The sequence below is a fragment of the Drosophila bipectinata genome, chromosome XR (assembly GCF_030179905.1).
Source record: "Drosophila bipectinata strain 14024-0381.07 chromosome XR, DbipHiC1v2, whole genome shotgun sequence".
Classification (NCBI taxonomy): Eukaryota; Metazoa; Arthropoda; class Insecta; order Diptera; family Drosophilidae; genus Drosophila; species Drosophila bipectinata.
In genome coordinates, this window is record NC_091735.1 from 7,926,493 (window position 1) to 8,214,850 (window position 288,358).

Below are 288,358 nucleotides of genomic sequence, written 5' to 3' on the forward strand. Positions count from 1 at the left end.
TTACTCCCGTCGCCGTATGCACCGACGTCCTTAGTGTCGCCTCAATTTCCGCCAGGTACAGATCCCAATCCCTGTGGTCCTGGTCCAGATACGCTCTAATTGCGTTCAACACCGACTGGTTCACCCTCCCCGCTGCGTTCGACTGAGGGGAATACACCGCTGTTCTGACATGGCGGATGTGGAATTCTTCCGCCATCTCCTTAAAACGTTTTGCCACGAATTGCCTCCCATCGTCCGAATGGATGGTCTCGGGAACTCCAAAAGTGTGAAATATCTCTCCCACCAGGAACTTCACCACCTCTGCCGTCGTTGCTTCCTTCATCGCCTTTAGGAAGACGTACTTCGAAAAGTGGTCTACCACAACAAATATATAAGCGTGCCCTTTACGTGACCTCGGATACTTCCCTAGAAAGTCTATATAGAGTTTCTGGAATGGCCTGTAGGTTACCGGCTCTGCTCCTATGCCTGGCCGCGGGCCTATTCGTAGGCTTCGTCTCTTTACAAATTCGACAGTCCCTTACAAAACCCCGGACCTGAGCTACCATTCCCGTCCAGTAAAAACGCTGCCTGAAACGATGCAGAGTTTTACCCATTCCTCCGTGGGCCTTATTAGGTGGGGAATGCGCCTGGTCTATCATGGCCACACTCAGAGAGGCTGGTACCCACAACTTCCAAGTGTTCTCCTCCAACTCCGCTGCGGTTCTGTCTTCCGTTCGCTTGAACACGTAACCGTCCACAACCTTAATATCCGGGAACGTCTCTTTTTCCGACTCGAGCATCTGCCCCAACTTCACGTAATCTGGTGATTCAAATGCGGTCGTTTGAATTCTGAGCATCCAGTCATCTTCAGGCTCCTCGACGGCTTCCAACATCCTAGATAGTGGGTCTGCCACCACATTCTCGGTCCCTTTGCAGTGCTCGATTGCCATCTGTCACGGTTGTAGCTTGATCGACCACCTAGCCAACCTTCCGGCCAGGTTCTTTACGGACATGATCCATTGCAGTCTCGTATGATCCGTGAGCAGCTTAGATGGCATCAATTCAATATACGGCCGAAAACGTTCCACTGCTAACACGGCTGCCAAACACTCCGTTCTCCGTTACGCTGTAGTTGCGTTGCGCTGGGCTTAGCTTCTGGAAAAAGAGGGCTATAGGACGCTCGCCCTCATCTTTCGCTTTCTGGAACAGCAATGCTCCTACCCCTGGGTCCGAAGCATCGCACTGCACATAAAACATACTTTTATAATCAGTATGTCTGAAGACTGGCGCCGTAGTCAGTGCCTCCTTCAGCATCTTCACCGACCTCTCTGCCTCCTCCGTCATCCCAAATTTGCCATTTCTCAGAGTATCCGTCAGCGGCGCCGCCAGTTCTGCGAAGTTCCTGTAAATCTTCGGTACCATCCTGCCATCCCGAGGAATCGCAGAACTTCCTTGGCACTCTTTGGCACCGTCACCCTGTTGATTGCTTCCACTTTCTCTGGATCGGTCCTCACCACTCCTCCGCCAATCACATAGCCCAGATAGCGCAGCTCCTTGTAGCAAAAGTGTGACTTCTTCAGGCCTATTGTCAGCCCTGACGCCTTCAGGCTTTTGGAAACCGCTGGAGGAGTCCTTATGTAGTCCTGAAAGTTTTCCGATACCACCAACAAGTCGTCCAGGTACACCAAGACGCTTTCCCTGAGTTCCTGCGGTATCACCTTGTCCATGAGTCGACACAACCTCTGGGCTGCATTCGTTAACCCGAATGGCATAACCACGAAATGGTACAACGGACGACCCGGTACCGTGAAAGCCGTATACCTTTTGCTGGCGTCGTCCAACTCTATCTGCCAGAACGCGTGCTTCAAGTCCATACTGGGGATGTACCTTGATGTCTCTATACGACTTAAGATCCCCGCAATGTTTTGCTGCGGATATGCGTCCTTCATCGTAATTTTATTCAGCTTCCGGGCGTCGAGGCAGAGGCGATTCTTTCCTGGCTTCCGGACGAATCACTCTCTTCTATCACTCTCACTATCTCACTTCTATCACTCGCACTATCACTCTCTTCTATCACTCCAAGTCGCAGCATCTCATCGACTTCCTGATAGATCAGCGTCTGCACTGCTGGAGACTCGGGATAGTGCCGATCCTTCAGTCAGCTCGGTTGTATGTTTCATGACCACGGTCCTTCCTAATCCTTTTTCCTCAAAATTCAGGAAGGATTTTTGGACTCTTTCCAGGTGTTAACTTTCCGCTTCACTCAATTGAAGATGCTCATGTTTACCTTGCGCCGCCTCTGTCCTGCTCCTCTCCTCCTGGTCCATTTCCACTTCGTCAACTTCAAACAATTCTGTGGCGATCTCGAACTCCTGCCAGAAATTCACTCCCAAGTATAACTCTTGCTCCAACGATGTTCATAGATAGAACAAGATTTCTTTTTTTTTATTGTTATACTTTACCTCCACCACCACCTTGCCCAAGATTTGCTGCGGTGCTCCGTTCGCTGTCCGAATCTTTGTGTGCCACGGCTTCCGCGGAATTCCTAGACGCTCCACCGATTCTCTGCAGCCTTTTCCGACCAAACTGACGGAAGCTCCAGAATCCAACAGTCCTTTCATCTCCATCCCTGTCACCTTGACCATAGCGTTGGGTCGGGGGTCAATCTTGGTTACCACTCGCGTCATTGACATTACCGAGCTGCTTACTCCCTGGCGTTCCTTTTTCTAAAGCGCTCTCGAATTTTTTTGCCCTTCTCGTGACCATCGTCATATCCGCCAGCTGTTTCTGCCGGAAGATTCTCTCCCTCGCCTCTTTGTACCGTCGCACCCTCTCCTCCAAGCATTCAATCAGCTTTTGTTTTGCTTGCTCTATCCTTCCGGCTCCATCTTGGTTGTCGGGTACTTGTCTCTTTTTGCTATACTAACCCGGCTCACTGCCTCCTCTGAACCTCGGGCTCCTTCGGTGAACATTGGTTGCCCGCTACCCCAACGTTCCTGTTGGAGTGTCCCTGCCTGCAGTTCGGACATTTTGTCGTTACGTTGTTGGCCAACCCACACTTGTAGCAGAAGATCCTTCTTTGCTCTGCTTCGCAGTCCATGTAGACGTGACCCTCTTGCTGACAGTTTCAGCACTTGATCACTTTCCGGGGTGCGCCGTTGGTTATTGTTGCCACCGTTTCCTTCGACCTTTCCATTCCGCCTCCTTCGGCTGATTCGTTTGTCCAATATGAATGTGACTCCTCCAGTCTTCCTACACGTGGATCATCCAGGGGCTTGTATCCAGCGGACATCCGATGTCTATATCCGGCTCCTCGCTCCGGAACTAGGACCCGTTCTACCTCCTTACACTCGTCGTGTAGGTGTTCCAGAGTGTACACCCGGATCGGATAGACCCACTGCCTCATCGGCTCCAGCAGATTTCGTTTTGCCGTCTTGATGATCCAATCATTGTCCACTCCGGATTTTATTGAGGCCACCAGTCTATTGAGGGCCATGAAGTAATCTTCCAGCGACTCTCCCTGCCGTTTTTTTCATTCCGCGATGTCTTGTATTCGATCATAATCGCTTCTGTTGTCACAATATCTGCGTTGGATGGCTTCTTTTAATTCTCTCCAGTCGTGTGGCGGCTTTGTCCCTATTAGTAGCCAGTACCATTCGGACGCTTCCAAGGTCAGCAATCGGTGGAAGCCCCGTAGCAGCTCAATCCACGGAGGTTCTTTTTCGGATTTCGGAGTTTTGGTTTACTTATCTACCAGAAGAACTGTCTTAACTCGCCTAATAACTTTATACTCAACTAAATAAATAAAAGATAAACACTAGGGAATACTATCAACAATATCAATAAATAAATATATCAATAACATAAATAAATAAATATATAAAAAAAAATAAATTAATAAATCGATAAACAAATAAATAACACGAATAAATAAATAAATAAACAACTGACCACTCACATAAATTGCACACTCATATACTCTTATCACAACAAATTCTCAATCCCGATTTCTTATATTAAATTTTCTAACTGGAAGGGGCTATAAGGAAGGACTTTTTAGTTTCGGATTGAGTGTTTTTCGTCGGATCTGTGATTTCCTGGTATTCGGGTAAGCGTTAGCATTGGCATTGTCGACTATTCTAATCATCAATTTTGATGGTTGATAGTCAAGGTGCCTTTCATTTTAGAATTATATTAGTTTTTACTCTATTTTTTTAGGGGTTACATTTTGGTCATTCTCGGAGCTACGCAAGGACTATTTGGATTTAGCCGTTTGGGACTTCCATTTCGGGATCCGAAACTCTATATAAAAACTAATTAATTCTAATTCCCTATTACTATTTCCTATTCTCCCTATTAGTTCTATTCCTTTAATTTCGCAAATGATCTATTTTATTTTTGATCTCGTTTTTTTAGCCCCTTCCAGCGCTATGTGTCTTAATTTCTTTATTGTTTCAAACACAGCCGTCGGATTTCCACCCATTCCTATATATAAACATCTGTCCCTATGCTTAATACTATCTATTTATCACAGTAATTATTACAGTTAAATTTTTGGTTTCTAGTGCGCAAATCAGTTTTTGGTTGCCAATTCGGACGTCGCATTTGGAATCAATAATCAACCACGATCCTTACTGCCATGAATAAAGTTGAATACTTAGATTTTCTTTCTTCCATCTATCTTTGCAGTCCAGAGACATGCTATTTGGGTGCCACTCGAATGGTCACCCTTTTTAGTTCTCTGGACTATAAAAGTAGATGTTCCTCTTGTGGAGCCTATAGCGTTGATTTAAAATTGGGCGCCATATTGTTTTGACCACTTCGGGTCCGACGGTCCGCCTATCGGCATGGGTCTGGCTCCGGCTAGCTCATCCCGGCTAGCTCATCCTCATCCTTCCCTCCTATCCTTAGCGAAGCGCTGGCCTTTTCTTGCGTCCGTCCCTATGTCAAACACCCGATCTCCCCTCTACTTTCCCATTATCCCTTCCTCATGCCCCCTGCCGTATAGTTCTACTCACTATTCATTTTCTTCACTTAATTTTTATTTTAACCTAATATTTAAACAATTCAGACTCCGTTCCGGAGCTTTTGCTTCGCTTTCAGGCGCTTTCCTTTTTACATTTTTTTACACAATTTTTTTACAAAATACGAAAATTGATATTTCTAGCAAATACCATTTCCGATCGTTCAGTTATATGGCAACTATAGGATAGAGTCGGGCGATCCCTTTGAAATTTGGCATGTCGTAATGTTTTATGAAAAATAGCTCTCGTATCAAATTTGAACTCTCTAACTCTCTCATAGCAGCTCAATCCATGGAGGTTCTCTTTCGGATTTCGGAGTTTTGGCTTACTTATCTACCAGTAAAGTAAATAGTTCTTGTATCAAATTTGAACTCTCTAACTTTAAAAACACCAAAGTTATACCATTTCCGATCAATCAGTTGTATGGCAGCTATAGGATATAGTCGGCTGATCCGGGCCGTTCCGACTTATATACTGCGTGCAATAGAAGGAAGGGTGTGTGCAAAGTTTCAAGACGATAGCTTTTAGACAGACAAACGGACAGACGGACATGCTCATATCAACTCAGGAGGTGATCCTGATGAAGCATATATGTATATACTTTATAAGGTCGAAGATGCCTCCTTCACTGCGTTGCACACTTTTGGACAAATTTATAATACCCTCTGCAAGGGTATAATAACTAACAGATAAATACACAATTACATAAATACTACTATATAAAAACAAAAAAAATAATCGGGGAATCGATGGCGAGATTTCCTCTTTGGCAATCGTAGATATGATCGAAGGTATTTTCTCCGAAGGGATGTCCTCGTTCAGGAGTTCTGGCCTCTGGATATTAAGGTCGTCCGCATACATTAAGAAGTAGGAATGACGAAAGCAAGACGATATGTCATTAATGAAAATAATAAATAGAAGGGGTTCAAGAGAGCTGCCTTTAGGAAGACCAGAGGAGGTGACAAATGGACTTGAGATAGCGTCTCCAATAGAAACGTGGCAAGGTCGGTCAGCCAGATAAGACTCGAACTAACTTAATAGGCAGGAATGAATACCTAATTTATATAATTTGGCCAGAAGGGCAGCATGACACACTTTGTCCAAGGCTTTGGCGAAGTCAGTGTAAATGGCATCAACCTGAAATCGGGTTTCAAAAGCTTCAAAGCAGTGCAAATTTTGGCTATAGGTCGATAGTTGGTAACATCAGACCTACTGCCACCTATGGTATGTGAATAGGCGTAATCTTCCACCGATAGGGGTATCTACCAGATGAGAAAGACAGGGAGAACAGCAGTTGAAGGGGAGTACTCCTCTTAAGAAAGAATGGGGAGATACCATCCACGTCAGGTGTGAGCGCCTCGGTAAAATGTCCTGTGGCTTCAACTAGGTCACATTCCAATACATCCATGCTACTCACATTGAGAAAAGGCTCAACGCTAAGAAGAGTCTCATTATCACTCCAAGGAACCTTCGGCTCCAAGTTAGAGGCAAAGTATTTTGCAAAAAGATCAGAAACGCCCTAATCCGATTATGTCCGATTTTGACATTTTGCTTTTATCAAACCGCCAAAAAGCTTTAGGATTGGATCGAAGGCTAGCTTCGACATCGGATATATACTGATTGTAGAGGAACTTATTAAGGAAATCAAATTCCCGCCTGAATTTCCGGTACAGCTCTCCTGCTCGAGACTCCTCTGTCATTATAAATCGTATGTAATGCTTATCCCTTATATTCTTTTCCGAAAAAAGGGAAACCCAATCAAAGGCTGAAATAGAGGCATTAATAAGTGACAAGTTAGTATCATTCAGATGATAATATGGAATGGGTGAAGCAGAAAGCAAAAAACTATAAAACTGAAACGGCTTGTGGTGCATATCACATGGACTTAATGGTACATTGCATAATTCTACTTTACTATTAACCACATTATTTAAAAATATAAGATCAAGAATTTTGGATAAATCATTAAAAATATGATTTACTTGGGAGAGGCCCAGACCAAAAATATCACCTAAAACTACAATTTCATGGCTCTGGTGAACGTTGCTATAGTATATAGCATATATTTTTTATATAGTAGTATTTATTTTATTGTGTATTTGTTTGTTAATTATTTTTTTTTGTTACGTTTTATTTTATTTTTATTTGTTTCGCTTGTATGTAATTATAAAGTCCTATTTAATTTTATTTATTTATATCGAACTTGTGAGTTCCGATAGCGGCCGTGGAAGCTGAAAGATTTAATTTCCCTCCACTGTATGGTTTTCCCAAATCCCAAGAGAGCTCTCATAGGTAGGGAAACCAAATTCCCCGCGTGGTGAAATAAATTAACAAAGGAAAGCGCCTGAAAGCGAAGCAAAAACTCCAGAACGGAGCCTGAATTGTTTAAATATTAGGTTGAAATAAAAATTAATTGAAGAAAATGCTTAGTGAGTAGAGGTATACGGCAGGGGGCATGAGGAAGGGTTAATGGGAAAGTAGAGGGGAGATCGGTTGTTTGACATAGGGGCGGACGCAAGAAAAGGCCAGCGTTCCGCTAAGGATGGGAGGGAAGGCCACAAAACTCTAAGTCAACAAGAGTATTATGATCTGTGATTCGATAGGGTAAGCATAAATGTTACGTGCTTTGGGATTAAGAATCTTGAATTTGAATGTTGTGGGAGTTTTAGTGTTGAGTAATGTCCGAGAGATCTTTGTGTTTTTAGGATAAATTTATTGTTAACGGTCAGATGGGAAAGGTCAGAGGGAGCCACGGCCCCGGATGAGCTAGCCGGAACCAGACCCATGCCGATAGGCGGACAGTCGGACCCGAAGTGGTCATAACAGCTCTGCTCTGCTCCGAGCTACGAAAAGATCAAAGCTAAAGCTATAGCAATATTAGAAAAAAATATTCTGTGCTCCAAGTAGACGTATACGTAGCCGGAGCCAAAAATCGAGAGCGATAGCAGAGCAGAGCGAAAAATATTATTTTTGTGATTCTGCTCTAGCGTATTTTTATTTTTGGCTCACCTGCTTTTAATGCACCGTCACTTTGTGACTTTCCACTTCCTTTACCTTCCTTTGTTCTTCCTTTGTCCTTTTCCACACTTTGTAAGAATGTGTTTAAAGAAAATAGTTTAGACACTTGTAATTTTTGATACATTGTGCAAATATGTTTCTGACCAATAAAGCGTTCAACATTTTTAAATATTTTGAGGACGGTGACAACGGGTTCCTTAAATCAAAACATGTTTTCGAATGTTAAAAAAAGATAAAACAAAATTAAAGATAACCAATTAATCCGGTCCTACATTGGTCTAGTAACTGAGAATAGCATCCCATTTAATGTGCTTAATATGCGCAACATAATTGATCCGATATGTCAAGGTCTAAAAGAAAAGAGGGAACACCTTTTCATTAAATGGAACCAAGTGCAAATCTGTTCTTCGACAGGTAGTAGAAAAAATTCGAAAAGAATTACATAACGAATTTAAACATCGGATTCTTTTATTAAAAAAGATAGTGCAACGCGACTTGATCGTAATATATTGGGCGTCAGTGCTCAATTCATTAGTTCAGATGAAATAACGAGTTCTTGGAATGGCGGAACTCAGAGGAGAAGATTCTTTCTGTATTTGACAAATACGGTATAGCTCTAGGCCAAATCGTGTCAATTAATTCAGATAAAGGGGAAAATATAATAAAGACGTTGAAAATTTTATAAGAAATGACCTTGAGAAATTTCAATAGATGGCGCCACTGCGAAGAAATCAGCTGTTGAAAACAGCTGTTGATATTTACATGAGCTTACAATTTACGATTGTTGTGTTTGTGTGTTGTGTTTTTAATAAAGTGAAAATGTAAGTAACCTAGCAAACAAATTTTTAGAATTAAATCTTATTTTTAGAAAGAGACTTTAACTAAGTCGAGCCGAGACAAACAATGTAATTTAATCCACGTTTAATTTTCTTCATATGAGTAACATATGAAAGTGCGCTTTTATGTGCTTTTGAAGAAATTCATATTTCAAGGAGGCAACCCCTTTTATGTGAATCTGTTAGCTGTAGTGCAAAACCGATTAAAATTGAAAAAAAATTAAAAGATTTTTAATTTAAAAAAAAAAAAAACACACCTAATTTTCAAAAGAAGACTATAGCTTTATAAAACACTAAAAAAAAACCAATCTAAATATCTTGCTTAGTTTTTGAGTTAGAATGTGTTTCTTAAATAGTGGGCGGTGCCACGACCAAATTAAATCTTAAATCTATTGACCATGTGAACTCGAATAAAAAATCAACACTTATATATCTTTTTTCGTTCTTAAAAAATTATTTTTGGCCAGAAATTTCCTATAGTGCACTAGACAGCTTTGTGCACTCGACGTGACAAAAAATGCAATTATTAAAGAATATTTGTTAATGTGCCGAAATCTTATGAAATACATTCGGAAGCAATCAAATTGTTACCGTGACTTGTTTAATCTGAAAAATTTTAAATTACCTCAACTGGATTGTCGAACTAGATGGGGATCAACTTACAACATGGTTGACCAACTCAATAAGGCGAAAAGTATTTTAAGCCTTATTGAAACTGTCGAGAATATATCAAGAGATGAAGTCGTATGTGACTATAATGGCTCCACTATAAAACCACACTATCCACCACAGTGCAGATTCGAGTGAAGCAACTTTGGTATGGAAATTTTTATGAATTTGTATGCTGACCACTAATCCAATTTAATCAAAAAAGGCTCCGGATTCAATTAGTTATACAATTGAAGAGGCGCTTATTGAAAGTATGGAAGGTCGGACCAAGAAATTAACATCTAATGTTGGCTTCGAAGCTTGTATATACTTATACCGAAGATTCCATCATATACTAGACAGCTCACAAAAAGTCAGTTTCCTAAAAACATTGTGGGCACAAATCAAAACGCACACTTCCATTGCAACATTGTCATCGTTTACTAGCTCAATTACTTCAGAGGACAACAATAGTAAGAGAAATTTTGATATTTTTGATGACTTTTTAAGTGTAAGCGTTGTGCCAAATGAGTCAACCGATGTACATGCAAAGATCGAATCATTAAAATTACCGTATATGAAATCCAGTACCAATTTTTTAAATTTTTGGAAAGAGAGGAAATCATGCGATGCAGAGCTCTACGAACTAAGCAAAATATGTTTTGCAATAACGCCAACTCAAGTAAGAACTATTACTTAATGCAAAACAAAATTTAAATTTCCAAGTATTTGTAGGTAACTATAGAGCGGGCATTTTCTTCATTAAAACTGGTGTTGTCGGACAACAGAAATCGGTTAAGCCACGGAACATTAGCTATTTCTATAGCTATAGCTTTGAACTTTTCGTTTCTCAAAAAAAGTGAAAGCGGTAGTAATAGCAAAACGAAAAACTACGGGAGTAGTGTAACTTTTCAAACACTGGAAGAGAGGATACTACGGTATTGAGCTCAGTGAAGACTTCTCTTCCTTGGGCCAAATCCATCATTCCATCATTGCGCCACGCTCAGCAGGGCTTTACTCTCCTTCCCCACCGCGCTCTTATTCAAAAAGCTTCTATCTCTTCATTCTCTCTTCATTTGGAATGCCCATTTATTTCCTCTTAGACTATACACTTAACTTATAATTAATCATTAAATACAGTATTTCAAATTAAATCCAACTTATCTCCGACTCTGTTGCTCTGCATACTTCAAGACTTATCATAACACCTCATTATCAATCTGCTATATTACTTATCTTATTCTTATGATAACAAAGCTTACTTATTCTTTAAGACAAATTCAATTGCACCTCTTGTGCCTTCAAACTTCAGTTTGACGGGATAACACTTCTTAAATTCTCTAAAGTACAAGCTCCCTTCCGCACAAACCTAACCATGAAAGTCCATCAGAGATTAGATTAGCAGGATAACTTTCTTTTCTTTTTACATATTTTAGAATACACGCTCTCTTCCGCTCAAGCTCCATCATCTGGTTATCAATTTACTCATCATCAAAACATTATTTTAGCAGGCTTCTCATATACAAATCAGAGTACTACGCTCTCTTCTGCATAAAATCTCTCCTCTGCACCCCTCTTAGGTCACCTTTGTATGTCTACTGTCTGGTTTTTCTTAACTTTGAATCCATCTGCCACGCACAAGTAACAAGTTATCTCTGGGACTGCTTCCCATTACCTACTTTCCACGTCGACAATTCTGCTCTTTTTTCCAAATTTTCCGACTATTTCTTCGATTTTTGCATAACCAACACAAGAGTATCCCACTTCTGAACTGTCAAATCCTTGTCGAATTAGTCTAAACTTAGTGCGACCTTCCTGATTCGCTTCTAGCTTAAAACTCTTCACTCGCTGCATCAGTTCCCAGTCTCGTTCTGATATTCCCGGTGGTGGTCATACTGTCGGACGGATGGTCATATCGCCCAAAAGTTGACTTTCGATCACCTGATAACACATTGGACTAGAGAAGGGGAAGCTACTTGGTCGAATTACGTTAGATTCTAGCATTTGCTGAATCTTTTCTCTCACTATTTCTATCTCACCCTCGTTCAAAAATGTCTTGTCTAATTATCATATCATATTTATTTATAATATTCATATCATATTTATTATCATATTTCACAACGTGAACTAAAAATTCTAAATTAAATTCAGAGATTTGTATGGTGGACAGAATTAGCATATTGCTTTTGACAAAGTTGACGCCTATGCCTCTCAAAACAACCATGTTATGGATTCTTTTACCGGCTAGCTTCGCGCCGACTGTTTCTTTTACCAGAGAGCATTCAGATCCCGAATCAAAGAAAAATGGAAACTTCTCACCAAATTGAATTTCAGTCCCGTTGGGCTGATGTACTGCGCACATGTCTACCATTCTCTCGTTGCTGCTTCGGTTCCCTGTTCCTGTTCCTCTCGAACACACTGGCGCAATAGGCGTCGAACGCCGCCACACTTGAAACAAGTTACCGTTTATCTCTCTAGTGCCTGGTATAATCTCGTTTCGCTCTTCTGTTCTCCAAGAGTAGGGATATGGCAATCTCCTCATGAGCTATTGATTTCCACTTGGTCAATTAATTAATAAATCGACTGGAAAACACCGAGAGGCATTCATCTACATTGGGACGTCCCTTGAGCATATTGAGCAACACTGCTGCCGGCGTCTCGTTGCCTTCGTAGCGTTCCATCAACAATTCTCGGAATTGCGACCAGCTTACTCCAGTAAAACAAATTTGCGACAGCCACTGTGATGCACTACCGAGCAGCGATTTGCTGAGCGTAATCACCAAGGATGCACCTTCTTGATGATGTTCACTTAGAATCAAATCCGCCGTATTGCACCATGCTGCTGCGTCGGCTTCTGCAGCTTCGGGGTTGAATGTCGGTAACATCGCGGATACGGCGCGCGTGTCAGGTTGCGGCGTTGCTTTGAGTAGTTCGGTTTTTTTTTGTTTCCTTATTACTCCTCTCGGGAGCTTAGGGCCTCTACAAGGGTCTCTACCTAACTTTATTTGGCGCTGTTTGTTTTATCGTGTCCCAGCTGATGTTTTCCCGAGATATTTCTAGGAGTGCTGTACGGCGCCAGGTCATCTTTGGGCGACCCACTCTTCTGCTTCCTTGTGGGTTCCAATCCACAGCCATTCTTACGATGCTTCCTGGTTCCTTCTTCAGAGCGTGGCCAATCCATTTTCATTTCCGTTTCTTTATTTTTTTCTCGATTGGGACCTCTCCTGTGCAGTGCCATAAGTCCTCATTGCATATACTGTCTGGCCAGAATACCTCAAGTATTATTCTCAGGCACTTGTTGATGTAAGCCTGCAGCTTCATCAATATCCTTTGAGAGGTCAGCCACGTCTCCGATCCGTATAGCAGTATGGATTTTACACACGAGTTGAATATGCGCAGCTTTGTTTTTCTGTTTATCTGCTGGTTTCTCCATACTCGGTGTAGTCTTCCAAATGCAGACCTCGCTTTGCGCAGTCGGTTCTCCACATCACTTTTCACTCCACCATTTGATGTTATAATAGTACCGGGGTAAATGAAACTGTCGACGAAGTCGATGGTTTTGTCTCCGATTGTGATGTTGTTTGTGTTGGAGTTGTTGATCCGCATAGCTTTCGTTTTTGATGCGTTGATCTTTAATCCTACTGCGCTGGCTCTGATCTCGAGGTCCCTAGCTTTGGTTTGAATGTCTTCGAATTTGTGAGCCAAGAGACATATGTCATCCGCGTAATCCAAAACTTCTAGATGTCTGGTGAAGTTCCAAGTGATTCCGCGTCTGTCCATCCATACCTCTCTCATAATCGCCCTCCATATCGCTGCTCTGTCTACCGAATCGAATGCCTTCTGGAAATCTATGAACAAGAGAGGGGAGAGCGCCATTCCACAGTTTGAGTGCATGTTGTTCATGTCTGCTGCGCTTTCTCCATTTTCAGCGAGCCTGTCCAGAAATTTTCTTTTGTTGTTTCTTGCTGATTTCTTCACCAACTTGCATAGCTCTTTGTGTTCGTCGCGAGCTCTGCAGTCATGATTTGCTTTCGACTTTAGGCTGTTCCGTTTGCTGATAAGTTCCCAAGTGTGCGTTGATTTCCATTCCGTGCGCCTGTCGGGTGCCAAGCATCTCCTCCGCGGTGCTCCTCAGTATACTGCATGTTTGTTCCCATGAGTGATTCTCCGGTTGTGATGTCAGCTGTTCTCGCAACGTTGTGGCCATTCTGGTGGATAGGTTGGAATCACTCAGCCGATGTACGTTAAGGTGAGGCGGTCTTCTAGTGGTCCTGTTGACAGTGTTGCTATTTCATCTGAGCTTGATTAAAAGCTCTCCGATTATCACTGTCGATAGACGCACTTCTCCTATTCCTAACAACCATTATCGAGCGTCTCCATTTCCTACTTATGCAGATGTGGTCGATTTTGTTGCGAGTATGTCCATTCGGAGAGGTCCATGTGTATTTATAGAATACAGTGCCACCAATAACCAGTTGGAAGGTCTGACATAAGTCGATTAGCCTGTCACCATTATTGCTGCATGTGCCAACCCCATTTCGGCCCATGATTGATTCCAATCCGTTGTTGTTGGGGCCGATTTTCGCATTGAAGTCTCACATAAGAATTTTTATGTCACATCTTTCGATCCTAGTGAGTGAGGATGTGAGGGCGTTGTAGAAGTCGTCTTTGATGTCATCGCTGGCGTCTTCTTTTGGGGCATAGCACTGGACGATGGTGATGTGTCTAGCATTGCATCGGAATCTGGCAATGATGATTCTGTCGGATACTGGGCTAAAGGAAATTAGTGCCTGTTTGTACTGTTTGGACACATATATCCCGACTCCGCTCCTGCCTCCATCATTGGTCCCGCTGTGCATCACTAGATTGCCGTTTGATGTTGTTGTTGTCTCGTTACCTCTCCATCTCATCTCACTGATGCCTGCGATTGCGATCTGCATTTTCTCCATTTCTCCTTCAAACTGCGCCAGTCTGGTTGGTTCCATTAAAGTCCTCACATTCCATTGTCCAATTCGAGTTCGTTTCGATATGCGAATGGTCGTCAACGGGTTGGGGGGTGGTTGATTTCTTCTTTTGTTTTAGTTTCGTTAATCATTGTTTTTCAGTTAATCTGGTGATTAGCCAGGTGCGACCAATCCCAGAGATGGGGCTGCCACCTGTCGATATCTGGGAATACCGTTTTTCGAAATCACATGTTTAGTAGCATCGGAAAAGAGTCCACTAAGCATAATGAAGCCGAAAAATTTTGGTGGTCATGATGTGTCATGAGTGGGATTTAAACCCATGACCCTATGCTTAGCGTGCAGCTACACTACCCACTAGGCTATGCACAGTGGTTGGGCTTGTATGGAGACGCGGGCAAAAATACTTCTAGTGGATATATCGTTACGAAATTAGTACGAAAAATCTAAAATAATATTTTAAGTATATAGTAAAAAAAATTGGTCATATAGGACGTCTATATCCTATAGCTGCCATAGGAACAATCTGTTTAAAATCAACATTTAGTATGAAAACCTTTTTTGTTTTTAAAGATATTGTCGGGTCAGGCAGCAGCCAGGCTTTTAATGTTTATGTTTAAATAATGTTTATGTAATGTTTAGTGCAATGCTTAGTGTAATGTTTATTTATTAGGCTTAAGTTTGTACAAAAGCTTAGTTGATCGCAAGCCGACTCTCTCTCGGCCGCTCGATTCAACGGGCTTTCTATAGAGAGGTTTAGATCGCAGTATCTAGGTCGGGCCGCCCTCTCCATTATTCGAGAGCTTTAGCTTCGCAGTGACCAGTCGGGCCGCCCTCTCTGTATTTACTTGAGTCCCTGCATGCACCATAAGCAGGTCTATCTGCGGATCATCCGGCTTCATCTGCATGCAGGAATAAACATTTGTAACGTTCAAAATTAATTAAATTCTTCGTTTTATTTTAATGGCATTGAAAACCCTCAATGACCAAACAGATATCTTAACCAATCTCACAGATTATGTGTTTGGTGTAGGTATATATATATATCCTTACCAACTTTGGTTCAAATCGGATAACTATATCTTATAGCTCCCATACAAAAAGATGGCAACTTTAAAAAAATTTTTTTTTTTCCAAGACCTATATTTAATATTTGACCTGTAAATGAGAACGCTGGTGGAGACTTACCAAAAGTAAAAATAATCAAGAATTCATATATGTATTATGTTTTTTATTCATATAACAACAAATGCACACCGCTTAACAATTTGTTTTTTTTTTTGCATGGCAGTTTTCTTTGCCCAGTTATGAAAGGGTCGGAACTTAGGAGCAATATATTAAATAAATCCCTATTTGTGTCAACTCGTGACATTTTCCTAGTATGATATTTTCTACATTTTTTATTTTCTTTATTTATAGGATTTTTTTTTGGATTTGTCAGCTTCTTCTCCTATCGAAACAAGCGCAAAATTTATAATTTTCGGACCGTGGACTAAAACTTTGTGAACTGAAGGTAGAGGGTAATACCATGGGTATAATTTATTTAGTGTCAAGTGCAAAGCTTCCAAATTTTTCGGTATTTATTTTATATCCAGATGCCATGCGTTGCAGTAATGTTGCACATCTCTCTAAACATGTTCATCCAATCCTGTTATATCAGCAGACAATTTTGTATCACTAAAAAACCTTCTTGCCGTATTGCTGTCATTTGAAGTTTTCGCCGCACCATAAATTAAAAATATAAGATCGTGCAAACACACACTTATAAGAAGAACCTATTTAAATTTAATGCAAGGGAATATCAAACAAAATAAAAACTATTTGTATAATGAACAAATAGTTTTGGAAAAGTAAACACAAGCATGACATACGAAGACAGAGTAACAGCATAACAAGTAAATATACGGCAAAAATGACCCTGAAAAAGTTAAGATGGTGTTAGTATTTTTTCAATATTAGGCACATAGGCAAATTTGGCAAAAAATTACAAAAAATTTTACACATTTGTTACTTTTGGAGACCGACAAACACATTGGTATATAAACCAATTGTATAATTTTGTGGGATCACTACTAAAACTTTAGCTAAACATGAAAAAGACGTTCAAAATATATAAAATATGAAAAAAACGTTCGCGAACGTCGGCGAGTGCAGACGTGCTTTCTTTTTGTCTTCTTATCGTGCAACAAAAAATTAAATAAAAACTAAGCATAGTGCAGTGCAAGCTCTAAACAAAAATACACAGTAGGCGAAAAGACGCTTAGTGCGATGGACTTCGTACTTTTTGTGTAAATAAAAAATAAGAAAATCAAAAACATTAAGCTATTAGTGAATTCAACACTCATACGGTGCTCCAACGTCAACAAGACGAGCGTCGACTCTCTTTGCTACGTAACAACGCATACCACTCATTCGTGTCAACGCAAGACAACGCGGCCGCAAACCCAACAAAAAATAACCAACCGCGATCGATAACCCCAAGCCCGAGTAATGAACTCTATCCAACATCGCAAGGCAGGGCGCGTTCTTGCTCTCCTGCGCTCTCGTTGGATAAAACCCCATACCCTTCCCTCATGCCTGCCTTCATAGCCACGGTCACCAGTACAGTGACGTCATTAGCAACTGCATCGGCAACTATTACAACAACTACAATGGTATCGACTGCTCGCGCAATACCATCTACTGTTATAACGGAAATTGCTGTGCAAGCAAATAATGCAGCGTGCCCTCTTCAAAACAACGTTCGGCCGTACAGACTGGTATGGATCGCTACATACAAATAAAACGAAAGCTTAGCCCGCAGAACTCTAGACTTGGTAACTCTAAAATAACTCGAGGCACCTCAAAACAATCTACAATAGAGAAGCCCATAGAAGCAAACAGATTTGCTATTTTGGCAGATAAATCCGATGATACACCTTTTGAAGTCATCGTAGGGGACAACAAAAAGCCTAAGCCGCCGCCGATTTACATCCGAGAGAAAAGTTTGAATGCTCTCGTAAACTCGATACTGAATCTAATAGGACCAGACAATTTCCACATAATTCCATTAACAAAGGGAAATATTCATGAAACCAAAGTTCAGACTAATACGGAAGTAAACTACAGAATTTTTTCGAAGTATTTAAACGACAATAATAAAAACTTCTACACGTACCAATTAAAAAGCAGTAAGGGCCAGCAAGTAGTACTAAAAGGTATCGAGCCGGAAGTAACACCAGATGAAATTACAAGAGCATTGATGGAGAAAGGTTTTAATGTAAAAAATGTTAGTAACATTTTGAATAGAGAAAGAAAGCCTCAACTTCTTTTCAAGGTAGAACTTGAACCCGAAACCAAATCCAAGCCAATGACGTGCATCCAATCTTTACTACTACTAGTACTACCAAAGATTATAAAGTACATAGATGGGACATCTCATACAAAGAAAAATTTTCTATGGCGGGTTCCGGAAGTGGAATTAAAGAAAAAAAAAATAATAATTATAAAAGAGAGAAAAAGTTTAAAGTCCTTACGAGGATTTGAACACAGAAAAATTACACATAGAGTAACTACTCTATGCATTACGCTACCACCTTGTCTCGATATGCGGCGATTAAAGGGTTACGCCACCCTGAAATTTTCAAAAAATTTTAATTTTTTTTTTACTTAATTTAAAAGACTATATTCTTACGCGTATTTTAAGACGAAGACAATATCTTGATAATTATGGAAGTTATGTTTATTTGAAGTCGGCACGGCAGGAGGGCACCTAAGACACTTCTTTTTCTTCTTTTGTGTTTTTCTCGAAACCACTTTTTTCAAGACGGTGGGCATGATAACTCAAAAACTGTTCAACCGATTGACTTGAAAATTGAAACACATCTTCTTACATAAATTTTCCACAGAGTGACGTAGGATTTTTTCGATCCAATGGATAGAAGTTTTTTTATGCAATTTTTAGTACGAAATTTTTTGCCCAAAAGATTGAGTCAATTTTTTTTTTTTTTTCTTAAACGGCTACGTCACTCTGTTCCAAATTTATCACTTTTTAAAAAAAAAATTTTGTTTACTTGATTGAGATGAAAATTGACACGTGAATCATGGAAAAACCGATGATCGCCGACATTCATATCTCCGCCATTTTGCATAGAAAACAAGTTTTTTTTTAGAATTTATAAAGCTTATTAGTTGTATTGAATAGATATAAAAGTGGAAAAATCTTATCTCAACTAGTTTAGTCACAAGAAATTCCTGTAAAACCGTCCCGTTTCCACGCGGTCAGGGTGGCGTAACCCCTTAAAAATACTATTTCTTCTACCATCTACCACATCGGCGCATCGGAAACAGAAACGAGAAATTGAAATTGAAATTTGGAAGCCAAAACATTTTTACTCCGTCGTGCGAGCAGTCACACATACATACATACGTTCACATTTTTGTTGACGGATACATGTAAAGAGTTCTAAAAATATAATCGTATGCATGTGCGTTCCCCCCTCACCAACAAGCTCGAGAAAAAAAGTTGACCGTTTTGGGCCCTTATGTCCCATTTATGTACTTTGTAATCTTTGCTACTACCTACTACACCGCAGAATTACGGTAGAGGAGCCGCATAAAAGAAATGGACCGGTGCAGTGTAATATTTGTCAGGAATCTGAATATTTGTCAGATTTTGTATGGCCACACAAGTTCTTATTGCACGCTTGGTCCAGTATGCGTTGCTGGTGGGTCTTCACATGAATCCCACATTGTAGACCTTCATGAATCTCACAAATGCCCAAAAAATAAAGAGGATCCCAGCAGCAAAAAGTGCGGAACCTGTGGAGGCAACCATACGGCTAACTACAGGGGCTGTCCAGTCTACAAGGAACTGAAAAGCCGCACACACCAAAGAGTGACCACTGCTCACTCACATACACCACCTATGAAATCTACACGTAATGTCATCCCCCCTTCAGCTGTTAAATCTTTAGCCAATAATGAGGTCACCGACAAATCCGCAAGCTATGCAACTGCTCTAAAATTGGGTCTTAAAAGTACCGCTCCCACCAATCCAAGATCATCAGTTCCCCCTCATCAACCAGAAGAACCGTCTACGAACAAACTTGAAACAATGATATGTAATCTTCAACAAAGTATGATGGAATTCATGTCATTCATGCAGACAACTATGCAAGATCTTATGCGAAACCAGAACGTTTTGATTGAGCTGCTTGTTGCTCAAAAACAGACTAAATAATCAATGCCTCCACTCCGTATAGCACTGTGGAACGCAAACGGCGTCTCACAGCGCAAACTCGAGTTAACTCAGTTCCTTATTAATTACCATATCGATGTAATGCTACTCGCAGAAACTCATCTCACAAATAAATATAATTTTCAAATTCGAGGCTATCTTTTCTACAACACGAATCACCCAGACGGGAAAGCTCATGGAGGCACTGGGATTCTGATTAGAAATCGCATCAAGCACTGCTTCCACAATAGCTTCGCCACTAACTTCATGCAAGCTACATCAATAGATGTGCAAATGGATTCCCGATCTTTAAAGCTTGTCGCCGTATACTGTCCTCCTCGGTTTACAATATCAGAATCCCAATTCATGGAATATTTCAACTCTCTGAGCGAACAATTTATAGCAGCAGGAGACTTCAATGCCAAGCATACGCACTGGGGATCTCGACTTGTGACTCCTAAGGGAAGGCAGTTGTAAAATGCAATAATAAAAGCAAGCAACAAGCTAGACTGTGTGTCACCTGGGACACCTACATATTGGCCAACAGATCCTAGAAAACTGCCAGACTTGATAGATTTTGCAGTCACAAAAAACATTCCTCGCAACCTGATAAGTGCCAACTCCTTACCAGATCTATCGTCCGATCACTCGCCTGTACTTTTTCATCTAAATCTACATCCAGTTGCGGTAGATAAGCCATTCAGACTAACAACGAATAAAACCAATTGGCTTCAATACAAAAAATATATAAGTTCGCACATTGAGTTGAATCCACGTTTGAATGACGAAGCTGATATCAACTTATCCACAAACACTATTGAATCCGTCTTGGTCGCAGTAGCTCGCGTATCAACTCCACAAACGCAAAAAACATCGCACAATAATAGATACACGAAAGTTGAAATAGTGCAGCTCGTTCTAGCAAAGCGACGCTAACGGCGAGAATGGCAATCCAACAGATCACCATCCGCAAAACAAAGGTTAAAAGACGCTACAGAGAGGCTCTCAGCTGCACTTCGTCATGAAGAAGAAAGGTCCCAAAAACATTACATAGAACAGTTATCCCCAATAAGCTCCAATTTCCCACGTTGTATTTAGGCCACATGAGTTACTCAAAATCATAAACGAACTCAACCCAAAAAAATCTCCAGGATGCGACCTAATATCACCAAAAATGATTATTGAACTTCCTTTCTGTGCTGTTCGAGCTATTTGCCAGCTCTTCAATGCAATAACGAGACACGGACACTTTCCAGAGAGATGAAAAAAGTCGATCATTATAATGGTACCAAAACCTGGCAAAGACCGCACAATCGCTTCATCATATAGACCAATTAGTTTACTAACGTGTCTATCAAAACTCTTTGAAAAATGCTTCTTGGCACACATTACCCCATATCTCAGAACACACAACAAAATCCCGATTCATCAATTCGGTTTTCGAGAAAAACACGGAACCATTGAGCAAGTCAACCGTATAACCTCAGAAATCCGAAATACATTCGAACAAAGGTAGTACTGCACTGCGATATTTCTGGACGTATCACAAGCTTTCGACAGAGTATGGTTAGAAGGTCTAATGCACAAAATTATAGAAATGCTCCCAACCAACACTCACAAACTTCTGAAGTCATACCTATACAACAGGAAATTCTCAGTAAGATGTAATTCAGCTATGTCCGATGACTACATCATTAGAGCCGGAGTTCCTCAAGGCAGCGTGCTTGGACCAACACTCTACCTTATCTACACTGCGGACATCCCAAAGAGCAGGAATCTACCCACATTCACTTTTGCAGATGACACAGCGATCCTAAGCCGCTCGAGATGCCCCAAGCAAGCAACGGCGCAACTATCCGACTGGCGAATCAAAGTTTACGGACAAAAATGCAAACACGTAACGTTCACTCTTAACCGGCAAGACTGCCCTCCACTTATTCTTAACAACACAGTGGTTTCGATAGCAAATGTAGTAACATATCTTGGCGTACACCTCAATAGACGGCTTACCTGGCGCAGCCACATTGAAGCCAAAAGAACGCATTTAAAGCTCAAAACCAACAGCCTCCACTGGCTTATCAATAGCCGCTCGCCACTTAGCTTGGACTACAAGGTACTCCTATATAAAACCGTCTTGAAACCAATCTGGATGTACGGCTCCCAGTTGTGGGGGAATGCCAGTTCCCCCCTCACGCGAGTTTCCAGCAGTTCTCGTCTTCGCCGCAACGACCTCCAAATCCAGCGCTAATTATTAGGACCACGTAGTCTCTACTCAGTTCAAAACAAACTGTTAGATATTGTATTATTTTAAGATTTGCAACCTTATTGTTAGACTCAAAAAGAGTGATCCAATAAAAAACAACTAAGCTAAAAAAAAACAAGAAAGGAAAGCTAACTTCGGGCGGAGCCGAAGTTTATATACCCTTGCAGTTAAAACTGGATATATATCGCAAAAATCGGATCTAGTTGGCCGATCCTTATGGGAATATGAATATATAATCCAATTTATTACAATACAAAATCTAAAAGAAGTCTCAAGCTTTTATCTTCAAAAATACCAAAGTTGGTATTTCAACCAAAAACCATTTCCGATCGTTCAGTTATATGGCAGCTATAGGATATAGTCGGCCGATCGGTATGAAACTTGGTAGGTCGGATAAACTGACCAAGAATATAATCTGTATATTATATACATACCAAGTTCCAGCTTTCTATTTTCAAAAACACGAAAGTTGGGTCATTTCCGATCGTTCAGTTATATGGCAGCTATAGGATATAGTCGGCCGACGAAATTTGGCATGTCGTATTAGTTTGCCAAAAATAGCGCTCTTGTAAAATTTGAACTCTCTTACTTCAAAAACACTAAAGTTATACCATTTCCGATCAATCAGTTATATGGCAGCTATAGGATATAATCGGCCGATTCCGGTCGTTCCGACTTATATACTGCGTGCAAAGGAAATAAGGGTGTGTGCAAAGTTTCAAGTCGATAGCTTTTAAACTGAGAGACTAGTTCGCGTAGAAACAGACAGACAGACGGACAGACGGACCGACGGACAGACGGACATGCTCATATCAACTCAGGACGTGATCCTGATCAAGAATATATATACTTTATAGGGTCGGAGATGTCTCCTTCACTGCGTTGCACACTTTTGACCAAAATTATAATACCCTCTGCAAGGGTATAAATATATATATAGGCAAAAAACATGTATTAGTTCATAGTAATATAATAATAACAATAATTATTATTAATATATCAAATTGTATCTCATTTTATAGAAAATACCTTCAACTTCAAAATCCATTACAAATAATTTTAATTTGAACACGTAAATAATGATGTGACCACTTCAAAGTTCGGTTTAGTTGTGAAATATTCGCGAGGCGCGCAGCTGCGCTGTACAAATGAGTAACTGTTCATATCTTTAAATCTATTTTAAGAAAATCCCGTTAGGTTAGGTTAGGTTGAGGCGGCGATGAGGGGCCGGTACTGACACCCATCCACTTGAGCCGCTGGAGCTCCTTGTGATACCGCACAGGCAAGGATCCTACAAGAGGACCTTTCCCTTCCCCTCACTTATGTGCCCAAGGGTGTTCTACCTTCCTGCTGCGGCTCGCGGTCCCATCCCGATTTACGGATGAAAGCTACGAGTCTGTGTGGAGTGACCTCCGCGAAGTCTGTTAGGTCTGTGAGTATTGCTGCGCCCAAGAATTTGAGTCGGCTGCGCCCCAGCGCAGGGCATTGACACAGGAGGTGTGCGACTGTCTCTTCCTCTTCTACATCCCCACAGCTCCTGCAGTAGTCATAATGTGGCACCGCTAGTCTAGCAGCGTGTGTTCCCATTAACCAGTGTCCCGTAATGGCCTTGACTGCCAGACTAAAGTCCTCATGACTGTCTAAAAAGATACAGATTGTGTCTTGATTTCCAATAAGTGCTGGGGATCTGAGTGCTTCTCCGATAGCTATTACTTCTGCTTGGAAAACACTACAGTGGTCGGGGAGTCTGAAGGACTCATTTAGACACAGCCGTTCGCAATGGAAACCGCCTCCCACCTGGCCATTCAATTTTGAACCGTCTGTGTAGATATGGAGGGAACCGGCTGGTCCCGGGAATCTTCCCTTGTTGGAATGTAGACCTTGTATTTTAAGGTGGGTTGATCGACAGGTACGCAGTAGTCTGAAGTTGGCGTGCAATGGTGTAGATCTAACTGGGTATGTCCATAGTCAGTCCATTTCCATGGGCCCGTCTCTCGTAGCCTGATTTCCGATAGCGTGGCTATCTTGACCCCCATTATCTCTAGCGGTAATAGGTCGAGTATGAAGTCTAGGGCACCCGTCGGTGTGGTACGTAGGCTGCCTGTGATACAGACCTCCGCCATCCTTTGCGTTTTCCTAAGTTTCTCTCTAATTGTGGAGTTGGTGAGAGCAGGCCACCAGACTACCACCCCGTAGAATAGGATGGGTCCTATGACCGCTGTGTAAAGCCATCTTACTATTTTTGGTGACATTCCCCATTTAAGGCCCCATTCCTGCAAGTATAGAGCGCGATTGTTTCCTTGTTGGCTCTATCCCTGGTGTTTGACTTCCAGTCCAGTTTCCTGTCTAGCGTAATCCCTAGGTACTTGGCGCTATCGCTAAGGGATAGTGTTTCTCCTAATCGTTTTGGAAGCCTTAAGTTCGGTATTTTGTACTTCCTGGTGAAGAGGACGAGCTCGGTTTTGGACGGGTTTACACCGAGTCCATTTCTAACTGCCCACGTTGAGAGGACCCTATGTTTGTCCGTCATACGGTCACATAGAGTCTGAGGAAATTTTCCAGAGAAGGCAATTGCGACATCATCCGCATAAGCGATAACTTTGCAACCACCCCCTTCTAGGGATCGCAGTAGGCTATTAACCGTTACGTTCCAGAGTAGGAGTGAGAGTACGCCTCCTTGCGGGGTGCCTCTTCTGACGTATCTATGAAGAGATTCTCCTCCTAGTGACGCCTCAACAGTCCTGTTTACCAGGATCTGCTTTATAAGGCGTATGGATTGATTGTCTATTCCTAGTCCTGTCAGCGCATTGATTATCGAGCTTGGTAGGATGTTGTAGAACGCACCTTCTATGTCTAGAAAAGCAATGAGTGCGTATATCACTAAGTGCCTTTTCGACAAAAGTAGTGATTTCGTGGAGTGCCGTTTCCGTGGATCGGCCCTTCCTATACGCATGCTGTGATCCCGAGATATCATCTGGGTTTAAAGTAAGATTAATATGGAGGCTGATTAGTCTCTCCATTGTCTTGAGAAAGAAGGACGACAGGCTTATAGGTCTGAAGTCCTTAGGGGTGCAGTGAGATGGTTTTCCCGTTTTGGGTATAAATACGACTTTCGTCCGCAACCACATTGCGGGTACGATGCCTATCCTGAAATTTGCTGAGAAAGCTTTCTTTACCCAACACCTCAGATTGGGACTGGTTTTAATTAAATGAGCCGGGACAATGCCATCTGGGCCTGGGGATTTGAAAGGCTTGAAGCTATTTATTGCCCAGCTGAGATACCTGTCACTCAATAGGTATTCAAGTTGGTTAGGGGGGGAGGGGCTATTCCCCTGTGTCTGCATTTCCAGGGTTGTGTCTTCTCGAGAGCATCCCGGGAAATGTGTCTCTATGAGAGCCTTTAGGGTTTCTTTGCTGGACGATGTCCAGTTACCTTCTAAGGTTTTAATGTATCCTATTAATGAGGTTTTTTAATGTAATGTTATTTGGTGCAGTAGTTGCGAGGACCTTCCTGAGTCGGGAGGCCTCTGATGTTTGCTGAATGTTCGTGCAGAACTTGGCCCAGGCATTCCTTTTTGCCTTGCGAAGTTCTTTGTTATATCGCCTAAGGTCCGCTTTATACGACTCCCAGGCTGTCTCCGAGTTTGTTTTGCTGGCAAAATTAAAGGCCTTGCGGGCCCGCCATGGTGGTTTCTTTGACTTGCTATTGCCCGATCTGCTTTTGGGACAAGCTTTATTGAATGCCCTGGCGCACGCTGCCGTGAGCGTGTCCACCATGGCATCCAGGGCTTCCCTACTGTCAACGTCCCCTGTTGGAGGTCTCCCCAAGGAACTATCTAGTTTTTTCCTGTATAACTCCCAGTTCGCTTTCCTCGGGTTGCGTACCGTTTGTCGATTAAAGTTCTCGAAGTTGACCACTAATTCTATGTATCGGTGGTCCGAGAAAGAGTGTTTCTCTAGGACTCTCCAACTAACAATCCTGTCTGCTAGGGATTCAAAGAAAAGAGTGACGTCAAGTACTTCCCTTCTGTTCTTGACTATGAAAGTGGGTTCTGTACCCCTGTTACCCACCAAAAGATTGGAGCCTAGGATAAAATCGAAGATTGACTCACCCCTCTCGTTCGTGTCAGTGCTTCCCCACTGATGATGATGGGCGTTAGCATCGCAACCTATGATCAGGTCGATCTTGTGCTTCCTGCTGTCTTCCACCAGCTGTTTGATTAGCGGGTGCGGGGGGAGGGCCTCCTGGTCGTGGCCCATATACGCCGAACATATCCTTAGAGGGCCATTTGGGCTCTCTATGGCTGCGGCTACGTGGTCTTCATTGCTGAGATTGGGTAGCAAAAAGAGGTTAAGGTTCTTTTTTCTCGTCTTTTACCTGTAGTATCGGCTTTGCAGAGCCGAAACTCCGACGCCCCCAACCCAAGAATCCTGTCTCCTAGGATCCAGGGTTCCTGGATGAGGGCCACATCAGCTCCACTCTCGGCGAGGTGGAGTAGGAGGGCAGCTGATGCCGCTTTACTGTGATGAAGATTTATTTGCAAGATCGTCAGGGACATTCTTACAATTCTCCACCACAGTAACTTCTGCCTCCGTCTCAGAGCTCAGCAGAGATTCCTCCTCCATTCCGACTCCACTAAGTGCCCTTGCCAAGTCGCTTTCCTCCGAGATGTACCCCTCCAGGATGTCCTCCTCTTCATCTGACATTCCTTCCGGGTGCCCTATTCGGTCGGCTCCTCCAAGTCTGGCTCTTGTGTGTCAGCCTCCAGCCCGATACCTCCTGGCTTGGCCTTCGCATCGGATTTGTAGATACGGACTGAAACCTGTTCGAATCCGTACTTCAGCCGGTGCTCCGTACTTCAGCCGGTGCTCCGTCCTCTCCAGGGCTTTAACGGTCTCCTCGTTGAGTGTGAGGACGACCTGCCTCCGCAGTCCCGCCGCCTCCTCGACCTTGGCGACTCTCCAGTCCGCCGTGGGGAGCGTCGGGTTGCACATCCTAAGTATTGTTAGAATGGTTTTAGGGTCGGCTGGCTTTTCAGTGAGCCACACTCGCGCCCTCGGTTTGCTAGGGATCTCGTCCCAGTCAACCGCCACCAGCTTAGCTCCAGGGTAGACCTCTCCAAGCGATGCAACCATCCGCTTGTAGGTCTCTACCGATCGCGCGTCTTGGCAGGTAATTACCTTGACGCTACCCTGATACCATCCTGCGTCTTCACACTCGAGTGGGGGTCCTCCGCATCGCTGCATCTCCTCCACGAAGCGCCCATGTAACTCGTTAACCACTCGTCGCCAAAGGTCCTTGGTGATGAGCCCATCCTTGGAGCCCTTGTCCAGGACTCCAATTAGGGTTCTTCCCTTCGTTACTTCGGCGAACGAGCGGTTGGACGGCTGCGGCTGGGCCTTCCTCTTCTTGGCCTGGAGGGCTTCTCCCTCTGTGGACCTCTGCCTTTTCGCGCTTTGCGCGGCCTCCTTGGCAGGGTCTGACCCAGTACGTCTACTCGGATCCAGCCTCACTCCCGCCTTTTCCGGATTAAAGTCGGGCAGGATCTCCCTTGCCCACTTGATGATCTCGGCCTGGTCCGTGTTGGCTTCGGCCGATGGGTCCGGCCTCATCAAAATGAAGGCTGCTTTTCTTCTGTCCTTATAAGAGCCTTTACGCTGCGTCGAGTGAGACGCTCCCGGGCCAGGGTTAGCATTAGGGGCCCCGCCGGTTGGTATAGAGGTTGACCCTGGGGTCTTCCTCTCCACACCGTTCGGTGGTCCCATAGCTAGCCCCGCTTTGGAAGAACTTGCCTTGATCTCAGCAACTCTTTTGCTTTTTAGGGCCTTGGAGTTTGACGGGTCATTGACCCCATTTCCGGACTTTTTTAGGGAGTTCCGTTCTCCACTTTGGTTTTTGGTTATTTAAAGAAATCATATTTTGGTCCCACGAGTAGGCGGGAAGGCAGGCAGACGGCGGGAAGAAAGAAAATCCCGTTAGATATCTAGAAAAATCTGGTTTGCCATGAAGAAGCTTGGACATTTTAGAGGCGATGTTTGTTTACTTTTCGTACATTTTTGCCGTTATCATTTTTTTTATTTTTGGCCTATGTGAACAACCACTGTGCTATGGATCCCCCCGGTAGTTCGGTTATCACTCTGTTTTGCAATTCTAATAGACTGCACCATCTATTTTCAGAGTAATCTTGTAGGGGCGGTGATCCCACTTCTGATGTCGGGAAAGGGTGGTCGTTTTCCTCTGTCATTTTTCTATTTAACAACGCGCACCAAGTCGCAATGATCTTCTTTCCCGTCCGTTCACTTCTCAGGGCTGTTCTTAATTGCTTTGCTTCTCCTCTTCCTCCTTTCCATCATTGCGCCACGCTCAGCAGGGCTTTACTCTCCTTCCCCACCGCGCTCTCATTCGAAAAGCTTCTCTCTCTTCATTCTCTCTTCATTTGGAATGCCCATTTATTTCCTCTTATTGAAACATTGAATAAAGTATTTCAAATTAAATGTAACTTATCTCCGACAAATATTTAATATAAATTACTACGATAAGGACAGGCTTTCAGGTACTTTTCAAATTCTTTAATTAATTCTCAAAAAAAACCTGGGTGCCACGCAAGAAGGGTGACCAATTTCCTTTCATGCAGAAATTTTAACCTTCGGGTGGCTCCAGTTAGATGATTAGCTCCAAATCTTGTTTCCTCGAAATGTACTGATGATCAATGAATCGTTATAATTTTATGGTTCCGATTTCATTTTTTTCATCGTACTTACGTTAGAGTTCCGTAGAAAATTATTGAGAAATTTGAATTGAATTTTTCCACGTTTCCTCCTCCAGTTGCCGTTCTTTTTCCTTGCTTTTTGTTTTTTTTTTGTCTCCTTGATCCCTGCTTTCCAGTCACAGCGGTGGGATACCGCCCGGTTCGTCCTGGCTTCTTCCTCATTCATTTCGCCCTGATGTGCCACTTCTATTACCGCCGTGCCTTCTCTAGGCATCGCTTGCAGAGACTATCGACACCTAACAAACCCTACCACATGAACCATACCTTGGCATATACATTGGCCTAAGTTGGCCTAAGTCCTAAAAATCTTTGGAACGGACACTAATTTAAACCTGACATTTACACATAAAATGTCACATTTTATTTATCAAGATGTAAGAACAAAACACATACTATGTTATATACTTCGCTATACTATGTTATATACATACTTCGCTGTTCCGAGAAAATAATATGCTTGTGAGAAAACGTCAACAAAAAGTACCGGCAATTTGTGCATTTGTATTTTTTTAAAACATAAAACTCGATTACGATTTCACTTGCTGTTTTCTAAATGTCTAGAACAGGGGTGGGCAAGCCCATGGCTCCTCGGGCTCTCAAGGCTCCCCCTGTTATTCGTAATTTTTGGCGCCAGCAAATCGGGCCAGACGATCGAGTCGCGCGGTCAGTAAGCCGTGAAGATTTACAAAAACAATGCTACACAAATTCCAAGGCAGGTAGCGGGCCCGACCCCGCGGTCCCGAGTTTGCAACAACAATTATAAAGGGTCCGTTTGCACAAAACGCGACGACAACCATCGCGAGGGTGGTGGTTGTTGTTTTAATTTTTTGTCTGGCCGAGCTGCGGCTCCGACCGTTAGATTTCGTGCCCACCCCTGGTCTAGAATATACATTTTCTAAATTTACAAAAAAAACCTATTATAATGCAAGAATCGTTACTTTTTTATTTGCTTTGCGCTCTTTCAATACTCAACGCATCTGTGTTGGCGATTGACAAAATTTTGAGGAGCATTGCAGTTGAGATGAGTGAGGCAGAAGAACTTAAAAAAATGAGTGAATTAAGCTTATAAAACAAAAATACATGTATAACGTATACTTTTTATAATTTTGTAACCAGATGGATACTATAAAAAGAACTTAAAAGGCAAAAGAACTTAAAAAAATGAGTGAACTAAGCTTATAAAACAAAAATACATATATAACGTATACTTTTTATAATTTTGTAACCAGATGGATACTATAAAAACATCATAATCGATGGCGGAATATTAAAAAAAGTCAAACACATTATGGACCATTTCGTGGTTTTAGTCTATAATATGGATTTTGGAAAATATTGTTGCATTTATACTTATAATTTGAGAAAGTATTATTATTAACAGTGTGCCTTCCATTGCGCTTATTGCTTTCTTTTACACACTGTTATTCCGGAGCTCTCGCAGCTACAAAACAAAAACCAAAGCGGAGAACGGAACTCCCTAAAGGTTTGACCCGTCAAAATGCAAGGCCCTTAAAAGCCAAGAAGTTGCTGGGATGAAGAAGCTCCCCACAGAGGGGCAACATCTGGAGCCGGGCCGCGCCGGTGCGGAGGATGATGCCAAGGCATCTTGCTTCAAAGCGGGGCTAGCCATGGGGCCACCGAACGGCGTGGAGAGGAACACCCCAGGGTCAACCTCTAAACCAACCAGCGGGGCCCCTAAGGTGATCTCTGGTCCTGGTCGCACTTGACGCAGCGGAAAGGCTCCTATAAAGACAGAAGAAGAGCAGCCTTCATTTTGATGAGGGCGGACCCTTCGGCGGAAGCCAACACGGACCAGGCCGAGATTATAAAGTGGGCGAGGGAGATACTGCCCGACTTCAAACCGGAAAAGGCGGGTGTGAGGCTGTATCCGAAAAAACTCGCTGGGTCAGATCCTGCCAAGGATAGGCGCAGAGCGCGAAAAGGCAGAGATCAACGGAGGGAGGAGCGCCCCAAGCCAAGAAGGGGAAGGCCCAGCCGCAGCCATCCAACCGATCGTTCACTGAAGTGACGAAGGGAAAAACCCTCACTGGAGTCCTGGACAAGAGATCCAAAGCTGGGCTCATCCCCAAGGACCTATGGTGCCGAGTGGTTAACGAGTTGCATGTGCGCTTCGTGGAGGAGATGCTACAGAATGCGAAGACGCAGGATGGTATCAGGGTAGTGTTAAGGTAATTGCCTGCCAAGACGCGCGATCGGTAAAGACAAACAAGCGAATGATAGCATCGGTTGGGGAGATCTACTCCGGAGCAAAGCTGGTAGCGGTTGACTGGGAGGAGATCCCAAGTAATCTGAGGGCGCGAGTATGGCTCACAGAAAAGCCAGCCGACCCTAAAACCATCGTGGCGATGCTGAGGATGTGCAATCCGACAGTTACCACGGCGGACTGGAGAGTCGCCAAGGTGGAGGAGGCGGTAGGACTGCGGAGGCAGATCGTCCTCACTCTTAAAGAGGAGACCGTGGAGATTCTGGAAAAATCAGAGCACCGGATCAAATACGTATTCAAGCTCCGATGCGAAGAGCAAAACATAAGGTATCGAGGTGGAAGCAGACGCACAAGAGCCAGACTTAGAGGAGCCGACCGAAGAGGGCACCCGGAAGGAATGTCGGATGAGGAGGAGGACATCTTGGAAGGGTACAACTCAGAGGAGAGCGACTTGGCAAGGGCACTTAGAGGCGTCGGGATGGAGGAGGACTCTCTGCTGAGTTCTGAGACGCAAAGGTTACTGTGGTGGAGAATCTCAATAATGTCTCTGACAATCTTACAGATAAACCTCCACCACAGTAAGGCGGCGTCAGCTGCCCTTCTACTCCATCTTGCTGAGAGTGGAGCTGATGTGGCCCTTGTATAGAAAGGCTCTCTATAGACTCTGTAAAGCCGATATAACAGGTAAAACGAGCCTGCATCCCCGCAAAAAAGAACCTTAACCTCTTTTTGCTACCCAAGCAGTCTTCAGCAATGAAGACTACGTAGCCGCAGCAATAGAGAGTCCAAAACCTCTAGAGGTGTTCTCGGACCTCTAAGAGTGTGCACACTGCACCCCTAACAACTTCAGACTTCATAAGCCTGTCGTCCATCCTCCTTAAGACAATGGGGAGTCTAAGCAGTCTCCACATTCATCTTACCATCAACCCAGATGATATCTCGGGATCACAGCATGCGTATAGGAAGGGCCGATCCACGGAGACGGCACTCCACCAAATCACTACATTCGTCGGAAAGGCACTTAGTAACAAGGAATACGCACTCTCTGCTTTTCTAGACATAGAAGGTGCGTTCTACAACATCCTGCCATGTTCTATAATCAATGCGCTGACGAGACTAGGAATAGACAATCAATCCGTACGCCCTATAAAGCAGATCTTGGTAAACGGGAATGTTTAGGCGACTTTAGGAGGAGAATCTATTCAAAGGCACTCCGCAAGGAGGTGTACTCTCCCCCCTACTGTGGAACGTGGCGGTTAAAGCTATCGCTTATGCGGATGATGTCGCAATTGCCTTCTCTGAAAAATGTTCCCAGACTCTATGCCACCGCATGACGGACAAACTAAGGAACCGCAGGGGCATGCATGCTTAGCATGCTTAGTTAGAAACGGACTAGGTGTAAACCCATCCAAAACCGAGCTTGTCCTCTTCACTAGGAAGTACAAAGTACCAAATTTAATGCTTCCAAAAATATTTGGGGAAGCACTCTCCCTCAGTGGTAACGCCAAGTACCTAGCAATTACGCTAGACAGAAGCTGGACTGGAAGTAAAACATTATGGATAGAGCAAACAATGCATCTATCGCGCTCTATACATGCCGAAAAACCATCGGCCTTAAATGGGAAATGTCCCCAGAGATAGTCAGATAGCTTTACACAGCGGTCATAAGACCCATCTGCATTACAAGATGGCGGAGGTCTGCATTTAGCCAGCCTACGTACCACACCATCAGACGCCCTAGACTTCATACTCGACCTATTACCTGCAGAAATAGTAGGGGCAAAAATAGCCACGCTATCGGAAATTAGGCTACGCAAGACGGATGGACATACCAAGTTGGAACTACACCACTCTACACCTACGAGGGCCACAGACTACTGTATACCTGTTGATCATCCCACCTTAAAATAAAAGGTATCTTTTCCAACGGGGGAGGAATGGGCCACACAGATCTCGGGACCAGCCGGTTCCCTTCATATTTACAAAGACGGTTAAAAATTGAATGGCCAGGTGGGAGGCGCTTTCGACTGCGAGCGGCTGTATCTAAAAGAGTCCTTCAGACTCCACGACCACTGTAGTGTGTTCCAAGCAGAAATAATAGCTATCGGGAAGGCAGGTAGATCACCGGCACTTAATTGCAATCAAGAAACTATTTGGATTATTAATTTATTAATTATTAATTGGAGATTACTCATTGCTTTTATAATAATATATTGTCGTTTTGTTAAATTATTTTCAATTATTTTCAATCTTTCTGGTTAAATTTGTTCGTCATACCAGCTATATTTTCTCTTCAATGCTTTCTGTAGTAGAAAAGATGTAGAAGTGTAGAAGTTGCATGCAACAACAGTGGCATGCAATCTTCAGTTTTATCGACCAGATCAGATGACAATTTTCGCTTTAACCTTGGTCCTGCCTAAGTGTATGTCAAGCGTTTTTCAGCATTTCGCGTAGAATATCATCTTTAAGAAACTAAATTTTTAAAGATAATGCGAGCCATTGCGCATGCTTTTCTTTAAAACGGTCGAGAATTCTGTTGCATTTTGCCAAATTAGTGTTAATGAATGCAAAGAATTAGAGGTGGAGAAACATCGATGCCGAAATATTCGAAATATTGGTGACATCGATGTTTTACCAGGTAACATCGATGTTTTTCCATCTCTAAAGCACTTCGAGGAAGATTGACGAATAACTTGTAAGTTGTAATAAAATGATATTATTCCATTATTTCATTATAAATTACTAACAGAATATTTTAAATTTAGAGATACTTGTCGGTGGTGTTGGCGTGAGTGCGGAGGCGATTAGACATGGACAGATTTTTGAAAAGTGAAAAAGCCAAGTTTTTATCACAATTTTAAGCACGTCCACATGCATACATACATACTTGCATTCATTTTTACCTTTGCATTAAACTGTGGTTGTACTTTTAAATTAATATGGCATATTTTTATAGGAACAACAAACGAGCAGCCACGATCGGATGAGGAGCCAAAGAGGAGGAAGCGTGATGTATCTATAGCTTGGGATCATTTAAAAAAAAACAGTCGAGAAAACTCATGGAATTTGCAACTACTGAGGTCAGGCTATAAAGACAGCGGGCAACACCACAAATCTTATGGACCATTTGAAGCACGTTCATGGTGGTCGCCTAAAAGTCGGAACTGGCCAAAAATCAACAGCAATGGAAACTTTTCTTGAAAAATCTCATGCATTTTACAATAGTGATTCCGCTCGAAAACGTATCCTGGATAATAAGGTTATGAACATGATAGCAGTCGATGTTCAACATTTTTTTCATGCGTTGAGGACGAAGGTTTTAAAGAGCTCATGAATGAAATGGACCCGCGCTATAAGTTACCCAGTAGATCACACCTGCGCGATTTAGTTTTGCCAACCCAATATGATTTTCTAAGAAACAAGCTCTATTCCATTCTGATAGACATTGATTTTCTGGCCATTACGACGGACCTTTGGACTTCTAGAGCAAATGAAGGCTACATTACGATTACATGCCACTTTGTCTCAAAATAGCTTCAAGCTTGAATCTGCAGTTCTAGCAACAAGACAGCTCCTCGATGCAAGTAATCACAACGCAAGAAATATTTTCGAAACATTAAAGGCTGTTCTTGATGACTGGGGAGTTGGAAATAAGGTTGTTTGTGTAGTAACCGACAATGAGTCGACCATTTAAAAAGCATGTCGTTTGGAATATAAACACTTACCCTGTGTGTCTCACTCAATCAACCTTCTTGTTCAAGATCTCTAAAAAATTGCCAGATATCGATCCAATCCTTTCAAAATGTAAGTATATCGTTGCCTTTTTTAAAAGAAATCAGATTGATTACGCGAAATTCAAAGAAGCACAGGGAGATAGTCCCTATACTCCGCTGCAAGAAATGCCATCTCGCTGGAACAGCGCATTTGAATTGGTCAAGCGAATCCTTAAGACCAACGAGTGCATTACATTAGCTTTGGTATCTTCGCATAACGCTCCACCGCCCTTCTCTGAAGCAGAAGTCGAAATTTTACAAGACATATCGGGATTGCTATCCCCCTTAGGAGACGCTACGATTTCTGTTTCATCAAATCAAAAAGTATCAGTTTCTTTAATTATATGTTAATTATATAATTATATACCAGTTATATGCGAACCGCATCATAAAATTAACAATATTAAATTTAAAACAGAAGAAGGCAAAACCAAAACCACCCCTTGCTTACTGGCAGGTAAGAAACTATGCAATGCTATAAATTTTCCTATTTTTTGTATAAAATATTGTATTTTAGATGACTACAGATGGTGACGCCTTTAAGACATTGGCTAAAAAATATTTCTGTGCACCAGCATCTTCTTGTGAGTCTGAAAGAGTATTCAGTAAGGCTGGGCAGCTCATAAGCGACCGACGGACTCCGCTATCATCGACAGTTGTCGACAAACTTTTATTTTTTAACAAAAGCAAACATAATTAATTAATTAAGTGGAATTTATCAGGCATGCTCTGGTTTTCACTTTCACAATATTTTTTCGAATTCCAAAACGAGAAAACTTGTCTTGCCTGACCTGTCGTGAGCGACCGAAAAGTCCGACACCATGAGTTATCGCCTAAGCTGCCATACTTTTGATAGAATGAAAAAGCAAGTTAAAAATTCTTGTACAATCAAACGGATGACGATAAATTTGTTGAAGTTTGGTAAAATATGTTTTTTAAAAATTAATTAATTTAATTTAATTAGTTATGTGCTAAAAGTGTATAAAATAACTTTTTAAAAACACCGGAATGAAATGAAAATGAAATCCATTGAAAAGGTGGCATCCCGATAAAACGATAACTAAAAACTTGTGAAAACCGGAGCACCTAAAAACGAAAATCTCGGTTTTGGTCCCAAAACGAAAACGAAAACCGGAGCATGGTTGTATATAACAATTTGTTTTTATATTTTTATACCCTTGAAGAGGGTATTATAATTTTGGTCAAAAGTGTGCAACGCAGTGAAGGAGACATCTCCGACCCTATAAAGTATATATATTCTTGATCAGAATCACCTCCTGAGTTGATATGAGCATGCCCGTCTTTCCGTCTGTCTGTCTGTCCGTCTCTCTGTTTCTACGCAAACTAGTCTCTCAGTTTTAAAGCTATCGACATGAATCTTTGCACCCACCCCTCTTTCCTTTGCACGCAGTATATAAGTCAAAACGGCACGGATCGGCCGACTATATCCTATAGCTGCCATATAATGGTATAACTTTGATGTTTTTAGAGTTAGAGAGTTCAAATTTAACATGAAAGCTATTTTTCGAAAGGCAAAACATTACGACATGCCAAATTTCATAAGGATCGGCCGACTATAGCTGCCATATAACTGATTGATCGGAAATGACCCAACTTTCGTGTTTTTGAAGATCGAAAGCTGGAACTTAGTACAGATTATATTTTGGTTAGATAATCTGACCTACTCAATTTCATAAGGATCGGCCGACTATATCCTATAGCTGCCATATAACTGAACGATCGGAAATGACACAACTTTCGTGTTTTTGAAGATAGAAAATAGGAACTGGGTACAGATTATATTTTTGGTCAGTTAATCCGCCCTACCAAATTTTTTAACGATCGGCTGACAATATCTTATAACTGCCATATAACTGAACGATCGGAAACGGTTTTTGTTAGAAATACCAACTTTGGTATTTTTGAAGATAGAAGCTTGGGACTTATTTTTATACCCTTGCAGAGGGTATTATAATTTTGGTCAAAAGTGTGCAACGCAGTGAAGGAGACATCTCCGACCCTATAAAGTATATATATTCTTGATCAGGATCACCTCCTGAGTTGATATGAGCATGCCCGTCTGTCCGTCTGTCTGTTTCTACGCAAACTAGTCTCTCAGTTTTAAAGCTATCATCTTGAAAATTTGCACACATCCTTCTTTCCTTTGCATGCAGTATATAAGTTGGAACGGCCTGAATCGGCCGACTATATCCTATAGCTGCCATATAACTGATTGATCGGAAATGGTATAACTTTGGTGTTTTTAAAGTTAGAGAGTTAAAATTTTAGGTGAGAGCCTTTTTTGAAATAAATATACAAAATAATACGACATGCCAAATTTCGTAAGGATCGGCCGACTATATCTCATTGCTGCCATATAACTGAACGATCGGAAATGACCCAACTTTCGTGTTTTTGAAGATAGAAAGTTGGAACTTGGTACAGATTATATTTTTGGTCAGTTAATTCGACCTACCAAATTTTATTGGGATCGGCCGACTATATCCTATAGCTGCCATATAACTGAACGATCGGAAATGGTATTGGGTAGAAATATCAACTTTCGTATTTTTGAAAATAGAAGTTTGGGACTTTTTTTTAGATTTTATATTGTAATAAATTGGATTATATATTCCTTTTCCCATAAGGATCGGCCAACTATATCCGATGCTACGCCCGAAGTTAGCTTTCCTTTCTTGTTAGATTTTTTATTGTAATTAATTGGTTTTATTATAATTTAATCATAAGGATCGGCCAACTATATTTGATTTTTGCGATATATATCCGGTTTTAACTGCAAGGGTGTATCAACTTCGGCTCCGCCCAAAGTTAGCTTTCCTTTCTTGTTTAGTTTTGTTTTTATTTTCAAGGTAAATAATTTTTAAATGGATAATTTTGTTTATGTTGGAAATAATACTTTTTTTTAAACTTTATTACAACTTAAAATGAACCAAAAGTACTTCATTTTGTTTTTTATTTAAGACATTGATGTTTCATCGACCTCGACTGGCCTAGACAAGTTACGCTCCACAGAAACACAGATACATTAACAGCGGCCTAAAAACTTACCAACAACACATTGTACGATTGGACAATATAACATACATATGTACTAAAAATTTAGTGATAATATTTTACATACCTTGAAGATTAAATTTCCTATTTAATTTTTTTGTGTGTAACTTACAATTAATTATAAAACTAACAGAAAATGTCCTAGTTTTTCGCGACAAATTCTTTTTTTTTTATATATATATAAAAATATATATCGCCGATTCCGATGCTTCAGTTGTATGGCAGCTATAGGATTTTGTCGGCCGATCCTTATAAAAGTTGGAATGTCATATTATTTTGCCAAAAATAGCATTCTTACGAAATCTGAAGTCTCTAACAGCTTGCTTGGATATTTAAAAGATTACAGGTAGTGTTAATATCATGGTAGAGGTTGCCACTGAATGTCGTTATCTGACTAAGTGGCTTTTTTTTGTAAAATAAAGATATAATGAGAACAACCCTGTCATAAATAGAACAAGAAAGGAAGTCTATCTCTGGGCGGAGCCGAAATTGATATACCCTTGTAGTTGAAACCGGATCGCAAACATTGGATATATAGTATAGCTTTAAAACTTAGAGACTAGTTCGCGAAGAAACAGACTGACAGACGGACAGACAGAATATATGAATATCAAGAATATATATACTTTATAGGGTCGGAGATGTCTCCTTCACTGCGTTGCACTTTTTTGGACAAACTTATAATACCCTCGTCAAGGGTATAAAAATATGTAGGTACATTTACGGTAGTCTTTGTGTGCAATAAAACCGTAAAACGTTATTTTCAAAAATATTTCTTATTATATGGTGGCCCCGGGGGGTAAAACTCACGAAATTCCCTCCTCGCACGGACTATAGTTAGGCCATAATTATAGCATAAAATTGTTATTTTATTAGTTCAAAATGAACATAGCGTATATTTAGTATAATAAATTTTTCCCATCAAAACAAATGATTTCCACCAGAACTTCTAAATAAAAACGCATAGCATACGGATAAAACAGTAAATTTTGAAAAATTCAGTTATTTTATTGCAAACATATATTATAATTTTAAGAATTTTTAAAACTAACTAACCAGTATTTTATTACTTATACATCAGTTTTAAACAAGAAAAAATGATGAAACTAGATCTTAAAAATTAGATCGGAGAATTACAATACCATAATTAGAGATTTTTTGTTGTATTTCTTCTTTGCAATTACTTAAAGTTTTATGAGAAACAAAAATTCAATAAAAAAATAGTACCGGTGTTTCATAGAAGGTTTGAAATGACTTTACAATTAAATATCACTCAAAATTGTTGAAGTTGTTTTAAGAAGTTTATTTTCTTTCCGCGTTGCATACCCACTGTGAGTATAAAATTTTTTTAAACAAGTATTACTGCAAATTTATTAAGTTAAATAAATAAATTATTTAAAACAATTGAGGCATTTTTTTATTTTATAATTTTAACAGTCAAGTCTTGAATAAAATTTTTTTAAATACTTGTTTAAAAAAAGAATCTCAAATGTAGTTTATTTCTATATAAAAAAAAAATTTTACTTTACTCTTAATATTTTTCATTATTAATCTTAGTGAAAAATTTTCGTACGGGTAACGGAGGATGAAAGCTTAAGCTTCCTTATTTCCTCGAGTTTAAATGAGCAATGCCGTACTCCTAAAACTATCCTGATAGTGAATGAATTTTTAGTCTATATTTTCAATATTTGTAAATGACATGTGTGTTCAAGGCATTGGCCCCTAGTAATAAAACGCCAAAGCCTCAGTATAAAACGAGGTACAAGGTCATGATATATAATCAGAGCTTCGCCCTTGACCCACTTCTTCTACTGCAATAGAATCCCCTCCCACATTTAATGATGCACTATTTACAAGCGTAATGTCCGGTGAGTCAGATCCTGAGCCGGATCGAGAGTTTGTTGCTGCCAACGGTAATGAGTATGGCTGCGGCGAACTTTTTGAGTCTGGCGGAGTGGTGGAGTGCTGCGAGTTTGAGTCGGACGAAGTTCTTCGTGAGTAAAGTCCAAGCCCACCGCCTCCTGATGCTGCTCTTGCAGCGAGTATGTTTGGTGTAAGCTGAGGAAATCGTGGAAACCGATGTAGACTAGGAAAAAGAATTGGGCTGCCCCCTTGATTGATTCCTAATGGATGCCTATGTCTATGACCAAAAGCAAAGCGATGCTGCAAAGCCTCAAAGCCAAGCGGAACGTTTAGTGCCCCGTGCGCCCTGGCACAAATACGTGCCAAGATTTCTGCTTGTATGCTTCCGATTCCCGGACCGGCACTAACGCCATCTACGCCCGTAGTTAAGGACGAAGAAGTGCTACCAACAGCGGTCATATTGTTATTAAGATTGAGACTCATTAGTTCCAGTAGCGGATCCTGCACTACAGTAAGCGTGCTGTTACCATCACTAGTGGAAAGAAGCTTGCGGTGAAGATTGATGTTTGAACTGTGTCTGTCTCGGCTACGTTTTGAAGAAAACGCGGCATTACAGCCGTCAATGTTGCACTTATGATGGAGCTTTAGATGCACACTTTGGTGGTGAGTTTTTAAGTGAAAATGGTTTTTAAAAATTTCACCACAGGCCATGCACCTTAGAGGGTTTTCTCGGTCAATGGGCACATCTGGCTCCGATTCAAGCTCTAGTTCAGTTTCATGATGATTAGATGCATTGACTTCACTCTTCGCCTCAAGCTTTTCTTCGATCGCTCTGTTCTTGTTTTCGCTTTTAGAGGGATAATCTTTTATTTCAGACTTATTATCGCCAATAAATTTCGGCTTAACGAGAAAATCTGCATATTTACTTTCAGCTGAATCAAACCCAATATCCTCTGATGACTCCATCTTAATGTCTGTTTTTTGTTGGTAATGATTTTCTTGGCTTAGTTCCGACTCCTCGGGCAACTCGGTCTTAATATTAACCACGGTCTTGGGGTCGCCATAGGGCGTGAGCGGCGGTGATGGAATCGCCTTTGTGGACTCGCCAAGGACTTCAGGTTCTTTGTCTGGTACAATGATTTCTTTTCGCTTTACTGGTAGACACTTTTTTTTAAGAGAAAGATCAGCAGCAACGTCATAGTCCAGGGAGCTGTCGGGAAAGTTCTGAACCGGGCAACGCACAGGATTTTGACTTTTTCTCTTTCGTTTGCTAGCTGCTACCTGAGCAAGTGTCTCATCTTTTTCGTAAGTGGTCAGAGAAAAAATGTCTGCGCTGCGCACCTCTTTGGTGTGAGTGTGGCTTGTTAAAGCAAGTGTGGATCGCTTTTTGGTCTCAGCAATTTTGTTTTTGGGTCCTATTTGTGTGTTATGATGCTCACCCCCCTCGAGGATGCTATCCAATTCATCACCAACAACCAATATCCCCTCTTCTTCTAGATCATCATAGTCATCATCATCTCCATCTGCTACGTCATCATCATCTTCTGCGATGTGAATGCCCACCTGAAAGTAAAAAAAAAGGGATTTTAAAATTATGCATCGTGATTGTGATTCAAATTTCAACACCAATAAAACTCAAAAAGAACTTCAAGCGGAGCCTAAGCTTAAAAATTTGTCAGATGCAAAGCTGTTAAATAGATATAAAGTATGGTTTCTATAATTACTATCTATTAAAACTTCCAAGTTTCTATTACAACTGATAGACATGATTTTTACCTAGATTGTAGATTGTTAACAATCCTAGTCGAAAAATGCAAAATTTATAAAATGATAAATTTAGAAGAATTTCATTATAAAACCAATTTCATAGTATACAAAATTTAAAAAAGACCCAAGCTTTTATCTTTAAAACAAGAAAGGACGGCTATAGTCGAGTCCCTACTATACCCGGTACTCATCTCCTCCACCTAAAATTAAACTAACCTTTATAGTTAAAACTTTAAAGGCATGGATTCTCAGCAAAAAATTTTTTTGCATACTTTTGCACTTGGACACAAAAACTTCAGCCCCCCTACGATCATACTGTCGATTCAGTATAAGTCTATAATTCCACTTTTAAATTATCCGATTTGGCTGTTTTTTTATTTGTAGGTGTAGATTAGCCATTGGAACTGTTTGGCATCAAAAAATTTTCCAAAAATATTAACGAACTGACTCTACAACCAGATTTCTGTTATAGGTGGGAGAGTGGTCGTGGCAAAATTTTGTCGAATATCATACGATCCTTAGTTCCAAATCTGATAGTTCTATTTCTTATAGTCTTCGAGATCCACGCGTTTAAAATGTTAGCCCGTTTGTATGGTAAAAGGTATATACAAGTATATGGGAATATCTCCTCTAAAAATCGGCCAATTTGATTTGAAATTTGAAATTTTATTTTCAGATATATATTAACTATAGAAATAGTTTGGCATCAAAAGGGCATGAAATAACCCTCCAGTACCGGCACTATAGAAATTCGCAATTTTGTGTGGGCGGGAGGGAGCGTGGCAAAAATTTTGAATTTTGAGACTTGAACTGGATGGGTATTGTATAAGTCTTCATGCTTAATCCTATAGCTCTATCTTTTATAGTCTCTGCGATCCGCGCGTTCATACGCACGGACGAAGGGACGGACATGGATTTATCGACTCGGCTGTTGATGACAAGATGGCACAGATGGCAAAATGATGAGATGGCAAGAGAGAATTCTACTTTTTAACGTTGTAAAAAATAATTATCTTGTTTTTAATTTTATTAGTGACTAGAGCAGCTACTCTATGCATTACGCTACCACCCTGACTCGAGCGGTATCGATCAAAAGTTCTACTACTACATCGGCGCATTATAAACAGTGACACATACATACAAAGGCACACATTTTTTTTTGACACATACATGTAAAGATACACACACCCTCTCACCAACAAGCTCAACGAAACAAGTTGACCGTTTTGGGCCCTGATGTCCCTGATCTATGTATTGTATAATCTTTGCTTTAACCTTATCTGTATGGCCCAAGATTTCATTTAAAACCCCTCTTTCCTCGAAAGACTCTTTGAATCCATTTAATACATTTGAATAGGTTAATAGGTAACCACGCTTTCAACGTTTTTTTGTTTTGCTCTATAAAAATTGATCCGCTCTAATGTCAATGGTTGCAGCGACTAACTTAGGCTCTTTTTTAACTGAGACGCTAATAACTGCAGCGACTAAATTAGAGAATTGGTAGCATCATTTACAAAGTATATGGACGACGTAGTCCTGCTTCCAGTGTCAAACGTGTGGTGTCAAAAGTTTTATCTCTGTGCCGTTGGCTGCCAAGCGTGTGTGGCGTTTAGCACTTTATATAATTTTTTGAATAGCGATAGAAATTATTGATAATTTGTACAGTGGTCCGGCTTGTATAGGTAGAGCGGACATAAATACTTCTAGTTGAGTTATATTTATCCTAAAATAATATGTTAAAATCAGCCAGATCGGACAACTATATCATATAGCTGCCATATAACAGATTGATCGGAAATGGTATAACTTTGGTGTTTTTAGAGTTAGAGAGTTCAGATTTTACATGAGAGATATTTGGCAAAATAATGCGACGACGCACCAAATTTTATAAAAATCGGCCGACTATATCCTATAGCTGCCATATAACTGAACGATCCGGAATGAACCAACTTTCTTGTTTTTGAAGCTAAAAAGCTGGAACTTAGTAGAGATTATATCTTTGGTCAGGTAATCTGACCTACTAAATTTTATAACGATGGGCCGACTACATCTTCTAGCTACCATATAACTGAACGATCGGAAATTGTATTTGAAAGAAATACCAACTTAGGTATTTTTGAAGATAGAACTTTTTCTTTTGAAGATAGCTTGGGACTTTTTATACCCTTGCAGAGGATATTATAATTTTGTCCTAAAATGAGCAACGCCGTAAAGGAGACATCTCCGGCCCTATAAAGTACATATATTCCTGATCAGGATCACCTCCTGTGTTGATATAAGAATGTCAGTCTTTCCGTCTGTCTGTTTCTACGCGAACTAGTCTCTCAGTTTTAAAGTTATCGACTTGAAACTTTGCACACACCCGTCTTTCCTTTGCACGCAGTATATAAGTCGGCCGGGATCGGCCGACTATATCCTATAGCTGCCATATAACTGATTGATCGGAAATGCTATATGTTTGGTCATTGAGCGTTTTCAATGCCGTAAATAAAAGACGATTTTGTATTTAAATTGAACGTTATAAATGTTTATTTCTGCATGCAGATCAAGCCGGATGATCCGCAGATAGACCAGCTATGGTGCAAATTATAAATACTGTACCGAAGTTTTATAAAAATATATATTTTTATTTAAAGTACTTTTGCAATTGTCGTACAGATAAACTTAAGGCTAATTTACGACTGACCAAGCTTGAGTTAATTGTCTTCCTTGTCGTCTCGGGATTGAAGCTTTCCAAGCTTCCCTAAGAACTTTCCCGAAGTTAATTCCGAAGATAATTCCGAAGTTAGAACCCGAATGATTTTGCTGCGATCAGCATGGAAAATTTGGCTAGCAATTGGAATGCCAAAAAGGGGAATCGCGGTGGCATGATTCCAGCGGATGTTTAGTCTAATATTGTTTTGCTGGTGCCGACCGAATAGGGGGAGTTTGTTTATGTTTATGATTGACTCAAGCTTGGCTTGCCGTTTGTGTTGTAGGTGCGAGTGTGGGGATAAATGTGTAAGAGCTCGTGGGAACTCACTGCTCGTGGGAAGTGCAGAAATAATTGTTTATAATATTAATATAGATTAAACTTCTAGTTAATTCTCCCCCTCCTAAGATGAATCGTCCCGATTCATTACATTTGTGCGGTGAGGGAGGATATTCTATTATTAAGTTCTGTAAATGTTATTTCAATATTTCTTTCAGTTTCGTTTTCTGTTACAGTTTCAGTTGTGATTTCAGCTTTTGGAATTTCTATTTCTTTTTGGGTTTTGGTACATTTTATTTGAATTTGTTTTATTATTTTGGGTATGATTTTGCGTGATTTATATATGATTAAAAGGGTAAGTATAAAAATTAACAATATTAATTCCAGGGATATTTTTGTTTTTCCTAATTTTACAAATGGGCTAATAATGTTTATATTATCTATACTTAATTCGGAATCATTAGAAAATATGTAATCCGTTATTATATAATTATTGTATTTGTATTGGGATATGTAATCTAACATTTTCTGTTTTTCGTTGATGTAATTTATATTATTAATAATTATGCTTTCATTAAATAAAATCAGAAATGCGCCCTTTAATTTGATTTCGTTTACAGTATTTTCTCCAGTGATGAGAATAGCGCCATCATCTAAGTTTTCCAATTGTTTATTTTTTTCTCGTATTTTTTAACAGTTTGCTTTTTTTCCATTTAAGAGATTTGTGAAACAAGAGCTCTCGTTTGAGAGTTTACAATAATTATTGAATATTTCTTCTTTAACGTTTGTTATTTTATAAAATATTCCATTACAGTGTGCTGTCTTATCGTCTATTATTAATTTTTCGTTTATTTGGGCAATTGCCCTTGATGTATATAAGCTACAGATGTTATTTATAATTGGATATCTTATATATATTATAAGTAGGTCTTGGTTTTTTATTATTTTAAAAGTGGAGATGTCTAACAGATCTGTTAGTACAACTGGTTTATTTTCGTGTCTAAATATTTCTTTAATGTCTTATTCATTTAATATTTTTGTGTTTAAAATGTTTGCTTTTGCTAAAGTGATTGTATCGATTAAATTTTGAATATCAAGTGTGATTAATTGTAGTCGGTGTTGTCTTACTTTTGATTCTTTTTTAACAACGATTGTGTTAAGAATTTTTGTCATAAGCTGTACTTCTTGAAATATGCATGAATTTATTGTAAATTGTTTGTTATTGTTTTCTGTCAGTTCGTTAATTTTGTTTTCGATTCTTGTTAAGTCGTCATGGTCTGGTGTACCTGATAGCCATTTCCATGCTGTGCCCAATTCATTAATACCTCTTTTATTTCTGGATGGTAATAGTTGGGACATAAGGATTTTGATAATGTTTAGGTTTTGTGAAATATCCCATTCTAAGTCTGAGTTTTTGCTGCTATTAGTAATGTTATCTTCAACTCTAATTATTTCTCTATAAAAACTAAGGTTCGTAATGTGGAATAGGTCCTCAAATGAATTGTACGTCATTACATCTTTTTCGTCTTTTAGCAATAAGTATTCATTGTTTGTGTAGTCAATAATTTCCGAGTGACAAATGGTGATTAGAATGGTGAGTACGAATGCGATTTCCATCGTCTGTAAAGTATAGATTATTTAATATTATCTTTATGGATAACTCTCTTTCTATTATTAATTATTACTTTATTGGGTAAATTTTCCTGAACGACTTGTTTTTTAAATCTGGGACCTAATTTGTTTCTTTCTCCGTGTATTTTTTCGTAAACTACTTCTCCTACATGATAATTTTTTTCTAATTTATTTTTGTTATGATAATCTAATGTTTTAGATTGTGTTATCTGTAATTGTAGCGGTATATCGCTGTGATCTATTTTGTTAAATAGGATATCATAGGGTTTTTGATTTGTTACTGAGTGGATTGTCATGTTATAATTTTTTGCAGCTCTTATAATAATTTCAGAGTAATCTAAGAGGCGGTATTCGTCTTTAATACAGCGAGCTATTTCAGTTAAGGTTGAATGGACTCTTTCGACTTGTCCGTTCGAAAGGCTATGTCTAGGGTCTGAATAATGAATGGATATACCTGAACGTTTTAGGAATGATTTAAATTGTGCCGATGTGAAACTCGGCTCGTTGTCAGTCATAATTGTTTTTACTAATGGGAATGTTTGTAAAATTTCATATACTTTGGAGTCAATGTTCTTTTTGTTAGTGATTTCTTTTACCACTAGGTATTTGAAGTTGGAATCAATGCAAGTTAAGAAGGTAAGACTTTGTGCGTAGTAAATGTCAATTTGTAAATGCTGCCCTTCTGATTTGGGAATGGGAGTTTCTCCAATAGGAAGTTGTATTGGATTTCTGTTATATTTATTTGTGTTGCAAATTTCGCAATTTGTGATATATTCTTTTAATTTTTTGTATAAATTTGGCCAATAATACAGTCTGGAGATTTGTTTATAATTTTCTGGGTTTCTTCTATTATTATTGCTTTATCATCATTATTAATTATATCTTGAACAAAAATTTTTGTATATAGAAATTTATTTAAAAAATTGTTTTTTAATGGAATTTGTATTTCGTATAATACTTCAGGGGTGCAGTGAATTCCTGTGCTAATATTGGGTTGCAGATATTCTTTTAGAATTGTAACTAAATTTTCTGGTTGGTCGTATTCGATGATATGGCGTCTATTTTTGAATACATTTATTTGTTCATGTATTGTAAAGTTTCCTTTTGCTATTAAAAGTTGTTGTTTAAATTGGTTAAGGGGCTTTTTTGTTTCACTTAAAATGTTATCGAAGCTACTTTCGGCTGAGTGCTGAGTGTCGGTAATATCTGCATCTTCTTCGGAAATATTATTTATTTCGATTCGGGACAATGCGTCTGCTACTACATTGGTAGTACCAGGCTTATAAAGAATTTTTGGGCTGAAGCTTTCTATGTAATTAAACCAACTTTTTAATTCTACATTTGGGTTTTTATCTGAAATGGCGTACGAGAGTGGTTGATGATCCGTATGAATTTCTAGTCCTGATACTCCGTATAAGTAATTTCTTAGGTTTTTTAATGCCCATACTATTGCCAAAAGTTCTTTTTTGTTAGTCGCGTAACTTCTTTCAGTTTTATTCAATGTTTTAGATATAAAAGTGATTGGATTTCCGTCTTGAGACAGTACTGCTCCTATAGCTAAATTTGAGGCGTCGGTCGTTAATGTAAATTGTTTCGAATAGTCTGGTTGGACTAATTCGATCTGGCAAATTAAGTGTTCTTTGAGTTCGTTAAAGGCTTGAATAGCAGGTTCATCAAGAGTAATTGAGACATTTTTAGACATTCGTTTAGAAATTTTTCCATTGGAGCCTTCTAAAAATCTATTTAATGGCTTGGCAATGGTTGCATAATTTTTTACGAATTTCCTATAGTATCCAGTAAGACCTAGGAAACTACGTAGCTCTCTGATATTTTTAGGAATTGGATATTTGGAAATGCTTTCTATTTTTTCAGGATCGGTTTTAATAATATTTTGTGCTACAACATATCCAAGAAATGAGGTTTCTAATTTAAAAAATTTTGATTTTTCTAATGAAATTTTCATGTTTGCTTTATGTAGAATGTTAATAACTGAGTTAAGATCATTAAAATGTTGTTTTAGAGAGTGGAAAAATATTTATGTCGTCCATGTAAACATGGCAAAATTTCCCCACATGTTCCCTAAGTATATCGTCCATTGCTCTCTGGAAGATGCGAGGCGCGTTTGTTAGCCCAAATGGCATTCTTATGAATTCGAATTTTCCATTGTTATCTGTCTGGAATGGTGCTGAGGTTCAATTTTCTAAAATCAATGCAAAGTCTGTGTTTGGGGGTGCCGTCCTCGTTAGTACCTTTTTTTGATACTATGATGACTGGTGAATTGTACGGACTTTTGCTGGGTCTAATAATTTGATCTTCGATCATGCGACTTATTTCTTGGTTGACAAACTCGTTTAGTGCTTGAGAGTAAGGATATTGCCTTGAGTAAATGGGTCTATCATTAACTGTGTCTATTTCACAGCGGACATCGGTTCGAAATGGTAGATTCGTGTTTATATCAGAATGTACCTTTTTAATAGTATTTATAATTTTTTCTGTGTAGTTTGCTATTTCGGTTTCAGCGTTTTCAAATGTTTTGATGTCGGCGCTTTTTTTAACTACGCTGTCTTTATTTTCGTATGCCAAATTGTTTATTTCATTTATGTCGGATTTGGCTTCGACGAAATGCTCGGGATCTGAATGTCCCAAACTATTTGATTCATAATTGTCAGAATTGTTGCTGACAGTGCTTTTGGAATCGAAGTGTTCCAAGCTATTTGTGTCGGTATGAACATCGACGGCGTGTTCGGGGTTTATGTACCCCAAACTTTCTGTTTCGACTGTGTTTTTCATTAGAACACTTGTGGAATTTAAGTATTTATCTAATATAAATTTTTTTAGAGGAAGTAGTGTTATTTCCTTTTTCATTTCTAATAGATTAAATTTTTCCTCATAATTTAATTTTTCAATTTTTCCTTTAAATTTTAATGTGTCATTGCTCATGTCAATGACCGCTCCTATTTTTTTTAGTAAATTGTACCCTACTAATAAATCTGCCTTCAATCCGTCTATTTCATAAAAAATGTGTTTTGTGTCAAAAATTGTTATGAAATGGTATATTTTAATTACTGAGTACCCGTTAACTGTCGAGACTCTTTTATAAATTGGCAATTCTATTCCATTTTTGTAAATACCTTTTTTTATGTAGCAAGCTGTGGCTCCTGTATCTATTAAAATATTAAATTTTTTGTTTATTTTTTTATCAAATCGAAAAATGTGTGGAAGGCCTACTGTTCTCCTAAAAAATGGTCTTCTTCAATATTGTTTATGCGCACTTGTTTGTTTTTCGGTTGAGCTCATCAATTTGAGTGCGTTTGGCTGCCTGCTCTGGTTGTTGAAAAGGTTTCCTTTCCTGATTAAAGGAATTATTTTGGAAACTATTTCTGTTTTGGTATTGCACACCATTAGGTGCTGCTTGATTATACTGGTTTTTATTTAGGGTTTGGATGCTGGTGTCCAGTTCCATTGGTTCGCTCTTGTTTTGAAAAGTATTATTCCCTTGTGTCCAAACATTATTATTTGGATAATTATTGGAATAAAACCGAGCATTATTGTTTTGATAGTTATTTGCGTATTGATTGCTATTATTTTGGAAAGTATTAGTTTTGTTTTGAGAAGCATTGTTATGAAAATGGTTGGGGTTGTGGTAATTGGAATTTTGTCTATTAAAATTCTGGTGGCTATCATTGTTTTTATTCAGGCGCAATTGATTGCCTTGATTATAACCATCAAATTTATAATTGGAATCATTGGGAGTTCGTAAGTTGTCGTTAAAATGATGCTGATGAGGTGCGCTGAAACGATAAGCGAACTGTGCCCTCATCTGGTTACTTTCCATTTCTTGCACTCTGGCTAAAGCGTTTGGCAAGTCTGGAGGACTGAGGGAAAAGAGCATACCGGAAATTGGGCCGTTCAGGCCAGTTATAAATACTATTAAGGCATTTTGTCTGTGTCTGAGATTTGTTTCTGTAGTTATGGGATTATCTTTCCCATAATTCATTATGGTTTTATTTATTAATAAGGCTAACTTTTTATTAACCAAATTATAAAAGTCCATAACTGAGAATTTGTTTTGTGTCAGGACACTTAATTCTTGTTCGATAATGTGAATTGGCCTCTTATCGCTAAAAACGAAATCTAGCCTGGCCAAAATTGCGTCAAAGTTTAGAACAGTTCCATGATTTGTTAAAGCATCATTTGCTTTGCCTGTTATTTTGTTTCTTAAAATAGTTAAGGCTACAAAGTAGCGTCGGCTTTTGCGGACATAAAGTCCCATCACTGTTTCGGCGGCTTCCCGCCAGGCTACATAATTTTCTAAATTTCCAGAGAATGTGGGCATGGATTTGACGACTTCTAATGTTTCGTCGTATGGAATGTTGTCGTCGATCGGTTCTATTTCGTATTCTGTCACTAAGTTGGATCTTGAGTCTAGAAGGGCTCGTAAGTTTTTAATTTCGTCTTGTAACGGTGATACGTTACTGGCAATTAGTCGGACAATTAAGTCTGTTGTTAGCGTTTGTTCGGGGGCTTGTTTGTTGATGTTAGCACTGTGGCTAGTAGACGGACCGTTTGTATCTGTCATTTTGAAGTTTAGTAAAGCATTTATTAGTTCGTCCAGGATTATTTACTTGCGTTTTTGCGGAACGACCTTTCTTATTTTTGAAGATTGGTTTCACAGTTATTTTATTTTTTATTTTTTTAAGTTCTTATTCAAATAGGAAAAATTTTGACATAATATTTATTTACTAATACGAATATATATATCCGCATATAGGTTTTGAAAAAAGAAAAAAAATTGTTCATTATCTAAATATATAATATATATAAATTATATTGGTAAATCTATCCTCACGGTGTACTTTAAAATCCTGAAGAAGAGTCGATAGTTTTATCCTATGAGGTTCCTCAAATGGTCCGTTTAGTCTTCCTTCCTTCCTTGTCTTGTAGGACTTCCTTTTTTTTTTTGTTTTACTTAAATTTTTGTGCGTTTGCGTTCGTTTAAGTTGGTTTTTTTTACTGTTATTACTGTCAATACATTTTTTTTTATATCAGGATTTTTTTACTGATATCAAAATGATTTTGCGAAATGTTTTATTGATATTATTTTGTATTTTTTAATAAAGTAATAAACTTTATTATTAAAATGTTTGTATCGAATTGATTTTGTTTTTTGTAACCGTTTTATTTTCCGGTTTATTTTGTTGAATTTTTATTCTTTTTCTTATCTGATTTTCTCTGAGTCACTGAGTCTGGATTTTTATATTTATATATTTATTTTTATTTTTATATCAGGATTTTTTACTGATATCAAAATGATTTTGCGAAATGTTTTATTGATATTATTTTGTATTTTTTAATAAAGTGAATAAAACTTTGTTATTAAAATGTTTGTATCGAATTGATTTTGTTTTTTGTAACCGTTTTATTTTCCGGTTTATTTTGTTGAATTTTTATTCCTTTTCTTATCTGATTTTCTCTGAGTCACTGAGTCTTACTTTTTATTTGATTCTTGAAACTTGTATTTTTCAATTAATGGATTGCCTTATTTTTGCACTTTCTTATATATATTTTTTTCTTTCACTGGTACGATTTTTTAAATTTTTTACATAGAAGCCTTTTGTAAATTCAGGCCTATGATTTAATTTTTAGGGCACTCGCGAATATCTTTTATAATATCGATATTTTTTTTTTTTTTTTAAGACGCGGGCCCCACGTTGGGCGCCAATTATAAATACTGTACCGAAGTTTTATAAAAATATATATTTTTATTTAAAGTACTTTTGCAATTGTCGTACAGATAAACTTAAGGCTAATTTACGACTGACCAAGCTTGAGTTAATTGTCTTCCTTGTCGTCTCGGGATTGAAGCTTTCCAAGCTTCCCTAAGAACTTTCCCGAAGTTAATTCCGAAGATAATTCCGAAGTTAGAACCCGAATGATTTTGCTGCGATCAGCATGGAAAATTTGGCTAGCAATTGGAATGCCAAAAAGGGGAATCGCGGTGGCATGATTCCAGCGGATGTTTAGTCTAATATTGTTTTGCTGGTGCCGACCGAATAGGGGGAGTTTGTTTATGTTTATGATTGACTCAAGCTTGGCTTGCCGTTTGTGTTGTAGGTGCGAGTGTGGGGATAAATGTGTAAGAGCTCGTGGGAAGTGCAGAAATAATTGTTTATAATATTAAAATAGATTAAACTTCTAGTTAATTTGCATGCAGGGACTCAAGTAAATACAGAGAGGGCGGCCCGACTGGTCACTGCGAAGCTAAAGCTCTCGAATAATGGAGAGGGCGGCCCGACCTAGACACTGCGAGCTAAAACTCTCTATAGAAAGCTGGTTGAGTCGAGCGGCCGAGAAAGAGTCGGCTTGCGATCAACAAAGCCGTTGTACAAACTTAAGCCTAATAAATAAAAATTACACTTATAATTACACTAAACATTACATAAACATTATTTAAACATTATTTAAACATAAACATTAAACGCCGTGCTGCTGCTTGACCCGACACTATAACTTTGGTTTTTTTAGAGTTAGAGAGTTCGGATTTAGCATAAGTGTTATAGCCGACTATAGGATCGGCCGACTATTCCTATGTATATCTGCATTATAACTGAACGATCGGAAATGACGCAACTTTCGTGGAAATTCGATTGGCCGACTGCTATATAACTGAACGATCGGAAATGGTATTTAGTGTTTAGTAAAAATACCTTGTAAAATATTTTGTATTATTGAAGATAGAAGTTTGGTTTTTTTTAGATTTTTTATTGTATTAAATTGGTTATATTATGATATTCTCATAATGATCGGCCAACTATGTACATCCGATTTTTCCCATATATGTATATCCGGTTTTAACTGCAATGGTATATCAACTTTGGCTCCGTCTGAATTTAGCTTTTCTTTCTTGTTCAATATATTTCATTTGTTTAAAAACTGTTCCTAGCAAGGTTTCTTTTAAATAAAATATGCGATTTAGGGCACATTCAAACTTTTAAATTAACGAAAAACAAAAAAGGAAAGCTAACTTCGGGCGGAGCCGAAGTTGATATACCCTTGCAGTTAAAACCGGATATATATCGACAAACATCGGATATAGTTGGCCGATCCTTATGAGAATATGATAATATAACCCAATTTATTATAATACAAAATTTAAAACAAGTTCCAAGCTTCTATCTTTAAAAATACCAAAGTTGGTATTTCTACCAAAAACCATTTCCGATCGTTCAGTTATATGGAAGCTATAAGATATAATCAGCCGGTCGTTATAAAATTTGGTAGGTCGAATTAACTGACCAAAAATCGAATTTGTACGAAGTTCCAACTTTCTATATTCAAAAACACAAAAGTTGGGTCAATTCCGATCGTTCAGTTATATGGCAGCTATAGGATATAGTCGGCCGATCCTTATGAAATTGCGTAGGTCTGATTATCTGACCAAAAGTATACAAGTAGTATTTGTACGAAGTTTAAGATTTCTATCTTCAAAAACACGAAAGTTGGGTTATTTCCGATCGTTCAGTTATATGGCAGCTATAGGATATCCTTATCCCGATCCGATCCGGCAGATCCTTATGAAATTTGGCATGTCGTATTATTTTGCCAAAAGTTCTCTCATGTTCATCACATTTGCCAAGCTCTCATGTGAAATTTGAACTCTCTAACTTTAAAAACACTAAAGCTATACCATTTCCGATCAATCAGTTATATGGCAGCTAGGATATAGTCGGCCGGAGTGTGCAAAGTTTCAAGACGATAGCTTTAAAACTGAGAGACTAGTTCGCGTAGAAACAGACAGACAGACAGACAGACAGAGGGACAGACGGACCGACGGAAAGACGGACATGCTCATATCAACTCAGGAGGTGATCCTGGTCATGAATATATATACTTTGTAGGGTCGGAGATGTCTCCTTCACTGCGTTTCACACTTTTGGACAAAATTATAATACCCTCTGCAAGGGTATAATGAAATAAAAAATTACGTTTTTTTCGCTCAGTGCTCGGCTTTTATAGTGTTTTTTATTGTGAACTAAATGTATTTAATGAATCTATTTTTAGCAAATTTGCATTATAAAGTTGATTTGGATACCTGAAAAATTAGTTAAAGCCCAATAATGGCGGGAGTTCGAACTCTGGAACTTTTCGACTTGCTAACTCCTGGGAAATGGAAGGCGTAACGAGATCGCTTCGAGCTCTACCTTTTAGCAAATGGCGTCGTGGACGAGAACCGGAAGAAGGCAGAGTTTCTTGCACTAGCGGGCGCACCCCTTTATAAGTAACTAGTGCCGTTAGCATCACCCAGGCAAGTTAGTGATTTGCAATTAACTGACGTGTATGATATATTAACCAGTCACTTGGCACCCCACCAATCGGAGATTGCTGCATTCTACCATTTCCACAAGCGTGATCAACACCCCGACGAGTCCGTCGGTAACTACATGGCCGCATTAAGAAGTTTGGCGGTAGGGTGAAATTTCGGACAAATGTTAGATCGCATGTTGCGGGACCAATTTGTGTGTAGCTTGCGCGACGAGATCTCCAGCGAAGCCTGCTAGCCAACACCGAATTGACGGTGCAGCAGGCCATGGAACGAGCCGTCACTAGTGAAGCAGCCGCTGCGACTCGTAATCGATTCAAGGCGACAATGTCCGGGGCTTCGAGTCTTCGAGTCTTCGGGGTTGGCAAGAAGTGTCCGTTCCGCAACGTCACTTGTCATTCCTGTAGTCAAGCTGGCCACATACGTCGGGTATGCCACAGTAACAGTCAAGCTGGGTCAACAAAATCTTCATCTCCTGGGGCCCTATAGTTACGCCCAGTAACATCCGTAACAATAGGGCCCCAAGAAATCCGTGGCCGTGGTCATCAACGGTCGCTCATGCCAGTTCGATGTTGATTCCGGATCGCCCGTCACCATCATGAAGGAATCTTCGTATCGGTACATCTGGCCAAACAGTAATCCCGATCTCATCAAGTGCCACATAAAGCTAAGCGACTATCAACGTAACCCCATTCCGGTCAAGGGAATCACCGACACGTCAGTCGCCGTATCAGTAATCTCCCATTGGTCGTCACGTCCGGCACCGGACGTTCTAGGATGCAACTGGTTTGAACCCCTCGGAATCCGCTTAGAAGGCATTCATGGCGTGCAGTGCGTCAATGTTGTCGCGGAAATTCTAAGGAAATTCGACCATTTGTTTTCATCAGAACTTGGTAAGTGAGCTAGAGTTAGGTGAGTTGAGGTAGACCAGGAGAGTTGGACCGTCTTTTTGGTCAAGGAATACTTGAGCCTGTAGAGTACTCTGAGTGGGCCACTCCGACGGTTCCCATAGTCAGGAAGGATGGTTCCATTCGCATTTGTGGAGATTATAAATCTACGCCTAATAAAGCGGTACAGCCGCATTGCCATCAAATTCGCAATTAACACGCTATTAGCTTCGATAGAAGGAGGCTCAATTTTCGCAAGAATAGATTTGGCCCAGGCGTATCAACAATTGGTAGTAGACGAAAAGTCTTCTTTGATGCAAACAATTGCTACTCACAGAGGAGCATTTAAGGAGCACAAGACTACAATTCAAAATTTCAGCAGCACTAGGAATATTCCAAAGCTGCATTGAAAAAATACTGCAGAACATATTGGGCGTCCTCCCGTATTTTGACGATATTGTAATAACGGGTAAATCAGAAGAAGAACTTGCGAATAGATTAAAAGAAGTTCTAGCCCGAATAGACCAGGCAGGATTACGTCTGCGCAAGGACAAATGTCAGTTCCTTCCATCGAATTTCTTGAATTAAAAGTTGACGCTCTCGACATAAGGCATATAAAAATAGTGGTAGGTCCCTGGCGCAGGTGATTTCGACTGCTAGAGTCATCCGAAACAAAAAATTAGAATAGATTATTGTTTTGTAAACTAATGGCTCTGTCCCGTACTAGAATGAAATATTTTTATCAATAAACAAGAAAATGGCGAACTAAAAAAAAAAATTTACAAAAAGTTTTAACGCTACCGAGTAACTCATACTATTCGGTGTTGGCGCGCTCTCGATTATGGGCTGTATCTCTGTCATCATTTGATATTTTTATTTAAAACTTCAACAGTACATTCTCAATACAGGGTGACAATAAATAACCCGGACAAACATTTTTGATCATAACTTTTTAAGGAACTGTATTTGAGAAAAAATGCAGATACACAACACAACAATTTAAAAATTGTGTAAGTATTGTGTTAACATATATTCGGCCGGTTTCGAAGTGGCTTCCTTGGGCTGCGACGCAGAGCCCTAAACGTTTCTGGCGTGATGTGGCGTTTCTGAAACTGATCTGAAACTTATGTGGCGTTTAGCACATGCCCTGGACTCCAAAATAGACCACACACTGTAGTGCATCGGATTAAGATCGAGTAAGGTGGCCATTCACTGGATGTGATAAAGTCCGGAAAATTGGCTTTGCACCAGTCCTGAGTCGATTTGCCTCTATGAGCTGGCCCTGAATCCTGTTAAAACGTCCACTCCGTATCACCGAAGGGCTGATGGGCCCAAGGAAGAACAACAGTTTCCAAAATGTCCCGGTGGTACACTTCCTGATTGATTTTGAACCCTTGATCGATGAAAACAAGGGGTGTTTTACCGGTGGCGCATATTCCTCCCCAAACCATTAAAGACTGCTCACATTGTCGGCGCTCGATTATTACAGAGGTACCTGGAGCTTCAGCCGACCAGCAGTTACTTCTGGTGTCCCGGTCTGGATGCAGATATCAAAAAGGCGATGAGTCAATGTTTAGCGTGCATACGAGAAATTCCCCCCACGGTCGGACGTACATCACTGGTAGTCTGCCAAGAAACCATGTTCCCGCCTGCACATTGATTTTGCCGGACCGTTCCGAGGGAACACGTTTTTGTTGGTCGTCGACTCTTTTACGAAGTGGCTTGAAGTTTTCCCCGTAAAATCGACATCGGCGGCGTCTGCAATCACCTTCCTTTGGCAACTGTTTGCAACCCATGTCATTCCGGATAAAATCGTGTCTGATATCAATATAGCTTTAGCTCGTTTCTTGTTTAACCAACATACTACGCTACATCCCGTCACAAAGCATTCGCCAGCGAAGTTACTGTTTAATAAAGAGCTCCAGACATTCTTTGACAAATTAAGTTCAGGCGAAATATCATATGGTAAGATTTGCGAGGCTCAAACACGACACACTTCACGAAGTGAACGGGATCGATTTTGTATTCGGTGTGTCTTGAGGACGACCGACCAGTCCTGGTAGCATCTGGATCAGCTGCTATTACGCAGTCCTTCGCAGCATCCAACACTAGAGGAGACATCATCACCAACTTTCTGTTCCCCTCTAACCCCAGCTGAAGTGGTAGCTGGCGGATCCAGAACTCCAGCAGGACCACCGAGCTCGCCTGAGCCAATCGGAAGTGGAGGACCGCCACGCAGATCGGTCCGTGATCGTCGCCGCTCCGCAGTTCAACGATCCGTCTGGGTGTTAAGGGGTGTTGTGTGTGCGACTGCATTCTTTCGCGCAGCGATCACGCTTTACTGAAGTCAGTCTTTACTCAATCTTTACGGGTCAGGGGTTCGTCTTCACAGGCCATTCATCAATTCCCCGTCATATTAATAGACCCCTGTACTTACTGCTACTTCTAATCCTTATTACTATATTACTTAAACAAATTTAATATAAGCTGGCGCATACATAAAACTTTCCATTAACCCAGATGATATGTTGGGATCACAGCATGCGTATAGGAAGGGCGGATCCACGAGATCACTACGGTCGTCGAAAAGGCACTTAGTAACAAGGAATGAAGGAAGAAGGTGCGTTCAACAACATCTGCCAAGTTCGATAATCAATACGCTAATGATACTAGGGGTAGACGATCTGATCTGGATTCTTAGTTTTCATGAGTTCAGGACATTACAATGTCAGAGGGTAGCGATAATTAACTCAAGGCGATAATTACCTCTTTCAGAAAATCCGGCTGACTCTGACTATGTTTCCTATTGTCAGTTATTTTTCTTTACGCAGTATCCAATGCGCTTCCTGATTATGTTCCCCTCTAGACCGGCAGCTATACCAAAGAATATCACAAAACACTCGTTCTAGTGAAATGCAGGGTTTTTGGTGACCCTTAAACATGGAGCTTGACCACCGACGGAGATTTTGAATTTAACATGAAATAAATTTTGATTGATCCTGAACTACTCTGCACTCGTAGAGTACACGGGTATAGTATGGTCGTGTGAATAAATGTAACATAGAGACGAAATCATCCCCGACCTTATAGAGCTGTTGGCTCGAGGTGATCGGCTGTTGATGCTAGCCGAGTCGTTAGAGCTATAGGATTTAGCACGAAGGCATTTAGAATCCCCACGCAGTTAAAGTTGGTTTCAAAAATTTGCCACGCCACTCTAACCCCGAAAACATAAATTTCGTTGTAGCGCCAGTTCGTTAATATTTATACAAAATGATTGATGCCAAACTATTCTAATGGCTAATAAACACCCACAAATCAACTTAATCGAATGCCTTTTAGAAGATTTATAAATGTTTCTTATATTTAAAATTTAAACTTTAGTTAAATTGTGTGTGAAAGAGATAAGTACCGAGTATAATATAGTCGGGAAACTCGGCTACACTCGGCTGTTCTGCAGCTGCAGGAAAGTCCACCGCTTAAGGCGCCGCCTTGTGGGGAATAAGCGAAGTGAACGAGCTTATGGGTTTGCGTGGGATGAAGTCTTCTGTCATGAGCAGTTGTGAGTTCTTTCATAGTGTCACTCATTAAAAGGACGCCAAGCTCTTTGTTCTGAAACACTCAAACCTTGTTTAAGTGGGTTTTTTTCAAATACACCGTATATTGCCAGCCGATATTTCCATATCGGGGCCAGAATAATTTTATAAATTATAACTTTTTTAAAGAGGGTCAATTTTCTATAAACTTTAACTAGCTTTAACTAATAAAGGCGTCGCAACTTGTCTTCCAAACTGGCAACAACATGTTTGGTGTGGGGCGCCAAAGTAAAGCGCCTTTCAAAGGTAATGCCCAGGTATTTGTGCTCGACCGCTTGTGGAATTAACTCTCCGTGGAGGAATAGTTCGGGGCAAGGCCTTATACAAATTCTCTAACTTTTTCAAGAACCTCTGCAGGGTATCCGTTGCCTAATAAACATCATTTTTCCTCACCAAAATGGCCTCATCATCTGCATGGGTGGCAACACACAATGATCTCTGTGTGGCTCTTGAGGAGCATTGTGAGTGAAAACAGTGTATAGGATGGCTTCCTTGGGAAACTCCTGCAGCGATTGGCTTCGACGTGGCCACCATACGGGTAGTTCCTTCTATTTTTTTACCTTTCATATGATTTTTGTAGAGCCCATCTGGCCTGTTGGTATTGTAAGATGTAGCTAAGGTTGATGATGATTCCTTTGCTGCTTTGCTTATTTTGTTAAGGAGTAGTCTTCATCTTAGTCTTCTGCATCTTACCCTCAGGGTCCGGAACTTCTTTTCATGTGTAACTAATTTCGGGGGGGAGGAAAGCCAGGCAGGGATTGTCTGATAATAAGAGGGATGTGGTCTGAGTCTGTAGGTCAGGGGTATCCGCAATGGACACTCTTCGAGAAAGAGTATTGTTGCAAAGGTTAAAGTCAATAAGTTGGAAATAAGTTGGCTTTCCAGTGGAAAAGTTTATCACCTAGATGAGTTGGCAAGACTGTTCGGCCGATTTGAAGATGCCTCAATCAAAAAGGGCAGCGATGAAGACGCGTGGATCCTTAATTTCCCATATAAGCGGTCTAACATTTTCAACGCGTGGATCCCGATGACTATGAGAGATAGAGCTATCCGATTTGGAAATTGAACTCGTTCGGTCAAAATTTTGCCACGCCCACTCCCGCCCAGCGCCAGTTCGTTAATGTTTATAGAAAATGTTTTGATGCCAAACTGTTCCAATGGCTAATCTACAAATCAACCTAATCGGATGCTTTCTAAAAGAGCTATAGACTTTTTAGTCTGCTACCTTACTAAATCAGTGGTATGGGCGTAGGAGGTAGTAGTGGGTGGAATAGATGAGTACCGAGTATAATATAGTCGGGGAACTCGAATACAGTCATCCTTTCTTATTAGACCTTTGGAGAGGGTATTATGTATAATTTTGGTCAACAGTGCGTAACATAGTGAAGGAGACATCTCCGACCCTATAAAGTATATATATTCTTGATCACAGTCTTTGACTATCTCTCGTTGCGAGCAGACGTCTCTTATCTTCAACCAGCGCCTTTTGATCAACTTCTTATCTTATCTCCCATTCTTCTTGGCAGCAAATTTTTTGCTGCGAAATTTTTCTAAGCAGATAATTCTTAAAAATCTTTTTAAATAATAATTTATCAACCCCAACATGGCCCCGGGCCTCCCAACCTGGGCGACAATCGGTTTACGCCGCTTGCCATTAGCCTCCCTTCAAAAAAAAGAGGACAACCGCAAAAACTGGATATGTCTTTTCCGGACCTCCTCCATTTATACAACTCCAGTGGAAAACCCCAACTTCAGTCTAATAACGATTGTTTCTAAAAAAATTTTCCCAATTTTCGTGCTTTGCCGTTCACAGTGCCTTAAAATTAACAACCAAAAATATTGTGTCAATTTCGAATCTCAAGGACGGAAATTTACTCGTGCTTGTTAAAACCCAAACCGATGCCGAACAATGTATTACCACTACCGAACTTACCGGTATTTGCAAAATAAAACTTAAACTCCACAAAGCTCTCAGATTTGTTAAAAGAACGGTTTGTGCCCCCTATCTCAGCGACGTTACTGAAAAAGAAATCATTGACGAACTAAAAGGACAAAATGTCATCCGAGTGTACAAATTTACAAAATCTTACGATGGCGTGTCTAAACCGAGTGGTGTTATCTTACTAACCTTCGAATTATATAATCTCCCTTTTAAGATTGACATTTGATGACATAAGAATTGTAAAAAATAAAATCAGTTTCCAAAAGGATCTCATTGGAGTAGGACCTTATTATTGAGGCTCCTCTAAACATTTGGTCCATTCGAGACGCCCTGACGTTTTTCCCCCTGTGGTAAGAGACACTGGTTTAACAACTGGCACCTATAAGTGGCTGCAAAAAATAAAAATTCTCAGCCTAGGGTAGCTTAAAAATAAGGCTGCGATCTGGGTAAAAAAGAGCCCAGTTTAAGATCGAAGTTCTCTGTTGTTTCCCCCCAAGAGGTAAGAAACACAGAGAATAAAATTATATAAATGCCAATGAGCATTAAGAAAAAGAAAGAGAAAAAAAATATACATATTTCCCTTCTGTAAAATGTGTTTTTGTTTCGGAACAACTCCAAAATAAAATATTATATACAAATATATATATCAACCAGAAAGGAAAGCCCTTGCAGTTAAAACCGGATATATTTTGAAAACATCGGATATAGTTGTCCGATCCCTATGAGAATATCATAATATAACCAATTTATAAAAAATAAAGCTCAAACAAAGAATCAAGCTTCTATCTTCAAAAATACAAAAGTTGGTATTTTTACCAAAAACCATTTCCGATCGTTCAGTTATATGGTAGCTATAGGTTATAGTCGGCAGATCCTTTTAAAATTTAGCAGGTTGGGTTAACTGACCAAAAATTTAATCTGTACTAAGTTTCAGCTTTCTTTCTTCAAAATCACGAAAGTTGGGTTATTTCCGATCGTTCAGTTATATGGCAGATATAGGATATAGTCGGCCGATCCCAGTCGCTCCGACTTATATACTGCGTGCAAAGGAAAGAGGGGTGTGTGCAAAGATTCATGTCGATAGTTTTAAAACTGAGAGACTAAAACTTCGGGCGGGGCCGAAGTTGATATACCGTTGCAGTTAAAAGCGCATATATATCGCGAAAACCGGATTAAGTGGGCCCATCATTATGAGAATATAATAATAAAACCAATTAATTACAATAAAATGTCTTAAAAAAAGTCCCAAGCTTCTACCTTCAAAAATACAAAAGTTGTTATTTTCACCAAAAAACATTTCCGATCATTCAGTTATATGACAGCTATAGGATATAGTCGGCCGATCCTTATAAAATTTGGTAGGTCGGATCAACTGACCAAAAATAGAATCTGTACTAAGTTCCAGCTTTCTATCTTTAAAATCACGCAAGTTGGGTCATTTCCGATCGATCAGTTATATGGCAGCTAAAGGATATAGTCGGCCGATCCTTATGATTAGGCAGGTCGTATTATTTTGCTTAACATAGCACTTATACAAAATACGCACTCTCTAACTTTACAAAAGTTATAGCATTTCCGATAAATCAGTTATATGGCAGCTGTAGGACGTAGTCGGCCGATCCCGGCTGTTCCGACTTATAAGGAAAAGGAAAGAAGGGTGTGTGCAAAGCTTCAAGTCGATAGCTTTAAAACTGAGAGGCTAGTTTGCGTAGAAACAGACAGACGGACATGCTTATATAAACCAAAGATTATAAAGTACATAGATGGGACATCAGGGCCCAAAACGGTCAACTTTTTGCGTCGAGCTTGTTGGTGAGGGGGGAACGCACATGCATACGATTCTATTTTTAGAACTCTTCACATGTATCCGTCAACAAAAATGTGAACCTATGTGTGTATGTGTGACTGCTCGCACGACGGCGTAAAAAGGTTTTGGCTTCCAAATTTGAATTTCAATTTCTCGTTTCTGTTTTCGATGCGCCGATGTGGTAGTTGGTAGAACAAATAGTATTTTTGATCGCCGCAGATCGAGACAGGGTGGTAGCGTAATGCATAGAGTAGTTACTCTATGTGTAATTTTTCTGTGTTCAAATCCTCGTAAGGACTTTGAACTTTTTCTTTCTTTTATAATTATTATTATTTTTTTTTTCTTTAATTGTAATATTTTTATTTAATTTTACAATTGTAAAATTGTTTTATTCTTCATTATGTCCCGCTAATAAAATGCTAATAAAATTTTAAAGGGAGTCCTTCCGGCATTTTGTCATCCGACACGTCCGTCACTTATTTTTACAACAATTGTAATAGAATAATAATAACGTAAAAATTAAAAGTAAAAAAAAAAATAAAAAAATAAAAGTAAATATTTATTTTTATTTATTTATTTCAATATTAGCTATAATACATAAATCGAATTTACAATATAATAACTAATTTAGAGGGAAGAGTAACTAGCTACTATGGCCATCGACTCGACAATTGATAACAGTTTGTTTACATTTGTATTTGAGATTTAACATTTAAAGAAATGGATATTAGATAATTAAAAGGGGGAGTTTAAATTAGGTGTGTAATTTTACAATTTCGTAGGAAAGATAATAATAGTTTGGAGTTGGCAGCTGTGAGGTCAGATAATAGATTTGATGGCGGGGTGAGACCGAATAGGTGTGTTCTGCTGTTTTGGTAGTGACCACAGGTATCCAGTAGATGTTTTACTGATAGTTCTTCTCCGCAATTAGGGCAGTTTGGCCGAGTTTCCCCATTAAGGATGTGCTTATGCGTGAGATTTGTGTGTCCGGTTTTTAATCGTGTGAGAATGGCGCATTCCCTTCCGTTAAGCGACGTAGGGAACTTGATGTCTTTCTTGTCAGGGTTAGATTGTTTATACCAGTGGTTAAACGACGACCAGTCTTCCAGTTCGATGTCCCGCAAAATGTTTTTGATGTTTTTCCAGATGTCCTGTTGTACTCCAGGTATGATTGTAAGGCACGGAGCCCGTCCGGCTAATTTTGCAGCATTGTCGGCCATCTCGTTCCCAGTTATTCCTATATGGGCCGGGACCCATAACAGTTGAATTTTGCTAATGTTTTTTATGCAGAGGTGACGAATTTCGGATAAAAGGTTATTGTTATTGTAGAAGTTTTGTACTCCTTGCAGGGTGGACAGACTATCACTGCAGATGACATAACTTCCTTTAAGTTCGAGAGCAAATTTAATTGCCTTAACAATAGCTACTGCTTCCGCAGCGAAAACTGAGAAGTGGTGAGGTAGTCGACCCCAAGAGACAATTAATCCGTGTTGGTCAACCACTGCAAAGGTGGTGGTGGCATCGGACTTTGAACCATCGGTGTAAAGCCATTTCCTATCGGAGTATTTATGGGTAACTTCTTCGAATAGCTGCTTAAACGTTGTGATAGGGGTCTTTGATTTTTGAAAATCATGAAGTGTAGTGTCAATGGCGGTGGAGCGTATTTTCCACGGAGGGGATGGAATGACTTTGTTCCAACGATAAGGCGATCCTATGTTGTGTCTCTTGGTAAAGGTTATACATCTTCGAATCGTAGATTGGACTTTGAATTTCCTACGGTGCTTTGAGGCAACTTTATAGTCCTTCAGCAGAATAGAGTTGGTTGAGCACATGAGTTTTGGTATTAATTTAAAGGTAGTTTGCGTGACTCGGGTTATAATGTCCGGCAAACCTGCTTCTGCTAGGATGCATTTAGTTGGGGTCGTTGGAAATGCGCCAATACTACGCCTGACGGCCGCATGGTAAGGAGGTAAGATTTTTCTTAAGTGCGATGGCGCGCACCAGCCGTAGATGGGGAGTCCATAATCAATAATGGACAACAACAGAGCTCTTGTCGCTTGTATAAGTGTGGTCCGGTGGATGAGAGATCGCTTAGATGTTAAGAATTTTATAATGTTAAGTCTCTTAATAAGTTTCTTCCTAAGTTCGCTACAGTGTTGTTTAAATGTGAGTCGTTTATCAAATGTCAGGCCAAGTATTTTAAGAAAAGAAACGCGTTCTATATCTATGTCATTGTGCGATAATGGTGGGTATGTACAGCGCTTTTTTTTACAAATATGAAAAACTTTACATTTATTTACAGCAAGAGTCGCACCGGAGGTGTTACCCCAGATTTGGATTTCATTAAGGACTTCTTTAAACTTATTATTTAGTGCAGTAGTATTCTTACATTTGCTAAAAATTATGGCATCGTCTGCATAAATTGCCAGTTTAATTTGCTTATGTCTTAAAATTATGTTGTTTAAGGACTGGAAGGCGATCATGAACAATACCACAGAGAGGGGCGATCCTTGTGGGATCCCATTGTGGAGAGTGTAGAATTTAGATAGAGTGTTGTTAACTCTTACTCGGATAGAACGGTTGATCATGAAGGCCTTCGCTAAGTTGAAGGTCTTTTGACCTACCCCCCACCGTGAAAGTTGATCCAGTACTGTATGCACCCCTACGCGATCGAAAGCCCTTTCAAAATCAGTTGCCAATATGGTAACGTGATTTTTGGTAGAAAGGGCATCCGATGCGTAATGGTGGAGATGCAGGAGGGAATCAATAGTGCTATGCTGTTGCTTAAAAGCCGTTTGGTGGGGGCTGATAAGTTTATGTTTCGTAACGAACCACATTAACCTTTTGGCAAGCATTTTTTCTAAGGTCTTGCTTAAACATGGGAGTAAAGAAATAGGTCTAAATGATGTTATTTCATGTGTTGGTTTGTTAGGTTTTAGGATAGGGATAATTACGGCGGATTTCCACACATGAGGGTAGGTACCCCTAGCGAGCATAGCGTTATACATCTCTAATAGGCGGTGTTTGGCCTCGGAGGGCAACTGTTTCAGCATTGGGTATGAAATTCGGTCTATACCGGGTGTTTTTCCTCTGTCATGCTGAAGTTCATATTCGAGCTCACTAAGGGAAAAAATTTGAGTCAAGGTCTGTAGAGGCGGTCGACAACTTGGTGGGTGTGTATTCCTGAGAAAGAATTACTTCTTTACGGGCCTTGTATTGGTTGGAGAAATTGCCGTCCTTAGAGTAGTCCGACCAAAAGTTCCCAAATGCATCGGCAATGTCTACGGAGTGGTGGAGGTTCTCGTTGTTGTATTTTATTGTCCTGAGGTTACTTGGAAAATTACCTATCAAGCGATTTAGGTCAGCCCAAGTTTTCTTGGTCGATGATAGAGGCGTTATATTAGAGGTGAATCTTTCATAGGATTCCCGTTTTGCTTTTTTTGAATTGTACTTGAAAAGAGCGTTGGCTTTTCTGTAAGAAATTAGAGCAGCGGTGCTCTGAGTTTGTTTGTATGCGTGCCAAAGAGATTGCTTTTGTTGTCTTAAATCCTGCAGAGCTTTGCTCCACCAAGGAACATTTCTCTGATGTAGAGAGGGTTTGGTTTGAGGGATTGCTAAATTGGCTGAGGCTTTGATTCCTTTTATTATTTTGGCGGCAAACAGATTTAAGTCGTGAGTTGTAGGGAAATTGAAGTTATCTCTGCATTTGGCACGATACAGATCCCAATTGGCTTTATCTAATATGAATTTAGGGGATGGCGGTATGTTTATGGGATTAGTTCGAAATTGAATCTTTGTTTTTAAAGGATAGTGATCGCTTCCGTAAAGAGAGTCTAGTACGGACCACTTACAGAAAGGGAACAACGATGCGGAAGCTAATGTTAGATCAATAGCCGTGAAAGAGTTGTGAGTGGAATGATGGGTAGCGGAGCCATCATTGAGGAGAGTTAAGGTTGATTTGTTTATGACTTCTTCTATTTGTAACCCTCTAGAGTTATGCAAAGATGATCCCCACAATGGACTCCAGGCATTAAAATCACCCACATATAGGATTGGCTTGCTAGAAAGATCTACTATTTTAAGAATTTCGTTGGCTGCTACAAATTGAGATGGAGGTATATATGTATTAAAAATACATATTTTGGGATGGGATAGGAGTTCAATACCTAAAGAGCAAGTATTACTGTTAATTGGTATGGGCTTGTGGGGAATGTCTTTACGTACAAGTAGGCTAACACCTTGTTTGGCATAGGTATTAGAGCTAAAGTTATAGAAATATCCAATAAATTGCTTGGGGTAAGCAATGTTCGTTAGGTTGGTATTAATATGTGTTTCCTGAAGGCAAATAACATCAGGGTTGCTATCGTTTATCAAAAGTTGTAGCTCATGGTAATTGTTAAAGTAACCATTCATGTTCCATTGTAATAGTGTAATGGACATAAGTAGGAAGAGAGAGAGGGGGTGTTATTTGGTTTGGTTTGGATTGATGGAGCTAGTATGTATCACTCATAGCATCGTCAGATTCGTGGGTATTTAAATTAATATTGTGTGTAGTTGGTTTTTTTGGTTTTTGATTTGAAGATGTTGCTCGGCTGTTACTTTCGTACTCAGCGTGGATTTCTTGTAAGTATGCATGTGATGCAGGAGATAAGTTATACTTGTTATGAGCAAGTGAAGTGGATTTCTTTGGCTGATAAGGGGTTGTGGGGGTAGGGGACTGGGGGATCGGGGAGTGGGAAGAGGTGGGAGAAGGGGAGGGGGAAGGGTTTTTTTTCGGGGCTTCTTCGGTGGAAGCAATTTTAATTTTGTCGTTTTTGATTTGGTTTGCGTTTTCGCTACGTTGATTTGATGTTTTGGCTACTGAAGAGTATGAAGCGGTATCAACCGAGTTATGTGATGTTGTTTTAAATATTGTTTTGGCCTCACGCATAGTGCATTTTCTAACTGTTTTTATTTTGAGTATTTCTCTTTGTTCTAGGTACTTAGGGCATTGTCGGGAAGAGGCCGAATGCTCGCCAGAGCAATTGGCACAACAGATTTTGGTGCATTTACTTGGGGAATGTGGTGGTAGGGCACATTCGGAGCAGAGTGGGGTGTTAACGCATTTTTTGGTTGTGTGGCCGAGGAGTTGGCAAGACTTGCATCTCATGGGGTTTGGAATGTACTCGCGGACTTTAACAGAGTGCCAAGAAATATCGATTTTAGATGGAAGGTTATAGAGCTCGAAGGTTATTAGGATAACTCCGCTGGGCTTGGAGACACCATCGTAGGATTTCATAAATTTATAAACTTCCGTAACCTTTTGTGCTTTAAGTTCATCGACGATTTCTTTTTCGGGGATGTCGCTGAGGTACGGGGCATAGACTGTCCCTTTCACAAAATTGAGTGCCTGGTGGAGCTTACACTGTACTTTGCATATACCGGTGAGCTCGGTAGTATTAATAAACTTAACAGCATCGGCTTGAGATTTAACTAGTATGAGTAAATTTCCGTCTCTGAGGTTCGAAATGGTAATTATGTTTTTGGAGATCATTTTAAGGGCGCGGTGGACGGCGAAGCATGAGAATTGACAAATGGTCTTTTCTGTATTGATGGAAGCGATTGTTATATATCTTGGATTATCAACTGAGGTAGGTGGAAGTTCTGGGAATGCAATATCCAGTTTTTGGGGTTGTCTTCTTTTTTTTGATGGTGGGCTGATGGCAAGCGGCGCGAACCGATTGTCGCCCAGGTTTGGAGGCCCTGGGCCCATGATGAGTCTTATTGGTATTTATACGTTAGTTGTTTATTGTAAAGAATGGAATGAAGAATATTTAAAAAGCACAATGGAAAAGTAAGAAAGATAAGAACCACGTGGGTCCAAAAAGAACAGTGACCGGTCGAAAAGCTCTGTTTGGAGATAAGAGACGTCCGCTCGCGATGAGAGATAGTCGAAGACTGAAAAAAAAAGTAAATATAAAAAGAATCATAAAACTAAAACTTTATCAAAATCGAAACAACCGCCCGCTAATGAAGTCGAACCCAGGACCCCATGAATAGGGACCACGAACTATCCATCTTGGCTACCCTCGAAGTTGATGTTATGATACTTAAAATTGGTGTTAAAGGAGGCGCTAGAATCTATACCAAAAACAGAGTTGACGAGTAAGGATAGTAAAAGATATATCTGATCTCTTTACTCTCACATTGGTTCGGTTACAACGTTTCAAACTTTCATCGTTCCAAAGATGTTACGATCTAAAAATAGAATTCTCTCTCTCCCTATCTCATCTGCCAGCCGTTTGTCGTGGAACCCGCTCTCAAATGTTTTCATTAATACAGCGGGTTTCCACGACGGAAAAAATGAAAACATTTGAGAGCGGGTTCCACGACGCGGCCTGCCAAAATGCCGTAGAACCCGCACTTATAGACATTTTTACAGCGGGTTCCACTACGAGCTGAGACAATGTTAAGGTTATTTTACAATTTTGTATTTTTTTTTATTGGATTATAAATTTAGGAAAACACATTAAAATAATAAAACAATAATATAAATAGATTTAAAATTTAAAAAAAAATTGACTTCCCGAGCCTGGTTTGAACTCGTTTTACTTTGCACACCAGCCAAGCACTCTACCACTCGGCTATTCCTCATTCTTTGTCGCGCGAAAAATTTCTCAAACTTAACTTGTCGCGCAATGGAACCCGCCATAGAAAATTTTTCTTTGTATGAGATGTCCCATCTATGTACTGTATAATCTTTGTATAAACTGAGGAGGTGGTCCTGATCAAGAATATATATACTTTATAGGGTCGGAGATGTCTCCATCACTGCGTTGCACACTTTTGACCAAAATTATAATACCCTCTGCAAGGGTATAAAAATAATATGTCGACTAAAGATAAAATTTCGATTATTGAAGACCAGGTGCGCCTCACCCGGCAAATAGATGCGCTTCTCGCAAAACATTCATATTTAGAAGAGGATAGGGAGACATTAAAAAATACGGATACTAAAATCCAAACAAGAATAGTTGAAAAGGTAGGTAGAACTACCTAGCCTACCAAAAATTGAGGTCCCAAACTTCTTTGCAAACTCCAAAGATTGGGACCATTTTTATGAATTGTTTAAGGAGCTTGTGCATTCAAGAATGGACTTAAGTCCATCCTTGATGCTAAACTACCTTAAAAGTGCTCTAAAAGTGTAAGTACGAAATGTGGTTTCCCATTTATTGCTTGACTCAGGCAACAATTATGATGGAGCCTGGGAATTGCTGATTAAGCGATATGAGAGTAGTAGAAAAATATTCTCAGATCAGCTTAATCGCCTCATTGAGCTTCCAAAAATAAATTTGGACTCATATAGGCATCTAAAAAATACAATTGATTCAATACATGAATCAATTTATATGATGCTTCTAAAAGCAAATCTGACCAAAGAATCAGATTGCATTTTTGCGCATATCATTTTAAATAAATTAAATATTGAGGGCCAAGTTACAAAATCGAGTGAAATTCAAAATTCAAAGGATGTTACAGAATCTAAGAATTAGTTCGTTGGCTTGGAATCAACGGCTTAGTTTGTTGACTTCAAGTGAACAACGACTGAAGTCAAGTGACTTAGTGACTTCACGTGCATGACTTCTGAACAAGTGTTGTTGGCCACCGCTTGTGTTCAAATAAAAGGTCAAGATGGCGAATTTAAGAAATTCAGAGCTTTGATTGACAATGGGTCACAAAGTACATTATAAATAGGCAGCCCAGAAATTTAAATTGCCTATAATAAAATCTCCCTCATAAATAGGTGGAGTATCTCCAACAGGTCACCAACGACACTCAAGAAAAATAGTAAATATTCAAAACAATTTAGCACAAACGCAATTATTATACCAAAATTAAAGCAAACTCTTCCCACAAACAATTTAAATGTTAATAAATTTGATTGGAAAGGCTATTATTTAGCCGATCCCAATTTCGATAAACCTGGTCGAATTGATCTAATAATTTTTGCAGATTTATATCCACAAATTATTATGCAGAAGATAGAAAAAAGAGGTTTACATCTCGGACAAAAGACGACATTCGGATGGATCATGTCAGGTCGCACAAGATCCAATCCCATTAAAAAATCAATTATTTCTACAGCTTTGGTAAATACAATCCATGATTGGAGAAAAGAAAGAGGAAAATATGTTTGGGGAAACATAAAATATTTCAGGAAGAAAGGAACAAAAATAATAGTGAACAATTTAAATTTCGTAATTTCAAATGGTTATTAACAATTTACCTAATTCATGCATGAAAGAATTAGATAAAAATGTATTTATTTTCAATAGTAGAAAAAGAAATAAAATAGCTAACATGAAATAAATAAAAATAAAATTAAAATAGGAGAAACAATTTGAAAGGGAAAATTCTAAAATGAGCTTAAAGTCCTCTAAAACCTTTCAGAAATAGTTCACCTGGCCAAACATATAAAAAATTTGAAAGTACAAAATTTTGAGCTAAAAAATAACTATCGATTTTTATTTTTTTTCAATACTGTAATGAGTATATCCTATTTAAGAAAACTTAAGTCAAACAGACAATTGTTGGGTATAGCATCACCATTCCCAATGCCGAATGTTACAAAAAATGTACTTAAGCGTAAAAAGTGAAGCTAAAAAAAATATGTACAAAATAAAAAAATTAAATATTTTCTGTAGCCTTTTGTGGGAGGTAAACACAAAAATCAAAAATGTACAAATTACAGTCCTAATTACATTAATATTTCAAACTACATATAAAATACACACTAAAATATAACAAAGGCACTTTTTTGGCCCCTTTTAGGATGTTCAAACATTAGGTTGAACATGACATTAAAATTATAACCAATTTTAAAATATTTAAAAAATTGAAATTTAAATTCAATAAAATGTTATTCATATTTACAGTCCACTTTGTCATCAACCAATTATAATTATAAAAATTTTCTAATACTGAAGAAATGAAATATATAAATTTTATACAAAAACAAAAGTACACATATACATAAATAACACAGCCACACAAAAAAAAAAAGTGTCCGGGTTGGGAGATCAGAGTACCCTATCCCCATGTATTTGGGACCGCTGAACACGAATCTGAAGTCCGTTTTGGTCCTGCACGTGTACGTTTCTTCCTAACCTCAAAAAAAGTTTTACATTTTTGGAAATATGCGACTTTTTTTTTAATTTATTGGATTTTCATGAAACTGGGTACCCAGGGGTTTTTGGGGTCGCTGATTACGAATTTGAAGTCAGATTTTCAAAATTCAATATGGCGGATCCAATATGGCGGACGAATTTTTGAAAAATTTTTGGATTTTCATGAAACTGGGTACTTAGGGGTTTCAAAATACGGTCTAGCGGTCCAAAATACATGGGGATAGGGTACTCTGATCTCCCAACCCGGACACTTTTTTTTTTTGTGTGGCTGTGCAATCTGTAAAAACATTTACATTAAGTAAAGAGATTGATGATGTTAAATAATATGTTAATCCAAAACAAAAAACACCTTTTTGTTGAACATTGAACATTGAAGCATTGAACACTATTGTAGATACACATGCTTCTTTCCCGTCTTATGTATATTTCTGCACTTTTCCTTTGCGCTCTCCAAAGCTCCCGCTTCGTCTTCCTATTTGGCACAGTGGTTCAAGGTATAGTTTTTTTTAACTTTTTATTTATTAATTTTGTTTGTTGTTAATTAAAAATATGGAATTTAAACTTGTCTGTGCTATGAAGTCTTGTAACAAAACAGTTTCCTCATCCCAGCCTACCACCCATTGCTGGCTATGTGAAAACGTCGTACACGCCAAATGTAACAGGTTCACTGCCTCAGTCTCGGATGCCATTTCCCATAGGTCTGGTATTCATTATTTTTGTGAAAATTGTCGTGCTGTCTAAGGCGAAATGAGGTCATTCATGAGACAGACCAAGAATGGATTTAAAGAGCTGATAACTGGTTTTCGTAAAATCAATGACCAGCTCTGTGCGCTTGACACTCAGTTTAGAGGCCTTCAGCTGCTAAATGAGTCCCCTAAGCGTAAGACATCCGCTGTTTCTGATCCACCTCAGCCTGCTCAGCCGACATTAATGCAGCCGCTCTTCATTATATCTCTGGCCACCTCAAGGGCTAGAACTGAGAACAATTCGTCTGAATTTCTCAGGGAAAATGAGGAATTGTCCGATATGTCCGCCGTGGCATCCCTTTAAGGGATGACACAGGTCCTAGTGAACGAAACCCCCGTTAGAGTCACTCAAAAGGGTACTCCACAGTCCGGACCACCGGCACCGACTGATGCTGCAGTTCTCGTACCTGCGACACCAAAACCCTTACAGGTGATTCCTCCATCGAAACATATATTTGTTTCTCGGCTTGCCCCTGATACTCCAGAGATTGATATCTCGGCGTATATCCGCCAAAACAAAAGCCGATATAAAGGTGGAGGACATAACTAAATTTAAATTTATATATTTATTTTGCCAACGGACAAATCCTTACATGGCTACATAATAACAACTTACAACTAATAAATAATACTGACAAAAACTTAATAAATGCCTGGTTAATATGCGTTTTAACACACCCTTATCAGAGCCCCACTTAATTCGGAGGCTAGGCGGCAAAGAATTAAAATAAGAAAGAGCCCGCTCAATCGGCTCATTTAAAAGATAATTGGCCCTATGACACTTGACCCGAAAGAGGGCAAAGGTACGAAGATTCCTTTGAGGAACATTAAAATTAATGAGTCCCAATAAAAAAGGACAATCAATGTTATCGACGATTAAATAATTCAAAAAAGTTAACGCTGCCAGTTTACGCCGATCCTCCAACGTGCAAACATTCAGAAGAAGGCAACGGCTCTGGTATGAAGGAACAGGATCCTGAAACCTTAGAGGCAGAAGTGCAAATTTTAAAAATTTTTCTCAATTCTGTTGGAACGAACTTTGCAATCCGGATTCCAAATGATTAAGGCATATTCCAGCCTCGACCGAATAAATGCAGCATAGACGCTGAGGCTCGAGTATGGACTTTTGAACTGGTTCACGTGCCTTTTAACAAAGCCCAGCATAGCATACGCTTTAGGTAGAATATAGTCTAAGTGACCAGAAAATTTAAATTTGCTGTCGAATAAGACACCAAGGTCTAACACCTCTTCTTTAGCTGCCAAATTATAATTACTGATGGAATAACCCGTACAGATCTCAAGAGACCGCCTACTGTAACGGGTAAACATACACTTAAATAAGAAGAATGGAAGAAGATTGCGGGAGCACCATGAGTAAACTCTGGATATATCCTCCTGTAACAAGTAACTGTCCCTAATGCAGCTAATCGCTTTATAGATTTTAAGGTCATCCGCATACATTAAAAAGTACGAATGACGAAAGCATGACGAGATGTCATTAATGAAAATGATAAATAGAAGAGGTCCAAGAGAGCTGCCTTGTGGAAGACCAGAGGAGGTGACAAATGGACTTGAGATAGCGTCTCCAATAGTAACGTGGCAAGGTCGGTCAGCCAGATAAGACTCGAACCAACTTAATAGGAAGGAATGAATACCAAATTTATATAATTTGGCCAGAAGGGCAGCATGACACACTTTGTCGAAGGCTTTGGAGAAGTCGCTGTAAATGGCATCAACCTGAAATCGGTTTTCAAAAGCTTCAAAGCAGTGCTTAGAGAAGACCGCTAAGTTAGTGGTAGTGGACCTCCCAGGCAAAAAACCATGCTGGTTGGGGGATATAAAATTGCGAGCCAGAAAAGTCAATTTTTTAGTTACTATCCGCTCCAGTATCTTAGCGACGTTGCAAATTTTGGCTATAGGTCGATAGTTGGTAACATCGCACCTACTGCCACCTTTGTGAATAGGCGTTATAGAAGTAATCTTCCACCGTTGGGGGAATCTACCAGAAGAGAGCGAAAAGGAGAACAGCAGTTTAAGGGGAGTAGAAAGAGAAGCGATACTCCTCTTAAGAAAGAATGGGGAGATACCGTTCACGTCAGGTGTGAGCGACTCGGTCAAATGTCCAGTGGCTTCAACTAGGTCACCGTCCAAAACGTCCATGTTACTCACATTAAGAAAAGGCTCAATGCTAAGAAGAGTTTCATGATCACTCCAAGGAACCTTCGGCTCCAACTTAGAGGCAAAGTATTTTGCAAAAAGATCAGAAACGCCCTGATCCGAGTCGGCTGCTAAATAACCATAACATATGGATGAAGGTATGTCCGATTTTGACTTTTTGCTGTTATCAAACCACCAAAAAGCTTTAGGATTGGATCGAAGGCTAGCATCGACATCGGATATATACTGATTGTAGAGGAACTTATTAAGGAAATTAAATTCCCGCTTAAATTGCCAGTTCTCTGCCAGTACTTAAATTGCTCAGCTCTCCTGCTCGAGTCTCACCTGTCATTATAAATCATTATATAAAGCACTAAAGTTTGTAGTGCTTATCCCTTCTATTCTTTAAGTTTTTTAAACCTTTTGTATACCAGGGACGCCTATAGGATCTTCGTACCCTCACAGGGGCATAAATATCAATAATATTAAAAAGGGCAACCAAGAACTTAGTATAACAATCATCGATTGAGCCATCCGAATAAAAGGGAAACCCAATCAAAGGCTGAAATAGAGGCGTTAATAAGTGACAAGTTAGTATCATTCAGATGATAATATAGAATGGGGGAAGCAGAAGGCAAAAAACTCTAAAACTCAATATTAATTACCAACGGCTTGTGGTGCATATCACAAGGACTTAACGGTACATTGCATAATTCTACTTTACTATTAACCAAATTATTTAAAAATATAAGATCAAGAATTTTGGATAAATCATTAAAAATATTATTTACTTGAGAGAGGCCCAGACTAAAAATATCATCTAAAACTACAATTTCATGACTCTGGGGAACGTTGCTAGGTAGCATGTAGGGAAGTTCCGGGTCCCAAGACCAGACAATAGAGCTTAGGTAAAAATCGCCAGCTACCATGAAAGCGGTAGGGTCCGACGTTCTAGCACAGACACTAGTGATGTTTTCCATATGCGCATGATATGGTATATACTAAATGCGCTGTTCGGAGGGATGTATGATGCAATGATGACGAACGGGCCATGGACGCTCTGGATTGAAACCGCAAGCTGATCCAGTAAAGGGTCGTCCACCGGAAGGCACAATGGTGTAGCCTGAAGAGATCGACGGATAGCGTTGATCACACCTCCACCTCGCCCACACTGGGTACTGAATGCATCTCGGTCCTTTCGAAATACATGGTACAAATTAGGCTCGAAGAACTCAGAGGAGCTGAATTTATCATTGAGCCACGTTTCCACAAGGATGATTACATCAAAATCGCAGGCAGAAGAATTGAGGAACACCATCCGGGTCTTGGTTCTCATTCCCGATATATTTTGGAATAGAACTTTTAGGCTTTTATTAGGGTCCGAGGACGACGAGTAGCTACAGTCCAAACTGGGAATTGGACGGATGATGATGATGATGAAGAAAGTGCACTCCTGGTACTGGTGCGTGTGGCGGTATATCCAATACGCACAGCTTGCAAAATAGCCGACAAGGACACATAGAAATTTCCATTAGACTCATCAGTAGACCTGCGAGAGTCCAGTTGCACGGCAGATCCAGTGCCAGGTGAAAACATTGAGCGTTCATAGTCAGGCACATCCAAACGCAGCAAAGATCCACCCACACGTCCAAAACGTAAATAAACATCTTCCATCGGCGAAAAGAAAGCACCAGCGAGTGGCCCAGCGAAAAGACATAAGATAAGCGATGCGCTGCCAACGTCTCGATTACCATCGTCTAGTTGTTGCTGGGCATCCACAAGTGAAGATAAGAAATAAACAACTCCGCCTTAAAAAAAGTTGCTGTTGTTGAAGAATATCGATCAGCAAACGAAGCCAATTATTGGAGGAATTGAAGACAGCGTCAACCGTTACCATGAACGCCCATTGTTGTTGGTAATACAGCAGAGAGCAAACGGGGTGACGAACTGCAGCTTGAGAAGAATAAGAGGTAACGGCGCCAGCGGCGCCGCTTACTGGGGTTTTTTTGAAGATTGCGAATGCGGTAAAGGTAGAATCGCCGGGAGGTCAATAACCTTAGCAGGCTCTCTATGAACAAACCGGCTGACTTTTACCGACATAGGCCAAAAATCATCATTGAAGACTGTAGGGAAATTTTGCTACCGGACTCCCAATTTAAACTTGACGAACTTGAGGGCGTTGATGTCAGCATCCTTTTTGATCAGCCTAGCACAGGCTAAATCACTGGGCTCCACGTTCAGCTTATCTGCGACAAACTTGCACAGTGCATGTGGTTCGGTAGACGTCGCGAATTTACCAACATGAAGGTATTTCAAGGTGGGAAACACTTGAAGTTGAGCGCAACTAGATGCTTGTCCCACAATGCGCCTATTAGAGTTGATCCGCTTCTTCTTCGGGACAGCCCCCTTAGATGCCGTTGGGGCCTGCCCCAGAGTAGCCTTTATGCTCCCAGTGCTGGTGGGCATAGCAGGGGGAGCAACAACATGCACCCTAGCCGAAGAGGCGCGTCCAGTGGGCACAGCCGCTCCATTTACCGGGGCAAGGTCAACTTTGGCATTAAGGCTTTCGAAACGGGACTTCAATTCTAGAACTTTATGATTTAGCTCATCAATTTTGGAATGCAAATCATTTCCAATGACGCAGCTATTACATTGCCACATTAAGTTCGGAATGTTAATAAGTAGTTGTATAGCCTCCGAGGGCAAATCAATACAAGCGGTGTGATAGGCACGCCGGCAGATCGACGCGCACCGAACGGCCTCACACCCACGAAGTTGGGTAGCAGTAACTTCTGCACTGCACTCGGTGCAAACGAGAGGCGACATGAGCGAAAAAGTTGACGTCCGAACTAAAAGAAAGCTAGATGAAGACTGATATATACGGCGAACGACTTCTTTCAAGATTCGTGTGCCCGCACTGATATTCAAGAGGATTTGTTCACCCAGTTTTTGGCTAGAGAATATTTTCGTCTAAGAACAACAGCCTAGTTCCGTAAAGAAAAAAGTTATAAAACCAGTGGGAGTTAAACTACCCGATATCAGAAGCACTGACCAACCTTCCACCTCTTCTTCGTCCACTAACCAAAAAAACTAGTATCGTCATTTACACTTACCTATCAGAATACTAGGGGGCTATTTAGCAAACTCCCCAAACTATATTCTGATAGTTCTTTCTTTGCTTCCCATATTATAGCCTTTACAGAAACTTGGTTAAAGCCCCCCTTCAGCGAAGGGGGGGTGGAGTCCTCATTTCGGTAGACTCCCCTCTTGCTTCTGCAGAGGTGAAATCACAAGAGTTTGGTGACATTGAGTTTATTTGCATTAAAATCATTTTGTCCGAGAAATCTTTATACATTACATGTTCGTATATACCGCCTTCGTCTGAACCGCCCACATATTGGCAGCATTTGTCCGCTATTCAATCCATTTTTAATCTTATGACTGATCGTGACCAGCTCATCGCGGTGGGCGGCTTTAATATACCAGAATTAAAGTGGTCCAACGTCGAGAACTAGCACTTATCACTCACCATGACTTCACCGCGGGCATGTCCCTTTGACATGTCCCTAGGTCAGATTAACCATGTTATAAATTCGTTAGGTCGGCTTTTGGACTTATGTTTTGTATCTGATCCTGATGGTACCGCTTTCTTCAGAGCTTTTTCCCTCTCAACCCCAGAGGATCTATATAACCCCACGCTGGATGTATCCATCGAAAGCATTCTTGGTATCGATCAGATGTCTCCACGCGTGGTAAGTAAGATTCGCTTTTTCCCTTAATGCTGATTTTCATAAACTTAGTAGCCTTTGTTTGCTCCAAATGGCAAACTGCGAAAATGCCTGTTTCAGGCCAGCAACTATGGTCCCAGTAGAAACGCATCAACCGAATTCAATCGAAGTTCATTTATTACTAGTTTCTATCTGCTCCTTCTATTCTTACCTTCGAAGCTGCGACGCAGCGAGTAACAAGAACGAGAACTTAACAGAGCGATAATATTTTTAGGCGGTACAATTCAAATATTTCTCATAAGTATGGGAGTAAGGAACACACGTAGATACCTTGCAGCTCGGGCTCGTTGGGGGTTATTTTATTTGCTCGTAGCTTGCTAGGCCCCGTCTCATAGCTAAGTAGCCCAAGTTGCGAGTCTACGTATTTCCCTCAAATATTATTTTTTTTAAACAAGTTACGACTAAACATCGGCCGCGTTGAATGGCTGAATGGCCGAAATCATTTTTAGTTTTTACGATGGCCACTCGGACCCTTCCATCAGCACCTGTAACCGTTTCAGTGATGATGCCCAAAAGCCATGTCTGAGGTGGCAGATTTTTCTCCTGAATTGCGTCAACGGTTCCAGCAGTTACATTTGGCGACTCCTTATTTCATTTCACGCGTAAGCTCACGTTGTAAGCTCAACAAGTAGTCGCGTGACCAATCCTGCCAAAAGCGTTGTTTTATCGCAGACACCAGATTCCAGCGCTGAAGAAACGATAAATTCGTTTCCACATTTGCCTGAGCGGATGCTGGAGGCAAGGTCGCCAAGCTGGTCTCGACGAGGAGGTGCCCAGGGGTTATAGCTTCACCATCGTTTGGGCTTGAGCCGTCGATAATCGATAATCGGCCGCGAATTCAGCACTCCTTCAACTTCTACAATCACCGTCTGGAGCTCGTCTTCTTTAAGTAACGCGTTACCCACAGCTCGGAGAATAATCGGCCGCGAATTCAGCACTGCTTCAACTTCTACGATCACCGTCTGGAGCTCCTCTTCTTTTAGTAACGCGTTACCCACAGCTCGGAGAAACAAGTGTTTAGCCGATTTAACGGCCGCCTCCCAAAGCCGTCCAAAATGTGGGCCTCTGGGAGGGATGAAGATAAATTCGAATTGACGAGGGGCTCCAAATGCTGTCATTGCGTCCTTATGGGTTTCCAATTTGCTCATTAGGTCATGTATGATGCGAGACGAGCCCGAGAAATTCGTGGCGTTATCGCAATACAATTTCTCGAGTCAACTCCACCAATTGCAAACGGCCTTGTTCTTTTCTGGTAAGTTACCCATTATTTGTGAAGCTAATTTTGGCTTGTATCGAAAGCAATGTACACATTTTCGTACGACCGCGCTTGTTTGGCGAATAAGACCAATCAATGCTCTGGGTCCTGCATGAAAGTTGGTTCTATGCAGATGTTGAATGTATAAACTCACGAATCTGTTGCCATTTGGCATAAGAAGCGGAAACTTTACGCTGTAGCTTAACAGTGCATTGAACAATCGACTTCCTACTCGCAACAAAGACACCTCAAGCTTTCCGTCACAACGAATGGACTTAATTTTTGAAGTGAGTCTGGCAATTTAACTGATTTTTGTAATTTTATGACAACAAGTAAGAAGGCCGAGCCGAGCTCAACCGAGGTAGGATTTAGCGAAGACCACAAGGGAGATTTTGTTGCGTTAACGAATCGTAGGAAGTACGCAACAATGCGCAATACTTTAAGAAATGAAGATGAATTTTCGACAATTTTTTCTATCGGATTCGGCGCGAGTTGTGTTGTAACGTGGATAGTAATATTATTCCGAATCTCTAACTCTTTGTCAGTGTTGATTTGCTGAATTTTTGTATTTTGAGGCCAACGCCTTTGATCTTGAGTCAAGAAGTGGGGACTATCAAACCAAAATGAATTTTTTAATTCATTGACTGTACAACCCCGAGATGGAAAGTCTGCTGGATTGCTGTCAGGGGGTACATGGCGCCAACTAGCCGATTAGGTTATCTCTTGAATCTCACTGACGCGGTTGGCAACAAAGGTTTTTAGTTTTGAAGGATGTGTTTGCAGCCAATACAAGACGATTTCTGAATCGGACCACATTACAACTCGTTCAACTGGAGAGTCGATCAGTGGACAAACTTCTTCCCACAAGTTGGCTAGCAAGTGCGCCGCGCAAAGCTCCAGTCGTGGTACCGACTTTGTTTTCAGAGGGGCCACTCTTGATTTTGCAGTAAGCAATTTAACTTCCACACCATGTGGATGTTCGACACGGATGTACAGGCAACATCCGTAAGCCTCAGTTGAGGCATCCGCAAAGCCATGTATTTGACATACGGTATTTTTTGTCGTACCTACATGCCTTGGAATAGTCAACATATCCAACTCTTCCAAACCAATTGTGATCGATTGCCATTTCTGCTGAAGGCTTTCAGGAATTGGATCATCCCACTCTATCTTAAGCAGCCAAATCTGTTGTATAAGAATTTTGGCCTTTGTGACAACAGGACAAATAAGCCCGAGAGGATCATATAGGCGAGCAGTAAGGGACAATAGATCTTTTTGTTGGCGCATGGCTTGTACACATCTCTCGCGGAGAAAACTTAAAGATGTCATGTTTTGGGTTCCAAACGAGGCCTAACGCCTTTGTATCTTCGTGCTCCCCGACAGATACATCTGTAGACTGATTATGATCTATTAGCTGCTCACAGTTGGTTGCCCACTTCGAAAGAACAAGCCCGGCCGAGCCTAAGATTTCAACTACTTCGTTTCGCATCGACGTAAGTTCTTCGATTGTATCCGCGCCTGACAAAAGATCGTCAACATAGAAACTATTCGATAAGACTAAGGATCCTAGAAAGTGGGAAACTGAATATATCTCACTGAGGTACTTGAGGCAGCGGATAGCTAAGAACGGTGCGCAGGCCGTGCCGTATGTAATGGTATTCAAGCGATAGACTTGTAATTTTTCATTCTTACACTGTCTCCATACTATTAGTTGAAAATTACGATGGGATTCAGTTATTTCCACTTGTCTGTACATTTTGACGATATCTGCTGTAATAGCGTATTTGCGAAGACGAAACCTTAGCAATGTAGCGTATAGACACGGCTGTATAGTTGGTCCGATCATCAGCAATTCGTTCAATGACACTTGAGAGCTTGTCTTACTCGATGCATCGAAAACCACTCTAAGTTTAGTGCTTGAACTTTGCGGTCTGAGCACACATTGATAAGGAATGAAGAAATGAGGCTCAGTAGGAATTTCATCATTGACCAACGTCATGTACTCCTTCATAAAGGCAACGTACATGGAATTTATTTCTGGGTTATTGGACATCCTCCTTTCTAGTGCTAAGAACCGCCTTTTTGTGATTTCAAATGACGAGCTGAGACAAGTAGGGCTTGACTTAAATGGCAATGAAACTTGAAGTCGACCGGAGGGTAACCGATCAATACTCTCGATGAATGCCTTTTCGCACATAATTTGCTCCGGAGTGTAAAGTTTATTCTGTGCAATGTTCGGGAGACTTTCTATTTCCCAGAATTTTCGAATCAACATGTCTACACTGCAATGATCTTGAACCGCGCTCAACATTGAGAAAGCCTGTTTGAAATTTGTTTTTGATGACTTGCACCGACCTGATACGATCCATCCAAAAACGGAATTTTGTAGGACTGGACCATATGTTTCCTGCTTAAATTTCCCTTCCTTTAACAACTCAAAAAATGCGTCAGCACCAAGCAATATGTCAATTCTCTGAGGTTTGTGGAACAGTGGATCAGCTAACTTTATGTTGTCAGGTAGGTTCCAGTCTAACACTTGAACTGCCCTCTCAGGTTGGAACGATGATATTGACTTCAGAACAATAAGTTCAGCTTCCAATTGAAATGCCTGTGTTCGGGAGTGTATAGTTGCTTGAACTACATGGCGAGCTGATACAGCTGATTGACCTATTCCAAGAAGGTTTGTGTCTTTTCGATCGCGCTTAAGTTTAAGAATTTTGGATAACTCCTCTGTTATAAAGTTTACCTGTGACCCGGAATCTAAAAGCATACGAGCAATGTGCATTTGACCATTGCTACCTGTAATGTTAACAAGGGCTGTAGCTAATACAATTTGATTTGAGTCGGCTGTCATCGCGTGGTGGACGGCAGAGGTGGTCAAAGGTTGTGTCACAATCGGCTCTTGAGTGCAAGCTAGCTCTGACGGTGAAGAGTCGGAGCTGTATCTATGAAGCAGTGAATGATATGGCTTCGAACATACGCGGCACTTAGAGGATTGACACGAAAGATCGGAATGCCCTTTCCTTAGGCAGTTTATGCACAATGGGAAAGTCTTAGCGAATTTGAATCGTGTAGCGACTGTTGCGGCCACAAACAAACTGCACGCGTAAATGTAGTGATCCAGAGCTTTGCAATAATAGCATTTTGGATCCTGGGTTCGAGTAGTATTGGCAATGGACAAGGAAGTTTTACTAAAGTTCTTTAAAGAATTTTGCCGCCCCAGCTTACGAGACCTCTGCGTTCTTGACGTAGCTTCATCTACTGCTAAATGTTGGTAGCGTTTATTGAATGGATCTTGGCAGTCCTGCCAAAGGGGGATGTTTTGAAAGACTAAACCTTCTTCCCATTTAGACTTAGTTTTTGCGTCCACTTTGGTCATGACGATGTGTATGAGCATTGCATTTGCTATTACTTTGTCACTGCCTAGTGAAAGCAAGGATTCGTAGATAGCTGTGACAGTATCTATCATGTGACGCAGTGACAAGGCGGACGGACCCTGCATTGAGGGAATGTCGAAGAGGCGTGAAATACAATCAAAAAAAATTAAACACTGATTGTCGTATAACCGATTTAAGGCGGCTAGTGCATTTGGGTAATTGGTCTCAGTTATTTGGTATGCCTTCACGGTCCCCAACGCTTCTTTCTCCAGACATGACAACAGGTGATTAAATTTTTCGTCGTCGCTAAGAGTTGGATCGCTATCTATGAGACTGGTGAATAAACCAATAAAGTTCTTATACTCTGAGTAGCATCCGGAAAACTTGGGTAAATTCATTCGAGGTAAATTTTTATTGTGGGAGCTTGTGGTATTAAGGATCGAGTTAAGTAATGGTGGTCTTTGATTCTGTACACTAGCTGACATATAAAGAGATTTTGTGGCTACACACTTATCCTCAAGCTTAGCTCGCGAGGACAATACCGGATTAGTGGACTCAATTTCCTCTTGAAGGTTAAATGCACGATTTATGTAATTGTTTAAAATGTCTAATCTGCACTCTAATTCGCTGCCTCGAATGGATACGATTTGTTGTTGCATAAACTCTCCCATGCGGTCTATCACGATCGTGTTGCCATCATTGACATCATGTACACTTGAACTTTGCTGACGACTTAAACGTCGCTTCGGAGCCATGATGCAATTTTACGCAAAAATGTCAATATAAGTGAATCTTTGCCACCCACTGATTTAATTGAAATTGAATTCTCAAGTAGAAAGCACAGTTATCTAGTGTTACGATAGGTTATTGATTGAACTTATTTTAACTTTGGAACTTTGTTATAACTGTACCTGAATTGTATGTGAGCTGCAGTGCAAGCGTGAGCCGTTACTCTACAGCCGAGAGACAAATTGAACAACTCGAATCCACAAAACTCGGGATAAGCGCAATTAAGGTGCTGCAACGATTTTCAAAGCTCCCTCTGATCGATGAACTGTATTTTTTCTCTATGTATGTGTGTGTGATGTGTGCGATGGTATGTGCATGTGGAGAGAGAAAGAACGGCACCAAGCAACTAAAGAACCAACCTGTAATCTTGACACGTGTTTGCCTCAAAACTTACGCCTTGGCTGATATTTGCAGGCTTATGTATGTAGTTCATTTACCGAAATTCTATCAATTTGTTACTTAGCGATAACCGAAATCCAGCGGCGTGTCCAGTACAAGCCCAAACTGAGATTCCACGGTGAATGTATATATGTAAAGCTGATCTGCTATATGAACGATGAATTCCAGCGGTGTGTCGAGTATAAGCCCAAACTGAGATTGCGGATGGACGTATAGCTGATCTGCTATGTATGTATATATGATGATACGTCCTTCTGAGTCCACCCGGGGGCGCCAAAAAATGTTTGCTCCAAATGGCAAACTGCGAAAATGCCTGTTTCAGGCCAGCAACTATGGTCCCAGTAGAAACGCATCAACCGAATTCAATCGAAGTTCATTTATTACTAGTTTCTATCTGCTCCTTCTATTCTTTCCTTCGAAACTTCGACGCAGCGAGTAACAAGAACGAGAACTTAACAGAGCGATAATATTTTTAGGCGGTACAATTCAAATATTTCTCATAAGTATGGGAGTAAGAAACACACGTAGATACCTTGCAGCTTGGGCTCGTTGGGGGTTATTTTATTTGCTCGTAGCTTGCTGTGCCCCGTCTCATAGCTAAGTAGCCCAAATCTACGTATTTCCCTCACAAATTATTTTTTTTAAACAAGTTACGACTAAACAGCCTTATCGATAAATATGACTGGTCCGATATTCAGGCATGCACTGATCTTAACGTGACCTTAGAAAAATTTTATTGTACTTTAAATAAATTGTTTTTGCGGGATACAATTTACTCAGGATCCAAAGCAGTTTTATAATTTTGTAAACATTAAGCGTAAATACGTATCTTTTTCACCCCTGCTTACGTTTGAAAATTCCTCTGCGACCTCTGATCGATTTATTCGCAGAATTTTTTCAAACCACTTATTCTCTGCCTAAATTGACAGATCAGCCTTACGAATATAACATTCAAGCAGCAAATCTTATTTTCTGTCCGTTTTTCTCTGAGAACAAATTATTATCTGATCTTCTAAGGGTCAAACCCATTGATTCGCCAGGCCCCGATGGAGTACCAGGCTGTGTGCTAAAGTACTGTGCCAGGGCTCTGTGCAAACCTCTTCTAAGACTTTTCGACTTATCTTTGGAAACCTCGATTTTTCCCCTATAGTGGAAGGAATCTTTCATAATTCCCCTAGATAAAAAAGGGAAAAAGTCCGATGCTGCCAACTACAGAGGCAATTACTAAGTTGTCGGCAATTCCAAAGTTATTTGAAAAATGAATTACCCCTCATTTGTAACACCTTTGCTCTTCGATTATCTCTCCCTGTCAGCATGCCTTTATTAAGCGTCGCTCCATCACCACAAATTTACTGGAGTTGACATCCTTTGTCATAGATGGTTTTTATAAGGGAAATCAAACCGATGTAATTTACACAGACTTCAGCAAAGCATTTGATTCAGTTAATCACTCACTCTTGTTGAGTAAACTGAATATGCTGGGTTTCCTTTAGACCTCTTAACGTGGATATCCAGCTACTTAGATGAAAGGACACAAAGAGTCTTATTTAAAAACATACAGTCCCGTCTGGTCCGTGCTATATCTGGCGTCCCTCAAGGTAGTCATCTTGGCCCGTTATTATTTACGCTTTTTATAAACGACTTTCCCCCTGCTTTAACGAACTCTCTAGTTCTTATGTATGCAGATGATGTAAAGCTTTGTCTTCAGTACAAATCCATATCTGCCCAAAGCAGTCTTCAGTCTGACCTTGATAACTTTCAAAAATGGTGTTTAGCTAATGATCTAATACTTAATGGATCAAAATGCAAGCTTATGTCTTTTTATCGTTCTTGCCCTCTGCAAGCTACGTATTCTTTTAATGGGATAGCCTTAGAAAAATTAACCCAGGTTTATGATCTCGGCATCCTATTAGACATCAAACTTAAATTTGCCGACCATATTTCCTTAATGGTTAGAATTTAATGACCCCTATATAACCAAAACACTATTCATTTCTTTGGTCCGTCCTATACTGGAGTACGGTTCATGTGTCTGGAGTCCCCAATTTGGATGCAACTGGGATGCAAATCTTCAGCTTCCATCCTACAGTAGCAGACTCTTACTTATAAACTTACCTAGCTTAACAAATCGTAGGAAAATGTTCGGTGTAGTCTGTCTGCATAACCTTATTAACGGGGATGTAGATAGCCAGCATTTACTAAAACGCCTAAAATTTAACATTCCTAATAGAAGGACTCAAAACTTTAGTCCTCTGTTCCTTAGCCATTATAGTTCGACTTATGCACTGCATGACCCTTTTATGGTATTATGTTCGAACTACAATGGTCTTTACTCTAGAACATCTCTTGCCTTCCCCTCTAATTTAAAATATAGAATTTTACATTTTCTTACTCCTCCTAGCTTAACAAATTACAAATAGCTTAATACGTATTAACAAATCGTTTCTCGAGCGGCCCTCGGTCGTGTGGGCCTCTAAGCTTTATGATGAATACAGGAATGCTAGCTGATGCTCTTATTGATGCACAGGCCATTTCCAAATTCTGAAAGACCGCTTCTGAAAGACCGTTTGGGGCTCCTCTTAACACCGGTTAACACCGCTTCGTACTCTTCTGTAATCAAAACTACACCTAATCGTCGCCAAAATGTAAACCAAAACAAAAATGATAAAATTAAAAGTTTAAAAACCATTGAAGTCCCAACTAATTCTGCCCATCCCTCTACCCCCGCAAGCCCCTAATAGTCGGAGTCAGTGACCTATGCATAAAAATCGAGAGAAAAAATAAACCTGGAGGACCTGGATCATGTTGACTCTATCAATGGGGATCCCCCTGGTGGAGATGACCAATCCGCAAAATTCAACAAAATACCCGCTATTTGCGAACCGAACGTAAGTGATCCGGTCTTATTAGAAAAATCTCTTGATCATAGAATTTGCTCCTCAAACTACAACATTCGCGCTTTAAAATTTGGTGTTTCTAGAATATATGCAGCCAACTCTGACGCTTTTCGGGAAGCATCGCTTGCTTAACTGCCAATTTGACACCATCAGCTAAAGGAAGACATTCAAATGTACCGAAATCACAGATTAAACAGGGAATTACTGACAACGGTTTTGAGGTGCTGAACATATACAGCCCCAAAAAGACAGATTGGAAGAATAATCAGGTGAACAAAGATAACAAATTTTAAAACTAGGCAAAACTTGTTTTATGCCAACCTAAAGCAGGGTGCAAACGTAGCATATTCCCTAAAAATAAGAAAACGTGGGAGATACAGAGTCACTGAAGCTGCCCAGCCAGAATTGAAAAAAATAAAAAACAAAAGCCGAGGCCTAGACTCCCGACAACCAATGATCTACGACGTATGCTGATATAGCTCGACCCAAAGATATGCAAGCAAAGACTGTCTCAACCCTGCAGATTGACCCAAGCTCTTCTTCCGATCCTAGGCTCAGCCATAAGTTCACAACGATAGATATTGCCATCCGCGACATCAATACCAAACTGGACATTCTACTTAAGCTTATGCAGGAAAATGCAGGCCGGATTTGAAAGTAAGTTCATTGCTGGCGGTGATTATAACGCCAAACATGCATGGTGGGAAAACTTACGAGCCTGAAGAAGAAGTAGCTGTTGCAAGAAGTCATTGTAAATGGGCATTACCAAATACTTGCCACGGGTTAACCCACAGCGCTCCGTGGGTTAACTAACCCCACTCCGACAGAGCTTGATTACTTCATCAATGGATACGCTATAGACAGGCTACAAGTAAGAACACTTCATGAACTCTCCTCAGATCACACTTCTATCATAGCCATACTGCATACAAAACCTGAGAAAAAACCTCAGCGCTTACGACTCCTTGCCAGAGGAGTCCACGCTTTCCAAGTCCACCTGGAATAGCTGAGCGAGGTTAACATAAAAATCCAAGAACCTTCTGACATTGACAATTTCATCAGCCTTTTCATGCACATGATAAACCAGGCTGCTGAGATTGCTGCACCCAGCAATCACCAACGTAGAGACTTCTAGACATCCCCAGCCACCACCCAGAATTAGTGCGCTCCTCAATCTAAAGTAAAGAGTAAGAAGAAAATATTTAAGAATGGGAGACGCCCGAATCCATCAGATACATAATCGGATGGCCAACGGTCTAAGCAAGGCGCTCGCCCGAAGAAAACCAGAATCTATAGACAGATTTTTGGAAAATCTGAACACAGACGCTAGTCCTAACTACTCGCTGTGGCTTATCCCAAAACGGTATAAGGCTCAGCCTACCCCAAAATCAGCCATACGAAATCACTCAGGTGGCTGGTGCCGTACGAGCATAGAGAAAATTAGCATTCGCTACTAACCTTGAGCAACGCTTCAAGCCTTACGAATACTCGCCTGAAAGCATACGTCGACAAGTTAAAGAGTTCCTGTAATCTCAATTTCAAATGAGTATGCCTGCTAACTCTGTCTCAGTGCGATTCCGGAATTCCAGTTCGGCTTTCATCTTCGACATGGAACTACTGAGCAATTGCACAGAGTTGTCAAAAATTTTCTTTAGAAGCCTTTGAGAAGAAGAATTATGCAGTTGCTGCCTTCCTTGACTACAGCAGGATTTTGACAGATCGTGGCACCCTGGGTTCCTGTACAAAGCCAAATATATTCTTACGCCACAGTTGTTCCATCGCGTGAAAAGCTTCCTGAAAGAACGCATATTCCACGTATCTGCTGATGGATACAAGTCGTCCACCAAGCCGATCTCTTCTGGAGTTCCAAGGTAGCGTCCCCAAGGTAGTCCTCGGCCTAGAGTAGGGCGTAAGAATACCCCATAGTACTATAGTAGCATGATTTTGGGGAGTACCCCATCTATGCTTCAGATATGCCTACAAAAACTCCAATCACTGAAGTGAATGAGCAAGACGTGCTAATTGCGACCTAAGCTGATGACACTGCTGTCCTGACCAAAAGCAGTAGTATCTTGGCTGCTGCATTTGTATTACAGGAGTATATGGACGCATTTCACCAATAGGCCATAAACTGGAACATTTGCGTAAACGTAGAAAAATGTGCCAATGTAACGTTCACCAATTGCCGAAGTACCTGCCCAGGAGTCAACATTAACTTTAGTCCAATTAGAGGCCTTCCTGCATAGAAGTACCTCGGTGTCAATTTGGCAAAAAACTTACATTTGGCAGGCACATTACTTGTATCCAAAACTCGTACAGGAAAGTGGCTCGGATGTCCTGGCTCTTCATACCACGCAACAAGCTCGTACTTGGATGTAAGGTGCAAATATGCAAGTCCATAGTAGCAACAAGTTATTTCTAATGACTCCAGGTTCGTAGATTATGGTATCGCTGCAAAAACCAACCTGAACAAAATACGGGTTTTGCAAGCGAAAACTCTTCCATGGATCTTTGAAGCTCCGTGGTTTATACGAACCAGAGACATCGAACGAGATCTCAACGTGCCCAAGCTCGGACACGAGCTGCAGGAATTTGCTCAGAAATATATGGAACTCCAAAATGAGCACCGCAGCAGCCTAGCCAAATAGCTGCCATATAACTGATTGATCGGAAATGGTATTTGATAGAAATACCACCTTTGGTATTTTTGAAGATAGAATTTTGGGACTTTTTATAGATTTTGTATTATAACAAATTGGGTTATATTATGATATTCTTTAAAGGAGAGGCCACCTATACCCGGCGTTTGCGATATATTTCGGTTTTAACTGCAAGGGTATATCAACTTCGGCTCCGCCCGAAATTAGCTTTCCTTTCTTGTTTTTTTAGCTTAATGCATGGCGTTGCCACCTGATTTGCAAAGCGTTAAGTTGGTTGCGCATCACTAATTCATGCTTTGGGGCTGAAATCGTAGTCAATCGTTTGGGACTGAACCTTTCGTGTGTTGCCGAATTCATGAAATGACGTTTATGCACACACGAATTGGCTGAAACCGTTAAATTAAAGCGTGAATTCGGCATCGCATAAACACTCCTCTAAAAATTATTCGATTTGGCGGCTTATCGGATAGCTCTATCTCTTATAGTCTTCGGGATCCACGCGTTCAAAATGTTAGCCCGTTTGTATGGGAAATTGTATATATGAAAATATCTCTTCTAAAATGGGCCAATTTGGATAAAAATCATTTTTAATATACATATTTACATTAGGAATAGTTAAACATCAAAAGTTTTTAAAAAACCCTCCAGTACTGGCGCTATAGGATTTCGCGATTTGTGGGGCGGGAGTCAAAGTTTTGAAACAAACTTGAGTTCCGTGGGCATTTCTTTAGCTCCAATTCTTTAGCTCTATCTCTTATAGTCTCTGATATCCACGCGTTCATAAGGACAGACAGACGGACATGGCTATATAGACTCAGCTGTTTATGCTGTGTAAGAATATATGTACTTTATGGGGTCGGAGATGATTCCTTTTCTATTTTTCATACATTCACCCTCTACTCTACGAGTACCGGGTATAAAAATAATGTTGTACAAAATTATAGAGAGATGGAAAACTTATGGGACTAAATTGGTTGTTTAGTCAATTTTTCAAGAAAATTCTTAATAAAACCATAAACTATAAAAACCTTTTTCAAAATTTTAACCAATATTAATCTCAGACTCCTCTTTAAGTCAGTATAGTACTGCGTCAGTATAAGGTGGTTTAGCTAAAGTCAGCTCAAAAGCTTTAAACGGAACTCAAAATAAAAAATCATGGTTTAAAAAGTTGGCTAATATCCAAAGCAGGTTAATTTTAACGTCTTCATCCCAGGAAATGTCACACCTGTCACACCACATTACCCAGAGAATTGAAAAACTATTCCAAATAACCTCCGAATTGGACGACTGGAAATTGGGAAAAATGTTATGCACTCAGCATAAGTGAAGAATATCTTGCAGACATCTACGATACCTCTTGCAGAGTGTTAACTTCACTTATAGTTTCAGGAAACTCTATAAATGAGTTTGAGTCACTTGAGAAGTCGTTTAACTTTAATCCCATAGAAGTCAAGGAGGTTGCTTTTGAGTCTATTCTTACTACCATTGGAATCAATATGAGAACTTGAAAGTTTTCGATCAAAATAATCATATAACATTTCCAATACTTTGTTGCCTTGTAGCGTTGATGTTTTTGGCAATACAGGACGCAAGGCTAAAAATTAATGAATGCAGGTGGTCCTAGTTTTGGGTATTTATATTGTTGAACAATAACGGTTTTTCAAAATCGTTATTACTGTGGTTTAGAACCCATTTTGGAAAAGTGGAATGACCTCTTACCTTGTACCTCTTACAACAATTTTACATTTATAAATTGTTAACAAAAACATTTTAAGATAAAAAGATTTAATATTTTAATGAAAATAAAACAAGAGAGGAAATCTAACTTCAAGTGGAGCCAAAGTTTATATACCCTTGTATAGGAAATTTCTCTGCCTGAGCTCTGCTGCACACACAGTATAATTATATGAAACTCCATGCTTTTAGCTTACTATCTGCTAACCGTTACTTATACTAATGCTTTAAAATAATATCAATGAATTGTGTGCTATAGAAAGGATGGATGTATAGGATGTAGACGGCCTACCCTTATGAAATTTGGCGAGTCGGATCAGTTGGCAAAAAATATAATCTGTAGAAATTTCAAATCGTATTTTCAAAAACACGAATGCTGGGTCATTTCCGATTGATTGAATCCATAGGGAATCAATCTCTTGATGAAGCTAGAAAATTACTTAGAAAATGAAAATCCCAAAATAATAGGCTAATTATATCTAATATTATAATATAAATGGTTAATTAACAGTAAGGGTATATCAAAATCGGCTCCTCCCGAAGGTTGCGGATTTATTGTGTATTTGTTTGGAATAAAATGCAAGAATATACCCACCTCTAGTATCTCATCGTCATCTTCATCTTCACCTTCTGCTTCCAGTTTGTGTTTCCGACTTCGAACATCAAATATTCCAGAGTCGGGTACCACTCCATTGTCGATATATGGGCGTTTCAAGTACTCCTGACTGTGCTTAAGATCGACAGCTCCGCCCGCCGGCGGAGCTACTGTACCACTTATTACAGTATGGTGGTGACGTAGGTCCGGTGGGGGAGTTAACAGAGGAAAGGAGCCAAACGGCGTCAGGCCTGCCATGAGTCCATTAGGAGCTTGTAATAAAAGCGGATGGGGCTGCGCACTTCGCCCATCATGTGGCGAGATTTTGCGTCGTAAGTGGGGAGAGTGAAGCTTTGGATTTGGATTGGCGCTGTGTCGATTCCTTGAACGTCGGGAACTAAACATCATGCTGCAACCATCTACTGTGCATTTGTGCATTTCTCGCAAATGTACAGCTGAGAAGTGAATCTTCAGTGCACCCTTGTCGCAAAAGGTCTTTAGACACACGTTGCACTGAACCCTTTTTTTCCCCGTCACTGGGTTGATGAACTGAGTTCCTAAGTTGGACGGCATGGACCCCCACTGCCGTTTATTGCTTCCGCCGCCGGGAAACTGACTTTTTTTTGACGCCAGCACCAAGCGGGTAATTCGTTGCGGGCTAGTACCCGCAATTGAGCCAGAGCCTGACATAGATCCTGATCCCAAGGCAGAGGATCCGTCGTTTTTACCTCCACCACAAATCTGCATTCCGATGGCTTCTTTTTCTTCAGGAGTAGTAGACGCGCCAGTGTGTGGATGCAATTGGGATCCGGAAGTCTGTGATACCGAAGATGCCGGAGCCGGCAGAGGAAGTGGTGGCGGCGGTGGCGGTAAATGGTAAGCCATAGTCATGGCGCTGAAGAACTGGTTACTGTGACGTTGGTGATGGGGAAAAAATTCTGTTGGACTGGGTGGTAACGGACTTGAGAAGGCACTCAGTGAGCCCGACCTGAGCTTTCGAAAATCAAAAGGCTGCATGCTTTCCAGTTCGCTCAAAGAATTTATTTGTGTGGCACCTAAGTTTTGCTGAAGCGGTGGCGTGACTCCACGGGACCCACCACTAAACTGATTCCCACCATTTTCTATTCCAACAGCCCTGCCGCTGTCCGTAGGAGAGGCTGAATTACGAAAATAGCTAATTGAAAGCTTTTGGTGCAGATGGCTCTGTAGCTCTAGCTGTGCGTGGGCCAATTGAGATAAGTTTACACTCATGGATTGCTTCGGCGACGTTCGATGAGTCTGCGATTGAGCCGGTTTTTGGATGTAGTCCGATGATAACTGCTCTTGATCTTGGTGACGTATCGGTGTAGATGGAAGAGGAATCGTGAGCGGCAAAAACGGCGAGCTGCACCGACTGGGTGTCATCACCATTGAAAAAGAGCCGGACTTGGTGTCAGAACGAATACTCGAATCGGCAGTGGAATTTAAACACACTGCATGGTAAAAGTGAGGGTTAGACTGATGTAATTGGTAGGAAAAGTGGTTATGATTGATCAGTGGGTATGCATAGTCAATTTGATAGCATTGCTGTCTTGTCGATCCAAAAACAGAGTTTACTTTCGAATCTTTTTCGTGATTACCTGACAGTTGTTGAGGATATGGGCACTGTTGCGATTGCGGATGCAAGTGCGTATGCTTTTCCGGACCAATATTCATTAAGTTGCAGCACAAAATTAGGTTTCAACTTGCAGACTTTAATTTCTAATTGTTACGCCGTGTTAAGAAAGCGTTGTTACGAATTTGTGTACTGAAAATAAAAAAAACTTGAGAACATATTGAACAGAATGTTGAACAAAGAAAAAAACTAATAATATGTATTAATATTATTTATTTATTACATTATTTCATATATAACTATTTTGACTATTTTTATTTTTAGACCTCTGAAAAAGGTATTACATGAAAAGTCAATTTTATTTAAAAGTTTGCAACTCAGTGACCCGACTCTAAAAGGTCTACAAATTCTTGACCATGATCACCTACTGGGTCAATATAAGCATGTCCGTCTGGCTGTGTCTATTCGTTCTAGTCTACCACTTCCAAAGCTACGGGCTTCATACTTTGATGTTGTAATTTTATTATAGGAAATTGTTTCACGATGGTATTCTCAAAAGGTTTAGCCAACTGTGTCTGATATAAGCAATAATATCCCATCCTAACTTTCATCCCAAAAGATATCAAAGGATATATAAACTTCGGTTCTGCCCAAATTAAGATTTCGTTTCTCTTAATACCCTTGCAGAGGGTGTTATAATTTTGTCTTAGAGTGTGCAACGCAGTGAAGGAAACATCTCCGACCCTATAAAGTATATATATTTTATTAGGATCACCCCCTGAGTTGATATAAGCACGTCCGTCTGTCTGTTTCTACGCGAACTAGTCTCTCAGTTTTAAAGCTATCGAGTTAAGTTGTGATAGATGAAAAAATAGATTTTTTTTTATTGCATATTCTTTAAGTATATAATGTTGAGAATACTCTTACAAAAATTCATAACGATCGGATCCGTAGAACCGAAGTTGTAGCTATTTATAGCGCACTACCTGCACATAAAACTTGAACAAACGTGAAACTTTAAACGCGATTATCTCAGAATCTTTTTTTTGAGAAATTACCTTTGCGGTGGACACGATTACTAAAAAACTACTAATCTGATCAAAACCAAATTTTTACCACTTATTTATTATGATATTAGCTAGTCCGTGAACGAGGGATTTTCAATTTTTTATACCGAAAAATCTTATACCTTGAAAAAGTACATTTTTTGTTAAAACCGTCGGCATTTTTTTTTTAATCAAAATTTTTAAAAATCCCTCGTTCACGGACTAGACAATACAATATACTAACTACATTTTTTTGAATTTTGGATTTCACATTAACCGTTTTTGGGATATCATGTCCACCGCAAGACACCATCGAAAAAAGAGGATCCGGGAATTCAGCTATAACATTTTTATTATGTAATATTTTTTTATGAAAAAATTAAATTAAGTACCCAGAAATAAGTACTAAACAACGTCGGTAAAACATTTTTCATAAACATTTTCTATGGTGTTAAAACAAAAATCGATAAAGTTCCATTTTTTTGCGCGGTACAACTGTATATAACCCTTTAAATGGTGGGTGCAAGAGATTAGTTCCGGGTATAAAAGAATCGAAAAATTCGACTTTTGTTTGGGAATTGGTTTATATACACATGTTTATATCTTCTCTAAATGAATCAATAAATTCGACTTTTGTATGGGAATTGGTTTATATACGATTTGGTCGATTTGCATTTGCCGTGGTTAGCTCACAGAGTTTGTGGGTCTGTTCCATCGAATTGATAGTTCGACGTGATTGCCCGAGCCCAGAAATAATACAAATAGCATTACATTTTACGAACTCTTTATTCAGAGACTTTTCCCAAATACAATATTAACTACTCTTTGATCCCAACAATGGTCGGGTTCCGCTCCGTATGGTTGCTGCTTCTCCTGGTTCCGCCCGGCTCCGTCGTCAACGCTTCCTGTTGGCCGTTCCTGGTGTCACGGTCGTTGCCGCCGCTCCATCGCCGCTGCTATTCCTCTTGCCGTAAAGGAAACCTCAGTTGCCGTAGGTTTTCCCAACAGTCGCTCTTTCGCTGGCTTCCTACCTTTCAGAACACCCCCTTGGTTCGTCTGAGACCGATCAAAGACTGAGCAGCGATCCTCCGCTCTGCTACACCAGGCAAACACCGCGCATACGCGCTAGCGAATCTGGATCGGGAGTTATTTGCTGACTGCCGTCTCCGTTTCACCTGGAAACACCTGTGGTTGTCGCCCCCACTACAACTGGGATCACCGCGCATACATGTTAGAGAGCCAGGATCGGTAGTAAACATCAAAGACCGTGCGACGCGTTTCCGCTACACAGGGGAAACAACCGCGCTAGCGAGACCGGATTGGGAGTTGGTTGGCTGGTGACCGGGGTGTTTCTGATCGGTTTTTTAACTGGGCGTAAATTTACGAGTTGGCCTATCCTAACGAGTTGGCGCTTTCTAAACGCGGCTGCGCGGCCGCCCCGAGAACCATTACATTCCACGTCGTCTCTGCTTTCTCCCGACGCGCTGCCCCCATCACTGCTCCTTGCCTCCGCAGTGCATTTGAGAAATAGTACCAGCGCTTGACCGCTTTCGCACCCCCTCAACATTTTTTCCTTGACTTTGCCCCAAGCCACCTGTTTTGGCGTGTGGGGAGACTTAATCTACTCATACTTCTCATCCCTTCTTCGGGAAACGACAGAAATGATTGTTGGGCATTGTTCCACAGGACTCACGGTAACCGTCTCCAAAAAATTTTGATGCTCACTGTTGTGACTCCTTTTCGATGCTCCCATGTTGTTCCTGCTTATTGTGGTGGGGATAACCCTATCATATCCACTTACCCCCTTTTTCGAAAAACGACTGAGCGTCCCTGAGCGGTCACTTTCGCAATTCTTCTCATACCTTATCCTAGTTTTTTTTTGCTCTTTCTATAATATTACTAATTATTATTACTAATTTTCTTTTTTTTCTAATTATCTACATTCTATTCTTTTTTTCCCACGTTTTTTTGTATACATTATTTCTTTACCGGTGACTCCATCTTACCACTTTAGCTCACTAACGTCTGCCCTCTTCTCTTTCTTTGTGCCGCCGCGCCGTAAAATGGCAATCACCGGCGACACGAAATCCACGACCGCGAATCCTTCGGCCACCTTGACAAATGATGCTCCTTTTCCCACACCGTCTCGCCGACCTTTGGGCTCCACTTCCACCTTTTTATGTTGTATTGGCGCGCTTGGTCCTGGTCCGCTCGCTTCATGTTCCTCCGCACTATCTCGCACACCTCCTTCAGCTTCGTTGTTCATTTCCAGTGCCTAAGGCGTTTTCGTCGAACAGGGCTCGCGGCATCTTTGGCTCCCGGCCCGGCCCGGCGAATATCCAGTGGACTCCGACACTGCCAGCATTAGCTCTGGCCAGTGCTCGTCCCACGTCCTTTGATCCTTCCCAGCACACTGGGCGATCATCGTCTTGACCGTCCTGTTCGTTTTTTTCGTGAGATTCTCCTGCGACGTCACCGGTGAACTGGTAATACACGCCGATCTCCCCGAGGAACTTCTTGAAGTTTCGGCTGGTAAACTGTACGCCGTTGTCAGTCACCATTATCTTTGGTACTCCATATCGAGTGACAATTCTTTCCCGAATCGCTCTCTGTAGAGCTTCGGTCGTTGCCTTTCGAAGTGGCACCATATCCATCCACTTCGAAAACCGATCAATCATGACCAACAACATTGTGTTTCCATGTTTCGATCTGGGCAATGGACCTACAAAGTCCGCGCATGCCGTTGCCCATGGCTCTTCCGGGACCTGTGACGGCATCTATCCTGCCATTTGCATCTGGCTCGGCTTGTACTTCAGGCACGTGTCGCACCTCCTGACATATTTTCGGATGACCCTCGGCATCCCTGGCCAGAAGTATCTGGCGGTCACTTTGGCGATTGTTTTCCTCACGTCTCATGCCGTCGTTGCACGCATAATTTCTAAGACAATTTCACTTCCTCGCTTCCGGCTCTATGCGGGACGTGGCGGTAGATCAAGCCTATTTCTTCTACGTAATCCGGATACTTCTGCGGGCTCGTCTTCATCTTGTTCTTCAGCGCGCTTATCCACACGCATTCTTTGATTTCTATTTCAGTGGCACTTCTTAGTTTTTCCAATACTGGCTGGTGGGAAAGCGCGTCGGCGACCACGTTGAGCTTACCACTGTGCCAACTCCTCAAACTCCTCTGCCAGGCCAATCACTTCTTCTGAGGATACGCATGCGTACGGCCTTATAAAAATTTTCATCCTTGGCATGCAGCTTTCGACGAGCCTATCGACTACCTCTTTCGTGGTTTTCCTAGTGGCTTCATTAGAGACTGAAGGTCCACCATGTGTTCTTTAAACGGTTCTCCCCGTTGCTGCTTCCGTTGACGAACCTGATCCGCCAACTTCTCAAAGTATCCTTTCAGCAGGATAAAGTTTTCAAAGCATGCCTTGAATTCTGCCCAATTTGGCCACTCCTCGTCGTTCATGATAAACCATCTTTGAGCCCTGTTACTCTGACATGGCCCTAGGGCTCGTGTTAACGTCCAGTCCATATGTTTTTGTGGACGACGTCACTCGGTCCAGGAACTCCAACGGGTCTCCTGTTCCGTCGAACCGAAACGACCAGTCCCGCACTTGCCTCGTCACTTTTGCGTAGTTCACCTGAACCAGGACATACTTCCTTGACTGTGGCTCCATGCTCCTTCCTGCGCTTGGCTCTGGTACTGCCAAGCTCTCTATGAGTCTCTCGGTCTCGCTGGTCGCTCTCTATCTGGGCGTGGACCTTTGCATGAATCTCTCCTCGAACCCTCGCGTCAATGCCAGCACGTCGTCGTCCTTGGACTCGTTCACCCACTTCGTCATCATGGATCTCATGGTTTGATCGGTTCTGTCTGCTGGTAGGCCGAGTCCCTGCACACTTCGCTCCTTGGGCTATTGGGCTCTGCAGAGCCGGTCCTTTAGCTCAAACTACCGGGTCCTTTTTAGAAACGCCCTAACACTTGAATGTCGGACTCTCCAAAGATGGTCCATTAACTCAACGCTCCAAGCTTCCTAAAAAGACTCGTCTCGATTCACTCCAATATACTCCTAATATACTGCTTGAAGCGCCCGTTAACGCCACTTTCCTGTTGGCGGGTCGCCGTCCGGGAAAACTGCACCATAATACAGCTAACCAAAAAAACTGGGGTAACCCAATATAAGCGAAAAGACGCTGAACTACAATTTACTAAAAGCGACAGACAAGCTTTTTATAACAATTGTGATGTGCTAAACAAAAACTAGTGCATTGTTAAAAAAAAAAAGTAAGAGCCACGCAATGAGCGCAGAAGTTCAGTGAACCAAAGACACGGCTTCTACTCTTACTTTTCAACCCGCGATACCGAAGTGGAAAAATCGGCGATTATAAGCAACCCGGCTTTACTGACCGTTGAAACCCAAAGGGCACGGTCTTGCTCACCCGCTCTGCTCACTCCGACTCCCGCGTCATGGAGTTCGCAGTGTAAAACCCCCCCTCCAATATCGGAAACAAACTTCGCACCAACAACTAGCAGTGCTACAACTTCTGCAACAACAGCGAAAACCTCTGCAACTCAAAGTACCACGACGTCAACGACTACAGCGAGTACAAAAACAACAACCTCGGAAAGTGCCAAAGCGGTAACGGCCACACAGACTGGAATGGATCGCTACATCCAAATTAAGCGCAAGTTTAGCCCGCAGAGTAATCCGGCAGGCAACAAAACAAAAATTAACCGTGTCCTGAATAACGATAATGAACCAGACAGATCCACTACTAACAGATTTGCCCTACTGGCGGAGACTGAGGAAAACCAACCAGCCCAAGACACCGCAAAAAAACCCAAGCCCCCTCCAATCTATATTAGGGAAAAAAGCTCGAGTGCCCTGGTCAACAAAATTGCGTCGTTGATCGGAAACGGTGAAAACTTTCATGTTGTTCCGCTTATCAAAGGGAACATCCATGAAACAAAGGTGCAAACCAAGACTGAAGAGCACTTCCGAATAGTGTCAAAATATCTGGACACTGTACAGAAAAACTATTACACGTACCAGCTGAAAAGCAGTAAGGGCCTACAAGTGGTAGTAAAGGAAATAGAACCTGATGTTACCGCCGAGGAAATAAAAACCGCCCTTAAAGAAAAGGGCTTCGCCGCCAAGAATGTTATTAACATTCTAAATAAAGATAAAAAGCCACAACCCCTCTTCAAGGTCGAGCTCGAGCCTGAAAGCAGGTCGCTGAAGAAGAACGAAGTCCACCCAATCTACAACCTGCAATATCTTTTGCATCGGAAAATCACTGTTGAAGAGCCACATAAACGTAACGGTCCAGTGCAATGCACTAATTGTCAAGAGTATGGACACACAAGGTCTTACTGCACACTTCGGGCTGTCTGTGTAGTCTGCGGGGACGCCCACAAGTCCGCTTGCTGCACTACAAACAAGGACAGCACCGTGAAGAAATGTGGAAACTGCGGAGGCAGCCATACGGCAAACTATAGAGGATGTATGGTGTGTAAGGAGTTAAAGAGTCGTATGCGTCAAGCGACCGCAACGCGCAACCAAAATCCACAGAATCCGTACATTGCGTCAAAAACAACGCCAGACGTCTTCTTCGCCAAAGCTGCGAGATCCTTATTCGGTCCACTAAACACCACCCACGGCTTCTCCTATGCCGATGCTCTACGATCTGGAAGGGAAATTCCAATTCAGCCTAACTCTCAAAGCGCTCAACAGGCCCCAGAACAGCCACACAGCAAAATGGAAACTATGATGCTTACCCTCCAACAAAGTATGATGGAGCTTATGTCATTCATGAAAACGACCATGCAAACGTTTGTTCAAACCCAGAACATGGTGATACAGCTCCTCGTAGCACAACAGTCTAAATAATCTATGCAGGCGCTATGAATATCAATGTGGAACGCCAATGGTGTCTCACGGCATAAACTAGAATTATCACAATTCTTAACCGAAAACCATATTGACGTTACGATACTGGTGGAAACGCATCTTACAAGCAAATACAACTTTCATATAAGAGGCTACACAATCTACCGCACAGATCATCCAGATGGGAAAGCCCACGGCGGAACTGGAGTTCTAATCAGAGAACGCATTAAACACCATTTTCACAAAAGGTTAGCAACAAACTTCTTGCAGGCCACATCGATACAAATTCAGTCAAGCAACGGAATCCTTTCAATCGCTGCCGTTTACTGCCCTCCTCGTTTCTTAATCTCGGAAGGACAATTTATGGACTTCTACAATTCACTTGGGGACCGATTTATAGCCGCAGGAGACTACAATGCCAAACATACGCACGTCTAGTGACTCCCAAAGGAAGACAATTGTACAATGCAATTATAAATGTGAAAAATAAACTGGACTACGTTTCCCCTGGAAGTCCCACATACTGGCCAACAGACTCACGAAAGCTCCCAGACCTTATTGATTTTGCAGTGACAAAAAACATACCTCGCAATCTAATAAGTGCCAGAGCAGTCTCGGACTTATCATCAGACCACTCGCCTGTGCTTCTAACGCTTCTTCAAAGCCGCTTCTTCGACTACACTACGAGCGCCCTGGAAGAAGTACTCGTTGCGGCAGCTAAAATCTCTAATCCTCATAGGAAAGATGTAGACTGAAACAAACACTTCAAATCTAATCAGCAAATCGAACAGCTCGTGCGAGAAAAGAGGCGCACGCGTCGTGATTGGCAAAACAGCAGATCACCAGCTTCAAAACAACGCCTTAAGGAAGCAACCCGATCACTCGACCAGGCTCTTCACCAACAGGAAGAAAATGCACAGCTGAGGTACATCCAGAATCTCTCGCCAACAAGCACAAAGTACCCCCTGTGGAGGGCCCACCCAAATCTTAGCGCCCCAATTGAAACGACCACCCCGATAAGAAACTCTTCGGGATGCTGGGCTCGCAGCGACGAAGACCGAGATGAAACATTCGCCACACATCTCCAAAGTGTCATCCAGCCAAACCCAGCCTCAAATTCATTCTTCCTGCCAGAAATTCAGCCAGAGTCCTCCCCTCAGCCAGCCGCACCTTCATTCCGGCCGAACGAAATCGAAAAAGTCATAAGAGGGCTAAAACCAAAAAAGGCTCCCGGTGGTGACCTATTGACCCCAAAAATGCTGATCGAACTTCCAAAATGCGCTATAGAGGTCGTCTGCAAACTATTAAATGGAATCATTAATCTTGGCTATTTCCCAAAAAAGTGGAAGAAATCCATCATTATAATGATACCGAAGCCTGGAAAAGACCACACAATTCTGTCATCATACAGACCAATAAGCCTTCTATCTTGTTTGTCTAAATTGTTTGAAAAATGCTTGTTAACTCGTATAATACCACATCTGGAAGCTTGCAATATTATCCCGGCACACCAATTTAGCTTTCGAAGAAACCATGGAACCATTTGCAGTGACAAAAAACATACCTCGCAATCTAATAAGTGCCAGAGCAGTCTCGGACTTATCATCAGACCACTCGCCTGTGCTTCTAACGCTTCTTCAAAGCCGCTTCTTCGACTACACTACGAGCGCCCTGGAAGAAGTACTCGTTGCGGCAGCTAAAATCTCTAATCCTCATAGGAAAGATGTAGACTGAAACAAACACTTCAAATCTAATCAGCAAATCGAACAGCACGTGCGAGAAAAGAGGCGCACGCGTCGTGATTGGCAAAACAGCAGATCACCAGCTTCAAAACAACGCCTTAAGGAAGCAACCCGATCACTCGACCAGGCTCTTCACCAACAGGAAGAAAATGCACAGCTGAGGTACATCCAGAATCTCTCGCCAACAAGCACAAAGTACCCCCTGTGGAGGGCCCACCCAAATCTTAGTGCCCCAATTGAAACGACCACCCCGATAAGAAACTCTTCGGGATGCTGGGCTCGCAGCAACGAAGACCGAGCTGAAACATTCGCCACACATCTCCAAAGTGTCTTCCAGCCAAACCCAGCCTCAAATTAATTCTTCCTGCCAGAAATTCAGCCAGAGTCCTCCCCTCAGCCAGCCGCACCTTCATTCCGGCCGAACGAAATCGAAAAAGTCATAAGAGGGCTAAAACCAAAAAAGGCTCCCGGTGGTGACCTATTGACCCCAAAAATGCTGATCGAACTTCCAAAATGCGCTATAGAGGTCGTCTGCAAACTATTAAATGGAATCATTAATCTTGGCTATTTCCCAAAAAAGTGGAAGAAATCCATCATTATAATGATACCGAAGCCTGGAAAAGACCACACAATTCTGTCATCATACAGACCAATAAGCCTTCTATCTTGTTTGTCTAAATTGTTTGAAAAATGCTTGTTAACTCGTATAATACCACATCTGGAAGCTTGCAATATTATCCCGGCACACCAATTTGGCTTTCGAAGAAACCATGGAACCATCGACCAAGTGAACAGATTAACATCTGAAATACGCTCAGCCTTCAAACAGCGAGAATACTGCAGCGCTATTTTCCTCGACGTATCTCAAGCTTTCGACCGAGTTTGGCTCATCGGACTCATGCACAAAATTAAAACGTATTTGCCAACATACACCCACAAGCTACTGGAATCATACCTCTACAATAGGGTATTCTCAGTGAGATGCAACGCAGCTACTTCGGGCGACTACACCATCGAAGCTGGAGTTCCACAAGGAAGCGCACTCGGGCCGTGTCTATATGTTTTGTATACTGAGGATATTCCTACGAGCGCACAACTAACAACGTCAACGTTCGCCGATTATACCGCAATCCTTAGTCGCTCCAGACGCCCAACGCAGGCAACAACCCAACTGGCTAATCATCTCACAATAGTGGAAAGGTGGCTGTCCGACTGGCGCTTTTAAATAAACGAACAAAAGTGTAAACATATAACGTTTACTCTTCATAGACAAACATGCCCTCCGCTTTTACTAAACGGTATGCAGATCCTTAAAGCTAACGACGTAACGTACCTTGGCGTTCACCTTGATAGACGACTTACCTGGCGCAAGCACATCGAATGCAAAAAGATGCACCTAAAACTGAAAGCCAGCAGCCTCCACTGGATCATAAACTCACGATCGCCACTGTGCCTGGACTACAAGTTACTACTGTACAATTCAGTCCTAAAGCCAATCTGGACGTATGGCTCCCAGCTGTGGGGGAACGCGATCAGCAGCAACATAGACATCATACAGCGCGCACAATCAAAAATCTTAAGAACTATCACAGGGGCACCTTGGTATGTTCGCAACGAAAACATCCACCGGGATCTGGGCATCCTCGCAGTGAAAGACGAAATCCAGAAGCAAAAAGAGTCATACAAAGAAAAACTGTCTTCGCACCCAAATTTTCTCGCTCGGGGATTGACTCGGGTTTCTAGCGTATCCCGCCTTAGACGCAACGACCTCCCAACCCAGCAATCGATTTTTAGGGCCGTCTAACTCCGTATTAGTCAACATGACTGTTAGTTAAGTTAAAAATATAAGATTTGATACACCTCTTGTTAGTCTCGCAAAAAAAAAATTCAAGAAATAAAAGCAACGTTAAAAAAAAAAAAAAAGTATTTTTAATTAAGGAAAATTTTATATTTTTATACCCTTGCCCTAGGGTATTATAATTTTGTCCAAAAGTCTTCAACGCAGTGAAGGAGACATCTCCGACCCTATAAAGTATATATATTCTTGATCAGGATCACCTCCTGAGTTGATATGACCATGTCCGCCTGTCTATTTCTACGCGAACTAGTCTCTCAGTTTTAAAGCTATCGACTTGAAACACACCCTTCTTTCCTTTGCACGCAGTATATAAGTCGGAACGGCCGGGATCGGCCGACTATATCTTATAGCTGCCATATAACTGAACGATCGGAAATGACCCAACTTTCGTGTTTTTGAAGATAGAAAGCTGGAACTTAGTACAGATTCTATCTTTGGTCAGTTGATCCAATCCCATTAGGATCGGCCGACTATATCCTATAGCTGCCATATAACTGAACGATCGGAAACGGAAGTCTCTCAATTTTAAAGCTATCGTCTTGAAACTTTGCACACACCCTTCTTTCCTTTGCACGCAGTATATAAGTCGGAACGACCGGGATCGGCCGACTATATGTATAGCTGCTATATAACTGATTGATCGGAAATGGTATAACTCTGATGTTTTGATAGTAAGAGAGTTTACATTTTACATGAGTGCTACTTTTGGCAAAATAATACGACATGCCAAATTTCATAAGGATCGGCCGACTGTATCCCATAGCTGCCATATAACTGAACGATCGGAAATGGTATAACTTTGGTGTTTTTGAAGACAGAAAACTGGAACTTGGTACAGAATTTATTTTTGGTCAGATAATCCGACCTACCAAATTTCATAACGATCGACCGACTATATTTTACTGCTGCCATATAACTGAACGATCGGAAATGTTTTTTGGTAGAAATACCAACTTTGGTATTTTTGAAGATAGAAGTTTTTTAGACTTTTTAGACTATTATAATAAATTGGGTTATGTTATTATATTCTCATAAGGATCGGCCAACTATATCCGATGATTGCGATATATATCCGCTTTTAACTGCAAGGGTATATCAACTTCGGCTCCGCCCGAAGTTAGCTTTCCTTTCTTATTTTTTTTTAATTTGATATAGTTGTACAAAATAAACTAGATTCAATTGTCCTAGTCTGAATCAAAATTGTTTTCTGAGTCAGAATCTGAATTTTTTTCTTGGGCATTGTAGTTCATAAGAAGATTTTGGCCTTCAATTTCAAAGAAAACTGCCTTGACTCGATCAAGGTCAAACTTTTGGAAAAGCGTGTTATTAATGAATCTGACGATACTAACAATAAGTGGAAAAGATCCTCCATTGAGTTTGTGCAAGAGTTTTTACGTGAATGGCTCAAGCGAAAATTTCTCAAATCTTTGTTTCGGGCTTCTAAAGCTTCTTCCGACATCATTCCGATCGGAAGTGGTACATTTTCGATAATATCCGCTTGTAATACACAATAGGTATATCTCGTCTAAAAATTGGCCGATTTGGATAAAATTCAAGTCTGTTTTTCTCAATAAAACAAATTCAATATCTGTTTTTCAGACATAAATGAAATATAGAAATAGTTTGGCATCAACAGTTTTTTAAAAGCTTTTCTGTACTGGCGCTACAGAAACTCGCGATTTCTGGGGTCGGGAGGGGGCATGGAAAAATTTTGAAACAAACTTGAGCTGCGTGGGCATTGTTTGAGTCTCCATGCCAAATGAATGCCATTCTATGGCTCTATTTCTTATAGTCTCTGAGATCCACGCGATCATACGGACATATCGACTCGGGTGTTGATGATGATCAAGAATATATATATTGGGAGGAGATTTAGTCTCCCCACACACCAAAACAGGTGGCATGGGGCAAAGTTAAGGAAGTGGGGTTGAGGGGGTGCGAAAGCGGTCAAGCGCTGGAACTATTTCACACGCTATTTTTATAGCAAATTTCAACTTCTGTAGAGGTAAATTTTGTGAAGCTCGCCTCGGGCCGCAAAAAGCATATATTTGGTTAACCAAACATTGGGTTCTTCTGGATGTGGATTTCATGCTCAATGTACACAATTTACTCATACAACCTGTCTAAAATTTTGAACTCGTGGATTTCGAAGATTATAAGAGATAAAGCTATCCCATTTGGAATGTGGACCAGTGTGGTATCCGCACAGATCAAGTTTGTGTCAAAATTTTGCAACGCCCACTTACGCCACAAAAACAGAAATCTGGTGTAACAGCCAGTTTTTTTTTATGTTTTTGGGAAAATGGATACCAAATTGTTCCAATGGCTAATCTACACATATGAGCCAAAAAGTAGCCAAATCGGATAATTTTTAGAGGAATTATAGACTTTTTAGTCTCCTTCCCTACTGAACCGGTAGTATGGCCGTGAGGCTGCAGTTGTTGTTTTGCCCAAGTGGAAAAGTGTGCAACAACGATTTGACAACAATCAAACAGAATTACGTGTGGTTGATCCAATTTGGTAAGTCTTGCTTTAAGAATACCAGTAAAATTTAATTTTATCAATTTTGTGGGTGGCGAGTGTGTTGACCATGTCTATCAGGAATTGTGGGTTGTAGGTGAAGCTGTGAACCTCAAAGTTTCTCCTACGCCGTTACTAAGCTATTGGTCTATGATGTTGTTGTGCGTTGGTGCCGACAGTTTGCCAAGGTGTAGCCGAATTTTATAGCAAAATCTTTCAGCGATTCCCGAAAACTTTGAATATTTAATTTTTATTAAATACCGAGTGGTACCCGATGTGCGTACTCACGGAAAAATGATCTTGTATAGCCGAGGTCAGCGCTATGTACGATTGGAGCAGAGACTCATAGAGGGTGGAGGAAAGGCGCAAAGATAGCCCCCAGACTTGTATACAGCTTGCGGCATCGCTTCCGGCCAGACCACTGGTACTCTCCCGTGGAACTCTGCGTGGGCGGATTTTGCAAAAAGTGGAAGGCGTTTCCAAGTTTGGCATCTCTTTTTGTTATGGAAATGTTAGATTTATTTCATAGACTCGAATTTCATATTTTTTGCACCCACATTTTTTAATGAGCCTCAGGGACAGAGGGTTTGGTTGATAACAGCCGACAACAAGAAAGGAAAGCTATCTACGGCCGGAGCCAAAGTTAATAACACTTGGCGGTTAAGATCGGATATATATCGCAAATATCGGATATAGTTGGCCGACACGTGTAAAAATTTCATAAAAAATCAATTTATTAGAAAACAAAATTTTAAAAATTTTCCAAGCTTCTATCTTCAAAAATACCCCTTCTTCAAATACTTCAAATATTTTTACCAACTACAATTCTTAACCACATGATTCAGAATATATATTTTTTGAAGGGTAATTTTTATTGGTGCAAAAAATTTAAGTGTGCAAAAGTATTTTTCTCAAAGTATTTATTAAAATTAAAACATGAAAATTTATCCAAAAGTGTGTTGTCAACTGTTTTAAAATAATATTTGAAACATAAGCTTTCTTTATTTCCATTATAACTCCATAAAATAAATTTTTTTCAATTAGCACCGAAAAAAATGTCACGTTAATCGTTTTTGTCCCAGGAGCAACGACACCAAGCTGCTTTAACCTGTAGCAGGACCCGTTAAAAATAAAATTCGAATTAAATTTCCTGAGAAAAGGCTCAGGAATCCGCAGCCCGTGCGGTGCTGAGACGAAGAAGAGGAGACGAGAACAGTTGCCAAACACTGCTGAGCATTACTTCCGAAAGAGGAGTTTTTTTTCGGAATATCGAATTCCAGAACAAATTTGGTACATGGAAGCACAAGCGACCTGTCGAAAGGACTCTAAGGAGCGGGAACGAAAACAGTTACGAAAAATGGCTGAGCATTTTTTTCGGATAACTATTCCTAGTTTTAAAATTCCAGAACGGATTCGGGCCATGGAAGCACATGCGATCCGTCGAGAGGATTCTGTTGAGCGGACAAGGACTTTTTCGGAATATCGCATTTTGGAACGAATTCGGGACATGGAAGCACATACGAACCGTCGAGGGTAGGGTTGATGTAGAGAAGCGGAGACGAGAGCAAAGCGATACTGGTGAGCAAGTTTCCCAGAAGGCTAGTCCGGAGATCCATTCTGCCGAGCGTATTCGGCATGCTGAAGAACTTGCGAATTGTCGTCAGGATCTGGGCTACCGTGTCTGAGAGCGGAATTGGGACTTGAAAGCACGCGCGTCTCGTCGAGAGGACCACGGGGATCGGCGATGAGAACAAGTGTAAAATAATGCTGATCTTGTGACTCGGAGGACAAATCCAGGGTTTGATACTTTAAAGCGAATTCGGAATCTACTTCAACTAACAGTGATGGATTTGGGAGCAATAAATTCGGGAAATGGCAGAGGATCAATTAATATACTTTAGGATAAGCCCTCAAAATCGACTGAATGGCAGTTGCAACATAAAATGAAAGCAAAAAAAGCAACAATTTGAGCGGAAGAGGGGTTGAGCCTAAGCAAGCGACCTATATCACAGGAACATAAACCAACAGGACCAACGGAAATTTGATTTTGCTGTGGAGGAACAAGGTTTCATGTAAGTTGATTATATATCATAGCTGTCTCCTCTAAATTTCTTCTCTTAAACATTCTGCCTTTCTTTTCCTCTAAATCTCTCTGTTTTTCTAACGGCTTCGACCCAGTAATCACCGAGTCTCAAAGACTTCTTATTTTTACCGAAATAATATCTCTCGGCCATGAACGGCAATAAGAGGGGCAGTAGTGAACGTTCCCGATTTCATGACTGCAACTATTTTAACCAGTCGCGTCTTTGAAGCTGTACGGTACTTACTCAATACCGATCTTAACACAATATTCCACTTGTGCGTCTTTCTCCCCATTTCCCTATACTGTATTGTTATTTGTAGAGAATGTGCTCTTTGGAGCTTAGGTAGAGGTGGTGGTGATGCATATCTGCATCATACCGATTTAATTAAATTATTTTTTCGTGTGCGTTATAAAGTAATTAAACATGATTTTAATGCAGTTCAGCAAAGTTCATTTTTTATATAATAAGTCTTGATCACACTAAATTAGGTATTTATATAACTCAAAAGCTGATCACTTTTCCAATTTGATCACTTGCCAATTTTGTGAATGTGGTAAAATGAATTAATTTTAGAGTTTCTGATTAAAACGTAAATAATAAACAAAAGTTGTTCATTCACGGAGTTTACATGTTCATAGAGGTAAATATTATATGTATTCATATGTTGTTGAGTTTTTGTGTTTCTTGCATTAAAACTTACGTAAATTAACATTTTTGCTTTGTTGCAGATATGCAAAAAAATGCCTATAGACATAGAAAAATACTGACAACTGTATAACTTTTTCAGCCTGATCTCGGTGAATAACATTGATGTTTGATTTGTTTCTTATGTAATCTTATTCGATTTGTGAGTTGCTTCTTCTTTATAATCTTTGTGTATGTCCTACAATGTCCTATAAATTTCAAGTTCAAGGTATTTTCCAAAGGAAAAAAAAATCACTTGGCACCGTGGAGTTTATTATTAACATCTTGTATGGACAACAAAGAAGTTACATTGGAGTCAAATTCGGCTGAACTTGTTCCCAAAGATTCTGCCCGTCGATCGTCATAAAAACCAGTACATTCAGATTGTACGTCCGTTTTCTGTATCGCTGTCAAAGGTGACATGTTAGAGTCTTTTATCACCTTCACCTTCTAGACCTAACTGTTAGCAATGCTTGCCTTTTATACAAACGCGTTCACAAGGCTACGGCATCAAACCAAAAATTGCTTAATTTACCAGATTTTCGTATGGAAATAGCAGATCGTTGAATAAATTGGACGCAACAAAAAAAATAAGGGGAATCGAGACTCTATTATCCAATATGCATTGGATGAAAAGAAGCAGAAGGGACCTTCACAGCAAACGCCAAATAAAATGGTTCAGCAGGATAAATTCGATCATTTGCCTGTTTGGCTGCGCTGCAAGTATCCAAACTGAACTGGGTTCTCCCAAACGGAGTGCGGTAAATTTTTGTTTCTTCATGCTTTAATAAACATAATAATTGTTTTTAAAATTTCCAATTGAATTAATAAATATAATAAGTAATAAGAAAATATTTTCCTCTTAAGCACATTTGATGCAGAAATGCATCACTCCTTTTTCTTTTTAAAAATAAGGTACTAGTGGTTAATTTGAAACAAAATTGTATTTTTTATTTACATATGACTACCAAACAAAAAAAGAATCTAGAAAATCGGGGTTATTGCCATGTAAAGGGTTTACATTAAAATTTAACTTACACTTTACTAAGACTGAATTCTGGGGACTGCGCGTCCCTCAAGTCGGTCGCTGGGTAGGTAAGTCATTGCGACAAAGACGTGGTTGGTTGCTTAACCTTCTTGTACTTCTTGCCAGGTAATTAGGGTGCAATATAGCTAGCATATTAGCTTAACACTTTTTCAGCTGTTCTGCTATAACTTCTTTGACTGGTAGAATGTTTAAGTCACGATGTATATTTTCATTGCGAACCTACCACAGTGCCCCGGTGATTGTTCTCAAGATCTACGACTGAGCTCGCTGGACTATGTCAATATTGCTATTGCTGGCATTACCCCATTACTGGGAGCCGTACATCTTTATAGGTTTTAGTACCGATTTATACAGCAGGACTTTATATTCAAGCCAATCTGGCCAATATGTTGGTGTGCCAGAAGAAACAAAGCCGAGCTTGTTCTGTGAAACGCAGTTGAAGTTCCACGTAGATATACGTAGGGAAGTCACTTCAGGGCTAAGACATCAGATCAGGGTTTGATCTGAAGAATATCAACTGTTTATTTTGGGTGATGGCAGTAATTCCTGTTTGGTGGATGCGACTTTTAAGCTTCTTATAAACTTGCCAACATCTTTAGTTAGCAGTGTGATTGCCGCCGCAGTTGCGGCACTTTTTCAAGTTGAAGCCTGCTTTGCTCGATGGGCAGTGTGCTGAGTCATAAAGCTATCCACAAATTACACGCACCGAGCGCATTTTGACCTTGTGTGGCCATATTCTTCACAGTTCGCACATTGTACCGGGGCATTGCGTTTTGAAACCTCAAATAAATTTGAAAATTTAACGGTGCCTTTATCTAATTTGCCGTTAACAAATACAATTTGGTTACCAAAAAAAGTGTTATCGGTAGTTTTGTTGGGATAATTTAAAATGACGTGCATTTCTGGCAAATAAAGGCCACCTGCAACAAAGTTGTTGTTTTATTTATTCGCCATGCTCTTCCCTAAATTACGCTATGAAGTCTGAAGCCCATAAAAGAGCATTTTCTTTCCTAACCAGGGTCCTAGATCTGGCTCCTGAGCATGACGGAGTGTACCGACTGTCCTTACTAAGGGCATCTGTGAACCATGAAGCGAGCTGTGTAGAGCAGCCACGGACAAAACAGAGATTTTCGGTTGGCGAGATTGGCAACGACGACATTAAAATTTAAAATTTAAAGGACACTAGCTACTGCTAGCGAAGTTGGATGTGGTCAAAGACAAATAGCTTGCACGACAGTGAGAGATTTTGAAAGGAAAATACACAGCAGCTCAGAAATAGAGTTTAAGGAGGAATTTACTCCACGACACGCATTGGAGTAGACATAGTAGGTTCTTTTTGAATCAACGGGGGGCTACCCCAATTTGAATTTATTGATAGGGCACTACGAGGACCAGAGTTTATGAGGAAAATATACACCGGCTCTACTGTCGATGAAAAATTGAAAATTTTTGTGCGCTGGCTTCGTAACGATATCGCACGCACACATGCCTCCGTGTATGTGAATGTTTGACATGCATACATACAAAGATCAATCCAGCGCCGACCAGCATTCTTTATCGCGCTCCTGTCAGAGACTGAGAAACAGAAAGCATTCAATGAGAATATGAGCGTAAGATGAACGAACGTTGAGCGTAAGAAAAGAGAATAAGATCTCGCTCTGGGACCTGTCGCATGAAATTTTTGCGTCCATTTTCGTTGTATGAAATATGTTGTCTATATGATGTATGGTTAGGGTTACATTATACTGTGTTTATGCAATATCGAATTCATGCTTTGTTTTATGTATGTTCAAGCATATTGTTGTGTCAAATGCCGTTCATGTTAGTTGAGCACAGTTCTGCTCGGGGGTTTTGAATCCAAACGACTAGACACAGTTATGCATTGAACTTCATTTTATTTACTTGCTTAATTTATGTTGATTAGTTTTACAATTATTTGAATGGGTCAGGCTTTATCTCGCGTGGTTTTCTATGACCGCCTTCACTACTCCGATCGTCTTGCTTGCTCTATGACTCTTCTTAAAACAATAACTTTACTAGGGGAGAGACCAGATAAGGAAAGCTTTGCAAAGATTACAGGGAGAAATCTGGGTGGATTCTAAGCTCGCTGAAGATGGAGCGATAAATCGAAAAGATAAATAACTCCCGTACATGCCGCCCCCGGAATGCTGGGATCAGCATGATATAGCTTCTATTGTGTTATTGGACTTCTTCAGGTTTCGGAGTAGGATTGGTGGATATTGGCAATGGACATAACTTGGACAGGGATCTCTTATATGTTCCAGAAACGGTTTTCAGTGAGGCGACGCGAACTAGTCCATCTTCTGCAGAATGCAAATCGATTATTCGAGCCATCTTCCATTCGTTTGGGGGGAGCCGGTCATCCTTGATTACAACTAGATCGTCAATTTGCAGATTCGTTCGTTCTTGGCGCCATTTCGGACGTGCTTGTAGATGTGAAAGCCAATCGGCGCTCCATCAATGCCAAAATTGTCTCAGGAGCCGTTGACCATCGACGAAGCGTGCGTTGATGGACTTGTCATCAACCAATAAAGGTGCCAATAAAGGTCCTCCTATAAGGAAATGCCCGATACAAATCGTTTCGATCTGCTGATAAGGGGCAGAGTGGACGTGAACTTAAACATGATTCGATCTGGGTGAGCACCGTGGATAGTTCTTTAGGTAATAGCAGTGGGCTTAAAGGAACGATACGAGTTTTAACGGCCTTTACGTTTGCCTCCCACAGTCTCCCAAAATTAGGACTGTGCGGTGGGTTGAAATGCCACTGGATTCCACGGGCCATAAGAGTTGGTGCGATGTCCGTGTCAATGGCATTTCGAAACTCCTTTTGCCAGATGCAAAGAGAATTGTCTGCTCCGATGAAATTGGTTCTTTCATCGCTGTATAGATGCTTGCACAAACCTCTTCGTCCGGTTAGGCGTTGAAGAGCCCAAAGGAAGTGTTGAGTAGATAGTCCTGTTACCACTTCTAGATGTATCGCCTTGGTTGCTAAACATATAAACACTACGATATATGCCTTGTATGTGTGATGCCAACGGAATCTGGATGCTTTCAAGTAAAAGGCGCTCGTGTAGTCGACTCCAGTGGCTTCAAAGGCTCGACCAGGTGGGTTGACTCGATGTAGTGGCAGATCTCCCATTAACTGTGAGGCAGGCTTTGGGCGATGTTTGAAGCATTGGACACATTCTCGTAGAATTCTTTCTACTGCTTGTTTCCCATTGACTATCCAGAATGTGTGCCGAATGGTTGCTAAGGTGAGCTCGGTGCCTCCATGAAGAGTGTTCAGGTGCGCATTTTTGATTACGAGCTCAGTAAAATGATGCATTTTGGGTATAATGATCGGATTTTTCTGTGCTTGGGACAGTTGTTGAGCGTTCTTCAGTCGTCCTTTGAGTCGCAGAATCCCAAAGTCGTCTAAAAACGGGCAAAGAGCGCTGAGGGCACTGTGCCTGGATAGAGATTTTCGTGCCAAGACTCGGCTGATCTCTTGAGGAAAGGTTTCTTTCTAAACCATCCTTACAATTTTATGTAGAGCTTCTCGTAATTCTGGTACTCGAATCGCGCCCACATTACGAAGTTCTTGTGAGTGGCGTAAGTTATGCAGATACTTTTGGATGTAAGCCATAACAAATAACAATTTGTTATATGATGAGTAAAAGGTTATGATTGAGTCGCCAAGTGAACAAACATGTGCTGTGATGTTGGTTGGTTGTCTTCTTTCTTCGTGATGTTGGTCAGGGGGAGGAGAGGACATGTTTTTCGGCCACCGATTCTCATCCTCCCGTAGCCAATCGGGACCGAACCACCAGATGTCATGCCTGGCTAGTTGGTGAGGAGTAAGACCCCTTGAAGCTGGGTTTTCTCCCGAAGGTACGTGCTGCCATTGGGTTGTAGTACTTAGTTCCAAAATCTTGCCAATTCGGTTGGAGACAAAAGTCTTCCAACGGGTCAGATTTCTTTTAATCCAATATAAAACGATTGATGCATCAGTCCAGAAATTAACTGACGTGGGAATTCCGGTGGATAAAAACTGCGTTAGTACCCATTTACCCAGTTGTGCAGCCAACACTGCACCAGAGAGTTCGATTCGAGGGATCGTTAGCGGCTTCGTGAGCGTGACTCGACTCCGTGCAGTCAATAGGGCCGTGCTCACTCTCCCGGATGGATATTGTATTCGGAGATAAACACAGGCTGCGTAAGCTTGCGAGGAGCCGTCACAAAAGACGTGTAGTTGGTGTGACTGTGGGTAACCGGTCTGGTGACCAAGCCACCGAGGTATTTTTAACTGTTCAATGTTTGGTAAATGATGTCGGAATTCTTCACATCGGGCTTGAAGTATTGGGGGTAACGGGCCGTCCCAATCGAGAGCGGGTTGGGTGTTGTCGGATGTCTCGGGTCGCCACTGCCAGATATCCTTTAGAATACTCTTGGCAGCAGTAGTGACAGGAACTATAAAGCCTAAGGGATTATAGAGACGAGCGACTACTGAAAGAAAGGAACGTTTAGTAAAGGAGGCAGGAAGGTCAAATCGAACCTTGAAGCTATATAAATCCTCGTGTGGACTCCAATAAAGTCCCAGAGTTTTAATAGTCCCCTGGAAATTTACTTCTACATGTCTCTTTTGAGCCATGTGCTGGTCAGGAATTCCGGATAAGATCTGTGATGCCCATTTCCTGAGTTCCATTCCAGCCGATTTTAGTGTAGCAATAAGTTGATTTCGTATTTCCAATGCTCCATGAACAGTATTGTGACCAGTTTGGACGTCGTCGACATATACTTCATTTAATAAGACTGGAGTTGCTAATGGGTAGCGATGTTGCTGTCGTGAGCGAGTTGACGGATTACGCGTATGGCTGTATACGGTGCTGTTGCAGTCCCAAAGGTGACAGTATTTAGGATGTACTCGGCTATTTCGTTTTGATTATTCCTCCATAAGATGCGTTGAAATTGAGCATCATCCTGGTGCATGTCGATACAGCGATACATTCGTTGGATATCTGCTGCAAACACGTAACGATGTAGCCTCCATTTTATGATGACTCCTCCTAAATCGTTTTGTAGCGGTAGGCCGATGCACAATATGTCGTTAAGGGATTTTCCGTTCGAAGTGGTACATGATGCATCGTACACCACCCGAACTTTGGTCGTTGTACTGTCTTCCTTTACCACGGCGTGGTGTGGGAGAGTACCTGATGAGAAATACTGTTGACCTCTTGGAGTCATCATTTGATGTCGAGATTCTGCGGTAGTGACTTTGGAGAGTTGCTTAAAATCAAAATATTCCTTAATGGTGGAGTGATATTGTTGTTTAAGTGTGTCGTTTCTGTTTAGTCGACGTTCTAAGAGATGGAATCTATTGAGTGCGATTTGGTGAGACTTTTCGATGACTTGTTCCTTATCAAATTCAGTTTTTAACGTAAGCCGGACCAGGTATTTTCCATTGGGGTGTCGGGCGCAGGTACGCTGGAAATGATCCTCACACCATTGTTCTTCTGCTGTTAAGGTCCTCTCAGAGCTGATTTGATCGAGATTTTCCGTTCAATGCGTTCAATGCGAAGAAACCCTTTACCAGTGCATCCAAATTAGTCTGATGGCAACGAATGGTTACCACATTTGTCCTTGTTTCATTGCTATGGCCAAACACGATCCAACCCAATTGAGTGAGTTGAGCAATAGGTTGATTTGAAGCTCCTTTCCGTAAATCTGGCAGCAACAAATGTGGTATTAGATCTACTCCAAATAACGCGTCGATGCGGCCTGGCCTGGTAAAGAAGGGATCGGCCAAGTGTAATCCCTGAAGATGCTGACAAGTGTCCACGTTGACATTGCTTCTTGGTAAATGAGAGGTTATCGAGTTGAGGACATACGCTGGTCGCACCAGATGGTGAAATTGAGGGTCCGTACATGAGCTTATGGAGAACTCTGTACTAAATCTACAGATGTTCTTTGAGTTATCACCGATCCCGGTGATCTGTGCTGTGACTCGGTGACGTGGAAGTCCCAGTAACTGAGTGGGAAGTTCTGTGATTAACGTGCCCTCAGAGCCATGATCGATCAAAGCTCGAATAACGGCAGTTTGTCCGGTGCTGTTATTATGTAGTTGTACTAGAGCTGTGGCCAGCAAAATGAATCGAGTTGACTGCGCGGCAGTGGCCATCAGCACTGTAGTGGAATCGGAAGGATGAGCAGGATCGGAGCTCTCGCTTGCTGCGTTCTGAATAATCGGTGATGAGCTGGTATACGTCGTGGGGAAGTGAAGCACGGTATGGTGACGATGTCCGCATTGTAAACAATTCTTGTTACTGCCACACTGCGACAAGGGATGATGGATGCTAAGGCAATTTAGACATGCCTTTGTATGGTCAATGATTCGTTTGCGGGCAAAGCAATCCTTGGACAAAAAATCAGGACACCGCCGCAAAATGTGTTGCCCCTTACAGTGTACGCAAGAGATGGACCGCTGGTTCCAGTCGTGGTGTGGAACGTGCTGCCCTTGTAGAAGCCGGAACTCTTTTGCTTGGGATTTTGGCGTGGATAATTTGTCGATTTGTTGATCGTAGAGTTTTGCGTGGGCTGTGAACATTTCCGGTTCTCAATAATGTTCATACTGACGAGGCGATTGTTTAGGAAGGTTTCCAAGTCGAGAAAACTCGGAATGTCGCTGGAATTTCACAAGAAATGCTCCCAGGCTTGTACAGTTGTCGTAGGTAATCTAGCGATCAAATGATGGACTATCCATTGCGTGTTAAAATGTATATTCGTTTTGAGACGATTGAACTCGTTGATGCATACGTTGGTTCAGCATATGTTTGATCTCTGATGAGCTTTCCTTTGAGATAAAGGGTAAGTCGTCGTGCTAGTCGTGCTTGCTTGAGGAAATGGAATCGCTGAATATTTGACAACGCCTGGTTCTGGTGAACGATTCGCATAAACAGATCATGGAAAGCTGGCCAATCTATATACTTTCCGGAAAAGTTAGGTACTGGCAACATTGGAAGTTGGACTGCCGCACCAGGGCCGAGGATTTTAGGAACAGGCGTCGCTTGTTGCTCGGCGCACGCTGGTAGCTGACTGGGGAAAAGTGTTTCGGATTCCGTAGATATTAAACAGAACGCTGTGATAAATTCTTCTTTAAACTGGTCCGCTAAATTATCGACGAAGTAAGGGTGTGTGGGGTAGCCAGCGCTTAGAAACTCTTGATGATTCTTGTTGAATTGCTGGCTTATTAAGTTGAGTTTGGAAAGGCGCAGTTGGAAATAGGGCTTAGTTTTCCGAGACGTGCTGTCCTTCTTGAAGTTTACTTGGAGTTGATTGAGCTGATTAAGAAGATCTTTCTGGAGCGCAAATAAGCTGTCGGCGTTGCCACCCTTTGCCATTGTTTCAGACTCTGCACTGGAAGTGCTCGCTGGCTTGGGCTTGCTCATTTTGCGCATGCACTCACACTTACGTACGTATCTTCCAAAGTGAGAGAGCGACAATGGGCAAGCGTTTGCGCGACACGTGCGAAGCAAAGTTTGATTCCGTTATTTTCGCTTTTTCTTTGTCGAAGAGCATAAAGGCGTTGAAAAGGAGAATAATGGTTCCGTGTTTAGAGTAGCTTTCCATTAACGATTTTGATGGAAATTTTGGAGATGACCATGGATTCCACAGTGTGTGGATTGTTCCCCTCATGGGCCACCAAAAAATGTTGTGACAAATGCCGGTCATGGGCGTAATGTCATAGTTGAGCACAGTTCTGCTCGGGGGTTTTGAATACAAACGACTAGACACAGTTATGCATTGAACTTTATTTTATTTACTTACTTAATTTATGTTGATTAGTTTTACAATTATTTGAATGGGTCAGCCTTTATCTCGCGTGGTTTTCTCTGACCTTCTTCACTACTCCGATCGCCTTGCTTGCTCTATGACTCTTCTTAAAACAATAACTTTACTAGGGGAGAGACCAGATAAGGAAAGCTTTGCAAAGATGGCAGGGAGAAATCTGGGTGGATTCTTATCGCTGAAGATGGAGCGATAAATCGAAAAGATAAATAACGTCCGTACACATATATTAAATTTATTTTAATAACACATTATAACAATTTAACAATTTATTTTAATTTTAATTTTTAATATGACCCCTGACCCGGAAAGATTGAGTAAAGACTGACTTCAGTAAAGCGTGATCGCTGCGCGAAAGAATGCAGTCACACACACAACACCCCTTAACACCCAGACGGATCGGTGAACTGCGGAGCGGCGACGATCACGGGCCGATCTGCGTGGCGGTCCTCCACTTCCGATTGGCTCAGGCGAGCTCGGTGGTCCTGCTGGAGTTGTGGATCCGCCAGCTACCACTTCAGCTGGGGTTAGAGGGGAACAGAAAGTTGGTGATGATGTCTCCTCTAGTGTTGGATGCTGCGAAGGACTGCGTAATAGCAGCTGATCCAAATGCTACCAGGACTGGTCGGTCGTCCTCAAGACACACCGAATACAAAATCGATCCCGTTCACTTCGTGACGTGTGTCGAGTTTGAGCCTCGCAAATCTTACCATATGATATTTCGCCTGAACTTAATTTGTCAAAGAATGTCTGGAGCTCTTTATTAAACAGTAGCTCCGCTGGCGAATGCTTTGTGACGGGATGTAGCGTAGTATGTTGGTTAAACAAGAAACGAGCTAAAGCTATATTGATATCAGCGTGACAATTTATTTCTTCAGGTAACTCTTCGTGGTTCGAACCATTCGTTCGGCCTGTCCGTTAGTTGCAGGGTGGAACGGCGCGGATCGGATGTGACGGATCCGATTGTTTTCCGTAAATCCCTTTATCTACTCGGAGGTGAAAGCAGTTCCCTTGTCAGACACGATTTTATCCGGAATGACATGGGTTGCAAACAGTTGCCAAAGGAAGGTGATTGCAGCTGCCGCCGATGTCGATTTTACGGGGCAAACTTCAAGCCACTTCGTAAAAGAGTCGACGACCAACAAAAACGTGTTCCCTCGGAACGGTCCGGCAAAATCAATGTGCAGGCGGGATCATGGTTTCTTGGCAGACTCCCAGTGGTGTACGTCCGATCGTGGGGGGGAATTTCTCGTATGTTGGCACGCTAAACATTGACTCATCGCCTTTTTGATATCTGCATCCAGACCGGGACACCAGACGTAACTGCGGGCTATATCTTTCATTCTAACGATCCCCGGATAATGCGCGTGTAACGCAGAGAGAATTTCCTGCCAGTCTATAAAGGAAATAGCTACGCGATTACACCAAAATAATATTCATTGGTTACTGGTCAGTTCGTTTCGCCGAACGAAGAAAGGGTACAGGTCATCATCACGCTGAGCTTTAGCTCTACTCCATCCCCTTAACATCCGGTTGAACACCTTTCTGAAGCTGCAATCCTTAGACGTGTTGGTAGCTAGGGTGTTCGTGGTGACAATGCGATCAGTTGCCCATTCGATCATGAAAACTTATTTGGTTCGAGGCTCATGGTGTATATCTAACGTTGGGCAGCGGCTTAGGAAACCTGCATTACTTATTTTGTATCCAGGCTAATGAATAAACTTGAATTTATACGCTCTCAAAAAAATTTCTCGATCATCGGGTTGGAAATGATTTGAGGGATTGGCTTTTCTCTCGAAAAGATTTCCAGCAGTGGGCGATGATCTGTAATAAGCGTGAACTTCCTTCCATATAAATAGTTATGACATTTTTTGTCACCTGCGACTAACACTACTGCTTCTCTGTCGATCTGGGAGAAGTTCCTCTCTGCCTTTGACAGCGTGCTAAAGTAAAACGCAATCGGTTTCTGTGTTCCGTCTTCCATTTCGTGGGTAAGCACTGCTCTTAGCCCGTATGGTAACGCATCGCAAGTTAAGATCAGTGGGCGGTCCGGAGAGTAAAGAATTGGGACCGCATCCGATGCGATCAGATTCTTTAGTTCTGCGAATGCTTTTTGGTGCTCTGGACGCCATGTCCATTGTACGTTCTTGTCTAGAAGTCTATGTAATGGCTCCGCAATGGTGGCCGTCTGGGGCAAGAATGAGTGAAAAAAATTGGTCAGTCCTAGATACGTTTGCAACTGTTTTTTTTCTTTTAGCAGTGGCGCCTCATGAATGGCTCTAACCTTGTCGGCTGATGGCCTAATGTCGAGAGCGTCAACTTTGAATTCAAGAAATTCGATGGAAGGAACTGACATTTGTCCTTGCGCAGACGTAATCCTGCCTGGTCCATTCGGGCTAGAATTTCGCCTAATATATTTGGAAGTTCTTCTTCTGATTTACCCATTATTACAATATCGTCAAAATACGGAAGGACGCCCAATATGTTCTGCAGTATTCTTTCAATGCAGCTTTGGAATATTTCTAGGGCTGCTGAAATTCCGAATTTTAGTCTTGTGCTCCTTAAATGCTCCTTTGTGAGTAGCTATTGTTTGCATGAAGCATGAGCTGACTTCTCGTCTACTACCAATTGTTGATAAGCCTGGGCCAAATTTATTTTTGCGAAAATTGAGCCTCCTTCTATCGAAGCTAATAGCGTGTTGATTGCAGGAATTTGATGGCAATGCGGCTGTTCCGTTTTATAAGGCGTAGATTTATAATCTCCACAAATGCGTATGGAACCATCTTTCTTGACTATGGGAACTGTCGGAGGGCCCACCCAGAGTACTCTACAGGCTCAAGTATTCCTTGCGACGGTGCAAGTAGAGACGGTGCAACTCTCCTTGATATGGCTTGAGGAGTGCGTAAAAAATTCGACGCGGCGGTAGTTTGACTGGCGGAACTTCCTGGTCCACTTTGAGGGCCACTGGCGGCCCCGTATACCGACAAGTTCTGATAAAAACAAATAGTCGAATTTCCTTAAAATTTCCGCGATACCATTAATGCACTGCACGCCATGAATGCCTTCTATGCGGATTCCGATGGGTTCAAACCAGTTGCATCCTAGAAGGATTGACCCGGTTCCGGACGTAATGACCAATGGAAGATTGCTGATACGGCGATTGTTGCAGCGGATTGACGTGTCGGTGATTCCCTTGACCGGCATACCGGAACTTGACGAGATCGGGATTACCGTTTGGCCAGATGTATCGATACGAAGATTCCTTCATGATGGTGACGGGCGACCCGGAATCAACATCGAACTGGCATGAGCGACTCTTGATGACCACGGCCACGGATTTCTTGGGGCTGACCACCGGAACTGTTTGATGAACGCGTCCTTGCGATGCCCTGTTGTTACGCATGTTACTGGGCGTAGAAGATGATGATTTTGTTGACCCAGCTTGACTGTTACTGCGGCATACCCGACGTATGTGGCCAGTTCGACTACAGGGAGGACAAGTTGCGTTGCGGAACGGACACTTCTTGCGGGCATCGATTACGAATCGATTACGACTCGCAGCGGCTGCTTCACTAGTGACGGTCCGTTCCATGGCCTGCTGCACCTTCAACTCGGGGTTGGCTAGCAGGTTTCGCTGGAGACCTTCGTTCCGCAAGCCACACACAAATCGGTCCGCAACATGCGATCTAACATTTGTCCGAAATTGCACCCTACCGCCAAACTTCTTAATGCGGCAATGTAGTTACCGACGGACTCGTCGGGGTGTTGATCACGCTTGTGGAAATGGTAGAATGCAGCAATCTTCGATTGGCGAGGCGCAGAGTGACTGGTTTATATGTCATACATCTGTTAATTGAAAATCACTGACTTGCCTGGGTGATGCTAATGACACTAATAAGAGTGTAAGAAACGCCGCCTTCTTCCGATCCTCGTCCACGACGCTATTTGCTAAAAGTTGCAGCTTGAAGCAATCTCGGTACGCGTTCCATTTTCCAGCGGTTAGCGAGTCGAAAGGTTCCAACTCCAGCCATGGCGACTCCGCAAGTTTGAAAGACCGCTTTTCGCTTATCACTACTGGGCGCAGTATTTGGCTCAACTGTACAGCCGCTCTCAGCGAGACTCCCCGTGGAGTTGATTGATTGTCATTTATCTCTTGTTTTACCTTTTTGCCGGCGCTTTTCTCAGCTTGATCGACACTTAGGAGCTTATTCAAGTGTATGCTTCAAGAATAATAAGACTACCGCAATTGGACGTCGGTAAATACTCGTCACCGTTCATTCCGTCTCTCTCTCTATCTCTCCCTGTACGAAAATTGTGGAAGTTAATAAGCTTAAAATCCATTAAAAATAAGGATTAAAATCCCACCCTCGTCGCCAATATTATATATGCGCAAGCATATATTAATTTTATCTAAGTAATAAAATAGTGAGAAATAGGAGTAGTTAATAGTACAGGTGCTAATTAATATGACAGGGAATTGATGAACTGCCCGTAACTGCAGCTCGATCTACATGGGGTGAAGATTGAGTGAAGACTGACTTCAGAAAAGCGAAATCGATCCGCGAGAGAATGCAATCGCATACACAACATTTTGGTTTCACGATTTGAGACGATTCGTGTGTTCATATACTTTTAAGTTATTTTTTATAGGTTTCTTTATGTATAACACGAACACAAATATTTTGTTGATAAAATTGATAGTTTTTTTTTATCAATGGACCAAATTCGGTGCCTCAATATATACATATTGTCAACGTACATCGCAAAGAATGGTGATAAAAATTACTGTACCGTACAAGATTAGTTTTTATATTTATAGGAAAATAGCGAAAACATATACCTAAACGAACTCGCCAAGTACCGCGAAGCCACGAGAGAGCCAAAACTTCTAAACGTTCAACGGAGTGGATAAAGCAGGTGAAGTAAGGAAAAATGCGTGCTCCCTTTATACTAGTGTTATTAGTAGTGTTCTTGCTAAAAAGCATATAAGCATATTTTTATATAAGCAGACGACACGGTAACAACCGTGGAGTGAAACTTCAAAGTTGGCTGTAAGCCAACTTTCATCCGTGTACTGTCGGAACCAACAGGTGAGTTATTAGCAAAGCGACAGCGAGATGCTCGATATAGGCCTTCCAATAGGGTGCGGTGGGCGATGGTAGAATGGGCGAGCTCAAATCCAAATAACCGTGGTGAGTATGTTTGTGACCTAAGTATCTTTCTAACGAAGCTGTTTCTAGCGAAGAAAAGCGAGATACCCGATAAAGGCCTTCTGGGTGCGGTGGCGATGGTACAATGGCCAGCTTAAATCCAAATAACTGTAGTGAGTATAATTGTGACCTACGTATGTATCTAAGGGAAATGACACCACTTTTATTATTACAAGCCGAAAAGAATTAATAGTTTTTACACTGGTATCGAATTAGTTACCCAGCTATGTATCTTTCTAGAGAGAGCTAGATAAGCATTCCTTCTCCGACCACAGAAATATCTCTACTTTATAAAAGCTACAAGCCAGAAGTCTTTCTAAGCCATAGAAAAACTAACTGGACCAAATATTTCCAAATCCTTGTGAACAATAACACCACAGCCACCAGACTATTCGCAAACCGTAGAAATTCTGAACGCTCTGATGCAAAAATTTACCCAAGCCCAAAAAAAACAGCCCCCCTGGTGGTCGTCAGAGCTAGCTACCCACCCATCGGCCAGCAGAACTTTGTTTAACAGGGCAAAGGGCGGAAGCGAGAAAAGCCTCTGGATCGACTATAAGGCTTCCCTGGCCACCTACGAAAAAACCATTCAAAAAGCGAAGCGCACTGCATGCAACTTTATCTGCTCGGACAGATAATGTTTTAAAGTTTTTACCTATGACTTTATCTTTTTGAAAAAGTAGATGACACCTGGACTAAAACGAGTAAGAAAAATTTTAGCTATGCTGCTAGATACTCACTTCCCCGGATGCTCTCCAAAAACAGGCACTCCCTCAGCCGAAACCTTACCTCCCACAAACCTTAACACGCGGGCGAAATCGCCATTACCTGGCTCTCAAACATCTTCAAAAGATCCCTTTCTTTGAGAAAACTGATTGTTATGAAATAAAGTAGGTCGGATCAACTGACCAAGATAGAATTTGTACGAAGTTCCAACTTTCTATCTTCAAAAACACGAAAGTTGGGTCATTTCATACTGTTCAGTTCTATGGCAGCTATAGTATATAGTCGCCCGATCCTTGGTATGTCGTATTATTATAGCATTCATTGGAACTCTTTAACTTTAAAAACACCCAAGTTATAGCATTGCCGATCAATCAGTTATATGGCAGCTATAGGATATAGTCGACCGATCCCGGCCCTTCCGACTTGTATACTGCATGCAAAGGAAAGAAGAGTGTGTGTAAAGTTTCGATAGGTTTAAAGTCGATAGGTTTAAAACTGAGAGACAACTGAGAGTTCGCGTCGAAAAATGTATTAGTAGTTCGGTGTAGTAAAAATGTTTAGTGGCCATTAAACCGATCGGCTCGATCTCAAGCAATTGTAATTTTAAGTAAGCGCCTCGCTAAATCCAGTAACGCGATCTACCAAATCAGCCATTAGTATGTCCACTATTGGTATGACTACTAGTCCACTATAAACCAATTTCCTTTCTAGCTCAACCAGTATTTTATTTTTTTTAGCTTTCACCTCCGTCTTACCTACATCACGAACTTTTCATTTCTTTATTGAAAGATAACATTCAAAGAATCTTATCTACGCAAGAAAACTAGATAAACCGTAAAATTTCAACCAAATCAAATTTATATATGTATATCTTTTTGTACTGCTCTACAAATAACACATGTCTGTATGGATTCTTCTGCTAGAACGCCAAATGTTTTACCATCCAGCAAGGCCGTATGAAATTCATGAAGTATGGTAAATAAGCAAATCATTGGCTTGATGAAAAATATTTGGAACTTCACGCTGTCAATTTCCAAACTTGTTTACTCACTTGATTATTGCCGATAAATCAGTTTTATCGGCCGACAATAGCTGAATAATAGTCAACAATAGTCGCGTATTTTTCCACTAAATTGCAGAACCAAGTTGAATTGGGGAGGGTACGAGACAAATACATCTGGGTAGTACATAGTCCTTGCTTTTGCAATTTATGATAGTTGGGATATATATCTGTCTTTTTCTCTTTGGCACTTATCCGCGTTAGCTGGTATGTATGTTTTGTGTGGCCAACATCTACATTAAGTGCAAGTGCTTCTTCATTTGAGAAACGATTTGGTAATTTTACTTGTGTGTCCAACGACCGTTATTTTTCCAGAAGTTTTTTTCTGGTCTGTATTAATGGTATATAGAAACAATTTTCGAAGCGGTTCGGATTCCAGATTTGTACAAGCTTCAGCTAGTAGCCACCAACATGTGTTGTTTCCTGTGTTTCCCGACAGCCATTTCTTATTTTTTTTTTCAAAAATTTTTCATTATATTGGCAAGCCTTGGCATTTCTCAGTAAGCCTGCTTTCAAAATTATCCAATTTTTTTACAACTGTAATGTCATTTTCTAAGTTTTTGTTCTTCAAAATTATGACAAACACAAATTCCCAAGAAACAGTTAATTTTCTCCTCTGCTACTTCTCGGCCCTTCAGTCTCTCAAAGAAAAACATCTATAAAATATATTTCTCATCGACATCTCAGAGGTGAGACATCTCAGAGATTTTCAATCCGACAGCCGTCTCATCCTAACCTATTTTTATTAAAAATTTTTAAAAATTTCCAAAAAGTGCGATCACTAACCAACATATACACTACTCATTTCATACAAGCTTTACAAGCTCATACAAGCAGAAAAGCTTTAGGCCAAAGGTTGGCCAAAAACCAATCTCCAGGTTTTAACTAGGCTTGTGACAAGCGGGATATGTCCAGATCGACGAACCCTTCACCTGGATCTTGAATATGAACTCTACACATAAACCACAGTGGAGATCGGAACTTACTTAAAAATTACAGAAATGGGGTCAATGACAACTTTGGCTTTAAAAGGCCAGGGAGTTGCTGTCGAAGCAGCGCAAAGGCTCTTACAAGGATAGAAGGAGAGCACCTTTCATTCTGATGAGTTGCGAACCCACGGCGGAATCTAGCTCGGACCAGGCCGAGATCATAAGGTGGGCAAGAGAAATAGGCGGGAGTAACGCTGAAGCTGAAAAAGCCGGCTGCAGTACCAAAAACCAAAGTGAAGAAGGTCCAGCTGCAGCTGACTAACTGATCTTTCGCGGAGGTAAGATAGAGCAGAACAATTATGGAAGCCATTGAAAACATTGAAAGTGGCTGAAAAGCGGAGGACCCCCACCAAAAGACGAAAACGCAGGCTGATATCAGGGTAGCGTCAAAGCGATAGCTTTCCAAGACGCATCCCAAGCAAGCGGAAGGCGCGAGTATGGCTCACCAAAAAGCCGGCCAACTCTAACACCAACCCGGTGATGCTGAAGATTTGTAACCCGACACTTCCCACGGCGGACTGGAGAGTCGGCAAGGTGGAGGATGCGAAGGGACTACGGAGGCAGGCCGTCCCCATTCTTAAAGAGGAGACCGTGGAGATCCTGGAAAAATCAGAGTACCGGATCAAATACGGCTTCGAGCATGCCGCGGTCCGGGGTTTACAATTCGCATGTCAGGAGCAAGACTGGAGGCATCGAGCTTGAGGCAGACGTCCAAGAGTCAGGCTTGGAGGAGCCGACAGAGGAGGGGCACCCACAAGAAATGTCGAATAAGGAGGAGGACATCTTGGAAGCGTACATCTCGGAGGAGAGCGACTTAGCAAGGGCCCTTAAAGGCGTCGGGTTGGGGGAGGACTCTCTGTTGAGGTGCGAGCGAAAGCAGAGGTTAGTGTGGTGGAGAATCTCAAGGATGTCTCTTACAATCTTGCAAATAAACCTCCATCGCAGAAAGGTGCCGTCAGCTGCCCTCCTACTCCACCTCGCCGAGATAGGAGCTGATATGGCCCTCATCCAGAAACCCTGGATCCTTGGAGACAACATACAGGCCGATAAAACAGGTAAAAAGGGCCTCTTAGGGCAAGCTCAGCGTAAATGGGCCACGAGCAGGATGCCTTCCCCTCGCACCCGCTACTCAAACAGCTGGTGGAAAACAGTGGGAAGCAGAAGATCGATCTGATTATAGGGTCCAACGCCAAAGCCCAACATCATCAGTGGGTGAAGCACCGACACTTACGAGAGGGGTAATTCAATATTCGATTTTATCCTAAGCTCAAAACTTCTAGTGGGTAACTGGGGCTCAGAGCCCCAAGAACAGAAGGGAGGTACTTCACATCACTCTTTACTTAGACTTTCTAGCAAACACATCCTTGGGGAAACCTCCAAAAAAGGGCGTTAACAATCGGAAAGATCTAAACGCCATGGTGGGTCTTACGCCAAGGCATTCAATAGGATTTGTCCCAAGAACGGGCACTAGCAAGTCGAAGAAACCATGGTAGACGCAAACACCTGCACCCTTCAAAACCAAAGCCCGTAAAGCCTTTAACTTCGCTAAAAGTTAAAATACAGAAGTAGCTTGGGAGGCGTATAAAGCGGACCTTTAACAGTATAACAAGAAACTGCGTAAAGCAAAGAGGAACGCCTGGGACCAGCACAAGCATTCAGGGGGCCTCAGAGGCCTTCCACCTGAGGAAGTTCCTCGCTAACCTCGGATAGAAGTTGGACCACGTCCAGCAAAGAAACCTAAGAGGCTTATTTCCCACGATGCTCACAGGAGAAGACAATCCAGGAAACACGGAGCCAGGGAATCTCAGTTGGTTTCAAGTTTGTTTCAACAGTGTCAAGCCCTTTATGGGATGGATGGACCGAGCCACAGAAACGGCTCTCTACAAGATGACTACGTTCGTCGAAAAGGAACTTGTGACAAGGAATATGCGCTTACTGCTTTACTAGACATACAATCAATCAGTGGACCTAGTAAGGTAGATCCTGGTAAACAGAACTGTTAAGTCAACACTAGGAGGAGATTCTATTCAGAGATTCGTTAAGAGACGCAAATCGCAAGGAGGTGTACTTTCCCTCTACCCCTTACTTACTTTCTTAATACTTTCTTTAGCTCTTTCCTACCCTTTACTAACTACTTTAATACTTTAACTCTTCAGCTCTGTTTTTGCTATGGATGCGCGCTTTTACTTTAATATCAACTATAAGTTTCATTAAATCAACTCGGAGGGTAGTCTAGATGGAAAGCGCGCGCTCCTTACCCTTGAGATCCAGGGTTCGATTTTATGATTGGCTTTGTTTAAATTTTTAAAAAGTGAATTTTAGTTTTATGATTATTTTTATAATATCGACGCATTTCCGCGAAAGTATCGTATGTTAAAAAATCCAATTTTACAGGAGAAGCTTTTTTTTTATTTAATCTCTCACAAACAATAAGCAAAATCATAAGATGTTTAAGCGATTAGAAACATTTGTTATTGTATTTCTTTATTTTTGTGCGTTTGAAGTATTTCCATGCAAAAAATTTGTATGGACATACGATAATTTCGCGCGCAAATTGAAAAGCACTGTAACATACGATAAAATTGAAACTTAATTTTTATCGAAACTATAGGGTTTTCAGTTATAATATTTCACAGGGTAGTGAGACATTAGGTGCCTAACAATTTTGCATTAAAATCTCAATTTCGAAAAAAGCGACTTACGATACTTTCGCGGAAATGCGTCGATATGTACTCTTACTTTTTATACCTGCAGAGGGTATTATAATTTTGGTCAAAAGTGTGCAATGAGAGCAAAGAATTCACTGAGCGAAAAAAACGTATTTTTTTATTTCATTATTCGTTAATTCAAAAGTTGGAATGGGCACTAAAATTGAGTATTTTATTTTAAAAAAAAACTTTGCTAGCAACATTTCTTAAACAAATGAAAAACAACGCTTCCCTATCTATATTCTCCATGAAAAAAACTTTTTCCATACCAATTTCTGTACAAAATTTTTCTCAGTGGAAACATTTTGATTTTTAAGCCTAGTTCTCTGACGTCGAAAATCCGCTGTCACACCTTTGACAGCGGCCAAACTCCATATAAAAAAAACGGTGTGAAAAAAGGAAGAAGAAGAAAATTTGGCCTCCTAGATTTTGCCGGTACTCTTAAGCATAGTACTGTGACGACGAAAATCCGCTGTCGCACGAGTGACAGCAGTCAAACTCCATATATACTCCAAACGGTGTAAAAAAGGAAGAAGAAGAAATATTTGTCTCCTAGATTTTTTCGGTACTGTGACGACGAAAATTGTAGCTATCAAATTGAATGGCGTTGCCGGATCAAAAAAAAACAAGAAAGGAAAGCTAACTTCGGGCGGAGCCGAAGTTTATATACCCTTGCAGCTAAAACCGGATATATATCGCAAACATCGGATATAGTTGGCCGATCCTTATGAAATTTGGTAGGATGGATCAAAATATAATCTGTACCAAGTTCCAGCTTTCTATCTTCAAAAACACAAAAGTTGGGTCATTTCCGATCGTTCAGTTATATGGCAGCTATAGGATATAGTCGGCCGATCCTAATGAAATTTGGTAGGTTGGATCAACTAACCAAAAATAGAGTCTGTACTAAATTCCAGCTTTCTATCTTCAAAAACACAAAAGTTGGGTCATTTCCGATCGTTGAGTTATATGGCAGCTATAGGATATAGTCGGCCGATCCTTATGAAATTTGGCATGTCGTATTATTTTGCCAAAAATAGCTCTCATGTCAAATTTGAACTCTCTAACTCTAAAAACACCAAAGTTATACCATTTCCGATCAATCAGTTATATGGCAGCTATAGGATATAGTCGGCCGATCCCGGCCGTTCCGACTTATATACTGCGTGCAAAGGAAAGAAGGGTGTGTGCAAAGTTTCAAGACGATAGCTTTAAAACTGAGAGACTAGTTTGCGTAGAAACAGACAGACGGACAGACGGACAGACGGACAGACGGACAGACGGACAGACGGACATGCTCATATCAACTCAGGAGGTGATCCTGATCAAGAATATATATACTTTATAGGGTCGGAGATGTCTCCTTCACTGCGTTGCACACTTTTGGACAAAATTATAATACCCTCTGCAAGGGTATAATAAACAGCTTATTTTTGGGTGATCAAAGAATTCATTTTAATTATTTCGATAGCTAAAACATGGAGGGAAAATTGATGAAGGAAAAAATATTCGCGCCGAAAAATTTTCCGCGCGCGAGGATAAACTGAAATTAATTAGTGCGGTCAGGGCGAAGCCCATAATATAGGATTTGACCCGCAAGGGGCATTTTAATGCCATAAAATGGCATTGAAATGATTTGTGATTGATTTTGATTTTGACCCAGTTTTCTTTTTCTTAATCAGCTCCTTAGCGGCGAAATACTTAAACAAAACACCAACATCCAATCGTTTTGAATTCATTTTTGCTTATTTGTTTTTTGTTCACAAACAAAAGCTGTTCAGTATTACCCTTTTCCTTAATTTTTTTGGTCACTGTCGGGTCAAGCAGCAGCACGGCGTTTAATGTTTATGTTTAAATAATGTTTATGTTATGTTTAGTGTAATTATTAGTGTAATGTTTATTTATTAGGCTTAAGTTTGTACAAAGGCTTTGTTGATCGCAAGCCGACTCTTTCTCGGCCGCTCGACTCAACAAGCTTTCCATAGATAGTTTTAGCTCGGCAACGTCTAGGTCGGGCCGCCCTCTCCACTTTCGAGAGCTTTAGCTCGAGGTGACTTGTCGGGCCGCCCTCTCTCTGTATTTTACTTGAGTCCCTGCATGCACCATAGCTGGTCTATCTGCGGATCATCCGGCTTGATCTGCATGCAGGAATAAACACTTTTTATAACGTTCAAAAGTAACAAATTCGTCTTTTTATTTACGGCATTGAAAACGCTCAATGACCAAACAGTCACATTATCTCGGTAGCTGAATAAAGTGCGATTTCGCTAGCGGATTTTTGACAGCGGATTTTCTTCGTCACAGTACTAGGCTTGACGACGAAAATTATGGCTATCAAATTGAATGGCGTTGCCGGATCAAAATAAGTAAACAGCTGATCTCGGGGTGTAAAAATAATTCATTTGATTTATTTGGACACCCAAAACATGGAGCGAAAATTGAAAGAGAAATATTAGAGAGAGAGAGAGAGAAAGTGAACAGCTGTTCAGTAAAACCCTCTTCCTTTAGTTTTTTGGTTACACTAGCTCGGTAGCCAAATAAAGAGCGATTTCCCTAGCACACGTGTGACAGCGAATTTTCGTCGTCAGAGTACTAGGCTTTAAGTTTGGGCTGTCAAATGAGTCGAAATGAGAGAAAATAAGAGAGCTTCTAAAAAAAAATTGAGAGTGCTCACACTGTCTGTGTGCAGGCAGCGCTGCGGCAGAATTTCCTACCCTATACACGCGTGCTATGTATACGCGAAATTTTACGGTAGAGCTACTTTTAGCAAAATAATACGACACGTTAAATTTCATAAAGATCAGCCGACTATATCCTATAGCTGCCATATAACTGATTGATCAGAAATGACCTGTAACACGTGTTACAGCGGCCGAGCTCCATATAAAAAAAACGGTGTGAAAAAAGGAAGAAGAAGACATTTTTGCCTCCTAGATTTTGCCGGTACTCTGACGACAACAATGATGGCTGTCAAATTGAATGGCGTTGCCAGATAAAAATAGTAAACAGCTGATCTCGGGGTGTAACAATAATTCATTTGATTTATTTTTACACCCCAAAACGAAAATGTAATTGTCGGACCGAAAAATTTTCGGCCCGCGAGGATAAAGTGAAGTTAATAAGTGCGGTCAGGGCGAAGCCCATAATATGGAATTTGACCCACAAGGGGCATTTTAATGCCATAAGCCTAAATAATGCCTGGGAGGCTGTTGCCGCGGAGTTACAGAAAGACGGTAAGTAATTAATATTTAATCAAATTGTTACTAAAATCTAAGTCTTTTATTGTGAAAGATTGCAAAAGCGCATGGAAATCATTGCGGGCCAGCATTCGCTACCACCAGAACATCTCCAGAGAAAAAAAACCAAGTGGAAGTGCTGGAGGGTCTGTTGTTCCCGGTCCGAAGGCGAATGACGATTATGATTGGGACTTTGCGTAAGAAATGACTTATTTGCAGGACCTCTCGGACAAAAGGCGGTAAGTTTGGGTCAAACTTTCAAATTTGTAATAATTTTAAATTCATAAATACACAGAACGACCACACTACCAAAACCACCAGAGGCGTCAACGTCTTCCGAAATTTTCGAGGACCCAGAACTTATGTTTGCTGAGTACCTCGACGAAAGTCAACCGAGCAGCTCATTTGACCAGAGCATGTTGGAGGAGCAAGAGCTACAGCTGCAGAAGGGAATAGAGGACATAGAGAAGGAGAGTTCCAGCTCATATTCCTATGTGAGTAGGGAATCCGACTAATTTTAAATTATAATAATTAATTGTAACTGTTTTTGATAGAAAAATTTGTTTAAAAGTTCCAATCGAACTACCGAACTGAGCGGACGTGCTTTGTCCGAGCTTCGGGAAAACTGCACCATAATACAGCTAATCAGTCTTCATCTAGCTTTCTTTGAGTTCGGACGTCTACTTTTTCGCTCATGTCGCCTCTCGTTTGCACCGAGTGCAGTGCAGAAGTTACTGCTACCCAACTTCGTGGGTGTGAGGCCGTTAGGTGCGCGTCGATCTGCCGGCGTGCCTATCACACCGCTTGTGTTGATTTGCCCTCGGAGGCTATAAAACTACTTATACTATAAAACTACATTCCGAACTTAATGTGGCAATATGATAGCTGCGTCATTGGAAATGATTCGCATTCCAAAATTGATGAGCTAAATCATAAAGTTCTAGATCTGGAGTCCCGCTTCGAAAGCCTTAATGCCAAAGTTGACCTAGCCCTGGTAAATGGAGCGGCTGTGCCCGCTGGACGCGCCTCCTCGGCTGGGGTGCAAGTTGTTGCTCCCCCTGCTATGCCCACCAGCACTGGGAGCATAAAGGCTACTCTGGGGCAGGCCCCAACGGCATCTAAAGGGGCTGTCCCGAAGAAGAAGAAGCGGATCAACCCTAATAGGCGCATTCTGGGACAAGCTCCCAGTTGCGCTCAACTTCAAGTGCTTCCCACCTTGAAATACCTTCATGTGGGTAAATTCGCGACGTCTACCCAACCGGATGCATTGTGCAAATTTGTCGCAGATAAGCTGAACGTGGAGCCCAATGATTTAGTCTGTGCTAGGCTGATCAAAAAGGATGCTGACATCAACGCCCTCAAGTTCGTCAAGTTTAAATTGGGAGTTCCGGAGCAAAATTTCCCAACAGTCTTCAATGACGATTTTTGGCCTATGTCGGTAAAAGTCAGCCGGTTTGTTCATAGAGAGCCGGCTAAGGTTATTGACCTCCCGGCGATTCTACCTTTACCGCATTCGCAATCTTCAAAAAACCCCCAGTAAGCGGCGCCGCTGGCGCCGTTACATCGTTTTCTTCTCAAGCTGCAGTTCGTCACCCCGATTGCTCTCTGCTGCGCTACCAACAACAATCGGCGTGGGCGTTCATGGTAACGGTTGACGCTGTCTTCAATTCCTCCAATAATTGGCTTCGTTTGCTGATCGATATTCTTCAACAACAGCAACTTTTTTTAAGGCGGAGTTGTTTATTTCTTATCTTCACTTGTGGATGCCCAGCAACAACTAGACGATGGTAATCGAGACGTTGGCAGCGCATCGCTTATCTTATCTCTTTTCGCTGGGCCACTCGCTGGTGCCTTCTTTTCGCCGATGGAAGATGTTTATTTACGTTTTGGACCCGTGGGTGGATCTTTGCTGCGTTTGGATGTGCCTGACTATGAACGCTCAATGTTTTCACCTGGCACGGAATCTGCCTTGCTACTGGACTCTCGCAGGTCTACTGATGAGTCTAATGGAAATTTCTATGTGTCCTTGTCGGCTATTTTGCAAGCTATGCGTATTGGATATGCCTCCACATGCACCAGTACCAGGAGTGCACTTTCACCATCACCGCCTTGCCGTCCAATTCCCAGTTTGGACTGTAGCTACTCGTCGTCCTTGGACCCTAATAAAAGCCTAAAAGTTCTATTCCAAAATATATCGGGAATGAGAACCAAGACCCGGATGGTATTCCTCAATTCTTCTGCCTGCGATTTTGATGTAATCATCCTTGTGGAAACCTGGCTCAATGACAAATTCAGCTCCTCTGAGTTCTTCGAGCCTAATTTGTACCATGTATTTCGAAAGGACCGAGATGCATTCAGTACCCAGTGTGAGCGAGGTGGAGGTGTGATCATCGCTATCCGTCGATCTCTTCAGGCTACACCACTGCGCCTTCCGGTGGCCGACCCTTTACTGGATCAGCTTGCGGTCTCAATCCAGGGCGTCCATGACCCGTTCGTCATTATTGCATCATACATCCCTCCGAACAGCGCATTCAGTATATATCATGCGCATATGAAAAACATCACTAGTGTCTGTGCTAGAACGTCGGACCCTACCGCTTTGATGGTAGCTGGCGATTTCAACCTGAGCTCCATTGTCTGGTCTTGGGACCCGGAATCTCCCTGCATGCTACCTAGCAACGTTCACCAGAGTCATGAAATTGTAGTTTTAGATGATATTTTTAGTCTGGGCCTCTCCCAAGTAAACAATATTTTTAATGATTTATCCAAAATTCTTGATCTTATATTTTTAAATAATTTGATTAATAGTAAAGTAGAATTATGCAATGTACCATTAAGTCCTTGTGATATGCACCACAAGCCGTTGGTAATTAATATTGAGTTTTATAGTTTTTTGCCTTCTGCTTCCCCCATTCCATATTATCATCTGAATGATACTAACTTGTCACTTATTAACGCCTCTATTTCAGCCTTTGATTGGGTTTCCCTTTTTTCGGATGGCACAATCGATGATTGTTATACTAAGTTCTTGGTTGCCCTTTTTAATATTATTGATACTTATGCCCCTGTGAGGGTACGAAGATCCTATAGGCTTCCCTGGTACACAAAAGGTTTAAAAAACTTAAAGAATAGAAGGGATAAGCACTACAAACGATTTATATTGACAGGTGAGACTCGAGCAGGAGAGCTGTACCGGCAATTTAAGCGGGAATTTGATTTCCTTAATAAGTTCCTCTACAATCAGTATATATCCGATGTCGAAGCTAGCCTTCGATCCAATCCTAAAGCCTTTTGGCGGTTTGTTAACAGCAAAAAGTCAAAATCGGACATACCTTCATCCATATGTTATGGTAATTTAGCAGCCGACTCGGATCAGGGCGTTTCTGATCTTTTTGCAAAATACTTTGCCTCTAACTTGGAGCCGAAGGTTCCTTGGAGTGATCATGAAACTCTTCGTAGCATTGAGCCTTTTCTTAATGTGAGTTACATGGACGTTTTGGACGGTGACCTAGTTGAAGCCACTGGACATCTGACCGAGTCGCTCACACCTGACGTGGACGGTATCTCCCCATTCTTTCTTAAGAGGAGTATCGCTTCTCTTTCTACTCCCCTTAAACTGCTGTTCTCCTTTTCGCTCTCTTCTGGTAGATTCCCCCAACGGTGGAAGATTACTTCTATAACGCCTATTCACAAAGGTGGCAGTAGGTGCGATGTTACCAACTATCGACCTATAGCCAAAATTTGCAACGTCGCTAAGATACTGGAGCGGATAGTAACTAAAAAATTGACTTTTCTGGCTCGCAATTTTATATCCCCCAACCAGGATGGTTTTTTGCCTGGGAGGTCCACTACCACTAACTTAGCGGTCTTCTCTAAGCACTGCTTTGAAGCTTTTGAAAACCGATTTCAGGTTGATGCCATTTACACCGACTTCTCCAAAGCCTTCGACAAAGTGTGTCATGCTGCCCTTCTGGCCAAATTATATAAATTTGGTATTCATTCCTTCCTATTAAGTTGGTTCGAGTCTTATCTGGCTGACCGACCTTGCCACGTTACTATTGGAGACGCTATCTCAAGTCCATTTGTCACCTCCTCTGGTCTTCCACAAGGCAGCTCTCTTGGACCTCTTCTATTTATCATTTTCATTAATGACATCTCGTCATGCTTTCGTCATTCGTACTTTTTAATGTATGCGGATGACCTTAAAATCTATAAAGCGATTAGCTGCATTAGGGACAGTTACTTGTTACAGGAGGATATATCCAGAGTTTACTCATGGTGCTCCCGCAATCTTCTTCCATTCTTCTTATTTAAGTGTATGTTTACCCGTTACAGTAGGCGGTCTCTTGAGATCTGTACGGGTTATTCCATCAGTAATTATAATTTGGCAGCTAAAGAAGAGGTGTTAGACCTTGGTGTCTTATTCGACAGCAAATTTAAATTTTCTGGTCACTTAGACTATATTCTACCTAAAGCGTATGCTATGCTGGGCTTTGTTAAAAGGCACGTGAACCAGTTCAAAAGTCCATATTCGAGCCTCAGCGTCTATGCTGCATTTATTCGGTCGAGGCTGGAATATGCCTTAATCATTTGGAATCCGGATTGCAAAGTTCGTTCCAACAGAATTGAGAAAAATTTTTAAAATTTGCACTTCTGCCTCTAAGGTTTCAGGATCCTGTTCCTTCATACCAGAGCCGTTGCCTTCTTCTGAATGTTTGCACGTTGGAGGATCGGCGTAAACTGGCAGCGTTAACTTTTTTGAATTATTTAATCGTCGATAACATTGATTGTCCTTTTTTATTGGGACTCATTAATTTTAATGTTCCTCAAAGGGATCTTCGTACCTTTGCCCTCTTTCGGGTCAAGTGTCATAGGGCCAATTATTTTTTAAATGAGCCGATAGAGCGGGCTCTTTCTTATTTTAATTCTTTGCCGCCTAGCCTCCGAACTGAGTGGGGCTCTGATAAGGGTGTGTTAAAACACAAGTTATTAAGGCATTTATTAAGTTTTTGTTAATTTTGTAGTTTTATTTATTAGGTGTAAGTTGTTATGTTATGTAGCCATGTAAGGATTTGTCCATTGGCGGAAATAAATAAATAAATAAATAATCAAAAAACTGGGGTAGCCCAATATAAGCGAGAAGACGCTGAACTACAATTTACTAAAAGCAATAGACAAGCTTTTTATAACAGTTGTGATGTGCTAAACCAAAACTAGTGCATTGTTTAAAAAAAAAAATAAGTGCCACGCAATGAGCTCATTGAGCAACGATCAAAAGAACGAGCGTAGAAGTTCAGTGAACCAAAGAAACGGCTTCTACTCTTACTTTTCTACCCGCGATACCAAAGTGGAAAAATCGGCGATTAAGAGCAACCCGGCTTTACTGACCGCTGAAACCCAAACCAAACCAAAAACCAACCAGACCAAGACACCGCAAAAAAACCCAAGCCCCCTCCAATCTATATTAGGGAAAAAAGCTCGAGTGCCCTGGTCAACAAAATTGCGTCGTTGATTGGGAACGGTGACAACTTTCATGTTGTTCCGCTTATTAAAGGGAACATCCATGAAACAAAGGTGCAAACCAAGACTGAAGAGCACTTCCGAATCGTGTCCAAATATCTGGACACTGTACAGAAAAACTATTACACGTACCAGCTGAAAAGCAGTAAGGGCCTACAAGTGTTAGTAAAGGGAATAGAACCTGATGTTACCGCCGAGGAAATAAAAACCGCCCTTAAAGAAAAGGGCTTCGCCGCCAAGAATGTTATTAACATTCTAAATAAAGATAAAAAGACACAACCCCTCTTCAAGATCGAGCTCGAGCCAGAAAGCAGGTCGCTGAAGAAGAACGAAGTCCACCTAATTTACAACCTGCAATATCTTTTGCATCGGAAAATCACTGTTGAAGAGCCACATAAACGCAACGGTCCAGTGCAATGCACTAACTGTCAAGAGTATATACACACAAGGTCTTACTGCACACTCCGGGCTGTCTGTGTAGTCTGCGGAGACGCCCACAAATCCGCCTACTGCACTACAAAAAGGACAGTACCGTGAAAAAATGTGGAAACTGCGGAGGCAACCATACGGCAAACTATAGAGGATGTATGGTGTATAAGGAGTTAAAGAGTCGTATGCGTCAAGCGACCGCAACGCGCAACCAAAATCCACAGAATGCGTACATTGCGTCAAAAACCACGCCAGACGTCTTCTTCGCCAAAGCTGCGAGATCCTTATTCGGTCCACTACACACCACCAACGGCTTCTCCCATGCCGATGCTCTACGATCTGGAAGGCAAATTCCAATTCAGCCTAACTCTCAAAGCGCTCAACAGGCCCCAGAACAGCCACACAGCAAAACGGAAACTATGATGCTTATGTCATTCATGAAAACGACCATGAAAACGCTTGTTCAAAACCAGAACATGGTGATACAGCTGCTCGTAGCACAACAGTCTAAATAATCTATGCAGGCGCTACGAATATCTATGTGGAACGCCAATGGTGTCTCACGGCATAAACTAGAATTGTCACAATTCTTGACCCAAAACCATATTGACGTTATGATACTGGTGAAGACGCATCTTACAAGCAAATACAACTTTCAAATAAGAGGCTACACAATCTACCGCACAGATAATCCAGATGGGAAAGCCCACGGCGGAACTGGAGTTCTAATCAGAGAACGCATTAAACACCATTTTCACAAAAGGTTAGCAACAAACTTCTTGAGGCCACATCGGTACAAATTCAGTCAAGCAACGGAATCTTCTCAATCGCTGCCGTTTACTGCCCTCCTCGTTTCGCAATCTCGGAAGGACAATTTATGGACTTCTAAAATTCACTTGGGGATCAATTTATAGCCGCAGGAGACTACAACGCCAACCATAAAGGGATCACGTCTAGTGACTCCCAAAGGAAGACAATTGTACAATGCAATTATAAATGTGAAAAATAAACTGGACTACGTTTCCCCTGGAAGTCCCACATACTGGCCAACAGACTCACGAAAGCTCCCAGACCTTATTGATTTTGCAGTGACAAAAAACATACTTCGCAATCTAATAAGTGCCAGAGCAGTCTTGAACTTATCATCAGACCACTCGCCTGTGCTTCTAACGCTTCTTCAAAGCCCAGAAATAACCGAACACCCCTTCAGCCTGACGACGCCAAAAACGAACTGGCTTAATTACAAAAAGTACGTGAGTGCCCACATAGAAATCGCCACGGAAATTAACATGGAATCGGACATCGACTACACTAGGAGCGCCCTGGAAGAAGTACTCGATGCGGCAGCTAAAATCTCTACTCCTCATGGGAAAGAAGTAGACCGAATCAAATACTTCAAATCTAATCAGCAAATTGAACAGCTCGTGTGAGAAAAGAGGCGCACGTGTCGTGATTGGCAAAACAGCAGATCACCAGCTTCAAAACAACGCCTTAAGGAAGCAACCCGATCACTCGACCAGGCTCTTCACCAGAGGAAGAAAATGCACAGCTGAGGTACAACCAGAATCTCTTGCCAACAAGCACAAAGTACCCCCTGTGGAGGGCCCACCCAAATCTTAGCGCCCCAATTGAAACGACCACCCCGATAAGAAACTCTTCGGGATGCTGGGCTCGCAGCGACGAAGACTGAGCTGAAACATTCGCCACACATCTCCAAAGTGTCATCCAGCCAAACCCAGCCTCAAATTAATTCTTCCTGCCAGAAATTCAGCCAGAGTCCTCCCCTCAGCCAGCCGCACCTTCATTCCGGCCGAACGAAATCGAAAAAGTCATAAGAGGGCTAAAACCAAAAAAGGCTCCCGGTGGTGACCTATTGACCCCAAAAATGCTGATCGAACTTCCAAAATGCGCTATAGAGGTCGTCTGCAAACTATTTAATGGAATCATTAAATATGGCTATTTCCCAAAAAAGTGGAAGAAATCCATCATTATAATGATACCGAAGCCTGGAAAAGACCACACAATTCTGTCATCATACAGACCAATAAGCCTTCTATCTTGTTTGTCTAAATTGTTTGAAAAATGCTTGTTAGCTCGCATAATACCACACCTGAAAGCTTGCAATATTATCCCGGCACACCAATTTGGCTTCCGAAAAAACCACGGAACCATCGAACAAGTGAACAGATTAACATCCGAAATACGCTCAGCCTTCAAAGAGCGAGAATACTGCAGCGCTATTTTCCTCGACGTATCTCAAGCTTTCGACAGAGTTTGGCTCATCGGACTCATGCACAAAATTAAAACGTATTTGCCAACATACACCCACAAGCTACTGGAATCATACCTCTACAATAGGGTATTCTCAGTGAGATGCAACGCAGCTACTTCGGGCGACTACACCATCGAAGCTGGAGTTCCACAAGGAAGCGCACTCGGCCCGTGTCTATATGTTTTGTATACTGCGGATATTCCTACGAGCGCACAACTAACAACGTCAACGTTCGCCGATTATACCGCAATCCTTAGTCGCTCCATACGCCCAACGCAGGCAACAACCCAACTGGCTAATCATCTCATTATAGTGAAAAGGTGGCTGTCCGACTGGCGCATTAAAATAAATGAGCAAAAGTGTAAACATATAACGTTTACTCTTAATAGACAAACATGCCCTCCGCTTTTACTAAACGGTATGCAGATCCCTCAAGCTTACGAAGTAAAGTACCTTGGCGTCCACCTGGATAGACGACTTACCTGGCGTACGCACATCCAATGCAAAAATATGCACCTAAACCTGAAAGCCAGCAGCCTCCACTGGATCATAAACTCACGATCGCCACTGTGCCTGGACTACAAGTTACTACTGTACAATTCAGTCCTAAAGCCAATCAGGACGTATGGCTCCCAGCTGTGGGGGAACGCGAGCAGCAGCAACAAAAATCTTGAGAACTATCACAGGGGCACCTTGGTATGTTCGCAACAAAAACATCCACCGGGATCTGGGCATCCTCGCAGTAAAAAACGAAATCCAGTAGCAAAAAGAGTCATACAAAGAAAAACTGTCTTCGCACCCAAATTTTCTCGCTTGGGGATTGACTCGGGTTTCCAGCGTATCCCGCCTGAGACGCAACGACCTCCCAACCCAGCAATTGATTTTAGGGCCATCTAACTCTGTCGAGTCAAGCAGCTAACAACTAATTTAAACATAATTAATAATTAACTGATGTTTTGTTGGTCGCAAGCCGACTCTCTTCGGCATTTAAAGTTAGCGAGCATCGGCTCAGCCTATTCTGGAAGGTTGGCGCCGCTCTCGTTCGTCTTCTTACTGCGCTCGCATCCTAAATTGGATTTCCCCTATTGTTCATAAATCCTAATTTCATATGCGGCCTAAATAAAGTTTATAACGTTGAAATTAATAAAAGTCTGATTTTTATTTACTGGCATTGAAAATTATCAATGACCAAACATTGGTGAACCCCGACGTGATCGTTAATATATTTAAATAAATACACACATAAACAAATTACTAAAACAAAAACAAAAAAATTTTGTAAACAGTGCTAAGTGAACAAGTTTCATACGTGGCTAATACGTTTGTTTATAATAATAAACAAACTATAATATATAAAATATTATACATACATACATACAGACATAAACATAAACGTTAGTTCGCCCGCGCATAGACTTCATACAAACATACGATCCACAACGCAAGTGCATTCGATCGCACAAAGCTTCATATATATATATATATTCCACAATTTCGCTACAGTTCTGAGCGCACAGTGGGACAGAGCAAATAAAATTTACTTCGGTTGTTCGGAACTTTATACAATAAATCATGTGGCGGCGCCGCCACAGGAGCATCCACTCCAACCCGTAGTGCTATTTTAAAGTGCAAGGCCCTGGGTATTCTCCAGGACTTACAGAGGATCCAAGGAGCTCTTTAGCCTATTTCCAAGGTGGATGATGCCATGCTACACGTGCGACATGGTCAGATAGCCACCATGTTCAGCGACTTCAATGCCATCCACGGGGAGCTTGAGCATTTGGACATTTTGCAGATCAGCAGTGACCTTCGATGGACCGTTTCGGAGCTCGTAGCGACGATGCAGGCGGAAATTGAGCACGAGATGAGCCTTCGCTCATCTCGAATTGCTGCCCACTCCACCCTTGCCAACGAAATGTCCACCATGCAGACTGACCCAGGGTTAGGTCAAAGTTTTCAAGTGCTGCCTCCTCTACCGTTCCCTACGTTCAGCGGTGGATACTCGGAATGGGCTGAATTTTACTCTATCTTCTCTACAATCGTCGGCAGCAATCCTCGTATAAGTAAGGTGGAAAAGCTGCAAAGGCTGCGATCCTGCCTTCGAGAGTCCGCTTTCGAAACAGTTCGTTCCTTGGAAGTCTCCGACGAGAACTATGATGTTGCGCTGAACTTATTGGAGAAACGATTTAATAACCGTCGCTTAATATTTCAGGCACACGTGAACGAGATTTTGGGCCTCAGTCTGTTGGAAATTGGCTCAATAGCAGCTCTTCGAGGTTTTTCGGACAAATTCAATGCCCATATGCGAGCCGTAAAGAATTTGGGTTCATCAGTTCGGATCGCCAGCTGCATCATTGTCCAGGTTCTGCTTCAAAGGTTGGACCCAGCTACCCAGGCTAAGTGGGAGGAGAGTCAAAACTCCTCGGGTTCAGACGCCATCCCTACTTGGGAGTCGATGGCCGAATTTTTGGAGCAGCGGTGTAGGACGCTGGAGGCTATGGACGTGGCCATGGCTGCATACGCCCCGGGCGCTAACGTGGGAAGGCGTTGAGTTGCAAATAATAGTAGATCATCCTTTATTGTTACTAATTCGCTTCCCTCTGCCTGTGCTCTATGCGGTGGATGGTCCCATATAATGTCTGCATGCCCCCGATTTCTATCAATGCCACCTGAGATCCGCCTTTGTGAGGCCAGGCGACTTGGTCTTTGTCAGAAGTGTCTGCAAAGGGGCCATCACATGCGTGAGTGCCTCTCTGCTAATTGTCGCAGTTGTGGAAGGAGGCATCACAGCCTGTTGCATTTTCTGGAGCCTCAGGCATCTAGCGGCCAGCCTTTGGTTGTTCCTCCCATGTCAGCCATAGCCGAGGTCACTGAGCCTGTAGCGATATATCGTTGCTTGCTACAGCGAACATTCTTGTTCGTAGTTGCGCTGGATCCCTTGTTCCATGCCGAGCTCTGTTGGATTCTGGATCGCAGGTGCACGTGATCACTTCTCGGCTGGCAAGTCAGCTGCAGCTCCGGAGGTACAAATCATTCATGGCGGTGTCTGGTATTGGCGATACCGTTCGACGATTTCTTTCCCTCGAGAGGAAGCTCTGTCGCCATCCTCAATTCAAGGAGCAATATGCTGCCTTCATAAAGGAGTATTTGGATTTGGGTCACATGTCTTCAGTCCCTGCTGATGCGAGCGTCACTGGTCAATACTTTTTTCCACACCATTGTGTTTTAAAAGAGGACAGTTCAACAACCAAGCTCAGGGTTGTTTTTGATGGATCTGCTGTCACCACTTCTGGATATTCATTGAATGACGTGTTGATGTCTGGCCCAGTTATTCAGCCAAAGTTACACCATCGGGTGGCCATTACTGGAGATATTTGCAAAATGTATCGTTGCGTCAGGGTTTTTCCTGAGGACAGCTATCTTCAGTGTATTCTTTGGCGGGATTCCACCCAGGATGAGTTACAGGTTTTTAAGCTGGATACTGTCACCTATGGAACGAAGCCTGCCTCATTTTTAGCAGTTCGGACAATGCATCAGTTGGCAGATGATGAGCAATTAATGTTTCCAAAGGGGGCCGAAATTCTGCGTCGCGACTTTTATGTGGATGATCTGCTTTCCGGAGGTGACTGTATAGATGAAGCTATTAGCATAATGCAGCAAATATCCGGGATCCTTGCCAAAGGCCAATTTCGGTTAAGGAATTGGTGCTCCAATGCTGCTGACGTCCTGTATAAAGTGCCTGAAGAAGATCGGGAGTCTTTCCTAAGGTTTGATTATGGCAGTAACTTCACAAAGACACTGGGTCTTGCTTGGGATCCTGCAACTGACCGCTTGCTATTTTCCTTTGAAGGGATTCAGTCAATCTCAAAGCCCACTAGGCGCATCGTGCTTTCTTCAGTCGCTCGGCTTTATGACACATTAGTCCTTGTTGGTCCTGTAATTTCATATGATTTGTAGCAGCTTTGTTAGTACGCAGCGCGCCGAATTCCCTAGATGGGCGCTAACATCGAAATCCGAGGTGGAGGTCCATGGATTCTGTGACGCCAGCATTGAGGCGTATGGGGCATGCATTTATGTCGTGTCCAAGGGCGCAGGATCTGCAAGCTATTTACTCTGTTCGAGGTCCCGAGTTGCGCCGTTAAAGACTGTTACGGTGCCTAAGCTGGAGTTATCGGGAGCCGAGTTGTTGGCTCGACTTATGTCGGAAGTAGAGCAGTTGAAGGTCTACGTTGGAAAGTATTTTTGTTGGTGTTTTCGTCGCCAATCGAGTTTCGACCATTCAGAAGCTAACTAGAGAAATGGAGTGGCGGTATGTTCCCACTTCTTTGAACCCAGCAGATATCCTGTCGCGTGGTGCTCTTCCCAATGAATTGGTTGAGAATAAGCTGTGGTCTCACGGTCCTCCGTTTCTCATTGGATCCCAAGAGGCGTGGCCAACCGCGGTCCCATCTGAGAGATCAACCCTGGAGTTACGTGCAAGGGTCCTGCTTATTCAGTCTCCGTATGTGGATATAACAGCGGTTTTTAAGTACGCTAATTCGTTTCCAGCACTGCAGAGGGTATTTGCTTACGTATACAAGTTCTCTCAACGAATTCACCACAGCGGTGTTACGGCTAGAGATATAAAATCTGGAACACAGCTGTTATTGCAACTAGTTCAGCGTGTGCATTTTTGGGAGGACATAAAGGCTCTTCAAAGTGGAAAAGAGATAGCGGTATCCAGTGCCCTTGCCTCATCCTCTCCCTTCTTGGATAAATTTGGTTTGTTGCGCGTAGACGGTCGGCTAAAAAATTCGTCGTTGGATTTTGAAAGTCAGCATCCAATTATACTTCCAAGAAGCCATCCAGTTACGCTGGCTATAATTGTTGACTTCCATGAGCGAAATTTACATACGGGGCCTCGTGCGCTGTTGGCAATTATTCGGTCCCAATATTGGCCAATTGGGGGGAGAAAAACCGTCACGAAGGCAATACACATATGCATCCGATGCTTCCGGACTAAGCCTCGGTCTCCCGGAGCAAAGAGTCAGCGGCTCCCAGTTCTTTGGAGTCACTGGAGTGGATTTTTGTGGGCCGTTCTATTATAAGCCGGTAGTGCGTAATAAGGCTCCAGTAAAATGTTACGTTAGCATTTTCATTTGTTTTGCTACCAAAGCCGTCCACCTGAAGCTTGTAAGGGATCTGTCCACAATGTCTTTTTTACAGGCTTTGAAGCGGTTTATATGCACCCGTCGAAGGCATCAACATATTTGGTCGGACAACGCAACCAACTTTGTTGGAGCCAAAAACGAGCTGAAGGAGCTGCGCCGATTGTTTCTAAGCGAAGAGCATCAACTGGCACTGCTGGAGTTTTGCTCTATGGAGTCCATCGAATGGCATTTTATTCCTCCTCGATCTCCGCATTTCGGTGGTCTGTGGGAGGCGGCTGTTAAAACCGCCAAGCACCATTTTTACCGGGCGGTCGTATCCGCAGTTCTTGGATTCGAGGAGCTGCGAACGCTGCTGTGCCATATTGGGGCTGCTATAAATTCACGACCCTTAATGTCTCTTTCAGAAAATCCTGCAGACCTTGAGGTTCTGACCCCGGCTCATTTTTTAACTGGTGGTCCGTCAGTCAGCTTTATCGAGCCTGATGTCACACAGCTGAACTTCAACCGGTTGGACAGCTGGCAGCGCGTGTCTTTCCTACAGCAGTCTTTCTGGTCCCGATGGAAGGAGGAGTACCTAAGCCTTCTCCACCAGCGCTCCAAATGGCGTGCCTCCGGTCCTGCCCTGGCTCCGAACGATGTGGTGCTAGTAAAGGACGAGAATCTACCTCCGATGAAATGGCCACTTGCCAGAATAATGGAGTTAATCCCTGGTCGAGATGGAATCTTTCGAGTGGCGGTGATAAAAACCTCATCTTGAGTTACCAAGCGAGCAGTGACTAAGCTGTGCCTTTTGCCCCTTAAGGATGAAGTTGGAGTAGAAGCCCCAACTGGAGGGAGAATGTCGGGTCAAGCAGCTAACAACTAATTTAAACATAATTAATAATTAACTGATGTTTTGTTGGTCGCAAGCCGACTCTCTTTCGGCCGCTCGGCTTTAGTAATTCGGCATTTAAAGTTAGCGAGCATCCGCTCAGCCTATTCTGGAAGGTTGGCGCAACTCTCGTTCGTCTTCTTACTGCGCTCGCATCCTAAATTGGATTTCCCCTGTTGTTCATAAATCCTAATTTCATATGCGGCCTGAATAAAGTTTATAACGTTGAAATTAATTAAAGTCTGATTTTTATACCCTTGCAGAGGGTATTATAATTTTGGTCAAAAGTGTGCAACGCAGTGAAGGAGACATCTCCGACCCTATAAAGTATATATATTCTTGATCAGGATCACCTCCTGAGTTGATATGAGCATGTCCGTCTGTCCGTCTGTCCGTCTGTCCGTTTCTACGCGAACTAGTCTCTCAGTTTTAAAGCTATCGTCTTGAAACTTTGCGCACACCCTTCTTTCCTTTGCACGCAGTATATAAGTCGGAACGGCCCGGATCGGCCGACTATATCCTATAGCTGCCATATAACTGATTGATCGGAAATTGTATAACTTTGACGTTTTTAAAGTTAGAGAGTTCAAATTTGACATGAGTGCTATTTTTGGCAAAACATTACGACATGCCAAATTTCATAAGGATCGGCCGACTATATCCTATAGCTGCCATATAACTGAACGATCGGAAATGGTATTTGGTAGAAATATCAACTTTCGTATTTTTGAAGATAGAAATTTGGGACTTTTTTTAGATTTTGTATTGTAATAAATTGGATTATATATTCCTATTCCCATAAGGATCGGCCAACTATATCCGTTGTGTGCGATATATATCCGGTTTTAACTGCAAGGGTATATAAACTTCGGCTCCGCCCGAAGTTAGCTTTGTGGGGGCGTGGCACAATTTTGAAACAAAGTCTCCATGTAGGAGTCTTCAAATGTTGGCGAAAAATATAAAGCCTAGTACTCTGACGACGAAAATCCGCTGTCACACGTGTGACAGCGGCCAAACTCCATAGAAAAAAAAACGGTGTGAAAAAAGGAAGAAGAAGTAAATTTTGCCTCCTAGATTTTGCCGGTACTCTGACGATGAAAATGATGGCTATCAAATTGAATGGCTTTGCCGGATCAAAAAAAGTAAACAGCTGATCTCGGGGTGTAAAAATAATTCATTTTCATTTATTTTGACACCCAAAACACGGAGCGAAAATTGAAAGAGAAATATAAGAGAGAGAGAGAGAGAAAGAGAACAGCTGTTCAGTAAAACCCTTTTCCTTAAGTTTATTGGTCACACTAGCTCGGTAGCCAAATAAAGAGCGATTTCGCTAGCACACGTGTGACAGCGGATTTTAGGCGTCAGAGTACTAGGCTTTATAGAATGTTGGTACTTGTTGGAATGCTGGTAAAGATTCTATTTTTGGCAAACTGATCCGATCTACCAAATTTCATAAAGATATTCCGACTTTATTCTATAGCTTAAAGATATATCCTGAATGAACGGAAATAAACCAACTTAGATGTTTTTGAAAAAAGATAATTCAGACTTTCTTTACAAATCGTATTATAATTCAAAGAATTATCGGCCAACTATATCCAACATTTTCGATATGTATCCGAACATAACTGATAGGGTACAACAACTTTGGCTCCCCCCGGCATTAGCTTTCTGTTATGTATGCGACTGCATTCTCTCGTGCGACGATCTCGTTCGACTGAATTCAGTCTTCACTCAATCGTGAGCCCTTGCAGATCGAGCTGCAGTCACGGCCGTCCATCAATTCCCCGTCATTAGAATAACCTCCTGTACTAATTGTTACATCTTTTCTCTGAATTATATCTATTACTGAATTATATTGAATAAATTTAATATATGCTTGCGCATACATGAAATTGGCGACGAGGATGGGATACTAATCCCTAAGCGTAAGCTTATTAAATTCCACAATTATCGTACAGGGAGAAAGAGAGACGGAATTGACGGTGTCGAGTATTTACCGTACGTAGTTGTATTATTGCGGTAGTCGTATTGTTCAAGCATTGAACACTATTTTTTATAGAAATTCTTAAGTTAGAGTTTCAACGGATCGGACCCATGAAATACGAGTCAAACAGATGGTTTAAAACCGATCCCCTGCAGCCTAACACAAACACATACATAAGTGGTGCGCTTATCGCACTTGAGAAAGGGTCGCATAGCAGGTCAGCGTGCAGTGCGTTGACAAGTAGTTTTACATAGATTTAAGATTCTCATGTATCGTACTTATAAGAGAACTTTACCGAATAAAATCAGTTTCCATAAGGAGCTCATTGGAGTAAGACCTATTTATTTAGGGCTCCTCTTAACACGTATTATTCTTGAAGCAAGCACATTGATAAGCGCCGAACTGTCGGTCAAGCTGAAAAAAGCGCCGGAAAAAAGGTAAAACAAGAAATAAGTGATAATCAATCAACTCCACGAGAGAGTCTCGCTGAGAGCGGCTGTACAGTTGAGCCAAATACTGCGGCCAGTACTGATAAGGGAAAAGCGGTCGTCCAAACTTGCGGAGTCGTCATGGCGGGAGTTGGAACTCTGGAACCTTTCGACTTGCTAACCCCTGAGAAGGCGTACCGAGATCGTTTCGTGGACAAGGACCGGAAGAAGGCGGCGTTCCTTACACTAGCGGGCGCACCCCTTTATGAGTTACTAGTGTCGTTAGCATCACCCAGGCAAGTCAGTGATTGGGAATTAACAGAAGTATATGTATTAACTTGGCACTTGGCGCCCCGCCAATCGAAGATTGCTGCATTCTACCATTTAAACAAGCGTGATCAGCACCCCGACGAGTCCGTCGGTAACTACATGGCCACATTCAGAAGCTTGGCGGTAGGGTGCAATTTCGGACAGATGTTAGATCGCATGTTGCGGGACCGATTTGTGTGCGGCATGCGCGACGAAGGTCTCCAGCGAAGCCTGCTAGCCGACCCCGAATTGACGGTGCAGCAGGCCATGGAACGAGCCGTCACTAGTGAAGCAGCCGCTGCGAGTGCGTTGTCGATTCGAGGCGACAATATCCGACGCCTCGAGTCTTCGAGCACCGAGTCCATCCACGGAATAAGTTCGATTGTGCGGGCTGTGGGGGTCGGCACGTCCGTAAGAAGTGTCCGTTTCGCAATGCCACTTGCCATTCCTGTGGTCGAACTGGCCACATACGTCGGGTAGGCCGCAGTAACAATCAAGCTGGGTCAACAACAGCTGGGTTCATCTCCTACGCCCAGCAATATGCGTAACAACAGGCCATCGCACGGACGCGTTCATCAAATAGTTCCGGTGGTCAGCCCCAACAAATCCGTGGCTGTGGTCATCAACGGTCGATCATGCCAGTTCGAAGTTGATTCCGGGTCGCCAGTCACCATCATGAAGGAATCTTCGTATCGATCTGGCCAAACGGTAATCCCGATCTCGTCAAGTGCCACCTAAAGCTAAGCGACTATCAACGTAACCCCATTCCGGCCAAGGGAATTACCGACACGTCAATCCACTACAACAATCGCCGTATCAGTAATCTCCCATTGGTCGTCACGTCCGGCACCGGACCTTCTAGGATGCAACTGGTTTGAACCCCTCGGCATCCGCTTAGAAGGCATTCATGGCGTGCAGTGCGGCAATGGTATCGCGGAAATTCTAAAAAAATTCGACCATTTGTTTTCATCAGAACTTGGCCGGTATACGGGGCCGCCAGTGGCCCTCAAAGTGGACCAGGAAGTTCCGCCGGTTAGACTACCAACGCGTCGAATTCCGTACGCACTCCTCAAGCCATATGAAGAAGAGTTGGTCCGTCTCTGTGCCCAAGGAATACTTGAGCCTGTAGAGTACTCTGGGTGGGCCATCCGACAGTTCCCATAGTCAAGAAAGATGGTTCCATACGCATTTGTGGAGATTATAAATCTACGCCTTATAAAGCAGAACAGCCGCATTGCCATCAAATTCCTGCAATCAACACGCTATTAGCTTCGATAGAAGGAGGCTCAATTTTCGCAAAAATAAATTTGGCCCAAGCGTATCAACAATTGGTGGTAGACGAGAAATCAGCTTTGATGCAAAAGAGAAAAAACAGTTGCAAGCGTTTCTGGGACTGACCAATTTTCATCACTCATTCTTGCCCCAGAAAGCCACCATTGCGGAGCCATTACATAGACTTCTAGACAAGAACGTACAATGGACATGGCGTCCAGAGCACCAAAAAGCATTCGCAGAACTAAAGAATCTGATCGCATCGGATGCGGTCCCAATTCATTACTCTCCGGACCGCCCACTGATCTTAACTTGCGATGCGTTACCATACGGGTTAAGATCAGTGCTTAGCCACGAAATGGCGTTTTAGTCTTATACGCTGTCAAAGGCAGAGAGGAACTACTCCCAGATCGACAGAGAAGCGGTAGCGTTAGTCGCATGTGTCAAAAAATTCCATAACTATTTATATGGAAGAAAGTTCACGCTTATTACAGATCATCGCCCACTGCTGGGAATTTTTGCGACAGAAAAGCCAATCCCCCTAATCATTTCCTACCAACCCGATGATGCGTCGAGACATTTTTTTGAGAGCGTATAAATTCAAGTTGATTCATCAGATTTCCTAAGCCGCTGCCCAACGTCAGATACACACCATGAGCCTAGAACAGAAGAAGTTTTCATGATCGAATGGGCAACTGACCCCACTGTCACCGCGAACACCCTAGCTACCAACACGTCCAAGGATTGCAGCCTCAGAAAGGTGCTCAACTGGGTGTTAAGGGGATGGAGTAGTGCTAAAGTTCAGCGTAATGATGACCTGTACCCTTTCTTCGTTCGGCGAAACGAACTGACCAGTAACCAAGGAATATTATTTTGGGGTAATCGAGCAGTTATTCCCTTGACGGACAAGAAGGAAATTCTTTCTGCGTTGCACGCGCACCATCCCGGAATCGTTAGAATGAAGGCTTTAGCCCGCAGTTACGTCTGGTGGCCCGGTCTGGATGCAGATATCGAAAAGGCGGTGAGTCAATGTTTAGCGTGCCAACATACGAGAAATTCCCCCCCACGATCGGACGTACATCACTGGGAGTCTGCCAAAAAACCATGGTCCCGTCTGCACATTGATATTGCCGGACCGTTCCGAGGAAACACGTTTGTGTTAGTCGTCGAATCTTTTACGAAGTGGCTTGAAGTCTGCCTCGTAAAATCGACATCCGCGTCAGCTGCAATCACCTTCCTTCGGCAACTGTTCGCTACCCATGGCATTCCGGATGAAATCGTGTCCGACAACGGAACTGCTTTCACCTCCGAGGAGGTGTTTGGGTTTGCCCTGTTTGGGTCCCAAACTATGCAAGCGGTCCCAAGTGGCTTGAGGTGTGTCTCGAGGACGACCGAACAGTCAGGCGACATCTGGATCAGCTGCGATTGCGCAGTCCTTCGCAGCAACCAACACTAGAGCAGACAGCATCACCAACTTGCTATTCCACTCCAACCCCAACTGACGCAAAAGCTTGCGGATCCACAACTCCAGCTGGGCCACAGCGTTTGCCTGAGAGAGACGGTCCTGAAGGACCGCCACGCAGATCGGCCCGTGATCGTCGTCGCCCCCAGTTCTACGATCCGTCTGGGTGTTAAGGGGTTATATACCTTTTTTATTTTCAAAAAATCGAAAATTGGTCCGTCTCTGTGCCCAAGGAATACTTGAGCCTGTAGAGTACTCTGGGTGGGCCATCCGACAGTTCCCATAGTCAAGAAAGATGGTTCCATACGCATTTGTGGAGATTATAAATCTACGCCTTATAAAGCGGAACAGCCGCATTGCCATCAAATTCCTGCAATCAACACGCTATTAGCTTCGATAGAAGGAGGCTCAATTTTCGCAAAAATAAATTTGGCCCAAGCGTATCAACAATTGGTGGTAGACGAGAAATCAGCTTTGATGCAAAAGAGAAAAAACAGTCGCAAGCGTTTCTGGGACTGACCAATTTTCATCACTCATTCTTGCCCCAGAAAGCCACCATTGCGGAGCCATTACATAGACTTCTAGACAAGAACGTACAATGGACATGGCGTCCAGAGCACCAAAAAGCATTCGCAGAACTAAAGAATCTGATCGCATCGGATGCGGTCCCAATTCATTACTCTCCGGACCGCCCACTGATCTTAACTTGCGATGCGTTACCATACGGGTTAAGATCAGTGCTTAGCCACGAAATGGAAGACGGAACACAGAAACCGATTGCGTTTTACTCTTATACGCTGTCAAAGGCAGAGAGGAACTACTCCCAGATCGACAGAGAAGCGGTAGCGTTAGTCGCAGGTGTCAAAAAATTCCATAACTATTTATATGGAAGAAAGTTCACGCTTATTACAGATCATCGCCCACTGCTGGGAATTTTTGCGACAGAAAAGCCAATCCCCCTAATCATTTCCTACCAACCCGATGATGCGTCGAGACATTTTTTTGAGAGCGTATAAATTCAAGTTGATTCATCAGATTTCCTAAGCCGCTGCCCAACGTCAGATACACACCATGAGCCTAGAACAGAAGAAGTTTTCATGATCGAATGGGCAACTGACCCCACTGTCACCGCGAACACCCTAGCTACCAACACGTCTAAGGATTGCAGCCTCAGAAAGGTGCTCAACTGGGTGTTAAGGGGATGGAGTAGTGCTAAAGTTCAGCGTAATGATGACCTGTACCCTTTCTTCGTTCGGCGAAACGAACTGACCAGTAACCAAGGAATATTATTTTGGGGTAATCGAGCAGTTATTCCCTTGACGGACAAGAAGGAAATTCTTTCTGCGTTGCACGCGCACCATCCCGGAATCGTTAGAATGAAGGCTTTAGCCCGCAGTTACGTCTGGTGGCCCGGTCTGGATGCAGATATCGAAAAGGCGGTGAGTCAATGTTTAGCGTGCCAACATACGAGAAATTCCCCCCCACGATCGGACGTACATCACTGGGAGTCTGCCAAAAAACCATGGTCCCGTCTGCACATTGATATTGCCGGACCGTTCCGAGGGAACACGTTTGTGTTAGTCGTCGAATCTTTTACGAAGTGGCTTGAAGTCTGCCTCGTAAAATCGACATCCGCGTCAGCTGCAACCTTCCTTCGGCAACTGTTCGCTACCCATGGCATTCCGGATGAAATCGTGTCCGACAACGGAACTGCTTTCACCTCCGAGGAGGTGTTTGGGTTTGCCCTGTTTGGGTCCCAAACTATGCAAGCGGTCCCAAGTGGCTTGAGGTGTGTCTCGAGGACGACCGAACAGTCAGGCGACATCTGGATCAGCTGCGATTGCGCAGTCCTTCGCAGCAACCAACACTAGAGCAGACAGCATCACCAACTTGCTGTTCCACTCCAACCCCAACTGACGCAAAAGCTTGCGGATCCACAACTCCAGCTGGGCCACAGCGTTTGCCTGAGCGAGACGGTCCTGAAGGACCGCCACGCAGATCGGCCCGTGATCGTCGTCGCCCCCAGTTCTACGATCCGTCTGGGTGTTAAGGGGTTATATACCTTTTTTATTTTCAAAAAATCGAAAATTTTTTTATTGCTTTATCATGAAGAAAAACTCCTTAAGAACATTTTCCCAAATTTTTATACAGATTGGAGCAGTAGAAAAAAAGTGACAGCGCTCCTAACCGCGCGCCTCATTGCGGCTTTGAACTGAACTTGAAACTTTAAACGCGAATATCTCGAAATGGTGTTTCTTGAAAAATGACTTTGCGGTGACATGGATTGGCGGAAAACTACTGAACCGATTTACTTCCAATTTTTTTTAATTTCATTAGTTTAGAGTAATCTCTTGTGCTTGAACGATCGACTTTTCACGCGCAAACTTTTTTACATCTATTCTCTGAATTATATCTATTACTGAATTATATTGAATAAATGTAATACATGCTTGCAAATACACAAAAATTTCTTCCTCGTTTTAATTTTTTTTAGCTGTCAACTCAACTCTCATTTTTCATAGCACGCGTGCATAGGGTAGGATATTCTGCCGCAGCGCTGCCGGCAAACTGACAGTGTGAGCACTCTCAATTTTTTTTAGAAGCTCTCTCATTTTCTCTCATTTTGCCTATTTGAAACCTTAAACTTTAAAATGACAAAAAAGAAAAGCTAACTTCGAGCGGAGCCGAAGTTGCTATACCCTTGCAATTAAAACCGGATATATATCGCAAACATCGGATATAGTTGGCGATCCTTATGAGAATTTGATAATATAACCCAATTTATTATAACACAAAATCTAAAAAAAAGTCGCAAACTTCTATCTTCAAAAACACGAAAGTTAGGTCATTTCCGATCGTTCAGTTATATGGCAGCTATAGGATATAGTCGGCCGCTCCTTATGAAATTTGGTAGGTCGGATTATTATGCCAAAAAAAGCTCTCATGTAAAATTTGAATTCCAGTCAGTTCCAGTTCTAACTGGAACTGTTCCAGTTCCTCTCTAAACTCTAAAAACACCAAAGTTGTACCATTTCCGATCAATCAGTTATATGGCAGCTATAGGATATAATCGGCCGATCCCGCCCGTTCCGACTTATATACTGCGTGCAAAGGAAAGAAGGGTGTGTGCAAAGTTTTAAGTCGATAGCTTTAAAACTGAGAGACTAGTTCGCGTAGAAACAGACAGACAAACGGACATGCTTATATCAACTCAGGAGGTGATCCTGATCAAGAATCTGTATACTTTATAGGGTCGGAGATGTCTCCTTCACTCCGTTGTTCACTTTTGGACAAAATTATAATACCCTCTGCAAGGGTGTAAAAATGTTTCCACTGAGAAACATTTTCTCAGAAATTGGATTGGAAAAAGTTTTCTCCATAGAAATTATAGAAAGGGAAGCGTATTTTTTCATTTGTTTAAAGGGGTTATATACCTTAACAAAGTGTTTAAGGGGTGGCTGTTTCCGTTTGGGGTTTTTTTTTTCAGAGCCTTGCGGTGACAGTTCCCCAGGTCGAACAGGTCATCTGAAACCATAAAAGTAAAAAAATTGTTCTCAAGGAGTTGTTCTTCAAGATGAAGTAATAAAAAAATTTTCGATTTTTTGAAAATAAACAAGAAAGGAAAGCTAACTTCGGGCGGAGCCGAAGTTTATATACCCTTGCAGCTAAAACCGGATATATATCGCAAACATCGGATATAGTTAGCCGATCCTTATGAAATTTGGTAGGTTGGATCAACTGACCAAAAATAGAATCTGTACCAAGTTCCAGCTTTATATCTTCAAAAACACAAAAGTTGGGTCATTTCCGATCGTTCAGTTATATGGCAGCTATAGGATATAGTTGGTCGATCCTTATGAAATTTGGCATGTCGTAATTTTTTGCCAAAAATAGCTCTCATGTCAAATTTGAACTCTCTAACTCTAAAAACACCAAAGTTATACCATTTCCGATCAATCAGTTATATGGCAGCTATAGGATATAGTCGGCCGATCTCGGCCGTTCCGACTTATATACTGCGTGCAAAGGAAGGGTGTGTGCAAAGTCTCAAGACGATAGCTTTAAAACTGAGAGAGTAGTTCGCGTAGAAACAGACAGACAGACAGACGGACATGTCATATTATTTTGCCAAAATAGCTCTCGTGTAAAATTTGAACTCTCTAACTCTAAAAACAACAAAGTTATACCTTTCCGACTTATATACTGCGCGCAAAGGAAAGAAGGGTGTGCGCAAAGTTTCAAGACGAGAGCTTTGAAACTGAGAGGCTAGTTTGCGTAGAAACAGACAGACGGGCAGACGGACATGCTTATATCAACTTAGGAGGTGATCCTGATCAAGAATATATATACTTTATAGGGTCGGAGATGTCTCCTTCACTGCGTTGCACACTTTTGGACAAAATTATAAAACCCTCGGCTCCGCCCGAAGTTAGCTTTCCTTTCTTGTTTTAAATTAAATCAAGTGTTAGGTAACATTATAAATTTACTAAACAACATATTTTGTCACTTTCCCTCTGCTAGGAATTAACTTTGGTGCTTTTGTTAATTAGATTGACATGCATGCCTCTAAGCTATTAAGCTGTGTATGCTTTGCAATCCTTCAATGGCTCATGGGCCAAAGAAATTACATTTCATATCCCATGATAAAAAATTGTTCGCCAATAATATTAAAAAAAAATGTTGACACACTTGAATAATATTTTGCACTCCTACATACCACTGACATACAAAACAAGGCTCATTACCCGAATCATCAAACCCGAAAAAATAGACTGGATAACATAATGGAAAACCGACATTAGTGGTTTTTTAGGTTCAGTACACTTTTACACCCTTACCAACTCGGCTCTATAGAGACTTTTAAAGATGCAGACCAATATGGAAAATAACAGTGCAAGTGGGAAAAATAACCCAACCATTCTCTCTTTGATTCTCAGTTCTCATAGCTTTCAACAAATTAGCCAACGCGCTCACTCTTTTTAAAGAAGTTAAATTGTCTGCATATGCCGATGATTTTGGTTTAAGGGTTAAATTGAACAAAACCAAAACTCAAAAATAGGAAAGCCCACACCTCCACATCTGCAAGAAATACAACTGCACCTTCGTAATGAACCAACACCAATATTTTTCGGTTCTAAATGATAACCCCTCTACTTCAGGAGACAAGCTTATTGGAAAATCCTTTATCCTGCAATAGTATTACGCCCCATGCCACAAATCCAAGATGGTAGTAGCCTTATATGTTTTAGAAAAAGTATTAGCCCATTGTATGCAAGAGAACACGTGCCGACTTGCAATCTAAGCTGGTCCGTACAAGTTGGCGCGGTGACTCCGCTGCGACCATGCTCTCCACTTCGTTCGTTGCGGAATTCTTAATTTTTTGTGTTGTTTGTGCATTTTTTTTGTTGAGTAAAAATGTAATGTCACATTACGGAGCGATAAAGAAAATAATTTTCTTGTCGGGCTACCTAGCCAAAAAATAACTGGTTCAAAATTACCATCAAATTGTCAGGTTCTCTCCGTCTTGTTTTATAACATTCGGCAAGTCAAGCTGACTCTCAGTGAAAGTACAAGTCTTGTGACTAAGGAGTGTTTAATATTTTGAGAACAAGTCAGAATTCCCAAAAGGACATTTCCTAACTGCGTGAAGAAAGTGGTATTTGTAGTATTTAGAAGAATCGGACGAAGAACAACAAGTGAATTCTGAACTGAGTTTGTTGGATGTTGCCTGCCCTGTAAAAAGTTAAAAAAAAAAAAATTTATAAATAATCTCAAAACACCTAAACTTGTCGCGGCATTAGATGAATGCCAATTAAGTATAAGAGACTCCGTATATGTATATTCTTCAGGCGGTAGTAGAAGCTCTTGATATGAACAGCGACTATTTTTCGCTCAACAAATCGTCCATTACGCTGGTATTCTGAGACTAGAAAATCAAGGGCAGAAACAATTAAAACTGACTTCCAAAACAATATACCTGACATCGTCACAATCCACTGGGATGAAAACCTATTACCCGAATTGGATGTTCGAAGTTCAAAAGAGGAACGCCTGCCGATCGTTGCTTCATTTGACGGTAGAGAAGCTGACGGCCAGCTTCTGGCAGTACCAAAACTGAGAGTTCTTCCAGCTGGTCGTTTCAATGGAGCTTGTGCTATTTTGGAACAGATCTAAGAAAGAGAAGTGTTGCTTTTTGCTTGCTGTCATTATGTTTATGAGTTAGTCCTAGCAGCTGTTTTCAAAATCAAAATCACGCAAATAACTAGTACCCCGGACATTCAGCACTTTAAAAATTTTAAAGATTATTTGAAAACATAAATTCAAGTGACACTAAACTGTGCCTTGATTTTATAAAAGTACATGTTTTCGTTACAAACATTTCGTCTTTGATAATGTTTTATAAGAAACAACTAAGCACAGGTTTTATAAGAGACGACTATCACGAGTTGGTTGAATTATGCGAAGTATTTTTGGGAAGAGACACAAAAAAAAACCAAAACTGAAACCCCCAGACGCTATGCATCAGGCTTGATGGAAGGCGAGAGCGATATACTCTTTAAAAATATGTTTGGTTCACTCTTTTTTTTTTGTCTATTTCTTTCTCTCTCTGACGAAGTTAGCCAAATAAAGATGAAAATGATTGTTTGCTTAACCCTTTACATGGTGGTGATGCAGATCTGCATCATACCGTTTAATTTCAATTATTTATCAAACTGCGTTACAAAACTGTATAAAAACTTTTTTATGCAGTTCAGTAACTTTCGTTTTTTATATAAAAAGTGTTGATCACTCAGAACTCTGTCCAATACTCAACAAGTGATTACTTTTCCCGCCAATTTGGTGAATGTGGTAATCTGAATTGGTTCTGCAGTTTCTGATCCAAAAAATAAAAAACAAAAAAAATTGTATAGTTGATTCAATTAATGTTTAAAAACAGGTAAATATTATATTTAGTTGTATATTATTGAGTTTGTTGCATTATAATACAATTAAATCATTAATTTCGCTTAGTTTAAAAATTTCGCTTTTTTTTTGCTTTTTGTAAAAAAAAAATAAAGAAAAACCAACCTCAAAAAAAAAATAAAAAGAAGTGTATTTTTTATTTTCACTTATCTACCGAACAAAAAATCAGAGTTATTGCCATGTAAAGGCTTAAACAGAGACAAAAGTTCAAATTTCGACAAACGCTATATTCCATCATCGAATAAATTATCGCAAAATTTGTTTGGCAAGATATTTTTGTATAATTATTTTATTTTTCTTTAACTCTTTCTAACTCTTTTATTTTTCTTAGTTATTTAACATGTTTTTCTTTTAGATAAAACGCTGGATGATTTTGTTTTAAAGAAAAGCAAACAATTTTAATTTCGACTGCAGATCGACGACAGCTTTCTTCAAAAAAATGTTTCTTTTTGGGTTGAAAATGCTTCATTTCTTGAAGCTAAAAAGAATCAATCATTAAAAGGCGGTCAATGACTGCTGGGGCTGTTAAATTAATGCAAGATTTTCACAGTCTCATACGGTTGATGATGAACAAACAGTTTCTGTTATGCTGTTGTATTTATCACAGTTGTTAAATATAGATGGAATAAGATGAAGATTATCAATCCTCATCTTATTCCATCGACATATATTTTATGTAGTTAATTTGTTGTAATACGTAAACTTTGAAGCTCGGTCGGCACGGGTTGAATTTATGCCGAAAAGGTAAATTTTGCTTTTATATTCTTTTAGCATCTATAAAGAAGTAAGATATCCATATAAGGGACGCTCTTATTTTGGTGTTACCATTTTGGACTGGTTACCTCAAAATCCAAATTTAAATATACATAATTGAAAACGTCGGATGCCTCACAAAACTAAAAAGAACAGTATCGTAGAATAAAACCAGACGCCTGAAAAAAGTTATTGAAACCAAATAATATATTTTACTAAATTCTTTTTTTTTCCTTCACTTTTTTCCCCTTGCAATTTTGGAGACAACGCAGTGAAGGAGACAACTCCGACCCTTGAAACTTTGCACACCCTTCTTTCCTTTGCACGCAGTAATTAAGTCGAAACTATATACAAACTATATATGTATGTATATAGTCGGCCGACTATATCCTATAGTTGTTATATAACTGATTGATCAGAAATGGCATAACTTTGTCATTTTTAAAGTTAGAATTTAGAGTTAGAGTTAGGATTTTCTATGAACTCTATTTTTGGAAAATTATAACGACATACATAACTTTTATTCTTTATCACACAAGGATATTTGCGTTCTATATCCGTATGCAACTGCATCAACTTCGAATCCGCCCGAAGTTAGCTTTTATTTCTTGTTTTATTTGTAAACTTTCTTGCTTTTGATATCTCCACTCCTCTATCGTTTTAGCTTTTAATAATAAACAATTATACAAATAAATAAGTAATATACATATATAATATATATTTTTGACTTATTGGTAGGTTAAATAAGATTTTTCCATTTATATCTAAAGAGCCCTCTGCAGAAGTTTCTTTTACACCCGGTACTAGTAAAGTATACGTCGTAAAGTATGGGTTTTGTTTTCTACATAATCTTATCATGCGTGATGTACATAGCCATGTATGTATATGTATAATAATATATCTCATCATATTAATAAACTTAATATTTAAATTATCTTAGATACATTTTTTATATTTTATTTTTTACTAATTTTTAGTAATTAACGATGAACAAAAATTTATTAAAATACAATCCAATAAAATTTAAAAATCTTTTTTGATGCAGTTTAGCCTCAAATTCAACACAGCTTCAAATTCAACACAAAAGAGAAGATTCATTACTGATTTTAGCCAAAACACGAGAAAGATTATCGGTGTTTTTGAAATCACACAAAACGGGAATGTGTAAAACCCTAAAGTCAAGTTGAACCAAAATATTTAAGCCCCTTTTAATCCCACGCCCCTGTTAAATTTTATAAGAGCTTTTTAAGTCAATAAGTCAGGGACAGGAAGTTTGTTACTGAAGTGTGAAACTAAGTTTCACAGGAAACTTGGAAGATAAATTTATTAGACTATTCTTGAGTATCTCAGAAAGTACGTTTTTATAAATGTAACCATTTACTCACGGTTTCACGAGAATGTGAAATGATGCCTTGAAGTGGTCTAGTCCACCGCCCAAATAACGTACATATTTTGCTTTTTCTGACGTAAAAAAAAAAAACAGTCTCTCCCAGATTGTCATGTCACGCTGCTCTCTTCTGCAACACGATTATATGCGTGTTTCCATACAGCTCTTCAGGTCACATGACATGAAGTGCACACTCAGAATATGTCACATCATTATTTTTATTTTTTTTTCAAGAACCATGTGCATATTTGGACCTCCTGAAGTGGGCTGTGCTTGGGAGGTCTATTGCTCCCTTTATACTTTGTCAAAAGTATTTTGGTCAATCATGCAATCGGTCAAAAAAAATATTTTCATGTACATTATATAAATATAATACTTTAGAAAAATATAATTATTGTGTTAAGAATTGATGATAGAAAGAATTGTAAAATAAAAATATTTCTTATCATATCTTTTTCGAAGATTTTAAATTTGTTGTCTAATTTTACTATTGTTCTATTGGATTTTAAACAATAAGTTAAAAAATAAGTATTAAAATAATTTAAAAAACATGATTGGAAAGCAAACTTAGGGTGGCCGAAAATTATATCCCTTTGCAGTCAAGATCGGATATATATCGCAAACATCGGATTTTAGTTAGCCTATTCTTATGAGAATATCATAATAAAACCAATTAATTACAATAAAATATCTAAAAAAAAGTCCCAAGCTTCTATCTTTAAAAATACCAAAGTTCGTATTTCTACCAAAAACCGTTTAGTTAGGGAGGATGGAGGCTATAACATTATATAAAATAATTGCAACAAACACAGGTAAAATGAATTTTTTTTTTTTGTTGTTGTTGTCAATTATTACTCTAGGGTCCCTTTATAAGGACATAGGACAATATTGGCAATATCCTTAAACGATCGAAAGTTATTGCTTGGTGAGTTTTATTTTGATACAAAAAAAATAAAAATCACGAATAACACAGTGCGACAGTGATTTGGAACTTTTGAAGAGACCTAGTAGGAATTGTTCATTAGGTCGAGTATAGTATTAAACCATGTTTGAAATTTTTCAAACACCCTCAAAATCTTGATTTATTTGGAAAAAACGGTTTTTCGGGACTTTTTTGCTCTTAAAAATTCCTCAACGCGTAATTTTAAACCGATTTTAAAATTTTTTTCGTTTTTCAATAGTTGAATGTTGGAGCTTTTGAAAAAAAATAAATCTTTAATTTATTTCTAAATTTCAAGAAACTGACATTTTTGAATTTATGTAGTGTTTTTCAGACTTTGACGCCATTTTTTTGGTACAACTTTCAAGAAATGGTATCATTTTTGACACATATCAATATTGTCTCGTTAATTCTGAATAAAAAGAGACCAATTTCATTAGGAAATTATGAAAATTGTCGAAGTTATAACGCTTTTCCCAAAATTTTAAAACGGTTTAAAATTACGCGCTTAGGAATATTTAAGAGCAAAAAAGTCCCGAAAACCCGTTTTTTCTAAATAAATCAAGACATTGAGGGTGTTACAAATATTTTAAACACAGTTTTTTACTACATTCGACCTAATACGCAACTAATACCTAACTTCTTGACTTATACCCTGTATGTTTATTATGTGATTATTTTTGATGTTTTGAAAAGTATCTGAATTTTTCTTTAATATGGATATTTCCGCAACTGTATCTAATGGAAAAACTAATTCTTTCCCTGTTGCTACGTTTATGAAACTAACGAATGTACTTTGACTGAGATTTATAGTGTGAACTTTGGTGTTTCTTACTGTTGTGTACCTAGAGGCGTCTGGGAGTTTTCCGAATCTGTATGGACTACCCTGACGTTATTGTTATGGTTGTGGCTATTATTGCCATTACACAGTGCGACAGTGATTTGGAACTTTTGAAGAGACCTAGTAGGAATTGTTAATTAGGTCGAGTATAGTATAAATCCATGTTTGAAATTTTTTAACCACCCTCAAAATCTTGATTTATTTGGAAAAACGGTTTTTCGGGACTTTTTTGCTCTTAAAAATTCCTAAACGCGTAATTTTAAACCGATTTTAAAATTTTGTTCGTTTTTCAATAGTTAAATGTTAAGGCTTTTGAAAAAAATAGATCTTTAATTTATTTCAACAAAAAGGATACATTTTTACGCAAGAAACTGACATTTTTGAATTTTTGTCGTGTTTTTCGGAAAAAGTCCCAAGCTTCCCAAGCTTCAAAAAAACCAAGTTTGTAGTTTTACTAAAAACCATTTCCGATCGTTCAGTTATATGGCAGTTTTAAGATATAGTCGGGCGATCGTTATGAAATTTGGTAGGTCGGATCGACTGTGTTACAACGAAGTTACAACTTTCTATCTTCAAAAACATGAAAATTGGGTCATTTCCGATTGGTCAGTTAGGTAAAGAAGGAAGAAAAGAAAGGAAAGAAGGGTGTATGCAAAGTTTCAAGTCGATAGCTTATAAACTGAGACTAGTTCGAGTAGAAACAAACAGACAGACGGACAGACGGACATGCTCAAATCAACTCAGGAGGTGATCCTTATCAAGAATATATATATTTATAGGGTCGGACATCTTTCCAAAATTTAAACAAAATTTAAATCGCGTCCACGCTCACTAATTGTCTGCAAAGAAGTGAAAGAAAAAGTGAAATACAACGAAAACAGACACAACAAGAGCAAAAAATTTACAAGAGTTCTTGTTTTTTGCATTTTGCAATTAAACGGCACGCGCCGCGTGCCGTATTCAAATTGCCGTACTATTATCTCATGCAAATTCACATTTTATTTATCTATAATGCGTTTTCGGTTCCGCAAGCGAATCTTGTAAAAACCCCTTCGACAATGCTCGCGTAATGGTCCGCTGGGATTGTTCACAGAAAAAATATGAATCGTTTCAATGTCTTATAGTTTTCTGGAATCCTTAAATCAGAGAGTTTTGCGGTAGTTGTACATTTGCAGTAACTACAAAAACCTCTCCTTTCATCCGTGTCATTCCTACGTGCCCAAGTTAAACTTACCTCTTGTTGCCAAGAGTCCCGACATTTTTGTTTATAGTCTATTGGCTAATTTTACAACAACAAGAAAGAAAATCTAACTTCGGGCGGAGCCGAAGTTGATATACCCTTGCAGTTAAAACCGGATATATATCGCAAACATCGGATACAGTTGGCCGATCCTTATAGTTAGATCATAATAAAACCAATTAACTAAAATAAAAAATCTAAAAAAAAGTCCCAAGCTTCTATCTTCAAATATGCGAAAGTTGATATTTCTACCAAATACTATTTTCGATCGTTCAGTTATATGGCAGCTATAGGATATAGTCGGCCGATCCTAATGAAATTTGGTAGGTTGGATCAACTGACCAAAAACTAAGTTTTTCTAAGTTTCAGTTTTCTATCTTCAAAAACACGAAAGTTGGGTCATTTTCGATCGTTCAGTTATATGGCAGCTATAAGATATAGTCGACCGATCCTTACAAAATTTGGCATGTCGTAATGTTTTGCCAAAAATAGCTCTTGTGTCAAATTTGAACTCTCTAACTCTAAAAACACCAAAGTTATACCATTTCCGATCAATCAGTTATATGGCAGCTATAGGATATAGTCGGCTGATCCAGGCCGTTCTGACTTATATACTGCGTGCAAAAGAAAGAAGGGTGTGTGCAAAGTTTCAAGACGATAGCTTTAAAACTGAAAGACTAGTTCGCGTAGAAACAGACAGACGGACAGACGGATATGCTCATATCAACTCAGGAGGTGATCCTGATCAAGAATATATATACTTTATAGGGTCGGAGATGTCTCCTTCACTGCGTTGCACACTTTTGATGAATGATAATGAATAAATGATAAAATTCAAGACTATCAAAGGCCAAGAAGAAGGATGAAGAAGTTTCCTACAGAGAAGCAACATCCGGAGTCGGGATGTGCCGGTTCGGGGGAGGATGCCGAGACATCTTTTTCTAAAGCGGGAATAGCCATGGGACCATTGAACGGCGTGAGGAGGAAACCTCAGGGTCAACCCCACTACCAACCGGCGGGGCCCCTAAGGCAAACTCTAGCCAGGCCAAGATTATAAGGTGTGCAAGGAAAATCTTTCCGAAGCTGAGAAAGTCGGCTGGAGCAGGCACCTTTACGAGATCGCGTTACCAAATAAAGTGAGGCGAAGGCGAAGAATAAGAAGGTCCAGCTGTAGCCAACATACCGATCTTTCACCGAGTCATGGGAGTCCTTAATAGGGAATCCAAATATGGGCTGATCCGCGGAAGATAATCAACTACATGGGCGCTTCTTGGAGAAGATACTAAAGAGCGGATTACCATATTTTCACTGGATCGACACAATTTTCGCCGTCCCAAAATTGACGCAGAAGCATGTCGAGCCGCTCATTCATCGTATCCTGATTCCTTCATTCATTAAATGTGAATTCTCCGTAGCCATGAGGACCTCGTCACGTGCATCTCCTCCTCCGCCACACCTCCGACTACACAACAAAGACGTGTTTTCTGAACTAAAGGTAGCCCAGGCGAAAGCTAAATTTGTCCAACGCACAAAAGTTTGTAGAAGAGGCTAGCTCCAATAAGCTACGGTGCATACGACCACACATACGACAGTGCACGACAAAACACTTGGATACAACACCGGATACAAAACACTTGCGGCTCAGACCCATTCGCCTCACTTCCTGAAGTTAATTCTCCGAAGAAAGTCTTTAAAATCTAGGGGGCGGAAACGAGGAAACGGTGGTGTCCGTATTTACCACTTTAGCTATCTGGTCACTCTAAGCAAGGGTATATCAACTTCGGCTCCGCCCGAAGTAAGCTTTCCTTTCTTTTAACAGCGCTGGCACAGATTCAGTAAACATTTTTTTTTAGAACGATTTTAGAATAGTTTTCACGCTTGTCGGGGACGGGTGAAGCAACCGACAACACGAAATCGCGAAGAAGCGATAGAGAATGCAAGAGCTATTTACCGGGCACCAGCCGAATGTTTATTATAGGTATAATTAAACCATTACATACAGTATTCAAATGTTTAATCATTTCATTGAACAAGGTCCGTTCAATGTTAATGGCCATGTTCAATAAAATTTAAAAATTTCAATTCTATTTAAACTGTAAAACGTTAATTTTAAATAAAGTTTATAATGAAAATGTTAATCCCAAAATTACACATTGTTATGCCCCTTTTTAGAATCTTCAAGCATTGAAAAAAATAAAGAATAAATAGGAATTACAACAAGAAAGGAAAGCTAACTTCGGGCGGAGCCGAAGTTTATATACCCTTGCAGTTAAAACCGGATATATATCGCAAACATCGGATATAGTTGGCCGATCCTAATGGGAATAGGAATATATAATCCAATTTTTTACAATACAAAATCTAAAAAAAGTCCCAAACTTCTATCTTCAAAAATACGAAAGTTGATATTTCTTCCAAGTACCATTTCCGATCGTTCAGTTATATGGCAGCTATAGGATATAGTCGGCCGATCCTAATGAAATTTGGTAGGTCGGATAAACTGACCAAATATATAATCTGTACCAAGTTGCAGCTTTCTATCTTCAAAAACACGAAAGTTGGGTCATTTCCGATCGTCCAGTTATATGACAGCTATAGGATATAGTCGGCCGATCCTTATGAAATTTGGCATGTCGTAATGTTTTGCCAAAAATAGCACTCATGTCAAATTTGAACTCTCTAACTCTTAAAACACCAAAGTTATACCATTTCCGATCAATCAGTTATATGGCAGCTATAGGATATAGTCGGCCGATCCCGGTCATTCCGACTTATATACTGCGTGCAAAGGAAAGAAGGGTGTGTGCAAAGTTTCAAGACGATAGCTTTAAAACTGAGAGACTAGTTCGCGTAGAAACAGACAGACAGACGGACAGACGGACAGACGGACATGCTCATATCAACTCAGGAGGTGATCCTGATCAAGAATATATATACTTTATAGGGTCGGAGATGTCTCCTTCACTGCGTTGCACACTTTTGACCAAAATTATAATACCCTCTGCAAGGGTATAAAAACAATGTTTCAAAGAATCGGAACCATGTAAGGAAGAGATAAAGAGCATGGTTTTTGACTGATCCCTAGTAGCCTAACACAAATACGCATAACTGTTCCGCTTATCGGACTCAAGAAAGGATCCCGTAACAAATCAGCGTGCAGTGCGTTGATAAGTTGTTTCAAATAGGTATATCACAGTATCTCTACAGTACACATGCATGAAAATCTTTAAAGTAGTTTTAATATAATTTAAATATAATATAATATAAATTTAAATCTTAAATTATAAGATTTTCATTTACTTTTATTGTAAGAAATTTTTATGAAGAAAAGTTTGTTACTGGATCTTCCTGGTTCTTCATTGATCTTTTAGACGCTGTTTCTTTTTTGTTTTTTTTTAGCATCCAGATTATTTTGCGGGCAATGCTTACGCTTAATTTTAATGCAGTTCCATTCAAGTCCGCTTTGTCCGCTTTGGCACTTTCCAAAATTTTTATTTTTATAATCGCTGTTTGCTGAGGTTACAGTAGAATTCCGCTGCAAAAACTGTCAGTCGGTCAGTAGAGACGAGTTTCTCTTAAACGCTGCTGTTTCCATTTCGGTTAGAGAATTAGAGAAGAAGTTGTTTCTTTGGTTTACTAAGCTTCTAAGCTTAAGAGAATAAAGGTTATTAAGAATAAAGGTGACCATTTGGTTGATATTGTATTCCAAAACGAACTCAAATGAATTGTAAAGGATCAATGTGAATAAACATAATACATTTTGCATATATTTATACCCTTGCAGAATTTTGTCTAATTAAAATACCAACTTTTTTATAATTTTAATACCAATAAAATTATAGGTGTACAACGCAGTCAAAGAGACATCTCTGACCCTAAAAAGTATATACATATATTCTTGATCAGGATCACCTCCTGAGTTGATATGAGCATGTCCATTTGTCCGTCTGTCTGTTTCTACGCAAACTAGTCTCTCAGTTGTAAAGCTATCGACTGCAGTTTGTAATAGCACCGAAACTGTGAGTTATCGAATTGAGTTTTTGAGCCACCATTAACTATTAGACCTGTGGTGCCCACACAAATGCATTCACATGTTATACTTTCCTTTGTATTCGAATAAGTACAATTTTTTTTCGTAATCACGGTAACATTTACAGTCGTTTTACAGTGTTAACAGTGTCGGTGTGCAGGCAGAGAAATTTCCAACCCCATTGGATAGGGTTTTGGGCACCACTGAATTTAATTTTAGAGCTCCGATTATTATACTTCGTAGCTTCAACCCACCACGTCTGTTTAATGGTAAACGATTAGGTATTAAGAAATAAATTAAAAACGCCAATGAAGCCATCATTTTAAAAGGCAAGTTTCGATGCGAAAATGTGTTTCTAGCACGAATATGATTCCTATAGATCTGCAAATTGAATTATTTTGACATTAGCTATGACGTAGATTTGGAAGCACCGTTTTTCACAGCACAGGTTTTCTCACGGACAGCTATGTATATGTGGCATGTTCCCGAGTGGCAAAATCGATCGAGTTTATTTTTTCTGGATTAAGATGGACTAACCAAGAATATAGTACACTCCACTACGCTGAGAGATTAATCTTTCTTTTTTTCAAACTCTTATAATTGGTAAAGAATTGTTGTAATTTAAAACAAGAAAGGAAAACTAACTTCGGGCGGAGCCGAAGTTGATATACACTTGCCGCCAAAAACGGACATATATCACAAACAACAGATTTAGTTAGTTGACCCTTAACTATCATAATATAAGCAATTTATTACAATTAAATACCTAAAAATAAGTCCCATGCTTCTATCTTCTAAAAAAAAAAAAAGTTGGTATTTTTAATACCACCAAATACCATTTCCGATCGTTCAGTTATATGGAAGCTATAAGATATAGTCGGCCGATCGTTATGAAATTTGGTAGGTCGGATCAACTGACCAAAAGGATCTGTACGAAGTTCCAACTTTCTATTCAAAGTTGGAAATAGGATTCAAATTCTTAACACCAAACCTATAGATTTCCCATTCAATCAGTTATATGTCAACTATAGGAAAGAAGAAGGATATGGCGTGCAAAGGAACAAATGGTGAGTGTAAAGTCAATAGTTTTAAAACTGAAAGATTAGTTTGCGTATAAATAGACAAAAATACGCACATGGGGCCAACGACCACTTTTTGTGACCTTAAATAATACCAGTAAATCGAAAGAGATTTTTCACTGAGTTTATTTTTAACTATATAGCTTAGGGACCTAAAAAGCTCGGCGCCCTCATCGCCCACAAAAAACTGAATATTTTGGACGTTTTTAAAGCTAGACCTTTCAAATAAAATTATCAATATGCGTTTACGTTACAGCAAAGAATATAAAGTACATACATAGATGGGACATCTCATAGAAACAAAAATTTTCTATGGTTTCTATGGGTTTCACCGCTGGAACCCGGTGGAAGGAGCGGGTTCCACAGCGCGACAAGTTAAGTTTAAGAAATTTTTCGCGCGACAACGAATAAGATGTAAGAGTAAGGGGAAATAAGGGGTAGGGGTAAGAGTCTGATGTGCAGAGTGAAACGAGTTCAAATCAGGCTCAAGACATCCACTTTTTTTATTTTAAATCTAAAATGTTTTGCAAACATTATAATTCAATCCAGAAAAAAAAACAAAATTTTAAAATCACTTTAAAATTGCCTCAGTTAGTAGTGGAACCCACTGTAAAAATTTCTATAAGTGCGGGTTCTACGGGAAATTGGCAGGCCGCGTTCTGGAACCCCCTGTAAAAATGATAACACTTGAGACCGGGTTCCACGACAAACGGCTGGCAGATGAGAGAGTGAAACGAGAGAGCAAAGAGATCAGAAATATCTTCTACTATCTTTACTCTTTAGCTCTGATTTTTCTATGGATTCTCGCTTTTACTTCAATACCAACTTTAAGTATCACTAAATCATCTTGGAGGGTAGCCTAGATAGAAAGCACGCGCCCCGTACCCTTGGCGTCCAGGTTTCGATTTTATGAGTGAGGTTGTTTCAATTTTTACAAATTGAATTTTAGTTTTATGATTATTTTTATAATATTTACTTTTCTTATTATTTTTAATTGCATTCTATTACAAATGTTGTATTATGTTTTTATTAATTTTATTATGAGAAATAAGCGAAATGGGGAAAGGACTGCTGATGCAGCGAGGGCTGTTGATTTTTTACGTAGCTCTTCAAGTTTCGGTATATGGTGTAATTTTTTTTTACCTTGTCGTCGAATGTAACAAGGAACGTTCCGGTTACCAGTTGTCAATAGATCGTAGTTGTTCCGTTTTTAGTGGTTGAAAATGGCTGGTGCGAGTCGAACAGTGTGTGCAAAATGTTCTTGTAAGTGCGGTGTATTTTAAAATCGGCACAGTTTTGTTACTGCAGTCAGCTATAATATTATCTTCAGCAAAATTAAGAATAGAGCCGTTTTGTTTCACAGGGTGCAAGATTACCTTCTTACAAGCTACGTACGGCTGTGCGACAGTGATTAGAAACTTTTAAAGGAACTGTTTAGGAACTAGTAGGAACTGTTTATTAGGTCGAATAAAGTACAAAACCATGATTGAAAATTGAATTTGAAAGCTAAAACATTTAATTATTGAAAAACGTCGGAACTTTTAAAATCGGTTTAAAATTACGCGTTTAGGAATTTTTAATCGCAAAAAAGTCACGAAAAACGGTTTTTTCAAAATAAATCAAGATTTTAAGGGTGTTACAAATATTTCTTTCGCACTGTTATTTTTAATAAAAGTTTTATTTGAGCAACTTTTATTAGATCAGTAATAGTAACATTTGTAAAATGTTTATTAATTAGGTTTTGTAAATCATTTGAATCGAAAATCGCGGGGTTGATTATTCCAATTTTTCCAAGTGTAGCTGACAACTTTAACGATAGTAATTTTTCATATAAGTTTTCTGTATTTATTTGTTCTCATTTTTCATTATTTACTAAAATGTTTACTGTGTTTGTTAGGATATTTATTTCTTCTTGGGTCTTTGTGTAGTTATTTGTCTGTCTACTTTCTGATTCTATGGGTTTTTTCTGCGTGAATTTAATTTTCTCGAAGTCATCGAAATCTGGAGTACCGGCTTCGATGTTTGATGCGGTGCCTAATAAGATGATGCTATTAGAGGGCCTATGGTGAACATTCACTGTAGCTAAAAGAGTTCTAATGTGTCTTAAATCAGAGTCTAAAATCTGTTTCATATGTGACCGAGGGAAATGGTCTTCCATTTCTTCCGTGTCCTTTACTATCTCCGAATACATTGTTAAATTGGTCGATCATTTTAGGCACTGCAAGTCTTTCCAAATGGTCGCGTCTCCGTCTATGACTGGTATGTAATTTGAAGCCGTGTAATCGGTGGTTTTGGCCGTTTTTTATAAGGCGAGAAAAAGTTTAGTCCAAGTCCTGGCGTGTTAAAAATAAAAAAATAAAAGAAAATTTGTTATAATTACCTCAAATTTTTCTTATGGACCACCCTCCCTTTTATTGAGACTGTGGTCCGCAAAGTCTGCTTCTATGGTTTCCTCGGTGTACAAATTTGAAAGTTTAGTTCCCAACCTCTTATTTGATTTTACGAGAACCTTGTTTCCTACTTGAAAATTTCTGTATTGTCTTGTTATACCCTTACAGAGGGTATTATAATTTTGTCCAAAAGTGTGCAATGCAGTGAAAGAGACATCTCCGACCCTAAAAAGTATATAAATTCTTGATCAGGATAACCTCCTGAGTTAATATGAGCATGTCCGTCTGTCCGTCCTTTTTTCTGTTTCTTCCCCAACTAGTCTCAGTTTTAAGGCTATCGACATGAAACTTTGCACACACACTTCTTTCCTTTGCACGCAGTATATAAGTCGGAACGGCTCGGCTCGGGATCGGCCGACTTTATATTATAGCTGCCCAGCTGTTGTGTTTTTGAAGAAAGATAGTTGGAACTTCGTACGAATTCCATTTTTAGTCAGTTAATCAGACCTAACAAATTTCATAGGGATCGGCCGACTATATCCTAAAGCGGCCATATAACTGAACGATCGGAAAATACCCAACTTTCGTGTTTTTGAAGACAGAAAGTTGGAACTTCGTACATATTCTATATGGTCTGTTGATCCGACCTAACAAACTTCAAAACGACTATATCTTATCCATATACCATATAACTGAACGATCGGAAATGGTATTTGGAAGAAATACCAACTTTGGTATATCTGAAGATAGAAGCTTGGGACTTTGTTTTAGATATTTTATTGTAATAAATTGGTTATATTATGATATTTTCATAAGGGTCAACCAACTATATACTATGTTTGTGATATATATCCGATTTTATTTGAAAGGGTATATCAACTTCAGCTCCGCCTGAAGTAATCTTTCCTTTCTTGTTTTATTTAATCTATGTAGTTGGATTTTCTGTGCATTTGAGACTTCTTCTCTAATTTCTGCGTTGAGCTCTATAGTTGATGAGTGAATTATGTCGATTTGTTACAAAGTGAATGGTTGTATAGTATTCTATAGCCGCAAGGAGTATTAATTCAACCGTGTTCTCAATACGTCGATTGTTTCAGATTTTATAGAGGGCTCATTATCGCAATATATTGTTTTTGGTCCCCAAAAAATTGAAAATTTTAAAAATTTGTCTACGCCAGTTAAAAAGTATTTTTTGTCTGTCGAAATTATGTCAAAGTGTTTTGCCTGTGTATGAGGGAATTGGTGTTTCTCCCAAAATCTTTTTCTGAGGGTGTCCATCGTATTTTGCCTTCTGCCATATTTTACAATTTGCGACCACCTCATTTGCCATATGAGTAATTTTGGGAAAAAAATAGTCTTGCAAAATATGTTTCACGTTTTCCTGAGCGGCCCTCTGAGCCCTGTTATGTTCTGACACCGTAATTTCTTTTTTCTCGTTTTTGTCTAAGATATCAATGACCGGGTACCCGAGTACGAATACGGCACATACGAACAAATCGTCGTATTTTCGTGAAAGCTGAACAGTGTGGATAATTCTGCACGATCCTTTGACGCAGTCATCTCCTTTGGAATTTACGGTTACCAGATTTGTACCAGATGATTAATGATGTACCAGATTTCACTAATTGGAGCTGCTTTGTCCTCTTTGGATCATTGTTCTCGCGTCGGTGCATCATCGAATCTGATAAAACGTAAGATGTTCCAAAAACGATTTAAGCTCATTGTGGCCCTGTACAGAGGGAATGATGATGTTTTCTACATCGCAGTTGTATGGTCCTTGTTACTATTGTTGACAACTGCTGCAATCAAAATTCCGAAGAACGAATACGTTTCTTGGTGTGTTACGTTTTTCCACGTCCTCGACAACTGATTTGAATTTTTTTCATTCCACTCTTTGATACCTTGATTAGCTTTCTGGTTAGTGTAACGAGTTATCAAATCCAGTATTTCATGGGTTATAATTTTTTTGAAAATTTCAGCCGCTGAGAGAGTTTTGGTTGATCGATTGGAAGCAGCTCTTTGTCTCACAATATTGTGACGGAGAGTTTGAGTTCTGTTAGATGGTGTTTTTTGCCAAACCGTTTTATCTTTGGCGACAAACGTACGTGCAGTTGAAACTGCGTCGACATCTGTATTCGTAATATCGTCAGCATCGCTTTCAGAATCGTCATTGGCAACTTGCGTGGAATCATTTTCATCTGCGCGATTTTCTTCGTTATCAGATACTTTTTTTTTTTTTTATACCCTTGCAGAGGGTATTATAATTTTGGTCAAAAGTGTGCAACGCACTGAAGGAGACATCTCCGACGAAAGTATATATATTCTTGATAGGATCACCTCCTGAGTTGATATGAGCATGTCCGTTTGTCCGTCTGTCTGTCTGTTTCTACGCAAACTAGTCTCTCAGTTTTGAAGCTATCGACTTGTACACACCCTTCTTTCCTTTGCACGCAGTATATAAGTCGGAACGACCGGAACCGGCCGACTATATCCTATAGCTGCCATATAACTGATTGATCGGAAATGGTATAACTTTGGTGTTTTTAGAGTTAGAGAGTTCATATTTTTGGCAAAACATTACAACATGCCAAATATAAGAAGGATCGGCCGACTATATCCTATAGCTGCCATATAACTGAACGATCGGAAATGACCCAACTTTCGTGTTTTTGAAGATAGAAAGTTGGAACTTGGTACAGATTATATTTTTGGTCAGTTAATCCGACCTACCAAATTTCATAACGATCGGCCGACTATATCTTATAGTTGCCATATAACTGAACGATCGGAAATGGTTTTTAATAGAAATACCAACTTTGATATTTTTGAAGATAGAAGTTTGGGACTTTTTTTAGATTTTCTATTGTAATAAATTGGATTATATATTCATATTCCCATAAGGATCGGCCAACTATATCCGATGTTTGCGATATATATCCGGTTTTAACTGCAAGGGTATATAAACTTTGGCTTCGCCCAAAGTTAGCTTTCCTTTCTTGTTTTCTCATTAGGAATCCCATCATCGTCATCACTATCAGAAATATTTACGCTTTCGTCATCGGATTCGTCACACTGACGCTGAGATACACAAAACATGCTGTCTGAGCCACATTTCACTAATGCCAGATTCGTTTCCTTTTACTATAAACTTGTAGGTTATATATAGAAGGCCGACCGTACACAATATTCCTCACCGAATATACTATAGTGCAGTGGTCGGCACGGCCCTATCCCGAGGGCATAGGAAATTTCTCTGCCCGAGCTCTGCCACACACACACACACCACATACTTTCTGCTATTCGTTACTAACACTAATGCTTTAAAACCATATCAATGTATTGGGGTGCCGACCACTGCTATAATGAATATACTATATACCGGCTCGACTTGCCCCTGCGCGTAAATTTCAATAAGCATTTTGTAGCGGCAGGTGTTCAAAGTGACACAAAACATTTCGTATAAAATAAAACATTCACAAAAGTAAAACATTCACAATATATTTTTGTTCATGAACAAATGAAGAACTATTGAAAAATATTTTTTTTAACATAGTTAAAACAACGTATCTACGTGTGGGTATCGTGGTATCCGGTCATTGAGTACTGTCGGTAAAAATGGTCATTGACATAAAGGTTAAATTTTTTACGCCGTAATTGCTGAGGCTTTTTAAGGCCCATACTATTACTCATAACTCTCTTTCGTCGAAGTTAAAATGTATTTTCTTCGATTGTCCTGCACTTACTTTGCCATTTCCTCCTTTTAATGAGTCTTTAATAAAACACCTATAGTAACAGAAAAATTTTTTGCTAGTCCGAGAAATGATTCGATATTAAATAGTGTGGTCGGTTGTTCGTAGTTACGCATTCCGTCTACTTTGTTTGGGCATGTTCTTATGCCTCCATGTAAAACAACAAAATATAAATACCATAAAAAAAATTGTATGGAAGTTGTGCCTTTTTTTATGATTAAAACTTTTGGAAAATCACTTTTTTAATATTTTTATTTTTTTGTAATATTTTGCAATTCGAAAATAGTGGGAATATCAATGAACACTCTTATTACATCCCCTTTATTTAACTATAAAAACAAATGTTGATGCTGTTGTCGGTGTCTTCCTTTTTTTTAATTCGGTTGTGTTGTGTTCTTGTCGTTCTTGGTTTGTTTTTTTTTACGGCTGTGTTGTTGTGGCCTTGTTTTGTTGGAGGTAGGTTTTTTTTTTTACTTTATTTATTTTTTTTTTTTTTGAAACCGATACAACGCTTTTGAAAAATTTTTAACTAAATGTTTTTACTTAAACGTCGAATCGAGGGTCTTACGATCGCGGCTTTTTTTTTTTTTTTTTTTTTTGGAACGACGCGTCTTATGTTGCGATGCACAGTGGCCAATTTGGCTATTTTAGCGTCAGAATAAGTCAATTTTCTATTTTTTTCCCCTACCAATAGTCAAATAATTAAATATTAGTAGAATAAAAAAAAAAAAAAATAAAAATAATAATAATAATAATAATAATACCAAAACCTATAAACTTGATCAACCAGATCAGCTGTAAGCTCTCTAAGCTAACATGTGGTAATATACAATTTTCACGTGTTGCATTTGGCTTGATCGACGTCTTTTTTTATTCCCATTTCTTGGAAGTTGTACCGAAAAAAATGGCGTCAAAGTTTGAAAAACATGACAAAAATTCAAAAATGTCAGTTTCTTTTGTAAAATTTGTATCCTTTCCGTGCAAATAAATTAAAAATGTATTTTTTCAAAAGCTACAACATTGAACTATTGAAAAACGTAAAAAAATTGAAAATCGGCCTAAAATTATGCGTTCAGGAATTTTTAAGAGCAAACCACTTCCGAAAAACCTTTTTTTCGAAATAAATCAAGATTTGAGGGTGTATGAAAAATTTCAAACATGGTTTTATACTATACTTGACCTAATGAACAATTCCTACTAGGTCTCTTCAAAAGTTCCAAATCACTGTCGCACTGTGTTATCCATGTTGAGCGGCCCAACGTGCCCTTGTTATATTTAGCGGTATTTTCAGCAATCATGTCCGCCTATAAAAAAGCACTTTTTGCAGTATGGAATGGGGAAGAAGACGCGACAAAAAAGAGTTCTGCCGTGTTTGATCACATTTTTTGCGATATAGTTGATAAATACAAATGTTCCGAGATGGACTTGACATCTATCATTATCTACCATTAAAAATGTTTGCAAAACTTTCTAAAAGATGGAAAAAATTGAATAGATGTAAGGAGCGTTTCGAGAGGTAGAACTCGGGTTGATTAACCGAACATTTGGTATTTTCGGTTATTCACGGGGCCGATATTATAGAAAATGTACCACTTCCGATCGGAATGATGTCAGAAGAAGCCTCAGAAACCCGAAACAAAGAATTAAGATATTTTCGCTTGAGCCATACGCGTAAAACTCTCGACAAAACACAACGAAGAATCTTTTTCATTTATTGGTAGTATCTTCATATCCACTAATTACAATCTTTTCCAAAAGTTCGGCCAATAACTCCAGCAAGGCAGTTTCCTTTGAGATTGAATGCCAAAATCTTCTTCCGGACTACAATGTTTATGAAGAAAACTCGGATTCTGACTCATAAAAAAATTTAGATTCAAACTAGGACAATTAAAACTAGTTTATTTTTTAAAACAGAATCTTAAAAAAAATAAAAAAAAAAATAAAAAAAAAATAAATAAATTAAAAATATACAAAATAAAAAATTTTACTTGATTAAAATTACATTTTATTACTCAATTTTATTTCTTATTGGGTTAACATTCCATAAAAAGTTGGACTTCCATAAATTCCATAAAAACTTTTTAAAATTATCATTATTTTTTAATGATATTTCACATCTGACGATAAATTACCCAAATCGGCCACTGTGCGTTGGGCGCCAATTGATTAATGTCCTTTTTAAGGATTTATTTTAAGATGCACGTACTGCACGAATAAGAAGACTTGGTACTTTCCATGACGGTTATGCATAATCAGCTGGGGAACTTCCATGTTGCTGGGAAACCGTGTTAACTGACATATACAGGCGACAACAGACCCAAGTAAAGCAAATGTTTTTGCTCTCGTCTCAGAAAAATGCGAATTGCTCAAAAAAAAGGCACAAAAGTGCACTTAAGACTACATTTATTTAAAAGAGGATAAAACACTCTATAACACAGTATAAATATTAAGGTAAAACTAAGTGCAATTTTTTTTGTTTCTCTATTCAAACTTTAGATTTTCCATTAACAATTATACTTTAAATGGGTACCCATACACACCCAATAACAAAAAAACGATCAATTCCTTCAATAGACATACACAAAAACTTACTACAAGTCCGACTGATTCGACTGTATATAAAATATTTTAATTCTTTTTGTTCACATTTAAAGATATTAAAAAACGCCAGCAACTTGCTTGTCAAACCATGAGTTATTTTTAGTAACAGTGACATTTAACAGCTTATATATATTATATATTTAGTCAGTTGATCCGACTTAAAAAACTTCAAAACGACATGGTAATGGTATTTGGTAGAAAAATACCAACCTTGGCATTTTTGAAGATAGAAGCTTTGGATTTTTTTTAAGATGTTTTATTGTAATTAATTGGATTTATTATGATGATTTAAAGTTAGTTAGTTAAAATTTTAGGTGAGAGCTATTTTTGGCAAAATAATACGACACGCCAAATTTCATAAGGATCGGCCAACTATATCCGATGTTTGCTATATATACCCGATTTTAACTGCAAGGGTATATATATTTCGGCTCCGCCCGAAGTTAGCTTTCCTTTCTTAGCTATAGTTAGCTATAGGACATAGCTGATCCTTATGAAATTTGGCATGCCGTATTATTTTGCCAAAAATAGCTCTAACCTAAAATTTTAACTAACTAACTTTAAAAACACCAAAGTTATACCATTTCCGATCAATCAGTTATATGGCAGCTATTGGATATAGTCGGCCGATCCGTTACGACTTATATACTGCGTGCAAAGGAAAGAAGGGTGTGTGCAATGTTTCAAGACGATAGCTTTAAAACTGAGAGACTAGTTTGCGTAGAAACAGACAGACGGACAGAAAGACGGACAGACAGACGGACATGCTTATATCAACTCAGGAGGTGATCCTGATCAAGAATATATACACTTTATAGGGTCGGAGATGTCTCCTTCACTGCGTCGCACACTTTTGACCAAAATTATAATACCCTCTGCTAGGGTTTAAAAATTATTTGTTGATTTTTTTACCCTTGCAGAGGGTATTATAATTTCGCCTGTATAGAAAACTGGAACTTGGTACAGATTATATTTTTGGTCAGTTAATCCGACCCACCAAATTTCATATAACTGAACGATCGGAAATGGTTTTTGGTAGAAATACCAACTTTGGTATTTTTGAAGATAGAAGCTTGGGACTTTGATATTTTATTGCAATTAATTGGTTTTATTATAATATTCTTATAAAGATCGGCCAACTATATCTGATGTTTGCGAGACAAATCCGGTGTAACTGCAAGGGTATATCAACTTCGGCTCCGCCCGAAGTTAGCTTTCCTTTCTTTTTATTTTATAATTTTTATAATAAAAATAATAACGGTCCCTGATTTAAGTACCCAAAACTAAGACCAGCTGCATTAATTAATTCCAAAATAAGGCGCTTCCTTTTTTGCCAATTATACCTGCGTAACGAGGCGACATAGTCCTGACTATGTTTTAAGTTTAAGTATGTTTTCAAAATGATTCAAATGGTTGTTGAAATAGACTTAAAAACAATCTTCTTGCCTTTGGACTAATTATTTTCTGTGGGGACGACTGAAGTCAGACGACTGAAGTCAGACGACTGAAGTCAGACGACTGCCCAAGTGACTTCAACACATTTATTGAGTTACCCCAAACTATTCCTCTGGCACCTTTTGTATCATTGTCCTACTAGAGGACCTCTATAAGTGACATTTTACACTCAGCAAAAGGTATCGAAGATGTCTTCAAGAAATTCTTCATTTATGCTAATCTGTAAAGGGTTTTATGCTGTGTATAAAGGACTTGCTTCCTGATTGGAAAAGTACGTCCAGACAATTGAACTGTACCCTTAATTCTAATCAATTTTGTCTTGTATGAAGTATTTGTTGTTTTCTTAGTTATTTGGACTTCTATATAATATACCATAAAAAATACCCACTTCGCGCCTACCTGAGCGCCGTGTCATTATTAAGTCGCCCTTATTAAGTCGTGTCATTTAGAGGTTACTCGGAAAACTATATGCTCTAGAAAATTACTATTTTTGTACAAAGTTACTTTTTTATACCCTTGCAGAGGGTATTATAATTTTTTCCAAAAGTGTGCAACGCAGTGAAGAAGACATCTCCGACCCTATAAAGTATATATATTCTTGATCAGGATCACCTCCTGAGTTGATATGAGCATGTCTGTCTGTCTGTCTGTCTGTCTGTTTCTACGCGAACTAGTCTCTCAGTTTCAAAGCTATCGACTTGAAACTTTGCACACACCCTTCTTTCCTTTGCACGCAGTATATAAGTCGGAACGACCGGGATCGGCCGACTATGTCCTATAGCTGCCATATAACTGATTGATCAGAATTGGTATTACTTTGGTGTTTTTAGAGTCGGCCGATCCTAATGAAATTTTGTAGGTTGAATCAACTGACTGAAAAATATAATCTGTACTAAGTTCCAGCCGTCTATCTTCAAAAACACGAAAGTTGGGTCATTTCCGATCGTTCAGTTATATGGCAGCTATAGGATATAGTCGGCCGATCCCGGCCGTTCCGACTTATATACCGTTCCGATAGCTTTAAAACTGAGAGACCAGTTTGCGTAGAAACAGACAGACTTGATAAATATATCAAGAATATATATATTTTATAGGGCCCGAGATGTCTCCTTCACTGCGTTGCACACTTTTGGACAAAATTATAACACCCTCTGCGAGAGTATAAAAAGAAATTTTAGTATAAGCAACCCTTTTTTCGATAAGTAGGAATACTAAACCATATGTAAAAAAAGGAAGGAAAGCTTACTTCGGGCGGAGCCGAAGTTGATATACCCTTGCAGTTAAAACCGCATATGTATCGCAAACATCGGATATAGTTGGCCGATCCTTATGAGAATATCATAATAAAACCAATTAATTACAATAAAATATCTAAAAACAAAAAAGTCCCGAGCTTATATCTTCAAAAATAACTAAGTTGGTATTTCTACCAAATACCATTTCCGATCGTTCAGTTATATGGCAGCTATAAGATATAGTCGACCGATCGTTATGAAATTTGACAGGTCGGACTGACCAAAAATATAATCTGTACTAAGTTCCAGCTTTCTATCTTCAAAAACACAAAAGTTTGGTCATTTCCGATCGTTCAGTTATATGGCAGCTATAGGATATAGTCGGCCGATCCCGGCCGTTCCGACTTATATACCGTTCCTATAGCTTTAAAACTGAGAGACTAGTTTGCGTGGAAACAGACAGACTGATATATATATCAAGAATATATATATTTTATAGGGCCCGAGATGTCTCCTTCACTGCTTTGCACACTTTTGGACAAAATTATAATACCCTCTGCAAGGGATAATACCCTCATAAAAATTATCTCGTAGAATAATCGTAGAGTACAAGAGTATTGTATTTGTGAGAATGTATGTAACATAGAAAAGGAATTATATTCGACCACATAAAGTATATATATCCTTGATCAGTATAAAAAAAAGAATTGAAAAAGCCTTGTCTGTCAGTCTTTATAAACACGTGGATCACAGAGACTATAAGAGATAGAGCTATAGGATTTGGCATAGAGACACTATTAATACCCACGCAGTTTAAGTTATTTTCAATTGTTTGCCACGCGCCTTGTTTACCCCCCTTCCATCCCTACCGTTTTTTGTTTTTTTTTCCGAGCACCATACCTTTAAGTTAGTTAAAGCAAAGATTATAAAGTACATAGATGGGACATCTCATACAAAGAAAAATTTTCTATGGCGGGTTCCAGCAGTGGAACCCGCTGGAGCGAGCGGGTTCCATTGCGCGACAAGTTAAGTTTGAGAAATTTTTCGCGAGACAACGAATGAGGAATAGCCGAGTGGTAGAGTGCTTGGCTGGTGTGCAAAGTAAAATGAGTTCAAACCAGGCTCGGGACATTCATTTTTTTTTAATTTTAAATCTATTTATATTATATTTTTATTCTTTTAATGTTTTTTGCTAAATTTATAATCCAATAAAAAAAAATACAAAATTGTAAAATCACCTTAACATCGTCTCAGTTCGCAGTGGAACCCGCTGTAAAAATGTCTATAAGTGCGGGTTTTACGGCACTTTGGCAGGCCGCGTCGTGGAACCCGCTCTCAAATTTTTTCATTTTTTCCGTCGTGGAACCAGCTTTAACAATGAAAACATTTGAGAGCGGGTTCCACGACAAACGGCTGGCAGATGAGAGAGAGAATTCTATTTTTAGATCGTAACATCTTTGTAACGATGAAAGTTTGAAACGTTGTAACCGAACCAATGTAAGAGTAAAGAGATCAGAAATATCTTTTACTATCCTTACTCGTCAACTCTGTTTTTGGTATGGATTCTAGTGCCTCCCTTAACACCAATTTTAAGTATCATAAAATCAACTTCGAGGGTAGCCTAGATGGATAGTGCATGGTCCTTATTCATGGGGTCCTGGGTTCGACTTCATTAGCGGGCGGTTGTTTTGATTTTGATAAAGTTTTAGTTTTATGATTCTTTTTATATTTACTTTTTTTTTATTATTTTTTTTTTACTTTTAATTTTTACGTTATTATTATTATTATTAATTGCATTCTATAACAATTAAAGTAAAAATACGTGACGGACGTGTCGGATGACAAAATGCCGGAAGGACTCCCTTGAAATTTTATTAGCAGGACATAATGAAAAATTAAACAATTGTACAATTGTAAAATTAAAGAAAAACATTACAATTAAAGAAAAATAAAAAAAAAAATGATTATAAAAGAAAGAAAAAGTTCAAAGTCCTTACGAGGAATTTGAACACAGAAAAATTACACAAAGAGTAACTACTCTATGCATTACGATACCATCCTGTCTCGATCTGCTGCGATCAAAAATACTATTTGCTCTACCAACTACCGCATCGGCGCATCGAAAACAGAAACGAGAAATTGAAATTGAAATTTGGAAGCCAAAACAGTTTTACTCCGTCGTGCGAGCAGTCACACATACATACATAGGTTCACATTTTTGTTGACGGATACATGTAATGAGTTCTAAAAATAGAATCGTATGCATGTGCGTTCCCCCCTCACCAACAAGCTCGACGCAAAAAGTTGACCGTTTTGGGCCCTGATGTCCCATCTATGTACTTTATAATCTTTGGTTAAAGTGAGGGTGGAAGAGATGGGTACCGGGTATATTAAAGGCTATTTCTTTCTTGTTTTATGAATTGAATTGAAATTTGCATTTAATAATTCGAACAATATTCTTGTCATTGATTTCTCTTTTCATTGATGATGTTAAGTTTTTTTATACCCTTGCAGATGCTATTATAATTTTAACAAAAAATTTAAAGACAAAAAAAGTTGAAAGTTGTTGAAACCAATGTGGCCGGCTTATATACTGCGTGCAAAGGAAAGAAGGGTGTGTCCAAAGTTTAAAGTCGATATTTTTAAAACTGAGAGACTAGTTTGTGTTCAAAACAGACAGAAAGATAGACAGAAGGATAGACAGAACGTCTGTCCGTATGAACGCGTGGATCTGAAAGACTATAGGATAGAGGTATAGGATTTGGCATGGAGACTCCTACAATACCCACGCAGTTCAAGTTTGTTTAAAGCCACGCCCTCTCCCGACCCCACAAATTGCGAATTTCTGTAGGAAGGTCGTTTGAAAAACTTTTGCTGCCAAACTATTTCTATAGGTAATATATATCTGAACAAATTCCATCCAAATCGGCCCATTTTTGGAGGAGATATTCCCATATCGAATGCAGGGCTGCCAGTTGATTATATTTTGAAAGGTTATAGTGTTAAATTTATAAGCCTAAATTTGTTCTGGATGGGCGTTTTTGGTCTGGTCAAAATAATAAGTACACTTCTATTATTCACAAATTTGAAAGGATTAAGTTTAGCATTGGACTATGGTATGTTTATTTTTAATGACTTGTTGCATTTTAAGTGAATTTGGGTTACAAAAAATTCTTTAGATGGGCCGAAAAAAGCATTGCACCCTGGAAGAAAAGAAGATTGCCTTGAATCTTCAACAAGAAGGAAAAAGTCTACGAGAAATTGCGGCAAGCCTTGGACGCTCGGTGTGTTTTGTTCAGAATGCCTTAAAATCGAAAGATCCTACCGAAAAACGAGGAAGAAAGAAGAAATCTTCCCAAACGACGGGCACCCGCATCGTCAGTCTGGCAAAAAAAAGATCCCTTTATGTCTTCCAAGTCCATTGTCGCTGAAATCGGCAATGAAATATCATCTCGAACGGTTCGGCGCAGACTTAAAGGTTCCGGCCTAACAGGACATATAGCCAGAAAAGTTCCTTTACTTCGGAAAAAAAATTTACAGATGAGGCGCCAGTTTGCACAAAATCATTTGGCATGGTCTGGACCAGAAGGATCTAAAAAATGGAACAATGTCTTATAGAGCGACGAAACAAAAATATACCTTTTTGGTAACGACTCTATACGTTATGTACGACGCCCAAAAGGTAAACAATTCGACCCCAGGTACACGAAGAAGACCGTTAAGCACGGAGGCGGATGCATAATGGTTTGGGGATACATCGCATAACCGATATAATCACCCGATTTGGGTATAAAAGCATACTCGCTGACGTTATGCTACCATATTCTGAGGAAAACATGCCTTTGAGATGGGTCTTTCAACAAGACAACGACCCAAAACACACCTCAAAGCTGGTCAAGGCTTGGTTTACCGAAAACGGAGTATATCTTATGAGTTGGCCAAGCCAGTCTCCGGACTTAAATCCGATAGAGAACCTATGGGAGCACTTAAAACGTCGTATCGGAACAAAAACTTTTCGAAATGCCGAAGAATTGTGGACATTTGTCCAAAAAACCTGGTATGACATTCCAGTGGATACTTGTCGCAAGCTTATTGCTGGTATGCCAAAACGAATCGCCAAAGTTTTACAAAATAAGGGTGGATATACTGGATACTAGTTATAGATTAAGGAAATCAAGAAAATGTTGAAAAATTGTTGTTAAGTTTTGAGTTATTGAGTTTGAAGAATTGGTGTACTTATTATTTTGACCAACCCTTTTTTATGTTTTTTAGATATAATCAACCACAAACTTTATAAATGAATTGAAAAATGCCTATGTTAACCATTTTTATAATTTTATATACATATAAAAGCTATAAGTAAATTTGAGTTTTTCTTTATGATCATTAAAAAACTTTTACGAGAAGTTAAAGAAACCGTACACGAGTGTACTTATTATTTTGTCCAGTATTGTATGTATATACAATTTCCCATTTAATCGGGCTAAAACTTTGAACGCGTAGATTTCGAAGTCTATAAGAGATAGAACTATCAGATTTGGAACTTTGGATCGTATGAAACCCACGCAGATCAATTCTTTTTTTTTTAATATTGACACGCCTACCTCCGACCCCCTCCGAAAAAAAAAATCAGGTGTTAGCGCCAATTATTTTATGTTTTTGGAACATGGTTTGATGCCAAACAGTTCCAATGGCTAATCTACGCCTACAAATCAAAAATCAGCCAAATCGGATAATTTATAGTGGTTATAGACTTTTTAGTCTGCTTCCCAAATTAATCGGTAGAATGGCCGTAGATTTGTTGTTGTTGTAAGAGGAGCCCTAAATAAGTAGGTCTTACTCCAATGAGTTCCTTTCGGAAACTGATTTTATTTGGTAAAGTTCTCTTATAAGTACGATACATGAAAATCTTAAATCTATTTAAAACTACTTATCAACGCACTGCACGCTGACATTCTATGCGACCCTTTCTCAAGTGCGATAAGCGCACCACTTATGTATGTGTTTGTGTTAGGCTGCAGGGGATCGGTTTTAGACCATGCTGTTTGTCTCTTATTTCATGGGTCCGATCCCTTGAAACTCAAACTTAAGAATTTGTATATATAATAGTGTTCAATGCTTAAACAGTTGTTGTATTGCCCAAGCGCACAAGTATGCAACAAAAATTTTATACTGAGAATCCATACCGTTAAAGATTAAACTAAATGAGGAAGGGGTGAAACAAATGAGTACCGGGTATAATATAGTCTATACCGGGTATATAATAAAATGAAACTTTGCAATTTTTAGTAGCGCTATCTTAGGCTACCAGGTCTATGCATATGAGACAGGAGTTTCCCGATTCTGGGCATTTTTGCGGGCGTTTTTGGAGCAGAAATTCTTTCAATTCTTCCAGTTGTTGCTGGTAGCGTTTGCCATCAACGGTTACACTCGGATTTAGGAGCTCATACCAAACGATTCCGGCCTGATCCCGGAAAACGCTCAGCATGGCTTTGCGGCCGAAACGGTTTGGCCGATATTGGGATTGGGCCGGCTGGGCTGGGATAATATAGGATTTTTTTCATTTTGGGTTTTGAAAATAGATCCACATTGTATTTCCAGTGACAATGCAATGCAAAAACGAGAATTTCCAAGAGAATTTCGCAAGTCAACATATTTATACCCTTGCAGAGGGTATTATAATTTTGTCCAAAAGTGTGCAACGCAGTGAAGGAGACATCTCCGACCCTATAAAGTATATATTCTTGATCAGGATCACCTCCTGAGTTGATATGAGCATGTCCGTCTGTCCGTCTGTCTGTCCGTTTCTACGCGAACTAGTCTCTCAGTTTTAAAGCTATCGACTTAAAACTTTGCACACACCCTTCTTTCCTTTGTACGCAGTATATAAGTCGGAACGGCCGGGATCGGTCGACCTATAGATATAGCTGCCATATAACTGATCGGAAATGCTATAACTTTGGTGTTTTTAGAGTTGGAGAGTTATTTTGTATAAAATTTATTTGGAATGAAAAAGTATTTGATATTTGATAAAAATACAAACTTTGGTTTTCTTGAAGATTGAAGCCTGGTATTTTTTTTTAGGTTTTTCATTGTAATAAACTGGTTATATTATGATATTCTCATAAGGATCGGGCAACTATATCTGAGCAACTATCTGATGTTTGCGATATTTTTTTTGTTTTGTTTTTATTTTAATTGTTTTTTATTTGTTTTTTTTTTTAATTTGTTTTTTTTTTTCAGGCTTCGCCTGAAGTTAGCTTTCCTTTCTTGTTTGTTAATAAATGTAGGGGACGGGTTATATAAACATTAAATTATATAATTCAACTTGGTCTAGCTTAGCAAATGACCTGTAATGGCCCTTACTCCATTAAAAGTTGCGTATTAAAGTTGGTGTATTTTTGGTATGTCTGTATGTACAACCAAAATTAAAAACCCCTTTTGACAAAAAAGGGATCTGCCTGGGTATTGTAGCAGTCTACGTCAAAGCTTCATCGTCTCTTAATTTATCTTAGATTGTGATCAGCTGTGTACGTACATTTTCTTTGCACAAAACTTATATAATGGATGGTATGGATTATAACATCCTCTTTAAACAGCGACTTGTCCGAGTACACAAACTCGTATGCACTCTAAAATATAAAAATTATATTAGTGATTTTACTTACTTTTTACTTATTACTTACTTCATGAATAATAATAAGGTAATTTTTGTTTTTTGTTTCAAAAAATTCTTTGTTGAGGTGCTATTCTATTGTAAATCTGTAAGAAAAAACAATAAAACGGGTTAATTGCCGATAACGATGATTCACACAAAGCAATCAAAAGAAATAAAACATCAAATTTGGCGCCGTGTTTTACACGTCTATGTCAGAAAGTTAATCTTTTACGGTTTTAAAAATGATGCGATAAAAAAAAAACGAGTAAAAATATTGCTCTGCTCCCGCTATTGCTCTGTTTTCGATCGACTCTGTAGCATAGCAGAGAGCACAAAATCAAAACGGCTGGTCTCTGCTCTGCTCTGTAACACTGAACGGAAGAGCACGGAGCTATAGCAATAGCAAGAAAATGCGCGACACGCTATTTGTAGTTGTACCAATAGCACAAACATCGACAGCGAGATGAGAGCAGAGCCAACGAAAAGAATATTGTGCTCTCGTAGCAACTGCGTCGCTCTCGTAGCATTTTTGAAGTTGCTCTCATTCAAATAGCGGGAGCAAAAAAAAAATACTCTGATGCATTAGCATAGAATTTTCAATCACTGAAAAAAACAATAAAGTAAAGCTAACTTTGGGCGGATCCGAAATTGATCCCTTGCAGTTAAGATCGGATATAAATCACAAATATCGGATATAGTCGTCCGATCTTTATGAGAATTTGATTATGAAACCAATTTAGTAAAATAAATAATTTAAAAAAAAAGTCCCAAGCCTCTATCCTTGAAAATACAAAAATTCCAATTTTTACCAAATACCATTTCCCATTGTTCAGTTCAGATATAAACGGCCGTCCCTATGAAATTTGGCAGATCAGATGAACTGACTAAAAATAGAATCTGTATTTCCGATCAATCAGTTACATTCAGTTACATGGCAGCTATAGGATATAGTCGGCTGATCCCGAACTAAAAGAATAGTTCGCGTAGTAACAAACAGACAGGCGGGCATTCTCAGGAGGTAATCCTGATCAAGAATATATATACTTTATAGGTCGGATATGTCTCCTTCACTGCGTTGCATACTTTTGACCAAGCCCTCTACCACCTCTACCTCTACCTCTACCTCTACCCTACCAATACCAAATCTATAAAAAAAAAAAAAAAAAAAAGAATAAAAAAAACCCAAGCTTCTATCTTCAAAAATACAAAAAATTGGTATTTTTACTAAACACCATTTCGATCGTTCAGTTATATGTCAGCTTAATTTGGTAGGTGGGATCAACTAAGCCAAAATAAAATCTGTACGAAGTTTCAACTATCTGTCTTCAATAACACGAAAGCTGGGCCATTTCCGATCGTTCAGTTATATGGCAGCTATAGGATATAGTCCGCCGATCCGCCTTATGAAATTAGGCAGGTCGTATTATTTTGCCAAACATAGCACTCATGCAAAATCCAAACTCTCTAACTCTAAAAACACCAAAGTTATAGCATTTCCGATCAAGCAGTTATATGGCAGCTATAGGATATAGTCGGCTGACCCTTATGAAATTTGACACGTCGTATTATTTTGTCAAAAATAGCTTTCGTGTAAAATTTGAACTAAAACTCTAAAAACTGACTCTAGTTCTAAAAACACCATAGTTCTACCAGTTCCGATCAATCAGTTATATGGCAGCTATAGGATATAGTCGGCCGATCCCGCCCATTCGACTTATATACCTTCTTTCCATATAAAAGGAAAGAAGGGTGTGTGCAAAGTTTCAAGTCGATAGCTTAAAAACTTCCCTAGTTTGCGTAGAAACAGACAGACGCACATGCTTATATTAACTCAGGAGGTGATCCTGATCAAGAATATATATACTTTATGGGGTCGGAGATGTCTCCTTCACTGCGTTGCATACTTTTAACCAAAATTATAATACCCTCTGCAAGGGTATAAAAATAATGCAGAGCTTCTTAAAAAAAAAATGTTCTGCGAAAAAGAAATTCATCTCTTCAGGTCGACCATTTTGGCAGAAACAAAATCAAGAATGAATTTCTTGCAGTGAAAAGTTTTCGTCACTCCAACAACAAAAAGCACTCGGATTAGTATGATCGAGGAGAATATTGTTATTGTAAGTGTATGCCTATGCTGTAGTGTAGTGTAAGTGTATCCCTTTGCCTATGCTGGGACCAACAAAGCTTATGGCGTGAGCAGTCACAAACATTACGCTACCACCCTGTTTCGATGAGTAACGATCAAAAATACTATTTGCACTACTACCACATCGGCGCATTGATCGGCGCAAAACATTTTGACGCCGTCGTGCGAGTAGGGACACATACATACAAAGGCACACATTTAATTTTTGACACATTCTAAAAATTCTAAGAAGTCCTAAAAATAGAATCGTATGCATGTGCGTTCCCCCCTCACCAACAAGCTCGACGGAAAAAGTTTAACGTTTTGGGCCCTGATGTCCCATCTATGAATTTTATAATCTTCTAACGTTTAAACCTTCTACAAATTATATTTTTAAGGTTTTTTTTACCACATATTTGAACAATCCAAAATGGTATTTGGTAAAAAAAAAAAAAAAAAAAAAAATTTTGTTTTTTTGAAGATAGACTTAGGACTTTTAAAGCTTGGGCCTCTTTATACCCGGTACTCGTAGACTAGTCAGTACTAGCGCCTGTACTGAAAGGTTTTTTGAAAAACTTTTGATGCCAATCTATTTCTATAGCTAATATACATACATATCTGTTAAACAAATTTCATCCAAATTGCCTGCAGCAGATATTTTGGAGGAGATACACCCAAATTCATATAAACAATTCCCCATACAAACGGACTAAAACTGCGGATTTTCCATAGATAAATCTTTGCAGAGGGCATTATTATTCTGCAAAATGTTTGCGAGGCATACACCTGTTTTCCTTTGCACGTGCACTGCGTGTGCCGGAACGGAACGGACGGAAACGGCCGAGTTATATGATAACTAACTGATCGAAAATGCCATAACTTAAGTGGTTTTGAAGATTTAATCAAAGATTACACAGTACATTGATGGGCATCTCATAGAAAGAGAAGTGGCGGGTCCCAGCGCTGGAATGGGGTTCCAGCGGGTTCTTAACCCGTTCCAGCGGAACGCGACAACGAATGAGGGATAGTCGAGTGGTAGAGTGCTTGGCTGATGTACGGAGTGAATCCATCTCAAATCAGGCTGAGACACCAACTTCTTATTTTTATACTCTTGCAGAGGGTATTATAATTTTGTCCAAAAGTGTGCAACGCAGTGAAGGAGACATCTCCGACCCTATAAAGTATATATATTCTTGATCAGGATCACCTCCTGAGTTGATATGAGCATGTCCGTCTGTCCGTCTGTCTGTCCGTCTGTCTGTCCGTCTGTCTGTCTGTCCGTTTCTACGCGAACTAGTCTCTCAGTTTTGAAGCTATCGTCTTGAAACTTTGCACACACCCTTCTTTCCTTTGCACGCAGTATATAAGTCGGAACGGCCGGGATCGGCCGACTATATCCTATAGCTGCCATATAACTGATTGATCGGAAATGGTATAACTTTTGTGTTTTTAGAGTTAGAGACTTCAAATTTGACATGAGAGCTATTTTTGGCAACAAATTACGACATGCCAAATTTCATAAGGATCCGCCGACTATATCTTATAATCTTATCTGCCTTATAACTGAACGATCGGAAATGACCCAACTTTCGTGTTTTTGAAGATAGAAAGCTGGAATTTGGTACAGATTATATTTTTGGTCAGTTAATCCGACCTACGAAATTTCATTAGGATCGACTATATCCTATAGCTGCCATATAACTGAACGATCGGAAATGGTATTTGGTAGAAATATCAACTTTCATATTTTTGAAGATAGAAGTTTGGGACTTTTTTTTAGATTTTTTATTGTAATTAATTGGTTTTATTATGATAAATCATAATCATAAGGATCGGCCAACTATATCCGATGTTTGCGATATATATCCGGTTTTAACTGCAAGGGTATATAAACTTCGGCTCCGTCCGAAGTTAGCTTTCCTTTCTTGTTTAAAATGTATTTATATTTTAATTGTTTTCCTAAATTTATAATCCAATCAAAAATACAAAAATACAACGTTCACATCGAACCAGTGTGAGAGCAGAGATCATAAATATCTTCTATAATCTTTACTCTTTAGCTCTGTTGATTCTCGCTTTTACTTCAATACCAACTTTAAGTATCACTAAATCAATTTCGAGAGTAGCCTATGTAGATGGAAAGCGTGTCCTCCTTACCATTGGGGTTCAGGGTGCGATTTTATGAGTGAGGTTGTTTGTGTTTTTAAAAATTGAATTTATTTTTAAAAGTGAAGTGAGTATAATCACTTTATTATTATTATTTTTAATTGCATTATATTACAATTGCTGTAAAAATAAGTGACGGACATGTCGGATGACAAAATGAAAGACGGGCTCCCTTGAACCTTTATTTACCGGACATAAATGTTTTTTTTTTGTCTTAGTACTACAATAAAAGATAAATAAACAAGAAAGGAAAGCTAACTTCGGGCGGAGCCGAAGTTGATATACTCTTGTAGTTAAAACCGGATATATATGGCAAACATCGAATATATTTGGCCGATCCTTATGAAAATATCATAATAAAACCCATTAATTACAATAAAAAATCTAAAAAAAAGTCCCAAGCTTCTATTTTCAAAAATACTAAAGTTGGTATTTCTACCAAATACCATTTCCGCTCCTTCAGTTATAAGGCAGCTAAAAGATATAGTCGACCGATCGTTATGAAATTTGGTAGGTTGGATTAACTGACCAAAAATCAGTTAACTGACCAGATTAAAACTGAGATACTAGTTCGCGTAGAAACAGACAGACTGATAGACGGACATGCTTATATCAACTAAGGAGTTGATCCTGATCAAGAATATATTTACTAGGGTGGGTCAATTTTTTGTCGCAAAAATTGGCCCTCATAATCGGAATCTACGAAGAATTCTAAGAAAATTTCACCATGAAACGGCTCGCGACGTGAAGCTTAAAGATTTCACTGAGGTAAATAAGGTATTTCGAGGTATAATGTATTTAAAAAAAAAACATACGAATTTCCCTTATTATGTTAGAGTCAATTCTAATTCATCTTTTTACAACAAATTTTATAATTTTTTTTAAATTTATTCAACTTATAATTTTTTTTTAATTTAACAAAATGAGCCAAACTAGCTTCTATCTTCAAAAATACCAAAGTTGGTAATTTTACCAAATACCAGTATATCCGAAGCAATTTCCGATCGTTCAGTTATATGGCAGCTATAAGATATAGTCAGCCGATCGTTATGAAATTTGGTAGGTCGGATCAACTGACCAAAAATATAATTGTACGAAGTTCCAACTTTCTATTCTCAAAAACACAAAAGTTGCGTCATTTCCGATCGTTCAGTTATATGGCAGCTGTAGGATATAGTTTTCCGATCCTTATGAAATGTGGCATGTCGTATTTTGTCAAAAAAAAACATTCGTTTAAAAAACCGAACTTTTTAACTTTAAAAACACCAGAGTTATAGCATTTCCGATCAATCAGTTATACATATGGCAGCTATAGGATATAGTCGGCAGATTCCGGCCGTTACGACTTACATATATACTGCGTGCAAAGGAAGGAAGGGTGGGTGCAAAGTTTCAAAACAATAGCTTTAATACTGAAAGAAAGACAGACGGACAGATAGACGGACAAACGGACATGCTTATATCAACTCAGGAGGTGATCCTGATCAAGAATATATAGGGTCGGAGATGTCTCCTTCACTGCTTTGCACACTTTTGGACAAAATTATAATACCCACCGCAAGGGTATAACAAAATACCGAGCAGAGTACCACTTCTATAATACCCACGCAGTTCAAGTTTGTTTCAAATTTTTTCCACGCCCCCTCCCGCCCCTATATTTGTAGCTCCAGTACAGGAAGCCCCTAAAAAGGAAATCTTGTTGTAGCGCCAGTTCAAACAATTTTTTTTGGAAAGAGCTTTGATGCCAAACTTTTCCAATGCCTAAGCCGTACCTATAAATTATTCTGCTTCCCAACTTAATAGCTTCTTGTTTCCACGAGCAATAAATTATGCAACAAAATTTGTTTTTGCTGAGAGTTATGCCACAGAATCGAGATGCTGTTATGTCATTGACTTTAGAAAGTCGTTCCAATGTTCCTCAAATCGAGGCAAAGAAAGACTTGAGATTCTAATAAGATGAAGTTATATTCAAAGTCAACAAAATGCAAAAATTACCTACTTGTTGGAAAGCAAATAAACTTTATAATAAAAATAAAATTAAATTTCGCCTTTTTTCATGCCACGCCTACTTTTATTTAGTTGCTTAAAATGCCTTTGAATATATATTTCAATTTCAATAAGACCGATACCTTACTTCGTTAAAAAGTTACAGACGCATTGCTCCTACTTTCTCAGTAAGTGAGGCTCAGTACATGGATAGTTTTAAAATAATATATTTAAAAAAAAAATACGATTTTTTGTAAAAAGATGAATCAGAATTGACTCCAACATAATTGGAAAATGCGTAGGTTTTAAATACATTAAAATGCTTTAAATACCTCGAAATACCTTATGTACCTCAGGAGGATTTGAACTTAGAAAAATTGTACACAGAGAAACTACTCTATGCGTTCTCTATGCATCACCCAGATTCCATTGGCAGTGATTTAAAATACTATTTGTTCTACTAACTACCACATCGGCGCATTGAAAACAGAAAAGAGAAATTTAAATTGAAATTTGGAAGCCAAAACATTTTTACGCCGTCGTGCGAGCAGTTACACATACATACATACAAAGGCTTCGCAGACGACGTAGCGTTGGTGATTGTGGCCAAGCACAGGGAGGAAGCGGAGAGAGCGGCGAAAAAAGCAATCAAGGCAATGGAGATGTGGCTCCAAAATGCCGGTCTAAGCGAAGCCCCCCAAAAGACCGAAGCGGTGCTGGTCAGCAGCCGCAAGTTGTTGAACACGGCGACAATCCGGGTTGGTGGAATGGCCATAACCTCCCAGCGGGCCATAAAATATCTGGGTGTGATCGACGACCGGCTCGCCTTCCGCGAGCATCTTGATTATATCCAGGGCAAGGCTGCAGCCACTACCAGGGGCCTCGCCAGGATCCTTCTAAACACCAGAGGCCCCAAGCAGAACAGCAGAAGGCTCCTCGTGAGCGTTGCCTCGGCGCAAATTTTGTATGCAGCGCCCATCTGGGCTGAGGCGATGAATACGCCCAGCTACAGGAGAGGAGTAGATGCAGTTTACAGGCTGGGTGATATAAGAGTCGCGTCCAGCTTCAGGACAGTCTCCGACGACCCCATTCTGGTCATTGCGGGGATGGTCCCGCTGAAGGAGCGCACTCGAGAGCTCAAGGAGCTTAAGGAAACCCGTGCTCGCAATGAGCGTGCCGGCGGCACCCCCGTTACAGCTGCAAGAGAGGACGCCAAGGAGAGGTCGCTCACAGCCTGGCAGGACTGCTGGGACGCGTCGACGAAGGGAAGATGGACACACACCCTCATTCCTAACCTTAAAAGGTGGGTGCTGCAAAGCCACGGGCAGGTCGTCTTTTACCTGACCCAGGTCTTGAGTGCACATGGCTGCTTCCGGCAATACCTGAACGTTTTGGCCACGCGGAGGATGACTGGTGCCCGGAGTGCGGGAGATCGATTGTCGAGGACGCCAGGCACGTTGTCAATGCTGGAGGTAATGCTGGAAGCCCAGATGCTCTGGGACGCAGTAGCATCTTTTGCTGCAGCGTTAATGCAGAGGCTCAGGAGCATCGAGCAGGAGAGGCGGTAGGGTGGAGAGTTGGGGCCTGTGGCGGGCGAAGCAATGCCTAGCGGTCGTCCCGCCCATTCTCAAGCCCCCACTATCCATCATCCATGAACAACCAAAAAATTTTGTAACATAATTTAAATTGAAAAAACTCACAAGAAAACTAACCAAAAAACACTAAGAAAATAATACTAACGGTTAAAAACCATACGTATAAAATAATTATTCATACAATCGCAAAAAAAAACACTTTCATTATAATTTACCTTTTTGTCAACTCCCTCATTATTAAAGAAGTATTGAAAGAAGCTTTTTACTCCACAGAAGAAAATAAATGAATGCATAGAGCAGTGCTTATCCCATTACTCTCGCTGCTCATTTGTTGTTGGAAATGCTCATGCATAACGGAGTTGTGTGTGACTGCTCACGCCATAAGGTTCCGTTGCTCACGCCATAAGCTTCGTTGGTCCCAGCATAGGCAAAGGGCAATTACAATAAAAATTTTTCGTGTTTTCCCTATTCTCCTTAATCGTGCTAATCCGAATGAATTTAGTTGTTGGAGTGCCAAAAACTTTTCACTGCAAGAAATTCATTCTTGTTTTTGTTTCTGCCAAAATGGTCGATCTGAAGCGATGAATTTGTTCTTCGCAGAACATTTTTTTAAAGTAATAAGCTCTGCATATTTTTCATAGTATAATAATAAGCTGTTGTAAACAATTTAGGTCCTTTTTTTAATTGCTGTAATAAAATGTATTTTTTTTATATTGATTTTTTTAGACCCTTTGTAAATGTGACTATAATTTTATTTTTCAGTGCACCCACATGGATGGGAAAAAAATTCTTGCACCAATGCATTGGTGATTTTTTGCATTGGTATGGGAGTTTGCTCTCCCGTATGCAGAGCTTGGGCACCACTGGTATAGAGTGTGTTAAAACCCATTTGAGACATTCGGCTGCATTCCTCATTCCAAAAGCACTGTATTTGCTTTCCACCCCAACTCTCTCGGTTTCAAAGCAAGAGAATGCCCATCAGTTAGAACGATGGGCTCTCTAACTCTCTCACTCCCTCTCACTCAATTTGTTGTGTCTCTTGCACTCATTTATTCTATTCCATTCGGATATATTCTATGGCTAAGGCAATAAGAATGTATTCCTGCAAACCTCTAGTACATATTATGTACGTATGTATATTTCTACGTATATATGTCTGAAAAACTTAGAAGCTGTACAAACGTGGCTGTACAAAATTGTTTACTCCACTTATATGACTCAGTTACATCTTATATCTTGATATATCAAAAGTTGCGACATCTCAGGGCTATCTCCAAAAGTAAAATAATTTAAATCGTTTAAATCTAGAGCGTTATAACCTTGAAGAAAGAGAATTGGAGATTTAAAAAACTCCTCAAATGACATGAACCAGCTTCACTGGTTCTTAAGTTGCGAAAGCGTGATCTGTTCCACACATATGACGGGGATCGGCCGATTGGAAGTTGTATATGTATCATTTTTTTTTTTAAATATAAGCTTTTCAAAATTTGTATTATATGAAATTGAAATTCGTATGGAGATTAGCCGATTAAATTCAATATTTGGGATATTTATTTTATACTTTATACTGTCACTTAAGATGAGTATAACTTCGGCTCTTCCTGAAGTTAGCTTTCCTTTCTTGGTAAAAATAAATTTTTTTTAATCTCACGGTCAGGCAATCGATGTTGACAAAATATTACACAAATGTGTTAACAAATTCAATAAAACGATGCTCACAAATTTTATTGTCATTAGCACTACTGCTACTTGTGATGATAAATACAAATAAATATAGTATAATCTGCTTATTAGCAAAACCATTTTAATGTTTTCGTCAATTATACACATTGTATTTATGTAAATATACCTAAGTGGTGCTCTAAACTCGACTACAATCTTCCTATTACGTCTTGAATTTATAATGAGGTGTTATTTTTGTTACTGTTACTCCCAAACTAGAAGGATTTATTGTAATTGTGCAAATTACAACAATTCGGTTCGATTAAAGGATATCCAATCATTTTGAAAACCTTACAGCTTACTACATCGGCTCAGTTGTGGCAATAGAATACCTAATAATTCCGATAGTTCTAATTTAAACAAGAAAGAAAAGCTAACTTCAGACGGAGCCAAAGTTGATATACCTTTTCAGTTAAAACCGGAAATATCGCAAACATCGGATATAGTTGTCCGATCCTTATGATAATATCATAATAAAACCAATTAATTACAATAAAATATATAAAAAAAAGTCTCAAGCTTCTATCTTAAAGATATAGGACCGATCGTTAAGAAATTTAGTAGATCGGATTTACTGACCAAAAATATAATCTGTATTAAGTTACAGCTTTCTTACAAAACACAAAACACGAAAGTTGGGTAATTTCCGATCGGTCAGTTATATGGCAGCCGATATGGTGGCAGTTATATGGCCGATCCCGGGCGTATGTCGTATTATTTTGCCAAAAATAGCTTTCATGTAAAATTTGAACTCTCTAACTCTAAAAACCCAAAAGTTGTAACATTTCCGATGAATCAGTTGTATAGCAGCTATAGGATATAAATCCTGATCAAGAATATATATATTTTATAGGGTCGGAGATGTCTCCTTCACTGTGTTGCACACTTTTGACCAAAATTATAATCCGCTCTGCAAGGGTATAAAAATAAGGGAAGGAAAGATATGACAAAGTTTCTATTCGATAGCTTAATATCTGAAAGACTAGTTTACGTAGAAACAGAGATGCGAACATTTTTAAATCGAATCAGCGGGTAATGCTGATCAAGAATGTCACAGGTGCTACACAAAAAACTTCCACTCAAATTTCGCTTCAATTTCTGAAAAGTGAAAAGTTCTATTGATCCATTAGAAGTGTTGAATTTGTAACTTAGCTGCGTTAAAAATTGATAAAATTAAGATTTCTTTAAAACCATAGTTCGAAAATAACGGTTAAACTTTTTTCCTTATGTTCAGTTTATGAGAACAACCGAATGAAATTTTACCAATCACTCTCTCTCAGAGCAGGACACTTACTTTCTTTTGACTTTGGTTTTGGGTTGAGTGTTTTACGTTGAGAGATTCGTTAAATTCTCGCCTACTGAACATCGCTCACTAAGAGACCCGCATTAAAAGACCGATTGACCGAAAAAGTCGATTAAAAATTTTAAATAAAAAAGATTAAATTTTAACGAAAAACAAGAAAGGAAAGCTAACTTCGGGCGGAGCCGAAGTTTATATACCCTTGCAGTTAAAACCGGATATATATCGCAAACATCGGATATAGTTGGCCGATCCTTATGGGAATAGGAATATATACTCCAATTTATTACAATACAAAATCTAAAAAAAGTCCCAAACTTCTATCTTCAAAAATACGAAAGTTGATATTTCTACCAAATACCATTTCCGATCGTTCAGTTATATGGCAGCTATAGGATATAGTCGGAAATTTGGTAGGTTGGATCAACTGACCAAAAATAGAATCTGTATCAAGTTCCAGCTTTCTATCTTCAAAAACACGAAAGTTGGGTCATTTCCGATCGTTCAGTTATATGGCAGCTATAGGATATAGTCGGCCGATCCTTATGAAATTTGGCATGTCGTATTATTTTGCCAAAAATAGCTCTCACCTAAAATTTGAACTCTCTAACTTTAAAAATACCAAAGTTATACCATTTCCGATCAATCAGTTATATGGCAGCTATAGGATATAGTCGGCCGATCCGGGCCGTTCCGACTTATGTACTGCGTGCAAAGGAAAGAAGGGTGTGTGCAAAGTTTCAAGACGATAGCTTTAAAACTGAGAGACTAGTTTGCGTAGAAACAGACAGACGGACAGACAGACAGACGGACAGACGGACAGACGGACATGCTCATATCAACTCAGGAGGTGATCCTGATCAAGAATATATATACTTTATAGGGTCGGAGATGTCTCCTTCACTGCGTTGCACAAAAAATTATAATATTTTTTTATTTGGACAAAATTATAATACCCTCTGCAAGGGTATAAAAAGCCGTGATGGCCAAGACTACACGTTCAAGCGCACTCAAAATTGGCGATTTTATCCTTACATTTGTATAAAAATGTAGTGTATCGTCGTTTATCATTAAACCTAAACCTAAAGGTATTTGTTTACCATTATTTTTTCAGAGTTATAATTTTTTTGTATTTCCCGTCCTCTTTTTGTTTTAATTATTTTCTCTGAATATCCAAATGAAACAAGACCCACTAACTTGTACATACACACATACATACATTCAAAAAAGACTTTTTGAATAGTCTAACAAAGACAATCGATTAACAGTTATTTGCGAGCTATGTTTAAAACACTAGTGAAATTACTTTACTTTTATACAGTAAATAATTTCGGAGTTTTTAAGGTGATTTAGATTTACGTGATGCCACGGTTTTAAGTCCGAATTCCGATTTCGTTTCAAAATAAAATGTATTTAATTAAGTTAAAATTTAATTTTATCCCATAATTATAAATTTAATTTATCATTGGATTGCATTTTAATCAATTTATTATTATTAATAATTAGGTTATAATTAAAATTATAAGCTAATTTATGACTAAAGCCATAGCAGCAAGGCCTTCGTCTTACTTATAGTGATAGGAATAATCTGCTTATGTAGATATTAGATTTGTTTTTTGTATTGGTAGAATATGTTTCTTATAAATGTACAGATTAAACTAAAAATTATATTAGGTTATATGTTCTTCAAAAGGAGTAATGGAAAATGATTTTGAAAGTAAATTTTAGGTATCTATTGATGTCTCGAAAGTTAAAGTTTGATGTCATATGGAGGGGTCTAAAAACAAGCCGCTTTTGCAGACGTATCTGCGAATTCATGACCTGTAATTTGAACATGTCCCGGTATCCAAGTTAACTTTATTTTTGGGTTATTGTAAAGAGTGTTACGGATATATTTAGCGTAGATGCATTGGGTGTTGGGGTTGGATATATTTTTAAGTGAAGAAAGTGATTCAGAGCAGATGGCTATTTTTTTTAAGAGTTTTTGTGTAGGGTTATGGCTTGGAAAATTGCTATTAACTCAGCTGAGTAGACTGAGTAGATGTATAGTGTGGTAGAATACTGCTATTTATACATTTGTTAATTGAGGGGATGCTAAAGCTGGTTGTGTTCTTTATTTTAGAAGCGTCTGTATAAATAAATTCGAAGTCCTTTAGAGTATTTTTAATTTCAGAGAATAGCTTTTGATATATTACTGGGCTGGTGTTGTGCCTATTGTTAGTAGTGAGAGTAAGATTTATTGAATTTTCATTTAGTTGCCAATTGGGTGCGGTCTTATTGTTAATGAATTTTGGTAGAGTAGCAGGTAAATTATGATCTATAGAGAAACGCACTATTTTTCCTAAGACAGATTGAAGTTTTTATTTAAAGAATAATTTAGATCTTTTGATTTGTTTCACCAGATTCAAGATAGGAGAGTCATTGCTATTTGATAAAGACTTAAGTTGAGATGAGGTTATATGGTCACGTCTAATCTCCAGTGGATAGATATGAGATTCGTGTAATAAGTTATAAATTGGCGTTGTGGCTGCGTTGTTGACTGTCTTGATTTTGTTAAGGGGTTATATACCTTTTTTATTTTCAAAAAATCGAAAATTTTTTTATTGCTTTATCTTGAAGAAAAACTCCTTAAGAACATTTTCCCAAATTTTCATAGAGATTGGAGCAGTAGAAAAAAAGTTACAGCGCTCCTAACCGCGCGCCTCATTGCGGCCTTGAACTGAACTTGAAACTTTAAACGCGAATATCTCGAAATGTGTTTCTTGAAAAATGACTTTGCGGTGACATGGATTGGCGGAAAACTACTGAACCCATTTACTTCAAATTTGTTTTAAAATGTTCGTAATGAAATTCTTCTGTGCTTGAACGATCGACTTTTCACGCACAAACTTTTTTTTCGCCGAAATGAATTTTTTAGTGAAATTTCTAGAGCCCAAAAAGTTCATTTTAGCATAAAACGTTCCCGTATGAATAAAAAAAATAAAAATTTTAAAATCGATCGTTCAAGCACAAGGAAATACACTAAAATAATGAAATTTTTTTACTTTTATGGTTTAAGTTGACCTGTTTGACCAGGGGAACTGTCACCGCAAGGCTCTAAAAAAAAAAAAAGCCTCTAAGAGAAACAGCCACCCCTTAAAAACTATTTAACATTTTTGCACCAAATTTTGCACAAACATTGTTAATAAAGTGTACTATCAAAAAATTAAAACATCTCTGTAATTAAATAATTGCTACATACCTAAAAAAAATCCGATCTTTGCTCTTTTTCTTCGACAAAGAAGGTATATAACCCCTTAAGATTTGATTTTGTAGAATATCCGTAAATAAAAATACCATAGTCTATTTTAGAGATGATTAGCGCTTTGGTTGCATTTAATAAAGTTTGTGGGCTGCAATTTAGTTTGTTTCTAGAGAGAATTATATTAAGTCTACTCTGTATTGAAGGAATAAGGGATTTTATGTGCGAATTCCAGTTGTGTTTTTTATTAATTGTAAGTCCGAGAATTTTTAGGGTGTCAACATCTAATATATATAGAATCCTGATGTAGTGAGTTTGCACCTACAGTTATATTTCCTACATATGTGTATGTGCTTGCATTTCTCTACTGAGAGGCTAGCACCTGAGTAGTTACACCAGTTTCGAATGTCAGTTAGTATGTTGCTAAAGTAAATATCAAGGTTTTTAGGTTTACCAAGAGGGCGAATTATGTTGAAATCGTCAGCGTAGGAGCAGAACGATATTTCTTTGTGAGTTTGAATTATTTCGCATACATAGTTTATTGTAAGCGATTGTAAAAATAACGACGGATAGTGGTGATTCCTGAGGGATTCCATTATGGAGGTCTAACGTTCTGGAGAAAGCATTCCCTATTTTCACTTTTATTTTCCGGTTTGTCATGAAGTTTTTGATGTAACCTATAATTTTGGGGCCGACGTGCCAGGAAACGAGTTGATTTAAAATTGTATGAATTCACATTTTTTTCAAAAGCTTTATGGAAGTCCAGAGATAGTAGTGAGATATGGTTTTTTCTCTGTAAAGATCAGATGATCTACCAAGAGTAGAACTTCAGATACCGATTTACCTTTAATGGACCAAAACTGATTTTTATACCCTTGCAGAGGGTATTATAATTTTCTCCAAAAGTGTGCAACGCAGTGAAGGAGACATCTCCGACCCTATAAAGTATATATATTCTTGATCAGGATCACCTCCTGAGTTGATATGAGCATGTCCGTCTGTCCGTCTGTCTGTCCGTTTCTACGCGAACTAGTCTCTCAGTTTTAAAGCTATCGACTTGAAACTTTGCACACACCCTTCTTTCCTTTGCACGCAGTACATAAGTCGGAGCGACTGGGATCGGCCCTGATTGATCGGAAATGGTAAAACTTTGGTGTTTTTAGAGTTAGAGAGTTCATATTTAACATAAGAGCTATATTTGGCAAAACATTACGACATGCCAAATTTCATAAGGATCGGCCGACTATATCCTATAGCTGCCATATACCTGAACGATCGGAAATTTCGTGTTTTTGAAGATAGAAAGCTGAAACTTAGTACAGAATTTTTGGTCAGTTGACCCAACCTACCAAATTTTATAACGATCGGCTGACTATATCTTATAGCTGCTATATAACTGAACGATGGGAAATGGCATTTGGTAGAAATACCAACTTTGGTACGTTTGAAGATAGAAGTTGGAGACTTTTTTTTAGATTTTATATTATAATAAATTGGGTTATGTTATTATATTCTCATAAGGATCGGCCAACTATATCCGATGTTTGCGATATATATCCGGTTTTAACTGCAAGGGTATATCAACTTCGGCTCCGCCCGAAGTTAGCTTTCCTTTCTTGTTAGGTATTTTATTGTAATTAATTGGTTTTATTTTGATATTCTCATAAGGAGCGGCCAACTATATCCGATGTTTGCGATATATATTCGGTTTTAACTGCAAGGGTATATCAACTTCGGTTCCGCCCAAAGTTAGCTTTTCTTTCTTGTTATTCAATAGTTTGTTGCTAGTTAAAAGCCACCAAAGCCTATTGGCTATCATTTTATCGAGAATTTTGGCAAAGCAAGAGTTTAGTGAAATGGGACGATACAAATTAAGGGGGGACATCTGAGTAACAGGCCAAAAAAAAACGGGTTTTCTGGAATATTTTCGGCCAAATCAAAACAGCTAATCGAAAATTTGTAAATGAGGTTTTATTATATTATATTTAAAGTACACAATAAAATTTTTTTTTAATAAATCGAAAACAAAATGGCGGCTCTGCAGCCTTTATTCGTAGGCCCTATTTTTTTAAAGGGGGTCCATGGCCGAACACCTAACGTCCTTAATTTTTGATCTAGAACAAAAAATCAAGTTTGGTTAGTTTCTGTATCTCAACGGCTATCGACACACGTACTTTTTTTTCGATATATTGATTTTTTGCAAAATAGTGAGTGATTGAACAAAATTTTCAATTTTCACGAACAAAAAACGTCACAAAATTGTTGTGGGATATTCCTGTGAGGCATCGCCGCAGAATGAAAAATTTAGACACGTAGACACTTTTGCCGGACTCTATCTTTTAATATGTAATTTTTAAGACCCTAAAGAATTTTTTAAGCTAAAAAAAAAAATTTCAAAATTCTACTCAGATGTCCCCTCTTAAGAAATGTTTTGTCAGAGTTTGGATTAGCAATTGGGACAACAATACTCAGTTTAAGAGTTGTATATCTGATGTAAAGTCGTGCATAGCTGCATTTTTGGCTAATTTTAATTCTCTTTTGAAGAGTGCATTGGCTTTTTTGTAGTTAATTAAGTTTTCAGTTGTAATATTGTTTTTTAATTTGTGCCATAGTTTTTGTTTTGATTTACGAAGAAGAGCTAGCTTGTGGTTCCAACAGGGGACACTGTGTTCAGATTTAATAACCGAAGATTGGGGAATAGATTTATTGCCGCTTTGTAAAATGATTTTTTTTAAGTTTGCTGCTTCTTGGTTTATATTTGAACTGGCTTGATGCTTTGGCTTTAATGTTGCTGTTAATTTCTCAAACTTGTCCCAGTTGGCAAATTGTTGTAGGAAATTTCGTTTTGGGTGCGACTCCGTGTTTTGGTTGGTAGTTGTTTGAAACAAACAAGTGATAATGGGAAAATGATCACTTGGTCTTGGTCAATTTTCCAGTTTGCATATGGAGCAAGGTTAGGAGAGCAAAGTGAAATGTCAATATGGGTAAAGTCAGTATGGGTAAAGTATGGGTGTTGTGAGTGCTGAAGTGAGTGGCAGAGCCATCGTTCAGAACTACAAGACCGGAAGTATCAATGATCTTGTTAATAGTGTTCCCTTTTTTGTTATTAGTCGTAAAAAATTAATAACAAGCAAAAAATTAAATTTTGATCATGCAATCTGGCTAAACCATCGGAATTGTGTATCAGGGCGAAAATGTTCAGTGATTTGGAGCCTTGACATTTCTTCAAATCATTAGTGTTTGGTTTGGCGCCCCTTTATATGTTCTTATACTTTATAGGGTCGATATACATTTATAATTTCTCCTTTACTGGCATGCATTCTTTTAGGGAGATCGGTTTAGACCCTTTTTAACTCCCCACACCAGCATATAACTCTTCCCCTCGCTTGTCTCAGCTGAGCGACTTCTATGTATCTTAAAAAACACGAAAGTTGAGTCATTTCCGATAGTTCAGTTATATGGCAGCTATTTTGCCAAAAAATAGCATTCATTTGAACTCTTATAGCATTCAAACTCGGCCCTAGCTCTGCCACACAGTATAAACGTATGAAACTTTATGCTCTCAGCCTACTTTGTGCTATTCGTTACTAATACTAATGCATTAAAATTATATCAATTTTTTGAGTTCTCTAAAAACATCAAAGTTATACCATTTCCGATCAATCCGATCCGATCCATTTCCGATCGTTAAATGGCAGCTATAGGATATAGTCGGCCAATCGCGGCCGGTCCGACTTATATACTGCGTCCAAAGGAAAAAAAGGGTGTGTGAAAGGTTTAAAGTCGATAGCTGTAAAACTGAGAGACTAGTTTGCGTAGAAACAGACAGACGGACATGCTTACATTAACTCAAGAGGTGATCTTGATCAAAAATATATATACTTTTTAGTAAAAAATCATAATACCCTCTGCAAGGGTATAAGAACGCACATAACGTAAAAGCCCTTCAGACATCAACCCCATTATGATTTGTAGGAAATGGTAGACAGGTGGAAATGGTTCGTTTAAAACCCAATTCAAAAACGGACCATTAAAGCAAAGGCCGCGGTAAAGGTTGTTCTGATAGAAGAATTTAAAAATATTGGGGCGGAGACAGCCCAAAATTTAACAGAAATTTTCTATGTACGGTCTCTGCCCTGAACGGTCTCGATTTTTAGATTGAATTTGTGAAGCCTTCCAGTTTTGGCAGGTTAGCGTGTTTTTTTTTGTCGTTAAATGCACAAAGTAGGGGCTTTTCGAGAGCGCCTTCAAAATGTCAACAATTTTCAAGAAGTCATTTGACATTTGACAGAGTCTACCTGTCCGTGTGTCAGTTTGTCTGTTGATTTCTCCGCGAACGAGTCTCTCAGCTTGAAATTTATCAATTCAAACTTTGTACGTCCGAGTGGGATCCAGCGTAGGTAATGAAATACCGGTTTCTTTATTGATTTTTGACGACGATTTTAACATAGTTAGCATTGTCCGATTTAAATGCTATATGTACGGTTGCCTTCGATGTTTTTCTGCCATTTTGATGGTAACTTGTATATGCCTCTCCTAAAGAATTCCTTGTCTCTATGCATTAATTAGGTGGATGCATTAAGGGGTTACGCCACCCTGACCGCGTGGAAACGGGACGGTTTTTCAGGAATTTCTTGTGACTAAACTAGTTGAGATAGATTTTTTCCACTTTTATTTCTATTCAATACAACTAATAAGCTTTACAAATTCTAAAAAAAAACTTGTTTTCTATGCAAAATGGCGGAGATATGAATGTCGGCGATCATCGGTTTTTCCGGAGTGCTCCTTGATGGTGGGCATGATTCACGTGTCAATTTTCATCTCAATCAAGTTAAAATTTTTTTTTAAAAAGTGATAAATTTGGAACAGAGTGACGTAGCCGTTTAAGAAAAAAAAAATTACGCAAATGAGAGCACTTTAAAAATTGACTCAATTTTTTGGGCGAAAAATTTCGTACTAAAAATTGCATAAAAAAATTTTCTATTCATTGGATCGAAAAAATCCTACGTCACTCTGTGGAAAATCTATGTAAGAAGATGTGTTTCAATTTTCAAGTCAATCGGTTGAACAGTTTTTGAGTTATCATGCCCACCGTCTTGAAAAAAGTGGTTTCGAGAAAAACGCAAAAGAAGAAAAAGAAGTGTCTTAGGTGCCCTCCTGCCGTGCCGACTTCAAATAAACATAACTTCCATAATTATCAAGATATTGTCTTCGGGGACGTCTTAAAATACGCGTAAGAATAGTCTTTTAAATTAAGTAAAAAAATATTGAAATTTTTTGAAAATTTCAGGGTGGCGTAACCCCTTAACACTTCCCAACCAAACTTCCGTACTTGTGACGCGTCACCAAAAATGTATGGGGCCTGGCGTTGTCATGATGGAAAACAACGCCCTTAAGATTTACCATGGCTGGCCGCTTCTGTTCAAGTTCAATCTTCAACCGCTCCAGTTGTTTACAGTAGAGGTCAGAATTGATGGTTTGTCCAAAGGGCAACACTTCATAATGGATAATTCCTCTGATATCCCACCATAAACTCAGAAACACCTTCTAAGCCGTCAGCCCTGGCTTTGCCACCGTTTTAGACGACTCACCGTGCTTCGACCAGGATCTTTTACGCTTTATTTTGTCATATGTGATCCATTTTCCATCACCAGTGACTTACCGTTCCAGAAATGAGTCAAGTTTATTATGGTGCAACAAAGATTCGCAGATTGATACACGGTCGAAAAGGTTTTTTTGGGATAACTCATGACGAATTCATACATCGAGCTTTATTGTTAAATTTTTCGACTTTAAACACTATTTCCATGATTTTATCCGGATCAACGGTCACTGGTCGTCCGGAATTCTTGGGTGTTTTGGTATCAAAATTGCCACTTCGGAATCGCCTAAACCACTGTTCGGCGGCTTGAATTGATAGTTTGTTATCTCCTAAGACAGCAATAATCTGTCTGCGAGATTCTGCAGCAGTTTTTCCCTGTGCGAAGTAAAATTTCAAAATTGCCCGAATTTCTGCGTTTGTGAACTCCATTTCAATCGATTGTAATTTTTTAACGTGTAAACATCATTTAAACAAACTATATGTCATTTTAAAGATGATGTCAATACATTTCAATACCTGTATATATGGGTATATCTCCACCAAAAATTGGCCGATTCGGTTGAAATTTTTTTTCCAGATATATATTACTTGTAGAAATAGTTTGCCAAAGTTTTTTATAAAACCTTCCAGTACTTGCGCTACGGAATTTTCGCTATTGCAATTTGTGGGGGCGGGAGGGGGCGTGGCAACATTTTGAAACAAACTTGAACTACGTGGACATTGACGGAGTATCCATGCCAAACCCTATAGCTATATCTCTTATAGTCTTTCAGATCGACGCGTTCATACGGACGGACCAACGGACAGGGGCTATATCGACTTGGCTGTTGACGCTGATCAATAGCTATAGCTTAAATATAAGATTATATAAATGATGATTCCTTCTCTATGTTAAATACATTCACACGACTTTAATACACCCTTGTACTCTACGAGTACCAGGTATAAAAATGTCTTAGTATTTTGGATTTATTTAATTCGACAGTCATCTCAACCTAACCTAATTTAACCAAACCAGTGGTTTTCTTACTCTGATATCGACCCTAAATCAAAGTACATACATATATCCTAACTGATAAATTTTTCAGGGCTGCAATTTTATTTTAAGGAGGCAACCTCGAAGCTTTAAATGTGACCCGACTAACTGTAAGCCCAATGGAAAACCAGTCTCTGTAACATTTTTTGATAGTATATCAATTCTCTATTGCTTTCAATGTAAAATAAACTATTTTAAAGGCTACGAGGCTACTCGTAGATTACATGGATATACTGTAGTCGTGTGAATAAATATAACATAGAGAAGCCCAGTGAGCCAAATGACGATAGCTAAACAATACTATCATACAATGCTCGTTAACGGACTTACCTATAACATAAATCAGTTTTTCACTTTAAATGTCCAGTTTTCATGAGTGAAAAATTAGATTTTTTATTACTTTTTGGATATTTTGCGAGATTTTTGTCATTTCTCGCCGATTATTATATTTCAAGGCCTACTATATTATTTATATCAATGTATTTACCGTATTTATGATAAAGCAGAACAAGAAAGGAAAGCTAACTTCGGGCAGAGCCAAAGTTGATCTACCCTTGCAGTTAAAACAGGCTATACATATATAGGAAAGAATTGGATATAGTTGGCCGATCATTATGAGAGAATCGTTATGAAATTTGTTAGGTTGAATGAACTGACCAAAAATAGAATTTCTACTATGTTCCAGCTTTCTATCTTCAAAAACCCGAAAGTTGGGTCATTTCCGATCGTTAAGTTATATGGCAGCTATAGATAATAGCCGGCCGATCCTAATGAAATTTGGTGGGACGTATTATTTTGCCAAAAATAGCTCTTATATAAAATATGAACTCTCTAACTCAAAAAACAAAAACCAGAATTACACCATTTCCGATGAATCAGTTATATGGCAGCTATAAGATATAGTCGTCCGATTCCGGCTGGTCCGACTTATATACTGCGTGCAGGAAAGAAGGGTGTGTGCAAAGTTTCATGTCGATAGCTTTAAAACTGAGAGACTAGTTTGCGTAGAAACAGACAGACGGACATGCTTATATCAACTCAGAAGGTGATTCTGATAAAGAATACATATACTTTATAGGGTCGGAGATGTTTGTAGCGACAAAAAATTTGTCGCTAAAACGATATTTTTGTTTCAAATTTTCTAAAAAGATTTCTGATTTCTGAGATTTCAAACTTGAACTGCGTGGGCATTGTAGGAGTCTTCATGCTACATCATCCTATAGCTCTATCTCTTGTAATCTCATGTAATGAACCCACGCTTTAATACGGACAGATGGGCAGACGGACAGACGGACATGGCTATATCGACTCATCTGTTGATGCTGATCTAGAATACATACACTTTATGGGGTCGAAGATGATTCCTTCTCTATGTTACATACATTCACACGACTAAAATATACCATTATACTCTTCGAGTACCGGGTATAAATACAAGTTATCCAAAAATAGACTCGTATGCATTTGTATTGTTCCTCTGTCACCAACAAAGGTTAATACGCAATGCATATTTTTATACCCTTGCAGAGGGTATTATAATTTTGTCCAAAAGTGTGCAACGCAGTGAAGGAGACATCTCCGACCCTATAAAGTATATATATTCTTGATCAGGATCACCTCCTGAGTTGATATGAGCATGTCCGCCTGTCCGTCTGTCTGTCCGTCTGTCTGTCCGTTTCTACGCGAACTAGTCTCTCAGTTTTAAAGCTATCGTCTTGAAACTTTGCGCACACCCTTCTTTCCTTTGCACGCAGTATATAAGTCGGAACGGCCCGGATCGGCCGACTATATCCTATAGCTGCCATATAACTGATTGATCGGAAATGGTATAACTTTGGTGTTTTTAGAGTTAGAGAGTTCAAATTTGACATGAGAGCTATTTTTGGCAAAATATTACGACATGCCAAATTTCATAAGGATCGGCCGACTATATCCTATAGCTGCCATATAACTGAACGATCGGAAATGACCCAACTTTCGTGTTTTTGATGATAGAAAGCTGGCACTTGGTACACATTCTATTTTTGGTCAGTTAATCCGATCTACCAAATTTCATAACGATCGGTTGACTATATCTTATAGCTGACATATAACTGAACGATCGGAAATGGTATTTGGTAGAAATATCAACTTTCGTATTTTTGAAGATAGAAGCTTGCGACTTTTTTTTAGATTTTTTATTGTAATTAATTGGTTTTATTATGATGTAATCATAAGGATCGGCCAACTATATCCGATGTTTGCGATATATATCCGGTTTTAGCTGCAAGGGTATATCAACTTCGGCTCCGCCCGAAGTTAGCTTTGCTTTCTTGTTACATCATAAAATTACAAAATTCTTAGTATTTGTAGTCTTCTTACTGCAGTGTAGAAAAATGTTTCAAAAGATGTATTTTCTAAAATATTTACATACAAATTCACTTATTTATAAACAAATTTTTCTATTTATTGACTATCATTCAATTAATGAATGGGCCAGAATGTAATCTTGACCCCGAAGATATTTTTTACCCCAACTTAAAACACAACCCATGAAACGACTTTCTCTTTTTCATGTCCATCGTGTTCTTAACGTCTTCCATCGCCGACATTGCAGCAGCTTTTATTTATTTTGAATTTGTGAACCTAAAGCTGAAAATCACGTTTTGGACTTCGACTGGTACCTGTAAAAAGCAATTCAATGTAATTGCTTTGTGACTTATAACCCGAACTAACTTGCGATGCGAATATTGGTAGTATGCAGGTAGTCGATGTATAGGGTTCCAGACAAGGCCAACCATCAAACTTTTCCCGGTAATTCCCCGTATTCTGGCCCGGTTTTCGGTATTCTTTTCCCGGTATTCCGGCCAAGCGTAAGCGTTTTGATCTTGTCATTAAGTGAATTCGAACAGAACTTGTTCCCATGTTCTGCTGGGTTTACTCCATCTTCGACATGCTAAGTGACCGTGTCTTTGATCTTTTTTCTTCAACTCATACTTTTATTGAATTTATGTTTCGAACAGTACAGTGTTGAACAACATGCCCTGTTCTGGTACATTGGGCTCTATCAGATCCATTGTGTAAGAAACGTCTTTTAAGTAAAAATTTATGTAAAGCCTCGAAACCTAAATATAAATAAAATAATAATTATAAAAATTAAACAAATTTTAATCTTTAACAATAATTAAATATTCCTTTTTTTTCAAATGGGGCGCTGGAATGGGGTTCCAGCGGGTTCTTAACCCGTTCCAGCGGGACGCGACAACGAATGAGGGATAGCCGAGTCGTGAGTTCCCTGAGGTCCGGATGAATCAAGATCAAATAAGGCTCGAGACACCAACTTCTTATTTTTTTTTTTAAATTTATTTATATTATATTTTAATTGTTTTCCGAAATTTATAATCCAATCAAAAATACAAAATTTTAAAATCACCTTCACATTGCCTCAGTTCGTAGTAAAACCCGCTGTAAAATGAAAACATTTGAGACCGAGTTCCCGACAAACAACTGGCAGATAAGAGAGGGAAAAGAGAGAATTCAATTTTTAGAACGTAACATCTTTGGAACGATAAAAGTTTGAAACGTTCAAATCAAACCAGTGTGATAGCAAAAAATCAGAAATATCTTCTATAATCTATACTCTTTAGCTCTATTTTTGCCATTGATTCTCGCTTTTATTTCAATACCAACTTTAAGTATCACTAAATCAATTTCGAGAGTAGACTATGTAGGTGAAAGCGTGTCCTCCTTACCAAGGGGTTTCAGGGTGGGATTTTATAAGTGAGGTTGTTTCTGTTTTGTGAAAGTGAATTTATTTTTAAAAGCGAAGTGAGTATATTTACTTTATAATTATTATTTTTAATTGCATTCTATTACAATTGCTGTAAAAATAAGTTGAAACTCCCTTGAAACTTTATTTACCGGACATATATGATATTTTTATACCCTTGCAGAGGGTATTATAATTTTGTCCAAAAGTGTGCAACGCAGTGAAGGAGACATCTCCGACCCTATAAAGTATATATATTCTTGATCAGGATCACCTCCTGAGTTGATATGAGCATGTCCGTCTGTCTGTCCGTCTGCCTGTCCGTTTCTACGCGAACTAGTCTCTCAGTTTTAAAGCTATCGTCTTGAAACTTTGCACACACCCTTCTTTTCTTTGCACGCAGTATATAAGTCGGAACGGCCCGGATCGGCCGACTATATCCTATAGCTGCCATATAACTGATTGATCGGAAATGGTATAACTTTGACGTTTTTAAAGTTACAGAGTTCAAATTTGACATGAGAGCATTTTGGCAAAACATTACGACATGCCAAATTTCATAAGGATCGGCCGACTATATCTTATAGCTGCCATATATCTAAACGATCGGAAATGACCCAACTTTCGTGTTTTTGAAGATAGAAAGCTGGAACTTAGTACAGATTAGTCAGTTGATCCAACCTAAGAAATTTCATTAGGATTGGCCGACCATATCCTATAGCTGCCATATAACTGATTGATCGGAAATGGTATTTGGTAGAAATATCAACTTTCGTATTTTTGAAGATAGAAGTTTGGGACTTTTTTTTTTAGATTTTTTATTTTAATTAAATGGTTTTATTATGATGTAATCATAAGGATCGGCCAACTATATCCGATGTTTGCGATATATATCCTGTTTTAACTGCAAGGGTATATCAACTTCGGCTCGGCCCGAAGTTAGCTTTCCTTTCTTGTTTTGTGTAATATTAGTAATTAATAAGAAAAAAAAAATAAAAATGTAAGTAAAACTGAAAAGCCTCCTAGCCCCATTCTCTACCACTCCGTAATTTTTGACGAATTTTCCAGCAGAGAAATATTTTAGCTTAAGGCGATGGCCATAGCAACAGGAGAAAATCATGTAGTTAGGAGTAAAGATAGTAGACGGTACATCTGATCTCTTTTCTTTGGATTAATGTTTTATTATTCCAATGTTACAAAGATGTTACGGTCTAAAAATATAATTCTCTTTTTATACCCTTGCAGAGGGTATTATAATTTTGTCCAAAAGTGTGCAACGCAGTGAAGGAGACATCTCCGACCCTATAAAGTATATATATTCTTGATCAGGATCACCTCCTGAGTTGATATAAGCATGTCCGTCTGTCCGTCTGTCCGTCTGTCTGTCTGTCCGTCTGTCTGTTTCTACGCGAACTAGTCTCTCAGTTTTAAAGCTATCGACTTGAAACTTGGCACACACCCTTCTTTCCTTTGCACGCAGTATATAAGTCGGAACGACCGGGATCGGCCGACTATATCCTATAGCTGCCATATAACTGATTGATCGGAAATGGTATAACTTTGGTGTTTTTAGAGTTAGAGAGTTCAAATTTGACACGAGAGCTATTTTTAGCAAAACATTACGACATGCCAAATTTCATAAGGATCGGACGACTATATCCTATAGCTGCCATATAACTGAACGATCGGAAATGACCCAACTTTCGTGTTTTTGTTTATTATAGATTTTAATTTAATACAGATTCTATTTTTGGTCAGTTGACCCAACCTACCAAATTTCATTAGGATCGGCCGACTATATCCCATAGCTGCCATATAACTGAACGATCGGAAATGGTATTTGGTAGAAATATCAACTTTCGTATTTTTGAAGATAGAATTTTGGGACTTTTTTTAGATTTTGTATTGTAATAAATTGGATTATATTTTCCTATTTCCATAAGGATCGGCCAACTATATCCGATGTTTGCGATATGTATCCGGTTTTAACTGCAAGGGTATATAAACTTCGGCTCCGCCCGAAGTTAGCTTTCCTTTCTTGTTTTCACTCTCTCATCGGCCTGCCTATTGTTGTGGAACCCTGGCAATATGCCGTAAATCCCTCACTCATATAAATTTTTGACAGCGCGAAGAAGTGGAGTTTAGTGGTTTGTAGTGGAAACAAAGTGAGGCCATGTTAAGGTGATTTCAAAATTTTTTATTATTTTTAAGTACGATTATAAATTTTGAAAAACACTTAAAATCAATTCAAATATAATATAAATAAATTAAAAAAAAAAAACAAAAAAGGAAAGCTAACTTCGGTCGGAGCCGAAGTTGATATACCCTTGCAGTTAAAACCGGATATATATCGCAAACATCGGATATAGTTGGCCGATCCTAATGAAATTTGGTAGGTTAGATGAACTGACCAAACCAAAACTAGAATCTGTACCAAGTTCCAGCTTTCTATCTTCAAAAACACAAAAGTTGGGTCAATTCCGATCCTTCAGTTATATGGCAGCTATAGGATATAGTCGGCCGATCCTTATGAAATTTGGTAGGTTGGATCAACTGACCAAAAATAGAATCTGTATTAAATTCCAGCTTTCTATTTTTAAAAACACGAAAGTTGGGTCATTTCCGATCGTTCAGTTATATGGCAGCTATAGGATATAGTCGGCCGATCCTTATGAAATTCGGCACGTCGTATTATTTTGCCAAAAATAGATTTCATGTCAAATTTGAACTTTCTAACTCTAAAAACACCAAAGTTATACCATTTCCGATCAATCAGTTATATGGCAGCTATAGGATATAGTCGACCGATCCCGGTCGTTCCGACTTATATACTGCGTGCAAAGAAAAGAAGGGTGTGTGCAAAGTTTCAAGTCGATAGCTTTAAAACTGAGAGACTAGTTCGCGTAGAAACAGACAGACAGACAGACGGACAGACGGACAGAAGAACAGACGGACATGCTCATATCAACTCAGGAGGTGATCCTGATCAAGAATATATATACTTTATAGGGTCGGAGATGTCTCCTTCACTGCGTTGCACACTTTTGGACAAAATTATAATACCCTCTGCAAGGGTATAAAAAACGTAGGTGCCTTGAGCCTGATTTTACTTATTTCATTGAGTGTTAATAAAGCCAGGAGCTTTTATCAAACGATAGTCAAATAAACTTTATGATCCTTTCACCACTAAGACTCTATATGTATCTTTGTTTTGTCCTATCGATTCCGAAATACTTTGTTCAAAAGCAGTTTCTTTTATTTACATTAAAAAATTTAAACTTTAATACTGTTAATTGCCTTGTGTCGTAGCGTTACCGGCCTAAACTATTACTACCTACCTACTACCTAAACTACCTTCATTCCAAGAACGCGGTACTTAAGCTGGGGTTACGCTTCTTTATATGCTAATTCTAGGACAGGTGAATTCCAAATTACTTCTGGAAAACTTAAACTTTTCAGTTCCTAACAGGGTAACTAGGTCCTTCCGACCCCTTTGGTAATCAATTGTAAACATTACAACCTGGTTTCCCATTTGTTATCCCCTGAATTATCCCTAGATGAAATTAAATCTAAAATTTTTTAATCTCTATTGGCTTAATTTATCATTACTTTTAATTACAATAATCTAGACTAACAGATAATTGTTAATAACTGGAGAGGCGGCTATAGTCGAGTTTCCCGACTATATTATAGACGGTACTCATCTTTTCCACCCACAATTTAAATAACCTTTAAAGTTATGGATTTTCAGCAAAAAATTGTTGTTGCATTCTTTTGCGCTTGGGCAAAACAACAACTGCAGCGCCCCTACGGCCATACTACAAATTCAGTAAGGAAGGAGACTAAAAAGTCTATAACTCCTCTAAAAATGATCAGATTTGGCTGTTTTTTGATTAGCCATTGGAACAGTTGGCATCAAAATATTTTTAAAAAACATTAAGAAGCTGGTGCTACAACAAGATTTCTGTTTTGGGGCGGGAGTGGGCACAAACTTAATCTGCACGGATATCACACGACTTTAAATCGGATACCTCCGATTATAATTTTAGCCCGTTTTTATGGGAAATGGTAGACATATAGGACATATAGAAGTAGATATATACTCCAAAAACCAGCCGGATGAAACTTGGATGAAATTTTTTTGTCGGGTATAAATTAACTACAGAAATAGTTATGCATCAACTGTTTTTCAAAAGACCTTCTTGTACTGGTGTTACAGAAATTTTTCGAATTATAGTTGCGGAAGGGATTCACGCGTTCATACGGACAGACGGACTAACGGACAGACATGGCAATATAAACTCGGCTGTTGATGCTGATCAAGAATATATATAATTTCTTCTCTATGTTACATACATTCACACGACTACAATCGTGTGACTACCACCGGGTATAAAAAGCCCAGTTTTTCCCATACAAATTGACGAATTTTTTTGCGATTTAAGCCACTATCCAAAAGCAGCAGTGGCACCTTTACAATTATACCCTGTGGCTTGCGGAGGCGACAACGTCACAAAGCAAGGAGAACGATTACCGTGAAGGGAATGGGAATGGATGTATTGATGCGAAGACGATGCTGGCAAGACTAAGGTAAGTTCATGTCGTCGACGTATCCATCGCAGGTTTTATGTCTTTCATCTGTGGTCTGCATTACATTTTCATGTGCGTTGTTGTTTTTCATGTTTTTTTTGTTATGGTTGTTGTTTTTATTGCGCTTTCGTTGCAATTTCAATTTCTGCCACCGCTGGCTACGGTCTCTGAAGTATATCTTCGTGCAAAATGATGGCTATCCTGTGAGAAAGAACGACGATCATTCAAGGAAGTATACGCGTCAATGAGCCCAACTCGCTAGTAGCATGTTTTTTTCTCAATTAAACCTGAAATCGGTTTTCTGACTCATAATAAAATATATTAACAGTGAGAACAAAAAATAAACTCTTTCCCCAAAAATAAATTACAATTCAAGAAACCTATAATACAGAAAACAAGAAAGGAAAGCTAACTTCGAGCGAAGTTGATATACCCTTGCAGTTAAAACCGGATACATATCGCAAACATCGGATATAGTTGGCCGATCCTTATGATTACATCATAATAAAACCATTTAATTAAAATAAAAAATCTAAAAAAAAGTACCAAGCTTCTATCTTCAAAAAAAACGAAAATTGATACTTCTACCAAATACCATTTCCGATCGTTCAGTTATATGGCAGCTAAAGGATATAGTCGGCCGATCCTAATGAAATTTGGCATGTCGTATTATTTTGCCAAAAATAGCGCTTCTGTAAAATTTGATTTCCTGATTTCTGATTTCCGATCAATCAGTTATATGGCAGCTATAGAATATAGTCGGCCGATCCGGCCCGTTCCGAATTATATACTGCGTGCAAAGGAAAGAAGGGTTTGTGCAAAGTTTCAAGACGATAGCTTTAAAACTGAGAAACTAGTTCGCGTAGAAACAGACAGACAGACGGACAGACAGACGGACAGACGGACATGCTCATATCAACTCAGGAGGTGATCCTGATCAAGAATATATATATGTACTTTATAGGGTCGGAGATATCTCCTTCACTGCGTTGCACACTTTTGACCAAAATTATAATACCCTCTGCAAGGGTATAAAAACAGTAGACATATTTTTCTACCCGATACTTGTAGAATACAAGGGTATATTGTAGTTGTGTGAATGTATGTAACATAGAGAAGAAATCATCTCCGACCCCATAAAGTATATATATTCTTGATCAGCATCAGCAGCCGAGTCAATGCGCACGCACATCAAGCTTGTTTCAAAATTTTGACACGCCCTCTCCGTATCCACAAATTTTAGAAAAAAGGTTTTTAGAAAAAATGTTGATGCCAAACAATTCCTATAGTTGATATATATCTAAAAACAAATTTCATTCAAATCAAACGGTTTTAAGAGGAGATATACCGATATAAATACAATTTCCCAATAAATACAATACAAACAAGCTAAAATTTTGAACCCATGGATCTCGAAAACTACAAGAGAGAAAACTATCCGATTTGGAAGTTGGATTCGTATGGTATCTGCGGAGATTAAGTTTGTGTCAAAATTTTGTCACGCCTACTCCCGCTCCCAAGTCTGCCCCCAGGTTTTAGTCTGCTTCGCTACTGAATCGGTATCCGTAGGGGGGGCCGAGTACTCGACGAGTACCGGGTATTGAAAGGTGTTATGTACGAACTTAAAAAAGTAATGTTACAAAGTAACATAAGGTAAGTAAAAAACTTACGGCCAAAAGCCATCGCTAATACATTGTTTAACATGAAATTTTTACTTCAACCAAATACTTGGTAAATACATTACATTGTAATTTATGGGTCAAAATCACACTCATTTTAAAGTAGGATTAAAGTTTTCACGGACGGATAGAACAGGACGGATAGATCCGTCATATTGGGGCCGGAGTTTTGAGTTTCCCCGCAAAAATTCAAATCGGCGGATCTGGTCAGCCTCTTCGCGCAAAAGATGGTCCTACTTTATTAATCGTAGAGCCTTTCAAAGTTAACAAAACTGAAAAATGGATATGGTTAAAAGGCAAATGATTTACAAAAATGAATGACAAACAAATACAAAAATGATTTCCTTATCACCGAATAAGGAAAGGGCTGATTGGACCGCATTTTAAGAATTATAAAACTAACCAAAATACCGTAAAGGGAATTTTTTAAAGGGACACAATGAACCTTAAAACTGGCATACCGTTAAATTTTTTTAAAATTTAGTTTGACACTTACGCAAATCATAGCACTCGGGATAAATGATAAGAGCAATATTATGATATGGGTGCAAAGGAGGCTTTATAAAAAAAGTTATATTTTAGAAAAAAAAAAGTTTATTGCGTTTCCTGTGCAAAAATCACCTAATCAGCTGAGTTTATATGAGCATGTCCGTCTGTCTGTTTCTACGCAAACTAGTCCCTCAGTTTTAAAACTATCGATTTGAAACTTTTCACACACCCTTTTCTTTGCACGCAGTATATAAGTCGGAAAAGTCGGGATCGGCCGACTATATCCTATAGCTGCCATATGACTGATTAACGGAAATGCAATTATTATTTTGGACAATTTGTCATTTAATTTAATTTAAAATGGGTCGTGGAGAGGATGTGAGGATTAGATCTCACATTAAAAGCAGAAGTCCAATCCATGGGACAAATTGTCGAACTATTGGAATGCTCCAAAAAAGAAGTGTTTTCTGCTATCCACTATACAGATAACCAGGAAAAACGTGGCAGAAAGGGAGCAACTTCCACAAAAATTGACACGACCCTTATAAGGAAGTCGAAAGAGGAGCCTCGAAGGATCTTAAAAACTATATGAACGCATCTGTAACGAGTCATACCATTTGCAAAAGACTGATTAAGCGTGTTTTGAAAGCACATTTAAGGAGAGTTCCTTTTATAAGCAAGAGGCATATCGAAAGGCGACTCTGCTTTGCAAAAAAGCAAGAGTGAACTGGAATGAACTGGAAAAACGTTCTTTGGTCCGATGAGACAAAGATTGATTTGTTGGATCTGATGGTAGATCCCATTTTAGACACCTAAACAACACAGCAATCGATCCCAAATACACCAAAAATACAATCAAACAAGGAGGGGGCAATATAATGCTATGGGGATGTTTCTCTGCTTCAGGTGTTGGTCCACTTTATCGGGTACAAGGCAATATGTGTTCTACAGACTATGTAAAAATAATGAAGGACGTTATGTTACCATACGCCGAAGAGGAAATGCCTTGGAAGTGGAAATTTATGCAGGATAACGATCCCAAACACACATCCAAGCTTGCGAAAAAGTGGTTCCAGGACAATAAAGTCGACGTTATGGATTGGTCAGCTCAGTCACCCGATTTAAACCCTATTGAGCATCAGTGAGGCATCCTAAAAAACGTTTAAATGGGTTTCAACCAAAAAAAAACACTCCAGAAAGAGTGGTACTCCATTTAGCAAACAATATGCTCCAATCTGGTTGAGTCTATGCCTCGCAGGTGTGCTGCAATTTTGAAAAACTCTGGTAACGGCACAAAATATTAAAACTGAATACATTTCATGGTAAATTTTGCTAAACTACTAAATTTAGAGAAGGATTAGTCATTTCGTTTCTATTTTTATTTCCAGGTCATAAACATAAAATTTAACTTTAGTTTAATTTTTTAGCTAAATGAATAAATATAAATGCATTTCCGTTTTCTAGTATGTAAGATAGATGTATTTATATTGAAGATTAAAATTTTCACTCATTACCACGTTTTTTATTAAAAATACGTATTTGAACCCAAAGGGAAAATTCGTTTCAATCAAACCAAAGAAAAAAGATACCACGAGCACCGATTTTAAAGATGGGCCGCAAAGGTAAAAATGCATCCTTGGAGCAGCAAAAGCTTATCCTCCAGCTTCACTTAGAGGGTAAGACTTAAAAGGAAACTGCGGAAATCCTCAGCTGAACTCTACGATGAAACTTCCTTCCCATGATCGGCCTTAACTCAGTATTTATAAATTCAGTATTTATAAATAGAATTAGGGACCTAGACGAATATTTGAAAATTTTAAAGAAACATTTACAGCAGTCGGCGGAGAAAATGGAAACTGCAAACAAAAATTGCAAAACACTTTTAAATTATATCAGGACTATAATCCAAGGCACAAGGCCAAAGTCAAGTCGTGGATGCTTTACAACTGCCCAAAGGTCTTGAAAACGCCGCCCCAATCACCTGATCTCAATCCTATTGAAAATTTTTGGAGTGAATTGGACCGCCGTGTACACCAAACGCAGATATCATCAATAGCGTCGAATACAAACACCGAATATTAAAGTAATGTAAATTTTTGAGTTGTTATTAGTTTTTGTTTAATTTTATTATACCCTTGCAGAGGGTATTATAATTTTGTCCAATAGTGTGCAACGCAGTGAAGGAGACATCTCCGTCCCTATAAAATATATTTATATTCTTGATCAGGATCACCTCCTGAGTTGATATGAGCATGTCCGTCTGTGCGTCTGCCTGCTTCTACGCAAACTAGTCTCTCAGTTTTAAAGCTATCGACTTGAAACTTTGCACACACCCTTCTTTCCTTTGCACGCAGTATATAAATCGGTACGGCCGGGATCAGCCGACTATATCCTATAGCTGTCATATAACTGATTAATCGGAAATGGTATAACTTTGGTGTTTTTTGAGTTAGAGAGTTCAAATTTTACACGAGAGCTATTTTTGGAGAGCTAGAGAGTAAATAATACGACATCCCAAATTTCATAAGGATCGGCCGACTATATCCTATAGCTGCCATATAACTGAACGCTCGGAAATGACCCAACTTTCGTGCTTGAAAGTAGAAAGCTGGAACTTCCAGCTTTCAGAAAAAAGTCCCACCTGTTACCTTGGGACACCCTAACATATACCTCAGGGAAAGAAGTATATGTGCACTTTTTAATTTGCTTGTATTTACTCTAAAGTTAACGGTACAGTTTTTGTAAGTACGCAGTTTTGTATTCTTATCTTTTATGAACATATCCTAATTCAACGGTCCTCTTTGGACTTCATTCGTTGTACCGTTTCTAAGAACATGTGCTGAAACTTGTGATTTTAATAGGAAATAAGAATATGTGCATATTGAGATTATTCTGTTATTGATAGCGAGTAAGCTAAGAAGTGTGATCTAAAAATATTTTTTAGTCAGCGCAACGTAAGTAAAATATTTTTTTTATCTTTGTATAATAAAATAATTAATATTTAGTTTGATTTTACGGTAGAATGCCACGTGGTTTACATTTGTCAGAAGAAGATCGCGGCATGATCAAAGGACTGGCTGAATCTGGCCAGACCATTTCTTATATTGCTGCCAGATTAAATAGGCACAGGAGTACAATAAGTAACTTCTTTAAAAATCCAGAAAGTTATGGAAAAATAAAGCGAAGCGGCAGGCCCACTAAAATCGACGAGCGGTGCAAGAGACGAATTCGGCGTCTAGCAGTTCAAGACAACAAGTCTTGCATGGTGATAAAAGGTCAACTGAATCTTGAAGTATCCCAAAGACGTATAAACCAAATTTTAAACCAAAACGCAAGGGTTACATATGTATGCTTCACGCGACCCTGTACCAAGGCTATTAAAGCGCCACATAACCGCTCGTCTACAATTTGCTGAGAAATACAAATTTTGGTCGGAGGAGTTTAAAAAAGTTATGTTTTCGGACGAAAAAAATTTAACTTAGACGGTCCTGACTCCTGTCAAAAGTACTGGCGCGACAAAAGGCAACCACGGCAGGTCTGCCATAAACGAAACCACGGTGGAGGATCATTAATGGTTTGGGCCGGATTTGGGTATGCTGGGAAGTCTCCACTTTGTTTTATACCGACTAGAACAAATGCAGAAATTTATATAGAGTTACTAAAAACAGTGCTCATTGAATTTGCTGGAGACATTTATGGGGATGAGTGGATATTCCAGCAAGACAACGCGCCAATCCACACACCTCACAAAACTTTCTGACAGCTAGAAAAATACCGCTATTGCAATGGCCAGCGATCAGCCCGGACCTAAACCCTAAGGACCTAAGGCTTTGATCAAGGAATGGGATCAAATTAATCCGACAACGCTGAAAAACTTAGCAAATTCAATGCAATGAAAGGAAGTCATATAAATTATTAGGATGTGTACTTAAAATTGTTGAAAAATTTTCCAACATGTATTTCGAATTTTCGGCCAGTATGCACATTTACTTATTTCATATGAAATTAAAATTCTTTATTTAATTTAAAGTTAATCAAAACGTTTACGAAAACTATATTGTTATTTTTTTGTTAATATGTATTCCAGCAATATAAATAAATTTAATCAAAAACCTTATATACATAATTATTTTATGGTTTTTTTTTTAAATAATTTCAATGCACATATACTTCTTACCCTGAGGTATATCGCAAATATTGGATATAGTTGGCCAATGCTTTTGAGAATTTCATTATAAAACTAATTTTTAAGAATACAAATTTAAAAAAAAAAAACAAGAAAGCAAAGCTAACTTCGGCCGGAGCCGAAGTTGATATACCCTTGCAGTTAAAACCGGATATATATCGCAATCATCGGATATAGTTGGCCGATCCTTATGATTATATCATAATAAAACCAATTAATTACAATAAAAAATCTAAAAACAAAGTCCCAAGCTTCTATCTTTAGCAATACCAAAGTTGGTATTTCTACCAAAAACCATTTCCGATCGTTCAGTTATATGGCAGCTATAGGATATAGTCGGCCGATCTTAATAAAATTTGGTAGGTTGGATCAACTGACCAAAAATAAAATCTGTACCAAGTTCCAGCTTTCTATCTTCAAAAACACGAAAGTTGGGTCAGTTTCGATCGTTCAGTTATATGGCAGCTATAGGATATAGTCGACCGATCCTTATGAAATTTGGCATGTCGTAATATTTTGCCAAAAATAGCTCTTGTGTCAAATTTAAACTCTCTAACTTTAAAAACACTAAAGTTATACCATTTCCGATTAATCACTTATATAGCAGCTATAGGATATAGTCGGCCGATCCGTTCCGACTTATATACTGCGTGCAAAGGAAAGAAGGGTGTTTGTTTCAAGTCGATAGCTTTAAAACTGAGAGACTAGTTTGCGTAGAAACAGACAGACAGACGGACATGCTCATATCAACTCAGGAGGTGATCCTGATCAAGAATATGTATACTTTATAGGGTCGGAGATGTCTCCTTCACTGCGTTGCACACTTTTGGACAAAATTATAATACCCTCTGCAAGGGTAAAAAAACGAAGCGACTGTCTTTAAAAATACTCCGTTTTTTCCAATCGTTCAATTATGTACATATGTATGTATATGACAACTAAAGAATATAGTCGGTCGATCCCGTTCAGGCCGACATTTATACTGCCTGCAAAAAAAAGGATGTATGCAAAGTTTGAAGTTGATATCTCTAAAGTCTAGACATAAGACAGCGTTGAAACGGACAGACGGACTTGCTTATATAGACTCAGGATGTGATCCTGATCAATAATATACATAAATACTTTATAGGGAGATACCCTGCAACGGTATAAAAATACAGATTTCAAAAACTTTAAAATGTATAAAAAATAAAACTTAATTTTGCCCTTTTAGTTAATAGAGAGTTACAATATATGTAATATATCCAATAGAGATGCAATATACTTATAGAATATATGGACATTATTATTTTTTTTAAATATCGTCGACATATCGTGACATATGAATGCAAATCACTTTTTAATTTGCATCTTTAAGTACCTGTATATAAGTTAAAACGGAGTTCTATGTATGGATTTTAAAGACGTCTGCTGCTATAATTTTATTTTTTATGTTCAGTTTGTTGATTTATTGAACGCAGCCACGTGCACCTTAATATTATATTTTAAGTTATAAGTTGATGATGTGTTTTCGTTGCACCTTTCACTTAATTAATTTTAGTGCTGTTTAATTTTTATACAAGTAAGGTTTATTATTTGTATCTCCAAATGCGTAACTGAAAATATAGATGATGTTTTTCTTGTAAAACGAGGCTGGAACGATTTCAGTTCCCGAAAATGTTTAAAGTTATTATTACAAAAATGTCACACGATCTTAAATGACTTGTAGCCTCTGTTTCTCTTTTAGATGTCGTTGTCGCCATTTTACCATGCATTTTATACTCGCCCCCGCCGTGTCATGTACTTACAGAAGCATGCACTAATGTGCCTTCTCTTTCTCACGTCCGCTCACAGTGGCCAACACCCGCACTCAAAATCAGAAACTTCAGCGGCTAGTCGAACTTAAAAATGCGACGTTTTGAGGTCGCTGTTCGACCAATGACACTCGACGACAATATTCAAGACCCCCATACATACACACAAAAACAAGCATGAGCCACACACACGCGAGACACACACGAGCGCACCCCGGAGCATACGCAAAAAACGAATCACAAAAAACGAAATATCGTCGCCGTCGTAGTAGCGTCAACGCTGGCGTCGGCGTCAGCGTCAGCGCAGATGCTGAGGACACAGAACGAGAAAAAAAACAGCGTGAAAAAGCAATTGAGAAGAGCCTCAAGGAGCATGTAATCCAATCGACTTTCGGTGAAAAAGTCGGACGACCAGAGGCATAAAAAACGAACTCTTTGGAATCGGAAAGCCAATCCAGAGGACGCAGCAACGACGACGTTGACGATGACGGCAAGCGACAAACGGCGGCGATGGCGATGACGACAGCGGCGGGGACACTTGTGCGGCAGTGTGAGTGGGATGAAAATAGCCAATTTTCGATTGGAATGCGAACAAACCAAAGGCGAAGCATTTTTTGATGCACGCGGATCGGATCGGACGGCACAATGTCCGTACAAGTTTGTATTACATATGTATACATATGTGTACGTACGTACATATGTATACGGACATATCTTATTCATCCTTAACTGTTTATGTTACCACTCGGCACCAGCAGAAACCGTACTGCACATGCTAATCACTTTAAAATATTTTATATGACGGGACTACGGTCATCTTGCACATTAAAAAAAATTCTTTAAAATAATAATTATTTTCTTCAGTTTTTTTTCTTGTTTTTTTTTTATTTATTTTGTACTTTACATAAACAAATAGATTTCCGCACTTAGCGGCGGCAAACCATCGCGACACAGAAAAATAATATGTATGTATGTACATGTATTTGGTGACAAAAAAGAGGCGGATAGAAACGATAACAGACGAAGACTCGGTTCCGATTCCGATTACCGATTAAAGTGCGCTTGAAGGCGAAGTGTGATCTGATGCGGCAGCGGCAACTCGACTAAAATCACGTCGCCGCTGCTTCTGCTGCGTCTGTTGCTGCGGATGGAGCCAACAGCTGTACACACACTTACGCACGCATAAAATGACCAACCTAGCCGTTGGCACACACACGAACACTCCAACGGTTGTATTGCCTGCTTCTTTACTCCCATTAACTCGAACCCAAACCAAACAAAACCATTCGCGTCTACAAGCTCGTATACGTCACTCTTCGTTAGAAAGAGCACAGGCAAGCAGTGCTGAACGGCAAATAAATAAGAGAGCACAATAAATAAGAGAGCCAAAATAAATAAGAGAGCACAGAGAGCTTCTCTTTGACATGTCTTCACTGCTTCCGAAATTATCGAGGGTGTGGAGTATTGAGATCTGAAACATCGAAGAGAGCTCTACAAGTTCTAAAACTAAAATCTACAAGAGCTCTACAAGTATAGTATAAAAAATTATCGTATACAAATATAGGAAAAAAATTGATTACAATTTGTTTTTTAAGTGTTTTTACATTTCAATGATAAATCAACCATGATGCATTTGGCAGCATATTTTCTTTCAAACGTATTTTGTTGTCTGCAAAACAAATTTTAATAATTTTTTACTCTTTTAAATAATAATAAATAACCATAAAAAATATACGCATATTTATTTATATATGTATGTATGAAAGATACCCCTGCGTATTTTGTTGTCTGCAAAACAAATTTTAATAATTTTTTACTCTTTTAAATAATAATAAATAACCATAAAAAATATACGCATATTTATTTATATATGTATGTATGAAAGATACCCCTGCTTATGTTTAACTCTTTGTCTGCGAAAAGATACCAAGCCGTCTGAAAGAAAATTATAATTATATAAAATATAATTTTAAAATTATAAAAATAAAATATAATTTATTATTTTAATATAATTTATATAAATATAATAAATATGTATTGTATGTTTTGTATGTATGTTTTCAAGTTTTTTTATACTAAAAAATACTAAAAACCATAAATTTCATGTTATTTATAACATTTACATTATACCAAAAATATAACGTATTAAGTCAGCCTGACGTATAGTCGTATTAAGTCATAACGTATTAAGGTATTTGAAAGTCAGCCTCAAAATGAAAATAAAAACGTTCGCAACCTTAACTCAAAACGTTTTATTTAAATTTTTTTACATCATTCATTGTATTCATATTAGTCTTGCGTGAATACATTTGAAATGACGATAATGTACATATGTACTTGCCTTGACCGGTATCCAATCTTACCGATTGAACAAGTACAATCAAAGCAGGCTTCGTTTTCGTATTTGTAAGTACAAAATACTTACTTAGGCTTGACATTACTGAACATTAAAATGTGTGCTAGGTAATTATCAAGTACAACTCGATGCTTACTATACCAATTACCATTTGATGTATTTGTTAATAAATGAATTTATTAAATAAATAAAACACAATACGTATATTACATTTTTTGTAATAATAGGCAAATCAAATTTAAAATTATTGCAGCTCATTTTTTTTTTATTAGTTAACATTAAAAAACTGTAGCTTATTCATCATATTGCTATTTGTGGAAATATTGCTTCTTTTTTAAAAAATTTAAATAATGGCTTGAGAGAAAGCTCTCTCTTAAGTGTCACTGCTGGCTGGAATACCTAAAATTCTGCGAAACTAATACAATTACATGGCATACTAATATTTAGATTACGTGCGTTTACGAGTATAACGAATTTACTAACGAATACGAGTATAGAGTAATTTCGAAGTATACGAAAATGAGTGTTTACGTGTAAGGTTCTAATTCATATTCATTTTTTCTCAAACCATGGTATGAGATGTGGCCCTAACGTTTGTACAAATAAAATATGTATACCTTTTACTCATATAATATTTATGAGTATTTACAAGAAGAAATATAATATTTAATATAATATTTACAAGAAGAAATATTGGTGACAAATTATTGCAGATCAAATTATGTATTATATTGAACCACTCGAAACATGACTACATCGGAATCTATTGTTAAATGGTCCTTTAATCGGGTCCTCGGTAAACTTTTTCGCTTTGTACATATGTATGTATGTATTTGCTATTACAATACATAAATAAATTCAACTGTAATGGGGTATCATTGACTTACATTTAGAGTCGATATCTTTAGAACTATTGACTTTATTCAATATCTACAGACTCAGAACTAATAAGACAATCAATTGTACATATATGTATATGTGCATATGCATTCATGTAGATAAATTTATTATAACATATGTATGTATGTATGCAAGTATGTATGATACATGATTTGATACTGAATGAAACTGGCACTATTCGTCCGATAGATTTAAAGGCACAATTTGGATATTGGATTGGGTACACACATACATATGTATGTTTGTTAGCACCACCATAGATGGCATGTACATATGTACATACATATATAAAATTGCAATTTCTGCGGGTCAGAACATAGCGAATAATGTTAGGGTTGTAATGTGCAATTCTACAGCATTCTGTTTTGTCCTAAGTGAAAAGGGGACCCCATGTGTGGGGTCCACGCCGTCTCCGTGCCAAGCAAAAGGTGTGGGCCGATGGAGCTTCCGACCCTCTGCAGCCTGACAAGCAAACTCATACGGATCTTCCTTTTACCAGTCCTCACACAACATTTTGTGGTCAGCTATGGAGTGGGCATAAAATTTGTCGTTCGGCCGGCCACACTCCCGACAGAACATTTGTACGACCAGCCTCTTTGCCAGCAGGTGCACATACTCCCATCACATTGGCCGAATGCGGAATGGAAAGTTGCGCATGGCCCAAGAAGAGATGGATTTCTTTGCGCTTTTTTGACTCTCTCTCTCTTTCTCTTTCTCTCTCTTTGACGTCATCCACCTTTATGGTGGCTCTCTTGCAATCGTCGGCTAAGCAGTGTAAAGTGCTTTTATGCGGTAGTTGGGAATCGAGAGGATAACTACTATTAAATTTTGGATTTGTAATGGACAGGGTACTTATACGGTTGCTTATGGGATAGTTATATTTTTTCAGGTTCGCAGGACGCCAAGGTCGTTGTTGCCTGGTCACAATGGTGCCACACTTTGCGGAACGTCAGCAAAGACAAAGCACTAGTAATTTATTTTACTTGCTTTTCCGTTGCAAAGTGCCCTAAGCGACTACTACAAGTAGATAAGAAATAACGAATAAATGAAGGAACATGGTGTAAGGCTTATCAATCCTTCCGTTCTGGAATCAAAGACTTTCCCAACAAACTACCACTGTTTTGGCAAAGCAATTGGAAACTTGCAAGAACACTAACGCTTTTATCGAATTCTACAAAATTTGATTCATATAATCCAATTCAGCCATCTTCTTCTCATTTAACGATCTAGGTTTCTACCTCTTCGGATTTTCCACACTTTTGTAGTTTTGAAACACAGCTTAAAAAATCTAGTAGGAAAGCAGAATATATGTATGTACATAGAATAGCTCCTGGAAAAATGACCCGATTTAGCTAAATTGGCAGTTAAAATGTAGCATCAAATTTTTCGTTTGTTTGACATCAAAACTTATTCAAAAAAAAATTTGTTTACTGGCGCACAGATATTTCCCATTTATAAAGGCAATCGTTATTATACCTGTTATTATATTCTTGATCAGGATCACCTCCTGAGTTGATATGAGCATGTCCGTCTGTTCGTCTGTCTGTTTCGAACTAGTCTCTCAGTTTTAAAGCATTCACACACTCTTCTTTCCTTTGCACGCAGTATATAAGTCGGAACGGCTCGGATAAGACGACTATATCCTATAGCTGCTATATAACTGATTGATCGGAAATGGTATAACTTTGGTGTTTTTAGAGTTAGAGAGTTTAAATTTGACGCGAAAATTACCCAACTTTCGTGTTTTTGAAGATAGAAAGCTGATACTTAGTACAGATTCTATTTTCGGTCAGTTGATCCAACCTACCAAATTTCTTTAGGATCGGCCGACTATATCCTATAGCTGCCATATAACTGAACGATCGGAAATGTTACTTGGTAGAAATATCAACTTTCGTATTTTTAAAGATAGAAGCTTGAGACTTTTTTTAGATTTTGTATTTTAATTAATTGGTTTTATTATAATTTAATCATAAGGATCGGTCAACTATATCCGATGTTTGCGATATATATCAGGTTTTAACTGCAAGGGTATATCAACTTTGGCTCCGCCCGAAGTAAGCTTTCCTTTCTTGTAACAGGAGAGTTTTGGTATTGTTAACATTAAATGTTAAGTTTTAATGTTAAACTTCTGGTTCGGTCCCTTCTAAGGGGGTTCTAAGAGGGGTTTCTAAATTGTGAAGTAAAAAATTTAATTTGGCATTTTAAACTAAGTTTTTTAAGTTGTTGAAAGTCCTAAAGGTCGCTAGAATCCGTGGTACCAGAAAATAACGATAACAAAAAATAAATCAAATAACTAAAGAAAAAATTAGGAAAATTAGGGAAAAAACAGCGTCTTTTGGAACCAAAAAGGTAGAAACCCCTCTTAATGAAAATTGAACATTTTCATTGAAATGTTACCAAACTAAAATATTAAAAATAGAAAGAAATATTTTTAACTTCCGATGATTTTAGAGCGGTTATAGATTTGAAGTCAAGAGATGGAGAAGAGGGCCACAAGGGGTAGGGACTGCCTTCAAAAGAAAAGAAAAAAAACAGGCTCATTCAGGAGACTTTCCGCTCTCCGTTTCCTCTTCCCATCTACCGTCCTGCTCATCGGCGCCCCGATGATTCGGCTTCGGCCAATCTATAGAACGAGAATGTGGCCGTGGAAAATGATCAAAAGCAAAAGCCGAAACCAAAATCAAAATCGTAATCGGAGGCAGCGAAAAGATCACACCGGACCACCGAAAGAAGAAATTAACCGCAATTATGCAGTAAAGATAAAACAATGCGGTGTCATTTTTAATGGATACTTTTCGATGGTCGAAAGATCCTACGAATCGCGTAGCTACATATAAATTTGTAAATATGTATGCATGTACACAAATTGTGAAGGCGGACGTGATGGCAGAAGAGTGATAATCTATAATTAGCCTTGCTATAAAAATTGTTTCTTTTTTAATTCTGCCGCCGACGACCGTAACGGCAATAATACAACAAAAACTACAGAAACACAACAACGGAGCGACAAAACGTACATATAAAGGCAATGGGTCCTACTGTCACAGGGTCTAAAAATCATAAAGGCGAAGGGCCAAAACCGAAAATAATAACCGGTATCGGCATAGGAATGGGAATAGGGATGGGACCATGTTCGGGATCGAAATTAGAAGAGGGATCGGGACACAGACATTTGGTAAGTTGTGAAACAAATGCGTTGACAGCTTGTGAGTGTCCCCGTGTATCGGTTGTGAAAAAGTGATTAAGATCAAAATATCACTTATAACTCATAACAACCATGGAAAATATGCAATTCACTAGGCTTTACTTAAGTGAAGATAGGTCTCAGAACTGCTTCATTTGCGGTTCATCTGATTAACGAAATTAAAGTACTCAGAACTAACGAAAAAGATTTCTAAAAAGTACAAAATACTAGTGAAGAATGCATTAAGCAAACATTTAATGCAATTTTCGAGCTGTGCAATAACAGAAAGGAACGATAAATTCGGGCGGAGCCCGCTAACTTTTTAAAAAAGTTTCAAGCTTCTATCTTCAAAAATACCAAAGTTGTGCATTTCCGATCGTTCAGATATATAACAGATATAGCATATAGTCGGTCGATCCCGGCCGTTGCAACATCTATACTGGGTTCAAAGCAATGCGTAGTGGCCGGATTGACCGATTTTTTTGTATAACATCCAAAAATGACCCAACAGTGCTGTAACTTGGCACAATTGATGATAAGATCCCCACAAGGTTATAGCCAAAATTCGATCTGACCACTCACACCTACCGCCCCCGATTTCATTAATTTTATAAAATCCATGTACGCATAGATATTATTAGAAGACATTTTATATATTTTATTTTTGTTTTAATGCTATAACTTAATATTATTTGTAGTAGTTATATTATTTCTGCGTCCAGTTCCAACGAAAAAGAATTATTCAAATCGGAGCTGGAGCCGCTGTGTTCAGCTTCAGTTCTACTTTCGCTTGTCAAATTTAAAAGAACTGTAGGACTTTACATAGTCTTTTGTTCAGATGGACAATAAAGGATCAGAGGAGTCCATGGACCTTTGGAACACATCTAACATGTAATTCAGTCTCGAATTCTGTCGTGCGTGAGATCGCCTATAATGTTTATAAAATTTATTCCGTGCTTCTGACGCACTTTCGCCTAGACAGCCGACAAGTACCACTGAACATTTCATTATGTCTGCCCCGGGTTCTAAAATTTTATAAACGATAGATGACATTGGGTACCACTGATATTTTGATAGATACAATTTTAAAGTTGTTGCACAGAAGTCATGAACCTTTTTAGTATGGATCGAAAGTTCACAGGATATGGCGATAAGAATAATCTTAAATCTTTTTTATATATCAAAATCAATCTTCAAAATATCTGCCAATAATTGTACATTATTAAACGCCATTCTAGCCGTGTTTCCGTCGTTAGTGTTTCCGCTACTGTTTTTTTTGGCTTGTAGGCTTATTTCTTTTTGCATTCTGTCTTGAATATTCTTTTTTGTTGCCGCCATAATTAATTTTTCGCTGTTATCTCGAATTTGCCACTTACAAATATTAAGGGGTTATATACAGTTGTGATATATGAAAAAATCTGTTTTTTTTTTATTGCATATTCTTTAAGAAAAAGTAAATTATAGTGGAAATACTCTCACAAAAATTCATAACGATCGGAGCATTAGAACCGAAGCTGTAGCTATTTATAGCGCACTATCTGCATATAAAACTTGAACAAACTTGAAACTTTAAACGCGATTATCTCAGAATCTTTTTTTTGGGAAATTACCTTTGCGGTGGACATGATTACTAAAAAACTACTAATCCGATCAACACCAAATTTTGACCACTTATTTATTATGATATTAGCTAGTCCGTGAACGAGGGATTTTCATTTTGATTTTTTTGAAAACTCCTTTTTTAAAGCACAAAAAACGAAAATCTTATACCTTGAAAAAGTACATTTTTTGTTAAAAACGTCGCCATTTTTTTTTTAATCAAATTTGGATTTCGGATGAACCGTTTTTGAGAAATCATGTCCACCGCAAGACACCATCGAAAAGAGACGATCCGGGAATTCGACTATAACATTTTTGTTATGTAATATTTTTTTATGAAAAAATTTAATTAAGTACCCAGAAACATGTACTAAACAAAGTCGGTAAAACATTTTTCATAAATATTTTCTATAGTGTCAAAAAAAAATCGATAAAAATCCATATTTTTGCGCGGTACAACTTTATATAACCCCTTAATTCTGTAAGCTATGTTCAACACAAACTCAAAGAATCTAATTCAGGGGTGGGCAAGCCCATGGCTCCTCGGGCTCTCAAGGCTCCCCCCGTTATTCGTAATTTTTGGCGCCAGCAAATCGGGCCAGACGATCAAGTCGCGCGGTCAGTGAGCCGTGAAGATTTACAAAACCAATGCTGCACAAATTCCGAGGCAGGTAGCGGGCCGAGTTCGACCCCGCGGTCCCGAGTTTGCAACGCACAACGCGACGACAACTATCGCGAGGGTGGTGGTTGTTGTTGTAATTTGTTGTTTGGCCGAGCTGCGGCTCCGACCGTTAGATTTCGTGCCCTCCACTGATCTAATCCATGCATGCAGTGGGCTTACACCATATTGAAGGCTTTCTGGTTTTGGCTTAAAAGTTTTTGAATGTATGTATGTCATCGGCCCCAAAAAATTGTTTTGAGAAAATTTGCTGCCGTCTCAAAATTGCTGCCGCATACAGGACATTTTTGGCAAGAATTTGTGTTTGTTAAAACATTAAGCACTTTACCATCAACGCCATATGAAGATCAAACGATATACATATGTATGTAGTTACAGTTTGTTCTTAGTAATTTTATGTACTAAAGGAGACAAATTTTTTAGTTGCCCATCCAAATCAATTTTTTCTGTAAGAATATGTTCTGAAGTTTCTTTTTTAAATTCTAATTTAAATTCTAATTGATCGTTTTAAATGAACTGAAAACATCTTCCTGCATTTGTAGTATTCTGGTTGCGGTGTGGTTGAGCAAGTCTTGTAGGGTAATTTTACATGAAACTTTGGTAACTACTATATCCTTAGGCCGGCACTCCAGATTCGCTCTTACGACCTTGTCATATGGCGGATATATAGCAGACAAATGAGTACTCTTCAAGTCTCGTATATTTATACCCTTGCAGAGGGTATTATAATTTTGTCCAAAACTGTGCAACGCAGTGAAGGAGACATCTCCGACCCTATAAAGTATATCGGATATTCCTGGGGTCGCGTAAACATTGGCATAAAACATGAGGTCGCGAACGTACTCTTTTTTTTTTATACCCTTGCAGAGGGTATTATAATTTTGTCCAAAAGTGTGCAACGCAGTGAAGGAGACATCTCCAACCCTATAAAGTATATATATTCTTGATCAGGATCACCTCCTGAGTTGATATAAGCATGTCCGTCTGTCTGTCCGTTTCTACGCGAACTAGTCTCTCAGTTTTAAAGCTATCCTCCTGAAACTTTGCACACACCCCTTTGCACGCAGTATATAAGTCGGAACGACGCGGATCGGTCGACTATATTCTATAGCTGCCATGTAACTGATTGATCGGAAATGGTATAACTTTAATGTTTTTAAAGTAAGAGAGACACGAGAGCTATTTTTGGCAAAACATTACGACAGGCCAAATTTCATAAGGATCGGTCGACTATATCTTATAGCTGCCATATAGCTGAACGATCGAAAATGACCCAACTTTCGTGTTTTTAAAGATAGAAAGCAAAAACTTATTACAGATTCTATTTTTGGTCAGTTGATCCAACCTACCAAATTTCATTAGGATCGGCCGACTATATCCTATAGCTGCCATATAACTGAACGATCGGAAATGGTATTTGGTAGAAATATCAACTTTCGTATTTTTTAAGATAAAAGCTTGGGACTTTTTTTTAGATTTTGTATTTTAATTAATTGGTTTTATTATGATGTAATCACAAGGATCGGCCAACTATATCCGATGTTTGCGATATATATCCGGTTTTAACTGCAAGGGTATATCAACTTCGGCTCCTCCCGAAGTTAGCTTTCCTTTCTTGTTTTATATTCAGATTTACTTAATGAATTTTCAAGGACAAATGCCAAAGCTTCGTTTGGAGTTAAGGGTACTGGCTCGGGTAAAAGTAATTTTTGTTTTGCCTTTTTAGCTCCATTTTCTGATAGCACCGAATTCCTTAAAACACATAAACACATTCCTTAACACACATGTCTTTATGGTTTGCTTTCTTTGCTGAAAGTGTAGCTGCGTGCAGCAACAAACTTGTGTTATTGTCCCCACAGTCAGTAAGGTTCGACGCCAATTTATGTTTCAGGCATTTTCCTCCATCCTCAGTACTTATTTGAGGTCTTCCTCGTTTAAGGTTTTGGGATAAAGGTGTGCTTTGAATTGAATTCAATGCTCATGCTTGAATTAAACCAGTTAGTCTTATTTTTTTTAAAGCGAGCTATATTTTTATTGTATTTAGCTACATTTTGGCTAACATATATTTCGAAACTCTTGACTTTTTCCAAAAACTTGCTTTTAGCTTCCGAGTCAAGATTTTTTCGGTTCAGTTTTTCCAAAATGTAATCAGATACAGCGTCTTTGTTTTTGTTAATAAGATTGCAAAAAGATTGTAATAAGAGCAAAAGTTGTTAATAAGATTATCCATGATACAATTATACAAGGTAGTCCATTCGGCTGAAAAATCGTTCGGGATTTGGTCCCTTAATTTCAGTGCGTGAACTACTTGTAAAACTGAAAGGTGATTTTTTTTTCAAAACTATAACCTTTAAGTGGCCAAGCAAAAAAATGGCTTTGCAGTTCTTGTCGCAAGCACGTGCTAGGCGTAAAGTTTGTTTTTTTTTTAGTTTTTTTAAACTATAAATTTAAAACAGACATTGTTATACGCCGCTGAGCAGGTCGATATTGGTGTAAATATAAAAAATTGTATTTTAAGATACGTACACTTGCCAGAAAAACTATGCGTACAAACATGTTCGCTCACTTTGACTTAAAAAAAAAAGGGTTAATAATATACATAGACAATTTTTTTTATTTTTTTTATAAAAAGTAGTACTTTTTATTAGCTTTAATAATATATAACTTCTTAGTTTCTAGCTATCAAACTTTAGATAATATAAAAAAAATTAACAAAATAGTCTGATTTTCATTCAGAAAAAGTATGCGTACAAAACTTAAAATCTAGAAAGAAAACGTTTTTTTTTTTATATATTAGTACGAAGTTGGATATCCTTTTCTTTTTATGACTTCAGCCAACCGATTTGGCATTGAGTGGACCAATTTAGCGGTATTCTCTGCTGTTATTTTTCTCCATTCTTCCTGCATAACCCTTTTAAGGGGACCCCCCCCATTCTCGATTTTAAATTTTGACGATTTTCAATGGGCTGGCAAATGAACATAAATTATTTTTTAGGGCTGTCACTGTGCTTACATATATTAAGACACAAAAAGGAAGAAAACCATTTCACAGAATTTTTTTTTTTTGTTTTTGTTGTTGTTTTTTGTGATCAAAGAAAACCCCTTCTTTTCGGCGGCGCATGTGATTTCCGCTCACTGGAACATCTGAATCCAAAAATTCCAACGGGATTAGAAAAAGTACATGTTTGGCTCTCGTATGAACTAGGATTGAACTTCGCTCAAAAATTAACAAAATGGCGGACCTTTGAAATTTTTTTTTGAAAATTTCCATTTTTTTCAGCCACAAATCGAGCTGAAAAGTAAAGAAGATCTTCACCGATTTGATTTATCCTAGTTCATACGAGAGCTATACATATATGTATAGAATAACGTGCTAAAATTTGGAACCGATTGGATTAACAGTTTTTGAGTAACCTTATGCGCCAGTCGTAAAAACACTGTTTCGAGAAAAACGCGTTTAAAGTTTTGAGACGGCTCTCGCCGTCGCCTGAGGCTTCCACCATAAATCGGCTATATCTTCAAGAGTTTTTGAAATTTTTACTTGAAATTTTCAGGGAACATTCTTGAATAGTTATAAGTTCAAATTAAATTTAAAAAAAAAATCGATTTTTTAAAACCGAGAATGGGGGAGGTTCCCTTAAGCATATCCTTGGATGTTATGGTGTGCTGGCGTATCCTGCGCTCCAATAGGTCCCATAAATGCTCAATAGGATTGAGATCAGGGGATTGCGGTAGCGAATTCAACTGATTTTTTACATTGTAAAGCAACCACAGCTTGGTATTGTGGGCACAATGTTTTGGATCATTGTCCTGTTGAAACCAAAACTCATTTGCCAGTCCTAATTTGTCGGCGCTTTGGAATAAATTTTGTTTCAAAATGTCGATATATCTCTTGTGATCCATTGTCGATTCAATAAATTCAAGGTTACCGACTCCACTAGCCGCCATACATCCCCAAACCATTACACCACCACCGCCATGTTTCACGGTTGGGGCAAGGTTTTGAATATCTAGGGCTGTATTCTTTTTTCGCCATACCAGCTTACGTCCTCTTATTCCGAAGATGCAAAATTTGCTTTCATCACTGAAAATTACTTTTTCCCAGAACTCAGTGGGCTTATTTTGAAATTTTCTCGCAAATTTCATGCGTTTTTTTTTATTTACATCGGATGTTAAGGGTTTCTTCCGGGCAGTACGGCTATTATAGCCTTCTTTCTTTATGATTTTACGCACCGTGTCCTCATGAAGATCCTTGTTGAACTTATCCTTAATATCCTTAGCAGTTTGAGAGGCAGTTGTCCTTGGGTTGACCTTAATTGTCTTTAAAATGCTCCTCTTCTCCCGGGTAGTGAGCTTTGGGGGCCTACCGGATCGGGGCCTGGACTCACAGGAACCTGATTTTTGGGCATTTTCAAGAACTCTTTGTACAGAGGAGTGTGTTCTTCCAATGATAGCCCCAATTTCTCGAAGAGTTTTCTCCTCATCGCGAAGATTTACTATGAGTTTCCTTAAATCTATATCAATTTCCTTTGTTTTCTTCCCCATCTCAAAATGCACGTGTTAGCAAAAGAAAAATTTAGCAAAAGTGATAAAAAGAGAATAAATAAGCTTTGGTTTACCGTTATCAATGCAAAAACGACATTTGCAAAGCTTTAGTTACCGTTAAATTGACGTTATTCAACGCGTTGACACTATTCAACGCTTACTATGTTAAACTTATGTTAAGGGACTATATTTCTACGAATGGACTACCTAATCATCATAATCTTCAAGAAAAAATATACATTAATACTTCTGCAAACTCAGATGGTGACAGAAGGTGACAGAAAATTAGTTATAATCCATAATACGCAGACACTTTTAATACAAATTAACTATTTTAAGACATCACGAAAACAAACACAGAAAAAACACGTAACACTGATAACAAATTGGTTTCATTAAATTATATTTTACATACCAGAAATAGCATTTTCCATTTTGTTTCGTTAAAATTGGTGCCCGTATTACAAATTGCGGAAAGTTCAAAGTCTGTGTGCAGCTTCCCGCCTTTTTGTTTGCGATAACCAGCTGATCTGTCAATGAACTTTGAAGCCCTGGTAGAAGTTCAGGGATGCTGAAGTTTAAATAAAACTAATGGTTTGTATCTAGTTGGAGAAGCTACTTTAAGAATCCATTGACCATATGCGTTTGTTTAGTCATGAATTTTTTGATTTTATGTCACAGTGGTCGGCACCCAATACATTGATATCACTTTTCATGCATTAGTATTAGTAATTAGTATTAGTAACGTTTTATACTGTGTGTCAGCGGCAGAGCTCGGGCAGAGAGATTTCCTATGACCCTGGAATAGGGCCCTGCCGACCACTGGTGCAAAGGAAAAAATGGTGCGTCAAAGTGAGAGACAGACAGACATGCTTAGACTGTCAAAAATATTTATACTTTATAGGGTCGAAGACTTCCTTTTTACTGCGTTGGACATTTTTAACCAAAATGTTAACACAGGTTAATACGAAATTTAACTTTCCAATTGAAAACTCTTTCTTTTAGATTTTAGTCTACTTATCTAAGCTCCTAATCTAATCAGTTGACAAAAATAATATTCATGGAAAGTCCAAACATATAATTCAACAATATGGTTGAGTCAATAGTAAAACTATAGCCGTTCGATAATGCTCAGGCGCAGTCATAAATCCATAGTGAAACACGTCCTCTCACTAAGGCTATAAAATTACGGCACCCTCTTTAAACTTCGAAAAACTGAGTCTTATCCATAACTCAATAAAATTCAGTTTCCTGTACCATAACCCTGTAGAAATCCTGTACCATAACCCTTCTAAGTTTACTAAGTTTTTGTTATGGAACTATGTATGTAAATATGTATTTGGCTTGCCCCGGGCATAAGTCTCTTAGAAGTTCGACTAGGTGCTGAGTTCGTCTTTATCCGTATTTCCAACGACACATTTTATATCTGATAAAAATCTTTGAAATATTGAAACATGTTTGAAACAAACACAAAGATATACATAACTTTCTATGAACAACTTGCAAGATATTGCAAATATAACCGTATTATACAAGTGGTCGGCACTCAATACATAATAAGATTTTGAAAAGATTTTTTAATACGTTACATTAGCATTAGTAACGAATGGCAGAAAAAAGATGCCACAAAAATATAATTTTAAAAAATTTAATAACATAACAAGAAAGGAAAGCTAACTTCGGGCGGAGCCGAAATTGATGCATCCTTGCAGTTAATACCGGATATATATCGCAAAAATCGGATATAGTTGGCCGATCCTTATGAGAATATGATAATAGAATCCAATTTATTATAATACAAAATCTAAAAAAAGTCCTAAACTTCTTTCTTCAAAAATACCAAAGTTTATATTTCTACCGAAAACCATTTCCGATCGCTCAGTTATATGGGAGCTATTAGATATAGTCGACCGATCCTTATGAAATTTGGCATGTCGTATTATTTTGCCAAAAATAAATGTAAAATTTGAACTCTCTAACTCTAAAAACACCGAAGGTATACCATTTCCGATCAATCAGTTATATGGCAGCTATAGGATAGAGTCGGCCGATTCCGGTCGTTCCGACTTGTATACTGCGTGTAAAGGAAAGAAGGGTGTGTGCAAAGTTTCAAGTCGATAGCTTTAAAACTGAGAGACTAGTTCGCGTAGAAACAGACAGACAGACAGACGGACAGAAGAACAGACGGACATGCTCATATCAACTCAGGAGGTGATCCTGATCAAGAATATATATACCTTATAGGGTCGGAGATGTCTCCTTCACTGCGTTGCACACTTTTGACCAAAATTATAATACCCTCTGCAAGGGTATAATAATAAAACAAGAAAAGAGAAGTTTTCAGCTCGGCTCGAACCCAGTACCCTTCACACATCAGCCAAAAACTCTACCCCTGAGCTATTCCTGAGACATATACTAGACATATAAAGTGAAATATACATATAACTATCGCAAAACTTTTTTGGGATTACCAAATGTTTGTTTTTAAAAGACTGTTAAAAAATAAAAAACCAAACTGTTTGTTTTAAGTAGACGAATAAGTTACCACGATAATTCTTTTTTAAAAGTATAATATTTATGTTTATTAAAAAAATACAGGAAGAAAACTAAAAAATATTGTCGCGTCAAGAATTACTTTTTGCCACAAAAAGGTGTTGTCTGAACCGTAGTGCCCATTTAAAGTTTAAATCAGTGCACTATGGGGTTTTTGACATGTTTTTGTGGCATTAATTAATAACTCGGTCAGTTTTGGATATATCGACATGAAACTTTACCAATCGTTATTATTTGATCCTAGGCACATATTACTTTTTGCCACAAAAAGGTGTTGTCTGAACCGTAGTGCCCATTTAAAGTTTAAATCAGTGCACTATGGGGTTTTTGACATGTTTTTGTGGCATTAATTAATAACTCGGTCAGTTTTGGATATATCGACATGAAACTTTACCAATCGTTATTATTTGATCCTAGGCACATATAGTATGAAAATCGTTCGGATCAGGAAACTATATCCTATAGCTCCCATAGGAACGATCGGGTAAAACTAATGATAAATTAATGAAATTTATGGAGCTCCTTAGCCGTTGTAGTTCGACATATGCACTGCATGACTCTTAGGGTATTATGTTCGAACTACAATGGTCTCTACTCTATTACATCTCTTTCCTGTCCCTCTAACTTAAAATATAGAATTTTAAATTTCCTTACTAACTCCTCTTAGCTTAATAATTAACAAATAACTTAATATATTCTAACAAATCGTTTCTTGAGCGCCCCTCGGTCGTCTGGGCCTCTAAGCTTTATGATGAATCAAAGATTATAAAGTACATACACAAGTCGGCAAAAGTATTTTGACAAGAAAATTTCACCATAACTTTGTAACTTTTTAAATATTTAAAGAAAAAATGTTCAATAATTATGGTATATAGTTATAGTATATTACTTAAATTTAATAATACAAAATAGTAAATAAGTGCATTGTTCGTTGAAGAAAAATTACTTTTTTACAAATTGCCAGTGGCATAAGTATTTTGACAACTTACTTTAAGGTCTTAAATTTATAAAAACTTAAATGATAACTAAAAACTAATAACAAATTAAAAGAAAATATATCCACCCTAAGCATTTATAACTTTTTGGAGACGTCTTGGTACTGACTGTACCAAACTATGGATATAATCCAGTGGAATATCCTTCCATAGAGATTGTATCTCTAAAATCGTATCATCTCGATTTCTAGTCAAGTTTGCGCACCTCTTTTTTTTAATATATGACCAGAGGTTTTCTATTATGTTGAGATCTGGGCTTTGTGGTGGCCAATCCAACGTGTTTACTCCAACATAATTTAAAAATTGTGTAATTATTTTAGATTTATGGCACGGGGCGTTGTCCTGTTGGAGAATAAAGGACTCCCCAAACAATTTATCACCAGAAGGAAAAGCATGATTATTGAGGACCTCTAAATACTTATCTTTATTCATGGTTCCATCAACAGGAACTAAATCTCCCAAGCCAGTGAAAGATACGCATCCCCAAAACATTACGGACCCGCCTGAATGACTTGTTCTTTCACATACGGGTGCCACTTTTTTGCGATGTTGTTTCGGCAATCGAACATAAATCTTTTTTTTTGAGAAATGGAACCCAAAAGAGCTTTCATCACTCCACAAAACATTGTTCCAGAATGCTTCAGGCTGACCGACATATTTTTTGGCAAATTCAAGGCCCTTTAACTTATTGCGTGGAGTTATTTGTGGTATGACTTTGGCAATATATGTTCCAAATTCGGCTTCCTTGAGACGTCTACGAACGGTTCTTTCACTGATATCAATGCCAGCTCCTTCTTTTAACTCTTTAGCAACTGATCGAGGAGTATGTAAAACATTCTGTTTAAATTTTCTCAAAATATAGGTATCAGCTTTGCTTGTTGTTTTACGTGGTCGGCCACTACGGTTAGCGTTTTTGGTTGTATGGCTCTTATTATATTTATTTATTTGATAGTATACAGTTTGCCGAGAAATGCTGTATAATTTACCGATATTTTGTACCGAAATACCAGAGTTATACTTTATTATTATTTCATTTTTAATGAATTCGCTCAGTTCATTTGTTTTAACCATCTTTAATAAATTTATGAACGAAAAAAAGCCTATCAGCAAAAATAGTAATTTAATAAAGCTTATCTTAAGCAAAGGTTTGACATTCGTCGATCAACTAATGAATGCAGACTAAATATGTGTGATGTCAAAATACTTATGCCATCGTCAAACTCGTTACCGGCTAACTTTTCTTATCAGCAGAAAGAAAGTTCAAAAGGTAATAAGCAAAATATTGGTCTAAAGTGTAACTGTAATTGCACTCTGTGTATTGAGCATAAATTGTTTACCATTTATTTGACTACACTATGCAAAGCAGTGTCGGATAGTCGCAAGCTGATGTTGTCAAAATACTTTTGCCGACTTGTGTAGATGGGACATCAGGGCCCAAAACGGTCAACTTTTTGCGTCAAGCTTGTTGGTGAGGGGGGAACGCACATGCATACGATTCTATTTTTATAACTCTTTACATGTACCCGTCAACAAAAATGTGAACCTATGTATGTATGTGTGACTGCTCGCACAACGGAGTAAAACTGTTTTGGCTTCCAAATTTCAATTTCAATTTCTCGTTTCTGTTTTCGATGCGCCGATGCGGTAGTTGGTAGAGCAAATAGTATTTTTGATCGCAGCAGATCGAGACAGGATGGTAGCGTAATGCATAGAGTAGTTACTCTTTGTGTAATTTTTCTGTGTTCAAATTCCTCGTAAGGACTTTGAACTTTTTCTTTCTTTTATAATAATTTTTTTATTTTATTTTTCTTTAATTGTAATGTTTTTCTTTAATTTTACAATTGTACAATTGTTTAATTTTTCATTATGTCCGGCTAATAAAATTTCAAGGGAGTCTTTCCGGCATTTTGTCATCCGACACGTCCGTCACGTATTTTTACTTTAATTGTTATAGAATGCAATTAAAAATAATAATAATAACGTAAAAATTAAAAGTAAAAAAAAAAATAATAAAAAAAAAGTAAATATAAAAAGAATCATAAAACTAAAACTTTATCAAAATCAAAACAACCGCCCGCTCGTTCCAGCGGGTTCCACTGCTGGAACCCGCCATAGAAAATTTTTCTTTGTATGAGATGTTCCATCTATGTACTTTATAATCTTTGGATGAATACAGGAATGCTAGCTGATGCTCTTATTGATGCCCAAGCCATTTCCAAATTCTGAAAGACCGGTAAGAAAAAAGAAAAAAAATATTTGTTGTTTTTTAAATACTTTTTTAATATAGAAATTTTGAACCAAATCTGATAACGCTTTCCCTGGGAATCAGTTTAAAATACCGGATTTCAGTGTTTTTCCATACAAATGCATATAAAAGATGAAAAAGAAAAATTCCTTCATAGAGTAGTATTAATCTTATTATTCATTTATTTCATTTTCTATAATATGTATATCAATATTATCTAAAAAAAACAAGCTGGAATCGTTAAATTCGTCTGCTTCGAGACAAACATCATTTTCGTATTCGCAATCGTCACAATTTCCTCAATTGGAAGTAAAAGACTCTTTAGTTTTTTATGCGTCTCGATAAATTAAGGGACAAAATAATTGGATCTGATGTATCCATAGTTCTGTTGAACACATCAGCAAAGGAATTTAATCGGCTGTGCTTTCTTTAGTGGTGACGCCTGTCTGATTTATACAGCTTGTTTTGGGACTCAGACGCTTCTTCTCCAAAACAGCCGACTAGAAGCACCGTATTTTCCATTACTTCCATTTCAAATTGGTGGCTTTTTTCTTTCAAGATTCCATTATCCACATTGTTATTTGCATGACGTTCAAACATTGTACAGCCATTTGTCGCTGTTCCAAGCAGCGACTAAATCGGCGTTGGAGAAAGTGAGGTTATCTAAGAAAAATTCAAATTGCACCAATAGTGGGGCAAAGTGCGCAATAAGACTAACACCCATTGCTCAGTATTGACAACGCTACAACATAAACTTGGACGCATTGAAAACTTTATATTTCTTCTATTTCAAAACTCTTCCCAAAGTTGAAATTTTTTTTCCCAAAATTCAGCTTAAGGTGCATTTATAAAATGACAAAATTTTAGTAGAGACACGCACAATTTAAACAATTTAACATGTAGTACAAGCCGGTGTCCATTACTATTTTTCTTTTCAAATGGTGCTTTACACGAATAATCTAATATAACAAATAACTATGTGAAAATTACAAACTTAGCGCACGTGCTTTCGGATGCAACAGCTGACTTTGCAATTGTTATGCTAACATATGGTGCTAATAATTAATATTTTGAGTATGAAACATAATAGTTTGATGTTTTTTTAATACATTCCCACTAATTTTTATACCCTTGCAGAGGGTATTATAATTTTGTCCAAAAGTGTGCAACGCAGTGAAGGAGACATCTCCGACCCTATAAAGTATATATATTCTTGATCAGGATCACCTCCTGAGTTGATATGAGCGTGTCCGTCTGTTCTTCTGTCCGTCTGTCTGTCTGTCTGTTTCTACGCGAACTAGTCTCTCAGTTTTAAAGCTATTGACTTGAAACTTTGCACACACCCTTCTTTTCTTTGCACGCAGTATATAAGTCGGAACGGCCGGGATCGGCCGACTATATCCTATAGCTGCCATATAACTGATTGATCGGAAATGGTATAACTTTGGTGTTTTTAGAGTTAGAGAGTTCAAATTTGACATGATTTTTGGCAAAATATTACAACATGCCAAATTTCATAAGGATCGGCCGACTATATCCTATAGCTGCCATATAACAGAACGATCGGAAATGACCCAACTTTCGTGTTTTTGATGATAGAAAGCTGGCACTTGGTACACATTCTATTTTTGGTCAGTTAATCCGATCTACCAAATTTAATAAAGATCGGTTGACTATATCTTATAGCTGACATATGTATAACTGTACGATCGGAAATGGTTTTTGGTAGAAATATCAACTTTCGTATTTTTGAAGATAGAAGCTTGGGACTTTTTTTTAGATTTTTTATTGTAATTAATTGGTTTTATTATGATGTAATCATAAGGATCGGCCAACTATATCCGATGTTTGCGATATATATCCGGTTTTAGCTGCAAGGGTATATCAACTTCGGCTCCGCCCGAAGTTAGCTTTGCTTTCTTGTTTTATTGGTGAATCCAGAAACACAATAAACTTTTATTTCAATTTCTATTGCTAAAATTGAAATATAACTATTATTTTCAATTTTTATAATAATAATTAAGAATAAAAATTATTTTTAAATTTTTATAAAAAAAATAAAAATAAAAATTATGATTCAATTTTTATTAAAAAAAATGAAAATAAGTGTTACAATTCCATTTTTATTATAAAAATTGAAAATAAAAATTGAATGCGAATAACTTCTGAACCGAGTGGACTACTAAAAAACCGCTTACATTTTTATGATCTGTGGCGTAGTACCTTTCAAATTATATATCCTTAAAGGACATAATCAAGGATTCCTTAATAATTCCATAAATAACAGTGTTCATTACAAAAGGAAGACTCGATTATGTGAAGAAAAATTTTTTAATAATGGCATCTGCAATGACAATATTACTCTTTATTAAAAAAACAGGTCCTAAAAATGTTTTAATCATGGAATCCTCAATTGTTCAATTTATTTAGTTATATTTCTACTAGAAATTTTCAAGTGTGGGCCAACCATGTAAAAGTACACACCGAGTTTCTTAAAATTATTTCGATTACATTGAAATATTTGTTGTATTAAATTCGTTTCAAGCCAAAGTTTATAAAAATCGCCGAAATATAATTGTTCGCTTTGCAATTTTTGAGTGGCTATAAAAATAGGTTCTAGTACCGCCAACAGCAAGTTAATTTCCTCCCAATTTGATTCCGTTAACTGCAATGTTTCACTTAGGTTTTCTTTTGCTCCTTATATACGCTCCTTGTTGGCACATCCAGTAGAGGTTGGGGATGTATCCATAATTTTAAAATAGTATTGTAATTTTTAAGTGTAATGTTATGCATTTAATTTGTTTACCTATAAGTCGGAGTTCGAAATGTTTTTATTATGGATCGTGCGCTATCGACAAGGAATCTCCGACTCCTCTCTTTTAGCAGGTCATGAACAGCTAATTGCATGGAATGGGCGGCACATCTAATCGAATGTATAGAGTGAACGCGAATATCTTTCATAAGGTCGTCATCGTCAAACTCGTCACAAAATTCAGAATTCAATTCTTTGTTTATGAAGTCGATCGCTTTAATGACATTCTTGCCATTGTCTGAAGTGACAGTGTAGACTTGCTCCTTTGTTATTAAAAACTCGTTCAGCACATTTTCAATTTTCATGCTTTATGGAGCGCAATCACGCCAAGCGTCTTTACTTCAATGCGGTGGTTTCGATAGTATTGGACATTGATTCCCAATATACCCCTGTTGAATTATAAAGGAATCCTTGATTATGCCCTTTAAGGACATTCGATACATCATTTGAAAGGTACTGCGCCACAGATCATAAAAATGTAAGCGGGTTTTTAATAGTCCACTCGGTTCAGAAGTTATTCGCATTCAATTTTTATTTTCAATTTTTATAATAAAAATTGAATCGTAACACTTATTTTCAATTTTTTTAATAAAAATTGAATTTAAAAATTTTTTTTTTTTTTTTATAAAAATTTAAAAATAATTCTTATTCTTAATTATGATTATAAAAATGGAAAATAAGAGTTATATATTAATTTTTGTCATAAAAATCATCAAATAATTTTTATTTTATAATTTTTATTTTAAAAATTATAACAATTACGGTCCCAGATAAAAATACTAGGTATAATAACGATTGCCTTTATAAATGGGAAATATCTGTGCGCCATAGTGCAGTGGTCGGCTGATTTAAACTATTCCGCGGGCATAGGAAATTTCTCTGCCCGAGCTCTGTCATACACACACAGTATAAATGTGTGAAACGTCATGCTCACAGCCTACTTTCTGCCGACCACTGGTTTAAAGGTATGTATTCTCAGCAAAAAACTTTTGTTCGGAAAAATGCTAACGAAGCCCCTCTACTACCCCCTACGGCCACACCACCGATTCAGTAGAGAAGCAGAATAAAAAGTATATATGTATGTATCTATATTACTGTCGAATGCCCCGTGAATAAAAGTTGAAACTGACTAAAATGTCCACTTAGCGACTTTGAAAACTAATTTTCCGGTTCTTATATGCCGATTGTAAATAAAAAATTTATTTTTATATATCGCATTGCTGGGATTGTTTACTTTTTGTAAAAGTCTAACCAGACTTAAATACCTAATTTTACACGACTGGTATCTCTACTAAAATCAAATCACGAAATTATATGTGTCGCATAAACAGGGGTTATTTCTATATCAGTGGCGGATCTAGGAGGTGGCAAAAGGGGCAAGCACACCGGCCGACAAATTTAAGGGCGCAAAATCGAACTTGACCTACACTGCATGTTTCCAAGGTTTTGTGTTTTCCCGCAAGTAAGCACTCGGGAAAATCTGCAGTGCATGCCTAAACAACTATATTTCTGTAACACCACATTTTAATCGCTGACTCTACCATTATCTGTGGACACCCACGAAACAGGACCGGCTGTCAAATATATCTATACTTTCCATCGAAAATAAAGTAGCAGCATCACTCGACTACATTGATATAAATGCTGAATTTCCGTCAATAAAGGCCATAAATGTTATACTTCAGAAATAATATTTAATTTTCATACAAAAACATGAATTATGATGTTCTTTCACGTTGCACGAAACAAAATAATTATAATATAATAAAATGTTTCATACATATGAGGATAAGATAATTAATAAATAAATTAATAATACTTAGGTATTTTTATACCTAACATAATCTGCCACATTCATATGGAAGAACGGTAGAGACAGGAAATTTTTTGATCTGCCTCGGGCGCTAGAACCCCTAGATCCGCCACTGTTTCAAGAAATCGTGATTGCCATCGCATAAATATGGTTTATCTATATCTCCTTTAAAAGTTGGCCGATTTGTCTAAAACATGTTTTACAGATATAAATTAACTACAAAAATAGTTTGGCATCAATAAAACATTCCCTTACTGTTGAAATTTGAAACAAACTTGAACTGCATGGGTCTTGGAGGAGTCTCCATGCCAAATTTTATAGCTCTATCTCTTATAGTCTTTATAGCAGTGTTGCTCATCCCATTGCTCTCGCTGCTCATTTGTTTTTGCAAATGCTCATGCATAACGGAGTTGTGTGTGACTGCTCACACCGTTCCGTTGCTCACGCCATAAGCGTCGTTGGTCCCAGCATAGGCAAAGGGCAATTACAATAAAAATTTTTCGTGTTTTCCCTATTCTTTTTAATCGTGCTAATCCGAATGAATTTTGTTGTTGCAGTGCTGAAAACTTTTCACTGCAAGAAATTCATTCTTGTTTTTGTTTCTGCCAAACGGTTAAAGCTATATCGACACGGCTGCTTTTGCTGATCAAGAATATATACATTTTATGGGGTCGGAGATGATTCATTCTGTAATTACATAAATTCACACGAATACAATAATACAATACACCCTTTTAATTTAGAACAAGAATATCGGATATCATTAGAAAATTCCTTTAAATAATTTCTTTAAACATTTTTCTTAGTTAATCCAAATTAAATAAATTGGCTATTGGACAGGAAGGTCTATTAAAAAAAAATATAATAATAAGAAAATAATATTATCAACAAAGGATTGGAAGGGGACGCTTTAAGCTTAATTTCGAATTTAACACGGACGCAGATATTTTATTGGACAGACCCGAGGAACTTTGAATATTCATCCAAACCATCTTTGGAATCAGAGAGCATCTGCATAGTGGGCGACGAATTTTCGTGACAGGTGTTTCTTTGGATGGTTTAGCCAACCAAGATGAAGTGACTTTGGACACAGGATAAATAGTTAAAAAATGCACAATCAAAATTTTATGGTAATTTGTTTTGGCTTTTTAAGGAGAGATGGCATTTTTTTTTTTTTTTTTTTTTTTTTAAATGTAATTTTTACTTTTAAAGACATTTTTATGTTTATTTATTTCTCAAGAAAAACATATGATGTGTTTGCTCTTTTTGTACTAAATCTCTTAATAACAATCTAATAAGACGAGAAAAATTCAAAGAGGGCAAAAAAAAAGTTCAATTACCCCTTAATTTGTATTTTGATTTTTAACTATGTTCTAATCGTACGTTCGCGACCCAAAACATAATTTTATTGTAATTGCTTCGCATTAAGTGAAAGCAGGTAGATGAAACTTTATGTGTTAAGTCATTAATAGCCTCTATTTTAAAAGTAAAGTTATTGCATTAAATATTCCATTCCAATTCGCAGATTTATTGATTTTGCTAGAGCAAGCCAAAACCAACTTCCATTTCGCGTACATTCGCGACCTCATGTTTTTGCCAATATTATGAAAATGAAAAATCCATTAGAACCATAATTTACACTAAGAAAAGAACTCACCAAATGCTATCGGAAACAAAAAAAGAAAGTATCAGAAAATGTTTTTTTCTTTAATTTTTTGGCACTAATTGCGTACGAACGTTCGTTCGCGACCCCAGGAAATGCCCATATACATATCTAAGAAATCCACTGTGTTAGTAACGTGGATAACGATACTTGGTCACGATCTTCTTTTTGAACGCTTTTCGTCCACAATTTTGGTTTTTCTTGGGAAAATCTGTGGTTATTATTCGTTTAAGTTAAAATGAAAGGTATTGTTTTGAATATTTTCATTACAAGAAGTGTTATTATAGCAATTTTTTGTACAATTTATCATTTAATTTTGTTAAAAGCTTTAAAATGGGTCGTGGAGCAAATTTTACCTCAGTAGAGAGGAATCTAATCCTCACATTAAAAGCAGGAGTCCAATCCATGAGACAAATTGTCGAACTATTGGAATGCTCCAAAAAAGAAGTGTTTTCTGCTATCCACTATACAGATAACCAGGAAAAACGTGGCAGAAAGGGAGCAACTTCCACAAAAATTGACACGACCCTTATAAGGAAGTCGAAAGAGGAGCCTCGAAGGATCTTAAAAACTATATGAACGCATCCGTAACGAGTCATACCATTTGCAAAAGACTGATTAAGCGTGTTTTGAAAGCACATTTAAGAAGAGTTCCTTTTATAAGCAAGAGGCATATCGAAAGGCGACTCTGCTTTGCAAAAAAGCAAGAGACCCGAATGAACTGGAAAAACGTTCTTGGGTCCGATGAGACAAAGATTGATTTGTTGGATCTGATGGTAGATTCCATTTAAGACACCCAAACAACACAGCAATCGATCCCAAATATACCAAAAAGACAATCAAACAAGGAGGGAGCAATATAATGCTATGGGAATGTTTCTCTGCTTCAGGTGTTGGTCCACTTTATCGGGTACAAGGCAATATGTGTTCTACAGACTATGTAAAAATAATGAAGGACGTTATGTTACCATACGCCGAAGAGGAAATGCCTTGGAAGTGGAAATTTATGCAGGATAACGATCCCAAACAAACATCCAAGCTTGCGAAAAAGTGGTTCCAGGACAATAAAGTCGACGTATGGATTGGACAGCTCAGTCACCCGATTTAAACCCTATTGAGCATCAGTGAGGCATCCTAAAAAAACGTTTAAATGGGTTTCAACCAAAAAATAAAGAGCAATTGTGGGAGAAAGTCCAGAAAGAGTGGTACCAAAGATTATAAAGTACATAGATGGGACATCTCATACAAAGAAAAATTTTCTATGGCGGGTTCCAGCAGTGGAACCCGCTGGAACGAGCGAGAAATTTTTCGCGTGACAATGAATGAGGAATAGCCGAGTGGTAGAGTGCTTAGCTGGTGTGCAAAGTAAAACGAGTTCAAAACAGGCTCGGGACATCCATTTTTTTTTAATGTTAAATCTATTTATATTATTGTTTTATTATTTTAATGTGTTTTCCTAAATTTATAATCCAATAAAAAAAAATACAAAATTGTAAAATAACCTTAACATCGTCTCAGTTCGTAGTGGAACCCGCTGTAAAAATGTCTATAAGTGCGGGTTCTACGGCATTTTGGTAGGCCGCGTCATGGAACCCGCTCTCAAATGTTTTCATTTTTTCCGTCGTTGAACCAGCTTTAATAATGAAAACGTTTGAGAGCGGGTTCCACGACAAACGGCTGGCAGATGAGAGAGAGAATTCTATTTTTAGATCGTAACATCTTTGAAACGATGAAAGTTTGAAACGTGGTAACCGAACCAATGTGAGAGTAAAGAGATCAGAAATATCTTCTACTATCCTTACACGTCAGCTCTGTTTTTGGTATGGATTCTAGTGCCTCCTTTAACACCAATTTTAAGTATCATAAAATCAACTTCGAGGGTAGCATAGATGGATAGTGCGCGGTCCTTATTCAAGGGGTCCTGGGTTCGATTACATTAGCGGGCGGTTGTTTCGATTTTGATAAAGTTTTAGTTTTATGATTCTTTTTATATTTACTTTTATTTTTTTTTTTACTTTAAATTTTTACGTGTTTATTATTATTTTTAATTGCATTCTATAACAATTAAAGTAACAATCCCTTGAAATTTTATTAGCCGGACATAATGAAGAATTAAACAATTTTACAATTGTAAAATTAAAGATAAATATTACAATTAAAGAAAAAAAAAAATAATAATAATTATAAAAGAAAGAAAAAGTTCAAAGTCTTTACGAGGATTTGAACACAGAAAAATTACACATAGAGTAACTACTCTATGCACTACGCTACCATCCTGTCTCGATCTGAGACAGATCAAAAATACTATTTGTTCTACCAACTACCACATCGGCGCATCGAAAACAGAAACGAGAAATTGAAATTGAAATTTGGAAGCCAAAACATTTTTACTCCGTTGTGCGAGCAGTCACACATACATACATAGGTTCATATTTTTGTTGACGGGTACATGTAAAGAGTTATAAAAATAGAATCGTATGCATGTGCGTTCCCCCCTCACCAACAAGCTCGACGCAAAAAGTTGACCGTTTTGGGCCCTGATGTCCCATCTATGTACTTTATAATCTTTGGTGGTACTCCATTTAGCAAGCAATATGCTCCAATCTGGTTGAGTCTATGCCTCGCAGGCAGGGCCGTAGCTGCCATGGGGCAGGTGGGGCGGTGCCCCAGGGCCTCCGAAGGGAAGAGGCCCCGCGGGGCAAAAGACTTTCGTATAGGGGCCCCAAATTTACTTGTTGCCCCAGGGCCCCCGAGGCTCTAGCTACGGCCCTGCTCGCAGGTGTGCTGCAATTTTATAAAACTCTGGTAACGGCACAAAATATTAAAACTGAATACATATCATGGTAAATTTTGCAAAACTAGTAAATTTAGAGAAGGATTAGTCATTTCGTTTCTATTTTTATTTCCAGGTCAAAAACATAAAATTTAACTTTAGTTTAATTTTTAAGCTTAATGAATAAAGCTAAATAGATTTCTGTTTTCTAGTATGTAAGATAGATGTACATATATATATTAAAGAAAAATTTAAATTTTCACTCAGTACCACGTTTCTTATCAAAAATACGTATTTGAACCCAAAGGGAAAATTCGTTTCTTTTATTTTTTCCAACACAGTTCCTTTTTAATATTTGATAGAATAATTTGCAATCTTATATATGCATCATTTCCAGAGCCTATAGGTTTTTGTTGAAAGTTTTGACTCAAAAGAACGAATATGTATATTGTGCACTTCAAAACCCATAAAGTTGTGCTGACTTAAAAACTTACAAAAGGTAACACTGTGGATAGAAGTCCACAAGAAGACAAGCCGTTTGCCTAATCGTGCGCGGGGAAACACTATCCCTGTGAATGGCATTCCACTGGTCCACTTTTGTTTTTTTGGAGTTTGTGGTGATACTTGAAGTATTTTTGTAGATTAACACAGTGTTAATCGGCTATCGGTATAATCGGGTAATTCTTCTTTATATGTAATCTTTATCAAAACTCCGCATAGATCCACATAGCTAGTGGAGCTCGAAGAATATAAGAAATAAAACTCTCCCATTTGAAACATAAACTCGTATGGTATCCGGCCAGATCAAGTTTGTGTTGAATTTTCCCACGCCCAATCTCGCCCCAAAACAGAAATCTCGTTGAAGCGCCAGTTCATTTAAGTTTTTGGTAAATGTTTAATGTCAAAATTAATTTTTTAGTCTGTTTCCCTACTGAAACGGTTGTAGGGACGTAGGGGGTATTGGGGGCCTTCGGTTGTTTTTTCCCAACCGCAAAAGCTTGCAACAATAATATTTGGCTGATATTCCATATCTTTAAAGTTTAAAGTTTCAACCTTAAAGGTTAGTTAAAGAGTTGGTGGAAGAGATCAGTACAGTGTATAATATAGTCGCGAAACTCGACTGTAGCCGTCCTTTCTTGTTTTATTATGTGGTATATACATTGTCAATACTTTGAAATGTATAAATCACCCCAGAATAAATGTTTTTTTGAAATTAGTTTTAGATAGATTCAAATTAATTAACTCAATCCTGATAAGCTTTGTCAATAATTGAACAATTTATGATAGTGAGTTCTTTGAAAACTTTCAAAGAGCAAGTGTTTCGATTGTGAACAGTAGGACATGCACCATTCTGTTCAAGAAGCTTTTGGTCTAATTAAAAAAAGGAAAAAAACAAATTTTTGAATAAGTTTTTAAATAGGTCAAAGTGTTTTTATTCAATGTTTACTCTTAAGAGAAACTCTAAAAATGGTAATTGATTTTTTATTTGAGTGTAAATAATAATAAGAATCTTAATAATTAATAAGTTTTTTTCTCAATATTATTTGTATAATATGCCTAATAGATTTAAAACATTCATATGGTTAATATTTGATCCACAGTGAGTTCTTCGCTTAATATGGTCCTATACAACAAAGTTAATCAACAGAATACTAATTTAATGCCACCACATCAGTGCCCGCTCTAATTGTGCTTAATAGGCCACTGATATAGAAATTTTTAAACAGTCTTTGGATTTTCTAATTGGCTCTTTATTCCTAACTGTAACCAAAGATTATACAGTACATAGATGGGACATCTCATACAAAGAAAAATTTTCTATGGCGGGTTCCAGCAGTGGAACCCGCTCGTTCCAGCGGGTTAAGTTTGAGAAATTTTTCGCGCAACAAAGAATGAGGAATAGCCGAGTGGTAGAGTGCTTGGCTGGTGTGCAAAGTAAAACGAGTTCAAACCAGGCTCGGGGGAAGTCCATGTTTTTTTAATTTTAAATCTATTTATATTATATTTTTATACCCTTGCAGAGGGTATTATAATTTTGGTCAAAAGTGTGCAACGCAGTGAAGGAGACATCTCCGACCCTATAAAGTATATATATTCTTGATCAGGATCACCTCCTGAGTTGATATGAGCATGTCCGTCTGTCCGTCTGTCCGTCTGTCTGTCCGTCTGTCTGTCCGTCTGTCTGTCCGTCTGTCTGTCCGTCTGTCTGTTTCTACGCGAACTAGTCTCTCAGTTTTATAGCTATCGTCTTGAAACTTTGCACACACCCTTCTTTCCTTTGCACGCAGTATATAAGTCGGAACGGCCCGGATCGGCCGACTATATCCTATAGCTGCCATATAACTGATTGATCGGAAATTGTATAACTTTGACGTTTTTAAAGTTAGAGAGTTCAAATTTGACATGAGTGCTATTTTTGGCAAAACATTACGACATGCCAAATTTCATAAGGATCGGCCGACTATATCCTATAGCTGCCATATAACTGAACGATCGGAAATGGTATTTGGTAGAAATATCAACTTTCGTATTTTTGAAGATAGAAATTTGGGACTTTTTTTAGATTTTGTATTGTAATAAATTGGATTATATATTCCTATTCCCATAAGGATCGGCCAACTATATCCGTTGTGTGCGATATATATCCGGTTTTAACTGCAAGGGTATATAAACTTCGGCTCCGCCCGAAGTTAGCTTTCCTTTCTTGTTATTATTTTAATTTATTTTTCTAAATTTATAATCCAATAAAAAAAAATACAAAATTGTAAAATAACCCTAACATCGTCTCAGTTCGTAGTGGAACCCGCTGTAAAAATGTCTATAAGTGCGGGTTCTACGGCATTTTGGTAGGCCGCGTCATGGAACCCGCTCTCAAATATTTTCATTTTTTCCGTCGTGGAACCCGCTGCACAGTGGTCCGGCTTGTATGAAGAGAGCGGCCAAAAATACTTCTAGTTGAGGTAGGGACTGGAAACTTGGCACAAAATATTTATATTTTTATTCTAAAATAATATATTAAAATCAGCCAGATCGGGCAACTATATCATATAGCTGCCATATAACTGATTGATCGAAAATGCTATAACTTGGGTGTTTTTACAGTTAGAGAGTTCAATTTTTGTAAGAATGCTATATTTGACAAAATAACACGACCTACCAAATTTCATAAGGATCAGCCGACTATATCTTATAGCTGCCATATAACTGATTGATCGGAAATGATATAACTTCGGTGTTTTTAAAGCTAGAGAATTCTGATTTGGTACGAATGCTATTTTTGGACACATAGGCAAATTTTGGCAAAAAATTTTTGCACATTTGTTACCCTTGGAGACCGACAAAAACATTGGTATATAAACGAATTGTAGAATTTTGTGGGATCACTACTAAAACTTCAGCTAAACATGAAAAATACGTTCAAAATATAGAAAAAAAAAAAATTGCATTAGTTCATAGTAATATAATAATAACAATAATTATTATAAATACATATATCAAATTATATCTCATTTTATAGAAAATACCTTCAACTTCAAAATCCATTACAAATAATTTGAATTTGAACACGTAAATAATGATCTGACCACTTCAAAGTGCGGTATAGTTGTGAAATATTCGTGATGCGCGCAGCCGCGCTTTACAAATGAGCATCTTCAAATCATTTTTTAGAAAATTCAGTTAGATTTTTAGACAAATCTGGTTTGTCATGAAGAAGCTTGGACATTTTACAGGCAATTTGTTTACTTTTCGATTATTTTTGTCGTTATCAATTTTTTTTATTTTTGGCCTATGGGAGCAACCACTGTGCGCTGTAATAATGAAAACATTTGAGAGCGGGTTCCACGACAAACGGCTGGCAGATGAGATAGGGAGAGCGAGAATTCTATTTTTAGATCGTAACATCTTTCGTCAATCAACTTCGAGGGTAGCCTAGATGGATAATGCGTGGTCCTTATTCATGGGGTCCTGGGTTCGATTTCATTAGCGGGCGGTTGTTTCGATTTTGATAAAGTTTTAGTTTTATGATTCTTTTTATATTTACTTTTATTTTTTTTTTTACTTTTAATTTTTATGTTATTATTATTATTTTTAATTGCATTCTATAACAATTAAAGTAAAAATAAGTGACGGACGTGTCGGATGACAAAATGCCGGAAGGACTCCCTTGAAATTTTATTAGCCGGACATAATGAAGAACAAAACAATTTTACAATTGTAAAATTAAAGAAAAATATTATAATTAAGGAAAAATAAAAAAAAAATAATTATAAAAGAAAGAAAAAGTTCAATGTCCTTACGAGGATTTGAACACAGAAAAATTACACAAAGAGTAACTACTCTATGCATTACGCTACCATCCTGTCTCGATCTGCTGCGATCAAAAATACTATTTGCTCTACCAACTACCGCATCGGCGCATCGAAAACAGAAACGAGAAATTGAAATTGAAATTTGGAAGCCAAAACAGTTTTACTCCGTTGTGCGAGCAGTCACACATACATACATAGGTTCACATTTTTGTTGACGGGTACATGTAAAGAGTTATAAAAATAGAATCGTATGCATGTGCGTTCCCCCCTCACCAACAAGCTCGACGCAAAAAGTTGACCGTTTTGGGCCCTGATGTCCCATCTATGTACTTTGTAATCTTTGCTGTAACTCAGTTCAGTTTAGGAAACATCTCTGAAAATTTTAACCCATGCAAAGCCTAGTATAACTTCAACCACATGTTTAAAACGCAGTAAAGTTCTTTTTTTTTACCGTTATAATTTATAACTTAACAACGCCCACAAAAAATGAAAACTATTATTTTAATCAGTTTAGACAAATAAAATGCGTATTCGAAAATTAATACCCTTGCAGAGGAGGGTTTTATAATTTTGGTCAAAAGTGTGCAACGCAGTGAAGGAGACATCTCCGACCCTATAAAGTATATATATTAGGGCGGGTCAATTTGTTCCTGTCCAAAAAATTCTGAAAATCGTCCCCCATAATCGGAATCTACGAAGAATTCTAAGAAAATTTCACCATGAAACCATGTGTCTAAAATGAATTCCCAGCTCGCGCCGTGAAGCTTAAAAATTTCACTATGAGGTACACAAGGTATTTCGAGGTATTTAAGACATTTTAATGTATTTAAAAAAAACATACGCATTTTCCAATTATGTTGGAGTCAATTCTGATTCATCTTTTTACAAAAAATTGTATACTTTTTTTTTTTTAATTTATTTAACTTATAATTTATTTTTAATTTCGAAAAAAGAGTCAAAAAAGCCATGTACTTAGCCTCATATAAGAAAGTAGGAGCAATGCGTCTTTAACTTTTTAACGAAGTACGGTATCGATCTGAAAAATGAAATATATATTCAAAGGCATTTTAAGCAACTAAATAAAAGTATGCGTGGCATGATAAAAGGCGTAATTTAATTTAATTTTTTATTATAAAGTTTATTTGCTTTCCAACAAGTAGGTAGTTTTTGCATTTTGTTGACTTGGACTATAACGTCATCTTATTAGAGTCTCAAGTCTTTCTTTGACTCCATTTGAGGAACTTTGGAACGATTTTCTAAAGTCAATGACATAACAGCATCTCGATTCTGTGGCATAACTCTCAGCAAAAACAAATTTTGTTGCATAATTTATTGCTCGTGGAAACAAGAAGCTATTAAGGGGGGACATCTGAGTAACAGGCCAAAAAAAAGCGGTTTTTCTCGAATTTTTTTTGGCCAAATCAAAACAGCTAATCGAAAATTTGTAAATGGGGTTTTATTATATTATATTTAAACTACACAAAAAAATTTTTTTTTAATAAATCGAAAACAAAATGGCGGCCCTGCAGCCCTTATTCGAAGGCCCTATTTTTTTAAAGGGGGTCCATGGCCGAACACCTAACGTCCTTAATTTTTGATCTAGAACAAAAAATCAAGTTTGGTTAGTTTTTTTATCTCAACGGCTATCGACACACGTAGGATTTTTTCGATATATGGATTTTTTCCAAAATGGCAAGTGATTGAACAAAATTTTCCATTTTCACTAACAAAAAACGTCACAAAATTGTTGATAAAAAAAAAAGTAAGCAAAATAAAAAAAAAATCCTACGTGTGTCGATAGACATAGGTATTCTGAGTATACTGTCAAAATTTTAGATCGATAGGTTAAGAGTTGTTCGAGTTAGGTGTTCGGCCAACCCAAAAAAAGTGGTTTCGAGAAAAACGCGTTTAAAGTTTTAAGTACTGTGGGATATACCTGTGAAGCATCGCCGCAGAATGGAAAATTTCGACACTTAGACACTTTTGCCGGACTCTATCTTTTGATATGTCATTTTTAAAACCCTAAAAAATGTTTCAAGCGAAAAAAAAAATTTCGATTTTTTCAAAATTCTACTCAGATGTCCCCCCTTAAGTTGGGAAGCAGAATAATTTATAGGTACGGCTTAGGCATTGGAAAAGTTTGGCATCAAAGCTCTTTCCAAAAAAAATTGTTTGAACTGGCGCTACAACAAGATTTCCTTTTTAGGGGCTTCCTGTACTGGAGCTACAAATATAGGGGCGGGAGGGGGCGTGGAAAAAATTTGAAACAAACTTGAACTGCGTGGGTATTATAGAAGTGGTACTCTGCTCGGTATTTTGTTATACCCTTGCGGTGGGTATTATAATTTTGTCCAAAAGTGTGCAAAGCAGTGAAGGAGACATCTCCGACCCTATATATTCTTGATCAGGATCACCTCCTGAGTTGATATAAGCATGTCCGTTTGTCCGTCTATCTGTCCGTCTGTCTTTCTTTCAGTATTAAAGCTATTGTTTTGAAACTTTGCACCCACCCTTCCTTCCTTTGCACGCAGTATATATGTAAGTCGTAACGGCCGGAATCTGCCGACTATATCCTATAGCTGCCATATGTATAACTGATTGATCGGAAATGCTATAACTCTGGTGTTTTTAAAGTTAAAAAGTTCGGTTTTTTAAACGAATGTTTTTTTTTGACAAAATACGACATGCCACATTTCATAAGGATCGGAAAACTATATCCTACAGCTGCCATATAACTGAACGATCGGAAATGACGCAACTTTTGTGTTTTTGAGAATAGAAAGTTGGAACTTCGTACAATTATATTTTTGGTCAGTTGATCCGACCTACCAAATTTCATAACGATCGGCTGACTATATCTTATAGCTGCCATATAACTGAACGATCGGAAATTGCTTCGGATATACTGGTATTTGGTAAAATTACCAACTTTGGTATTTTTGAAGATAGAAGCTTGGTACTTTTTTTTTAGATTTTTTATTGTAATAAATAGGTTATATTATGATATTCTCATAAGGATCGGCCAACTATATCCGATATTTGCGATATATATCCGGTTTTAGCTGCAAGGGTATATCAACTTCGGCTCCGCCCGAAGATAGCTTTTCTTTCTTGTTAGATATATTATAGACATATATATACCGATTTCCATATTAAAGAGTTAAAATTATGGATTCGATTTGGACTTCTATGGCTTCTTCTCAGATAGAGCTTATGTCAAAATTTTGCCGCGCCCACTTTCGCTTCAAAAAGAAATCTCGATAAAGCGTCAGCTCCCATAAGTTTTTGTGAAAATATTTTGATGCCAAATTATTCCAATGCCTAATTCTTACCTTCAATTCAGCTCAATTTTTAAGTTATAGACTATTTATTCTGCTTCTCTACTGTATACAAAAAAAATTTGATGAGAGTATTAACCTTTTAACTTTAGTTAAAGTGTAGGTAGAAAAGTCGAGAAACTCCACTAAAGCCGTTCTTCCTTTTAGAGTTAGAGAGTTTTCTCTTTTTAGAGAGAGGGATTTTCTATGGACTTTATTTTTGACCAATTGATTTGTTTCACCAAATTTAATAAGGATCGGTCTCTTATAAGAAATGGTCGTTAAAAAATGTCTTAACATTCGTGTTTTTGAAGATAAAAGGTGAAGCCGATATCAATTTTTGTAACGAAAAAGTGCCATTAAGGTTTTATATACCTATATTGAATTTTTTGATAAATTATAAATCAATTGAAAGGTATCGTTTTATTTAACATAAAACATCCATCGGATCCCTTGCCATCCATTGAAGAAGATTAGCCATAACGAAGAACATGTAACAAAGCTTTCGTTGCCTCACTAAGCTGTATCCGGACGTATTTCTTTGATCGCCCTCGCCAGATTGCATTTATCTTCGATCATAGAATTAAAGTTTTCGCGACAAGTGGAAATATAACGATTAATTCTCTAAATATATTAGACTTAATAAGTTCATTGAACTATTTATTTCTCCGAGCTATAATCTCTGGACGTAACCCGTTAAATCGTATTTACTATGGAGTTTGGTGTTCTTCACGACGCCTAGCTTTCGTTGCACATCTATTTTATAACGTTGTCTCTTACATCAGATCTGGTCGAATACTCTTGGCTACAGAGAGCTACAGAGTGCCTATCTAAATTTTTTTCACCCTACTACAGTGGTCAGCAATCCAATGAGTCTAATTTGCACAGCCAAAAAATGTGAATTCGGTGGATCCATCACGGGTAACTCATACCTGTCTTGCTGGCTGTGCAACAACTGCTCACATATTAAATGTGCTGATGTGATCTTAACAATAAGAAGATTGGCCGTACATGGTATTGCATCGCTTGCAGAGAAATCGAGTCAGAGATGCGGACTATTATGAAACAGACTAGAAAAAGTTCCCTTGACGTTCACAAGCACTTCCCAGCCCTTAATGAGAAATTCCTTGAAACCCAATTCCCTGGTTTAAAGTTGTTAGGCAATCTCCAAGAAGAAAAATTCCAAACAACAACTGCTAATTTACAAAAATATTTTTCTCTCGCCTTATGCTGGATGCCACTGTTGATGATGTCAGGAGTCACCTGTTAAACCCTCTTAAAGTAGCTCCTAGCTGTTTTTAAGTTTACTTTAAACATAAGCGTTCTATATGTTCTTTTACAATAGTCCTACCGGATTCGTACCTCGAAAAAGCACTTGATCCTGTAGCCTGGCCTGAGCACAGTATTATTCATGAATTCTGCTTTCCAGTTGTCATAATGACATTATCGATGGCTTAACTGATTTTGCACTACTCCAACTTAACCCAATTCATAAAACACTCACGGCAGATTTCTGGACCTTATATTTTCCAATGTGACATCCTCTGTGACAGTCGGTCATCGCCGCTATCGCTTTCTGAAGACTTTAACCATCCTACAATATTAGCATCGGTGTTAATTGATGCGCCTCATAATGATGCTGCCTTTTAAATGCTTTGAAAAGACGGATTTTATTGCCCTTCGCAATCATTTGGGTTAAATCCATTGGAATTTTCTATCATCTATAAACACAATTGAAGCTGCTACTGATTCGTTTTACGAAATAATTCCCATCATCATTGTCAACAAAACCACTTTGGTTTTGTTTGATGAACTCCTTTCTCGTCTTAAGAGTTTCTTAAGTAAAAAGTTTCTTAAATCAGGATCCTTGTTTCATCAGTCAAACATTCTTTATATTCGCAACCAGTTTATTCTCAACTATCATTTGTATAAGCGGTATATTATGAATTGAAAGGTAAACATTCGAAATGATCCGAGCTCCTTCTGTTCTTTTGTCGATATGAAACGTAAATCAAATCTTTTTCCTCCTTCCCTATCATATAAAAATATTTCACATTCTTCTGAGCTAGGTATTGCTAATCTCTTTGCGTAATTTTTTCAAATATCTTATTCATCCGATTCATATAGTATAACCTCAATTCTTCATATCCCTATAAATTACCACAAATAAACAACATTTGTCAAAAGTTCGATTTGAGGATGTGTTTAAAGCTCTCTCAACAATAGATATCTCAATTTCTGCTGGTCCTGATAATGTCCCTAGCTGTGTTCTAAGGCACTGCTCTAATATCCTTTGCTATCCTCTTACTATCTTATTCAATTTATCCTTGGAGCTTGCATGTCTTCCCAAGCGATGGAATGAATCATTTATTATTCCGCTTCATAAGAAAGGCTAAAAAGCACTTATTGAGAACTACCGCGGAATTGCTATTCTTGTGGTGCTTAAACAATCTCCTTTTACTTAACTGCTCAAAGTGTAAGGTTATGACATTTAATCGTAGTGTGCCTCAAATCGTCTCATTATGGAACAACGTCTTAGATCGGGTTTCCTTAATTACCGATATTGGAGTCCTTTTTGACTAGAAGCTGTCGTACAATGAACATATGTACATATGTATATCATTGACAGTTAATAAAGCCAGGGGTGTGCTAGCTTTTACCAAAGATTATAAAGTACATAGATAGGACATCAGGGCCCCAAACGGTCAACTTTTTTCGTCGAGCTTGTTGGTGAGGGGGGAACGCACATACATACGATTCTATTTTTAGAACTCTTTCCATGTATCCGTCAACAAAAATGTGAACCTATGTGTGTATATGTGACTGCTCGCACGACGGAGTAAAAATGTTTTGGCTTCCAAATTTAAATTTCAATTTCTCGTTTCTGTTTTCGATGCGCCGATGTGGTAGTTGGTAGAGCAAATAGTATTTTTGATCGCCGCAGATCGAGACAGGATGGTAGCGTAATGCATAGAGTAGTTACTCTTTGTGTAATTTTTCTGTGTTCAAATCCTCGTAAGGACATTGAACTTTTTCTTTCTTTTATAATTATTTTTTTTTTATTTTTCCTTAATTATAATATTTTTCTTTAATTTTACAATTGTAAAATTGTTTTGTTCTTCATTATGTCCGGCTAATAAAATTTCAAGGGAGTCCTTCCGGCATTTTGTCATCCGACGCGTCCGTCACTTATTTTTACTTTAATTGTTATAGAATGCAATTAAAAATAATAATAATAACGTAAAAATTAAAAGTAAAAAAAAAAATAAAAGTAAATATAAAAAGAATCATAAAACTAAAACTTTATCAAAATCGAAACAACCGCCCGCTAATGAAATCGAACCCAGGACCCCATGAATAAGGACCGCGCACTATCCACCTAGGCTACCCTCGAAGTTGATTTTATGATACATAAAATTGGTATTATAGGAGGCGCTAGAATCCATACCAAAAACAGAGCTGACGAGTAAGGATAGTAAAAGCAAAGATTATAAAGTACATAGATGGAACATCAGGGCCCAAAACGGTCAACTTTTTGCGTCGAGCTTGTTGGTGAGGGGGGAACGCACATACATACGATTCTATTTTTAGAACTCTTTCCATGTATCCGTCAACAAAAATGTGAACCTATGTGTATATGTGTGACTGCTCGCACGACGGAGTAAAAATGTTTTGGCTTCCAAATTTCAATTTCGATTTCTCGTTTCTGTTTTCGATGCGCCGATGTTGTAGTTGGTAGAACAAATAGTATTTTTGATCGCCGCAGATCGAGACAGGATGGTAGCGTAATGCATAGATTAGCTACTCTATGTGTAATTTTTCTGTGTTCAAATCCTCGTAAGGACTTTGAACTTTTTCTTTCTTTTATAATTATTATTATTTTTTTTCTTTAATTGTAATATTTTTCTTTAATTTTACAATTGTAAAGTTGTATAATTCTTTATTATGTACGGCTAATAAAATTTCAAGGGAGTCCTTCCGGTATTTTGTCATCCGACACGTCCGTCACTTATTTTTACAACAATTGTAATAGAATGCAATTAAAAAAATAAAATAAAAAAATAAAAGTAAATATAAAAAGAATCATAAAACTAAAACTTTATCTAAATCGAAACAACCGCCCGCTAATGAAGTCGAACCCAGGACCCCATGAATGAGGACCACGCACTATCCATCTAGGCTACCCTCGAAGTTGATTTTATGATACTTAAAATTGGTGTTAAAGGAGGCGCTAGAATCTATACCAAAAACAGAGTTGACGAGTAAGGATAGTAAAAGATATTTCTGATCTCTTTACTCTTACATTGGTTCGATTACATCGTTTCAAACTTTCATCGTTCCAAAGATGTTACGATCTAAAAATAGAATTCTCTCTCTCCCTATCTCATCTGCCAGGCGTTTGTCGTGGAACCCGCTGTAAATGAAAACATTTGAGAGCGGGTTCCATGACGCGGCCTACCAAAATGCCGTAGAACCCGCACTTATAGACATTTTTACAGCGGGTTCCACTACGAACTGAGACGATGTTAAGGTTATTTTACAATTTTGTATTTTTTTTTATTGGATTATAAATTTAGGAAAACACATTAAAATAATAAAACAATAATATAAATAGATTTAAAATGAAAAAAAAATGGAATTCCCGAGCCAGGTTTGAACTCGTTTTACTTTGCACACAAGCCAAGCACTCTACCACTCGGCTATTCCTCATTCTTTGTCGCGCGAAAAATTTCTCAAACTTAACTTGTCGCGCAATGGAACCCGCTCGTTCCAGCGGGTTCCACTGCTGGAACCCGCCATAGAAAATTTTTCTTTGTATGAGATGTCCCATCTATGTACTGTATAATCTTTGGTAAAAGATATTTCTGATCTCTTTACTCTTACATTGGTTCGACTACAACGTTTCAAACTTTCATCGTTCCAAAGATGTTACGATCTAAAAATAGAATTCTCTCTTTCCCTCTTTCATCTGCCAGCCGAACTACGAACTGAGACGATGTTAAGGTGATTTAACAATTTTGTATTTTTTTTTATTGAATTAAAAATTTAGGAAAACACATAAAAAGAATAAAAATATAATATAAATAGATTTAAAATTAAAAAAAAAATGGATGTCCCGAGCCTGGTTTGAACTCGTTTTACTTTGCACACCAGCCATGCACTCTACCACTCGGCTATTCCTCATTCGTTGTCGCGCGAAAAATTTCTCAAACTTAACTTGTCGCGCAATAGAACCCGCTCGTTCCAGCGGGTTCCACTGCTGGAACCCGCCATAGAAAATTGTTCTTTGTATGAGATGTCCCATCTATGTCCTTTATAATCTTTGCTTTTACCAAACGTTGGTCAAAAGAATTTGATGATCCTTTTACAACTAAAACTCTATATGTATCTTTGGTTCGTCCTACGGATTGAATCTGTCCAAATCAGTTTCTGTTATTTGCATTAAAAAATTGAAACTGGGATACTGCCACTTGCCTTCCGTCATATCGTTGCCGGTTGAAACTATTAAACCTAAAATTAAAACTTTTGTGCTGGGGTTATGCTATTTCATGTACATATTCTTGGAAAGGTGGACTCAAAATTACTTCTTAAAATATTAATTTTTCCTTTTTGGAATTTTTTTTTGGAATCATCTTAGAGTAGATATAATTTTTTTTTCGCATTTCAATCTGTCGTTTCCATGCAAACTTATCTATCAGTTCCGAAGCTATCAAGTTTAAAAATTGCACACGAACTTCAAACTTATAAACGAGAATAAACTGCACGCAGTATATAATTCTAAACAGTCACGATCAGCCGCCTATATCTAAACCTTCCATACTAATATCTTATTGACATAAAATGCTTTGGCATTCCTTTAGTTAGAAGGTCTCAACCAAATTTTACTGAACGATCAAAAATGACCCAACTTTGTGTGTTTGAAGACAGAAAGTTGTGTGTATATTAGGAATAAATGGTTGGTCTTCAAACTAATTTTAAATACGCCTTCGTAGTCCAGATATCGCATGTATAAGGTGTATGTGCATCTGTAAAGTTCACAACAAGAAAGTCAGTATTCTTGCCAGCGGCTTGATTTTGAAAATTTTTATTATTCCTTCTCCTTAAGTGATCGATCGAAATTAAATAAGAAAAGTTCTCAAAGAGAGAGGGAAGGGGAAGAAAAATGCGCAACCGACCGACTGTGATTTTGTAAGAAACAGAAAAAAGGGTTCCCATTGCAGGTTCCTTACCTCGAGCCTTCTTTAGTTCCCAGCTTGATTGTTAATGTGCGTTTAGATACGAAGACATGTAATTTCCCAGCTCCAGCTCCAGCTCCAACTTAAACTCCATCTCCAGCTTCGACTTTAGCTGTAGCCTTCTATTCGTTGTTGTTGGCTTTAAGCAGCAATGGCTCTGCCATTGCCAGACAATTCTCATTGGACACATCCGAACATGGGACGAAGGGAGGCAGAATCAGTCGACGTTGCGATTTCACAACAGCGAACGATCGACAGTTGGGCATTTAGCCCTAAGAAAAATGTCGATCTACACTCAAAAATTTCGTTCAGACGTTTACGTAATTTACGAACTTTAGTTCCCTGTGCCCCTGCAGCTAGTATGTAGCTCAAAGAAACATTTTAGGTTTCATAATATCTACATGAAATTCGACCTTATCCAACACAAAGTTTTTAAAACCGGCGTTTTTAATGATATTAGCATATTTTTCTCAGTGTCACAATGCCAAGTATTTTTTCAACCTTCGTCTTTAAAAAGTCGACGATGACGGCATTGATTATGATTACCTGGTCATATAGCATCCATTTGGTGTGTGCCAGCTTGCATCTCGTGCCCACAGCTGCCAGTGGATGGACACAGATAGTTACGTACAACCAGAAACACGCAAGCTGCATTCAGCATCATAGTTATCATACAGCATCTTTTGCAGCATGGTTATGCAAAGGATCATTGTGTAACATCACGTTTCTATATTGAAGAATGTACAAATACAAATTAAAGTCAAAAATACATAATACTTTGCCTGATTAAAAAAAAACAATGTTTTTACATACAAAAAAAATATTCTATTTAATTAATTCCGCCCTTAAGGTTGTAAGAAATACATCGAATCTAATAGTTGGTCGACTCTGATGAAAATTCTATTATCTGAAATTAGTTTCAGACCAATTTCTTAAATTCACAAAATATCGTCAATATCGCCAAATTCAATTTTATTTGACGATATTTTTTTTATCGTCAAATATAATTTTCTTTTCTGCCTTTACGATATTTTTTTGCGATTTGACTGTCATTTAAAAGAAAATTGTTTATAATAAAACCATATAGGACCGAAACATATATATGTATGTTGGACCGATACCGACTGTGCAGATTTATATACTTCGTGCCAGGAAAACTAGGATATGTAAAAAGTTTGAAGTTGATAGTTTCAAAACTGAGAGCCAAGTTCGCGTAAAACAAGAAAGGAAACTTCGGGCGGAGCCGGCCGATCCTTATGAAATTGGCGGGTCACAATATTTAGACAAAAATAGCATTCCTTTCTTGTTAATATTAATATTGGGTAACATCGCCTTTGGCCTTTACGAGACATTTACAATGATTTGGCATTAATTTCAAAAAATTTTGGAATTGCTTTGTACCAAACCTCTTGGAGTTCATGCTTTTATACAAACAGGATTCTTTGAGGCTCATTTTTTAGTTTTATTTCATTATTCCCCATATATTTTCGATATGGCTTAGGTCCGGACTAAAATGGCCAATCTAAGACCTCAATGTTCTTATTCTGCAGCCATAATTAATTTCGTTTGGCAGTATAAAATGATGCTCCATCTTCCTGAAATATGTATTCGCCACAGTCAGCCAGCTTTGGTGTTGATGGCAGAAAGCTTTCTCCGAGTATGTTAACATATTTTTCTGCGTTGACCACGCCATCAATAAAGTTCAGTTGGCCTACTCCTTTGGCAGAGATACAACCCCACACCATAATGCTGGCTGGGAACCTAACTATTCTTTTAAGGCAGTCTTTATGGTAGGCTTCAGTTTTATTATGGATGACTCTCATTTGCGCATCGCCGACACTTACAGCTTCATCGCTAAATATGATAGTGTTCCATTGCCTTGAGTCCAGGACTCCTGTTCCCGTGACCATTGTAAACGCTTCTTTTTTTGACGAAGCGTAAGCAATGGTTTTTTCTTGGCCTAAGAGTAAGTTAATCTATTAAGTATGTAACAAAGTCTATCACTGTACATACCTTATAGAACTTATGTATATCCGATTTCACGCAACTTCAGGCGCGTACACTCACGCTTAATACCTTTTCCGATTCTATCAGACTACTCAGATGCTATTTCGTAAATTTTGACGACGATCAGCCTTTACTATTGCCGCCAGGGCCTTTTTGTCACGTGCTGTTATTGCCGATTTTCGTCCTCTTTTTGCGATTGTATTTTCAATATTGCCATTTTCCTTAAATTTTTAAATTGTTCCCTGACCGGACGACTTAGCCAGATTAAACTGCCTGGCAATTTCACCGAAAGTTTTCTCATTTTTATAATTATCCAGAACTTTCCACGTGCATCGTAGCTAAACTGTGAGTAATTTTCACCATTCGCTCATTTTTTGCATTCTGCTTTGTTAAACTGTTTACAGAAGAAGACTAGATAGTGATTATGTTTCACTGTTCCCTTTTGTTTTGATCTTCTTTTAATTCTAAGCTAAGCTTTTGGCACGGTACGAATTAATAGTGGTCGAATTTATATTATCAGTTTAATGACACATTAAAAGAATGATATAATATTGTTGTTGTTGTTTATTTATTTATTCGCCAACGGACAAATCCTTACATGGCTACATAATAACAACTTACAAACTAATAAATCATACTACAATACTAATACAAACTTAAGAAGTGCCTGATGAACATGCGTTTAAGCCAGAGGTCGGCACGACCCTATCTCGGGGGCATAGGAAATTTCTCTGCCCGAGCTCTGCCACACACACACAGTATAAATGTGTGAAACGTCATGCTCAAAGCCTACTTTCTGCTATTCGTTACTAACACTAATGCGGTAAAATCATATCAATGTATTGGAGTGCCGACCACTGGTTTAAGCACAACCTTATCAGAGCCCCTGATAAGTGTAGGTGTTCGGCCATGGACCCCCTTTAAAAAAATATGGCCTACGAATAAAGGCTGCAGAGCCGCCATTTTGTTTTCGATTTATTAAAAAAAAATTTTATTTTGTACTTTAAATATAATATAATAAAACCTCATTTACAAATTTTCGATTGGCTTTTCGCCTGTTACTCAGCTGTCCCCCCTTAAAAGATAATTGGCCCTATGACACTTGACCCGAAAGGGGGCAAAGGTACGAAGATCCCTTTGAGGAACACTAAAATTAATGAGCCCTAATAAAAAAGGACAATCAATGATATCAACGACTACATTGTTTAAAAAAGTTAAAGCTGAAAGTTTACGCCGATCCTCCAACGTGCAAACATTCAGAAGAAGGCAGCGGCCTTGGTATGAAGGAACAGGATCCTGAAACCTTAGAGGCAAAGGAGCAAATTTTAAAAATTTTTTCTGCAGTCGCTCAATTCTGTTGGACCGAACTTTACAATCCGGATTCCAAATGATTGAGGCATATTTCAGCCTCGACCGAATAAATGCAGCATAGACGCTGAGGCTCGAGTATGGACTTTTGAATTTGTTCACGTGCCTCTTAACAAAGCCCAGCATAGCATACGCTTTAGGCAGAATATAGTCTAAGTGATCAGAAAATTTAAATTTGCTGTCGAATAAAACACCAAGGTTTAACACCTCCTCTTTAGCTGCCAATTATAATTACTAATGGAATAACCCGTGCAGATTTCAAGAGACCGCCTACTGTAGCGGGTATACATACACTTAGATAAATTTAATGGAAGAAGATTACGGGAGCACCATGAGTAAACTCTGGATATATCCTCCTGTAACAAGTAACTATCACTAATGCGGCTAATGGCTTTATAGATTTTAAGGTCATCCGCATACATTAAAAGTGGGAATGACGAAAGCATGACGAGATGTCATTAATGAAAATGATAAATAGAAGAGGTCCAAGAGAGCTGCCTTGTGGAAGACCAGAGGAGGTGACAAATGGACTTGAGATAGCGTCTCCAATAGAAACGTGGCAAGGTCGGTCAGCCAGATAAGACTCGAACCAACTTAATAGGCAGGAATGAATACCTAATTTATATAATTTGGCCAAAAGGGCAGCATGACACACTTTGTCGAAGGCTTTGGAGAAGTCAGTGAAATGGCATCAACCTGAAATCGGTTTTCAAAAGCTTCAAAGCAGTGCTTAGAGAAGACCGCTAAATTAGTTGTAGTTGACCTCCCAGGTAAAAAACCATGCTGGTTGGGGGATAAAATTACGAGCCAGAAAAGTCAATCTTTTAGTTACTATCCGCTCCAGTATCTTAGCGACGATGCAAATTTTGGCTATAGGTCGATAGTTGGTAGCATGCCATTTTTGTGAATAGGCTTTATAGAAGTAATCTTCCACCGGTGGGGGAATCTACCAGATGAGAGCGACAGGGAGAACAGGAGATGAAGGGGAGTATAAAGGGAAGCGATACTCCTCTTTAGAAAGAATGGGGAGATGCCATCAACGTCAGGTGTGAGCGACTCGGTCCAGTGGCTTCAACTAGGTCACAGTCCCAAAACGCCCATGTTACTCACATTGAGAAAAGGCTCAATGCTAAGAAGAGTTTCATTATTACTCCAAAGAACCTTCGGCTCCAAGTTAGAGGCAAAGAATTTTGCAAAAAGATCAGAAACGCCCTTATCCGAGTCAGTTGCTAAATTACCATAACATATGGGTGAAGGTATTTATGTCTGATTTTGACATTTTGCCGTTAACAAACCGCCAAAAAGCCTTAGGATTGGATCGATGGCTAGCTTCGACATCGGATATATATTGATTGTAGAGGAACTTATTAAGGAAATCAAATTTCCGCTTAAATTGCCAGTACAGCTCTCCTGCTCGAGACTCCCTTGTCATTATAAATCTTTTGTAATGCTTATCCCTTCTATTCTTTAAGTTTTTTAAACCTTTTGTATACCAAGGAAGCCTATAGGATCTTCGTACCCCCACAGGGGCATAAGTATCAATAATATTAAAAAGGGCAACCAAAAACTTAGTATAACAATCATCGATTGAGCCATCCGAAAAAAGGGAAACCCAATCAAAGGCTGAAATAGATGCATTTATAAGTGACAAGTTAGTATCATTCAGATGATAATATGAAATGGGTGAAGCAGAAGGCAAAAAACTCTAAAACTCAATATGAATTACTAATGGTTTGTGGTGCATAGCACAAGGACTTAATGGTACATTGCATAATTCTACTTTACTATTAACCAAATTATTTAAAAATATAAGATCAAGAATTTTGGATAAATCATTAAAAATATTATTTACTTGGGAGAGGCCCAGACTAAAAATATCATCTAAAACTAAAATTTCATGACTCTGGTGAACGTTGCTAGGTAGCATGCAGGTAGATTCCGGGTCCCAAGACCAGACAATAGAGCTTAGGTTAAAATCGCCAGCTACCGGTAGGGTCCGACGTTCTAGCACAGACACTAGTAATGTTTAGATGTAGTGATGCGCATGATATATACTAAATGCGCTATTCGGAGGGATGTATGATGCAATGATGACGAACGGGCCATGGTGACGAACGGACGCCCTGGATTGAAACCGCAAGCTGATCCAGTAGAGGGTCGGCCACCGGAAGGCGCAGTGGTGTAGCCTGAAGAGATCAACGGATAGCGATGATCACACCACCACCTCGCCCACACTGGGTACTGAATGCATCTCGGTCTTTTCGAAATACATGGTACAAGTTAGGCTCGAAGAACTCAGAGGAGCTAAATTTGTCATTGAGCCACGTTTCCACAAGGATGATTACATCAAAATCGCAGGCAGAAGAATAAAGGAATACCATCCTCAATTGAGGAGTACCATACTTGTTGTTGAAGTGCAATACAATTTTTTTGTTTTAAAACTAAGAAAATAAAGTTATAATACTATAAAAAATCATTTTTATGTGTTGTATATCTTATTATTGACAATATCGTTTTCTGAACATTATATACGAGTAAAAAAACTTTCCGTACGAATTAATAGTGGTCGCGGCTCGTATATGTGTAAATTCTCCAAAATTATAATACTCTCTGCAAGGGCTAAAAACAAAGAAACAAATTTATAATTTAATAAGTTCCGGGCGGAGCCGAAGTTTATATACCCTTGCAGTTAAAATCAGATATGTATTGAAAATATCGGAAAAAGTTCGTCGATCCTGGCCGCGTTCCAGCAAAAGTTTTTAAAATTAAATAAAAAAACTTAAATAGACTTAAATAAAATAAATTTGGTCCTATAAAGAGTGGTAAAATTTAGTGGTAAAAATAAAGAGTGGTAAAAATAAAAAAAAGAGTGGTAAAATTTACAACTGTTCCGTAAATTTTACACCACATCTTAAATGAGTGTATGATTGCTAAGAGTGAGTACATGCATGAATACATGCATGTTGTATTAGGTAAAGGCGAATTGGAACCTTAATTATAAGAATAAAGGTCTAATTAACAGAGGTTTGTTTTTAGAAAATTTTATTTTGATATGAGCATGCCCTTCTTTCCTTTGCACGCAGTATATAAGCCGACTCCGACTCTCCGAATCAGCCGACTATATCCTATAGCTACCATGTAGCTAATTGATCGGAAATGCTATAACTTTGGTGTTTATAGAGTTAGAGAGTTATTTTGTATAAATGCTATTTTTGGCAAAATAATACGACATACCAAATTTCATAAAGATCGGAAGACTATATCTTATAGCTATCATATAACTCGGAACGATCGTAAATGGTATTTGGCAAAAATATCAACTTTGGTTTTTTTAAAGCTAGAAGTTTGGAACTTTTTTTTAATTTTTTTGTTTTGTTTTCCAATAATTTGTTTTTATTAGGAAATTCTCACAAGAATCGGCCAATATTTACCAAATATATGCAATCTTAAAAGGTTCCTCCCTAAGTTTGTTTTCCTTTTCTGTTTTCTTAAAAATTTGTTAATTTATTTATTTCAATGAAGACCCTTTACAGCGATATGTAAATTGAAATCCCATAATTGGGTACATAAAAATATAAACCAAGCCAAACCTTAAATCAAGTTAATGTACTATTAACTACTTGCAATATTGTTATATGAAAAATGTTAAGGGGGGTTTCTACCTTGTTGGCTCCACAACCTGCTGTTTTTTCTGGAATATTTTTATTGGAAAGTATGATAGGCATGAGGATGAATTTTAACCAATTTTAGAGTTCAGTTTATTAGAGTACAGAAGTTACACAATTTTTTTCCGAGTGATCCAAGTGAAGGGGGGAGGGAAGGATCCCTATTATGTCGGAATATCCGCGGCAACTAGTCACTATGGTAAAAGTTGTAGAGTCCTTAAAAAAACTGAATCGCAAAAGATGAATATAGTATGTCCTTTATCTGTACACCTTTCTGCATTCGTAGGTACCAGAATGAAGATAATGAGCTTTCGAAAAAATAATTGACTCTTTTTATACCCTTGCAGAGGGTATTATAATTTTGTCCAAAAGTTTGCAACGTAGTGAAGGAGAAATCTCCGACCCTATAAAGTATATATATTCTTGATCAGGATCACCTCCTGAGTTGATATGAGCATGTCCGTCTGTCCGTCTGTCTGTCCGTCTGTCTGTCTGTTTCTACGCGAACTAGTCTCTCAGTTTTTAAGCTATAGTCTTGAAACTTTGCACACACCCTTCTTTTCTTTGCACGCAGTATATAAGTCGGAACGACCGGGATCGGCCGACTATATACTATAGCTGCCATATAACTGAACGATCGAAAATAACCCAACTTTCGAAATTTTGAAGATAGAAAGCTGAAACTTAGTGCAGATTCTATTTTTGATCAGTTGATCCAACCTACCAAATTTTATTAGGATTGGCCGACTATATCCTATAGCTGCCATATAACTGAACGATCGGAAATGGTTTTTGGTAGAAATACCAACTTTGGTATTGTTAAAGATAGAAGTTTGGGACTTGTTTTAAATTTTGTATTATAATAAATTGGGTTATATTATCATATTCTCATAAGGATCTTCCAACTATATCCGATGTTTGCGATATATATCCGGTTTTAACTGCAAGGGTATATCAACTTCGGCTCCGCCCGAAGTTAGCTTTCCTTTCTTGTTTATATTTTCTTTACCCATTATTTTTTTTAAGAAACAATTTTCAATATTTTCCCACAATTTTGGTACCACGGATGCACATACATACATATTTTTGAGGAACAAAAGTTGCATGACGATTGCTCAATTTTTCGGGCCTGTAGTGGTGAAAGTCCTCGAAAAACTCGATTTCGAGATAAACGCGTTAGAAAATTAAACACGCTGAACCGCGCTTGACACCGTTCCACCAAACTGATGATAAATTTTGTAATTTAGAAGATTTTATAAATTTGCTACACTACAATTTAAACATGTATCTATCCGGAAATGCCGGACTTCCGGTCCAATTTGGCTGAATTGGGCAATATTTCAACTCAAGCTTGTTCTGCGCGAATACCATACGAGTCTAAGTTCCAAATCCGATAGTTCTATCTCTTATAGTCTTCAAGATCCACGCGTTCAGATTGTGTGGAAAATGGTATACGGGTATATCTTCTCTAAACATTTTCCGATTTGGATGAAATTTGTTTTTTCAGATATAAATTAACTAAAACAAGAAAGCAAAGCTAACTTCGGGCGGAGCCGAAGTTGATATACCCTTGCAGCTAAAACCAGATATATATCGCAAACATCGGATATAGTTGGCCGATCCTTATGATTACATCATAATAAAACCAATTAATTACAATAAAAAATCTAAAAAAAAGTCCCAAGCTTCTATCTTCAAAAATACGAAAATTGATATTTCTACCAAATACTATTTCCGATCGTTCAGTTATATGGCAGCTATAGGATATAGTTCGCCGATCCTTATGAAATTTGGTAGGTTGGATCAACTGACCAAAAATATAATCTGTACCAAGTTCCAGCTTTCTATCTTCAAAAACACGAAAGTTGGGTCATTTCCGATCGTTCAGTTATATGGCAGCTATAGAATATAGTCGGCCGATCCTTATGAAATTTGGCATGTCATTTTTTGCCAAAAATAGCTCTCATGTCAAATTTGAACTCTCTAACTCTAAAAACACCAAAGTTATACCATTTCCGATCAATCAGTTATATGGCAGCTATAGGATATAGTCGGCCGATCTCGGCCGATCTCGGCCGTTCCGACTTATATACTGCGTGCAAAGGAAGGGTGTGTGCAAAGTTTCAAGACGATAGCTTTAAAACTGAGAGACAAGTTCGCGTAGAAACAGACAGACAGACAGACGGACAGACGGACAGACGGACAGACGGACATGCTCATATCAACTCAGGAGGTGATCCTGATCAAGAATATATATACTTTATAGGGTCGGAGATGTCTCCTTCACTGCGTTGCACACTTTTGGACAAAATTATAATACCCTCTGCAAGGGTATAAAAATAGTTTGGCTTCAAAATTAAAAAAAAAAAACCGCTCTGTACTGGTGCTACAGAAATTCGGCATTTATGGGGCAAACATTTGAAACAAACTTCAACTGCGTCGGCATTATAAGCGTGTTTATGCGAAATTCTATAATTTCTTTCTCTACGAGTTCCCAAGAGAAAGAGAAAAAGTAAAAAGAAAAGGAAAGCCGATTTCAAAAAACTTTCTTTATTCCAGTTAAGTTTAATAGAACTATATTAAATGGAAATACGCGTAGTCTATAAAGATCTTTATCAAATTATCACTACTTTAGAAAATGGAATACGTCATATTAGATATACATACATATGTACACATAGAATAAATAAATCGTATTGTCTTTCAACGTACGGACTTTATCAAAGTCGCCTGATTGTATGTCATTGAATTAATTTGCTTTAAATTATAATATTAAACATCCATAGCTACTATCTATCGTCAACTATGTGGACGATTTTAAGCAAGTCTGCCAAACCGAGAATGCCCTGTTTCAAGTTCAACTTGCGTTGACATTGGTGGGTAAGCAAGCGTCAACTGCTACCAAGGTAATTTGCGTTTACGTGTCAAGCGACATAATTTGCATAACAATGGAGATTACCATTTTTGGTCTCCCAGACATGACTCTGAAACAGTAATCATAAATGCCGAGACGCCTGTTTCACCTGTTCGTAATGCTCCTATTCACAATTACCCCTAAGTGCATTAGTACCCGGAGAGTACAAATACGAATTTTTTCTTTTTTACAATTTTTTCTTCCTGTATGATGTTCCAACATTCTATCTTCAAAAACACGATCTTTCAGTTATATGACAGCTATAGGATATAGTCGGCCGATCCTTATGAAATTTTGTATGTCGTATTATTTTGAAACTGCATTCATGCAAAATCCGAACTCATAAATTACCAAAGTTATAGCATTTTCCATCAACCAGTTATATGGCGGCTATATGATATAGTCGGCCGATCCAGGGCGTTTCGACTTATACGTTTCATGCGTGCAAGGGAAAGAATGGTGTGTGCCAAGATTTAAGTCGATAGCTCTAAAACTGAGAGACTGGTTTGCGTAGAGACAGACGGACAGACAAACATGCTAATATGAACTCAGGAGGTGATCTTGATGAAGAATATATATACTTTATAGGGTCGGATATGTCTCCTTCAATGCGTTGCACACTTCTGGACAAAATTATAATAGTTTCTGCAAGGGTATAAAAACCAGATGGACATTAGTTTATCGACTTGGTTAAATTCAGCTAAGTAGGGTGATTTTATGGGAATTATAAACTTTTAATACCCGGTACTCGTAGAGTACAAGGTAGTCGTGTAATAATGTAGTTGTGTGAATAAATTTAACATAGAGAAGGAATCATTTTCGACCCCATAAAATATATTTATTCTTGATCAGAGTCGATATAGCAATATCCTTCTGTCCGTATAAATGAGTGGATCTCAGAGACTATAAAAGATAAAGCTATAGGATTCAATATGCCGACTCCTACAATGCCCACGCAGCTTAGATTTGCTTCAAAATTTTGCTACGTCCACTCCCGCCCCCCGAAAAAAATAACTGATATTACCACCAGTTCGTTAATGTTGTTGGAAAATTTGTTCACTGTTCTTTACTTATTTTCAATGGCTACGCTACACCTACATATGTACAAACCAAAAAGCAGCAAAATAGGACAATTTGTTGTTTTGCCCAAGCGCAAAAGTTTGGAGCAAAAATTTATTGCTGGGTATCCAGACCATTAAAGCTTTAACTTTAAAGGTTAGTTAAATTGTGGGTGGAAAAGATGAGTACCTTGCAGAGGGTATTCTTATTATGTCCAAAAGTGTGCAACGCAGTGAAGGAGACACTTCCGTCCCTATAAAGTATATGTATTCTTGATCAGGATCACCTCCTAAGTTGATATAAGCATGTCCGTCTGTCTGTTTCTGCGTTTTTATACGCAGTATACGGCCCGGATCGGCCGACTATATCCTATAGCTTCCATATAACTGAATGATCGGAAATGGTATAAATTTTGTGTTTTTAGAGTTAGAGAGTTCAAATTTTACGTGAGAGTTATGTGGCAAAATAATACGACATACTAAATTTCATAAGGATCGGCCGACTATATCCTATAGCTGTCTGATAACTGAACGATCGGAAATGACCCAACTTTCATGTTATTGAAGATAGAAAGCTGGAACTTAGTACAGATTTTTTGTTAGATAACCGACCTACCAAATTTTATAACGATCGGCCGACTATATAACTGAACGATCGGAAATGGTTTTTGGTAGAAATACCAGCTTTGGTATTTTTGAAGATAGAAGCTTAGGTTTTTTTTTTAATTGTAAATAATTGATTTTATTATGATGTAATCATAAGGATCGGACAACAATATCCAATATTTGCGATATATATCCGGTTTTAACTGCAACGGTTTATCAACTTTGGCTCCGTTCGAAGTTAGCTTTCCTTTCTTGTTTGTTTTTTACGTGGTCGGTGGCTTCCTCCTTGAAGACTTGGGTCTTAAAGAACCCAGGACCTTTTTTTGTTTTTGTGTTGTTGTCTAAAATATTTTTTGAATAATCAAAGTTTAAAATTTATTTGAGCTTCCGTTTATGAACCAGTTTTAAGGGGTCGTCTACCTTCGGACCTCTTGTTCAAGGATGGATTGCAAAAAAACTACACATGATATTTGAACAAAATTTTTTTTTTTTGATTGAATTAATGCTTAAACTCAAAGGGAAAAAAAACCGGATGAAATTGTCGTGAAATTTGACATTTGCGCGACGTTGAAGGCACCACTGCCAGTGCGACGAGGTCAAACGGTCGTCATGATATTTCAGCTTCAGAACCTGGAAACAATACAAAATTTCTTTAAATTTAATTTTAAGAACGTTGACTATGACATGACACAAGATTTTTTCAAAATTTGAAAATTTCACAAAATGGCAGCGAAAAAAAGTTGCATTTTTTGATCATGTTTTCCAATCTAAAGAAGACTATAAAAAGTCGAACAATTTTTTTCAAAAAAAGTTTGTGTCATGACATAGCCATTTGTTTTGTGAATAAGTAACGTTTTACAGATTTAGGATATCTTCTATAGTTTCGAAGGAATCTTGACGACCGTTTCAAAAAACTCTACTTTTGGGAAAACGCGTTTAAAGATAAATGAGCGATCTAAATAAGCACTGCGGGGCCATGTTTGAGGCTCGATATTTCGTAAACCAGCATGCTTTCGAGCAAATACTTCACATTGCATGTTTTTAGTTATGTCGACAATAGAAATATGCGAAAAAAAATCGATTTTCAAATCACGAAGGTAGACGACCCCCTTAAAAAAATAGAAGACACTTTATGACGTTCCAATAATAGAGTTTCTAGACTCGTGAAGAGTTTCTTGGACTCTTGTTGGTCAGTGCACTCCACTTCCTTCTCACCATACGTAATTAAATAAAAAATGTATGCGCGTGTTCAGTGAGTATGATGAAACAACCACAATAGCAAAACCAAAGATGATATATTTTTTCTTTTTCTTGGGCTTTTTTATACCCGGGTTCTTAAACTCGATTTTTTATATCCGGTACTCGTAGAGTACAAGGAATCATTTTCGACCTCATAAAGTATATATTAATAATAATATTAGCGATAATCCACGCCCAACTGAGAGTCCCATATGTGAGCGAAGAAGTTCAGCGATTCGCCAATAGGTACGTGGAAAGGCTGGACCGACATCCTAACCCTGAGGCCATCAATCTTTTGGACAACAGCTACACCACAAGGAGGCTGAAACGGACCCACCCATTGGACCTCTGCCACTCGGGCGAAATAACTTGAATTCTATCGCTAAGGTTTACTGTTAAAATTAGTTTCCTAGGATAAGCAAACATTGTACTACTCAATATTTCATTAAGTTAAGGTCCCATTATAAAATTTAATTATTGTCCATATCTCCGGACAGATTTTAAATATAACTATTGATTGATTGATAATAAAAAAAAAAAAAAAAAAAAGTATATATTATCAGCATCAGAAAAATTACACATAGAGTAACTACTCTATGCATTACGCTACCATCCTGTCTCGATCTGCAGCGATTTAAAATATTATTTGTTCTACTAACTACCTCATCGGCGCATTGAAAACAGAAACGAGAAATTGAAATTGAAATTTGGAAGCCCAAACATTTTTGGGCGTGCGAGCAGTCACACATACATACATACATACATGTAGGTTCACATTTTTGTTGACGGATACATGTCACTATATGCCGGATGACCACTTTTTCTGGCCAAAATTAATAACTTCTAAACGAAACAAAATATTTGGGTTCTGTTTTTTGATTTGGGTTCTTAGTGTTCTAAGGAACATGTTTTGAGAAAATAGGCGTGGCACCGCCGCCTCTGGGCGGAACTAAATTTTATGTCTTCCAAAGTTATACAGAAGTTGATAACAAAAAAAAAATAATAACTTAAAAACAAACAATAATATTAAGGTCTGGTTTTTTTATTTTGGTTTTTCATAAGCTTACTAAAAAAAGACGTGTCACCGACTCCTTCTGGCAGGACTATGGACATGTTTTCTACAGTTGCTACGCCCTCTCAAGTGGATCGTCTTCAATATTTTCAAACTGATTATCAGCGCTCCTTAAGGGACCGTCGAGCAATTCTAATACTTCTTTTGACAGAAGCAATCTGTTTTATTGTTTGATACGCTTGGCTACGTTAACCGATGATATTATAGGGTCTTATGTATCCAGTGATCTGTGGAATACGTCTTTTTAACTGCTGCTTTGACTGCTTTTTCTCGCATGCTTTTTCTCGGCTTCATATACAGAACCAGCTATAGAAACTTTGTATCTAGCCAATATTGCGTTCTCTTTCGCACATTATGTGGCAGCAGATCTCCAAACATCGAACAACTCCATGTTGGCGAGCCTGAGGTTGTGACCTTAAAAAGTAAATTACGCAGAAAGTGCGCAAAAGGGCACTTTAATATTACATTCATACGAACAAGAATTGAATTACCTTCAACCCAGTATAAATATTAAGGTCAAACTAGCTAAAAGACCGTTTATATCTCTAACTAAACATTAGTTTTGGTTATTGATTAACACACACAAAAGCTCTGTTAAAAACACTCAATTAAAAGGACAATCACAAACAATCCAACATTCGAGAATCGAAAACATATAGTACAAACCACTCCAAACCACTGTTTTTGAAAGCCGATAACTTAACGGAGCGTGCCTCTTTCAAAATTTCTGTTACGTAATATTGAAGTCTGATATTATACTAATATAATGACGTCATAAAATCGTAATTATAAGAACTTTCGAAAAATGGGTTTTTGGCCAGAAAAAGTGGTCATCCGGCCTATAGTGCATGTAAAGAGTTCTAAAAATAGAATCGTATGCATGTGCGTTCCCCCCAAGTTGACCCTTTTATGCCCTGATGTCCCATCTATGTACTTTATAATCTTTGGTTATTGGTTAGCAGCTTCACAGCGTTGTAGCAAAGAGTTTATCAAATTTTGGCATCTTTCGCCATAAATTAAGGCCTACGACTTTAGAAAATGTTCCCAAAGTTCAATATTAATGTGTGGTTTTTTTTCTAGGACTAATTTTTTCAATTCACACCATAAGATCGCAATTGCGTTGAGAGTGACTGACTATGGCGGCGATTCGGTGGATTCATAAGCTTGATTCGGTTGTCGGTAAATCACTCTTTGGCCAAAAAACTGGAGTGCTTTACTTCTTTATCCTTTTCAAACTTCCAAAAAAGTGTAATTTCCTCTGAAAAAGACGGAAGTATCACTTCGCTTTGATTTTTTGGTACTGGTCACGATCAGTGATGATTTTGATCCAATAAATAATCGAACCTAATAGTATGAAAAATAGGAACTGTCGGCAGGACAGTTTCAAGCACGTACTGTATTGCCAAATAATAAGGAAGAATCTAAAAAGTGAAAATATTGTTGGAAAATATTCTAAAGTATAATTTAAAATAAAAAAATTACGAAAATAAGAATAAATTTTATTTATTTGAAGCTTTTCTTTGGCACTACTATTATTTTGAACTCGTCGATCATGTGGTTAATAGCAAATAATGGCGAAAAAAATAGTACTGCATATAATAAGACGATGATAGTTATTAACATTTAATAATTTAAAAACATATATGGGCTATTCCTGGGGTCGCGAACGTACGTTCGTACGCAATTAGTGCCAAAAAATTAAAGAAAAAACATTTTCTGATACTATCTTTTTTGTTTCCGATAGCATTTGGTGAGTTCTTTTCTTAGTGTAAATTATGGTTCTAATGGATTTTTCATTTTCATAATATTGGCAAAAAACATGAGGTCGCGAACGTACGCGGAAGGAAGTCGGTTTTGGCTTGCTCTAGCAAAATCAATAAATCTGCGAATTGGAATGGAATATTTAATGTAATAACTTTACTTTTAAAATAGAGGCATGTAGCTTTCTATCGAGTCGATTCCCAATTAAATATCTTCACTAGTTTTTTTTAAATTAAATTAGGTACGGGTCGCGAACGTACGATTTTTTTTTTTGTTTACCTCTTTTTTTTATAATCCAATTTATATTTTCTTAAAAAATCATGTTTCACAAAATTTTTTTTTTTTATTTTTAATAAAAAAAATTTAATTTTAATTTTATTTTTAATTTTAATTCAATTAAATTTCAATTTTCACTTCTTTTATCCATCTACAAATGTTTTTAAGCTTGTTAAAAACAAAAAAAAATTTTTTGTTAAATAATATTATTTTTTTATACGTACGTATGTATGTATAATTTAATCGCAAACGTACGCCACTTTAAAATTCAATATAAAAAAATTTGCTTGAAAAAGTCCGAATTTTATTTTAAAATTTCAATAGTTAACACTAAAATGGCTTAACACATGAAGTTTCATCCACCTGCTTTTACTTAATGCGAAGCAATTGCAATAAAATTATGTTTTTGGTCGCGAACGTACGATTAGAACATAGTTAAAAATCAAAATACAAATTAAGAGATAATTCGCTCTCTTTAAATTTTTCTCGTCTTATTAGATTGTTATTAAGAGATTTAGTACAAAAAGAGCAAACACATTATATGTTTTCCTTGAGAAATAAATAAACATAAAAATGTCTTTAAAATTAAAAAAAAAGTAAAAATAACATTTTTTGACTTTTCGGGCTTTTTTTTTTTAAAAAAAAGGCTGAGATATGCTATGAAACAAAAGGTTATGAAAATTTGGATATTTATTAATAAAAATACAAAAAAAAGAATCGAGGAATATAGATATTTATTTTTTCGGTCCTGGTTGACCATCTGCCGGATTTGCCCATATATAAAAAAATAATTTGAGTTTCCGAATCATATCGAAATTATAATCGAAAAACTGTTTGCTTGACCAGTAGTACTATTATTTTCACCGCAACTGTATGTGGAGCATACTGTTTTAAACCAAGGGGAAGATTTTATGTGGTGTAGTGGACGGCTATGTGCACATTAATGAGTAAATCATGATGAAATTTACTTTTCTGAAGAATTCAATACCAAAAGAATACAAAATAACTGACTTTTACATACATATGAAACATTTAAATTATCTCCATATTTATGTCTTAAGCATAGTACTGAGTTGACGAAAATCCGCTGTCCAACGAGTGATAGCTGTCAAACTCCATATAAAAAAAAAAGGTGTAAAAAAGGAAAGAAGAAGAAATTTTTCCCTTCTAGATTTTGCGGGTACTGCGTTGACGAAAATTTTTTTTATCGATTTTAATGGTGTTGCCGGATCAAAAAAAATAAACAGCTGCTCTCGGGGTGTTAAAATAAATATTTCAATTTATTTTTATAGGTGTGACATGGAGGGTCAATTGACCAAATAAAAAAATAGTCGGCCCGAAACATTTTCGACGCGCCAGGACAAATTAAATTTAATTTCTGCGGTCAAGACGAAGCCCATAATATGGGATTTGACCCACAAGGGGCATTTTAATGCCATAAATTGGCATTGAAATGATTTGTGATTGATTTTGATTTTGATTTTGACCCAGTTTTCTATTTCTTAATCAGCTCCTTAGCGGCGAAATACATTAACAAAACACCAACATCCAATCGTTTTGAATTCATTTTTGCTTATTTGTTTTTTGTTTACAAACAACAGCTGTTCAGTATTACCTTATTTCTTCATTGTTTTGGTCACACTACCTCGGCAGCCGAATAAAGTGCAAAATCGCTATCAGAATTTCAACAGCGGATTTTCGTCAACTCAATACTATGCTTTACGTTAAGTTAATTATTGTGAAGATTACCGTCCTGAGGAAGTTTTCGTTATGCCTTTGTAACTGCGCTAAAAAGCGACATTGCATGGGCATAATAAATATTTTTAAGGATTTTTAAGGAGCAGGTGGATTTTCTGGAAGATATCCTCGAATTGGGTCTTGGGTTGGCGTTGGCTGAGCTTTAATTCTGATTCTGAAAGCGTATAAGCCCATGGCTGTAAACGTCGGCATTGCATCGCTCCTAAAGCCCAAGGCCATATCGGAGTCACCGTTAGACATTCATGGGCGCCGCGCCTCGCGCCTTTCCAAGTACTTGGTGAAAATTTGATTAGGACTTGAAATAATACTCAGCACCCACGGGGTAAAGGGGTGTGCTAAATTTTTTATTTATTTATTTGTAGATATAGGAATGAATATATAAGTTTAAATCTTTTCTTTGCAAAATTACCATATATTGGTAGAAAAGAGAGTACTGAATTTGACAGCTCAATTTTTTTAAAACAAGACTTAAACGTTCTTGAATCGATATCAATAATTCAATAAACGTTTTAGAAAGCCACGAAAAATAAGAGAGGACAATTTCAAAATCACTGTGGACGGCAGTACCCAAGGTGGCTAACCGCATGCCTTAGCGTGTGCGTGAATACGTTTGATGCGTTTGATCTGAAAGAATAAACCCAAAATAGAAAGGTATTGCTTTAATTAGAAAATTTATACATTTGGTAAAAGTTCATCAGTTTGGGAGGAGTTTGGCTAAAAGTGAAAAAATTTGTATGCACTTTTTTGGGGCTAGTGGCAACATTGAGGAAAAATGTGTAAAATATATATGTAAGGTAAATTATGTTTTTATTTTTCATATATGTATATGTTTTTTATACCTATGTAGAATTTTTTCGTCACATTTTTCGGTTCGCCACCGGTAATTTACCTCTTAGAAACTTTTCTAACAAGATAAAATACCGGTGGAAAACTCGCGTGACACGACCAATATACAAAAGTCAAGCTGAAGTCGAGCTTCCCGACTATATAATTCCCGGTACCCATCTCTGCTACCCTCTTTTTAACTAATCTTTAAAGTTTAAACTTTGAAAAAAAAAACCGTAGAAATTCAATAGGGAAGCAGAATAAACAAGAAAAGAAAGCTTACTTCGGGCGGAGAAGTTGATATACCCTTGCAGTTAAAACCGGATATATATCGCAAATATCGGATATAGTTGTCCCAAAAAAAAGTCCCAAACTTCTATCTTCAAAAATACCAAAGCTGATATTTCTACCAATAACCATATATAGTCAACCGATCGTTATGAAATTTGGTAGGTCGGATTAACTGATCAAAAATATGCTCTGTACTAAGTTCCAGCTTTCTATCTTTAAAACACGAAATCTTCAAACTCGTTCAGTTATATGGCAACTATAGCCGATATAGCCGCCCGATCCTTATGAAATTTGGCATGTCATAATGTTTTGTCAAACATAGCTCTCGTGTCAAATTTGAACCCTCTAACTCTAAAAACACCAAAGTTATTCCATTTCCGATCAATCAGTTATATGGCAGCTATTAGATATAGTCGTTTCGACTTATATACTGCGTGCAAAGGAAAGAAGGGTTGTGCAAAGTTTCAAGTCGATAGCTTTAAAACTAAGAGACTAGTTCGCGTAGAAACAGACAGACAGACAGACGGACAGACGGACATGCTCATATCACCTCAGGAGGTGATCCTGATCAAGAATATATATACTTTATAGGGTCGGAGATGTCTCCTTCACTGCGTTGCACACTTTTGGAAAAAATTATAATACCCTCTGCAAGGGTATACAAATCTATAAATCCATTAAAAATTGTCCGATTTGGCTAAATTCTGATTGTAGACATTTTCTAAAAACTTGTTTCAACTGGCGAACTGGATATTTATTTTTGGAGGCGGGAGTGGCCGTGCCGAAATTTTGACAGAAAAATGATCTGCGTAAATACCATAGGAGTCAAAATTCGTAATCGGATAGTTTTTAATCTGTTAAGAAATCTTTGGCATTACAACTTTTTCAAAATACCTTTCTGTACAGTTCCGGCTGTAATACGAAATTTGTGGTGGCGGAAAGGGGAGTGGCACAAATTTGAAACTTGAAGTACATGGGTATTATAGAAGTCTCCATTCCAAATCCTATAGCTTTATCTCTTATAATATCTGGGATCCACGCGTTCATACAGGCTGGCGAACAGACGGACAAGGATATATAGACTCGAATGTTGATCACTTAGTTATCCAGAAGCCATAGGATATAGTCGTCCGACCCTGTCGTTTCTGACATATATTTTACGTGCAAAGGAAATGGGGTGTGCAAAGTTTAAAGTCGGTAGTATTAAAATTAAGAGACTAGTTCGCGTAGAAACATACAGGCAGAGGGATAGACGTAATCATCTAATGCTCATATGGTGCTTATATATGTTCATATCATCTCAGGTATATATTTATATTTTATAGGGTCGGAAATGTCTTCTTCACTGCGTTAAGTGATAGCAGTAATCTATTTAAACATTAAAAGTATAGAGTTGAAATGCTTTTGGGAAAGTTTATAATAGGAAATACTTCTAACACAGAAAAGTACACATTTTTCATATATTTACCATTGGCCCCAATAAAAATAGCTCCTATAAAAAGAGGTTTGGTGTTATCCGTAATTTTTATCTTCTAGAGCCGCGGGAAAAGTCTATTGGCAATTGGAATTGGAGTAATTGACTCACGTGCACTGAGTACCACTTCAAGTTTTAAAGGGACGCATACCAGGAACGAAAACCAATGAAACCGAAGGGTCGATGATCATTTTTTTGGGACAAAGAAGCTGGAGAAATTGACAAACGCAATGAAATCGCGGAAAGTAAATGATTTTAGGGATTTCGGTTATCGTAGCACTTAGACCAAAATACTCAAAGCATTTTAAACGTATACTTTTATCTGTAAATAGAAAAAAAATGTGGTAAAATTTGACCACGATCAATATAGGGGAGCCAACTTTTGGATATTTTTAGATTTTTATACCCCTGCAGAGGGTATTATAATTTTGGTCAAAAGTGTGCAACGCAGTGAAGGAGACATCTCCGACCCTGTAAAGTATATATATTCTTGATCAGGATCACCTCCTGAGTTGATATGAGCATGTCCGTCTGTCCGTCTGTCTTTCCGTCTGTCTGTCCGTCTGTCTGTTTCTACGCAAGCTAGTCTCTCAGTTTTAAAGCTATCGACTTGAAACTTTGCACACACCCTTCTTACCTTTGCACGCAGTATATAAGTCGGAACGACCGGAATATAGCTGCCATATAACTGATTGATCGGATATGGTATAACTTTGGTGTTTTTAGAGTTAGAGAGTTAAAATACATTTTTGGCAAAATAATACGACATGTTAAATTTCATAAAGATCGGCCGACTATATCCTATAGCTGCCATATAACTGAACGATCGGAAATGACCCAACTCGTGACCCAAATGACTCGTGTTTTTGAAGATAGAAAACTGGAACTTAGTACAGATTATATTTTTGGTCAGTTGATCCAACCTACCAAATTTCATAAGGATAGGTCGGCTATATCCTATAGCTGCCATATAATTGACGACCGGAAATGGTTTTTGTTAGAAATACAAACTTTGGTATTTTTGAAGATAGAAGTTTGGAATTTTTAATGTTAAAAAATAATATGTTAAAATCAGCTAGATCGGACAACTATATCATATAGCTGCCATATAACTGATTGATCGGAAATGCTACAATTTCGGTGTTTTTAGAGTTCCAGAGTTCGGATTTTGTATTTATGCTATTTTAAGCAGAATAATACGATACACCAAATTTAATAAGGAACAAATTTCAAACCTTTGTTTCGATATTAAAAAACATTTTTTTATTTTTTATGATGTCGCACGGGACATTGGCAAAACAGATAATGAAAATGCAAAATTTTACTGTTTTTCGCTACAGAAAAGCTTAGGTTATTTTGTTTTTCTATGCTTTGAATCTTTACGCAGAAATAAAATAACAAAG

General features: G+C 38.7%; 3 protein-coding genes and 1 long non-coding RNA gene across 16 annotated transcripts; 1 reads left to right on the plus strand and 3 right to left on the minus strand.

The window, feature by feature from the left end:
- Nucleotides 1–383: 383 nt before the first annotated feature.
- Nucleotides 384–929, minus strand: LOC138925608 (uncharacterized). The gene has a single exon (XM_070276452.1). The coding sequence runs from the start codon at nucleotides 927–929 to the stop codon at nucleotides 384–386; it is 546 nt and encodes a 181-aa protein (XP_070132553.1).
- A 16,786-nt stretch (nucleotides 930–17,715) lies between these two features.
- On the minus strand, nucleotides 17,716–18,533 carry LOC138925590 (uncharacterized). Its single transcript, XR_011441834.1, has 3 exons — nucleotides 18,140–18,533; nucleotides 17,982–18,079; nucleotides 17,716–17,902 (listed from the first exon to the last, which is right to left on the minus strand). It is a non-coding gene; the product is annotated as an uncharacterized lncRNA (long non-coding RNA).
- Nucleotides 18,534–38,808: 20,275 nt separating this feature from the next.
- On the minus strand, nucleotides 38,809–225,885 carry disco-r (disco-related basonuclin zinc finger protein). 13 transcript variants are annotated; one of them, XM_070282993.1, is made up of 7 exons: nucleotides 225,563–225,885; nucleotides 224,226–224,460; nucleotides 187,429–187,504; nucleotides 187,281–187,374; nucleotides 170,456–171,645; nucleotides 92,136–93,921; nucleotides 38,809–41,215 (listed from the first exon to the last, which is right to left on the minus strand). In XM_070282993.1, the coding sequence occupies exons 6-7, from the start codon at nucleotides 93,828–93,830 to the stop codon at nucleotides 39,557–39,559; spliced, it is 3,354 nt and encodes a 1,117-aa protein (XP_070139094.1). In that variant the 5' UTR covers nucleotides 93,831–93,921; nucleotides 170,456–171,645; nucleotides 187,281–187,374; nucleotides 187,429–187,504; nucleotides 224,226–224,460; nucleotides 225,563–225,885; the 3' UTR covers nucleotides 38,809–39,556. The 13 variants fall into 13 exon arrangements, 11 of the variants coding, with proteins under 11 accessions (XP_070139094.1, XP_043067254.1, XP_043067253.1 ...); XM_043211319.2 differs by lacking the exon at nucleotides 170,456–171,645 and having other exon boundaries at nucleotides 225,707–225,885; XM_043211318.2 differs by lacking the exon at nucleotides 170,456–171,645 and having other exon boundaries at nucleotides 225,636–225,885.
- LOC138925609 (uncharacterized) lies at nucleotides 149,178–150,509 on the plus strand. The gene is made up of 3 exons (XM_070276453.1): nucleotides 149,178–149,821; nucleotides 149,900–150,072; nucleotides 150,166–150,509. Exons 1-3 carry the CDS (start codon nucleotides 149,178–149,180, stop codon nucleotides 150,507–150,509), a joined length of 1,161 nt encoding a protein of 386 aa, XP_070132554.1.
- Nucleotides 225,886–288,358: the final 62,473 nt, after the last annotated feature.

Bases quoted from the DNA above. Each gene is read 5' to 3' on its own strand.
- LOC138925608 (XM_070276452.1), bottom strand. From the start codon at position 929: ATGGCAATCGAGCACTGCAAAGGGACCGAGAATGTGGTGGCAGACCCA.
- disco-r (XM_043211319.2), bottom strand. From the start codon at position 93,830: ATGAATATTGGTCCGGAAAAGCATACGCACTTGCATCCGCAATCGCAA. The intron at 41,216-92,135 runs GTGGGTATATTC...TTTTACTTTCAG, and splicing joins ATGACGATGAGATACTAGAG to GTGGGCATTCACATCGCAGA.
- LOC138925609 (XM_070276453.1), top strand. From the start codon at position 149,178: ATGGCGGGAGTTGGAACTCTGGAACCTTTCGACTTGCTAACCCCTGAG. The intron at 149,822-149,899 runs GTAGGCCGCAGT...GCGTAACAACAG, and splicing joins GAACTGGCCACATACGTCGG to GCCATCGCACGGACGCGTTC. The intron at 150,073-150,165 runs GTGCCACCTAAA...TCGCCGTATCAG, and splicing joins GGTAATCCCGATCTCGTCAA to TAATCTCCCATTGGTCGTCA.